The sequence below is a fragment of the Syngnathus typhle genome, linkage group LG17 (assembly GCF_033458585.1).
Source record: "Syngnathus typhle isolate RoL2023-S1 ecotype Sweden linkage group LG17, RoL_Styp_1.0, whole genome shotgun sequence".
NCBI classification, from domain to species: domain Eukaryota; kingdom Metazoa; phylum Chordata; class Actinopteri; order Syngnathiformes; family Syngnathidae; genus Syngnathus; species Syngnathus typhle.
This window is the reverse complement of record NC_083754.1, coordinates 488,113-745,640: the sequence shown is the minus strand read 5'-3', so window position 1 is coordinate 745,640 and position 257,528 is coordinate 488,113. Positions and strand designations below refer to the sequence as shown.

Here is a 257,528-nt window from a genome sequence, read left to right as displayed (position 1 = left end):
CATAAGTATTGGGACACCTACAGGATCTCATGTGGTCGGAAGTACCTGCTCATCAAATGGGCAAACTCCCATCCGGACAAATATTAGCCAAAGCAATAGCGTGTGTCGAAAATCTTGCCTGCAAATAGAGCAAACGATGACTTGTAAGTTGAAAAATGTGTGACATTTGGTGACATCATGTGCCGTCAGCTTCCTTCCTGGTTCCGTTCTTGCATGAGCTCCCGGCAGGTCTGTGACCAACAAAGACAGCGAGCAGTTGATGAACGGCAAGTTCCGTGGCTCGATTCTGCCTTCATTAGAACCTCACGTTGTCTTTTGTTTCTTCTTGTACCGGCCGAGAGGGAGGCCGTGACACGGTCGCTCAGGGTCATGTTTTCTTTTCCTTTTTTTTTTCTTTTTGATCCTCGAGCAAATAACCTTCAGGCGCCGCCGCAGTTCAGGGTTAACCGAGGCCGGGTTAGAGGTTAATTGGCTCAAGCTAGCAAACGCCAAGAGACGCCACCCCGGGAGATCCGAGCCGTCAGCGAGCGAGTCTTAGCCTTTACCTGCTCATTGCGGGAGCCGAAGTAGATGCTCCAAACTACCAGTAGAAATCCTGCTGCGTTAGTATTGCGCTTATCATCTGGAGCTGCTGGTGAAAGCTCGCTCGCTCTTAAATGTGATGGAAGTGGCTTGAAATTTGTCTCCCTGATAGCCGGCCGGCCATTAGGCGAGATGCCAATCATCTCCATTTGGTCTACGTGTGTGGGAATAATTCCAGTCTGGGGAATGGGGGAGCTATTTGAGAGAGGAAAACATTGAGCCCCATAAAGGGAGAGGGAGCTCCCCGGCCCACCATTGTCGGCAGCCTAATAAAAGGCATCCCAAAACGCCCCGCGTTCTCGCCACACACACTTTCGCTTTGGCCCGTAATTGCCGGGTGGGAGCGAGCGAGCGAGCGCCCGGGCTTTTCCGCAAGAAATCATTGGGTGCGGTGCGGTGCGGTGTGAAGGTGTCCCCAGATATCATCCACGTACGGTAATCTTGTCCCACGCAATCAGAAATGCGGAAGGCATGTTTTGTTTTGTCCATTCCCTTGAAAGGATGCTTGCTCCCTCCCCGCCTAATCCGATTGGACACGCTCATTTGCTTTTGAATGGGAAGCTGCAGGCCAACGAGAAGTGGCAGACAGCCGTGATGGTGAACGTGGGCTGCCATCTAGTGGCATTTGCTTTTCTTTTCTTTCTTTCTTTCTTTCTTTCTTTCTTTCTTTTTGAGTGCCACCGACCTTTTGTAGGCATAGCTTTCTCACAAGTCAACTTACATTAGGTGTAGAGTCAAAGAAGGGAAAATGAGCCATACATTAGTATGACAGACGGTTTGTGGCCAAATAGAATTCACTTTTTAAATGCACTTGGACTTGGAGTCTACTGAAAGCAATGTGAACTCAAAAGAAGTGGTACGTGCACTCCCTCGAGCGGTAAGCAAATGAAGCACTGCCGATGTCAGTGCGTGGTGTCGTTGCAGCCGCTAGAGGGCGCCGTGCCTCTGGAAACCCTGCACACAGCCAAGTCGAGCACTTTGTCTGTCTGTAGTAATGCAACATGCATTCATTCTCAACCACATTAGCTCTGACATGAAAAAGGGAGGGAGGTTGGTTGGTAGGGAGGGATGGATGGATGGATGGATGGATGCTAACGCAGATTTCTTTATTGTCTTCCCAGTTGTTCTAAATTTGAACGGCAGAGGGTAAATTGAGTTGCAGGAATGCAGGATAAAGGATACACATTGTGTTTTCTTTTTGTGTTGAGGAGGAGGAGTGGATTACTTCCAGACACATAGGGTGGGTGCAGCTTTCATCCAAATGTTGCTCCGAATCTCTTTAGCTGGTGTTGTCAGTAGTGCAAAGTCAACGTGTACCTGAATGACTCATGACGCAGTGGTCAGGTTTCAATACTGGCCGCAGAATTCTGCATCTGTTTTGGATTGAGTCCAGGTGATTTTCTTGCTCGGGTTTATCGCCGCATTTTTCTCTGCCGTGGGTGGTTCAATATGTCAGGGACGCAAGCCTCGTATTGTGGTCGTTGCCTTTCTCACGGGAAACGCAAAGAAAAGTCACACTTGGAGAAGAAGAAGCCATCGTGATGTGTCAAACATCAGCCCCGAGCGATCGTGATTAAAAACAGGCGGCCAAATATAACTTTGACAGAGTCTCAACTCTTCCTGAACTCCAGGAATTAACCACATCCCAGTGATCTCACCACATTGTCCCTTTTGGGACTAATGATGCATGATGGGCCAAATTGAACCAAACCAAAATGAAACACAGAAGAAAAGTGATCCAAAGGTTCTCAAGCGTACGTCTTGCAGGGTGATGCACTTCCGCTCCGCTCCACTCCATTCCTATCGGTTGTTTTTTTTGAACAGACAGTGTAAAAGTAGGAAACACTTGGCCTCCATCCAAGTGGACCGTAACTCTGGATTTGCACAAAATGGGAATGTGTAGCAGCTTTAGCCATGTTTGCAGTTCAGTACCTGGTGTTAGCAGTTGATTTGGCTTTAGAGAACACAGAAGGGATGGTGCCACTTACTCATTCCCGCTCTAACACCTTCTCCCCCCCCCATGGATAGTGAAAATAAACACATCCCAGGGGTCCGAGGTTCCCCGCCGAGAGGCATGATGGAGCACTCCGGCTCGCCTCTCCAGTGTCAAGCGAACGACAATGTTGTATTTCAACCTTTAACCTCTGGCAGGTCCCCTTGTAAACATTTTGCGGACCTTTGGCAAAGGGCTAGCATCAGGGCGCTCCGACTCAGCCGCTTAGAGGGAGAACAAACAGTACCACGCAAAGAAAGACATCTTAAAGAGGAGATGCAAATATGGAAAAAAGTTCACTACAATTGAACTGTACTTAGTCAAAGTCAAAGCCTGCTTTATTATTATGACTTAGGCTGCGATACCACTAGAGGGAGCGTACTTGCGGTCCCCCACTTTCTACAACAATCTTATAAAATACAAACCGCAAATTGCATTAGGCTCCCTGGGAGGGAGGCAGGATAAAGTATGTGAACCTGCATAAAATATGCTCTGGTTTCCATCATGTCACGACAAAAGAGAAACACAATTTGCCTCAACAAATGCCACGTCAACAATGATGGGATGATTGAACACATCATGTAGCCATGCGTTTTAAACATGAGATGAGGAAGTTGCAGAAGTCGTGACCAACGCGCCACGCCACTGTCCCGCGTCGTGACTCGCTCCACTCGGGGTCGTGAGCACCTCAGCTCAGCACCAGCACTCACCTCACCATTGAGTGCCTGCAGCAGATGAGTCAGAGGCAGAGTGGAGGGGGGGGGATTCATCAAATAATATGAAAAAAAAATAGAAGGTGGCCATTAGGGAGCCTCCCTGGCATACTTGATTTGATTGTCTTTTAATCCAAGAAAGCCAACTTTGATTTCAGGGCTTTCTTTTTCTTTTTTTTTTTCCCTTCTTCTTGGCAGGTGACTTGTTTTTCTTCTAATTGCTTGAAGTACTTCCTGTCTGGCTCTACTTTTAAAATGTTTCTGATTATCATCGAGATATTTTTCTTTTGAAAGGGGAATGCCATTCTTGACTATCAAAGGTAACATGCCCAACACGGCACAACGCCGCGACCCGGGCCTGACCCTGCGGGCCTGACCCGGCGGGCCTGACCCGGCGGGCCTGACCCGCCATTAGCGAGCAGGTGTTGTGGGACTGCCGCAGTCATTTCTCATCGATGACGTTGCTAACAATACACTTGACGAGTGCGGAGGGCCGCGGGGGTCCAAATCCAGGCCGCCCGTCGCCTGGACCGTTGCGCTCAGGGAAATCAAGGACAAGCTCGATCAGGATCAAACGGCGCTCACTCATCCATCATCTTCCAGTCGGGAGATTCTTTCAACCATGACCCGGAATCCCTTTCGTCCCATATGAGTTTGTTTTCATCAAACATTTGAGGGATTAGTTGCGTTTGATTAAAAGCCACCCTCCGACAATGATCAAGACTCACACCTAGCATTTGTCTTCTTTCATTCCTCAACTAAGCCCAATTCCACCAGCGGGATCCAGAAAGAAAAATGTGATAAAGATCAAAAGGCAGCCATGTCATTCAATTTGACATGGGGGATGATTCTTTTAAATTCTTCTCTACTTGCGCTAACGAGCGATCCGTTTCCTCGGGTCCGCTCGTTAGCTTTCATCAGGCTCTTTGTTTGGAGTAGCCGCTCGGTGTAATGGCGGGGCGGCCGCCTGTGATGGAGCGCCTGGAAAAAGCATGTTTATTTTCCGTCGGCAGCTGAGAAGCAGCACCTGTCCTTTCCTTGCCAGCCGCGCTGCGTAAAAATAAAGCAAGGCCCGCCCGCCGGCTTTGTGCCCGCCCGGCCACCGGGTCGGAGCCACGAACCCAGGCGAAGCCCTTCTTCCTCCACGACGGCGCTGAAAACGTCTTTGCCATCGGATCAGTCCGGACGACGTAAATCACACGAGCGGGAAGAGGAAGAAAGGGCAAGCGCAAAGGCGCATAAAGCCGAGCGACGGCTCCGCTTCAATCTTGAAAGTGCATCACTTCCTACACAAGGTCTAATCCCGGAAATGAGCTCCTCCCTCCCCCGATCCGATCCGATCCGATCCCACGTGCTTTCAGTACTCGTGGAAGAGAGGTCAAAGGCAACTTTTCCACGCGGAGGAGCAACGTGATGGATTTTGGCACAAGCGCCGCCGACTGGAGTCATTGCCACTTTGATGACATGAAAACGACAAGACACGTCAACAGTCAAGAATATCCAACCTTACTGCTCTTGGCAACAAACCAAGATCAGATACTTGAGAGTATTTTCAACATTGGCCGATTCCAAGGAGCTTGCGCGTCCGCTTCCCTTCCCCTCCGTCGTACGCCCGCTGGTTTGGCGAAGCCGCCGATGGGATGGGCCCGCCGGCCCGGCCCGGCCGGCACGGGGGAATCGAAGCAGGGCCCTTCTTTCGCTATCAATCCCTCCATGTATGTAACGCGCGGCGGAGGCGTCCGTCCACATGGAAGCCATAAAGCTCGGCACAAAAAGGGAGATCGCGGGGGAGGCTTAGGGCAAAGGCGAGCCAAGTCCACCGTTCCAAAGCAGCGCGATCGTCTTTCACACAGCAAGGGGGGAGAAAAAAAAGAGCAATGGTCTCTGTTCTCGCAATAGCGTCCTGGGAATGAGTGGGTTAGCATGGGATAGATAGCATGACATGGAATCACTTAGTAATGTTAGCCCTTACTCGGCTTGTTGACATCTATATCGTCGCCAGGATGTGAAAGAAAGTGGCTCGCCCCAAAAAAACGAGCCAAACTGGAGTTGAACATTTTAGGGCTGTTTGAAATGGAACCATCTCAATGTTTTTCAAGTAGAGGATGTTGAACGTAATTGTTTGGGCTCCATTCTACCTCTGCCGAGTGCACCCTGGACGGATGGCCTCATCTGGGATTGGGTTCCTAATTGAATTTAGCAGTGGACGCGGCCTGGCCTGGCCTGGCCTGGCCTGGCCTGGCCTGGCCTGGCCTGGCCTGGCCTGGCCTGGCCTGGCCTGGCCTGGCCTGGCCCGGGGCGCTAGCGACCCTGGCCCGGGGCGCTACAACCCACGCTAGCGCACCGCATCCATCCATCCATCCATCCATCCATTCATCTTCTCCGAGGCTCTGCTGGTGTAAAATGACATTAGATGGCGTGACGCACGGCGTAAATGGCGAGGCGGGCGCCAACCACCTCGGAGCGCTGTTAAGTGGGAGCTGCGGCTGTTTACGGGTCTTAACGAGGGAGAAGCAGTCCGGGGTAATTGCGGGGCGTGGAGGAGGTCAGGCGCCCACGTCCAAAAAGAGCGGCTTAACAAGCTCGCTCGCAGCGCAAATGGAAAACCGCAGTCGACCCACCGGGAGCTGCTGAGTCGCACCCTCTTCTTCTTCTTCTTTTTTTTTTTTTTTTCCCTGAGCCGAAAGCGCCCACGCGGGCAGAACTTTATCTTTGTCCAACTTTCAGGAATACACCAATATTGAGAGTTTTGGGGACTATTGTATATCCTTGCTATTTGTGAGGCGGCAGCAGATATCTCAGGAGATATTTGATTTCAAATGGCTGCAAGCTCCTTGTGGCCACTGTGCAAAAGTCGGCCAGTATAGCAAAGCAACAGGACTGCCTCTTGATTTGGAGCCATCCGTATACGGGTTCATGACGGGATCTCAGGTTTGCTCAACAGATGCGAGTCATAAAAGGGCTTTTTGGAGTCTGAGCGGAGATTTTGATGGATTGATTTGACTTTGATCTACTCACATGCAGGCGTCTTTTGTTTCAAGTCCCGTTGCAATAGCTGCATTCTAGCTCTCCCCGTTATGGATGCAAACTGGGCGGGCGCTGAGGGCTTCGATGGAATGTTACTGTGCTGGTCCAAAAGGATCCCGAAGCAGATGATTGACAGGTGAAAAAGGAAGGGGCCTCCTCCTCTAAGATTGTCATGTTTGATTGTGTTTACTGCCTGATTAACTTTCACACAAGTGACGACAGATAGCAGCAAGGATAGCATTTTGTTGGTGAAAGGGTCAAAGGTCAAGCATCAGCCAATTGAACGTATGACGCTGTGATTGCCAACGTCAACAGTTCTCATCACATTTTTGGTTGTTTGTGTAAGGAAATCACCGTGGTAACGAATAACACGGCACTCCGCTTGATTTCATGGGGAAAAAAATGAGAGGCGGTCAAAGGTGGGCAAATTACAGTCATTACGGCGAGCCATTTTTTTCCTATCGACTAAGAATCACAAAAGTTGTCTGGATCTGACCCGACGGTCATCGCGTCATGGTCCCAACAGAACCGCAACTGCCGTGGATGAGTCATTGCTCGGACAAAACGAAAGGATAAAAGCGCTTTTGTCCAGGATAGAAAGAGTTGAAGATGACAAAAAAGTCCAACTAGCGCTGACGTTGTCATTGCGCTCCAAGCCAATTCAATACTGCCCTTCTGTCTCATGTATTGGATGTCATCCAAATTTTGCAGCAATCAGAGGCAGTGCTCCTGCACTGGATCCTTAATAACTCAAAAGTGCTGGAGCTAAACCCAAAGCTCAAAACAGTCTGTTGTGCTCAGAACATGATTTTTGCCTGCGCTGTTTTCCTCTTTGCATTCATGCGTGAAGGCCAAAATCCAGAGCCGGGTGGGCTGGTGGAATCAAACGCGGAAGCCCGGGAGGCGTCACGGCGACGACAATCTCCAGGAAAGCAATTAGCGGCATTAGCGGGACAAATTGGCGCTCCCGCAGGCCGCGGCCGAGCCGGCCGCTTTCGTAAACAAACCTCTGGACGTTTCCCCCCCTGTCTGGAGGCCACCCGGGCTCGCCGGCCTGGCCTGAAAAACAAGGGATGGACTCAAGGCCACTTAGGCCGAGTGACGGGAAAGCAAACAGGCCAGTAGTAAAAGTGCTGTCGGTGTGAAAATAAACCACGCTAAGCGGCGTGGGACCTGCTCACCTTCCAACCTCCTGCTTCATCCTCACCATCACATGATATTGATGATGACGTTCAGTTTCCAGTTGGAATGAAGATCACGTGTCTTTGATTGCAATCCAAGCGACAGACAAAACATGACCACCAAAACACAGCCATGGTGACTTGCCTTTGTCTCATTTTTGGTCTGCTTTTTTTTAAAAGTAAATAAACACACCCGAGCGCTATTGGCTCGCTTTCTGAGGAGGCGCACGTCAAACCAAGAGCTCCCATGTAACCCAGATGGAGACATTGCCCACATCCTGAGACTCCCCAAAGCCCTCCACTCTTTTGCAGTATTCCCTCAAAGTCACCAAACCTTATAGGCACGTGTAAACTTAAAAAGTCTCAAGGATTTAGAACAGGAAGTCGGCCATTTTGCTCCGTGTGTCGGGATGCTGCGGCAATTCAAGGCGGAGGAAATGAAAAGTGTTTTGCAAATGTTTTCACAGCCTGCGCCCTGCTAATGATTAGCATGGATTTCCAGGCTTACCCTGACATGATCCCACACGCCTACGTTCTGGGACACACACACACACACACGCACGCACGCACACACTCACACACACCTGGTTTATATGAAGCAAAGCTCACACACTAAGAAACACATGACTTAAATTTGACCTTGTGTGGTTGACCATGTTTTGGTTACCCAAAAAAAAGCGAGGTGTGAAGTATGACATGAACAGATAGCCAAGCCAATGGTCACATATCATCTTTTGTTCTGGTTTCTTTGACAGGGCGGGCAGAAGTCTCCTGAGGAAAAACAAAAATTCATAAAAGCACGTGGAGAACACTCAGAAAGACCAGAACTTAAGAAGTGTCAGGCAGATGTGCTTACCACTTAATCACCGTGCTTCCACCAACTCAGTCAGGTAAGGAAATCAGAGTCAGATCTCAGCCAGATGGGGGGGGGGGGGGGGGGTTCTTCCTGTAACCAAAACGTGCACTCAGCAAGTAAGGCAAAAGTGATGTAATGGCATCTTCATGTGTCCTGTGGCTCTTTGCAATATTTATGTACGCCGCCGCGTTAGCATTACAGCGCTATATCATTGGGGGGAGGCATTGGGACGTGTAATTGTTTCCATCCCCGTTTGCTGTGTTAGGCCGCCGCCGCCGCCGCCGCCGCCTTCTACCCCACCGGCAAACGCTGGCATGATCTGATAATGGCATGAATATGTTACACAATGCAAATGAGGATCTCCAGGTGACATCTCTTATAGGATTAGCACACAGCTTGAAACACTTGCACCACATCCATTTCCTGACAATCTCGCCCGCCTCCCACATACGCATTGCACTCCCTCCACCCGTTGGCTGTTTGTTATGGGAACTGACGCTACAGCACAACACTCAGACACCTGATACTTTGTTTGCATTGTGGACCATGGGAAGACTGGAAAAAAAAATCCAAACTAGCAGAGATACCTGTTTCTCATTTAAAAGGGCTCAATGTAAATATTGTGAGGCTGTACATCTGGGAAAAAAAATCTCTGTCTCTCTCTCTCTATATATATCTATATATATCTATATATATCATCATCATCATCATCATCATCGGTTTAAAGTCCGCTTTCCAGGCATATACATTTATATATATATTTGATATTAATTTTACTACAATGGAATTTCTCATTTCCGGATTGTACGACCTTGACAGCTCGGAGGTCACATTAATAAGCATCCGTCCGATTTCTATGTGATGTGACAATAATACAAGTGTGCGGGGGCTTTAAAGATAATTTTTGGGGGGATGAGTAAGAATACATTACATTTATTACATTTTTTTTGGCAGGCCGTCGGGCCATCAAAGCTCACCCGCCTCACCTTCCCTTTTTGGTGGCTAACCCCTTCCTTGGTCTAAAAGCTTTTTTTAATTATGGCAGCCATTAAAGGGAGGGAGGGAGGGAGGAAGGAAAGAGGGGAGTGGCGTCTCTTGGCTCGCTCTGATGGCATTGTGCACAATCCATACGCACGCACGCACGCGCACGCATGCTTAAAGATGTATGCAGATACATTCCCCAAAAAATCAGAGTGACTCCATAGGCATTAAATGATCTTCTCGATGGAGATGAAAAAAGTAAGGCTTTAAATATTGCGTGTGTGCTGTTAAAAGCCAACAAATAAATTAGATACCCGCCAATATGAGTCACCCTCTTCAAAGTATCACCGTAAAACAAGCAAAAAAAAATGCATGAGAATGATGTCCTTTTTTTTTTTTAAGACAAATGAGGTTCCAGTGGCGCTAATGTGTCTGTTTTCCAAGACACTAATCCTATTGTCACCCCGCAAAGAGACGGAGCCACCCTTCCTCCGAGCGTTCGTTCCCTCCCCGCCCGGTTCTTGGTGGCTTCCTGTTCACACCAATGGGAAGCTTCCATCATCCATCCAAATGAGGGGGGGGGGGGGGGGGGGAACAGGCGGCTATTGGGTTACCAGCGCTTCCCAGGGGTGCTTTTACCCTCCAAGGTGTCCATATGTGAAGTACGAGGGGATATGGAGGCTAAGGTTCAGGCGTAGGTCCGATTGAAGAACCTGCCCGCTTCAAAGGCCGCTCCCAACAATAGAAAGCTCCTTGAAGTGGAGCAGCCCCTGGCCCGGCCCGGCCCGGCCCGGCCCGGCCGTTGAGCCCAGACGGCAGTTCTGACGCCTCCCAGCTGATGACGCGTCGACTTTGATGGTGTAACAGAACCACACGGCCCATACGGTGCGATGAGCATTCCCTTGAAATAGGCCATCTTGTGTGATATGTTGGTGGGAACACCTAATGAGCTTCTCTGGACCGATAATGGATCAATAGCTTTTGTTTGGTCATTTGATTGAGTTGCAAGGCAGAACTGATTGCGTCAAGGCTGAGAGGCCGGTGTCTCCGTAATGGCTGCTATCAAGCTCCTCACATTCACACACGCTCACAAAGGCACACACACTTTTATTTCACGCATGATGAAGATAAGCTTGCGAAAAGGAGCGAGGCGCACGCACCGCGGGCGGGCGGCCCATATCGATCCCCATCACCCAGACTCCATTTCCCTTCACACGCAGCCAATTAGGCAGGACTGCGATGGCTACGCAGCGGGAGAGATGAGATGATGTGCACACACGCACACACCACACACACTAATAGCATCATGAACATGCTGCCCCAATAGTTGGCAGACTGGCTCGAGCTAATGTCAGGGACAGGTGGAACTCATTGCTTTCTTTCCACAACTCAACAATTGCTTGAAATTGTACATTTTTCCATCCATCCATCCATCCATCCATCCATCCATCCGTCGGTCCGACTCTTTCCGACATTGCCTTCAGGGAGCGTGTGTAATCCTGTCTAGCTGGGGATGAAACGCCATGACTTGTTGCAATCAAAAGCAAGACTGGGAATGATCTGTTTGGAATCCTTTGGGATTGAAGGTCATTGATTTGAAGGACCCGGCTGACTCTTTGACCTGGCAACCCCCACCGTGCCGTGCCGGTCCGTGCAAAAGTGTTGCCGAGCGTTCAGCCCGTTTGGACGGCTTCCCGCCGAGAGCGCAGGTGCGTCCATGGACGGGATGTCCAAGTTGCTCAGGGATGATACATTCCAAGACCTCCCAACTGTCAGATTGTGAAGAACCACAACACCTGTCCAGCTCTTTCTTGGTCTGTTTGCTAGCAAGGATGACATGAATATCAACTTTGGTCAACATCAACCTAGTGATAGATCAGTAGACATCTACCTATTTTCATGTGTTTTGGTGATGTTGTGAAATGAGAAAAACAGTCACTTCCGCCGCCTGGCGGGCGGGCGGGCGGGCGGTCGTTTGGGCAAGAGCTCCGACATGTGCTAGCAATCAAGCCTCTCCATCCCGTGGCTTCCTTCCTCCTCAGTTTCTCTGGCGTGATGAAGAACCGACAGGCGAGCGAGTGTGTCAAGGCTGCCCCCGGCCCATTACAGAGGTCACCTGGATTGGAGCGCTGGACCGACGGGGGGCGCCAGCCAGCGGGAACCTTAAGGATACAAAGTCATCAGGAAAGGCTCATGACTAATGGCTTGTTTACACACTCTGGATCTTGGGACGAGCGTAATTGCCATGCGACTCGATCAATCAAAGAATCAATCAGTCTAAGTAAACATATTAATCATTTGAAGATTCCCACTTTGAGCTTGAGTCAGGCCGTGGCATTGGAGCAGGAAGCCACGCGTTACCATAGCAGACCACGGCTGGGCTTGCTTTTTTTTTTTTTTTTTTTAAATCAGCTACCGGATCGTTTAGCCCGGATTTCCTCAGAAGCTTTCCAGACTTAAGGGCATCGAAGCGGCTTAGCGGCTAGGAGGAGAAGAACGAGCTGTCACCGGAGCTTTGTCCATTTGGTCTTGCTGATGCTTTGTTGGCTTTTGTGCAAAAGGACGAAGACCTGAACCATCTTTAATCCAGCAATTTCGTGGAAACTCCACCACTGCTTGGCTTTCTTTTTTCAGCCTTGGCAGAGGTTTTCACTCTCGAAATTGGATTCTGTCCTTCCTAAGTGACGGACGTGATGAGCTCTACCTCCGGGGAAGCGCCAAAAACGGCAACAATATTGGCGCCTCACATTCAAGAGGTGGCCGAGGCGAGGCGCCAGCTGCCTCTCGGGCGTCCGCTCGGGACGCAAATGACGGACGGTAGGGCCATCGGGCCGTCAGCGCCGCAAAGCCTTTGCGGCAGCTGAGGCTCGCCGGTGGTCCTCGGATGCAGAGCTTCTGGCGTGCCGTAGTGTGCCGTGCCGCCTTCCATCATTAGCGGATTTACGGGCCAATCGCAGAAATGTGGTGACTGGCCCGAATCAAAAATGCACTGAAAGTTTGAAAGTGGCAATGTTCCCTGGGATTGCAGCAGGGGGCCCGAACGTAACATCTGGCTAGGAATGAAGCAGCAAAGCCCAGTTCAATCCAATCATTTGACAAAATACAAACTTAGCGAAATTCCTAACTTGATACCATAACTTACTACTTTGAAATCATTCCCCTACCTACCTACCTACCTACCTACCTACCTACTTAAGTCTTATTTTGCTTTTTGTGATTTCTGGCTGTGGACCAAGTGTCAGGCCCCTAACCCATCCAGGATTTAGCCCGATGTGGACCAGGCAGGCAGGCAGGCAGCGGCTGGTACTTCTCAGGCACACCTCCTAATGGCGTTCACATAAGAATCCAGAAGAGTTAGCGCTCCTGCAGCGAGGATTTCAAATTTACAGGCACCCTAATGAATTCCGGCTGGCGGGAACGCAGAAACTCTGCGCTCTTCGGTCTCCCCGTGTTGCCTCGTCCCGGCGAAACGCAAAGACACAAACTGTCAGCGCCCTGCCGATGAGCCCCAAACGCAGCGCGACAGACAGCCGCTCCCCGTCTCGCAACGCCAGAGCGCAATGACACCCTCCCTCCCTCCCTCCCTCCCGACAGGTAACTCCTGGCTGACAAAGGCCGTCTGCTCCCAATCTCTGGCGCAGGAAATAGTACACTTTGCACTTTATTGGGCTCTTTCTGTGTCCGTTCCAATGTCTAAATAAGCTATAAATCCTCCCAAAGACGCTCCTGGTGAGGAGGTAAAGGTCACCGCAGTCAACTAAAAGACATTTTCGCAAAATCAAAGCCCAAAAGTGCTTGCTAACGAAAATTTGCGTTGAGATTATTGCCATGCATTGAGTCACAGTCGGCGGGCGGTCTGCTTGAGTGTCACAATTGATCAAGGTTTTCACACGTCAAGTTCTCCATTTATTCTCTTAATATTTGAAGTCCTCTCTGAAAAAAACCAATTTGAGCCGACTTGTCAACAGTCTGGACGGTGAGAAGGAAAACATTGTGGGGAAAGTGAGAAGCCAGACTCCCGATCACATGTCAAGTCATAAGCGCTGAGTGAACATTATATGAAGCAAATACTGTGACAATATTTTCGACATGATGCCTTTTTAATTCCCTGCGGGGGAAAAAAAAATACAACGTCGCAGTTGTCTGTGGTTTCTCCAAACGAGCCGTTTGAACGGAGCCGCTCACCGCTTCGGCAAACAATGCGCTAAATGTTCACTTAAACGAAGAGTGACAAATAATCCTTCCAAGCACGGAAGATTCCAGTGGAGCAGAACGGACAGGCGAGGCTCCTTGTGGAGAAAGCGGGCTGCTAAATGTCGTAAGATGATGCAGAGGCACGCACGCGCAGGCATCTTCTTTAGGCCGCACTGTCAAAAAAAATAAGAAAAGGGACTCAAATAACTTTATAATTCACATCAGGTATAAAACTCTTGAATATTGTACTTAACGGAAACATATCGTGAGAATTGAATATATTTAGACAGAAATATGAAGCAATGATGGGATTTGAAAGAAACGAAAGGAACGTATCCGTTGGCCCGTCCGTGTCTGTGGCGTTTGCCTTCATGTGTTAGCATTACGCTAGCCATAAATGCCATTTTTAAACATCCATACACCTCTTTCATTTTGGGGGGAGGGGGCTTCCAGTACTCATAAATCTTTAAGAGGGTTCACTCTATTGTCCAAAGCGTGCTGTGGCCATTTTAGCTGTGAGGCCGCCGTAACCACAGGCTCCATGTTGGCATGCCGCTTTTTTTACAAGGCAATTACGTGAACGTAGCTTCTTAAAGGCACCCAGAAAAAGGGGCTGGAACCGTGCGTCGTTGCCGTCGGGGCGCCCGGAATCGTCTGTGGCGTTCATAAAGTGGTCGCAATGTGGAACGGGATGCCGGCTTGTGACACGGCGCTCGCTGCTGTGCGGATTGCCGCGTTATACGACACATTTGGAAACACTTGACTTATGGTGACTTTATTTCAACGGCATACTTTGAGTACGTACGGCGAGAGTCGTGCATCAGCACGTTATTTTCAGACGAACGAGCCTGAATCAACACTTTAGCGACTTTGTGTGTAATGCTCATTTCCAACTTGCAACTTGCCGCTTCAGCTTGTGTTGTTGTTCACTTGCTGCTGGTGAAGCAAACATATTCCGTTTCGAAAATAATTCCGGTAGATTTGAGCAGGTAAATAAAGAGTCAATTAAAAGATGTCATACGACTCCAGCGTCAAGGCTAATCCAGTTTTCAAGGTATCAGGAATGTCATTATGAATAATTGTCCAACTGTGCGAGGATCCAGTGACAGGCCAGCACGTTAAGTCGTATCGATCTTTCGGTTGGGTGATTGTGATTGGTTGCTATTTGCGAACTCCTCACCTCCACCACCCCCATCTCTTTTGTCTTCCATCTATCTATCGAACGCCATTCCGTGACCATCATTCCCACCGAGCACCTTTGCTCCTCTCCATCAGTTGTTGAAGTGTTTTGCCTTTCCTGGATTCCTGTAACCTCCAGAGTGCCTCTTAAGGGCGGGATTGAATTCTGCCCCTAATTTCATTTTGCCCTCTCAATTGGATTTTTGGGGTATGGGAGGGGGAGTGGAACAGGTCATCGGACTGACAATCTCTTCCTTTTACTACTGCCATTTTTTATTGAACTTTTATGAACTGTCATTCAGATGCTTACTGCAGCTGTCATGTTATGTTTTTTTTCCTCCCACCATCTGAGGCCTTCCCAAAAATAAAATGTTGCCGGGTGATGATTTTTTTTGGGCTGTAAAAGTGTGAAACGTCTACGTAAATCATTCTCGGATTCCACGTGGGAGTTGCTGTTTTTTTTGAGGTAGGGGAAGGAGCTTGGAGTTGGCACATGAGCGTTCCGGAAAATTCCCAAAAAGGCTTGTCAAGTTGTAAAGCGCTGAGAAATACTCAAATTGAAGGGAAAAATGCAGCCTGCAGCTGCATTTGGGGTGTAAATTGTAGTGTGAAATCAATAGCCCTCTCATATTTGAAATCCCTGTAAAGTGAAAATAAATGTCTTCTTAATTTGACACAGCGCACTCAGCTGTCAACTATCAATCAAACCTATGACATAGAAAAATGGATGCTACTTAGTCCAGCCTACGCATAACTTACATATTTCAGCCGCCACTCTAGTAGTAGCTGGAATGTAGTAGCTCATCAGGTGGTCACAGGGCTCGGCCGGGGCAATGAGGCGCTCGAAAGTGACACGCCTCCCTCGAGCTGGCGTCCACATTTCTGTCATGTGTGTCTGTCATCATTGGAGATCCTCCCAATTCCTGGTCTGACCGAACACAAGTGCTAGCTACCGACCAGACATGTTGGTTCTAATTCAAAATCAATCACAAGTTGAAGGCACCACAGCTTTCTTTTGCAAGCGCTCTAAAAATCAATAGGATTGTTGCTCCGACTAGTATGTGGGTGTTAAGTGGACACGTGCCTCTTGTAAATGTTGCCCGGCCAGTCAAATAAATGAAGTGCATCCGAGCGTATTGAGGTGGAGTGTATATAATATGCGAGGACATTTCCTATTAAGGTATTAAGGTCCTGCGTGCGTGCCTGCGTGGTAGTCCTCCGAAGACTTCAACGCAACCGGCCGGCCACACAAAAGGAATTGCGATTAAAATCTCCCCACGTGTTATTTCAATCAAATGCTTTTTGCCTGGTAAAAAGTCAAATCAGGCCCCTAAAATGGGCCTTTGATAGATTAGCGGCTAACGGCGAGGCTCGCTGCGTAGGGTCTTTCAAGTGGCGCGGCGGTCCAACCTCCGCCTCAACGCGAGAAGAAGAGGAAGAGAAAGTATTTACTGGCATTGGAAAAGCAGCAGAAAGCAAGCAGCTGCTTTGCCGGGATCCGTGCCAGGCATTGTCTTGCAGACACATGCAAGCATGAGAGCGGACCTTACCAAGAGTAGAAATAATCCACGCAGTCCAAAACAATCCATGAGATATCTCTCGGGAGCAACCGAGACATTGTTTGTGCCATGTCAATGTCAGACGTCACTCAGGGCAGCCAGTCAGGCTTCAAGATGATTGGCAGAGGTGTAGCGCAAGGTTCATCCTTAGGTCCTCTTCTACTACTTCTACCCCCAAAAGCAGTATGATTTTTGTCATGGTCACAAAGGCAAACCGAAGGCAGTGTTGTATGATTTAGGACCCCCGTCGGTCCGTGTATTGTATGGTACCCCCGCCCAGCGAGCTACCGGGGACTGATGTATTGCCTTGTTAATCAAACACAAGCTGATTAAATGATCTGTCCGATCTACAGCACACGCTTCCGCCGCCCCTTCCTCGCCGTCTGCCCGCCTAGTATGCAACTCAAGACAACGCAAAGTCTCCATCTTAATTCAGCATGCAACGTTAGGACATTGTAGGTATATTTCAAGTCAAGCAAAGGGGAAGCTTCATCTAACTCTTATTAGTTTAGAGGTCCAAATGAAAAATGATGACGCAGCCCGCGTCCAATCTCGTTCGGCCGCGTGATCTGGGCCAGTGTGTTTAGTGGAAAGATGTAAAGGCCGCAAAGCAGAACATTACTTCCAAACGGTCCCTTTGTTTGTTCTGTCCGATTTGACGTCATCATTCGCTGCATTGAGCGGGAGCCCGACGAGTCTGTGTGAGGCGTACAGCGGCTCTGTGCCATGGGAAGCTTGATGGCGACTCCAATTGAAGAAAGATGAGCTTGCAAAAGCGGTAGCTTAAAATGGAAATACAGCAGCGGAAATGAACACAATGTGTTCGTCGGTGCGGTTTGTTTCCTCGAATGTTGTCGTCGGTGCACTCGGCGGGAAGGCTCTTTGGTGCACTCGGCGGGAAGGCTCTTTGGTTTTGAAAATGGACCCGTACAACCCTGCCATCCCCTCGTGCACACAATTAGGTCGGATGTAATGAAATCACGCCGCCATGTCCTGGCTAATGGAGGCGAGGTCAACCAGCGGACGCCGCAGCTGCCTGTTATGTTAGTCTTTCTTTTACGAGAGCACCTGTTTGGATTTCCTCAGTGAAACGGCGCCGCTACGCGTTGGACTGTTAAGAGCGACGCACGCGCATGCTGGCTTACTGGGAAAAGCCATCTCATCATTGTCAAATATTTACGAGACACACACAGAACCTGATGGGATTACAGTCTGCAAAATATACTCGCGCATCCAGCCTGGGATCCAATGAAGGATGTGGCTGCCCAAGTGGCTGCCCACGCGCCAGTAAATCACAGAGCTAATGAAAAAGGCAGGGAGTGGCTTCTTGAATCCGAAGGGGGGGAAGGTCACTTTGGGCCTCGGAATGCTGGCCGGATGAATATTGCTGTTTTGTGAGCGTGAAGAAGCTCTTTGTTCTTTGTTGTTGTTGTTGGAGCGCTGTACCGTGCGTGACAACATCAATTGTCAGAGCTTGCGCAAATTTCAAGCACCTGGCCTCCAATCATACACAAAGACAAAGGCTTCTCCTTCTGAATCGGACAATCGCTTTATCATCCACTTTTATGGCCGCAGAGTTTGGACTGAAACTCGTCGTGTCACTATCTCCTTTGATGCGTATTCCCAGTGTTGCTCGATGGATTGATTGATTCCAATGTAATCAAAGGCTAAAATGTGGTCCTCATTTGCAGCAGGCAAGCTATTCCTTCTAAAATGCAGTCCCCGCAGAAGGAAGACGTGACAGAAAAAGGAAGCAAATTCACCCACAGTGTGATTCCGCCATTTGGGGTTAGCTTTGGAGGCTAATTAGTAGCTGTCGAGACTTTTTCCCGAAGCTTGATGGATGATTCCACGGGGGAGTTAACGTGACACACTCGGCCGGCCGCGAGCTTCTATTATCACTTGGCTGAGCTCCGAAACGTGACCTGAGATTTGAGCCTGACTTGTCAGCCAGCATGTGGTGCGCAGCCACTTGGTTTGTAGGCCGGCTCGTACAGCTCGTACTGACGTTTGCGTGGGTGTTTGGCAGGCTCCCACCTCTTCAGAGCTGAAGCTTTGATTGATCACTCAGCCCCTGTTTTCTTTCGGGGGTCGTCTCAAGTTTGCCGGCGACCCCCGGGTCGAATTTGCCATATCCTATACTAAGTGTATCGAGGACTTTCTGCTAGCGTACCGTAAAGCTAGCTAGCGGGTACCTAAGTAGCAGCATTTTGGCGTCAAAACGACTTGGCGTTATTTGCTTGTTCGGTCGGGCAGTCTTTTGACTTGCATTTGAAATGCCAGTAGAAGTTCTTGTTTGAATTAGTGAGCAGCGTCGAGCAGCAGCGTTTTGGGTCCACTGGAAGGTCCGGAGAGACTTGCTTGATCAGCTTTTGGAAACGCAGCATTTTCTCACACAGCACAAAACCAAATCACCAAATGTTGACTTGGGAAAAGTGAGTGGAGGTTGTTTGAAAGTTTCTTCACGCCGACTAGCGTGTTTTGCTTCTCGCGCTAATGGATTGGGCAGTCCGCCTCGCCTCGCCTCGCCTCGCCTCGCCTCGCCTCGTCTTTTAATCGCCACTTGATGTCGTTAGGAAGAGTCAGCAAATAGCGAGTCGTCAGCAGAGGATTGGGAGCCCAGCAATTAAATCTATCTGCAATGAGATGGGAAGCCGCAGTAATTATCCCTTACAAGTGTCCCGTCTGGCATTTGGACGAATGGCTCCTCCTGAGCAAATTGATGCCGCAAAGTGAGAATCGATCAAAAGCAGCATCCCCTTAAAGTGGCCGCGCCCGAGCCGTGCGGCGGCGGCTATGCTAAAGCCTTCTTCTCCCCGTTGAGTATGTTTCTGATGGAATGGTTTTCAAGAGGCCTGGGGTCAGCGCTCACTAATGAACAAAGCCTAGCGATATTGCTAACATGCGAGCTTGCTTGCTGTTTCGAATGAGCTCACGTCAACAATGCACATGTGGCGTTGTTACCGTGACAATCCGTTTTGGGCAAACGCTCAAAGTGGCTCGCTCAAAGTCGATAGGGAGGCCTGCTGGCGTGGAAGAGGTAAGAAGGACAACTTGGCTGGTGGCCAGAGGCACGGGACTATTGGTTCAGCGCAATAAAAGGCGGGCTAGTTAGAGAAAACTGCAAACATTTGACTTTGATTTGATGAGAAGGCACACATCCAGATGTCTGGCTTTTCTCAACAAGGTTTCATTATGGGATCAATGCGGTCTGAAGAAAAGTGATGATGAAGCCTCGCAAGACTGTGTGTTCTTTCAAGTGCAAGGGAAGGGCAGCCAGGACAAACAAAAGCAAGTCCGTAAGCCTTGAGCTTGAGTGTGACTTTATTCACGCAATAGCCAAGACATACAACGTGAAACAAGAAACAGTATTACGGATGCGTGAAAGGTCACCCCAAGCAAGCTATTTAAAGCCAGCCTTCCAGCAGTCTTTCATCCGCTTGATGTATAGGAAGTTTGGTTGCTGGATTTGCAGATGACGAGAAGACACCAAACGATGCCAAAGTGATTAGAAACCACCATTTCTAATTTGCCTAAAGCAGATCTGCTGCTGGGATACCGCAAGGCTCCATACCCAGAGCACTATTGTTCCGCTCTAATATTGGAATGGACCCACCCCAAAGAAAAGAATCCACGGTCGTCATTTGAGACCCCCACCAACCAACATCAATGAAAAATGGTACTTGTGTATGTGGTTCAAGTCATCTGTTTCCAATGAAGGCATCAACCGGGGTCATCTGTAATGCTTTATAAGTACTCCAGCATTCTCTCAGCAGTAAGGTTTTGCGCCTGAAATCCCACAAGACATGAATCACCGCTCGTCATAACTACGTACTAGACGTCCACTTCCAAAGGATCCCAGTGTGGCGTTTATTCTCTGGACACTTGCTCAGTATCACAATCATGAAGCCCAGCTGCCTTTGTAAACACGCAGACATGTTTACGATTACGTTGCTAGTCGGCGCTTGCGCCACAATGTTGTTGTCCCGGGAGACATTTGTGTGACATGGATTGTAAAATGGGGTTCAAAATTGTTTTGGAATTCCTCCGTATATGTATCATTTCCAGTTCAAGTTGACATCCATTGTTTCGTATTGTATTGGCTCAGTCGCCACTGCACAATTTTGTGTGCGCTCCTTCCCACGAGCTCCAGCGCTGTAATGGGAGTTGACCTAATTATGCCGAGTCATCTGATAAGGTGCATTGTGCTAAAGGTGTCCCTCAGGGTTCTGCACGCTGCTGCTAAATGCTTTTGTCAAGAGGTGGAACACAAGAGGCTGCTGTTTTTCTCGCCGTGGGTGCTCAGGCAGGCGGGCGGGCTCAGGCTGGGCCAGGCAGGCAGGCAGGCAGGCAGCCACGCGGGCAGGCAGCCACGCAGGCAGGCAGGCAGGCAGGCAGGCAGGCAGGCAGGCAGGCAGGCAGGCAGGCAGGCAGGTCATGAAAGCGAGGTAAATGAAAGCACGTGTGATTGTTGTTGTACAGCACGCTTCAAGTGTGACAGCGCTTGCTCCACACAGCTGGACGCCTTTTGCTCTTTCTTCCTCCGCGCTGATGTATCAATATTTTGACCTCTGCACCCTGATGCTAAGTTGAGTTGTAATGAGCCACATACTGCTTCTCATATGTTGAAATGGATCTTACATATCCTCTTGCTTACATTGTGGCCACGTGTATGGACACATACTCTGCTTTTATGTCATTCCAATTGGAGTAAGAGGGAGCAGGTTCAACACGTAGGCCATCTTGGACCAGACCAAACATCTGCAATTGTGTAGGCTCTGTGTTACCACGGCGATAAGAATGTAATGTGTGTGTGTGTGTGTGTGGAGGTGGAGGTGGATTATGCTGATTGGTTGTGATGAAGGACGCCTTACTTTACGGCTCCATCGTCTTGAAACTATTTGCCGTGCCGTCCGTCCCTTAACTTGACATGTGGCTTTGGAAGGATGGGATTGTTTTCAAAAAGACATGTTATTCGTCGCTGTATTTTTCTTCCGATGAAAACATTGGTCAGATGTCCTTATGAAACGTTGGACATCATTTGGTCAACACATGTCAAGGATGCACTTTTGAAAGAGGGAGGCCTGTGCACTGTATTCAAGATTCACAGCATGGCTGACTCATCTGTTTCTACTGCGCACTCTATTTGGGGAGTCTGCTAACTTGAGTCAGGCAACTGAATCATCTGAGTCCATTGCGTTTCTTGATAACACCGATCTGAGTCAGTTGTGTTTTCAGGTCGTCACGCAGGTCGAGTCAGCGAACCAAATCAGACAGGTCTGCAGTGTTTCTGTCGAATTAGAATCAATCATCCGGTTTGCTGAATTGAGTCAGGCCCCGATTTCTGTCCCATTCCTACCGAAGCATGGTATGCTACCTTCCCCGAGTCAGTGGTTTCCGTCAGTTCCGTTGGCTCATCTTGATCTGATCAAAAGTTTCAAAATGAGAGGTGTAAAAAGACATGAAATACTCTGCCATTGCATTGTACTGAGCGCTGTTTCTAATCGTCGGTGCCTCGAAACACGCGTTAGTCGTTTGAACCGCGGTTTGGCCCGACGGACTCTATCGGAGGTTCTGGGAACGTTCCCGAAAAGCCGAGACGGGGGGAAAATGCTAGTATGGCGTTTTCTTCCCGTTGTTGGCTCGACTTTTCTCTTGGGACAAAAAACACGGCAGACTCATGATGCAAGAACCTCTTCTTTTCTTTTTTTTTTATTCGACATCATTTCATGAGCACACTTTGTACGTTTTGTTTTTGATATCAACTCTAAGAAATTCACATTGACACAAAGCATTGTACATTAGTAGTGTGTCAGTACAGTGACAAATATCCCTTTGTGGTCATAATTACAATACTGCGCTATGGGAGGCAATCACAGTGAAGAGTCACATGACACCTTCTATCTAATCCCAGCCATGTCAACCGAATGCACATTCAGAAGAACAAGAAAAACGAAACTAAAAAAGCTGGCAGGCACTGCGGTGCGACTCTTTGAGTGCCATCGTCTAAGAAGTGCTTCGAAAGGAATTGAACAAACCAAAATGCGTCACACAAAGGCATGAAAAGCGTCCAGATCCATTTGAACGCACTGTTAAATGGCGCCTGGTAGCGTTAGCCGATAACCGTGACGGGCTTTTCTGAATCTTGCGCCGTCTTTGAACGTTTGGCTTGATGTAACGATACGCCTTGTTACGGTGAAGGACTTGAGTCAAGAACGAGTCTTGCAGACGTCCTGCCATTTGCATCCATCGTTCTTGGTTCTCATTTTGACTCCACAAGCAGTTTAAGGTTTATGCTGTCAGCGGCAGTGTCAGTGTTATTACAGAGGACCTTTTCAAGCTGGCCGGGCTCCCCACTCAACACTGTTGGTAGCTTCTGCCTGCCTGTCTGCCTGCCTGCTTGCCTGCCTGCCTGCCTGGCTGGCTGCCTGCCTGCCTGCCTGCCTGCCTGCCTGCCTGCCTGCATGCCTGCCTGCATGCGTGAATGCCACACAAGGATGCGGCTGAATCACGCCCACGCTGGCTCTCCACAGGAGTGTGATTCATATCCTCGCCTCCCTCCCTCCCTCCCTCCCTCGTGAGCCGCTTGTCAGCTTCCAACTTGACCGTGGCCGCGCATGAGTCACAAGTCGGTCCGTGTCGGACAAATAACGGCGCTTAATTGTATGGAGATGTTGGCGGCCTGATATAATGACTCCCTTATAGCTATTATTCAGAGCTCCATCTTTCAGCAGTAGTGCTGGGAAATGGTGGGTGGTATTGCCATCCTATTTGATGAGCATGGCTCGTCCGCGGGCAATACCAATTTGGATGCTGCCAAACCAAAGTGGCTGAATTCTACAAGTCTGGCAGGCGCCATCGAAACACATCTCAATTGGAATTGTTGTCCTGCAAATGGCCATTTGTTTGCCTTCCGAAAAATAATGGCCATTTATTTGCCTTCCGAAAAATAACATTGAGTATGCCCGCCCGCCGACCACCCTCTTCAAAACGACGGAGAGCGTTAGCCGTTAGCAAAAAATGGATCCCTTTTCCCACCAACTTTTACCCTTTAATCTTTCAAAGGTATTTATGTCCATACGTCACTGGAGGGACTGACATTAAAGTGATAAAAGGTTGCCTGTGAAGTGAAGTGAAGTGAAGGGCTTTCATATCAGCCTGTCCATACAGTAAATGTCAGCGGCTGCTGGTGCGGAGAAGACGCACGCACATACGCACTTGACGAGCGGGCGGGCGGGCGGGCGAATGATGATGGCGCGACTGAGCGCTAATCGCTACCTGCCTGTCCGCAGGTCTCCCAAACGGACTGAGGCACGAGGAAAACGCCTCATTTCTGTCAATCAAAGGATGACTCCCAAGAGCCTGGCCGTTGTTAACAGGTTGGACGTATTTTTTCATTCCATCCACATGAAGGCAAATGGGCACCGCCGCGGTGGCAGTGTGAGAGTGAATCCCTGGGCCCAGTTTGGCCGTGAAAGCAGTGTCCTTGAAATCCTTGAAAGCACCGAGTTCACCTTGCCAGAGAGTCCATTCAATTGAAAAGATGCTGCTGCGTTCAGGGTCACTGCTCACTTCATGGCGTAGCTGAAGGCTTCGCTGGCCAATGCCAGGTCAGCAAGGGGGGAAACAAAAACACCCTGCTGAGTCAGCATTACTGACAAATGAATCTGGAGTGGATGAAGTTTAGCCAAAGCGGTTCTGTTACCACGGCGACGGGATACTTGGGAAAACAAAAAGCCAATCCGAAGGAAGATGCTTCCAGGCACCGGTGGGTTTCAAGGCTAAATCCTCGCCGAGTGGACGGAGAAAAAAAACGGGAAGTTGGCAAAATGAGCTTGTGGAGTGTCTGCTAAGATGCACTCAATCTTGAGCTCCATAAGTCCATACGCTAAGAGTCCAGGCACGTGGTTCTATGAGACTCCGCATGCAGGGATGAAGAGTCTAGAAGAGGTCTTGGGGGTCAATACCCGGTCCATGTGGCCTCTCTGCTGCTTTCTTCAATGAAGCGGCCTTCCTCTTCCTCCTCCTCCTCCTCTTTCTCAGACTTCGGGAGGAAGCGTGACCGGCTCTGCTACGCCGTCCACCCTCACCACTGAAGGGAAGAGAAAGAAGAACATGTTTGAGTATTTGCCAAACATTTTGGCCCTCCAAAAAAGCCAATGTAAAGTGCCCCAAGGAGGCGCTGTGGGGTTTTTTTTTTGTTCAAGTGGCATCATTAGCCGGACAAGGATGGCAATCAAAAGCGCTTTTATTCCCACAAACCTCTTAACCTGCTTTGCCACCCTGGAAACGGCAGAAGAATGCACACTGCTTTTGTTTGATGGGCTTTTGGTTGCTATTGTCATTCATTCATCCTCACCGTTGGCTAGCCAGGAGATGCTTCCATTCCAAAAATGGTCATTCTTCTGGTTTTAATACGTTATCTCGTAAGCTGTGAAATTGCCCACGTTTGTCCTTGGCCGCTCCGCGTGGCGGCTAGCTTTGATGCAGACAAGCCAACAGTTTTGTGTTTCATGGCGAGGCTTGAACATTTGCTGACACGCTTTCTCTCCCATGCACACGCGATGAGCAAAACACAAGTTGCTCGCAATTTCCAGGCGTGCATGTGTCTGGCATATGTGCTAGCAATTGATTGGGCAACAGCTCGTGGATGAGGATTGGGACGTTTAGCCCAAATTGTCAGCTTCTCCTGAAATCCGGTCCAGTCAGCCATTCACTCACTCACTCACTCACTCACTCACTCACTCACCTATGTGTTCCTGTGTACGTGAGCGCTGTATGTCGGCCTGCCCCTGTTGCTGCTGTTCCTGGAGACTCTGAGTGTCCACGGAGATTCCGCTGTCACTGTGCAGCTTTTCTCCCTCCGGCGTCACCGTCTGGTTGTTTGCTTCCGCTGCCGCCGCCGCCGCCGCCGCCGCTGCAGCGCGATTGTTGGCCGCCTGTTTGTTCTGCTTGCAGCTGTTCCACCTGTGAACAGCAGAGGCGCATCGGCTTGACCCTTGACCCCCTACTTTCAAAATGGACTTCATCTTAAAGTCGGGTGCTGTTGAGCAGGTTGAGACTGCCAGACTATCCGTCGTCCTCCAAAGTGAAAAGTGCTAAGGACCTGTTTACTTCCCCGCTTCTTCCAGTTCCAGTCACCAAGTGTCAATTTTCCTAAGCCGCCATAAAGCGGCACATTGCGTAGCTCTTTGTTATCACAGCGACCATTATGTTGTTTACATTGGCTGATGGTGCCCCAAGCCATTTGGTTTTTGCTTTGCCTAAATCAAGCAAACGTGCGATCATTTAAACATTTACTGTATGCGCCGCGTGTGCGCGTTCCCATCTGCGTCTCTTCACGAGGCCTCCGTCGTAAAATTAACACGAGCGAGCATTTGATTTCATTGCTAGTAAATATGTCAACCGTCCTCCTCGTCACTCTTGTATCGTGGGTGTGTGTTTGTGTGTGTGTGTTCCCTTTCCCCCCCTCCCCCAACCCAACCCAACCCAGCCCCCTAAACGTAGCCCTTGAGTTTCCCCCAGTTGGCACTTTTCAAATAATCAATCTGTGTAAAGAGCCTGTGGTTGTGTGTGTGCGTTTGCGTGACCTCCATAGTGTATTTCATTTGAAAGTGTTGTTGTTGTTTTTGTTCTAAAAGGGTTCTTGGTGTTTGTAGGTCAGAGCCTCCAGCCCGACAACGCATTAGTAGGTCCATTATGTCTTTTTTCATGCATGGCACACTTGCATTGGGCTTTTCTGTGTCCCTTGTAGTGGTTTAAAAGGCAACCCTGGCTGGAAACTCCGACCTAGCCTTGAAAGCCCAAAATGAATTTGAATTTCCATCTTGACGATGATCAGTGTAGCCGCTTGCTTTTTTTTTAAAAAGAAATTTTCCATGTGCAACTGACCTTTCAGAGGCAAATTGAAAAATGTTCCATGTGCAACTGACCTTTTAAAGGCGATGTAGGCCACCAGGCCCACCACCACGGCAGCCAGGATGGAGCAGTAGATGGGGATGAGGTTCTCGTTGAAGCCGTGGCCCAGGAAGCGCGGGGAGCCGGCGCCCGGCGTGGTGCTCTCGCCGCCCGGCGCCGGGCCCTCGGAACCGTCGGGGAGGAAGTAGTTGGTGAAGGCGGGTGACGTCGACTCTGTCTCGGTGGAGACGGACGGGAAGTAGGTGGGCAGAAGGGGATCTTAGAAAGAGAAGGGCAAAGCAGATTTCAGTGGCCATTTTTCCCCACTTTGTGTTCAATAATGGCCGCGATCAAAATGCTCTTGCAATAAGATGTGTCTTTTTTCTTTTTTCTTTCAAAGCACATTTTTATTTGAGTCCTGCACAAAGGAAATGTTTCTCAGCTGGGATCCGAAGCGTACGGACCGGTCCATGGGGATAGCCGTGGGTGGCTCCAGGAGGGCATGGCTTTGGCACACACAATGTCTGCTTCCTTCCTGTCTTGCTTTTCTTTCCCCCTTCTTCTCAGCTAATGATTGGTGGTAGTTTCCCAAAGCACAATGAGCGCTCCGGGCGTCCGCCATTAAAGTCCAGTGCTGTGAAACTGTCAGGCCTGCTCCTGATTCCTTCCCCCTCGGGGCTGTGGTCTGCCAGAACCCTCCAGCGCGAAGCGCTCGGAGGAGGACGGACTGCTCCTCATTAGCTCCGACTTGGAGCAGGAGGGATTAACCCCGTGAAAACCTCCCAAGAGTTCTTCAAAGCCAAAAACGGCAACATTTTAACAATGGGAATTCTTTTGCGGTTTGGACCAATGACAGAAGACACTCACATTGACATGCCAATTTCCCACACTTGTGTAACTTCTACTTTTGAAAAGACAAACTGGCGCATTTCCAAACGTTTTTCAAAAAAATGACAGTGCTGGAAGGTCGCTCACATGTGCCCGATGCTATGAGTTTGGACGCGACTTGCTGACAAACATCTCATCCATCTGTGTCCTCTTGTGTTTCCACTCTGCCATTGATTTGCTGCATTGCTTTCGGTGCCTGCCAGCCGGATCGCGTTACAAAACGGGTAGAAAATATCTTTTGCAGACAGCCAGGCATCATCCGTGTGTCTATTTCAAGCTATCGATCCCGTCCTCGCCCCAAAAACGGTCGTCGGCGTGCCTTTCGTGACCTTTCCGCAGCACGTCTTCGGGTTTCCTGCGCTCGCTCGGCGGCCTGTACGTGGTCCTGCTAATGCGCGTCGGGCTAATGCCATTAGCACAGTAACACAAGCTGGCAAATGGACTAAAGTGAAGGTGCGTCACAGCCGACGCTGGCAATGTACATCTGCGTCCGAGCAAGCGATTTTGTTATTGTTTAAGAAGTGTCAGCATAAATGAAGAGCCACACGTCAGGAGAAATGAATCGGACTGCTCCTACAAGCTGCTGATGCAATTCTCAATTGTCCAATTTTACTTTAGCAAACCTGAGGAGTGCATATTTGGAGCTCGCCTATTCATTGGCCTTTTTTTCGCTGGCTCGTGAAACAGCCCAGCGAGACTTTGTATTTAGGAGCAGGGTGTGGACCAGAGAAGGTCTTGTGTGGAGCTCCACGTCAGGTTGCACAATGACGTCTTTATCACAAGAGAGAACACTTGCCCCTCTGTGGAGGCGACGCCTCATCCGACGCATCCTAGCTTCCTTTCCAGAGGAAGGCTGATGGACTGGATGGACAGAGGAGGGGAGTGTTGAGGAACAGAGAAGCTGCTGTCCAGCTTCCCAATTAGCTGAGGACACTTGCTGGCCAAGAGAGGCGCAAGTGATATGAAAGGGAAAGTGGGGGAAGGAGAGAGGGAGGGAGGGCCAAGAGCTCCCGCTGGCTGGCTGGCTGGCTGGCTGGCTGGCTGCCTGGCTGCCTGGCTGCCTGGCTGGCTGCCTGGCTGGCTGCCTGGCTGCCTGGCTGGCTGGCTGCCTGGCTGGCTGGCTGCCTGCCTGCCTGCCTGCCTGCCTGCCTGCCTGCCTGCCTGCCTGCCTGCCTGCCTGCCTGCCTGCCTGCCTGGCTGGTCACTCTGCGAAAGCCGAGCCCCGCTCACGGGAATCCCGTGACCCTGATGGAGATCGACGTGGTCAAATAGCAGCACAGGGCTACGTCAGGCTCTCGTGTTCGTATTGTTTCCGCTTCCTCCATTGATTCAGCTGTCAATTTTATCCAGAGGTGGAAAATGGAATAAGTTCAAGCTCTGGATGATTCCGCCCATGTTTTCTGCTATTGTGGAATTGTAAGACGTTCCAATGCTCAACAAACTAGTGAGAGGAACGATTCTACATATGAATTTTGAATAAGGTTTCTGTGTTGAGGCCAGCTGCTGTCAAGTCCGATCTTCAAATAGCAGGAAGTGAGTGAGTGAGTGAGTGAGTGAGTGAGTGGATGTCTTTAGCGTGAAAGAGGTCAAACGGAATGTCTTGCTCTCCCACTAAGAAGAAGAAGAGCACAGTGGAGGTTGTAAATGAAGTCAGCGGGCCCACGGGGCATCAAGAAGACACGCTCGAGTTCAGAGAGGTGGCGAGAGATGACAGAGTGGCAAAACCAAAGCATTCAAACGGGAAAGTGCTTTTTTGCTTTCCTTCAAATGACTTTTTTGCTTTTGGCTCCGTGTCACTCGCCTTTGTGTCCGAAAGGGCGCCTTGTAAATTAGGCCGCTGTCTTTTTTAGTAGCGACTGGGCCGAGTGGTCGGTCAGTAACCGGAGGGTTGGCGGTTCCATCCCAGCTCTGTTACGGTCACATGTCGTTGTGTCCACTTCACACACACACACACACACACAGCCCGCCTCCAGGTCGCCATTGTAAACGAGAAAGTGGTGCCCGATCGGCAAACAGACTGCGGCCGTGCGGCTACTTACTGTGGCAGACCGAGTCGCTGACGGGCGTGCAGTGCGCCAGCTGGGTCTCGGTCTCGTCGTCGCAGATGGTGCAAGGCAGGCAGGGGTCCAGCGGGCTGTCGCGGTCCGAGAAGGTAAAGTCCTCGCACTCCTCGCACACGGTGTCGTGGTCGTGGTCGCAGTGGGCGTAGACGCCCTGGCCGGCCGGGCACACCGTGCACGGCTCGCAGCGTCCCGACAATTGCTCAAAGTAGAAGTTGTAGCGGCACGCGCAGATGGCGTCGTTGGAGTCGGTGCACGGGGTCTCCATGCGCATCAGGCCCGTGCACTGGGTGCACGCGTGGCATTCCTCCGTGTGGCTGTAGTTCTCGGAGAAGGTCTCGCCTGCAGACGACAATGCCGCAAAGCGCTGCTCAATAAGCGTATTTTTAGCGACCGAAATGTTGTTTGCACGTCGCGGGCTTGACAAACGAAGCCCCCTTTTGCGGCGCCTCCTTTCCATCACGTCCGAGCGCCATTCGTGTCATCGGTCATGCGACATTGATGAGTCAGTCTCACCATCTCAGCTTTTAGCCTACGCTGCAGAAAAATCATCCAACATTTCAAACACTCTCATCGGCCCAAATAGGGGTGCGCAACTTTTCCTGTTTTTCCAGCAACTACTAAAGAAAGTGAAGAAATCCAGAATACCTGGATCCCAAAAGTGGAGCGCGCATTCCGGAAGATTAGAAGGTGCGGAAGTTGAGACAATAGAGCTAAAGAAAAGACGAAGGGGAGTGGAAAGAGAATTTCCTGGGATCCGCCGCCGCCGCCGCCGACGACTCATGGCACGGGTGCGTCTGCCTCGTCAGCGGATGGCTTCCACCTACGTTGCGGCGGCAAGTGGAAGAGCAGAGCGCATTGGGGATTTGCCGTGTTTCCTTCAACCTTTGCTTCCAGTCTTAAATTGGCTCTTAATCATGACGCTGACCTGTCAGCTTTTTGCTGCTGCTGCGGCTCCAGATGGAAGAGAAAGCAGGAGACAGCTGATTAATATTTCAACAGTGCTGATGCTGACACTCAACTCGGAGCGAGTTTGAGCGGGGTCATGTGGGGGATGTCGAGGGGCCGAGAGGAAGTGGGAATAAAATGGCGCTGCGGTAACTAAAGATTGGCTACCAAACAGGAAATGTGGCACTTTGACGCTCATCAATGATTCAGTCGAGCACTCCAGTCGCAGGTGAGGTGCGGCGCGGCGCGGCGTTCCCGCCCGTGGGCCTCAACCGCATCAAGACTTTCACTCGCCATGCCCGTGCCGCAGAAAATTGGAAGTAAGCTCCCAGGGGCTGGCTGGCGTGCCTAAGTACAGCTGGGCTGAGAATAATTGTTCCCGATAAGCTTGGTGGAGGCGTTTAATTAGCGGCAGGCAGGCAGGCAGGCAGACAGGCAGGCTGGCAGGCAGGCGAGCTGCATTCATGTAACAGTATGCATGATGAATGAGCAGATTGCTGCGGCGCTTTTTCATTCACTGAACCCTGCCATTCTTGAAAATATTTCTGGAAATAAAAACGGAGAGTGGACAGGAGTGCGATGCAAGGGAGTGCTTGGACTTGTGCCCGATTGGGAGAAGGCGAGAGAACAAACATCATCCGGTAAGATTTATGGCCGCAACTTTGATACTCATGTGATTTGAAAACACAAAGGCGGCTGGCTGGCTGGCTGGCTGGCTGGCTGGCTGGCCGGCTGGCTGGCCGGCCGGCTGGCTGGCTGGCTGGCTGGCTGGCCGGCTGGCCGGCCGGCTGGCCGGCTGGCTGGCTGGCCGGCTGGCCGGCTGCCTGGCTGGCCGGCTGGCAGGCCGGCTGGCTGTTCAAGCTCATGAATGGGTTACAGTGGAAAGAGATGCTCCGTCTCTTTTATGATCCCCAAGAGAGCGAAAGAATCGCACCGTTTACAGCGCGGATCAATTTGGGATTTTCTTGGCTACTGACCAGGAGGACAAGACAAGCAGCTGTTGGCTTGGAAGCAGACAACATTTCAAGATAGCCTCCACTGATTCAAATCACCAGGTTGAAATGAGGCCAGCCACACGTCGGGCGACACCGCCAAACGGGACAAATTCCCAAAAGCTCACTTGACTGGATTCAAGGATGGAAGAATGTTTTGACTGGGGGGGAAGTTGATTCTACCAGCGTGTGTCATTTGGCGAAACTTTTCTTCAGATGTCAGCCAAGGGCGGGGAGTCAAAAAAAAAAAAAAAAACATTTCGGAACGTAATTCAGTGCAGATTTGGTCTGTTTTGTGAAAAATCTTGGGTTGAGCGTTCCTTTGAAATGTATAACATCCCACGTGTTAAAATTAGAGACACCGGTGTGTTTTTTTTTAGTTTGTTTTTTATTGTTGTGATGCTAATGGCGTTAGCATACTCAGCCCTCTGACAGAGAAGAGTAAAAAACCCAAGCTTGCAAATCACCGGTGTTTTCCACATGTTGCGGTCACTAAAGTCCAGAGGGCTTTTTAGTGCTTTAAAAGAGGTTGGAAATGTGGCCAATGGAGGACTTCTTTTGTCCGCCCGCTTGGTGCACCAATGTATAAAGTGCCCAGGTTGAAAGTGGGCCCATTTGAAAATGAAAAAGGGCCCGAGGACAGCGAGGTGGCAACGAGACTGGTGGATTGTAGCTCATTTGTGACATCAGAGAGCGGAAGATGCGTCAAGCAATTGGGCTGTATTCATCCAAAGAAACTTACTGTCAAGACACTGCGCGCAGACGGTCTGTTTGGCGCCGCACGGCTTGACCACGCCCTCGCCGGGCGGACACTCCAGGCAGCACTCGCCGTCGTCGGTGTAGTGGCCCGAGTCACAGGGCAGCTGCACGGCGCGCTCGCTCTTGGACGCCGCCCACGCCACCTTGAGGCCAAACAGCAATTGACAATCTGCGTCATCTACTTTCACAATTGACATGTTGAACTCTTGAATCTTTAACTGTAATCGACGTCTTTTATCCACAATGACTATGACTGGCGGAGATAGAGAGGGGGGGGGGGGGGTCCTGGCTGGCTGCAGGGGCACTTTGAGTATGCTTGTTCCCCACAAGTGCCAGGCCAGACAATTAACTTTGGGCTATTTTTCCCCATAGAAAACAGATCATGAATTTGCCTATGCGTTTTCTGAAGAACGTTTTGGGGTTTGTCATTTTTATGGGTTGCTTTCGCCGATCCGCTGTCAGGTTATAAAATGTGAAAATGGTCTAAAGCATTTATTCAACATGATTCCAAAATGGAATCAAAAGTAATGAGTTGTATTATTTTGAGCCTAGATGTGAAAGTTCTCCCTCCCTCCCTTCCCTCCCTTCCCTTCCTTGCTTCCACCGTGACATTTTCCCCTCATCCGCTTTGTCTTAAAGTGCGTTTGTTTTGCCTTCGCCGCAATTTCACGCTCACTTTCGGCAAGAGCGGGGGGGGCGAGGGGGGGTGGCGTCTGATCTTCATTCCTAAATTGAATCTGTGGCCGCCCTTTGGGCCAGCTGTCACAGCACAGCTGGTTGGCAACGCGGGTGCGCCACTTCCGCCAGCTGCTTCACTGTCATTCAAAAAGTCCTCCAGCAATCACTTTGACAAGTTTCCATCAACTTGAGCTGAATGGGAAAGCGGGTTTGATGATGGATGGATGGCTGCTGGATGGATGGATGGATGGATGGATGGATGGATGGATGGATGGATGGATGGATGGATGGATGGATGGATGGATGGATGGATGGATGGATGGATGGATGGATGGATGGATGGATGGATGGATGGATGGAAGCCATAATTTGAAACAGTGCCTGAAGGTGACAATTGACTCATGAAAACATTTTTAGGGGGGTTTCTTTGGGGGGGGGGTGCAGGAATAAATATCCCACATTTTGGGGGGGGTCAAGTAGAAGTCACTCAAAAAAGTAAATCCGTTTTTCTGGCCCTGAAGAACATAGTTTGGGGTCCATTTTAGGGCCCCAAGCCACACTTTGGTGCACCTTATTCAATCATCTAAAACATGACACGTTGCATTTGCATGCACGACTCCTTTTGTGGCATGCAAGTAGCGAAGAAGTCACTCAAACTCCCACATCAAAAGTGCCAAGGTACTTACCAGGGCGTACATGATCACAAGCACGGGAAAGGGACTCATTCTGGTTGTCCGAAAAAATGCAAAGAGGAAGAACAAGAGGAGCTATGTTCTCATTTTCATCCCAAATCAACTTCTTCGTCTCCTTTTCTCTCTTCACTGCAGCATCGAGAGGCGGAGGAGGAGGAGGAGGAGGAGGAGGAGAAGCGTCCTGCCTGGAGTGAGGCTCCGATGCATGTGCAATGCAGAGGAAGAGAAGTGAGTCCCCCCCCTCTCTCGCTCACTCTCTCATCCTCCCTCCTCCCTCCCTCCCTGGCTTTTGGCTTCTCACCCTCCCTTGCAGGTGCACTACAGGGAGGGAGGTAATAAAGACACGCTGCAGTCACGACACGCACACGCATGTCGCTTACAAACGGAGCCGAGAGCTGATTTGCACGCTTGCAATATTTACTCGAGTTATGACTTGACAAGTTAGACTTTTCAACTTGCATGCAAATGAGAATGATGGCATTGTGACTAGAAGATGCAAAACTGTAAAGAGGCATGTCCATACACAGAACCTCGTACTGTACTAGTGTGGGCTGGGGAAAAAATCATCTGGATTTGTTGTATTGCGTGCAGCCAGCCAGCCAGCCAGCGTGTGTTGTGCATATTCTGCCTAGTTGACTTCGTCATTGATTGATGTACGGTTTAGTACCGTCTCCGGCCACGAGAGGGAGACGATCATGAGTTCATTCACCGTTTTGTCAAGTCCCTTTTTGAACTGTATGCACTCGCTCTATAATTATATACAAGTACAGATGTAAAAAGAGCAATTACAGTAAAAAGCAAAGTATTTCTTTACTTCTGTGTTATTTTAAAGTAACAATGAATGAATGACGTCTTTAGGATGCTGTCATGCCAAGAGTAATACGCTCAGAATAAAAATCAAACCAATAAAATGCCATTCTGATTATTTAATGAAAATGATCATTCCCCATAAATGTAATACTCACTCAAGTAATTACATTCATCCAAATATATACATTGAATAAATCGAATGAATGCGACAACAGCAGATACCGATGACACTTAGTTCATCAAATCCATATGAACTCCAGACGATGAAATGTCTTACAACAGACACAAAAATGCATTGGATTGCAACATCAGAGCTGAAGAATTCCAAGAAATGTGTTCATGATCACAAGGTGAATATAAAGTACACATGTCTTTGCAGACCGTCTTCACCTGCTGCCGTTTGCAAATTCACACTAATGGAACACAGCCATTTCTTCTCCTTTGCTTGCAGCCAGCCAGCCAGCCAGCACGCATTGCACGGCGCGCCGCCAGGGGATTGAAGCACGGGCCAAGAGGGGAGCTTCACCTGCCAATGGTTACGCCGGTCTGGAAGACAGAGTTACGCTTCCCGCTATTGACAGACGCGCTCATCCGTGCAAAATGAATATCAAGCGTCCGCGTCACAAGCTGCGAGGATGTTAGCCAGACGCGTAGAGGGGTGGCAAGAGATTCGATTCCTGACGGGGCATCTTTGCTCCTCAATGCTGAGCTCGGGTGTCAGGCCTTCAAAGAAGACGCAATGGAAGCCCGCCATGAATCAGCTCCTATTGTAGAATGATGATGCGGATAGTCTTTCTCGCCGTATTTCACGTTGATTCTAAACAGACCTTTTCTTTATTCCCCCTGACTCTTTGAACTTTGAACCACGCTCGAGCCAGGTCGAAAGTTGACTTCCCCACCCAGTGGGAAATCTTGTCAAGTGATTTTGTATTACTGCCGTCGTAAAATATTGAGGAACTATCCAGTCAAGACATAATACGCATTTGAATATTCCCACAAATGGAAATTCACCTATTTATTAGTTTTTGATAGGAATCTGACCATAGACCATCTAACACCATAGCCACCACACAGCTAGCGTTATCTTCGAAAGGACTGCAAACAAACAATTCAGACCTCTGCCAAGTCATTAAAAGTGACTTGCCAAGGGTAAATTGCTGGCTCAGCAACATTGCCGTGCTTCCTTCCGCCTGTCAACATAATGACTTAGTGCGCGGCGTGCACGCCGCCGTTGGCTTATTTCACCTAATTGTTTCCTGAACTTTGCCCTTGAGTCTTTTTCCCTTTCACGGATTGACGTGAATTTGGGAAGTTGTGTTTTGTGTTGCGACGCCAGGTGCCGATAACAAATGGAGCCAGCCCATTGACTTGTGACACCATCATCAAGTCTACGCGCGGCCGGCGCTCGGAATTCAAAGCATCGGCCCAGCATTCCAGAGAAATGGTTCCCAAATTAGCATTCCCGTTCGTGATAAGTCAACTTGCTTTTTTTCGACTGCTGGCTTTATTCTGGTCTCCCCTCCAGCTGCAATGAGCGGCCTCATACTCATCAGGGTTAATTACGGTGCAGGAGTTCGTCAAGTACTGGCTCTGGATTGGAATTCACCAATACGGCTGCTTCAAACCGACACGGCCGACTTCCTTTGTATACTCACACGGAGCAATCTCTTGTCGACTGCTGTTCAGGGCTGTTCAATGTCCAGGGGGCAAGTACTGAAGGGATTGGGAAGCTTGCTGCTGCTGCTGCTGCTGCTGCTGCTGCTGCTGCTGCTGGTGCTGCTGCTGCTGCTGCTTTTTAACGGAGACACATTAGTAGCAGGGAGACGATGGATGGGAGGTTGATGGAGGCCTCCTCCATTTGCTGCAGGCACTGTGATGTGATTTAAGGGCAACCGAGAGACACCTTCAGGGACAATGGGAATGCGGGGAGACAAGATGGCCCAATGATGGCGAATGACACTGTGATGATGACTGTGTCAGTTTGTGAGCTGCATCTCTACTTTTCTGTGATGATAGTCAAGCCATCATGGAAAATGTCTTCCATTTTGTTGCTTAGCCTTGCTAAAACACTCTTCACTTGGAAAAGTAGCGGCTGTATTTTGTTATGTTGTTATTGAAGAATTGAAAGTAGTTTATGAATGCAAGACATGTATTTAATCCGTGGGAGGTCCCCGATACCATTTCCTGAAGTTGAAATTATAGAAGAGTCGTATTGTCATCAATCCTCAATTTACAATACATTAGTCTGGAAAAAAAGATGCAGTATTTTAGGTTGTTGTTTTTTTTTTTTTTTATCCTTTAGTGTGTGGTTTCAAATGTATATTCCCACAATCCCAAATGAAAGCTGTAAAACTTGTAAATGGATGCCAGCTGTCTTTGTAATAACTCGTGCCATATTTGATTACGTTGTTCACCGACTTGTTGTCGACCGTTGTTCCTTATTCAACAGCACCCCCTGGTGGAGAAATACGTTCATGCCTAAAACAACGGTGGTTTCGTTGAGGCAATACGTTGACGAAATATTCGAAACGTCTCAATGCAAAAATCCAACTTGTATTCTTTCTCTTCTTTCATCTGTTCTTAATCATTCTCACATTGATGGCCTACGCTACCAGTGGTCATTGTAGTTCCCTGAAGCTCCATATCGCGAGAGTGACGTGTGATTGTGAGCTGGTGCCAATGCTATCCGAGTTGCTTTTGTCCATTAGCGAAGAAAAGCACCTGTCAAGTCAAGTCAAGTCAAGTTTATTTGTATAGCCCTAAATCACAAGCAGTCTCAAAGGGCTTCACATAGACAGAAATTGACAATTATTCTCAAAGCATCCCCTGATCTTAAGCTCCCAAAAGGGCAAGGAAAAACTTAAAAACCCCTAGCAGGGGGAAAATGAGAAACCTTGAGAAGGGACCACAGATGGAAGGATCCCCCTTTCAGGATCACCAGGTTGAAATGGATGCAGAGAGGGCACAAATGATACAACATGAAAATCAATTAAATAAAAAGTGGATCTCCATGTCACAGCAGAGGGCTGCCGAAAGGAGCCCTCAATTGTCCTGGCAGTGCTCTTCGAGGAGGTTGAGCTGCAGTTCCCCTATCCTGAATTGGCCACGAGAATCCAGATAGCCGCTGTCAGCATGGGTACCACCTAACCACCTCCCCGGCCGGGGAGGGGGGAGGGAGGGGGTGGAGAGGGAGAGAAAACAAACTCCAGCCGAATCGGCCACTACAGGTTAGTTAAAGGCCATGTCATAGAAATGTGTCTTTAAACGTGTCTTAAATGTTTCTACTGAGGTAGCAGTCCTAATATCCATTGGTAGGGCATTCCAAAGCTCTGGAGCCCGAATAGAAAATGCTCTAGAGCCTGCAGACATTTTCTTAGCCCTCGGTGTCGCTAAAAGGGTAGCGTTTTGCGAACGAAGGTTACGAGACGGAACATAAGGAACAACTAGGTCGACGAGATATGAAGGCGCTAAGCCATGCAGCGATTTATAGGTTAATAGAAGAACCTTGAAGTCACATCTTAAATGGACCGGAAGCCAATGTAAGTTGGCTAGTATTGGGGTAATGTGATCAAATTTTCTTGTCCGAGAGAGCAGCCTTGCAGCGGCATTTTGTACTAACTGTAGACTTTTGATGCGGGACTTAGGAAGACCCGAAAATAGTACATTACAGTAGTCCAGGCGCGACGTGACGAACGCATGTATAATAGTTTCCGCATCACCGGTCGAGAGGATCGGACGAATCTTTGCAATATTACGAAGGTGAAAAAACGCAATTCTGGTTATATTCTTAATGTGCTTTTGAAAGGAGAAAGTTTGGTCAAATATAAAAACCTGCGTCTTTCTTTCTTTCTTTCTTTCTTTCTTTCTTTCTTTCTTTCTTTCTTTCTTTCTTTCTTTCTTTCTTTCTTTCTTTCTCCCTTTGAAACGCCAAATAAACGTAAGAAACGGGTCAAAGAAGGTGACTCGCTCTCGCTTTCTCTCGCGTGACCTCGGCGACGCGTCTGCTCCGCCCTCCCTACCTCCCTCCCTCCCTCCTCCCTCCCTCCCTCCCTCGTTGGGTAACACATAGAGAGAGTATAAGAAGAAGCTAAGCGGCCGCTCCTCGTCTAACTTGTGCTTTTCTGCGTTGGAACGAGCTCAACAACCACACCGAAGTCAAAAATGGGAGTGGTGACAATACGAGTGGAATACTGGTAAGCGAGGATCGCACTCTTTTTGTTTTCGGTCTTGTTGCTCAAATGTAGAAGGCGAAGGATAATGTTGTGCGTGCGTGGCTAACTGTTAAGCTAACCGAATTGCTTTGCTTTGCTTCGCTTTGCTTCATCACTTCCAGCGGCAACTGAGGCTACGAGCCCCGTTATCGGGAGCTCGCCCAGGTCGTCAAGGGTGAGTTTCCTGATGCGGATGTGTCGGGCTTCGTGGGCCGGAGAGGTAAATAGGATGAAATAGCACAATCGTCTGACGGCTGTCACGAGAGATGAATAACAGGTGCTGCACCTTCTCATTCACAGCCAGCTTTGAGATTGAGATCAACGGGCAGCTGGTTTTCTCCAAGCTCGAGCTGGGAGGATTCCCCTATGAGGATGATGTAAGTACTCTGATGCCACCCGTATGAGGATGGATGATGGAAGTACTCTGATGCCACCCGTATGAGGATGGATGATGGAAGGAGTTTGATGACACCCATATGAGGATGGATGATGGAAGGAGTTTGATGCCACCCATATGAGGATGGATGATGGAAGGAGTTTGATGCCACCCATATGAGGATGGATGATGGAAGGAGTTTGATGCCACCCATGAGGATGGATGATGGAAGGAGTTTGATGCCCCTTTTTTTCTACGCATGCGTGATCCCGCCCGACTACATTAACGTAACCCGAAGTAGACGGACGGAAATGCGGAAGACTGGATGCGATGTCGCGTATCAACGATGTAAAGACATCACTCAAATAAAAATGAGTCCTAGTTGTTTACAAACACTCCTAATCCGTACGTAGAAAGGCAAGCGTGAACCTTTTGTTGTGTCCCGGGGATCAATCAGCAGTGGGTCGGTCACATGACGTGCCAAAGAGAACCGCAATGCACGCTGCAAAGCACTCCCTCAGGAAGAAAAGCAAAAGAATGTGAAAAGGTCCGTCCGTCACTCTTTAACGATGAAATCCTGCATTTTTCCAGGTAATGGAAATCATCCAGAAAGCTCAGAAAGGCCAAGCTCTGGCGAAGATCACCAAGAGCCGCGCGCCGTGCGTCATCATGTAAAGCAAGTGGTGCAGCCCGCCGTCTAAAACCTGGCTTTCCCCCAATGCTGCCCTTCTTCGGGAAACCTCGGAGCAAGGCAGCAGTCGGGGAAAGCGCAGCCCGCTCCGCCTCGTTCACTCTTGACGCCGAACCAACCGCCGGACTACGAATGACTAGCGCTGCCTGAAAATAAGCCACGCGGCTGCGTTACGATGACCTCACGCCCGGCGGTTCTGCAGCTCGTCAGGAGTGCTCGACGGGGACGGCAGGTTTTGTATTCTTAGAAAGCAAGGTCAGTAAGAAGAAGTCAGGAACCGAAATCCTTTTTCCCCCCAACAACGGTTTATGGAGAGATAGATACTGTGCTTGCTTAGCTCTTTGCATTGGATTGCTTGAATGAAATGAAATCATTTGTGTCAGGGCCAGCCTTGAACCATTGTTCCCAATTGAACCATGTTTTCCCTAGTTGGGCATCCCAGCAACAGGAGCCAGGGAGAACTGGGTCCCCAACGTGACAAACGATTCTGGCTCTTACCCGTTTATCAGTGAACATCAGAGCTTCGACTGACTCGGTGTAACACTATGACACGGTGTATTAGTAAGGTCCGATGTTCACGCTAGGGGGCGCTAGGTTGTCAAATACTGTATGCCTAGTGTAGGTTGTTTGTGCTTTTGTTTTCTCAAGGTTAGATTGAAGATTAGTCTTTTTGCCTAAGCACCAGTATCTTGTTTTTGTTTTTTTTCATCTTTTCCACGTATGACGTGAAAAAAAGGAAACTGCATTTACTTGGAAACTAACGAGGACTGAAGAATTGAATACAAAAATATATATATAATCGCAAACTGGATTAGATGTTTAAATATATAGTGCTGAAAAAATGCAAGACCAACAAATGCTCAACCTTTTTTGTATTCTGACCATGTATATGCAAATAAATGCTTAAAGAACCATTTTTGTATTGGGGTTTATGTTGTCCGTTTAGAACAAAAGCAAACTAAGATCATTTGTCCATTCCTTTACAAATATCGTACATACAAATTTGTATTATATCTCAAAGACCAACCATATAGAAATTGCATGAATTCTGTCAAATAAAAAACAATCATCTATTTTCTATAGCAGTTCTTTTTATGTGAGCTGGAGCTTGTCCAGACTGACTTTGGTGGAATTAAAATTTAAAATGAGAAAACGAAAAGTCTCAAATGTAAATCAATTAAAAAACAAATGGTACGATCTGTCTTTTGTCATATATTCAAGATTAGAATAGATGCACCTAAATAACTTCTTATTACGTCTTATTAGAAATGATGAAAAATATGCATTTATTAAACTAGAACTTGCTGTGTAAAGCAACTTTTGACGCAGTTGCTTGTTTAGCAGCACACGACAAGTCATTTACTTGCACGGTGACAATCAAATTGAATTTCCAAGATATGAATGCTGACTTTAACCATAGTGTGTTTTTGCAGGCTCAGGGCGTGTCTGGATGTTGCGTGCGTGGAGTCAGCAGATAGCTGGCTAAAATTGATGATAACGAGCCTGAAGTTCACGCATGCGGTGGCTTCATCATCTCCCCCCCCCCCCCCCCGTCTCTCTCTCTTTGCTGTCTGCGAATCATGACTTTTCTGTTCATGCTTTGTAAAAAGTCCTCACATTTTCTCCAGGTTGATGTCTTTGAGAGACTAATAAGAGGACATAGAGAGAGCAAAGACTTGTTTGTGCAAGTTCTGTGAAAACAAGTTCTAAGATCTTTAAAGAAGTCTTCACAGATGTTAAACTGAAGGAATTCTTCAGGATGAAGCATGTAAGACCATAGTCTGTAAGTCTTGGTGCCTAAGCCTAGTCGACTAGTTGAACCCAAACTTGCGCGTTCTTCAGGCTTCTGAGCCAAACTCTTTTCTAAATTTGGGGGGAATCCCCAAGATGTCAACAAGATGACGCATTCTGACACCATGCGATGGATGCCCCTTTTCTACCCCCCTGTTTGCCCCCTCTTGTGCCCCTCCGGCAGCAATGACCCCGGCGGGCGGCATGGGGAGGCAGCGCCGGCCGGCCGTCCGTCGGCCATGTTGGCTGAGGGCGGAGTAGTCCAACTAGGGCTGGGATATCCCCACGCCAAGGTGTCCCTGAATGATAGCGCCGGTGCGCCTTATCTACAGCAACCTTGTGCGGTCGCCAGGCAACGGGACCACCTTTGGGGTACGGCACTTTCAGCACTTTGACGTACTTTTTGCTTTTGGGTGTTCCCGCTCTTCGCCGTAGGGTCTCGCCACGCTCGCTCGCTCGCTCGCAACTCATTTTCACAAGTAATTTGCCGACAGCTGCCGGCCGGCCGGACACAAGGCACGCAGGTAGGGGTGTGGTCTACTCTGGACCTGGGTCCACCTCCTTTTTATTTCTACTTTCTGATTTAGTCGATGACGCTAACTCGATACAACACTTAGCCATGGTCCAAAAGGCAAAGTGCCGAACGGGTCATTCCGAACCGTTAGGGCCCGTAGTCTGGAGAACTACTCCGAACTCAAACGTGTGCGTGTGTGTGCGCTGCAGGCAGTCAAAGGGTCTTGGTTTGTTGGGAAATCACCAAGTTTCAAGTCTAAGCGACCAAAGATTGCCTTTTGGTGTTCATTGTAAAGCCACTGTTCGGCTCAATGGGTAGGAACCCACCACTTTACTTTTTTGAGCATCGTCGTTTTTTCTCTGCAATCATGTCCCTTTGCGGGAGAGCGCAGACAAGCGGGTGCGACTCCAAGATAGAAGAAGCGTCTTGGTTCTTCTTAACGGTCGCTCGGTCGGTCGCTCCATTATCTGTCTGGAGCCAGGACAGATCTGCACATCAAATTGGACTTCATGTTCCAGTCACAGCTCCCCTCTGGTTTACCGCTCATCTTCCATGTCTAACCTGAATTTGCCCTCCAAAGGTAGCTGAGAGTGTCAACCCAGAAAGCAGCAATGGATAACCGATTGGCTTACGACGAGGTCGGTCCATTTCATGTGGAAATCCATTTGATGTGCCAAATTTCAAGCACCTCCGCCTTCATGAAATCCTTTCTCATCCCGTGCAGGACAGTGACGTGTCCTATGAAGAGCGTGATTCCGCCTTCCTCCCTTCCCCGCTGAGAATGTGAGTCCCTCCGGTCTTTAGTCATGCTAACCAAACATTCATTCTTTATTCAATTCAAACATGCATTCTTCATTCAATTCAAACATTCCATAAAGTAAGACTGTATGTCAATATACATACGTAGTACATAAGGGAAAGGGAACAGAAGCAAATAGCGTTGCAAATGGGAATGGGCCAGTGACCAATCAACGCTACTAGTCCTCACAATTGACCACTGGAAGGTAGTGTGACATTTGTCGCCCTCTTGTGGTGACAATATTGAAGCACCTCCGTTTCAGCTTGAGGACAGATAGCGTCTGCCCCCGTGTGGCCAGAGACAGAATTGCAGCGTCTTGACACAGAATTGCAGCATCTTGACACAATGAGACTTACAGTACATTATTGGACAAACATGTGGACTACAATAGGCTTGACAAATCAATCAATGCATGTTTCCATTTTGCACACCAGGAGGACTCTGGCGGAGCGCAGTGATCTGTGCAGTCTGGAGAACGGGAGGAAAGAAGATGACGACGCACCCTTGGAAACATCCATCCCTCCTGGAGCTTCAGGAGGTAGGCTTCTCTCACCGCTCTGGAGTGAGGGACTTTTTGTTTCAAATTCCATGTGGTTCCTTCAGCCAAGCTCAACCTCAACCTCAACCTCAACCTGAACACCAACGCCACCACCAGAGGCGACGCTCAGGTCAGTCTCTCGTCCTAAGACCATGCCAACTTGAACGCACGCACGCACCAACGGGAGCCTCTGGGCCGGCCGCAGGCCTACGTGGAACTCAACGAGCTCCAGGGAAACACCTGGCAGGAGACGGGCCGCTGGGTGGGCTTCGAGGAGAACTTTGACGCCGCCACCGGGAAGTGGGGTCCTTCGCACACATCCTACCTGACCTTCAAGAGTCTCATCCAGCTACGCAAGACCATGAGCACAGGTGACTGCGGATCAGGAAGAAAAGCTTCCTATCTGAGGGGCTGATGTTACGCCATCAATCTTTGAAATCCATGCAAATATTCTTTAAGTAGGTTGTGTCCTAAAAGTGAACTCGCTTGTACTTGAACTCAAAGTGCTCTTAAATGACACGCCAGGCGCTGTCCTCTTTGACCTGGACGTCAGCAGTTTGTCAGGCATAGCCGAGAAGGTGGTGGACGCGCTGGTCGACAAGAGCGAGATCCGAGCTAGCGATCGGGATGCTCTGCTCAGAGCGCTTCTCATGCGCCGCAGGTAAGCCAATCCATCTTTCCGTACAACTTTGAACGCACCCATCGCAAATGAGTGCCTCGTTTGTGTTTTGGCCTCCAGTCAGTCCGACAGACCTACGCTCACCCCCTCGGGAGACATCCAAATGCAGACCTTTTCCGTTTCCACCAAGGTAGTGCTCATTTTGGCGGCCCGCCAGCCGGAATCGCACGCACGCACACCCAACGCCTTTTCTCTTGTCGTTTTGCAGAGGGACGGCGGCTCTGACAACATGGAGGCCTCCATCGTCCTCTCAGGTATCAATCACCACGCCACATTGAAATATTCCAACCGTCGAGCAAGAACCAAAAGAATGGCTCCCCAAGGTGCCCTGGATCTTCTGGAGAAGCCGGTGGTGGCTTTCGTTCGGCTTCGAGACTCGGTGCCCATGGAGTCGGCGCTGGAATGTTCCGTCCCCGTGCGCTTCGTCTTCCTCCTGGTTGGCCCGAGCCAAAGCGGCCTGGACTACAGTGAGAGCGGTCGCGCCATGGGCGCTCTAATGGCCGACTGGGTAAGAAAAGCCACAAGGTGGAGAGAACGGAGAGCAGAAGCGCAGGTCCACATCACCTTCTCTGCGCCAGGTGTTCTGTCTGGAAGCTTTCCTGGCACAGAGCGAGCAGGACCTGACCAACGCCATCGCCGACTTCATGGACTGCAGCATCGTCATCCCTCCCACGGACATCCAAGAAGTGGGGATGCTGGCGCCCGTCATCCAGTTCCAGAAGAAGATGCTGCGGGAGAGACTCCGCCCCAGCGACAACCGTCTGGCCTTCGGTGCCAGGATTAGCGGTAAGCCCACCGAGTCAAACCAGACCCAAATGAAGAATTTGCCTGACGGTCGGACGGATGCCTTCAGTGACAAAAGCGCCGGAGCCGGCGAGAGAGGACCCTCTGGCCCGCACGGGCTATCCTTTTGGCGGCATGGTCAAAGACATCAGGCGTCGCTACCGCCACTACATCAGCGACTACACGGATGCCCTCAACCCTCAGGTCATGGCCGCCATCATTTTCATCTACTTTGCCGCCCTGTCGCCAGCCATCACCTTTGGAGGACTTTTAGGTAGGACGGACTGGATGGATGGATGGATGGATGGATGGATGGATGGATGGATGGATGGATGGATGGATGGATGGCTGGCTGGCTGGCTGGCTGGCTGGCTGGATGGCTGTCAGTCAGTCAGTCAGTCAGTCAGCACCCCCCCCCCCCCCCCGGACAATTAGCGACACGTTCAAGTTGACTTGATTTTCTGAATTGACCTTCCAGAGTCTTTAACAATTCTTCTTTGTCTTAGCCGACAAATCAGAGAAGATGATGGGTGTGTCTGAGCTGATGATCTCCACAAGCATCCAGGGCATCATCTTCTGCATCTTCGCCGCGCAGCCCGTCCTGGTGCTTGGTTTTTCCGGACCGCTGCTGCTCTTCGAGGAGGCCTTCTTCGCCGTACGTGTCACCGGTGCCGCCGCCGCCGCCACCGCCATCGCTGCTTGTTTGGGCCTCAACCTCATGCATGTTTCCTGTCTCCATCCCGTGCGTGGCTTAGTTTTGCAAATCCCAGGGCATGGAGTACTTAGTGGGTCGTATCTGGGTGGGCATGTGGCTCATCGTGATTGTGGTGATCATTGTGGCGGTGGAGGGCAGCTTCCTGGTGCGCTACATCTCCCGCTTCACCCAGGAAATCTTCTCCATCCTCATCTCGCTCATCTTCATCTACGAGACCTTCAGTAAACTCATTAAGGTTTCCGCCTTGAACTCGCCATCCTTTTGTAGGAAAGCTTTGACGCTTCCAGACTGACGCCGTCTCCTTCCTGCGCAGATCTTCAAGGCCCATCCTTTGAAACTCAACTACAGAAGACTGAACGATACCCTGGAGAGGCCCTTTGACACTATCTACAATGTGACTTCCAACGGGACCGTTGCGGTCCAGCCCGTGCCACTCCAGGGTCCCTTTGCCAACACGGCGCTGTTGTCCCTGTGCCTCATGTTGGGCTGCTTTTTCATCGCCTACTTCCTGCGCCAGTTCAAAAACGGCACTTTCCTGCCCGGTTGGGTAAGTCACCGGGCCGAGCGGCTCGGCCCCCGATGAAGATGTGCCATCCCTGACCCCCTCGGTCTTATCGCAGCTGCGACGGCTGATTGGAGATTTCGGGGTCCCCATTGCTATCTTTACCATGGTGGCTGTGGATCTCAGCGTTGGCGGGACTTACACTCAGGCAAGCTAGCAGTATAATGGTGTCATCAGAATGTCGTTTAGCATTTGTCATTGCGGAAGTGACATGGCTCTCTTGCAGAAACTGGTGGTACCAAATGGTATCCAGGTGACCAACCCTGACGCCCGTGGCTGGTTCATCAGCCCTATGGGAAAGAACGGGGACTTCCCCATCTGGATGATGGCCGCCTCCGCTGTCCCAGCGCTGCTAGTCTTTATCCTCATCTTCCTCGAGTCTCAGATTACCACGTGAGTGAGCATGGAAACAAACACCTTTCCTGACGATAGCAACGTTTCTCTTCTTCTTGTTGTTGTTCACATGCCATGTTTTCCTCCTTTAGGCTGATTGTTAGCAAGCCGGAAAGAAAGATGGTCAAAGGCTCCGGTTTTCATTTTGACCTGCTCCTCCTGGTGGTCATGGGGGCCGTCTCCTCCGTATTTGGGGTTCCGTGGCTGAGCGCCGCCACGGTGCGCTCCGTCACGCATGCCAACGCTCTCACCGTCATGTCCAAGGGGCCCAAACCGGAAATCGAAAAGGTGCTGGAGCAACGGATCAGCGGCATTCTGGTGGCCCTCTTGGTTGGTAAGTCAAGGAAGGAAGGAAGGAAGGAAGGAAGGAAGGAAGGAAGGAAGGAAGGAAGGAAGGAAGGAAGGAAGGAAGGAAGGAAGGAAGGAAGGAAGGAAGGAAGGAAGGAAGGCAGGAAGGAAGGCAGGAAGGAAGGCAGGAAGGAAGGAAGGCAGGAAGGAAGGCAGGAAGGAAGGCAGGAAGGAAGGAAGGAAGGCGTCTCACACACATACACAAACAAACACAGCCAAACGGAAGCTTATCCACAAGGTGTTGTGTTTCAGGCGTCTCTATCTACATGGAGCCCTTACTGAAGCTGATCCCCATGACGGCCCTGTTTGGAATCTTCCTCTACATGGGTGTCACTTCCCTGAGCGGCATTCAAATGTGGGACCGGATGCTTCTGCTGATCACGCCCAAAAAATACCACCCGTCCGAAGCCTACGCCACCAGGGTACCGAGCGAGCTTCTTTGTTTCAACGTTAGACGGATGGCAGTCGCTCTGTTGAACTTTGGAGAGCTAGCATTTGCCTGATTTGGATGGGCGCCTAGGCCGCCGATGCCGCCGTCTTATTGGAATGGAGCGCTTGTCATTTATCCACACCACCGTGTTTTGGGCGTAGGTGTCGACGATGCGGATGCACCTTTTCACGCTGATCCAGCTGGTGTGTCTGGCCCTACTTTGGGTGGTGAAAATGAGCCCCTTCTCCTTGGCGCTGCCCTTCATCCTGCTCCTCACTGTGCCACTGCGCATGGTCATGACCGGCAGGCTCTTCTCCACCATGGAAATGAAATGTGTAAGTACTTTGACCTGAAGCATTTTCCACCTTGTGTGTACAAATGTGTCCTTTGGTGTTGCAGCTGGATGCAGACGACGCTAAGGTGAAGTTTGAGGAGGACGTCGGTGAGGATGCGTACAACGAGTCCCCTCTTCCGTGAGTGAAGAAGACCAATTCCATTTCAAAGTAGAGCCAGTGATTCAGAAGGAAGAAAAACCTCGCTATATCAAGTTTTATCGCCTCATTTTTGCAAATGATACCAGTGGCATTTGTTATTTTAGATGTAGATGTTTCTTTTTCTCTTGTGTGCAAGTTAGAGGTGTTGTCCTGTGACATGTGATATAAAATGCATTTGATGCATTGTTTTTCATTGAAGTTAGCCGAATATTTATCATTCCCAAACATCAATGACATTTTTGCCTTGTGCTTTATTTTCAAGGTATTCTTGTCAATTCCACAATTTGAGCATTGTATGCAGATATATGCGCTTTTTTCGGAATTGGATGAACGCTTTTGACAAAGCGTTTGGAAGAGAACATGAGTGTACGTTTTGCTTCTTACTTACATAGGGTGTAACATGAATAAATCAACTATTAGTATTTTTCCATTTCTATTCATTTAACCGATATTTAATACAAAAATGGGAATGATTTTAGAAATAGTGGTCGAGTGATACACACTAGCGTTGACATATTGCTTTCATGACCCTTCAGTCAAGATATGAATGATCTCATGACCTTTGATGCACTTCGTAAACGTGTCAAAAGAACTGTGTGTGAGCAATCGAACGCCACTTGCCCCTCAAAAAGAATCTTTCCAACTGTAAAGCACCAAAAATTGCATATGTAAATATGCCCGACAGCAAGCGAACGCATCACTGTTCGCCTAGGAGCCGCTTGTTTTGCTGAGCGGGCTTACGCGATTGGACGGAGTTCCGCCCACAAACACAATCGCTCGCCCGCCCGCCCGCCGCCGGCCGGCCGCCGGCCGGCCGCGGTTCCGCCCACAAACACAAAGTGGAGAAGCTGTCAAACAGCCAGCGACACTTTACAAAATGACAATTCTCTTCAACGTGCAAAAGTATCGAGGTCCACTTAATAACACACGCAACACTTAGACATAGAACAACAAAAACCAACTTTAATGAACCAAAAACAAATGTAACCATATAAAGTTCGAGATTTGAGGTTGTGAACTTTCGCTGTCAGATGCTTGTTCGGTTGTGTGGAAAGCGTTGCAAATATCGGCAGCGGAGCGGACATGATGGCCGGCACCGGTCCGGGTCGGGTCGGTCCGTCCGACAAAATGGAAGACGCCTCGGCGCCGACAAACGGTTGACTGGATGGAGGGCTGCGAGTGCGATGTAGGCGGGGAAACAATCATCTCTGCTGGGACTGGAGCCGAGGACAAACGGCGCAGTACTGGCGATGATTGTTCGACCCTCCCCTTCTTCCTCTCCAACGACGCCGAGAAGCAGCGAGGTAAGCCCAAGACGAGCAACCCCTCGCTCGGGCCCAAATACAACACGACTGCGCCACGAACGAGTGTCTGAAATTCGCCTATTTGACCACCGTAAATGTAGCATTTGTATACGTGTGAAAAAGGCGATCGATCGGTCGACGGCCCTCCTTTGTATTCGACATAGGGCAGTGGAACGGGGACACACGAGGTTGGCCAAGGGGACACACGAGGTTGGCCGGGCATAGCCGCCGTAGTTGTTGTCCTCTGCGGCTGGGGGGAAGAGACTTGTGGACACGAGGCTAGGAGGTAACACGTGCGTGTTGTTGAAATTGACTTGTGGAAATGTACACGGCCACATTGGATGTAATCTTTTTCGGGGAGTTTTCGGTACTTTCCACGCTAAGACCTCCATGCGGCAGTTTGCAGAAACGCCAGCCGCCCCTCTCGGTTAGCCGTCAGGGATGTTAGTTTAGTATCTCGCCGCCCTCTCTCTCTCACCCCCTTCTCTCTTCCCGACTAGCCCCGAACCACCAAGCGCCTCGGCGAACCCGCCTATTTAGGAGTCTCTTTTCGGCTCAACTTAAAGAAGCCTCGTATATCCCCTCCCTACGTTTCCCGGGCCGCCATTTGGACCTTATCGCGGTAGGTTTGCTCGGAAGCATGGCGGTCGTCCAGCACATTTGTAGCGCCACGGAACTTTAGCGCTCTCCGACGTTAGCATAGCCTCTTTGAACATAGCGGCTACTAACTTAAATGTTATATCGCATTCCGGGAATGTGGTCCTTTTAATGTGTCACTTTAAACACTACTTTGGGCATAATATTCGGGACGAAATTGAATTCTGGGTGTTCAAACGTTGTACAGGTTAAATTATTTACGGCTTAATTTTGGCGTCGCTGGTTCGCCCCCGGCTGGGGCTTTTCGAGCTAACAGGCTAGCTTGTACTAGCTGGAGCCATCACCGACACGACGAACCACGAGGGTCCGCCATCATGGAAGCGCCTCTCGGTTACGCCTCACTGAAGAATATACCGCACTTTTGTTCATTCTCGAATCAAACCACACATAAAAGCATGTACAAAAAACATTGTTAACCGCGAAGATTGAGATTGCCAGTGTGTGTCAACGTTTAGGGGCGCCGTAATGAATAGAAGCCGTTGGAATCAGGTTGAGAACAACATGTGGTATTAGATTCATGACTCGTTTGCATTTTGTTGTTGCGATGCCCTGAACCAAGCCAATGGACTCCGAAAGAAATCATTTTTAATAGCTTGTACTCCAAACCGACTCCACAATTTTAGGTCAAGATCATCTTAGAAGAGTGACTTATATTGTATATTATTTTTAAAAAGATATTATTACCCATTTCACATATATTTAGTCATAAGTAGATACAGCGAGTTTGCAGATGGTGAATTGACCACGCCTTCAAATATAGATTGGTGTAGTTAGTAACTACAAACTCATTTGACTTATTTCTCCAGACTAAATAAAGGACCACCCACAAATGAATGGAAAGATGGAGGAAACATCCCAACCTCAAGGTAGTGCTTTGTCGGCTCCATTCTCATCCCATTTGAAGTTGTCCAACTCTTTCTTTGTTGCCATAATATATGTCATTAAACTTTGTGCTGCAGTGTGGCCCCAGGACGACGTGTCCCAATTGCTGGAGTCCATGAAGTCTGCACTCCCGCAGAAGGACCTGGCCAAGTACAAGAGGTCAGTGACCCACCTGGACTGGGACAAATTGGCCTTCAACTCCTACACGGGCGAAATGTGCAAGCTGAAGTGGCTGGAGGTCGCCAAAGAGGTGAGGCCACCAGGGTTGGTGCCATATTTTGGAAGAGGCACCAAATTCATTGAGTGCGACTTTGCCTGACTACAACAGATCCGTAAATTTCGGACTCTCACGGAGGTGATATTGGAAGCTCAGGACTACATCCAGAACCCATACAAAGGCAAGAGACTAAAGGTAACCAATGACAGCGTCTTGTTTGTTCTTTTGTTTTTCATGAATAATTATACGCTTCATAGTTGGATTGTGTTCATTATATCTTCAGTACTTCTAGCCTTTTGTTTTCTTTTGTTCAGACAAATATGTAGGTCTTACCATAACACTATATTTCGACAGCTTCAGCAGCAACTTCCGCCTTCGTCAGGGAGTGTCGAAAAAAGTGTTAAGGTAAGACCTACCTATTTTGTCTGAACAAAAGAAAGCAAAAGGCTATGATGCACTTCAATTAGGAGTTTATGGAGCACACGAGATGCACTGTCAACCTTACTGTAGGAAATAAACACACTTTTTGAATGCGAGCTTGATCATCTACAACCAACTTGCCATCATCTACGAAAAATCTTGCAAATTTGCCGAGTTAAAAGAGAAGCTACGATGCGAAAGTGAAGCTCCCAGGTTTGGCAAAATAAACTGCATCAAATGTGGTGGCAAGTAGTCCAGAGTATTCAGGGACCTGCTTTTCCTCCTGTGACAGAAACATCCGGATTTCCCCAAGAAGCCCCTGACGCCGTACTTCCGCTTCTTCATGGAGACTCAACCCAAGTTAGAAAAATTGCATCCGGAAATGAGCCACGAGGAAATAAGAAAGATGTTGACCACGAAATATCGTGCGCTGCCTGACCAAAATAAGGTAAAGTTCCAGATGCTTCGGGTTTGAATCCAACTGAACATTTTCTTTTCCCTTTTCACCATGTAGACAAAATACACAGAAGAATTTTTGAAGGAAAGAGAGGTTTATGAACACAGCTTGAAGAGGTTCAGGTGAGTTCATCTAGCGAAGACTTGTATTTGGCTCCTTATCGTGGACCTTCCCATTTTGAAAACGTTTCCCGTCCAACAGGGAGGAGAACCCGGAGCTGGCGCACCGCATACCTTCAAAAAGGCCTAAACGGTCCCGAGGAGGTCAAAACACCTCAACGGCTGTTTAATGTCTTAGCGACATAGGGTGTAATGTGAATAAATGTACACATTAGTACTTTTCCATTTGTATTCATTTGTAGAACACCGAAATATATATTTAGGAATCTTGATCAAGCGTTACACACGAGCTTCAACATATTGCTTTCATGAGCCCGCAGTCAAGATGTTAACGACGATCTCCTAACCTTTGATGCATATCGTAAAGCCATCGAAAAGAACGGTGACATCACACAGTGTGACGGCTCGAACAATAAAAAGCCACTTATTGTTCAAAATACTTTCAACTCTAATATTTTGCATGTAGCATATGTAAATATGCCCGACAGCAAGCGAACGCGTCACTGTTGAACAAGGCCCAGAAGCCTGGGAGCCGTTTGTTTTCCTTACCGGGCTTTCTCCATTGGACGGCCCGGCCTACCGGGGTTCCGCCCACAAACACAAGGTGGAGTTGGAAAAAGGGGAGAAAGAAAAACGTGCTGATCTAATATGAAGCTGTCCAACAGCCACCGACATTTTTCAAAGCGACAATTCCCTTCAACGTGCAAAGGTATCGAGGTCCATCCACTTCATAACACACCCAGTACCAAAAAAAAAAAAAAAACGACTTTTTAATGAACCCAAAACAATGTCAAGTGTAGCCAGCCATATACGGTTCATTTGTTTGAGGTTAGTCAGATGTGAAATGTCGCCGTTAGATGCACGTTCGTGTTTGTGAAAAGTGGTGCAGACATCGGCAGCGGAGCGGACATGATGGCCGGTCCCGGTCGGTCGGCCCCTCCACTTGTTAAAAAAAAAAGCGATGTCGGCTGATGGAAACGACGGCTGTGGCGTCGATCCGTCCGCCAACATGGAAGACGACTCGGCGTCGCTCGCGAAAAGGTTGGGTGGGGAGTGGGAAGCTTGCTGCGCGTTGACTGGAGGGAGACTGCGAGTGCGATGGAGGCGGGGGAAGAATCATCTCTGCGGGGACTGGAGCCGAGGACCGACGGCGCAGTACTGGCGATCGTTCAACCCTCCCCTTCTTCCTCTCCAACGACGCCGAGAAGCAGCGAGGTAAGCCCAAGCCGAGCAACCCCCCGCTCGGGCCCAAATGCAACACGACTGCGTCACGAACGAGTGCCTGAAAGTCGCCTCTTTGATCGCCGTAAATGTAGCATTTGTATACGTGTGAAAAAGGCGATCGCTCGCTCGACGGTCCTCCTTTGTATTCGACATAGAGCAGTGGAAAGGGGACACACGAGGTTGGCCGGGCATAGCCGCCGTATTTCTTGTCCTCTGCGGCTGGGGGGGAAGAGACTTGTCGACACGATACCAGAAGGTAACGCTTATGTGTTGTTGAAATGAAATTCGAGTTGTGGATAAGTACACGTCCGCGTTGGATGTTAATGGCTTTCGGCTTTCGTGGGATCTCGCGGTTCTTTCCACGCTAAGACCTCCATGCGGCAGTTTGCAGAAACGCCAGCCGCCTCTCTCGGTTAGCCATCAGGGATCTTGGTTTAGTATCTCGCCGCCCTCTCTCTCCCCCTTTTCTCTTCCCGACTAGCCCCGGACTACCGAGCTCCTCGGCCAACCCGTCTATTTTATTTAGTCGTCTCTGTTCGGCTCGACGAAAAGGAGCCCCGCGGTTGTGAGCCACGTCTATTTTTCCCCTTCTTTCCCCGGGCCGCCATTTGGACCTTGTCACGGTAGGTTTGCTCGGAAGCATGGCGGTCGTCCGGGCTCGTTTGTGGCGCCACGGAAGCTTTTCGGTCTCCGACGTTAGCCTAGCCTCTTGTAATATACTCACTACCAAACCACAGTTGATCGAGACTTGCGTATTATCTTTTGAAATAAAAATAAAAACACACTTAGTTTTAGTGTAGCTTTTATTTGCTCTTTTTACAGTCTCTCGTCTTTGTGGCTCCTCTAAGCCCGACCAGCACAACGTTGAGAGCCGACCCATGTACGTTTGGAAACGTATACGTTGCCGAATTTCATTTCGACGTTTAAATCGTGGTTTTATATCGAATTCCGGGTATGTGCTTATTTCAATGTAAGCATTACCTTGAGCACTCGTAACATATTTAGGATGAAATTGAATTTTTACAAAAAACACGTTGTCCTGAAAATGGCATCAAAGGTGTTTATTTGTATAGAGCATAATGGACGGTGTACAAACGTTATAAAGGTTCAATGAGTTTTTTGAAACGAAATTTTGGCGTCGCTGGTTCGCCCCCCGGCTGGGGCTTTTCGAGCTAACAGGCTAGCGTGCGCTAGCTGGAGCCATCAAGGACACGACGAACCACGAGGATCCGCCATCATGGAAGCGCCACTCGGTTACGCCTCACTGAAGAATATTCTGCACTTTTGTTCATTCTCGAATCAAACCATAATTAAAAGAATATACGCTACAAACAAAACTAAAACAATTTTGTTAACCGCGAAGGACAACATGTCGCCATTTCAGTTTAGAGTTGAAAATCGAGTGTGACGCGGCGGAGCGAGATCCGCTGGTGACGAGGCTCCTGTGGCGCAGTGATAGCCGCCATTGTTGGTCCGTTGGTCGGAGAGCAAAAGCAGCTCCCCCGTGGTCAGCTGGTCGCCTCCAGCTGCCTGTCCGTCCACTCGCTTCCTTCCTTCCTTTGTGGATCCACCCCAAACCCCTCAGCTCCCCCACCCGAAAATCCTCCATTAGCCAGCGGACCCAGGCGCAGAAAATAGTCGTTGCGTGTAGCAAGAAGGAAGGGAGGGACGGAGGGAAGGATAAAGAAGGCGAAATTCCGTGTGGCTGGAAAGTAGCTTGACGCTGCTACTTGTTAGCACGCCGCTCCGCGCGTGGTGTTATTTGAGATTGAGAGCAGGCGCAAACTAGCAAGCTATCGGCCGTGCGTGCATGCGCGCGTCCTCAACGCGGAGCGTAAACGTTTTAGGGGCGGCGTAATGAATAGAAGCCATTATGTCGACGTTGGAATGCCCATTCACACCACCTTCCCACCATGTTGAGACCAACATTTGCTATTAGATTCATGATTCTTTCTATTGTATTTTGTTTTTGCGATACCACATAAAAATGGACCCATAAAAATCCTTTTTATTCCCTTTACAATGGCTTGTACTCCAAACCGACTCCATAATTTTAGGTCAAGATCATTTTACAACGGTGACTTGAAAAATGAATGGCTTGTATATTATTTCAAAAATCTATTATCCTATTACCCATTTCATATGTATTTAGTCACAAGTAGATACAGCGTGAATTGACCACGCCTTAAAATATAGTAGATTGGTATGGTTAGTAACCACAAACTCATTTGGACTTATTTCTCCAGATTAAATAAAGGACAACCCACAAATGAATGGAAACATGGAGGAAACATCCCAACATCAAGGTAGCGCTCGGTCGGCTCCACTCTCATCCCATTTAAAGTTGTCCAACTCTTGCTTTGTTGCCATAATATACGTATACGTCATTGAACTTTGTGCTGCAGTGTGGGCCCAGGACGACATGCTCCAATTGCTGGAGTCCATGAAGTCGGCAGTGCCGCAGAAGGACCTGACCAAGTACAAGACGTCTGAGTCCCACCTGGACTGGCAGAAAGTGGCCTTCAACTCCTACACGGCCGAAATGTGCAGGCAGAAGTGGCTGGAGGTCGCCAAAGAGGTGAGGCCACCAGGCTTGATGCCATATATTGGAAAAGGCACCAACTTCATTGAGTGTGACTTTGTCTGACTACAACAGATCCGTAAATTTCGGACTCTCACGGAGCTGATATTGGACGCTCAGGAGTACATCAAGAACCCATACAAAGGCAAGAAACTAAAGGTAACCTATGACAGCGTCTTGTTCTTTCGTTTTTCATGAATAATTACACACTTAAATTAGCGGTTTATGGAGCACACAAGATGGACCCCCGATCAGGTTTTGGAAAATAAACTTTATCAAGTGTGGCGGGATGTAGTCCAGGGTATTCAGGAACCTGCTTTTCCTCCTGTGACAGAAACATCCGGATTTTCCCAAGAAGCCACTGACACCGTACTTCCGCTTCTTCATGGAGAAGAGGGCCAAGTATGCAAAATTGCATCCGGAAATGAGCAACTTGGATCTGACCAAGATCTTGTCCAAGAAATATCGTGAGCTGCCTGACAAAAAAAAGGTAAAGTGTCAGATGCTTCGGGTTTGAATGGGGGGGAAAGAAATCTATCTGAAGACATTTTCTTCTTTCTTTCTTTCTTTCTTTCTTTGCTTTGCACCGTGCAGAAAAAATACTTGGATGACTTTGTGAAGGACAAAGAGGTTTTTGTACACAGTATGATGAGGTTCAGGTAAATTCATCCATTGACTACTTGGATTTGGCTCCTTATCGCGGAGATCGCATTTTGAAAATGTTTCCCGTCTATCAGGGAGGAGCACCCGGAGCTGATGGAGAGCATGACTAAGAAAGGCTCAAATGTTCCCGAGAAGGCCAAAACGCCTCAGCAGCTGTGGTACACCCACGAAAAGAAGGCCTTCCTCAAAGGCCACCCTGACGTAAGTTGGCTTTTCTTTGCCGCCCGTTTGCCTCATTTCATCGTTGAGGAGCTCTTGCCGTTCTTTTCCAGGCTACCACAAAGGATATCAAGGACTACCTCAGCAAGCAGTGGACACAGCTGTCGGACAAGAAGAGACTCAAGTGGATCGCCAAGTCGCTGGAGCAGCATAAGCTGTACGAGGTGAGCTGGAAGACGGCGGCGGCGGCAGCAGCAGCACATCACGTGCTAGCTTGTCTGTCTACAAAATGCCACTCATTGGATGATTTGGCTTCAAGTTTGTGCCTTTGATATTGGCAGGAGACCATGCGCGAGTACATTCAGCAGCATCCTGAGATGAACCTGACGCAGGGGGACATCGTCAAGTCCACGCTGACCAAAGCCGAGAGGCACCTCAAGGATAAGTCCGACGGCCGTCCCGACAAACCTCCACCGTGAGTCAGCGCCCCGCCCCGTCTGAGTCCCTCACTCGGCCGCAGAAAGAGGCTGGCTACTCATCATTTTCTTTCTTTTCTTTTTTTCTCCCTCCCTCCCTCCCTCCCTCCCTCCCTCCCTCCCTCCCTCCCTCCAGGAACGGTTACTCCATGTTCTGCGCCGAGCTGATGTCCAGCATGAAGGACGTGCCCAGCACTGAGCGTATGGTCATGTGCAGCCAGCGCTGGAAGCTGCTCAAGCAGAATGAGAAGGATGCTTACCAGAAGCGCTGTGAGCAGGTAATGCAAAATGCTTGCCTCTCACCATATGGCTTGTCTTCATAGTGGTGCTCTAAATGTCCTCCTTTTTTTCTTTTCTGTCTTTGCAGAGGAAGAAGGAATACGAAATTGAGATGAACAGATTCCTCAGCGTAAGTTCTTTTCATGCTTCGAAACATACGTCGCCTTGGCTTGGCATCCATGTGTTTACTCTTTGAATTCACACCTTGTCGCCATCGCTTCAGAGTTTGTCTGAGGAGGAGCAGCAGAGGGTCTTGGGTGAGGACAAGGGGGGCTTCAAGCGGGGCAGCGGGGCCAACAGCACAGCAGCCAGAAAGAACTCCAAAGCCAAGGTGCCCAGAGATGTCCATTTTGCTCTTTGTGCTGGCATTGTCTGACGTTTTACTTCTGGTTTGCAGGCCAACGCGGAGAAACCCAAGCGGCCCATCTCAGCCATGTTCATCTTCTCCGAGGAGAAGCGTCCCAAGCTGCACCAGGAACGTCCGGATCTCTCCGAAAGCGAACTCACGCGGATGTTGGCGCGCATGTGGAACGAGCTGCCGGATAAGAAAAAGGTACGAGTTAACCCCCCTCCCCCTGAAGACGTGCGTGGGAATGAGCCACATCCTCGTTCTGAACGCAGGAGAAGTATAAGCGACTGGAGGCGGTCTTGAAGGCGGGGTCGGAGAAAAAGGAGGACCGTAGTCTGCCCGACCCACCCAAGACGGCACAGGACATCTGGCAGCAAAGCGTCATTGGAGACTATCTGGCCAGATTTAAGGTAAGCCCGATACAAACAGTTCACGTATTTCAATCCACATTGAATGGAATGGAGTGGAAAAACAAAACAAAACAAGACAAGACAAGGATGCATGTGCAATGCAGAACGACCGGCCCAAGGCTCAGAAGGCCATGGAGGCCACCTGGAGTACTATGGAAAAGAGAGAAAAGATCATGTGGATCAAAAAAGCGGCAGAAGACCAGAAAAGATACGAGGTGAGCCAGCGCCACGACGACCTCGGCCCGGCGGCAGCTAAGCGCCATTCTGCCTGTTGTCCGCAGCGAGACCTGTGCGAGATGCGTTCGCCCGTCGCCGCCGCCGTGGCCTCTGGGAAGAAGATGAAGTTCGAGGGCGAACCCAAGAAGCCACCGTCGTGAGTTGCGCTCGCAATTTGTCGCGGGCTTCCTTCCTTCCTTCCTTCCTTCCTTCCTTCCTTCCTTCCTTCCTTCCTTCCTTCCTTCCTTCCTTCCTTCCTTCCTTCCTTCCTTCCTTCCTTCCTTCCTTGACCTGACGTCCTGTCTTGCTCCAGAAACGGCTACCAGAAGTTCTCTCAGGAGATGCTGTCCAACGGAGAGCTCAACCACCTGCCCATGAAGGAGAGGATGACGGAGATCGGTAGCCGCTGGCAGAGGCTGCCCCTCAAGGACAAGGACCGCTACAAAAAGATTGCAGAGGAGATGCAGAGGCAGTACAAAGTGCTGCTGGAGCAGTGGCTGGCCGTGAGTGATGCTGCTTCTGTTAAAAAAAAAAATCATCCAATTCTGCTTCTTCTAATCACTCCCATCCCTCCCTCCCTCCCTCCCTCCCTCAGAGTGTATCTTCTCAAGTTAGGAATTCCTACAAAGAGTACAACTCACAGGTGAGGCCCAGCACAATATGAGAAGCTGTGTTTATTGTGGTGGCATGTTTCAATTCCAATTTGCCCCCTTGATCTTCCAGAAAAGAAAAACCCCTACAAAAGCAGGAGGCCCCAAGGCAAAGGTCAAGAAATCGGTAAGATGCTAGCATTGGAGCGCTAAAGTGATCAGCCTGAAATAGTTTTGGGTTCAAAAATGGTTGCAAGGATCTCTCCCAAGCGGACAAAATCCAGATGTAGAAGCAGAACAGCCAACGGTAGCTCTTATGCACGGCTTCCCACAGGACACAGAGGAAGAAGAAGAAGACGATGACGACGACGACGATGATGATGAAAAGGACAGGGCTTCCTCCGAAGCGGGGTCCTCCAGTGAAGATGATGATGACGATGACGTAAGTTGCGCCAATACGTTTTTGGAAAAGGGTGAATCTTTTCGATTCTCACAGACCATTCCAATTGTTTTTGTTGAAGAAGGACGATGATGACGAAGACGACGACGAAGTGGACGACAAGGAGAACAAGTCAGAAGACAGTAGCAGCGAGTCCAACTCCGGCGGCTCGTCGGACTCTGACTCGGACTGAAGAGAGGCACAGGGGGCTGGACCACCGTGACGACGGGACAGACCAAGCTGAGCCACGGGGGCTTCATTCGGGGGGGGGGGGGGGGGGGGGGGATCTCTGCCACTGTGCCAACCCCTGCCCAAGCTGCCACCTCCATTTCACACCCACTTTTTTTTTTTCTCTCTTTTAATTTCTTCCCTTCATCAGCCCCTCGCCGAGTTTTAGTCGGACCTGCATCCCACTGGTTTGGCGATGTTCTGAACTGACACTTCACTTATTTGTTTTGAGTTTTAAAACAATGTCGTCCATTTTATTTGATTGTTCCACAGGGACGAGCCAGGCTTCTCGCAGCCAAAGAGCACGACGAGCGGGTGGGACACTTCAAGCAGGGAGAGGGGCGGGCAGAATGCGAGGGTATTTGTACTGGAAAAAGTTGCACTCTTAAGAATGTTTCCTTGTTAATACCAACCCCCCCCCCCCCCCCACCCTTCTACTTTTTCCTCTGCTTTTAATTTTATCCCATTGACTTCTTAAAGAGGTGGTATTTTTTCAGATATAAAAAAGAAAAAAAGAAAAACAAAAGAAGCCATGATGAATGTTTTGGATTTTTTTTTTCTGTCGTCATTGCTGGAACGTCGTTTAAAATGCTGCAGTGAACAAGATTTCAATCTCGGTTATTGTATCAACCCCCCACCCCCCCCAAGCTTCTTCTTCTTCTTCATCGAGGGCCGTTCTACTCATTGAAACCGAGCAGCGGGCGCAACACAAACTGTCTTGACATTACGCCTCCTTGCAAACACACATTTACATTCATTATCACATTTGTAAACAAAAGCAATTCATGGGAAGTTATTTGTTTGGTTTTCTTCGAGGCACTGCACATTTTGAAGTTTGTTGTTCATTTTTATGTCCAAACTACAAATAAATCAAGTTGTTGTGCAACGCTTCCTATGTTCCCCCATGCATGCTTTATTTAAAAAAAACATTTAAATTGGGTCTTTTTAATGTTGTTTGATCTTGGTTAACTCCCTCCAAATCTTCCCTTAATTGTAGAGTGGATGACACGGACGGACTACAAAATGAATGTACATATTAGACATTTTTGCTTGGTGACACACACCATGACTTACATTAGTTCTAATCTTCTGTTTGTATAATCTTTCCGATTTGTGATTGAATCAAAGCTAAAAGGGAGGCGGCAGTCAGTGTGTATTATTCTTGTAAATACTCTTTCATTTTGTATCGAGTGGTTTTCTTTTCTCCCGTCCGTTGCTTGGTTTTTGTTTTCCTTCAGATGAAATGTTTGAAATGTTGAGAAAAGCAACAACAAAAAAAGCTTTACAACTTTGTACTGCTGATCATTTGACCAACAAACAAGAAAAAAAAAATCACGTTTTCTATAGCAGAGGGTGTTATGATGTCCTTGTCGTTCAAGTATTTGGGCAAATAAACACAATCTTGAAAAATTGCTTGTCTTTTAAGTAGGGGGGGGAGTTAAAAAGTGATTATTCTAAAGACATCTTAGAAGATGAAGAAATGTTTTTGAGAAAAAGTTGTAGTATTCGATACGGGAAAGTATTTGTGTGACCAGTCAGTTATACAAAAAACAACACCTCTTCGTGGTGACAAATAAAACCGGGTACAATGTTAAAACATTTTATAACTATAGATAGCGTACAAGAGGATTTTTTAAAATGACGATTTCTTCGTCGGTCTTCCGTGTGTAGCACCGTCCAATTGTTTTTCATTGTGCGTGACATCAACGTCTCATGACGTAGCCGGAAGTGCCTCGTTGTCTCGCGCTGTGATTGGTCGAGCGCTGCTGCATGGCCGCCTTGCGCCTGTCAAGCTGCACAAAACGGCTGGCCGTTTGTTTGTTTGTTTCGTTAACACCTGCAACGAACAAACAATAAGGAGAAATAGAATTACACCTTTCACTTTGTTTCCCCTCTGAGACCCAGCAAATATGGACGTCGAAGAAGATTCCACGCGCTGACTGACGCCAATCACGTCGAGTCGGCTGCCTTCCGCCGGGGGGAAACGGGCCACTTCCGTGACGACCGTCGAGGTAAAAGGAAAGCAACGTCGAAATGGTGATGTTGATGATGGTGGTGGTGGTGGTGATGATGCCGTGCCGTGCCATGCCGTGCCATGCCTTGCCATGCCATGCCATGCCTTGCCATGCCGTGCCATGCCATGCGATGAGCCTCACAGCTCGCTGTGGCACGCTTGTCACGGTTTGGAAAGGAAGAGCTTGCACGGACCTAATTAGCGGCTTTTGGTGAGCCGTAATGTTTCCTATGCTCTTCCATCGTAATCAGATAACACACCCAAAGAGCCGCATGCATATTGAAGTCTGATTCTGTTGATTCAATGACCTCTTCTAATATCCTTTTTTGTCATTGAATAACTTGTGCACCAAAAGTGAGCACTGTTTAATTTTCCTAATAATTGTGGTCTTTTGTCACTTTATGGCTGTATTTTCTCTTTCTCGACAGGATGAAGAGAGAAAAGCCACTTAAAAGCTTAAAGGTGAGTCATTTGGAGTGATTTTTTTTTGTGTCACCACCAATGTTTTTGATTTCTGTTGTGAACTGACTGATTTTGTCTTATTGACATCAATATGTTTCGATTTGGTCAAGTGGAAATGGAGGCAACTGGCATGAATGTCGACCGACATGACCTTGGGCGTTAAGGAGAACGACGACTTTCTTTGTCACCCTAAGAGATTGTAGCTTAACTGTGAGTCTTATCGAATTAACTCGACACCTATGTGTGTGACTATGAATGGTTTTTGGGCTTGGTAAATAATGAGCAGTTCTTGTACCTGTTGCCACCATGACACGGGTGGCTACGCAGCGTCGTTGGGTTCCGACGCCATCGAGAAGATTCAGCAGAGGGCTTTTCAAATGAAAATGGAGAATATGGCCCTGCCAGGCCCAGACAACAACACCAGGCTGGAGGTACAGCAATGAATCCAAGTGAGTCGGCACTCTTGATGTTTAACAGTCCCGCATGTGCGCGCTAGGCCTTGGTCCACGACATCTACTCTGAGCTGGTGGAGGACGCCTGCCTCGGCCTTTGCTTTGAGGTGCATCGCGCCGTCAAGCACGGCTACTTCTTCCTGGACGACACCGACCCGGAGAGCGCCAAAGAATTTGGTTGGTACATTTGCGCCCGTTTGTTCGACATCAGCTTTTTTTTCCCTTTTGATTGGCTCGAGCTGTTGTCGGTCTGTCGGTCTGTCGGTCTGTCGGTGCAGAGATTGTGGACCAGCCAGGACTGGACATCTTTGGCCAGGTGTACAACCAGTGGAAGAACAAGGAGTGCGAGTGTCCCAATTGCAAGCGACTAATCGCGGCGTCCCGCTTTGCACCGCACCTGGAAAAGTGTCTGGGCATGGGGCGCAACAGCAGCCGCATCGCTAGCCGCAGGTCGGCCCCCAAATTGAGCCTGCCTCCTAATATCAAATGTTATCGATCGTATCGATTTGTTCATTTTGACAGGCTGGCCAGCAACAACAACAACAACAACGTGAGCAAGTCGGAGAGCGACCAGGAAGACAACGACGACCTGAACGACAACGACTGGTCGTACGGCGCCGAGAAGAAATGTGAGCAATGTGAAAAGCCCACGGAAGCTCCATATATATAGCAAGCCCTCTTTGTTGTTGTTGTTGTTATGATTTTTCTATTTTCTGATTGCAGCCAAGAAGAGAAAGTCCGATAAGGTCATTGCGCTCTTTCTCTCGTTCGATACGGAGTTGGGATCGGGCTTGTAACCAAGCGCTCTTTTCCCCTCTGCGCAGAATCAAAATTCACCGCGACGGTCCAAATCGCTCAAGCACAAAAACGGTAAGAGACGAAGGAGTCTTTTATTTCCTTTCAAGATAGTAATTGTGCACCTTCCATGAATTTGGTCCATTTCTAGCCTGATGTAGTTGTTGCTATGAAATGCATTTCAGGTGATCTGGGCAGCAGCAGCAGCAGCAGCAGCATCTCCTCAGAAGCATTCAAGGTGGACTCGCTTCCTTCTTAGCCCGTTTGCCAGCAGTCACGCTTTCCGGGACGCCGCAATAAGCCAGCGCTCTTTTCTCTCGTTTGCCTTCGTCCAGTACAATAACTACAACAACGCCGGGATCAATTACGAAACCCTGGGCCCTGACGAAGTCAGGTCGCTGCTGACCACGGTGAGAGAACCACTCTTACGGCCTTTGTAAGGATTGCTTGTGTGGCTGGGATATTCCACCAATGGAAGGAAGGAACAGACTTGGTGATGGATGCTTTGCTAAGCTTGTGTGTGTGTGCGTGCGTGTGTGTGCGCGTTTGCAGCAATGTGGGGTGATCTCTGAACACACCAAGAAGATGTGCACCAGGTATGTAGCACACAGCTGCCATGTTCTTGCGTCCGTCTTCCCCTATCACTTTTCTCCACGCACGCACGTGCCTCCCTCCCTCCCTCCCTCCCTCCCTCCCTGCCTCCCTCCCTCTGGCCGGGCAGGCCTCCGGGCTTGTCACCAGCCTCCTTTACCCTGCAAAATGGCCACCTACAGACCTGGCGTAATTGGATATATATAAATATATTTGCAATTCAAACAAAATGTCACCCTCCCTGCTCACTACAACAGTGATTGGCCACCTTTGGCTTATCTCTGTGTGAAAGGGGGCCAATTACGGTGAAAGGGTCTTCCTCCGTCGAGGCTGGTGTCAGTCGGGGAAGTGTAACGCCACCTTGTGTCCTGCCCACCAGGTCTCAGCGCTGTCCCCAGCACACGGACGAGCAGAGGAGGAGCGTCAGGGTGTTCCTCCTGGGGCCGTCCGCGTGAGTGTGTCCCCCCCCCCCCCCCCCCCCAATAGCGTCCTTGATCCCAGCCCCATCCCTTCCGTGTGTTCTTAACTCGTGTGTGAGTGATGGCTTCTGTCGGTTAAAAGGAGCCATGTTTGACAAGTCAAGATTGCTGCTGCAGTGAGAACAATCATTTCAGTCAAGGCAAGAAGAACACCAGAGTCGTGATGATGATGATGATTAAAAGTACACAATAGGACACCGTACAAGCAAATTGGATGTACCGAGTTTGATTTCCAGGGCTGTCCACACAGGAAGTGACCTTTTTTTCTGCACTTGTCATGATCACCAGGTCGTCCCTCCCTGACCCCGACGCCACGGCCGAGAGCGACGGCTTTGAGCTCCAAGGGGACGGCGGCGGTGGCGGCGGCGGCGGCGGCGGGGCTCACAATCTCATCAGCCGCCTGCAGTGGGAAGACTCGCCGGAGATTTCCCCCACTGACTCCGCCTCATCCAGAGCCAGTAAGGAATGGAATGCAATTTTTAAAATGGATTTTATTTTGCCCACAAACGTTATTAGTTCTTTTAGTTTTGATTGGATTAGTTTGAGTATTATTGTTTATCGTTTTTGGAAATGATTCTCCTCGCAGGCACCAACCATTCTGACCCTCGTAGGCCGAAGAAGAAGAAGCGGACCTCACTGATTTTGAACAGCACTTCAGGAGGAGGAGGAGGCGGCGAAGGAACAAGCGGAAGTCTAACAAGTGGCAGCAATGGAGGCGTCTCGCAGAGTAATGTTAGCTTGCCCGCCAAAAAAAAGCGGCCCAAACCTCCTGCTCCATCTATTTGCAGCATCTACAATGACTTGAACTAGCACCAGAGAACATTTTTCCCCTCCACGTCTCTACGCCTAGGCTCGGAATGAGGCATTCAGGTGCAACGCACGCACGCACGCACACACACATGCATTCCTCTGCTCGCTCTACTGCTGTGTGTATTTCAGGTTTAGTGTAACTCATGTGAAGCGTATATGCTAATTTTGTATTCTTGTGACATATATTTTGAGTATTGTTAAGATTATCATGACTTAATTATTTGTTGTAAATGATGTCACAACACACACATACACATATTTGATGTATTTGCACATGAAAGTGGAATGGTGGTGGAGATGGACAAGGTAAGCTCAAATCTAATTGTGTCTATTTTTATAGTCCTGTGAAGTTTTGTAAAAGTGTTTTGGTGGTGTGAGCTCAAAATTAACACGTGTATGTACATATATATATATATATATATATATATATATATATATATATGTATATATAAAAAAAAAAAGTCATTCATGAGCACTGTCCTTCATTGCTGACATTTGTAAATAAACCAAAAGAGTGGGAAGTTTTTTGTTGTAATGCTTTTAATTGGAGACCATAGACTCCAGATGTTTTTTTTCCTCATAAGTGCCGGATTCATTTGTTTCATTCATTTTATTTACACTAAATACACAACATTGTACACATGAAAAGACACTAGGCCTGTTCTACTTTAACAATACAACATCTCAGCCTTTAAATGAATTTCTTCACACCCCAGACAAAATGTTGGGCTTGAATCATGGATGGAGAAACGGGAGCCAACAAAGCAGAAATGAAAGCTTGATCACAGGTCCTCCCCCTCACCTGTGCAAATGGATGGGTTAGTTAGTGTGTTAGCAGGATTGGCCCAAAGGCATCCGGTGAGGGGAAAAAATGCAGGTGGGTGGACTTCTGCTGCTTTTGTTTTTTCTTTGGTTTTCAGCATATGAATGGTCCAAATATGGGAGTTTCAGGGCCGTGCTAGCGATACACGCCAACGGGTTTCTTCAACGGCCGTGCATGCCGAAGATGAGGAAGCTGAAGAAGATGGTGACGCCCACCAGGGAGACGGTGGCGGGCGCAGTGAAGAACTGGCGGTAGTTGATGCGGAAATACCACACCACGGCCAGGATCACCACAAACACGGGTACCACCAGGCTGCCCGTGCTGACGGCCACGCCCGCCGCCCGCAGGCCCCCGGAGACGGCAGGCGCCCCCTGGGGAGAGCCGGCGGCCCCCGCCTCAGGGCCGCCGTCGTGCGGGGCTTGCGAGACGTGGCAGTGGATGACGCTGTTGTGAGTCACGTTCAGGGACAGCAGAGTCCTCTTGGAGTCCTGCAGGAGTTGCCCTTGGTAGATCAGCTTGATCTGATGCTCACGCCCAGAGAAGTACTTACTGGCAGGGGAGAAAGTCACAAGCAAGGTAAGCGGCGGGCGTCATGGCTGATGGCACATGCAACGGTGTTGCCCTGCCTATTTGCTCGCTCGTCACAATCTCAGCTTTCGGAAATGCCGCCGCTAAAGACTTGTCCGATCTCGACGCCATGCCATCTTGTGGCCGGCCACCTGGTGTAAAGCACCTACGTGGGTGGCTTTATCAAGTCGTCTTCATGACACGCCAGTCAGAAAATCGTTCCTTTTACCCACTTCGATTGGGCTCGTTTGAATTTGTGACAACTAACGAGCTAAAAGCAACGTGGTGTGGTGTGGTGTGGTGTGGCGTGGCGGCCGGCGTGGTGTGGCGTAAGGTGTGCCCTAACCTCTTGAGTTGGTCCACAGTGTGGTGGGGTTTGACCACGGCCACTTCCTCTGTGTCGTTTAAAAACTTGAGTCGCACGCAAAAGGACGGCGTGGTAGACATGTCCTTTTGATAAGCCCGCACTCTCTCTTCTTCTTCGCCGCCGCCGCCGCCGTAATCCTCGTCTTCCTCCTCGTCCGAAGCGTGAATCCTGCCCCCGGGGGGTGCTTTGCTCTGAATGTCCAGCAGCAGGTCAGTGTCTTCCGGCGACGCCACCTCATCCGTCTCGCCGCCCGCCGGCTCCGGGGCATCCACCTGGACGTCGCCGCCCGCATCCCCGCCCACACCGATGAGGGAGGCGTGAGCGCCCGCCGACAGGATGGTGCCCAGGATGTGGTCGCCGCGCTCTGCCACGTGTGTGGAGAGCCAGGCCAGGACCAGCGCCAGGGCCACAAGCAGGGCCCCCCCCACCGCTGTGGCCTCGCCACCCATCCCGTCCAGCATGGTCAGTGCACACACTGCCATCTTCTCCTGCATAAATGGTATGTTGACACATCATTTTTTTGTTTTGTTTTTGAAGGGGGGGGGGGGGGGGTCATCTTCGGGGCAAAATCTTACATGGATTTCTTGTCCGACGTTTACTTCGAATGGAACTCTATTGACGGGTTTTCACGGCCTTTCATATTTTCATGGAATCGAGTGCTTTGTGGCAAACTATGCAGTACATTGGCAAATGTCAAAGAAGCTTTTGTCGTTGTATCAACTAGCATTTTGCTAACAAACTCCTGCTCCTTATGGTAGATAGAATGTGTTCGGCCGGCATTCCCAAGGGAAAATTGACCCGGAAATGGGACACGAGACGGACGGCTCATTTGTTGACGTCACAATCCGGTTATTTAACGTTGCACGGGTGCAATGCATACAAAACAGGGTCTTCATCGTCCCAAAAGAAAGGACACGCCGATTTATAGGCCAGCGAATGAGCAATATCGGGACTCTCGTCCAAGTGTTGATTCACGTCAATAACGAGCAGCGTTAGCCTCGCGAGCTAACCCCAAGCTAAATCGGAGAAAACGACACCTCTTGCCTCCATTTATGCGACTCCCCTTTCACGTTAATCATGGTCAATACCCGCGCGGCGTCGTTCAACTTCACCGTGGAGGACACGGTTGTTTCTTACCAGCCAGGCGTGCAATCAGAGCATGTTTGACGACGAACTTGATCGATGCTAGTAGCTAGCAAGCGGCTACTTCCTCAAAACAGGGTGCGCACACGCACACGCACAAGCACACACACTCAGGCGGAAGAGAGGAGGGACGTCAGCAAGCCGTTGCTGTGCTGATGTTCTCGCACAAGCTTTATTTATTTGACCTACTGGCGTTTATTCTTTTCTGTATTTTAATGCATGTCATAGAAAAGACCCCGTAACAAATCCATTCGTCCCAGCCGTGTCAAGATAGCGTACATTCTTGTCCCCCTAAAAATATACTACTGAGTCGTTTTTGTTTTTTGAAGTCAAGGAAAATAAATGAAAAAGCAAAGCAAAGCGTTTTTCTGAAGCGTCATAACTCCGTACGGTAGTCGTAGTGTGCTGGATGTGCGCCTTTAAGAGGCGTGAGTGACGTCACGAACCGCCACAGCCCTAATTGAAACCATACATTTGTCAGCTCAAAATTGGAGAAAAAATGTGATATTGTTTTCATTTCAATATGCGATAGAGATCCAACGAGCAACAAAAAGCAAGGGCAAATTTAGTGCAGCCTGCCGTCGTTCTGCAGCAGCAGGTAATCCCTAACCGAGCCGGGGACGTCCAGTCGACCCGCTTGCGAGTGGCAAAGCGCCCCCAAGCAACGACGCAAAGCGCAGCGACAGAGGTGCTGCAGTGAGCGAGGCTGACCGCTCAGCTCACGGACTCGTTCGAAGAAAGGGCCGCCGTCGTGGTCTTCCATCCAGTCGCACGGCGGGACGTACGGGTACGAGTTGAGGAGAACCTCCAAGGTTGCGGGAGAGAGGACACACCGCTTCAACGTCTGCGTGCAGACAACAGCCAACAACACAATGGATGTAACATTACCAAAGTCAGCCGGCCGGGGCCAGCCAGCCGGCCACCCACCCACCCACACAGCCAGCCAGCTTCCAAATGATCTCGACTGGGGCTTTTGCCAACCTTTGGTGGGACAGGTTTGGCTCCATGATTCAGGAGCATCTGTACCACTGCTTCAGGTTGTCGGTCCAAGTTGTCCTCAAGCACCTGAAAGCACCCGCAATCAGTGTTCAGTGTGACTTCCTTCTCTTGATAGTTGCGTGCTGTCGTTGGTACCTGCAGCGCACACTCCAAGGGCGTGTAGCCGGCGCTGTTGCTGACATCTGCCTCGGCCCCGTACCGCAGCAGCAGCTCCACCATGGCCGGGCTGCAATTGTGGCAAGCGTTGTGCAGCGGCGTGTGGCGCTTCTTACCCGCCGTGCGCGGGTCGGCGCCCGCGTCCAGCAACCCGCGCACCACGGCCAGGTAGCGGCCCACCTCCGACGGCTTGTCGGCTTTGGCGCAGGCGGCGTTCAGAGCCGTCTCCCCCTCCAGGTTGGTGGCCAGCACGTCGGCGCCGTGGGAGAGCAGCAGCTCCACGTGGCCCTCCAGGCCCCCGGAGGCGGCCACGTGCAGCGGAGTAAGCCTGGACTCGGCCGTCCTCGCGTTCACGTCGGCGCCGTCGTCCAGAAGCAGCTCGGCGCACCTGCGGGTGCATTTTCACGTCCGCTCGCTCGCAGAGATACAGAATGGGGCGACGCTATCCTTCTGAGCTCACGGTAACGAGAGGGGCGAGGTGCACAGGTGAAGAGGAGCGCTTCCATCGGCCGTCAGCAGTTGCGCGTCCGCTCCGTGGGCCAGCAACAGTTTGACGCAGGCGGCGTGTCCTCCCGCGCAGGCATCGTGGAGCGCCGCGGCACCTCCCGGCTCAGCGTTCACCTCGGCTCCGCGGGACAAGAGCTCCTCCACGCACGCTGCGTGCCCACCGCCGGAAGCCAGGCGCAGGGCGGACGTCTGCTTCACCTTGGAGCTTATGGTCCATATGCCTGACCGAGCGAGGAACACAAGGAATGGAGTCAAAGTGAGGGCCGCTGAAGGGTTAGGAGAAATAACGGTGGCCAAGTGGGAACGCTCCCACTACGACATATGCAAAGAAGAAGACAAAGTGAGTGGTAAGCTTCAGGAATATCAGCTGCCACGGCCACAAGTGTGTTAGCTTGCCGACGGCGTTTCGCTTTGTGCGACTCCAGCAGCCACGTCGAGTTCAATGAGTTGGCCATGCAGCCACCGAGCGCTGAGCCGGAGGGACGCACCCATCTCCGGGGCCCACGTCATCTCCTCATGCACCGTCTCCATCTGAGCGTTGACCATGGCGGGGTCCCTGAGGATGGCGTACACCCCCTTCATGTCCCCGCACATGAAGGTATTGCGGACGGCAGCGTCACGGCAGCGGACGATAGGCGGGGCGGCCCGCACCTCCTGGAGCCGCGGCGTAGCCCTGCGGGAGGGGGCTCTCGGTAGCGGCTCTCGGGTGAGTGCGCGCCTCTGGGCCAGGGCCCTTCGTGCGTCCTCCCACTCTTGCAACTCCTGCTCTAGCCTCAGGGAGCGCGGTGATGTGGAGGAGGAGAAGGGAAAGGTGTCCTTGGACATGACGTTTCTGGCCGAACACACATCCAAAGTTGCTGCACAATGTAACTTCCATTTGATTTCTTCAAACAGGTTCGAAAAATACTTACTCACCCGCAACGGGAATCGCAAAGAGTCATTCGAAGCGCATTTGTTCCTCTCTTTTATGGCCAAGCGAAATGCCAAATGACAACTCCTACCCGGTAAGCGTATACAGGGTTGCCAAATGACAACTCGTACCCGGTTATTAATAGATAGATAGACTCGGCTATGTGGAAACGGATACCTGTACGTTTCTAAAAGGCTCAATAGGGGGCAGTGTTGACAAGCACAGAAAGAGCAAATCCTACATGTAATTGGTGCGAACGAATTAGTGTTGAGCTATTTATTGCGAAGGCGACGGACCACCTCGAACCAGGAGGCAGGCGCGCGCGAGCGCGTGCTACATACGGGTGGGTATACTCGATGCAAGACATGCGGGAAAAGAAAAAGGAAGGAAAAAATAAAACAACTGCGCGAGGGAGGCTGGGAGGGGTACTATCTCAACAGACTTGCTTGTTCTTCGTCCAAACACGTACGTCATGACGTTTGAACGTGAGTCGCGGGCTCACCGGTTCTCCTCATTAGCCCAGCACACCAACACTAGAAGGCAGTTAGCGACTTTGGAACACCAAATCACTTGAAAACAACAAGGAGCAAACGTCCTCCCTCCGACGTCTTGGAGCGACTCGTCGTGTGAGCGATGGTAAGTAAGTGAGCTCGTATTAGGCGAAGACAGGTTAGCTTGCACGCTAGCACGATCGTACTTTTCCATTGAAGTCGCCAACATCTTCGATTTCGATTCAAAACCAGCTTTGGATTTTTTACAGAGCTGCCATCTGGGTGGGCTGTTCAGCATAGGCGAGGACTTTGACGACGAGGTGATAAAACACACCTGTCGCCGCTTGCTGGCAGCACATTTACGTCCGCATGAGCGCAAAACGTTGTTGTTGTTGACCCTCCCTCGTCAGGACTTGCTGGGGACTCACTGGGCTGCCGGACCGCAAACCACTGTGCCATCCCACCCTGTGGACGCAACTGGCGTTTCCGGCACCAACCTCCAGAGAGCGTCCCTGCGTCCCACTTCGGAAACAGTTGCGCCGACTTTACGGAAGCTGTCCTCGGGCACTCGGGCTTTCCACCGCCACCTACCGGTAAACCCTGAGCCCCACTCGGAAATTGGGTCGAGGCCCGCTATCACACGGGTTCCTCGGAGAGAACCCGGCGCCAGCCTCCTCCAGCCAAATGTGGTGGAGTCTTTGCTCGCCTCAAAGCAGGTTACTCCGGCTTTGCAGGACCTTACCTCGGGCACTCGTTTCCTGAGGCCCAATTTGCCACCCGCACTGAGCCTCCCTAAGCACCATGTAGGGGGGGCACAAGCGAGCCCCGCCACCAACGAGCCATTCCGGCCTCTGGGCCGGAAAACCTCGCGGGAGCTTTCTCCGAGCTTTGCTCGAGCTTGCGCTCTTCCGTCCCCCGATTCGGGCTCGGCGAGGGCCGGCAGGCAGCCGTGTCCCGTCCCCACTGCCGTTGTGGCATCACGCCCGCTGGGTGCCACCCCTGCGGCCACTCGAGCCTCTGGATCGAACCTTCTTCAGCCGAGTGATGAGCGACCAGCTCACTCCCTTGCACCTACCGCACGCCATGTCACCGAGCCCCCCTCGGCGTTACTGCAGAAGCCCAGCGCCAATGTCGCCGCTCAGGATGACTTTGACGACTGGGACTTGGACCTTGCAGACTTGGAGGCGTGTGAACGTTTAGCGGTACCCTCTGCCCCCCTCCAAGCCCTAGGTGGAGGGACCCTTAGAGCGCCAACCTCCACAGCCACCTCGCTAGCCCCAAACACTCTTTCCAGGAGTCACTGCAAGCCTCAGCGAGCGGCGCGGAGCACCCCAGGGCCCTCGGGTCGGCCTCGAGGCCTCTTTGAGACGGCCGCGCTCGTAGCCTCCCCCTCTTCATCTCCGGCCTTCAGTCCGCACCCCCTCAGCACACCGTTGCTGACAAACCACCTGGTGCAGCTGGTGTCTGCGTCCAACAAGGTGTCCCGCAAGAGGCCTCGCTCGGAGCCTCGGCCGCCCAAGACTCGGCGCTTCCCGGGCCCGGCGGGGCTCCTCCCGGAGGAGGTGGGTTTCGAAGCGTTGACGTCATCCATCTAAGATGCTTTTCCTGTCCAAACCATGTCATTTAGTGAGTTTGTTCCTTTCCCCCAGCCACCCAGTCACAGTCTGGATGAGATTGTGGTGTCCGTTCCCCAGATTCCCGCCTCCGGTGTGGCGGCTCGTCTTCCACACCAGGTAATGATCCCAGGGAAGCAGGATGACGTTGCGGTTAGCGCAGGCCTCTTTTTGAAATTGAGAGCTGATTATTGGAGAGGGCAACCAGATGTGTCCCAATACCTTTGTCCAGGTTTCCTGCTCCCAAAGCGAGGAAGAGGATTTTGGCGGCCCCTGGGCAGCGATGAAGGCCGAGATGGGACTGGACGATCGCAACCCGGCGTGCTTCCTGTGCTCCTTCAGCGTGGTTATGGTCCTCCGCAAGGTCTCTCTTGCTTGCCTGCTTTGCTTTCAGTCATTTTTCTCTTTCCTTACGTCTTGTTTTGTTGTGGCGGCGGCGGCGGCGGCAGGCGGCTTTGAAGCAGCTGAACAAAAACAAAGTGCCAAACATGGCCGTGATGCTCAAGAGTATCAACCACACGCATGCCGACGCTAAGGCCGTGTTCAGGGATCCTACAGGCACGTGCGGATGCACAACACACACACACACACACACACACACACACACACTTTACTATTCCTGCACAGCAATGGACAGAGGCATCTTGTTGACTAAAGGTGAGATCCGGGGCACGGTGCATCGGCGCCTCCTGGAGGAGCGCTTGGGGGAACTGAAGGTTGGCGCCGTGCTTCTTCTCAAACAAGTGAGAACAGACTTTTTAAATTCAAGTGCCACCAATATCCTTTGATCTGAAAGCCAGTGTGGCATTTGCTTGTAGGTGGGCGTCTTCTCCCCCTCCCATTGCAACCACTACCTCAACGTGACGCCTAACAACCTTCTCAGGATCTATTCACCAGATGGAGGCTGCCACAAGGGGCAGCTGCCACCGTCGGTTCTGGTGGGCGACGCGCACCCAAATGGGCAAGCATCGGCGCGCTGTCCGCCCCTCAAATTTGGTCTTTCTTTCTTTCTTTCTTTTTTTCTTTCTTTTTTTCTTTTTTCTTTCTTTTTTTCTTTCTTTCTTTCTTTCTTTCTTTCTTTCTTTCTTTCTTTCTTTCTTTCTTTCTTTCACGCAGGAGCCCTCGCCCGCCGTCGAGCCCGTAAGCTGCACGCCGCTGGTGTTTGACGGTGACAACGCCGGTGCCGACGATGGGAGCAAATGCAAAGATGGAAGCCCGCAAGCTTCAGGGTGGGACGCAGGTGGGTTCGCTCAAGTGTGTAGGATGCCAAACAATTGCGTCACCATTCCATACTAATAAAAGGGGCTGGTCACACTTGATTGCAGACGACCTCGACGAGCTGTTGGTGGCGCTCTCCGAGGACACCTACAGTCTTTGAGTTTGACAACGGAGCCCGATGTCATTGTAAAAATGTTCACATTTTGTTGTTGTTTAAAAGTCCCCCAAGTGGCTTTCTCTGTTGATATTAGCAAAGAAAAATCTATTGCAACATTCTTTTCTCACATTGATTGATACAGGCCAATGGCTCAGTTGGCACGGTGATTGATGATAAATGGGTTGGAAGATTAAAGATGGGTTGGAAATTAGTTTGAATTTGTGGAAGGAAAAAAAGTCAATTGTATCCTCTGATAATATAATTCAATTCATCATAATATGCCTTGAAACTTTCACAGCCTTTCCTGCTACATATGCAAATGGAACGCGTAATATGATGCCTGATGATGCTTCCTTCATATTCCATTAAAAATGCACTCAGCAATTGTAATTCCTTCGGTAATTGGAGGCGGTTCCGAAATGACGTCACGGACGCACCTTGTCCTAATGAAAATTGTGTTCGCGTCCGAAGCCTCCCTGCACGTCTGCCTGTCTGTACACCGGAAAACGGACGAGGTGGCGGAAAGGTCACGCCAAAGTGCCTTCATTAAACATCAATGGGGCGACTGGAAACTTGCAACTGCAGCCGCAGAATAATGAATATCGTCGCCATTTGCAGGGCCAGCTGGAAAGTAGGTGAGCCGTCCGTCAACTTTCGCCGCGTGTTCGAGGGACTAGCGTCAAAGTCCACCTTTTGTCTCTCAAATGCATGCTAGAAATGCTCTTAATCACCTCTCTTGTTCACCGAAGGCTTTCATATTTGATGTTTGCTGCCTTTTCCTCCGTGACGGATTTTCTGGAGGCTCGAAATCAGTTTTTAGAATGCTTGGAGTTGAAGGGGAGACATGGAAACCCGCAATTGCTCATTTGCACTTTCATAAAAAAAAAAAAAAAACTTTTTATAGAATCATCTGTTGATTTTCGCAAGCACAGCACTGTCTCTAAATGTGTTTTTGTGTATTTTAATTTGTTCAGTTTTTTACTATAGATGTTAATTATGTTTTTTTTAAAAATCGTTTTAACGTTCTTATATAAGCTTTATTTTAATGTGCTTTTAAAAATAATTCAATTTTTTTCCCCCATAGTACTTTCTATTACACGGTTTAACATGTAAACTGAGAGATTACATTGCCGCCAGTTTTCTTGGCATGAGCATGACAGTCTTGAAAAATATGCTTTTGAGAAAGAAATAATTCTTTCATGCTCAATAGATATTTTGTGAGCCTGCTGTGCCGTGTGTGGAATGACATTTGAACCATCATCCTGCCTTTCCAGGCAGGCAGGCCTGCCTGCCTCCCTCCCTCCCTCCTGCCTTCATCCTCCATATGAAGAGTCTCACAACAAGGATGCTTTCCTCATCTCCCCTGGTGTGCCAGCAGCCAGCGATGGCGTGCTACCTCTGACCTCCCCCCGCCTCAAGTTTCTTTTTTGGTCCTGCTCCCTCCTTCCTAACATCACCGCTCACTTCTGCTTCACTTGCCGTGACACCAAATACAACCCCCCCCCCCCCCCCCCCTCTCCCCCCACTCCTCCACGAAGCACTACTATCTGTCCATTTGTCTGTCAGTCTGCGTCTTAGCCATCTTCCTGCTTCTCGTCCGTCCGCCCGCCTGTGTCTATCCGAGGTGACGGGATGTGGACGTGTGAGGGCGGGAAGGGAGGTGAGGGAGTCGACCAACCTTTTTTCTCGTCGCCCCCCCCCCCTCCTCTCTTTTCTCTCTCACGCGCTCCTTCTCTCTTTCTCCGCCGTTGTCAGGCGCCACCACAGATGAGCAGGAAAGAGGCGGGCGAGCGGATGTAGCCGGACGGAGGACGCCAGGAGGAGTTTGGATGGGCGTGCGCGACTAAACACTGGCTTGGATCACAAAGGGCTCAGCCAGCCAGCCAGCCAGCAGCCAGCCAGCCAGCCAGCCAGCCACCAGCCAGCCAGCCAGCCAGCCAGCCAGCCAGCAGCCAGCCAGCCTCCGTCCCTCATCTCACACACTCGCGCCGGATGTCTCCTCGCTCGCTAGGCTGAAGACGAAAGGTGCTGGCCGTCCGTCCGTCCATCCGTCAGTTGCGCGCATGGGACATATGTGTGATGTGTGTGTAAGATTGCACGCAAGAGTGGCTGCTTGAGTCCTGTCACTCTGGAATTTGGTGAGTGCGTAGAGGGTGGGATGGATGGGACCAGGAGGGTTGCCTTCACGTTTCCGTTCAAAATGAAGTATTCTTGAATTTTCTCTTATTTTTCTTTGAGTTTTTCATTTTAGATATACATGCTTTTAGTTTTCCCATTTTGAGTATACTTTTGCGCTTATTTTGTTTTTGTCATTTATTAGCAATATCGGTCTATTTTTTCAAATGATAAAATTCGGTCTTTTTTCAATGTCATTCATTTTGTTTTCAAATGTCATTGTATTTGAAACATACACTTGATTGTCAATGTTCAATCAATCTTTCCATTTTAATGCAAGATTTTTTTTTTTCCCCCAGTCCCCGATTTGATGACAACAGTCCCTGAACCTTCTAAAGGTGACATGTATATTGGGTGCAGGTGCGAGAGTGTGGGGGAAGAGGGGGCTTCCCGAGGTGCCGGAGCCCCCGCCGACGATGGACCTGAAGGAGAGCTGCGGAAGCCGAGAGAGCTCCAGCCTGCGTCCGGGCTCCTGGCGGGCCTTCGCCCTCGGCAGCACCCTGCACGGACTGCGCTTCGTCTTCCCCCGCTCGGGTGGCGGCGGCGGGACGGCGCGCCGCCTCCTGTGGGCGGCGGCTCTGTTGACCTGCACGGCCCTGCTGGCCCTGGAGAGCGCCGAGCGTCTGGCCTACTTCCTGTCCTTCCCTCACGTGACCAGCGTGGACGCGGTGGTGTCGGGCAGCCTGCTCTTCCCCGCCGTCACCGTGTGCAACCTCAACGCCTACCGCTTCAGCCGGCTGACGCGGAATGACCTGTACCACGCCGGCGAGCTGCTGGCGCTGCTGGACGTGCACCTGAACGTCCCGCAGCCTCACCTGGCCGAGCCCGACGTGCTGGACTTCCTGCGGGAGCGGGCCAACTTCACGGCGTACAAGCCCAAGGCTTTCAGCATGCGGGAGTTTGCCGAGCGCGTGGGACACGACCTGCGGGAGATGATGCTCTACTGCCGCTACCAAGGAGACCAGTGCAGCCACCGAGACTTCCAGACGGTAAGTAAGTGCGCAGCGAGGGGATGGAGGAAAATGTCGCCTGCTTGTGGATTGAAAGTGCATCTTTTCCTCCCACCCAGGCTTTCTTTGGCCTCTGCGTTCAGGGGTGCTTTGTCTGGGTTTGCGTTGCCAAATTGAAAGGCCGCTTGTGATCTTTTCAAGGCAGAGCAAAGTCAACAGCCTCATCTGATTGTTAATTCTCGCTTGTTCTTCATTGTTGAGAGTTGCTTGCCGTTGCTCTTTTGTCTGCGACCTGATGCCAAAACCTTTCTCCGACTTGCTGCAAAACTTAAGGATGAGTGAGGCGAGGCGAGGCGAGGTGAGGCAGGGGCCAAGAATGAATTGGTTCCATTCAGGAAGCTGGGCTCCCCCCCCAACATGTTTGAAGGTGGTCTACCAATGCTTTGGTCTTGGTGCTGCTTTGGCTTCCATCATGGCAATTGTGAACAATTTGAATAGCGCGCTTTCCCTGTACTTGCTGTTCACGATGCAACTTTTCTTCCATTTCTCACTCAATAATGCATGGAGGCGCTAAGCGTAGCGTATGAATCGTTAAGACTCGGTCAGCGGTCCGGTTCGCTCACGTCGGTCGGTCGGCGGTCGGGTTCGCTCACGTCGGCCGGCGCACGCTGTAAACAAAGGGCCCAGCCTCTGGCTGTTGGATATGCTGATGTGCCGCTGAAGCGCTTTTGGCCTCGGCGGTAGGACTCCATTACACAAAAGGCTAGTTTAAGATGGAGCAACTTGAAGGTGTCAATTATTCATGTTTGCGGCAAGCGTGTCGGTCAGCACAACTCGAATCAAGCAAGCGCTTTGCTCCGAAAACAATTTGCTGTGTTGTTTTTACACAAGAAGGTCAATGAAGTTTGTAAAGTCTTTTTTAGCAAAGGAAATGAAACTACCAAAAGATATCATACGTCAACGAATTCAATTATTGACTTGGCACCAAAGAGTATTTGAAGAGTACGAAAGCGACGGCTTTTTCCATTTCAAGCTGTTGGCCATGACTAGACTGCAGGTTGAATCCATTTTCTTCACTTTTGACTCGTTGTGACAGTCGGCTTGCCCTCTTCTGTCGCGGTTAGCCTGCACAGCCTGGCGAGTCCCCGCTTGTCTCTCCTGAGCGGCCATCTTGGATGTGGTAGGTCACGTTGGAAAGGGCCTTTGTGATGGACTTGACGACAAGAGAGCCCTGGTTGTGTTTGGCCGCCTGTTGCTGCTCCCGCCCCCCGAAGGCTTGTCAGCTCGCCTTACCGTAGCGACGTAGCGTCACCTCCCCGCCCGCGGATGCGGAAAAATCCCCAAACTGGAAGCTGTCACCAGCGTCATGGCATATTTTTTGCACAGATGCACGGCGTGAGCGTCACCTCGCATCGTTGTCAACACATGCGTGCCGTGCCGTGCCGTGCCGTGCGCACGCTCGATTTGGTCAAATCTGGAATCTTCCTCATTGAACTAGAACATTGGAAAGAATTCCTCATGCCATCCCTTTCTGCAAATGTTCTCCCATGGCACCAGGAAGGCTTTCCGTGTGGTGTGACTCGGCAGTGGAAAAGTTGTATTTTGCAAGCTAAGTTGATGCCGAAATAGACGAGTGGCAAGGGAACCCAGACGTACATAGTTCATCATGGAACGACTGGATCATTACTTCAGGAGATGCCAACCGATAAAATGTCACAACTTTGGTCACGTAAAGGCTAGCTAGAGTACATCATCATTTGTAAATGAGCCTAGCACTCTATTCTTGTATTTTCTTAACACATACAATGGTGAGATGAAATCTAAAGAATCAATCCGTTCCTGCCACATTTCCCCTTCAATTCAATGAACGCTGTGCTGCTCCTTGTGGGGTGGGTGCTCACCAGGGGGCAGTATAACCAGGGTAATATACACACAGATGGAGCTTGTATCATATAGATTTAAATGTGGCACCCGTTTTTGCTTGTAAATATAAAGGTAGCGCTTCTTTGCTTGCGTTGAAATATCCTTTGCCGTGGATTGTTTGCAAACTTTCTCCATTGGCGTCTGTAAATCTTCCACAGCGTGAGCATTGTCAATTGTCTTTGGCAGCAAATCCCCCTGAGCTGATTTCTCGCTCGCTCCCTGTGGTCTTTTACAAATGAGCTGCTCGTTAGTTTGTTCCAGACGAGACGAGGGCTGATTTCGACCCAGACGCCGTAAGTGGGCGGATCTTCCGCTGCTGATCAGCCCGAGATGAACGTAAACGGCGTCAAGCTTTTTATTTTTTATTTTTTTTAAAACACCCCTGGCACGTCTGAGACCTGTGCCATTAAATGTGCTTAGAGGAGGAGAGGCTGGAACCTGGCCCACGCACCACACTCCGCAATGTGTGGATGATGATGATGACGATGATGCCAGTGGTGTAAACAGTGGGAAGGCATCGATTTGGCTTGTGGTCTTGCCTCCATCTATATCTCCTACTTTTATGACTTTCATTTATTGACTGGTTAGTGGACAGCTTCCAAAAGCAAACACACACCTACACACGCTGTAGATGAGGTCATATTCCTGTGGATGTTGGCCGACGTTCATGCAGGCGAACAAGATGTAGCCTTGTCCGTCTTGAGTGGAGAAAAGTGCTCATTATAAGGCTGTGTGTTTTGTTGACTGCCCTTTCACACCGTAGTCAGTTGTGCGAACGACACTTGAGTCATTTTTGGGGCAAAGCCATGTCCATCTGCTCCATTTCTTATGCTGAAAACGACAAATCCCCCGTCTGCGATGAATTGAAAATTCCTGCGCTTACTCTCTTCAAGCCGCTCGCTACCAAGCAGTCGCGGTCCCTGGCCCATTTGGTACCGGGCTATGGATACGATGACCGAGTGCATTTTTGTTGCTTTCAATCTTATTGTTTGTTAGCCTTTGTTTTTTTTTTTTTTGTAACGCCGTTAGCATTTGAGCAAGAAGTGTAAACTCTCTTTCTTGATTCCGGTAAGGTGTCAAGGATTTTTGTGCCCGAGTCAGAGCACCAAATTGACACGTGCTTCTCGTTCAGCTCAGCTCAGCGCCTCGCTCGCTCGCTTCCTCCATCCCGCCGATCGAGTCGGCGGCTATTGTGAGGAGCGCCGAGACGGAAACGTTTGTCGCTGCCGGACTCGAATGACTTCCCTTATGACAGCCTTGACTGCAGAACTATTGATGAATTTTTTTCTTCTTCTTCTCCCGCTTGCAGCAAAAGGAAAGCCAAAAATGTCTTTTCTTGACTACATGAAGCTTAGCCTTTCCACCTACTGCTCAAGGTGTTGCAAACATGGTCAATATGCTTATGAATGGAGTCCCGGTATGGCTGTCATTGCCCAGCATATACAATTGCCAATGTGGAACGTAACCGTGTCACCTGGCAACAACCTCTGGTCGCGTGTGCAAGAAATGGCTTGAAATGCAGTTAGTTTGCATGGTGCAATGGAAATGAACTCCATCGAAAGAGGCTCTGCTGCCTTATGATTCTCTTGAGGGCATTAAAGGCATCAAATGTGACGGTTGCCCAGACTACGCCGCGGGTCCTTGATTAGAAAAGCGGCCGTTGGATCCCCTTTAAAGCCCATTATCAACTGGCCCTTTGGCCGACTGCTTTGAAAGTCAACGCTTGATATTCATTCTAACACGGTCAAAGTGGCTGCTGAGCTAGCTGCAGGCCAACTGGAGGCCAAGCTCTTTCTCTTTGCGCCGCCAGTAGCTAGCCCCGTGCTATCCTGCACAACGCAAACAATTAGCGTCAACTTAGTTTGCCGGCGCTTTTGCCGTGCTAATTTGCGTGCACTCGCTTAATCTCTCTCTTTTTTTTTTTGTGAAAAGAGACAACAAAAAGGCAGCTTTGGCGGAATCCCACGTTTGGCCGTTGTCGGCCATCTTTCCCCGGAAGATGGCTTTGGGGGAGGCGGGCTATTTTTGACAAGTGACCTAGATAAACACCCTGCCATCCTTCATGGCTGCAGTGGCTGTCGTAGCCAGATGTTGCGTTTACCAACCGAGGAGGAAGGAGGCGAGGCTCAAGCCACTCCTTCCAACTTGACAATTTGCTTGAGTCGTGCTGAGTCCATTGATACCATTCTGTTTTGGACCATTATTATGCTGTAGTTAGAGCTAATTGTGTGCTGTCAAGTGCAATGAGGTTTAGTATTGAAATGATCACGCCCAATTAACTGGTGTTGAGGTTCAACGTTTAGCACTTGTAGAACCATCGATTGGAACCGATCCATTCAATTGGCCGCCTTGTATTCCGTTGTAAACATCATTCTGAGCCCTGCCTGCCGTTGCACGCAGGGTGCATTGTGCTACTACCTACGTGGTGGGTCAACAGCGCGCCACCTCCTCGGCTGGCCCGCTCGCGTCTGATGGCATCATTCTCAATAGATGAGCCGAGGATATAAAAAGACGCTGCGTTCTTTTTTTTATAGGTGCCTTTAGATTGGAGACGTTGTTGTGAGCTGAAGCGCGAGAAAAGACCAACAAGCCTTCAAAATATTGCTGCAACGCTGACAGAGAGATCAGAAAACCATCAACAAAGCCATATAATCTGCCACAACATCATAATTAAAGCGCCAACCAGAAAAGAAAAGAAAAGAAGCGGGTTGCCCAGACAACCCTTCAGAAAAAAGAACACGCTTTGATTTTCAGAGAGAAGTGGGAAGGCTCGAAATGTTTCTTTTCTACATTTCTTTCTTTCCTTCCTTCCTTCTTTCTCTAAAGCGCCTTCATTAAGGCAAGGCAAGGCACGACGGCAAGGCAAGCCAAGGCTGCATCTCCCGCTGTCGATTGGTAATCAATCCGTGTTTTTGGCCCTTTGGGAGGCTTTTAATCCGACCTCACCGACGTTGGCCTCCCTCTTATGGAGTGGTGACGCAGCCCAAATGACAAGTGCGTCTCTCAAACCTCCCCGGCCCGGCACGTCCACTCTGCGAGCCGGCGTGTCACTCTCGGACTGCTTAGAGGGCATCCATTATTCACCGGGCGCGCCCCAAGGCGGCGGCGGCGGCGGCAATGCACCTCGCTTGCGGCAGGCAGGGAGGGAGGGAGGGAGGGATGGAGCGCCCGCCCGGCCGAGTTAACGAGTCGCCGAGCAAAGCAATCAGGCTCGTCTGCGCGGGTCCATTTCAAGTAGTTGTGGCAGCCATGTTGGACTCTTAATGCCGACGTATGCCACGGAACCAACATTGTATCGAAAGTACGGACTTTTAATAGCTTAACCTTGAAATTGAATAGACTTGTCAGGAGTAGAGCCACTAACGTCAGCCCATATTGCTTGAGCTCATTTTGGCTCCTTGAATTTTGAAAAGTCCACATCAGCGCAGCCCTTCCTTTCATCGTAAAAAGAAGCTCAGGCTCGGAAATGACTGGCGCTACTAATTCACAGCTGCTATATTTCACTTCACGCTCGCGCGTGCTTGAAATCTGTTGTAGTCCGAAATGCATTTTTGCACCAAATCTAAACGGGGCTGCTCATTTTGGATCCTCCTTGGCAAAGCAATCAGCCAGCGCAGACTCGAGTGGATCATTTGAAATATTTGTCACGTCGGGCTCCCGTCGTCTTTGCCATCAAGCGCAACAAACGCGGTAACTCGCCTCGTATGTTCCGCTGGCGGAATGCAAAAGTGGCCCAATCCTTCTTTTTGGATACGAGGGTCCTGCGACAGAGCCAGAATGTCATCCACCCATCATCTCCATCCAGCGGGCGAGTCTTATTGAGTCTCCGTCCTCCTATTTGTGCCGGTGTTCGGTTTGCCGGAAAGACCCTATTGCTCCCCCCCGCTAGGCCCTAAAGAAATACATTCATTATTCACGTTGCCGCCTGCTGGCTACTCATTTCGATCTCTTATTTATAAGCGTGATGGTGACTCAGCTTCAGCCTTAGTTACGTTGTCTGAGGATTCATGCATCCTCCGTGCTGCACCGTAGCTCAACAGTTTGTGTACATTCCACCAATTGTTTGTGATGCCCGGAGGCCTTCTTCTATTCCATTTCTTTTCATTCCATGTGGCTTCAAATCAGAGTATAGACGTGAAATGAAACCAGAGTGAGGAGTTGCAGTGCAGCCAGCTGAGGAGAAGTGAGTGGATGAGATGACTGCGAGATGCTGGCGCTCACAAGTGATCAGTCGCCTCTATCCAGGCGTAAGCCATCCATTACGTTAGATTGAGAGCAAAGATTCATTCATCTGCGCTTTTTGCTTTCGGGAGGGAGGGAGGGAGGGAGGGAGGGAGGTTGGGAGTAAGCGCTCCCTGGTGCTCCGTCGTCTTTTCCAGGTCTCTTTCAAGCTTGCCATTGTTGCCTTCGGCAACAAAAAAAACAAAAAAAGGAAGAATGAAAGAAAATGACCGGCGCTGGATACAAATGTATGTTAAGAATATAATCCGTCTTTTTTGAATATTCATTTGAAGTGTAGTCCTAAAACGTGTCTTCTGACTTTGGGAATTGTACAGTGCTAATGCACAATAGACGCGTCCCCGCCAGGCCGCCCGCCTGAGCCGACAGGATTTCCGACAGCGTCTGACACGGCCCTTAACGTCGGAACACCCGCCCATTTTCCTCGTTCGCCGACAAGTTGGTAAGCGATACCCGTTGGCCGCCGCGTACATTGGGCTCCGAGGGAGGGAGGGAGGGAGATAGGGAGATAGGGAGATAGGGAGGGAGGTAGGTAGGGAGGTAGGGCTCCCGGCAGCAGGCTGTTGCGCTTCCTCAAATCTCCACCAGATGTCGTAGTATAGCCAAGAGTGAGGCCTCTGATATTAGTGTGCTCACAAGTTAAGGCAAAATTGAAACTGTAAAGAAAGTTGTTCTATTCTTGTCGACAATGACATCGCGACATTGCAATAGCCAAACATTTCATTGATGCGAAACCCAAGGCATAGCAAACAATGATGATTGCAAGCTGGCAGCCGGAAAGCAAAACACATCTCTCTTTTTTTTCTTCATTTGTTGGAACATAAAATTGCGCGCGCACATACACACACACACACACACACACACATACTGCTGTTATGCTAGGCTTCATGAAATGGCGTGCGTGGTGAAGATTCTTTGCTTGACATTTTGTGCATGACAGATCACGTAAGACCAGCGTCTGTTTCTGACGCTAGGTGGCGGTCATGAGTCGGACGTGTACTTTCAACTTCTAGTCAAGTGTGGCACATCTTCAAAGCTTAAGCACGTTTGCCCTTTTGACAAAAATGACCTTCAAATGCCTGCCTCAAGCATGGCGACAAAATGGCGTGACTGCTAGAGTCTTTTCTTTTTCTTAGTGTGGCTCTACTACTGATAGACACTCAGTCTAGAATTCATGGTGCTGAGTGAGGGAGGGAGGGAGGGAGGGCCTCCGAGAGTGTTCTGCTTTCAGAAGGCATCACGTGGCTAATGAAGTGCTGCACATTACAAGTGCAGCCATCCGGCACATTCTCCCGCTATGACCCCTTTTTCTTTTTTTTGCCTCCTCCTCTTCTCCCACTCTGTCACTTCCAAACTTAAATCCTCATCTGGCTTTGAGGCGTGGTGTCGAGCATCGACTGAGATTTGCCACGGGGGTTGCTGGCGCTGGCGCCGCCGCCGCTGGATGAGGGAAGGGGAAGAACTACTTTGCAGCGCCGCTGTGTCTTTGAAGATGTGACTGATCCGATTGGAGGAGGTTTACCTCAGCCCAGATTTCTTTGCGCTGCACCATAGCTGCCATTCCTCCAACACCAATTGGCCCATTTGAAAACGTCAGGTTGGCTGCGCAACCGCTGGCAATATTTGGAGTCTCCATCCATCCATCCATCCATCCATCCATCCATCCATCCATCCATCCATCCATCCATCCATCCATCCATCCATCCATCCATCCATCCATCCATCCATCCATCCATCCATCCATCCATCCATCCATCCATCCATCCATCCGGTGTTTGCCTCCCATCACCTCCCGGTCATCTCAACAAGAGTTGTCGGTGTTGCTATCGTACATAGCAGCTGAGCTTGATGCCCTGTAATGGGGACCCAGCAAAGCACCAGTCATTGCCACTCGGGCCTTAGGGATGTGACAAAAGTGCAACTCGTAAAGTCGTAAACTTGAAAGCTCCGCCAAAGACGTGTGGGAAATTAGGACAACAAAACTGGCTCGCGTGTGTGCATGCGCCAAGGGAGAGAGAGAGAGCGAGAGAGAGAGAAGCTGTCATTAGCGACGCTTTTAAGCCTCTTTGCTTTGCACGCTGGCCTGTCGTGGCTGGTGACAAAACACCACGGAAAGCTTTTAGGTGTCATTGTGTAGAGCAGTGCTTCTCAATTATTTTCTGTTACGCCCCCCCCCTAGCAAGAAGAAAACTATTCGCGCCCCCCCCCTCCCCACCGTGACTATCCTAACTTGTCTTGTAAGTCGTAAAATGTTGCACTGTCGCAAACGTCACAGAAGTAACAATGAGAGCGCCACTGTCCCCTGCTGTAGTAAACGCGCAATTACACTTTATTCTAGTACTGCCAAAAAAAAAAGCCTGTTCCCCAGGGTCACACGCGCCCCCCCAGGAATAGCGCCCCACTATTTGAGAAGCACTGGTGTAGAGTGAAGCGCGTGCGTGCAAACAAGTTAGGAGGGAGAACAGACAAAGGCTGTTTGAACCCACTTCATGATCATGTTTATGAAGAAAACAATTGCACTTTTGAAACTTTTTTCCACGGGTTGGAAATAAAACAAGTTTACGGCAATAGTCCTTTCGAGAGGTCAAGTCAAAGTCAAAGTCTGCTTTATTGTCAATGTCTTCACATGCCAAGACACACAAAGAAATCGAAATGACGTTTCCACTATCCCACGGCGAGGAGTTAATAATCGATGGATAAAGAGACTGGTAGTCAGTTTGAGACATAATTGTGTGCTGATAATTAATAATAATCTTTTTTTTTTTTTTTTTACTCAGTTTGTGTTTTAGCCAGCTCCATACAGAAATGAAGGTAACGGAAACTCTTTGACGAGTATCCTGAACATCCAAAATGGAGTCGTAATTCTGCTGCCTGCACGATCCCCATAATAACCAGAGTAATATTCTTGCTGTGATGCTCGGCAGACGCCGCTAATGGAAAGGTCTTCCTTCTTTCAGCACACAGTCATCAGTCTCCAAGGCTTCACGCTTCACAGCCCCCCCCGAAAAAAGCCCCACCGAAAATAGCTCACAATGACTAACAACATTTCGGAGGAGCCGTCAAGTCGCATCAGTGTCAAATCTGCTCACCCCCACACTCCCGTGAGCGACATCAGCACATGATTATGTCATCAAAGAGGAAAGTCTGCCAAAGAGAATCAAATGGAAATAGGGAATGTCACAAGCAGTAAGACTAGGCAGGACTCACGGCGGCGCGTTATGTATGCAAAGCGTGGCCATACATTGCTTTTCTTTCTTTCTTGCACTCAAAGACGAGGTCGGTAAGAGCAGTCCTTGTCGTGATGGAAAAGGGCCGCGTTGCCTTCGTGACCACGCTCCATTCCATGTTTCACACACAAGGGCGAGATGGGAAAACGCTAAGTGAGTGTCGGGTGCTAAACTTCACAGCCAGCACACCAGCAGACCTCTCTCTCTCTCTCTCGCTCGCTCGCTCGCTCTCTCTCTCACTCACTTTTTCACAGCTCCGTTGGTCGTTCCAAAGGCAAAGGGAAAATTGACATTTGGTCTGCCTTGTAGCTGCCATTGGGAGCACACCAATGCGCTACATTACATGGCCAAGCGTGCGTTTTCAGAGCAACATAACGCTCTTTAATTGGGCACCAATGTATGTGTATATGCAATGTTCCATGACCACCAAGTTTTTAGGAAGGAAGGAAGGAAGGAAGGGAGGGAGAAAGGAAGAAAGGAAGGAAGGTAGGCAGCCAGCCTCTGTGATCACCAGGGATGTATGTTGAATTGATGAGGAGTCATCATTCACCTGTGGACCTACATGAAGACATGCACATAGGTGGACTCTTTTTTTTTTTTTTTTCCCCCCCTCTTCCCTCTCTCGCCTCCCTCTCTCGCCTCCCTCCCTCCCTCTTCAGTAACAACAAAAGATGAAGCGTGGAATTTTTGAGTGGCCTTAATGGGCAAAACGAGCAGCATTTTGTTCCACAGCTAAGATCACGGCAACATCATGAGAGAGCGAGCGAGCGAGCGAGCTCACGCCTGGCCACTCATCTCAGACCGGCGCTGGCAAAATGCCCGCTGGCCCGCCTGCCTCTCTCACGATCACAACTACTTTGTGGTTTGCGAGTGCACATCATCTGTTGCCATTGTTTCCATTGAGGCGCTTGTTGTAAAACACCAGCACAGGTGGGAAGTTCCTCTTATTTACTGAACTCTTTTTGTTGGACAACGGAGGGTTGCGCAGGACCGACCGTAACACGAGCTGAGCTGTGCACCACATTTGACCATGTGCCAAATGCGTACATTTGTAGGCATCAATCCTTCAGGCCGCTCCATCTAATATTAGGCCATCTTTGAAAAAGATGACACGCCAGCGAGCGAGTAGTACTGGTGGCGTCACGCACGGCGCAGCGTCCTTGCGCTGACGTCTTGTGCCGCAGAGGCTTGACATTGTTAAAGGCTCGTCTGGCTCGGGCGGGGCACAGCGAGAAAAGTCATGCAAAGTTTGCAATGATTTACTTTGCTCAAGCTGCTGTTGAGCAACCGCTATGTGCTCATTACTGCCTTGAAGCTTTCAAGGTGGGGGTGGGGGGGGGGGGGGGTGTTGTATGCTGACACGCTGTCGCTTCTTGATTATTCTTTTTCTTCCTTTTGTGGGCATGCGAGGCTCCTCCACCCTGGTGGGAGTGATGAAGCCCCCTTTCCGCATGGCCTTAAAGACACCACATGAGTTGCAGAACATTTGTCGTAAATAGCTTACACAGTTTTACAGGTACTCAAGTCTGAAGCCTGCATCTCATTGAATAGCATGAGAAAGACTCCCTAAAATTTGGACTCTGTTAGACTGAGAAGGAGAGCAGACATTTCTAGAAAAAGAAAAAAAAAACTAGATTTCAGTCACTGAAGTGAAGAAAGCCGAGAAGTGACGACGGAATGATGGGAGAATGACCCGGCGGGCGGTTCTCCTTATTCTTTATTCTATCTCTCAATCTGCTTCATGAATATTTCACGACGCACAGGCTCCGTTCTGGAGAAGCGAGGGCTTCTTTTTGGCGACTGTTCTTCGGCAAGGGAAGCTTGCTATAGAAATGTTTGATAAGTCAATTTGTGTTTTCTTTGAAGTGGTAATAACGGACGGGGGGGGGCACTTGTCACGTGCTGGCAATGGGACTAAAAGACCTCATTTTGTGGAAATGGGTGGAGCAATAAGAACGTGCCACCCTGAGCATTGACCTAGTCAAATTGGAAAAGTGCATTTGATTTTTTTTTTGCCTAATATTTGTGCAGCAAACATTTTTGCTGAATATGAATGTTCCGTGTTCACAATTGTTGATGAGCAATGCAAACGTTCAATTACATTTCATTCATTGTTGATTCTTCTTGCTAGCAGTTTTTTTCTTTTCCCTTCTTCTTTTTCCCTTTCCCAATGCAAACCTCGTACGCAAATGTCTGAAATGGCTGATCCCTTTTATTTGCTTCTAAATGAATGAGGGCGTCCGAGGCAGATTGAAGACAAATTTTGCACAACCGCAGCCGGCGCACTGACGGCTCGTTTTAATGAGGGCGCAGCACGTGGGCAGGCGGGGGTGTTTGCCGGCCTTCGGGTCGTCCCCCCCTCCCATATTCTGTCAGGTCAGCGGTCATCATGTTATTCTCTCTCTCGCTCGCTCTTCCTCTCTTTTGCCGCCTTCTCGCCAGATGTGAGCAAATGTGGGGTGCGTGCTTTCTTCAACCAACATGGCCAATGTCCGCTGCCTTTTTTTTTTTCTATTTTTAGAGATTTGAGGAAGTCTTGCGCGATTCAGTACAACTCGCTCGAGTCTCGCATGACTCGAGCGAGTATCAGCATCATGTTGAGAAAGTCTGAGATTGGAGTCTCGTGAGATTTGACATGGTGTCTAACCCTGATTTACCTCAAGTCCAAAAAGATCTGAGCAAGTCGGGCGTGATTTGACGACGAGATTTGAGGAAGCCTTGCGTGGTTTAGCTTCGGCAATTTCAAGTAGTCTTGACATTTTGAGAAGTCTCAGGAGATTTACGGATGTCACGTGAGGTTTTGTAGTCTGGCGTGATTGAGCAGCGCTCCCGTAAGATTTGAGCAACTCGTGCTTTAGCACTCATGGGATGGCGTTTCTGCATTTAAGGGATCCAGGGAAGTCCCGTATTTCAGGAAGCAAGTCTGAAGGAAATCCCACGGCAAGTCCAAAAATGTCATTGGCTTGTGTCATTGATGATAATATCGGATCTTTAGTCTTTCTATGTTATTGTTGGTGTTGTATGTCAAAGTGCAGTATTGATGCAATTGTTTCCGTCCCAAACGTGTGGAATGTGAAAATCCGCATTTGTATACATCCCGGAGAAGCCACGGCTGGGTCCCGTCCCGTCCAGGCCGCGCCTTGTCGCTCAGCCACGTGTGAAATTAAGTTCCGCTGCCTGGCCCGGCCCGGCCCGGCCTGGCCCCGCACGTAGCTGTCTGGTGTGGACGCAATGAAGCGGCAAGAGCCTCTTGTCATTTTATTTTGTTTACAGACGAGGGTTCGCAAAGGGTACACCTTGGTCGCCGCTGCCTGCCTGCCTGCCAGCCAGCCAGCCAGCCAGCCAGTCCAATATGAATCCATCCATTTGCTCTAACTTGGGTGAGTTGGAGTCTATCTAGCTATGCTTGGTGCTTTTGGGCAGGTGTAGCCAGCCGTTCATGTTGATCATTAAAAGGCCTTCTGTAGCGTGCCTGCCGCTGTGCTTGCAATGCATTTTGCCTTCTTTTCCATTTGATGCCTTGAAAACGGCAACTAGCTGACAATCTGGTTCTCCAATCCATTTGGACTGGGAGGGAGATAGGGAGCTTTGTTCGCTACGTGATGATGAGCCAGGGATGGGATTTGTTCGCTATGTGATGATTTATTATTTATTTCTTTTTTAATCATCCGCCCGTCACCTTTCACTGACTTGACTGTGCGTGCGTGCGTGCATGGGTGATGCTGAATAACAAATAGCATCTTTTGGCTCTGATAATTAAAGAGCAGTGTTAGGGTGAAAATGTTTGGAATGTTTGCCTGTTTTTCAAGGTCTTTGCAAGGGCATGTCTCATTGAGATCTTTTTTTTCTTTTAATATTTCCTTGGCAAGTGGAAAGTTTGAAAATATTTGCCTCGCGCCAATCAACATGGAATTGGATGGAATGCATATATCTGTCATGACATCCCACTTTGAGCAGAAAGCCTGCCGGCTGTCCAGCCGGCCATCCAGCCGGCCATCCAGCCAGCCAGTCAGCCGGCCGTTGCGAGCAAAGGGCAAAATGAGAGAGAAAAAATGATGTTGCTTGTATAGGATGCAACAAAAAGTCTCAAGGACGGGCTGTTGCGCAAAACGGAGCATGAAGTTAGCCATGTTATGTTTGCTCTTTTCCTTTTTCTAGTGTTTGCTTCAATTGTTACATTGTCATGGTGATCACAGCCTGCAGAGTGCTTGTTGTAATAGTGGCCAATGGATGGCCCTCAGTTGTGGAGTGCCACTCAGACTGATGGGGCAAGCCCTTCGTGCGCATTAGCTCGCTTAGCTCCGTGCAATGCAAGTGAAAGAGCTTCTCACACCAGTGAATTTCCGTCCACTTTTCTTGACGCTTGTGTGACGGTTAATGTTGTAGGAAGATTGAACTGTGGCTTTTGGCAAAAATCAATCAACTTGTTGACTTGATTGAAGATCAAACTTTCTTTGAGGTAGTTTACCAAAACACTGAAGTCAATTCACCCATAGTGACTCTTTCCAATTGCCACGCTGGCTAAGCATCCGTTGCGAGCTGGGTTGAAATGAACCTTGTGCATAATCAAGTCTTGGAGATGAAAGTGTGGAGATTGACATCATGTATTCACGCGTGCGCGTCAGCCCCCGCCCAGTGTAGCCATGTGTGAAATTGCCGCCGACGTTCATCCGTTCACGCATCCGTTGGTTCATCGCCGCCGCCGCGTTGAAGATTCAAGGCGGCTGGACCTTGGGAGGGAAAAAAAGGCCGAGAGTTCCGCTCCATCTATCAGTTGTAAAAATGGAATGCGGCCCACCTCAGCATCCGTGCGAGTGCTTGTTTGTTTGTGTGGCGGGCGCGCAATGGAGCAGGCGGGACAGGCTCCACTTCCCCAAATGAAAATGAATGGAATGTTACCATAGCTGCCTTTGGATGAGAGCTTCCAATGTATGACTAATACATTATATAGTCATGCGGTATCACTCCTCAGATGAAAAATACACTTAATGCGTGCGACGGGCAGAAACATGACACCGCACGCCACGCCACGCCACGCCACGCCACGCCACGCCACGCCACGTCCTGCTTTTAAGCAGAATTGATGTGGGTGAGGCCAGGCAACCATCTTGGAGAAATGTCAGCGCCATCATTCAAACGGAAACTTGATGTTATATGATGACCTTTTACACGCCCCCTTCCTTCCTTCCTTCCTTCCTTCCTTCCTTCCTTCCTTCCTTCCTTCCTTCCTTCCTTCCTTCCTTCCTTCCTTCCTTCCTTCCTTCCTTCCTTCCTTCCTTCCTTCCTTCCTTCCTTCCTTCCTTCCTTCCTTCCTTCCTTCCTTCCTTCCTTCCTTCCTTCCTTCCTTCCTTCCTTCCTTCCTTCCTTCCTTCCTTCCTTCCTTCCTTCCTTCCTTCCTTCCTTCCTTCCTTCCTTCCTTCCTTCCTTCCTTCCTTCCTTCCTTCCTTCCTTCCTTCCTTCCTTCCTTCCTTCCTTCCTTCCTTCCTTCCTTCCTTCCTTCCTTCCTTCCTTCCTTCCTTCCTTCCTTCCTTCCTTCCTTCCTTCCTTCCTTCCTTCCTTCCTTCCTTCCTTCCTTCCTTCCTTCCTTCCTTCCTTCCTTCCTTCCTTCCTTCCTTCCTTCCTTCCTTCCTTCCTTCCTTCCTTCCTTCCTTCTCCTTGGTTATTGTGTAAAAAAAGAAGAAAAAAAATGTCTTCACCTTGTGCTCTTTAGCGAGGTCATAAGCACCCATTGTAGATTTTCTTTGTCTTTCTCCCTGGGCGGGGGCGCCGTCACCTTTAGAATAGCGAGCTGCGCTGTCGAAAAAGAAAAATGAGTCGGCAACACCAGCACGCAGTCGCTCGCTCGCTCGGGTCCAAAAGGGCCAAGGGTGAAATATTTGATGTGCGCAAATGAAAACTGGCTTTTCTGTTTATTCAGCGTTTTGATAAGAAAAGGAGTGAAAAAGAAGCAGCAACTGTTTGAAAATATTCCTTTCGTTTCTTCCAATTGCCAGGCAGGTAGGCAACCAGGCAGCGACCAACACTTACGACATGGCACATCTTTAAAGGAAGATTTTTGGACGTCTTTGGAGGTGCGTCAAAGAAACGAAAAGAAAAGAAAGATGGGCTCAGATGTTAGCCACACAGAGCCCTCTGCTGGCTTCAACCAAGTCAGCTCCTCCTCATTGGAATACACTTACTTTTATTTCTATGTATTCATTTGACATGACCTTCTGAATTTCTCCAAAATGATGACTGGAAACATTCTATTGGATGTTGTGTTTCTTTCCTTCTTTTTCTTTTGAACGCATTGCCATCCTCGCCTATTGTCATGTTTTGTTGCAGCGGCGGCAAACAAACGAGGATGGAGGCAGGGGCGGAGGGGTGAAGGGGGATGAAAGGGCATCAGCAAGTTAGCGCAGCTATGGGGGGTGGGGCGAAATAGGGGCGGGGCGGGGGGGGTCTGCTCGCTCGCTCGCTCCCGGCTTGTGCTGCGGGAAGCAGCAGACGAGCCAAAGCGGAGGGAGGAAGACACGCGGGAGTCAAGGCAAGCCATGAAAGTGGCAAAAGAGGAGGAGGAGCACAGAGTTGATGTATTGGAGTATTTTTAGAAGGCAGGCGGGCGGGCGGGCGGTCGAGCGAGCGAGGGAGCGAGCGAGCGAGCGGTGGCTTCACGAGGACAAAGTCGTCTGCGTTGTTGTGGTTGCTTGCCTCCCCGTCTATAGCCATTCCGTAGCCTGGCGCTCCAGACCTTCCAGCGAGGCAGCCGGCGGCAGCAGCACGTGGAAGTCAAACAAGTGAGAGCGCTGACAGTAATGCCGCCAAAAGCCGGCAAACGCTACGACGGAGCCGCTCTGCTCCGCTCTCGTTGATTTCATTAGCTTCTCATCTCACGTTTGGCACCATCCTCCACCCCACCCCGCCCCACTGGACCGCTCGCTGGTTTGTATTCCGTGCTCCCTCCTTCTCCTCCTCTGGCATCCTCTCTTGCTCGTTGTGTCACACAAGCCGAAGCCGCTGCCGCCGCTGCCGCCGCCGCCGCAGCCGCCGCAGCAGACACTCTTCAATGTCTTCCCGCTGAGTCGACAGCGCCGGAAGGGAGCGACAAGTCGGCCGAGCGAACCTGCCGGCGCGCTTCCGAGCCGAATCCAAAAGGGTGATGATGCGGGTGTGGATTTAGCCTTGAGCCTGGAGCTCCATGTGGGCCGCAGCCCCGCAAGCCGGGCTGGGAAATGACGCCGTTCCCGCGGTGGTAGGAGCCCTGTGGGCGGCGGTCATGGCCCGAGAGGGGCGCCCTCACCCGTCGAGTCGGGCGCACTCTTTTGCTCTGCTGTCCCGGACGCGCCTCCACGGCCTGAGGCAAGTGTGCGTCCCCGGCGGCTCGCTGGGCCGGAGGGTCTTGTGGCTCCTGGCGCTGTGCGCTTCCCTGGGCCTGCTGCTGTCCTGGTCCTCCGACCGGCTGCTGCACTGGATGTCCTTCCCCACCTTCACCCGGGTCCACACGGAGTGGGCCAAGGAGCTGGCCTTCCCCGTGGTCACCATCTGCAACAACAACCCCATCCGCCTCTACAAGCTCACCAAGAGCGACTTGTACTTTGCCGGACACTGGCTGGGCCTGCTGCTGGCCAACCGCACCGTCCGGCCCCTGGTGCTGGACCTGCTGCAGGAGGACCGCGTGGGCTGGTTCGGCAAGCTGTCCGACTTCAGGCTCTTCCTGCCGCCGCGCAACTTCGAAGGCACCAACTTGGAGTTCATGGACCGGCTGAGCCACCAGTTGGACGACATGCTGCTGTCCTGCAAGTACAGAGGGCAACCTTGCGGGGCTCACAACTTCTCGTCCGTAAGTCCACCGACGCGCGGCACCCTTCCTTGGGTCCGGAGGCCGAGTCGCCCGCCGTGGCGGCTCACGTGCTCGACCGAGTCAAAGTCTGTCGGTGAAAGCTTCCGCTGCTCTGTCGCCGAGCGTCATCTAGGTTTGAGGCTCGACCCGCCGACCGACTCGATTGGCTCGGCTTCGGTCATTACGGTTTCTTTTTGACGGCGAGCCGTTATTCCAATTACGCGCGGCCCATAGAAGCCTTTGATTAATAGCGTGGAACGGGCTGAGCTAGGCTGTCTTGGCTCGACTCCGAGACACTTTATTTGGCCCGTTTTAAAAGGGGCCAGGTTGCTTTTCCAAACCTCCAAATTTGAGCTGTTGGGGATCACTTCAACGGTGACATCCCGTTCCAGCCGACGGTTCCAGCCTCCCTTGTTGGAAATGCGGGCAAATTGGCCTTGCTGGAAGAGGCTTGCAAGCTGTGCGGCTGGATCAGTGCAAACGCGAGCAAATGTGAAGCTTCACCAGAAACGTGCCATCTTTTCACTTCCAAAACTTTGTGGTTGGAGCCTGTGTGGGCGCTACTAGGTTTGTTTTCGCTCTTGCTCGTTTTCGCCCTCCTCCTCCTCGCACTGTTGTTGTATTGGCGCCCACGAGATGCATCAGCCCGCCTGGCGCTGGAAGGGCTTTAATAAGAAGCACGTGCGTCCCTTCCTTCCAATAGCTTTCAGCTCGACACGTGAATGCCGAGTTAGCCAAGATGGAGTTGTGTTGAAAATGAGGACGTGGACGAATCCAAGTGCCCTCTTTGAAAGTGAACAATGTTGTTATGTGACTGTTTTCATTTGATGGGCCTTAAATCCTCTGTTGAATTTGAACGTGAGGTTGATTAAAAAGGCTCGGGAGACCTGTGCACCAACAGAGAAAGCTCTCCCACTTGCAACTCCAGCAATGAAACGGCGTGATACCTGATCACGCTTGGCAACTGGCGTGGAAGGAAACGTTTTTTTCCCTGAGGCGAGCCATTATTCTTGCCTATCTCCATGCACTCAAGGTGTTTTGTCTTTGGCGACTCACGGCTCTGCGGGGAGTGGGGTGCTTGACATTTCTCCTTCTTTCAGCCTGATGTTTCCATTGTAAAGCCGCCGTTAGCATCGAGTAGCGCCACCGAGACCATGGGCGAAAACAAGGCGTTTGATTTGAAAGGGATAGATGGATGCGCCCACGAATGGTCTGGGGTATCGTCGGCGCCGCAATTGAGGGCGGTCAGAGTTGAGCTTTTGACAAAGGTAAGCCGCTGTCACTTGTCTGTGACCCGTTTTGCGGGTTGCAATGGCGCCTGTGGAGTTGTTAGTTTGTCTCGTTAACCTTTTTGCCCTTCCCGCCATCCGATTTGCCACTCCGGCAATTTGGCTGTTGCGGTTGAAAAGAATGGCGGCTAATGGCGGCCAGGTAGCAAGCCCCCCTCAACACGCTGACCGGCCAAAAATAGCATTCTTCATTTTTGTCGCTCTCAAGCCACATTTTGAGGGCGAATGCTCCTCGCTTGACCGACCTGTTTCCGCTATATCGCAACGCCCACCACGCTAATATGTCTTCCCTTTTAGGGCAGCAAACGCCCACACGAGCGAGCATCGCATTGGATGCAGTTTAGAGTTTTACTGAAGCGCCCAAAACTTGACAACTTGCTGTCTCGTTTCAGTGGCTAGTCGTTGACAAAACGGCAGCTCGGCCAAAATCAGGTGCGGGCTTCCGATGCTGCGCCTTGGTTCTTGTCAAACGGGGTCGGTCACGGTGTTCCCGTGCGTTCGTCGTCCTCCTGCTGACAGCCGCGGAACGGCGGCCAAGCAGGACAAATGTCCACGGCTAATGGCCCCGTCGTCCTTAAGCGTCTTTGGTGTCTGGCGCTCTGCAATTAAAGAGCGACCAGTCATGCCGGCAACATATTTGCCAGCTATCCAAAAAATGAAGAAAAAGCTGTCTACTTCCAACTGCTCCTCTTTATCTTTCCAAATGAGAGGGGGGAAAAAAACTTGATGAGAGGCCATTTGCGGCGCCTTCCAACTTAGCACTCAGAAGCACTCGACCCCGCACTCCAATTCCCACTCGATACGGCATATTGCGTTGAAAGTGGAAGGTTGAAAGTGAAGGTAAACAGCGAGGAGGCGAGCTCCTGTCAATAATTGAACAAGCCCAAGCACTGCTATTGTCTTCTTTGCAAAGAGTGGAGGGAGGGAGGGAGGGAGGGAGGGAGGAAGCCATTTGCAGTTATGCCTTATGTGTTTGACAGCTCACTTTCATTTTGTCACCCTTCAACCCCACTGTGTGTATAAACAAACTCAATTCCACATCATGAAAAGAAACAGTCTTCAAAGGCAAACTGCCCCCAATCCCGATTGGATGTCGAGCCCCGAAAAAACAAAACAACCAAATAGTTGGCTCGTTTAGTTTGAAGATGACTTTTTAGGGTCATTTTTTTTTTTCAATTTCCACTTAGCCCTCAAGGACACATTACTTCCAAGAGATGATGAGACAAGCCACTCATTTGGCTTTTTTATTTCTTTTTTTATTTAGCCCCCGCAGCCTGTTTAACTTCACATGAGGAGACTGATCCCAAAAGATCTATCAATAAAAATGTGAAGGCACCATGCCTGAAAAGACCATGCCGTTTTGACATAAAACGTGGACGCCTAAGATGTCAAACTCAGATCTAGAACAAATGTTTTGTGGCTAAGACGTGCCGTCTGCTTACTTTCCAAACTTTTCCCAACCAAGTTCACATTTTTAGAAGCAACTGTTGATGCAAACTCTGACTGGCACATCTGTCTGTCTGTCTGTGTGTGTGTGTGTGACCTTCTAAGTAACCTCCAGGGGCGGCACACATGCTACTCCCCCACCCAATGCAAATGTCAAGCAGCACGGCCAGGACGCTCATTCGTCTGTCTCCAAAGTCACTTGACTAGTGGGCAAACTCCGCCGTAGCGGGTGTGAGCACTTTTCTGGGGCCAACTATATCTTGGGCCCTTAGTGGATGGTCAAAGACGACCGGTTACTATCAACATAAGCAATTATAAGCACTTCCTTTTGTATCGGTGGGCTCATTGGCTTTTCCGCTCAGTTGGGTCCGCTAGGCTGTTGGGTCTCCCACGTGCCGTGCCGAGCCGGGCCGTGGCAGCGGCGCACAGCAGCGAAATGCGCTATAGGTTGTCCATATTTCCCAATTCCTGCTAAAGACACCCGTGGGAGTCGGTGTAACGAGCCGGCGCCACCTCTGCCCGCCGAGTGATGCGGATTACAATAGTTGGCATCCGTCTGGCGAATGTCGCTGGTGGGTCATTCAAATATCCCTTCTCTTCCTGGCCACCGTTGGGTTTCCCCTGTAATGGTGATTCGTTTCAGGTGACGTCTTTCCTGCCCACCTTTAATGATGTTAGCGCTTTTCCTGTTTTGGCGTCAGCCCCAGTTAGCCAGCCAGCCAGCCAGGCAGGCAGCCAGCCAGCCTGACTGCAAGCGCTGACAGGCCACAGTTTTGTCACTCAGATCCTAAGCTAACCCCAGCGAGCGCTCCGCCCGAGGCTTGTCATTTCACACATCTGGGCGGCTGTCGTCCCATCATCCCCGCGAGGTAGCAGCGAGGACAGAGTGCTCTGCTGTCGCTGCTTATTTGAGGCTAACGATGGCGCTGTGGTGGGTCAAGGGCCAAGATTTTGTCAAAGCCATTTTCCTTATGGAGGATTGATTTTCATCTTGCGTGGATAGTGGAATCAGTATGTTTTTTAGTTTGCTCTTGAAGATCGATGACTGGATTTTGTAAACGCTCGCATCTTATGAAGCTACTGGCTAACATGCTCGCAAATCCTCTTCTTCAGCAGCGGGGATGTGTTTGGTTCTTGTCAAACATCAACGCGTGTTCTCGCTTCATCTATTTTGAGAGCGTCCCGTGGAGCTAGTCCCTTCATTAGCCAGGCTCTGTGATGGTGATGATGATGATGATGCTGCGCCTACTCGTCGCAGACTACCGTTAAATAATTCCCACTCACGACAGGAGGAGGGAGGGAAGTGGCAAGGAGGGTACGACGAAGTCGGCGCTAGCTAATGCCGGGCAATTAGCTTAAGCCGCGCCTTAATATTTCACGGCGTATTCAGATCACTATGTGGAGACCCGCCAAGACGCCTTTTGTTATCATTTGCAAGTCATTAAGAGGCGAGCATGCGGCGCAAAGCGTACTTTCAGCAAACTGATTGCTAATGACTCCCGCCTTATGATGAAGGAAAAAAAGAACAAGAAATCACGCTGCACAGGGAACACCTATGTCTGTCCATACCGGATTTCCATCTGATATAATCAGTGTGTCGTTAGCATAATGCGACCATGATTTGATCACACCCCCTACCTACTAGAGCTTTGATAACCCAAGATTTTTTGTGTGTGCGTGCGTGCGTCACTCATATTTGGCCGACCTCTCATCATCATCATCATCATCATCATCATCATCATCATTATCATCCTAACCACCACCACCACCACCACCGTCATGGCAGGCATGAATTTCACATTGTGCCGCGTCCTCGCCAGCTTGCCTGTAATTAAACTGAGAGTTGGACAGCTGTGAAAGCGACGTGAAAAAATCCAACGAAACACAGTCTGGTCTTCTCCAGTGAGCACCAAAACATCTGTTGACCATTTTGAAATTCTGCAGGCATTTGGAAGCATTGCAGAGCCAAGCTGTGTTGTGGCCATATGTGATTAAACAGTGAGCTCTTCAAAATTGCATACCAATAGAAAACAAGGCAGCGTACTGTCAACCTCATGCTAAACACAATGCGGTGTTGAAATCCAGTCTCGGCCGTGCGGTTGTATCCCGCGGCGGCGGCGGCGGGCGGGCGGGCGGGCGGTTGGGCGACCGCTTCCGACCTTCAGGCCTTTCGGAGCGGAACGGCCGAGCCGTGCCGGCGCATCTTTGAATCGCCCAGGCAGGCCAGCCTCTGCGCGTGGGTGCGTGCGTGCGTCACGCCAATGATGTCACAATGACATCAGCAGCACTCGGAAAGGGACGTACGTGGGTGATAGGCGGGTGACGGGAGGCGTCGCCCGTGTTTGATGTTTGATGCAAGTGGACAAGTGTCCACTCTTCTCATGTTCTGATGAGAGGAAAAGCAGGCCAAGCTGTCACACTCCTCATATTTCTTTTCTTCCTCTCATCTATCAGCGAGCGAGCGAGCGAGCGAGCGACTGGTCTAGCTGTCGCTTACCCAACGAGTGTGTTCCTTGTTCAACCTGGAAAAGGCCCCAAAAATGGCGTCCCTTCCTCGCTAACTGGTATCGCAGCAGATCCCGGGAGCACGCCGTGTGAGAAGGAGGTTAGGCGTCATCAGAAAAGACACGACGGCCATAGTCGACGGGAAGTCAATCCTCCTTATCGGGACTGCCACGTCTCTTCGGGAGAGGTGGTGATTTATTTATCTGCTGCCGCTATTTCGCAGCTGTCAGAGCGGCAAAGTGAAGAGCGAGCGTTTGAATGAGAGGGGTGGCGGCAAGTAAGTCCGAGACACTCGGGCCCATCTTAAATGCATTGCGCGATACGGTTGACCTGGGGAAAGAAAACGCTGCTTTACAGCTAAAGACACAATTTTGTTGCAAAAAGGTTGCCGCTCAGCGAGCTATCAAAAGTCATTCTTCAAGGTCATGACATTTCTCTCCAAAGGTTGTATTTTACAAGCAACTGTTAGTGTTCCTTTTTCCATTCTATCGGAGCACCAAAACATTGTTTCTACCCTCCAAGTTGTTGTCGTTCACCAAAATGGATGGACCTTGGGGATGTGCGTCATCCAGCCCATGAGTCAGCACGGTTTTCGAGGACAACTATAGTCTGTGTCGAGTTTCTCTCTCGCTCTCAGAGTTCATTGGAATAGTTTTCCGCCTGCTCGCTTTGTGCTGATGATGGCACAAAATGGCCAACAAGCACTTATTGTCTCCGAAATCACAAATGGACGGAACGTTTGATTCTTTTTGTTAGCGTATTTTGGACATTGTGTGTGGTCTCTCTCTCTCTCTCTCTCTCTCTCCCTCAATGCAATGCTTCAGCCGTGAGATATTGTTGGGAATGCGCTGCTTTCCAAGCGCTGGCCCTTATGGCAGGCACAACTGCTTGGAAAAACCCCAAATAAGGGTAAATGGGCAAGGATAGCGTTTTGGTTCTTGACAAAATGAAAATCATTTCAAAGCGGCGGCGCTTAACGTAACCGTTTTTCCAAAACCGAAAAGAAGGACTGGTTTTCATTGACTTGAATTGTTTCAAGCAAGTGTCAAGCAGCCCGCTGAGTGGGCTCATTAGCACGCGGTGCAGCGCGTCTCATCCAACAATTAGCCTCCACCGCTAATAGCCATACATTTGCACGGCACAGTGGGCATCATGGCACATTTTCGAGGTCCGAAGTGCGTTCTCTTCTCTTCTCTTCTGTAAAGTCCCACCCTGTCTTTAAACAGCTCAGCAGTCGGCTCTCTCGCTCCGACGTGCCTCCTGTTTTTTAAAAAGGAAGAAACGATGCGTGTCGGCCCGCGTGGGCTCTCGCTGGCAATCTCCGGAAAAGTTCCATCCCCCTTAACTGCTTTTGCGACTACTGTTGGATTGAGGAGCGCCTTCAACTGCAAGTGAAGGCAGTCTGTAGTAAAACCTCCTCCCTCTCAGGAAGTTACAAAGGAGAAGAGAACATTGGCTGTAAATGGGATTGACGTCATCGGCGACTTTGCTTTTGCTACCAGTAATGGATTGACGTGTCTGTAAGTTCTTTCTTTTTTTTTCAGTCCGCACCTTGTGCACCCACATGCTGTACGTATACTTAGGTCACGCTAGCAACGTCTGAGGCCTTCTTCGTATCCGACCGGCTAACTAAGAGCCATTGACTTTGCCGGCTGCGTCCGACAAATACTAATTCAAAGTCAGATGTAAACACATCCTTCTTAGTGATGGCGAGTCTTTTCCCGCGGTGTGGTTTTGCGCCGGCGGCATCAGCGGAGACCTCATTTTTCACTCATCTCCCGGCAGGTTTAAACATATTCAATAAGCCGGCTGAATGAATAATTCACAGCTGCAACCTGTGCAAAGGCCCGAAGCGCGACTTCCTCCCAAATTCTTATTTGCACCTTTCAATCTCCCCCGCTGCCATTCTCTGAATATTGTCAATCGACTATTGAGATAGGAACACAGCCGTGTGGACAGCCCTCCCCGCCCCGCCATGCCCCGCCCCGCCATGCCCCGCCCCGCCTCGCCACGTCTGCCTTCAGCCTCTAATTCCTTCACAATTACCAAAAGTTTTTTTCCAGCAAGGCTTCTTGAGTTGTTTTTTTTTGTGGGTCTAATCATACCAACCAAATGTGATGATGCGGAGAGACAAATTAGGCGTTGAAGCCCGGGGCTCCTTCTAAGGTATAATTTCCCCCAGGATGAACCCACCTGCTTTTGTTGTAAGTTTCCCTTTCCTTCCAAACTTTCCCTTCCAACGAGGCAACGTTGATTCTCTGCTGCGCATTGAAGACACGGACGGGGTTGTACCGCCGAGATGAAAACGAGCTCATCGTCATACGGAAGTTATGTTAGCGAGTGTTTGATGCTACAATTGTGCTTTCTTCTTCTTCTTTCTCTGCAGGAGTGTTGTGCCGTGGCCAGATGAACCACTTCTCGCTTGTCTTTGACGCTAACACAAGACCCGATGTTTGACTTTCTTTTCGTTAGCGATGCACTTGTCTTCTATTTCCGTGCCTTCACTCAAATCCAATGATTTGACCTTGAGTTCCTTCATGACTGGTCATTAGAAGTGAAACTGTGGACTGTGGTCCAAAGTCAGCGTGACGAAGATAGACGGAATCGAAAATGGATTTTTGCTTCTCCCACCCCATTTGGTCTTATGCTACTATTGTGAGGTCTTTGCCGGCCGCAAACATGATCAGACACACTTGGTGACATCATCGAGATGGACTCCCGCTCGGCATCTTTGTCATTGTCCGACGTCTGTCCTTTCACGTCGGCCGGCCGGGCGGCCGGCCGGGCGGGCGCCCTGCTTGAATGACGTCGGAGACGTCCGTCCACCTCGTGTTACCGATCCAACCATTGGACTACTTTTATCTTTGGCTCTCCAATCCCGGAGGAAAGTAAAAGAAGCCTAAGGCCAGGCAAAAAGGCGCTCTTTAAGCCAAGGAGACTCTCACATCTGCAAGTGAGTGGAATCAATCAGTCGCACTCTCCTGTCGCCCGCCACCTTGCAAATGATTACTTCCTGGAGGTCAAAGAGCCCGTTTGAAGAGTCAAGCGCAGGACAGTCACACTGATAATTGGGCCAGATAGAGTGGTGCCTTTTGCCCTCACAAAGGACGGATTAGAGGTTGATTATCCGGATGGCTTCGTCGACCTGCCAAAAAAGTCTCGGGAAGCCGTGCCGAAAAAGACACGGACAACGTTTGCATCCTTGCGAGGAGGCAAACGAGGGCTTCATTTGGAAGAATAGACGTATGCGGCTTGGGCCAGCGCTCTTGTTGTTTATGGTTATTAGAATGACCGTTAGTTATTATGGGATATGCTTATCAAATCTCACACGGTCGATAAGCGAGACGCATGACGACTAATGACCAGGGATAAATCAAGACTCTTTGCAAATGAAACCCGACCTCAGAAAATGAGCGAGCACAACTCTGCCATTGATTGGGTGCCTGCAGGCAGGCAGCCACGCAGCCAGCCACGCAGCCAGCCAGGCAGGCAGGCAGGCAGGCAGGCAGGCAGGCAGCCAGGCAGCCAGGCAGCCATGCAAGCATCACGTAAAGTATGCAAATAGCCGTGGCGCTAGAGGAGCAGTTGAACCAGTGACTGTGTTCTCCAGAGACAATCAATGGCCTCTTAAAGAGCGCCCGCCCGCCCGATTGAATGACCTCACCTCACCTCCCCTCACTTCATTTCCGCTTTTATTTCACTCACCTCTTCCAGAAAGTTCCGTCAAGTCAATGCGGCATGGCTTCCTGGTAGATTGACTCCGGTCCAATCAACTCCATCCCGTCAAATCCGTTGCAATCTTGTGGCCAGCAGCGTCCCGGCCTTTCTTTTTTATAAAACCATTACAAGGCATCCAATATTCATGCGCTGTAAAACATGCAGCACAAAATGGTCGCACGCTAGCCCGTCGTCGTCATCATCATCATCATCATCTTGAGACAAGAAGAGGAAAGTTGGCACGGTGGATGAGCGGGTGACCGAGCGTTTGACAACTCTCGCTCGTATCATCTGATAAGACCTCCTAGTGTGTCCTACGCTTTTATGATGCAGCTGTTGAGCCAAGCTGTGAAAATAAACACACACACAAGTGACGACTTCACCGTGAAATGCTCAACTAATGACCGATATTAAATTGGATGTAGCTTGATTATTAGCATGCGTCGCGCCGGAAGACCCATCATGGAGATAATGAGCTCTATTGTGCTTTTAGCCCAGCGGGATGAGATTGGAAATGATGGCATGTCAGAGGGTGTCGGCATATCGTTCCGTCTCAGCTAATTGAGACGGCACGTTGGTTTCGCCATTCCACGTCGGCAAATGTAACGGAAGCGCAGCCAAAGAATGACATTTGAAACACCCTCCCCTGCACCATTATGCTCTTCTTTTTTGGATATGACAATATGTACAGCTAAAATTCTCAAGGAGTCCAATTATTGCCGAAGCCAGCAAGGCAATCAAAAAAAAGAAAAAAAAATCTCCTGTTGAAATGAAATAGCACTACCACCGAGCGAGCACTTTGTCTACTCAGAAGACTACCTTGATATGTTAGCATAGCAACTGTTGGCAGGCTAAGATTTGCTCTATTGACTGTACAATTTGTATTTGTTCACTATGAGTCCATTTCCTGAACGTTCTCACGACGGTGAGCCACTTTGTTTTGTTGTTGATGATTGGACTGCACCTTCTCAATGAGCTTCTTGGACCGATGGCAGTCTGTGGTATCATAAATCGCAACCTTTAAGCGGCATCCGCGCCGGCTGAGCCCGATGCTGATGATGCGCTTTAAGGCAAAGGGACGTCAGAGCCAATCAATCCCACATTGATTTTTATTTCTTTTTTTTTTATTTATTTCTTTTTTTTTCTGTCCGACACAAAGAACTCTTTGTCCTCACCGTGTTCCGGTGTCATTTATGGCAGTTGAGAAAACCAGGGGACACATTTTAAATGTCTTGTTTACATGTTAATGATGATGGCGGCAAGTACAAAGGAGCTGGGGGCCCGTCACCTCCCCGACCGTCATGTGTTTAACGAGGTCGGCAACTGACTTTTAATTGCTGTCTGGTAACAACTCGCAGGCACACCCAAACACAAAAGACTTGCATGTTTCTTCCCAATGCTATTGTTTCAATGCTGATGTCCCTGATGCTGTTAATATCCTGTGAGTCATGGAAAATGTCCACACGCTTTACAATTGCTGGCTGCCAGCAAATTAAAAAAAAGACTTTAGTAATTGAAGGGAATTTGAGAGATTTGTTCAAAAAGTCAGTGTGAAGATATCATCTGCCGAGTCGTGAAGAAACCCCCCTCTACCTTTTCTCCAGCAGAGCGTCGGCCTCGGGCGACTCGTGACACTTTACAAGGGCTCTTTCTATTTCTTCCTTTTGCGCCGCACATCCATGTTCTTGACATTCCAAATGTCACCTTGAAGAACTGCCGTGAAATGTCAGCGTCAGATGATTGATTGCCTGCGCATATGTGTCATTTGCAAGGGGAAAAAAAGGAAAGCGGCGCTCCATCTCAATCCCAGCAATGACGGCATGTCAGAATTGGCTGGCAACGGTGAAGCGTCCCGTCACCAATTTTGTCTGAAGCCCTGAACACCCTAACCCTCCATTTACCTCCCTCTACCAACACTCTCGACCGTCAGCCAATAGAGCATCAAAAAAACAACAACACATGTTGATTTTTCCTCAGCTTGCAGCTATGAAGCCATCACGCGGATGTTGCCCTGATGCCACACCGGCGACCAATCCCATTGATGTGACATCCATATCCAAAAGTCTGCAGGGCTCAGTGAAAGACTCGGCGTGTTACTGTGACTAGCAAACGCACGGCAGGCTTTCACAAACGGCGTTGGGCTTTGAAATTGCCTTTTTAGTTCTTCGTGTCCCCTCATGTTCTCATTTCATTTTCTTTGCAGATTAATATTTCACTCATCCGCGCTCCATATTCATGCCAATCGCTGGCACGTAATGCGGAGGGAGGGAGGGAGGGAGGGAGGGAGGGAGGGAATTATTGGAAAGCACATTTGGAAACGACTCCATTTGGAATTGGATGTATTACCCGCAGTAAAGTTCACCGCTTTTAATTGCTTCTTTCGGTGCGTCTGATGTTTTGATGCTCACGTGGTCACTTTGGCGAGAAAGCGGGGCATGATTAAGATTGCTGACCTTTTGTCCAAGCGAGAATGAAAACGTCATTGTCGTGTCAACGTCAATTCAAAAAGGACTGATTCACGTTACGCTCAGCTCAGTTCAATACAATTGGCACAACAAGGAGAAAGAAAAGGCTTTATTAGCAAGAACTTTGTAACTTGCCACCACTCCCTGCCACTAAGCAGCTGTCCCTAATCCAACGACCGTGAATGTCTCGTGCGACTCCGTCATTCAAGCAGAGTGGATGTCATTTTTTATGCATTAGCATTAGCTGTGCTAAGATCTGAAAAAAGAAATGCAGTCTGTCAGTCATCGCGTTTCACTGCTTCGTCACTTTGCTTAGCGACCATAGGTGCTCACGCTACAGCTACGCTGTGGACGGCTAGCGAGAAATGACCTTTAGATGAAGCAATAGCTGTTGGAAAGAATCCACCACGCACGCACGCATGCACGCCCGCCCACTGGAGTTATGAACAACAGGACATTAGGTCCCCTGATAGTTGAATTGCAGTTTCATGTGACTTATTGACTCCCCTGCTTCAATCATCCGCTATTGGGGATGTGGGCATATCCTCAACTCCATCTTCTCTCTGAATAAACAAGTGAGCGGGACTCCAAGTTGGCGTGGACCGCCACGCTAATCGGTCATTAGCGGCCATGGGGACCCTAATGTAGACAAAGAGCGTGCAACTATGGAACAGATGGATGAGCCAGTGAACACATGGAGCCACGACAGACGCTTAGAGTCGATATTTCCGTTATAGAAGATAGGATCGGACCCGTCCTTGGCGTGTTTGACCTAATGCAGCGTGACAACAATTTTCCTTGCTTGCTTGCTTGCTTGCTTGCTTCCTTGCTCCCTTTCCTTGACTATGCATGGGCTGCTGTATTCAGTCACGAGGGCGCCTGACGACTGTAATCCGATTTCACCTCCTCACTGAAAAGAAAACGTGACGAGCCAAGGGTAACATGGATTTGCTACGCAGCCAGCCCTGGCCACTCCCCAGCCACCCCGCCGTGACTCCCCGTGCGTCACGTTATCTCGCCGCTGTCAATGACATAATGCAGACAGACGGGGTCATGAATCAGCCGCCGCCGCTGCCGCCGTGTCATTCCAAATGACACGTTGTCACGGACACTTTGAATTTGCCTTATTTGAAGGAAAATCAATTCAATACGGATCTGTCAATTGAATATTCCGTTGACTGCTAGCGTGAGCAATATTTCTCAGCGGACATGACCACGCTAAGCAGCTAACCTCACATTCATTTCACTTTCCTATAACTCACCTCACCCTAACTTGTCCTTATTGTTGAACCCTTCCTAAAACCGACCGACCGCCCGCTGTCCCTTCTTTCTTTTTCTCTTCCTTCCTTGCAGTCGTCTATCCTGCCATCGTGTTCCTTCCTAGCTTCCTTCCTATCCTTCTCCATTCTCCTTGCCTTCTCTCTTGCTGTTTGATATGATTGAGTGTTTGGACTTTCAGTTGTGATGATGACTAAACTAGAACCCCCCCCCCGATTTAAGGCAGTATGCTCGCTCGGACTATTAAAGAGCCTCACATGAAGGTGCCTTGATTTGCGTTGAATAATTTAACAACGGAATACATTGGTTTATGTGAAATGCCTTCATGACTGATTAGAGTCGATGGCGTCAATTATTCACCCATTTTGGCGGGCGGCAGAGCTGGAAGCCTTTGTTTGCGCAAGTAGAATGGGGTCATTTCAAAAGGGGGCATGTGTGGGGATGATTGATTGATTGGTTGATTGATTTGCTTCTTTACTGATGTGGACTTTTTGCAGCGTTTCTCTCCAGTCATTACTTGTATATGGTGTGTTCTCATAACAACTTAATGACATAACTTCCTTCTTGATTGTCCAAACAATAAGTCGGCCGGCGCCTCCTAAGAAGTCCCAGCTCGGATCCCCGCCGGGCTGCTGAAGGCAAAGGGGGAAAGACTGTGGGTATTCATTGAATGCGTGCGTCCATTTGCATAATTGTTCATTTCCACGCCGCGTGCCGACGAGTGTAATTTGAGTCTTCAAATTGGATTGAATTTGAGATTAGATTGTGTGTCAGCAAATGACACGATTGGCTAAGTGTGGCCTTGTGAGAATCTAGTATACTGCCATCCGCACATGTACTGTGCTCTGCAATTTCTCCACTTTGTTGGAATGTTCTTTGGTCATGTGTCATATCGCTTTTCTTGACTCCCCTTTTTCCTCTTTTGTACAGACGCATTTGATCTGTCAACTAATCCGATGCTCCCCATTAGTCCATCCTTCCTTCCTTCCTTCCTTCCATTTTGTGTCCTTCTAAAGCAGACCCCATGTCTAATTGTGCAATTCTCTGTGGGAGTTTTCCCTTGCTCCTCTGAATATTGTGTCAGTTGTGTGGACAGGCCTGAGGGCTCATTATGGGCTCCTCTTTTTCTTTTTGGACGTCTCCACCGGAGGCAACTGCTCGCGTAGTTAACGTCTCACTTGTTGTTGCGCCTGCGGGTCTGCTATTAGCAAGCGCATCGTCGAGGCCCAAAAGACACGCTGGTCTTGGTCACGGTGATACATGCAAATCTCATCTTTTGTCTGGGAACTAATTCAAAGCAGTCGCCTGATTATCTCAAAGCAGATGGGCCTTGGTTAGGCTAATGAAGTGGGCGGTGCTGGCTGGCTGGCAGGCTGGCTGGCAGAACCTCTGACAGCACAATAAAACACAGGCGCTCGCTCGCTGGCTGCCCAGCTCCGTACAATCGGAGCACGTTTGTCGTTTGTGTTCCGCTTGGGTCTCGATGATGCCAATGGCGTTGTTGCAAATGAAGCGCTGGAGTCAATGGGCAACCTGTGTGTGTGTGTTTTGTGGCAGGTGTTCACCCGCTACGGCAAGTGCTACATGTTCAACGCGGCCGAGGAGGGCAAGTCCCTGCGCAGCACCGTCAAAGGCGGCACGGGGAACGGCCTGGAGATCATGTTGGACATCCAGCAAGACGAATACCTGCCCGTGTGGGGCGACACAGGTGGGCGTCGCCACCGCCACACATCTTTTTTTCTTTTCATTCATGCAGTCATCTATAATGAAGACTCGCGCTTGTGTGGACGAGGGAGCACGTGGCATTTCCTGTGTGTTTTACGTGGTGCTCCTGAATACGTTTTGCGCTTCGACCGCACAAAAGCATATTTTCAAGTGACAGGACAAAAAGGCAGGAATGTAAAGGACTGACTAAGCCCAGTGCAAAACCAGCAAATGCCGATTTGGCCGCTTCCCGATGTCAAACCATCAAAGGATAGCTAGCTAGCTAGCTCGCCAGTCACAAATGGAATTGAGAACGTCGAAAACATGCCTGGTAACAATGAAACTCAAATAGGAATGTTCACATGGGATGCATCGGACAGCCTGATTCATAATGCCCTTAAAAATGTCAGACGGGAATTGAAAAAAAAAAAATCAATAAGAAAGAGAGTAAGAAAGCCCGCATGCAAGAAATAAACTCGCACGACACATTTGATTGCGTCTAGCCGTTTGGCCATCTGCCAACGAGAACATCAACGGAATGATGCACCTGAAAATCACATTTGGATTTTATGACTTGCAGGTAATCACAATGATCCATCAAATATGTCTGATTGGAATTTATAACCTGGATAAAACACAAGGAGCGCACATAGGTATAATCAATAAAGCAACTTTCATCTGACATCCAAGAGATAATAAGCCTTCACGACACAAGTTGGAACCAACAGCCGGCTGTTTCCAAGCAAGTCTTCCTTTGGTGATGTTTGTTGCGCTTTCCCCTTCGGATGCATCCTCAAGCACAACGATAACAAGCTGAGCCCATCACTGTTTGCCATCGCAACTAATAAGACATTTCTCGAGAAAGCAATTATGCTTGGTGCTCGCCCCGTGACTATTTTTAGTCTTCTTGTGAAGCTTTGAGCAACGATGGAAATAATTCATAAGCAAACAAGTGTGTGCTGGCTTGACTTGATATTGTTGTTTTTTGACTTTTTGCTTTTGTGACTTTCGCCATCAGTTTGGATGTAGCGTGAACACACGGAGGGAGTGGCATCAGTCAGCGCAGCGCGCAAAGGCATCGGCGTGCTTTTTTCGGGGGACTTTTACGAGCGCAGCTTTCCGGCCCGGCCTTTCCTTTTCTTGCCAGTCTTTTTGCATGCAAGGACTCAGTCGCTCGCGAGAGCGTTATGGTCAGGGCCAAAGCTAATTTGCATGCGTGGCTGTTCATGTGCCAAGAAAGCAAAAGGCTTGAAACAAGAACGCAAACAAGGTGCGCTTTAAACTGATGAAAACACTTGATGAATGACGACGCTCCTTCATTTACAAGGCCGGCCGGGCTGGCGTGCATTTTTTCCCCCATCTCTTCAGAGCTGTAGCAAATGCATCAAAATGGATGTCAAGATTTGGAAGGTGGTCAGACACTAGGCCGATGAGTGGGTGGCGCTACTTTAATGGCGGGAGGGCTTGATTAAATGCTTCCTAGAACACAACGTGAGTGACACGGTGGCATCATTGATTTCCACGCACGCAGAGACATTCACCGCCGGGCTGGTTTCCCATAAATGTTACTTTGTTTTTTCAAAGTTTTTGGTCAAACCTTTTTTTTTGGTGACAAAAACATTCCTGTTAGCCAGCTGCATTTTGTCCTAAAACAGTTTTTCTTTACTCGTCAGTTGCGTTCAGCTCCCTTCTGATCTTCTCCATCCATGGCTGTTCTTCAAGCGCCACTTTGTATTCCAATCAAACAAGTCCAAAGAAAGCCTCCCCATCTCTTGCGGTGTCCCCCACCGATTGTGAACAAAAGGCATTTGTATTCCTCGCAGACGACACGGCATTGGAGGCAGGGGTCCGAGTCCAAATCCACAGCCAGGCCGAGCCCCCGTTTGTGCACGAGCTGGGCTTCGGCGTAGCGCCCGGCTTCCAGACCTTTGTGGCCACGCAGGAACAGAGGGTGAGTTTGCCCTCGACCCGGAGACTCGCGCTGGAAAGCGTGTCATTTGAAACGCCAGCCATTGAAAGCTTAACTTCCATTTTAAAGTCTCATTCGGAATCCTTGTTTGGAAGCCTAGAAGTCCTTAGCCTGGCTTCAAACTCTTCACATTTCATCTTCCAGCAGCGTGATTGGATTGGCCATCAAACTCTTGAATCTTGAATTTCATTTGTCAAGCGCACTGGCAATTTCTCCCTCCCTCCCTCGTAGCTGAGCTTCCTGCCTCCGCCCTGGGGCGAGTGCGAGTCCAAGGCTCTGGAGTCGGGCTTCTTCCAGGTGTACAGCGTGACCGCCTGTCGGATCGACTGCGAGACGCGCTACATTGTGGAGAACTGCAACTGCAGGATGGTGCACATGCCTGGTAGGTCCAAAGTGAACAATGCGGCGGCGGCGGCGGCAGCAGCATTGGCGCTCCAGGCTAACATACTCGTTGGTCTCGGTGACAGGCGATGCGTCCTACTGCACCCCCGAGCAGTACAAAGACTGCGCTGAGCCCGCCCTGGGTGAGTCAGTCACGTGATGGTGCCGTGCCGCCAGTTTGCAAACTTCCTCGGAATACTATGGAACTCAGAACGTACCTACTGAGTGAAGGGGGGGGGGGGGGGGGGGACCAACTAGTTCTTGGAATTTACACTCAGTGAGAGCAAATACTTTTCAAAAAGTTCACATAGGCTACGGAATAAATGAGCCCTGTGTTAAGTCAAACTTGACTTGAACACGCCGCAGCAACCGCCCAGAAAGTTCCCGCCGGGATAAATGCAGGTACATGAAAAACTGAGGATTGCTCGCCGGTAGCGAGGCAGAGGATTGCTCGCCGGCTCGCTCACCGGCTCGCTCGCTCGCTCGCTCGTCTTCTCTTGTAATTAGGCCGCTTTATTGACGCCTGGATCTCCACATGCAAATCAGGTCACGTCGGTGCCAATTTGTCCCAATCTTTCCAACTTTGTTTTCCCGCTTCCTTTGAATCTGATTGTACGGGGAAAAGAACAACAGCACGTGTCTCCAAGTTGTCAGAGGAGATTACGCATGGCTGGTCTCATCCGGCATCGAAAGTTGAAGAGTGCACTTTGACCACCGCAGTTGTGTAATTAGCGGCGAGACGTTGAGCCCGTGTGACAAACCGTCTCATTGAATGAGCAAGGCAACTTTTATTATTTGACGCCTTAGGTCGGAATGCTCTTCAGGTACCTTGTGGCTTCACATCATTTGTCTCTGGTTGGCCGGAATCTTTTGCCAGCGAGCTAGCTTTGCTTTGTTTAAGGTCATCAGAGTTTGATTGGGACTTTTCATTGGATGTGGATAGAGATTGCCTCCTCTTCTGCGCCCTTCACCGTCACCACCCCTTCATCATCATCATCATCAACCTCCTCCTCACCATAACGGTCATTAGCCAAGCTGTCGTCGGCGGCGGCGGAGAGCAGCGGCTGCATGTGCCGCACGCCGTGCAACGTGACGCGCTACAACAAAGAGCTCTCCATGGTCAAAATCCCCAGCAAGACTTCGGCGCGCTACCTGCAGAAGAAGTTCAACAAGTCGGAGAAATACATCGCGTATGTCCACGTCTGTCCGTCACGTGCTCGCCGACGCATTTGCTCTTAGCGTGTTGTTGTTGTTATTTTTTCCACAGAGACAATATTTTGGTGTTGGACGTCTTCTTCGAGGCGCTCAACTATGAAACCATTGAGCAGAAGAAAGCCTACGAGGTGGCGGGCCTGCTGGGTAATCCAAATAATGATGATTTTTCAAGAAGAAGACCGCTCGCACGTCAATAATAATGATGGAGGTAATGGCCCCCCTCCCCCCCGACAGGTGACATCGGCGGCCAGATGGCCCTCTTTATCGGGGCCAGCATTCTCACCGTCCTGGAGCTTTTCGACTACGCCTACGAGGTCAGTCGTGCTTGCACGGAGGAAGAAGCATCGTACGGTTGGTTAACTCGACTGGACTTTTTCAGGTGGTACGGGACAGACTACTGGACCTCCTGAGTCGGGAGGACGAGGAGGAAGGCCGGCGACGGGATGTGGTAAGAGCGCCCCGCCCCTTCAGTGATGTTGTTCTAAAATTGTGGTTACTGGTGTTTTTTAACAATAGACATTTTCATGGAGTAAAGGTCTTTCTCATGAGTTTTGTTATGTTGTCATCAAATGACAATGAAATTTCATTTGGGTACTCATTCCATTGTATTTGAAAAAATGAAATACATTGTTGCCTACTGTTCTTTTCACTTGATTTCTTTTTTTTGTTGAGTTATTTGTTTGTTTAATTTGATTTAGAATGAATGAAATGAAATGTTGGCTATCTTTTAGACTTCCTGTGACCCTGTGGCCAACCACTCGGAGTCCATCAGCCACAGCGTGGTCGTGCCCCTGCAGGCCACCTTGGAGGAGATTGCCTGCTGAGGCCTGGCTTGGCCTGGCCCCGCCTGGCCTGGCCTGGGCTGGCCTGGCCCCGCCCCGCCACTCCCTCAGTCCACTTTGAGGAGAGCCAATCATGAGACGCTAAAAAATCTCAGCCGAGCCAAATGGGTCAGGGAGGGGCGTGGCGTGGCGTGGCGTGGCGTGGCGTGGCGTGGCGCGGCGTGGCGTGGCGTGGCGCGGGGTTCAAAGTTTGGAGGCACACACCCGAGAAGCATCCGTTGGTGGCTCAGCGGACACCACAGTGAACAAAAAAAAAGACTGAAAGCCACCAAAGCGCATGCATCACTCATAATGTGGCCGCCCGCCCGCCCAGCCGCCTGCCCGAGGTCACGTGATGAATGTAAAGCTTGAACCTTGGATTCCTCTTTCAGCATTAAACAAAGAGACTAATGCAGTGCTTCTCAAATAGTGGGGCGCGCCCCCCTTGGGGGGCGCAGTGCTATTCCTGGGGGGGCGCGTGTGACCCTGGGGAACAGGCTTTTTTTTTGGCAGTACTAGAATAAAGTGTAATTGCGCGTTTACTACAGCAGGGGGCAGTGGCGCTCTCATTGTTACTTCTGTCACGTTTGCGACAGTGCAAATTGTGAATCAGTCACCTAGGCTGTAGCAGAACAAACAATCCATGGTCTTCAGATGCCACGCTGTCGCCATCTCCTGGTCAGCTAATGAAATGCTTTTGCTGTTTTTTTTTCCCTCTCAATTAAAATAAATCAATCAGCCAGTTGGCGCTCTCATTGTTACTTCTGTCACGTTTGCGACAGTGCAACATTTTACGACTTACAAGACAAGTTAGAATAGTCACGGTGGGGAGGGGGGGCGCGAATAGTTTTCTTCTTGCTAGGGGGGGGCGTAACAGAAAATAATTGAGAAGCACTGGACTAATGGCTACTTTTTGTCGGACAAGGGAAATAGAAATTAGCCAGTGGAGACGGAAAAGAAACTATCTTTTGATTTGGAATCAGTCCGCCAGAGGCCTCAAGGGCGTGCATACTCACACTAGGCAACATTTCTTCTCCTTATGTTGATTTCTATGATGCAAGATGGCAGAATCATAGCATGATGGGCCATTGTCATTGTCTTTTTACCCCTCATTATTCTGTTCTACCACTTGTGAATGATTGTGTCACTCCAATGACACACGCAGACGTGATGAGGATCCATCCATCCATCCATCCATCCGTCCATCCATCCTTCCATCCATCCCTGCTTTGCCTCTTTCTTAGCTGTGCATTTGTGTTGTCATTGAATGCTGCTCTTTGCACTTTTTTGGACACAATGGATTCTTTCTTCTCATTTATATCGTGCACGATGCTAGTTATGCTACGGGGGACTCGGCCCAAGTACTGTTACGATGGCCCGGTGTGAGCGCGCCCCGACAGAGGAACAGGAAGGATCTTTGACAGGATGCCCGCAGTCGTGGGACTGCGTACATGATAAAATGGCAGCCAGTGAACAAAATGGTGAGCACGTCTTAAACCAAAACATCCCTGACAACTTTTCCCCCAAAACAAATAGCTCTGTCAGAATGTTTTTTCTTGGTCTTGGTGTTGTTCAAATATGTTTTGAAGCTTTTACTGAGACACAATGTTCTTCAGAGTTTTGCTGGAGCGCTACGCTCTGCTGCCTTGCGATTGGCCCGTTGTGTCCTAAGCGGCTTAGAACAGGCGCGCTTCTGGAATACAGCATCTGGAATACTTTTTGTGATTTTTTTTTTTTGTTCAATTTCCACCATCAATCTCAGCATGGTCTCTCCATCTCGCTCGGAATGGTTTCATCACTGCACTTTTAATTCTGATTGGTCTTTTCCCCCCCCCCCAACCCTAAGCCCCAATACACACACACACATGTGTCCGCTGCGCTTGACAGCCAGCGGCGTCTACGTGCTCCGCCTCGGCGCCGTTTTTGTGCCACAGCGGCAACTTTGTGTTTGCGTGTGTGTGTTTTCAATGTGAAACCATTAAACAACACTTTTTTGTAACACGTGTCTTCTTCCCTTTGGTGGTTTACAATGGGGTATCACCAAGAAATTGTTGTCAAAACTTTGAAAATGATCTGTTCCAGGGCGTTGCAGGTTGCTCCATTACTTCTGGAATCATCTTACAAAAGCAACATGGCCACTTTGATTTTCAATTAGTTGTTCCAGAGAGCAGATGTGTCGCCGCACAACACTCTTCATCCATCAAGAAATAAAATTGCAAGCAACCATGGCTGGCTGGAGTTGTTCTTAAATAGGTGACTTTGCCCCTTGGGGGGCGCGGTGCTATTCCTGGGGGGGCGCGTGTGACCCTGGGGAACAGGCTTTTTTTTTTTGGCAGTACTAGGATAAAGTGTAATTGCGCGTTTACTACAGCAGGGGGCAGTGGCGCTCTCATTGTTACTTCTGTCACGTTTGCGACAGTGCAACATTTTAGTTAGGATAGTCACGGTGGGGAGGGGGGGCGCGAATAGTTTTCTTCTTGCTAGGGGGGGGCGTAACAGAAAATAATTGAGAAGCACTGGGTTAAATAAAGGTTAACCTAAAAAAAAAAAAAAAAAAAAAAAAAAAAAAAAAAAAAGTGAACCCTGAACTTTGAACCCGCGGTGACCCCGCGGTGACCCCGTGGTGACCGCGGTGACCCCGCGGTGACCCCGCGGTGACCCCGTGGTGACCCCTGGGTGACCTTTGAACCCTGCACTTTCAACTCTAGTTAAAAATCGAAAATGTGCACATGACCCCGTGAACTTTGAACCGACCTTTGACCCCTGGGTGAACTTTGAACCGACCTTTGACCCCTGGGTGAACTTTGAACCGTAAACTTTGACCTTTGACCCCTAGCTAATTACGTTTTTTTTTTTTTTTTAACCGGCATAGCAGAACGATCCATGGTCTTCAGATGCCGCGCTGTCGCCATCTCCTGGTCAGTTAGTGAAATGCTTTTGCTGATGTTTTTTTTTCTCTCAATTAAAACAAATCAATTAGCCAGTTGGTTTTCTTTATTTAATATCTATTATCAGACAAAACCAAATTGTGAATCAGTCACCTAGGCTATAGCAGAACAAACAATCCATGGTCTTCAGATGCCACGCTGTCGCCATCTCCTGGTCAGCTAGTGAAATCCTTTTGCTGTTTTTTTTCCCTCTCAATTAAAACAAATCAATCAGCCAGTTGGCTTTCTTTATTTAATCTCTGATATCAGACAAAACCAAATTGTGAATCAGTCACCTACGATGTTATAGCAATTTCACCGTACCTTCTCAAGCACAGGCAAAGAGCTTTGCCAATTGCGCTAGCGCCCTCCAGTGGTGGCTCGCTCCTGTTTCTTTTTTGCTCTGTTGACGTCACTCATCTCAAGAATGACGAGTGCGTGTGATTGGGTGCAAAGAACAATCAGTCAAGTCAGCCTTACTAGCTTTATTGATTATGGCACTTTTTACATGTTTACACGTTACAAATGATTTTGAGGCTGACACGGGCCCTGGTAAAGCATTTGAAAACCAAAACAAATGTTATATTTGCTCTGAAATTAGCCTCTTGTACCAAATTAGCATACCAGGAAAAAGAAGAATTGTGATCGTCAGGTTTTATTGCATCTTCACGACTTGAGCGTCATTATATCGTCAAATCATCGGGTTAACAAGGTTAAAAATGTTGCTAACCTGCAAGGCAGCAGCCACAATGTAATGTCCGTCCAAATACTCTTAAAATAAATGTTTTTTGGGGGACAAGATGCGATGCAGTCATCACTTTCTAATTGCAATTTACCATTGGTATTTTTGGTAACATCAGCAAACTACTAGAATTATAAAGCCCCAAAAATATTCCCCCATCCATACAAACAAACGGGTGCAGGCTCCATGGGACGCACGGCAAGGTAAACAGGTTGCGTTGGTTGGCACACCAGGATGTACATCTTTGACATGAAATGCGCAAGTGGACATGCAGTTCCTTGAAACGAATCTGGTGGAAAAATAATCCGATGTTCAGTCTCCGGGAAGCATTCTGTGACCTGGATTCATTAGAAAACATGCTACTAGGTGGACTCCAACGGAAGTCGTGGTCAAGATGACTGAGTGCTTCACCATGCCAGGCAGCAGCCATGAAATAGGAATCACTTTTTGAATGCAAACCTGATCAATGTGCCCTTGCATGGGATGGGATGGCATGGCATGGCATGGCATGGGATGGGATGGCATCTGTGCAATTTCCACTCCCCTGCGGCTGGCACGGACGGCACAGCAGACCCTCAAGTTGAAATGAGAGTCAGGCGCTTTGGAGGCATTTTTAGGTCCGAAGCCAGCTTAGAGGCACCCAGAAGCACTCGCGCTCTAGTCTTTCCAAAATACTCTGCAGTTCTGCGCAGGCGCTGGCAGAGTCCTCTTTGATTAGGACCCGATCCACCAGATGTCCATACTGTTGATCCATCTGGAGAGCGGACTGGCGCATCTCCTGGAGGTCCTCGTCCTGTCGAAGGAAATACAAAGACGTTGAGTATCTGGGTGCTGCTTTGATGGAGGGAGGGAGGGAGGAAGCCTTTCAGCAAAGTCACCGTAACACGCCCTTGCTCCGCCCCTCCCGGCGAGGTGGCGGCGCGGCGCCGTCTGCCTTCGGGAACCCGCGGTTTGACAAAAACCACGTAGGGCTTGAACTCGGCCGTCCGCAGCCGTCTCAAGGCCTGCAAAGCATCCGAGCGAGCGAGTCAGCTGGCTGGCTGTTGTATGTGCCTCTCGCAAGCGCCACTTGCAAATACCTCGGGCTGAACGTCCACGATGCACATCTTGTTCTTGGCCTGCACGGAGCGGACGGCCTCGATACTGGTGCCGTACTGGTTCTCCTTGTACTCGCCGTGCTCGATGAACCTGAACGCCAGAACCGATCTGTAACCGCATTGGAGTTCTTTATGAAGACCCAACAACAACAAGAAGCCTACTTGTTGTGGAGGACATCAGCGTCAAATTGCTGCTTGGTGACAAAGTGATACTCCACACCTTCCTTCTCGTGCGCTTTCTTGGGCCTGGTGGTATCTTCGCAACGAGCAAAAAATGCTTTAAGACCAGACCGAGACAAAGTGAAACTACATTGAGATGTGGAACTTGGAGACTCACGTGGTACGGCCACCGCGTAGCGATGCGGGTTCTCGGCGATCACTCGCTGCTTGAGTTCATTGATCCGTGCTCCCAGAGAACCTTTCACCACATCCGGAAACATTTCCAAAGATGGCTTTGCAAGCATGTAAGCGGCTTCTCAAAACGTCCCCGAAGGCCCCGGCGGATTTCCCCAGGCGCTTACCGATCAGAACCACCAGCCGGGGCCTCTCGTTGGGCCGCTGCTGGTAGCGGCTCACCTCCTCGTAGGTCAGGAATTCAGAGTCTCCCGGGTCAGAGCCGTCGCTTGAGGAGCCTTGTCGGTCTTTCCGACTTAGGCGGAAGCTCCTGCGCAGACCGGCTGATTCCAAAGCGGCCGGCCAGGGTGACAGATAGCATTACCAAAAAAAAAAAAACAGGAAGATGGCCACCACATAAAAATGCTTGTAATAAAAAAAAATTAAAGAAAACTTGCGAGTCGTATCCATGCATTTTGGAGCGGTTAAATAGGAGGTGTGGTTTTAGAACAGTGATTCTCAAAGTGTGTGGCGAGGCGAGGCGAGGCGAGACACTTGTTCCCTCTGACACACAAAAGAACCACTGAATGAAATGTGGCTTTTTTCAAATCCACGTAGCATTCGCTTGTGTTCTTTCCGAATACTTTTCTTTTCTATTGAATTCTATATGAATTTCTATCATATCGCATCCATATTCTGTGTGTACTTTGTGCTTTTTGATGACGACTTGTCGGCCATTCTAGTGCTACTTGGACATGTTTGAGGTGGCCTGTCATGTCATGAGTTTGAGAACCACTGTCTTAGAACCAAAGCGACGCAGCTGAGGCAGGACAGATGGACCCAACCGACCCCACCCCCACGTGGAGTCGGGTCCGTCCGTCCGTCCGTCATCCGGACGCTAGACGACGCAGGCACGCAACCCAAGGGAAGCCGGCCACCGTACCTGAATAAAATTCCCAGGAAAACACCTGACCGCAGGAAGGCGCCACTGCGTTACACTTGGGAGAGACTACAACTGGTGTTAGAGCTTCCCCCCACTTAGCCTCCCTTACACGTGCACACCAGGAAGGTGAACAAGCAGCAGACGTGCCTGGTACAGTGCGCAAATGCGTCCGACGTGGGCCCTCGTGGCGTGGCGTGGGGGGGGCAGCTGCCATTTGCTGGAGCACTGCAGCCAATGCAGCAGATGCAGGCAGGCAGGGAAGGGCGCAAGGAGGAAGTGGCATGGAAGGGGTTAGGGAACTCGGCGACAAGCGGGGTGCTAAACGTACCGCAAGCACAAATGTTGCCGTAGTGCTGTTATAAGGTGACGGTACCGGCCGGCTCTTCCCAATCGGAGCGTTCCAGCAGGATGGATGGAGGGAGGGAGAGATCGAGAGCGAGAGCGAGAGACGCCTCATGTTTGGCTGAGGGACAAAGGCTTGCCCCTTTCGGGAGAAACGGTGCCCTCTAGTCAGCACTAATGGCCACCAAAGCCAAAAGACATTCAAATTGCTGTCAGTACTTTTGACACAAGAGCGTCTATGGTGGCGGCGGTGCCTGAAAAGCCTGCAGCCAAACATCTGCATGGGATGGGAGCTCCCCCACCCGAGGGGAAAGCAGCCAAGTGCCGTGACGAACGAACGAGCGAGATTAGGAAGGGTGAACACGCTGGCTGCCGCTCACCTATGTACTGTCCGTTGAAATAGCCCTCACACTCACAGTCGTCTGCAGGGAAAACAAGGGAGGAAAGAGGGAGGGAAGAGGGAGGAAAGAGGGATAAGCGACAGCGTACAAACGAGAGCTCACGGATAACAAAGGAAGGACGGGATGGAAAAGTGGCCAGATGCCCAGACTTCACCCCAACAACACATCACAACCTGATTGATGGGACAACGTCAATATTGGTGGCACCGTTGACGATGGTCGTCATTGCGATTTCGTTTTCAGTGCCGTTTGTGCTTTTCGGTCAACGTTTGATATTTATTCAACTCTCGTTTCTGCGGAGGCTTAAACGCCGTCGCGTGACTGAAAAGAGACCAACAAGAGTCAAATAAGACGAAAAGGCTCCCACGGAAACTTGGCTAGCTAGACCGAGTATGAAAATGAGCCCAAATAAAAACTCAAACGACAGCGTCGTAGAATCAATTCAAAGTGAAACAGCGTGCCAAAAAACGTACGAGAAAACTACCAAGGTTTGGTTTTGTCCTCCACTTCACTTTTCCTTGCTTTTTTTGCATCATCACAATATCGTTAGTCCACAGTTGTTCCCATCCCTAGTCTAGATGAAACTGTGCGACACCATGAAAGGAGATGGACAGAATTATTGGAGTGGCGATGACACGGTTTAGCTGTGGAAATATGCAAACACGTGCAAAGATGCCTGCCTGACGCCTTTAAAATCCCCTCGATTGTCTTTGTACTCACCTTTATCGCACGCTTGATCATCTGAGAAAAGAAAAGACAACGCAAAGAACATGCATGAGAAGAACAACAAAATAGTTGTTGCTTTTAACCTACGTATGTCTCAAAGAGTGCTTTAGGGCAGATTCAAATACTATGTGGTATGTTTGTTGGTGCCTTAGTTTGGGTTAGACGGTGGTTTGACTTCTGGTGACGTGCTAAAAATCCAAATTGCCATCTGCTGGATTTAAGGCGATAAAAGTCACGAGTGGGAAAAGCAGCAGGGAGGCCATTTACGAAGCCACTTACAGGAAGGCGTTTTGGGCGACTTGGGGTGGGGCAGCGTGCCCACTTTCATCCTGTAGGCCAATCGCCTGGTGAGGAGGAGGAGGAGGAAGAAGAAGATTAAAGGGGCCATTTCAGGAATTGGACCAATAGTGCAGCTGACCTCTCCTGGAAGTGTTTGGACGGGATGAGCCCAGCGCGCAGGTTGCTGTCGCCCACTCGCTTGGCCTGCCACCAAGTGGGGTCGTCCTGGGTCACCACCTGCAGGATGTCGCCCCGTTTGAAGGGCATTCCGGCCTCCTGGCAAGGCGTGGCCTTGTCCTCCAATGGGATGTAGTCGAACAAGGCTCGCAAGTACACCTGAGTTCATACCTCACTTGTTCAAATGCTGCCGAAAGCCGGTGAGGTCACGGCGAGGTCACTCACGGCGAGGTCGCCGAGGCTCACCTTGCTCTCCCTCAATCGGTCTTCCTCTTTAACGGCGGGGATGATCTTCAGCGTGATGGAGCCCTGTGACTGCGACTGGATCAGAAGAAGAAGCCAAGGACCTTACTTCCTCCAGAAGGAACATAAAGTGCGTCCGGACTCACCAGCAACTGACTGATCTCATCAGGCCTCTTGTGGACCACCGAGACGCCGTTGACTTCCCTGAGCTCGTCTCCGACATGGACCAAACCTGCGAGGAACCGCAAGCATGAGCGTGAAAAGAAGCAAATCATCCATTTGCAAGGATTTCTGATTGCTGCAAGCACAACTGTCAAAGGCAAGATGCTAAAAAGAGATCAATACTCAGGGGAGTCTTGAAAGCTTTCTCTCCGTTCTTTTTCTTTTGAAAGCGAGCGCTCCAGTTGACAATTTACCACTTCTGTCGGCCGCACCCCCTCTCATGATACGGGCCACAATCACCGCCCCGCTGGCGTCATCCCTCCTGATGGTGGCGCCCTGACAGACATGGCCCGCCATCAAAATCTGCTCTGCTTTGCTCTGCTCACTCCAAAATGGTCATCAACACTGACCAGAGGCTCTTTGTTCTTCACCAGACGCACAATCTTCACCGACTCCTCCTCCAGCTCGTCATCGTAGTCGTCCGGCAGCGGCGGCAGGACGGGATCAAAACTTTTCCGGGCTACCGTGTCGTGCACGGACAGGAGGGCCTGGACAAAACGGGACCATTGGAAACCGCCTGAGATGCCGAGCCAGCAATTTGTGAGGTGACGGACGGACGGACGGACGGATGGCTTACTTTGAGATGCGGTGACGTGAGCAGATGGAGCAGCTCTTGTTCCTCCGCGTTCATCGGGCGAGTCTGCAACTCGTCCGTCACCTGTCAATCACGTGCACACACGCAGGCACGCGCAAATCAGCTCCCTTCCCAGGTCAGCACTTTTGCCGCCGGCTTATGCGCCCGCTGACGACTGGGCACTTTTTTCGGGCTTTCCGGCAGTTGGAGGACATGATGATGTCATTTATGAGGATTGTGCGAGTGCGCGCATGTGCATGTTTACGTCTTCAGCAAGAGAGGAAACGCTGTGCAGGACAGGACTCGGACATTGTCTCTCATACTGTCTCAGCCTCTCGTGGATCTGGAACACAAATGGAGAGAGGGGGGGTCAGTTCGATTCCAAACCATCATTGGAGTTGTACGCAACATTAACTCTGTCAGGATTCCACTCGGTTTTCATGAAGGCACCTTCATCAGGTACGCCAAGCTTCTCTCGCTGAAGACGTCTTTGAGGAAGACCATGTCCTCCTTGTGGTTGGCGTCGGGCCGCAGCTGCGAAGTCAGCAAGGCCAACGTCTCGTGGAGCCCTGAGGGTACCCAAAGGCCATGGATGGAAGAGATGACGCACGCTGAGGCTTCTCATCTCATCTCACCTGCTCCTGCTGTCAGCACAGGCATGGCTTCTTTCATGAATCCTCCGGGTAAGGAGGAGCACACCTATCGGGGGGGGAGGGAGGGAGGTAGGGAGGGAGGCAGACACTTAACACTCACAAAAAATACAATTGCCACTGAAATGGAAATGGCTTTGAGTGCTTTCATGTGCAAGGAAAGGAAGCAAAAAATGGCTTGCACAACATTCGTACAGTAATGGAGCTTGGTGAGAGTTCCAAACTCCTGCTTTTGATATGGCTCACAAATGCACTTATTAGAATATGCCAGGGCAGGGCAGGGCAGGGCAGGGCAGGGCAGGGCAGGGCAGGGCAGGGTAGGGTAGGGCAGGGCAGGGCAGGGCAGGGCAGGGCAGGGCAGAGCGTCCACGTCAGCAGCTCCACAAATAACCTCAGACACTTTCTGGGTGGCGTTCCAACAAAAATGACGTACGCCGCTCTCAAATCTCGTTAGCGGCTTAGCGGGCGGATCGCACAAACATGATGGCGCTCAGCGGGGCAGATGATTGGACGTCACATTTTCAAGATCTGTCTGAAAATGTTGCCACAGCCCCAATCCAGTGCCTGCCTGCACCACCTCATTCCACTCACTTGAGAAAGGTCCAGAAGGTGTCTCCTGAAAAGCAACCTTGCGTACATTTCAGCCAACATGCTGAGTTTGCCTTGTAAGGTGTTCAACTTGTCATTTCGTGTAAGACAACAAAAGCAAGCTAGCAAGCGTCTGTTTTGCAGCAGGAAAATAAATAATAAAAGTCAAGCTGTTTTCGGCCGGCACGGCACGGCACTCTGCTCAAAGTAATCCACTGCTATTAAGTGTCTGCATGTTACACAAAAGACTGGCTGTGCAAAATACAGCAGCAGCAGCAGCAGCAGCAGCCTGCCGTGATAGCAGCTACATCCTCCAGAATGGCAATATGCTAATAATAATCCATACTTTATGTTCTTTGTCACATTGTGATGCTATCGGAAGACACCTTAGCGTGATATCGTAATACTGTTGCTACTTTCCATAAAGTATGGCTTCAATAACGTCTTGTGATATTGTTGTAAGAATGTTGTGGGTATTAGTGTTTTGGTAGCAGCCATGTATCCATACATATGCATTGCCACTTGGATGGATGGATGGATGGATGGATGGATGGATGGATGGATGGATGGATGGATGGATGGATGGATGGACGGACAGATGGACGGAGATACTGTGGCTAATGTCTCGATAGTATGACGCGCCATATAGTAGCAACCAATCAGTGTTAAGAGACAAGAGAGAGCATCTTGTAGGACTGACACAGTCTGGTGTGACGCTTCACCACATCCACCTAAGCAATACGACATTTTGCAGCTGAGCACGTGTGACAAAAGAAGCAGCTTCTTCTCCCTCATTCTTATCGTCATGACGGAGGGTGTGGTCCCCGCACCCCGGAAAAACTACTGCACCCCTTTTTCTGCTACCATATTGATGCTAAGCCTCCCTCCCTCCCTCCCTCCCCTTCCATTGCATTGCCATCCTCCTTGCGCAGTATCACGCCGCCGCTCTTTCTTGCCCGCCTGAGCCGGCAGGCAGGCAGGCAGATGGAGGGACACAAAAAAGGGAAAACAGACGGATGAAGGGATGAGGGCGCATCCCATCTGGCTCATGTGGACGCCGTTCAAAAGGCTAAAAACATCAAACTAGCTGTCCTACCTTCTTCCTGGCCTCCTCCTCTCGACTGCTCCTCCCAGGCTGGTCTTCCTCTTTCCTCCTCCTCCTTCTCCTCCTCCTCCTCCTCTTCTTCTAGCTGCTGCTGTGCTCATAAACCTGCTGCACACTTGGACACCCCTCCCCCCGCTTTTACGCCCCTCCCTCCCTCCCTCCCTCCGTCATATGCTAATAGTGTTTCCATTTGGACGCTCGCTCATATATCTTCACAAGCTGTGCATTGTTTTCATTTCAACTAACACCTTTCGGGGTTTATGGCTCATTGATTTGAAAAATGTTTTGCTTGCAGATCAATATTGAACATTTCACAAATATTTCATTCACTATTTTATCTCGTGTCTCCCATTGAATTTTTGACCGTATTAGGTCAGCGGATTGATCTTAACATTGATGGATTGAATAGCATTGCATGAGCTCAAGAGTTTGATTTCTTTGTCGTCATCCAAAAGGTTGTCTGCGTTGCTGGATCGCCAATCTTTCCAGCCCACGACACACACACACACACAGACGTGCTGTTGAAAGGACTGGACTGAAGATTGCCTTGGAATTGGTTCCCAAATACTGCATTGCATATTGTGTTAGGTTGAGGACTTAGATCAAGCAAGGCCTCAGACTTTGCCAGCAGATGCCCACTCCAGACTGCGGTCAAATATCTTCTTATTGGTGGAGATGATGAGGAGGTTTGGGAGCTTCAGATCAGGGGATGCTTTGAGAATCATTGTCCATTTCTGTCTATGTGAAGCCCTTTGAGAATGACTGCTTGTGATTTAGGGGGGGCTATACAAATCAACTTGACTTGACTTGAGGTTGGAGGTGGTTATGTGACACCAAAGGCTGCTGGGAAATGCCTGCTGCTAATTGCACTTGAGTGAGTGCTGCAGAGTGCAGACTTGCATTAGCCCGCACTGGAAGTCAGCTGCTCGTCTCCCTCCCTATTGTGCTATTATCATTTCCTATCATCCAGTCCTGCAGTCCATAGGATTGTGTGTTTGGGATCGCTGGTTCAGTGACGTGCGGTGAGCTTTATGACTGGGGAGGCACTGACGTCACCCCCCGCCCCCCGGTCAAATTCGTCCGGCAACTAACCGTGCCGCAAAAAAAGCTTGGTCTAGAGCAGTGCTTCTCAATTATTTTCTGTTACGCCCCCCCCTAGCAAGAAGAAAACTATTCGCGCCCCCCCTTCCCCACCGTGACTATCCTAACTTGTCTTGTAAGTCGTAAAATGTTGCACTGTCGCAAACGTCACAGAAGTAACAATGAGAGCGCCACTGCCCCCTGCTGTGAAGATTCGCAATTACACTTTATTCTAGTACTGCCAAAAAAAAAGCCTGTTCCCCAGGGTCACACGCGCCCCCCCAGGAATAGCACCGCGCCCCCCCCCCCACTATTTGAGAAGCACTGGTCTAGAGTGGCTTAGTCATGATTTCATTTGAACTATTTGAATTCAAATCTCCCGTCAGCGGTCTTCACACATCAAAACACTCAATAAAGCACATGGAATCAAAAACTTGTTTTCGACTATCGTGCCGTTGTCCGAATCCAACCTTTTAACTCCGGAGTTGCTCTTCCTTTACCGATGACCTCCTGCTTCGACCGAAAATCCATCGTTGAAAATCCTTCGAATATGTAATCGTCCATTGTAAAACGAAATGTAAAAACGAGGGGGAAACGAATGTAAAACGAAAGAAATGGACGACTGCTCCCCAGTGGAGATCTCTTCTTCTACAGGTAGGTAGGCAGGCGCATGAGGCATCCCGGGATCACTAGCACCCCCTGCCATAAGGCCGGAGAACTTTTTTTTCGTCGCCTCCGTTGGGTCGCTTTTCAAAGCCCACGTGACAAAAACACTAGATATTATATACACCAACTTAACTAAGGAAATGAGTTCATATAGCCGCCACAGTGTTTGAACACTTAAACAGAAAGACAGAGAGCGGTTCAGTCTAACCGCGTAGGCACAGCGGCCGGTCAACCTAGGCAGCCGTGGGATGACGCAATCGTCAGAGGGGGGAGGAGAGGGGAGGCAGGAAGCCAATCGCTTTTAAAAGAACGATCCGAATTTGGGTTCAAAATCATTCAAAACTAATAAGTAATAAGTCATAATCACTGTGCAGAAAAAAAAAAAAAAGTACTTACTTTTTTTTAGTGGTGTCATTTAATCCAGCCTCATTTTGACTAGATCTGAGGATTGGGAGCTGGTCCACATACAGTTTATAAATACAGCACATGGCACATACAGTACAAATACTGTATGTCAGATTTGCCATTTTTGGATGTCAGCCACGGACGGTGTCGCCGTGACCTGCTGGCTGGCTGGCTGGCTGGCTGCAGAGTGAGATTACGTCGGACAACATGCAGCTTTTGGACTGGCTTCCATGTTGAAGTACATGCCACAGCAGATGCCGCACAACCCCCACTTAGTACAGTATGTGTCTTAAATTCATTGGAGTTTTTTTTGAAATGTTGACTTGCATTTCACTTGAAATGATTTATTCTGCGGATGGGAAATGATTGACCAAAAACAAAACTGTACACACTTATAAAAGACAAATAACAGCAGTATGATGACAAAAGTCAACGTTGGCACACGCACTACAAAAAACAACATAGTAGTTCCAATGAAGAAGCTTCAAAGAGTGCAAAATGAAAAAAAAAGAAATCCCTTCACCAGCATTCAGAACGGGGGACCAGCCCTTATTGTGGTTATGGATTCGAATGACTAGGTCATAATAAGCCACATTCAATGAAGCAAGCGTTGATTGAACAGGTCGCACAATTGCAACATTTCCAAGGCGACAAAGAAAAGAAAAGAAAAATGGGTGACACCTACTGGCCACTCTTAGCGAGCGACGTTCCACTCCACGCCACACTTGCTTGTCATCCCATCTGATTGCGAAATGAGAAAAAGCATCCGTCGGCGTAGCTGTCAGTTTTTCTTATCGTCGCCAGGCAGGAAGTAGGGGTTCTCGTGGCCTTGCATCAAATAGGAGTAACGCGACGGGTTCTTATTGGTGAAGGTCTTCATTCCGTCGGGGTTGAGATCGTACGACCCTGACTGAAACGGCAGTGAGAGCGGTAGACGTGTTAGTGTCGCATGTGGCGCCGTGCACCACGCCACCGCAGGAAGCTGACCACCACCACCACCACCAGCAGAAGCAGCAGCAGCAGCAGCAGCACCGTAGTTGTGCTGCACACTAAAGCCACCGAGGGGGAGGGCCGGATCAAACCTTACCTTTTTCCATCCTCTCTGCTTAGAAGGAAAGCCCTAAAGCGACACATCGGGAGTCAGCCAAAGCAGGGAGCCAGGGCAGGAAACTAGCTACTAGCAGCACTAGCTAGTACCCGTGCTACCAAATGAGTACATTTAAACATTCACTGCAGAATCTGAAAGATGAACTTTGATATAATCTCCTTTGCCGATGATTCGGACAGCGTAGGGGCAAAAGATTGATGAAGGCCAATGGTCTGGTCTGCTTCAACCTTTTTGTTAATACCATGGTACATTATTAAACCAAATAGTTTGCCTCAAATGACTCGTTTACTGTGGTGATACGTCAATGGATGTAATGGCTTTTTCTCCCCCCCCCCCCCTCCCCCCCCCTTTTCTTTTTTAGTTGCCCGGCTTGCGAAAAGAAAGAGTGGGGCGCTCACCACGCCGTTGCCATGATGCCGTTTTTCCATCATCTCCATAGTGGCTGCAGCGTCCCAGGTGGCGGCGGTGGTAGCGCGGGGAATGGGCGTGATGCCAACAGGCCAGGGCTTGGTCAACTCGCCCCCCGCCGGGTACGGACTGGCATCGCTGCGCTCCGCCTGGCCTCCAGAGCGCCTCCGCCTGGTGTGGACAGTGGACAGTGCTCATTTTCATTTCATCCTTTTTTTGGATGTATTGAAGCATTGTTTGGACCATTCAAAATTGCAAAGCAATGTCTGCCGTCTCAAACATTTATCATGTGTTATATCTCTTGTTGCTTCTACGTTACAACGATTTAGTCGATTTGGTGTCCTGGACTACAGTGCTCCCTAGTGGTCAGCAATTGCACACGTCAGTTCAGTTCAGTTGTGACGGACTGACTCACCAGCAGCAGTAGGAGGAGAGCAAAGCCAAGATGATGATGATGAGTAGAATTCCGCCCAAAACGCAGGAGATGACCACCAGCGCCAGCAGAGACGCTGTCAAAACACACACACACACATTTGTTGACACTCTCGGCACCACATAACAAATCATGTCGCTCACAGTCGGTGCAGTTGAAGCCTGCGTATCCAAAGGCGCATCTGGAAAAGACAGGAAACATTCAAATGGAGTGAAAAGTGCCTGTATGTCAAGGTGAAAATTTGTTCATTCTTAGCGGCATTCAAACTTGCTAGTTAGTATCTTACGGCGGCGGCGGCGGCGGCGCTTTGAGCCGCAATAGGTTTCCTTTCAAAGTAGCTTTCTTATTTGAATGGAAATGTGCAGGCTGACTTACTTCTGGCAGCTGTTGCCCACCACTTCCTGCCCGCTTGGACAAGCTGCAAACACACACACACACGCACACAAAGAAATGCATGACAAAACTCAAGGTGCTCCATTAACGTCCGTCCAGTACGGTTGGGGGTGGTCCGCTTGTCGTGGGGTGGGACTGGCCGTCGTCATTCTTTTCGCTTGCGACGTACGTCGTCATTGTTGCTGTCACGTCTTCCTTTACCCTTGCAGCTGGTGTTGGAGTACACCGTGGAAATGTAGCCAGCTTTGCAGGAACAGCCCACGCGACCCTTAGCACTGGTGCACCAAGTCGTGACGGCGTCACAGGGAAGTGGAACCTGATCACACAACTTTGTGACTACCAGAAAGAAAGAAAATGTCAACAAACGGGGTCGCCAGTGGGCTGGGATGGCTGGGCAGGCACCACCGTGGTGGTGTTGGCTCACCGCTAAACGTAGCGTTGAGCAGCAGGCCTTGGGAGCTGCTCCCGATGGCATCCTGGATGACCTGCTCCACTGCCTCCTCAGAGTTTGGCGTGTTGTCAAAGATGTTGTTGACAGTGGCCAGGACGCTTCCTGGGCTGTGGGAAAAGCAAACGGTGGCAAACGGCGGCAAACGGCGGCAAGCGGTGGCAAACGGCGGCAAACGGCGGCAAACGGTGAAAAGCTTCGCTAGGCCAGGCCAGTGCAAAATGCTATCAACCTTTTGAATTGTTTTCCCAATGTTGGATGACCTTACATATACATATATGGCCTGGGGACAGGACTTAATAACTCACGCTAGCTGCACCACGTCAGAGCGGACGTATCCCGGCCGACCTGCAAAGGCGCCAGCGAGCTGCAAAACACAAGATCTGGCTGCTAAACAAGGAACAATTCCAAACGGTCCTCATTTTGCGCGACGACGCACGAGCTGACCGAAGCCGAGATGTCCGCGGCCGTCTCTTGGAACACTTTGGAGGACCTGTCCAACATTTCCTTGTCAAATGTCAAGGACGTGAGGTGGAGCTGCCCAGGGAAGACTTGAGCTGAAGAAGACGACTCAATAAGACACGCACGCCTTTGTACCAGCGGCTGTTGGAAGACGTCAGGCTTACCGCGGATGCAACGCTGGCCCAGGAGGAAGCTTCCGGAGAGACACTGGCAGGTTCCGTTTAAGCAGACGCTTTCAAGGGGACACGGTTCCGCAGGACAAACTAGAGCGGAGCGGATGGAAACAAACGACGCATTCAAGAGCCTGTTCATCCAAACGGCACACCGTGATACCTATGGTTGCGTCGCTCTGGGTGGGGCCGGGCGAGCTTTGGGTGCCTTTGCTGGCTGAGGTCGGCGTGAGGACGCTGGTCGCTTCCCGAGTAGTCGCTGCGTTGCAATGTTCAAAAAGGAGCAACCGTCAATCCAAAGACGACAACACGCAAGTTCCTCCGTTGCGGCCGTACCTCCTGATGTGGCCTCGGAGGCCGGGGTCGGGCCCTGCGTGCTGACAACGCCGGACCTTTCCGTTGTCCTTGTGACTTTGTCGGACTGAGGGTCGGTCGTCGTCCGAGTCGTTGCGTCACCGCTGGGTTTGGTGTCGTCGCTCGTCACCCAAGCTGTCACGTCGACGCTTAGAGTTGACCACGGGCTGGTGGTTATCGCAGCTGTTGACGCCTCAGCGTCGGTCGGTGTCATCCAGGTGGTCCGGTCAGGTGGACCGCTTGTCGTCGTGGCGTCGGTCGGACCGGCCGGGGTCATAAATGTCGGACCGGTGGCCGTCAGCGACGTGTAGCTGTCGGTCGGGCCGCTTGTCGTCGTGGCGTCGGTCGGACCGGCCGGGGTCATAAATGTCGGACCGGTGGCCGTCAGCGACGTGTAGCTGTCGGTCGGGCCGCTTGCCGTCGTGGAGGAAGTGTCGTTGCTCAGGCCGGTTGTTGTCATTGGGCTTGCGCTGCTGTTAGTCCAACTGGTTGTTGTCAGTGAAGTGTAGTTAGTCAGGCTGACCGAGGTAGGGTCATTCGTTAAGCCCGTCGTCGTCATCGGGGTTGTGTCGTTGTCGGGCGGACCGGTTGTCGGTAGTGATGTCGGGCTGATTGTTGTCACCGAGGTCGTATCGTTGTCGGTCAGGCTAGTTGCTGTCGCGGAGGTCGTCGCGTTGTTGTTGGCCGGACCGCTTGTCGTCATTAACGTTGCGTCGGCCTCGGTCGGACCGCTTGTCACCGAGCTAACTGAGGTGTCGTGGCCGGATGTTATGTCCATCGAAGTTGTCAGGCCCGTAATCACGGCGCTCGTCTCGGTGTTCGTAGCGGTCGTTGATCCGCCCCTTGTTGCCGTTGAGATTGTGACATTGTTTTCCGGACGTGTCGTCGTCGACGTGTCGTCGTCCGTCCGGCCGGTCGATGTCATCGATGTCGCGTGCTCGGTCTGACCGGTGGTTACGATGGCGTCCGGGCCGGTCGTCGTCATCCAGGCGGTGCCCCGGTGGCTCACGCTCGTGAGTATGACTCGTGCGGCTGTAGTCGCGGTGGGACCGCGACGGGTCGGGTCCGGCGGCCGTGGCGTGACGGTGTGGCCGGTCGGGCCCGTCGATGTCGCTACGCCGCTTGTCAGTGGGAGTGCGCCGCTTGCGTCGGAGTTTTTGACAGACGTCTCCTCTCTGACGGTTGTCGTAAACGGATCGGCTGCGGATCGGGCGGAGGTCGCGCGGTTGCTCGTGGGAGCCAGCGTTCCTGTTGCGGTGGTGTTTTGGCCATGGCTGAACATTCCCTCGGTGGTGGCGCTAACAATGTCAAAGTCTATTGCCATCACTGCAGTCAAAAGAAAGAGGAAGAAGTCAGCAAATAGGAAGAAAGCTAAGCTGATGGAAGAAGGAATTGTGACGATATCAGTCCAAAAAAAATGAATGTGCACGCTTTGAGTAGTATTGGACTTCCTCCAACTAGTTCAAGTGTTCTTTTGGAAAACGCTTCTCTCTCTCGATGAAACTAATCTCTTTCGGAATGTGTTTACAGATGACATGACTAACAATGTAGCCCGTTTGTTGCGCATTCTGCGGTCTGACATTCCTGAAGATGACTCGAGAGACATTCGAGGCAATATCGTCACATCGGAACTTTTACGACATCAACATCATCCGGAACCGGAAGGCTGAGATGGGAAAAGAAAAAAAGAATCACAGTGTGCTTGCCGCTTGTTATCCTCCGCCGTCTGTTCCCACTTCCAGCGCCTTAACGACCGACGGGATGAAGCCAGGCAGGGGTCGCCAGGCAGTGGCAGCCTGCTTGCTCTGCTGTCATCAGTGAGGCCAAGTAGCATCACTCGGCAATTCAAATTTAGCACCTAAATGAGCAAAATGGGAAGTGGCTCTTGGTTCTCAGAGGAAATGAAGCGCCCGCTGCCCGTAAGTAGCGTGACAACAGGGCCGCCGGCCGCGCTCGTTCTTCTGGGTTACAATTTAACAACAGCGCGCCACCGATCTGGGATTGGATGACCAGTGACGGAGATGACGGCAAAACCTCTTCAACTACGTCCATCCAGCGGTGCTCGCCTTTATTGCCGCTCGCCACACCGTGTTGGGGGGGCCTGAAGGTTAGGTCCCTGCATTCTTTCTTTCCATTCAACTTGCTCCATTTGATCCTTTCCTTTCACACCTCGTCCTATGATGTGTCATTGTTTGACTGGTCAAGTAGTGAGTGTGGTCGTTATGGTGACATAAGTCAACGTTTGTGTGTGCATGTGTACAGAGGGGTGTGTGTGTGTGTGTGTGTGTGTGTGTGTGTGTGTGTGTACGCGCGTTATCAGCACCTTTCATTTCCATAGAATGGTCATAGTGGAACATTAAGTCTGTGCCGGCGCTAATAAAAAAGCCGCACGGCACGCCACGCCACGCCACGGCACGCCACGGCACGGCACAGCAGGAGGAAGAGGCGAGCCCTTGTTAAATAGGCAATAAATCATAGTCGGTTGATTTGAAACCAGTTCCATTACAGTATACATTTAAAAATGGCTGTCCAAAATATGTTTCGAAAACAACCGGGCTGAAATACGATGCTGAGATGAAGCAAACAAAAGCCTTTCCAAACCAACTGGGCAGGTGGAATCCAATGAAAGAGGCCTTGCCTTTGGCGTGATGATGACAGCCATAAACCAAGAGCAGCATGCCATGCGCTCATTAAGAGTGCCTTGTCTGCCTGCCTGCCTGCCTGCCTGCCTGCCTGCCTGCCTGCCTGCCTGCCTGCCTGCGTGGCTGCCTGCCTGCCTGCCTGCGTGGCTGCCTGCCTGCCTGCGTGGCTGCCTGCCTGCCTGCGTGGCTGCCTGCCTGCGTGGCTGCCTGCCTGCCTGCCTGCCTGCCTGCCTGCCTGCCTGCCTGCCTGCGTGGCTGCCTGCCTGCCTGCCTGCCTGCCTGCCCAACCGCCCGCCGCCCGCCCGCCTGCCTGCGTGGGTTTATCCTGCTGCAGATAGATAATCCGCGCAGACACAAAAGGGGTGACTGGGTCAAAGGTGGTCTGCAAACACACACTTGTGTGTGTGTGTGCGCGTGTGTGTAAGACATGTTTAATCGCTGAAACAGAAAGCAAATCTGGTGTTGGCGTCATTCATGAGGACCGGGTGGACTTGTACTACTCAGTCATTCTGAGAAGAAGTGCTTCGCTATAGCTAAACACACAACAGTCCTCCAAAACTTCCTGGATCCGGGCTAAAGTTCCTGCTGTGGAAATAAAGCCTTATGAGAGGCCCAACAGATGGCCGTGTCGCACGACCTCTGCAGGTATCATATCCAATTAAAACTGGGCCAAGCACAACCTAAGACTTGCGTCCTCTTGCACTCTAATCCACACAAATGGACGTACACAAAGTAACTTGCGTGTGATGGTTAAAAAAAGAAGAAGGGGTACCTAAGGTCAGGAGGAAATTGAAGTCGGTTGCCTGATGCAGAGGAACGGGAAGTAACGCTGCTACACAATTGGAAACGTGGGCCAGGTGTAACATCAGGGGCTGGCGCTGACGAAAGCAGAATGCGGAACCGAGAGGACGTCGCCACTTCAGGCGCACTTGGTCGCTCACGCCTCCCTCCGTCCGTCCGTCCGTCCGTCCGTCCGTCCGTCACAAAAGAGGGGCAACACCCTTGCGGCAGGGCAGGCAGGCACGTGACGAGCCTCCCTGACTCGGTCAAGTCTCGGCCACAGCTAAAAATTGGCCCAATGTTATTGAGCGTCCTTTGGTTAGTTTTGAAATGACTTTTTGACACAATGCCACTTTGGAACACTTCTTTTTCACAAAGGCTGCCATAAAAAAAAAAAGCAGAAATAACCTGTGCAGCCACCTGCTGCCATTCATATAGGCGGGACAGCCACATTCAGGCTGCCATATCATTTTATGAGGCCCACGAAGGCAAACAGAGTGTCTACTTCACGTTTCTTTCTAAATGGATTTGTTGCTTGTCCTATTCCCAGAAAATCTTGAATTTGGCACCCCTGTTATAACAGCATGTGTTCAAGTCACCAGGCCCTCATTTCACACCATTTAATTGAATTTTTTTTTTTTTGGTAGTGCCGTGAGACTTTTCTGAAGTCAAATAGGCATGCCTCGTCTCAGAGGCTGCTATTAGTTTACGGGCTGAAGCCTTTCCACTATAGTTGAGGCGAACGCGCAGAAAGCAATGCAAAGAAAAAAGAAAAAACACTATACAAGCCAGGTCCTACGTGACGTCACGTCAGCCAGAAATTGCCAAGTTAACTCACCCATGGCGGCGACAAGGAGTGAGTTGAGGACATGCAAGTGGTGGAGCAGCATGATTCCGGTGGTCGCAAACTTATAACGGTACCGACGCGGGCCCGAATGCGCGCTACAGGTGCTTCTCTCTCAGGCTGGCAGCAGGCGGGCGGGCGGGCGGGCAAGCGAAGGAGGAGGAGGAGCAGGAGGAGGGGCAGGAGGAGGCTCGCTCCGGCCGGGGCACAGGCCCCCCCCCTTCCCCCGTCGGGGCATTATAGGCTTTTGTCCTGCGCCTTCCGATTGGACCGCTGTCGCTGTCAATTAGCGTTGCCGTCCTGAAGGTCCCGCCTCCTCCACCTCTTTGCCCGGCTTGCCAATGGCGACACACAAAACGGCTAGTGTACAATCAAGTTCTATTTTTAACACAATTGTTTGCCCCGCTTTCTCTCACGCTGGCTGCCCGGCCGGACGGACGGGCAGGCAGGCAGGGAAGCCACAAAGGCGACAAACTATCAAAGTTTGCAGCAACGCCAAGCGAGCGAGTCCGCTGATTTTTCAATCTTCATTTATTTCTCTCACATCAACGCACAAGAGTCACAGTGTCACAGCCACAAGCTCTTTCTCTCATTTAGTCTCATCTTAAGACCTCGCTTTAAATAATAAATACATTGAGAAATGGACCACACGTGGTTTTGTAGCTATGGCAGCAATATGAGATGATTTGAAATACATCAAATGAAAAGTTTTCAAAAGTTCAGCTGGCATTCTGGAAGAACCTTAGTGAAGATGTACGGTATAACGTAGGCGTTCCTGCATCAGGTTTGCGTATGGAACCCGTTGCCGTGGAATAAAGGCCTCGACACATCGTGCTCACCTCGCGCTTATCTCGGGCACACATGTGGCGGGCGGGCGGGCGATCGAGCAGCCGCCATTTTTCAATTTCCATTGTCGTCGTCGTGGCCCTTAGCAACCACCGGCAAGCGAGACTGTTGGTTCATGCTATCCAGCCAAAGTCGACCTCTTAACATATATATAGACAAACTAGATTCTTAACACTATCTTATTCATCTCCTAATGAATTTTTTTTTTTTAGTAAAACTACAAGCAGGTTTTTTGGCATGAGTTTATTGTTTTCTCCCTAATCACTCTTAAATTGACTGGAGTGAAGAACCTTAAATAATAATAATAAAAAAACACAGCTATGACATTTGGCGGTTGTAAAATAAACTCAGAAAAATAGTTTTAATATGTAGTTTTAAAATAAAGGCTTGTAAACAGCGAGATGTGCTATCCCCGCATCTCATGATATATTTGATATCCATATGAGGTATATGAGGCAAATTTTCAGCAGATATCAATCAATGGAAGACATTTTACAATAATGAAAAAAAACAAGCATAAATACATTTACAAATGACGCCTAATATTTACTAAGCAAGGCAATTAATTATCCTATCTGGACTAAGCTAACATTTTTGTCACTCAATTGAATGACTCATTCACAAACACCAAATAATCAGCAGAGCAAATGGCCTAACTAACAACAATGTGAGGGACGGATGGGACACACACACATGGACACACACGCATGGAGACCCCCCCCCCCCCCCCCCACACACACACACACACATACAGCACAGCGTAAGGCTCTAACGAAGAAAAAAGTTTGACCTAATGCAAAAGGGATCAAAGTGCTCAATGGATTCCTTGCAAGAAATGTTGAGGATGAGGGCCACAACTCATCGTGTCAATCCGTACACCAAAGTCTGCCAGGAAAGTATGAAAAAAGTCAAGAAGAAGGCCAAATGTTGAAGGGATAACTACTATACAAGAATAAAACCACAATTTGAATAAGAGGAGGGGATAGATAGATATATATAACAAGGGCGTTAACACTTTATGGAGATGAGATTTCAAGAAAGATCTATGGCACCGTATTAAAAGTCTCATTGTCACTACAAGATGGGAATTTATTTGGCATTCACTCCGCTCAATCCAAATCACATCTTGGCTCTCATTACCATTTTGTTGTTGCCCTTATTATACACATTTGCACACACATGGCAAATGGAAAGGAAAGAAAGGGAGGGAGGGAGAGCCAGCGAGCCAGGGAAACGTTGAAGAGAAGAAAAAAAAAAGTGAAGCGCTTTTCCTATTGCTGTCCACTAGCAACCCCTACTGGTCAACAAACGTTTTATTTTATTTTTATTCCAATGACGTTTTTTGCCCTAAACGACCCTTGTTCTTCCTTGATGGCCACCGTGATTAAATCTGTATCATAATATATATATATATATATATATTCTTATAAATATATATTGATAGATCATATACACAAGCATGGTCAAGAAAAGACTGCATAATCTCTATATTGCCAAAGAGAAAGTGTTTTCAGTGTTCACACTCATTCATCATGTCAGCAACTTCTTGTTTCCTGAGTAGTTCTTTTTTTTTTGCATGACCAATCCTGGGCTATATCGCTACATACTAGCTATTTCAGCTAACTGGTGGAAAATATCACAATATCATAATATTAGTATCGTGGCAAAAACAATACGACACTTTCTGAAACGGTTGTAATTCATAAATAAAAAGGAAAATCAATATCAAGGAAATTAACGGTGGGGAACGAGGAGCGGCATCACAATCAGTCCAAAACTAACTTTGACCTTTGTGGTCTCATCTGAAGCTTTGGCTGCTCGGCGCTTTGGAGGCGACGGCGGCGGCGGGGCTCGGCGGCTCGCCCGCGTCGGCCAACAAGCCGCTGTACCCTGAGAAGTCGGACACGGGCGTCCTTATCGGTTCTTCCGACTTGAATTGCGATCCGAAAGCCTGCGCAAAGTTTTCTATCTGGTAGGGGCTGGCTTTGGAGGAGGGCGGCGGCGGCGGGAACGCGCCTACCGTTGCGCTCTTGCTGGCAGAGGCGTTTAGCTCCTGTGAGGGGGTGAGCTGGTGGTGCTGGTCCAGGAGGTGGAAGGCGGACTGAGGCGAGGACGGCCCAAAGCCGCACTCCGAGTAGAGGAAAGTTCCGTAAGGGGGGGGGAAGCCGGCGCTGTGGTTGCTGCGCTCCAAAGCCTGCAGAAGGAAGCGCGAATACTCGTTTGTCACCACGCCCTTGTCGCCGGCGTCCGGGGCCGGCTGGAGCGCTTCCACGTGCGGCTCGCCCAGATCGAAATGGATGTCGTGGTGGTGGTGGTGGTGCTGCTGCGAGGCGTCGGGTTTGTTGGTGTACTGCTCCAGCAGGCTCTGCAGAACCTCGTCGGGAATGCAGGACTTGTCCAGGCCCGAGTCGGCGTCCGTCATCTGAAGGAGCGCGGCGGGGTGCGGGGACAGCAGGTCGTACTCGCTGGTTGACGACGTGACGTTTTGGAAGTAGCGGCGCTTTTTCAGGAACTGCACGGCGTCGTCGTAGTTGCCCGCTTTTCCGTTTGTCTGCGTGAGATCGTCGCCGGGCTCCACGGAATCGGCTTTCCCGCTTTTCCGATGGGCCTTCTTGAAGGCCATCTTGGGGCCGCGGCCGTGGTGGTGTTGCACGCTGGGACCCGGCTCGCTTTGATTCTCCAACGGGTATTGGTGGACGCCGTAGGCTCCGTTGACAACGTGAGGAGGCGCTCTCAAGCCGGCGTCCTCCCCCTGCCTTTTCTTCTTTCGGCCGCCTCCCTCGGCGGCCATTTTGGAGCGGCTTTTTTTTCTGCCGCTTCCCTGAGTGATTCCGTAGCTGGCCGTGTCCACGCGAGCCAAGTCCAGCGCGCCGGGATCCGGCACTTTCCTCAAGGCATCTCCGCACGTGCGCTTGTGCTTCAGCAGTCGATCGGTCCTGGAAAAAAACTGAAGCGGACAAAGAAATGTTCAAAAAGAAAAGAAAGAATGGATTGGCTCGCTCCAAGTGAAAATGTGCCACCTACCTGTTGGCAATTGTCACATCTGTAGGGCTTCTCGCCGCTGTGCGTGCGCTTATGTCTCTCCATGTGGTACTTCTGGATGAAGCGCATGTTGCACTGGTCGCAGCTGAAGGGCTTCTCTCCTGACATCATCATCATCCCACAATGAGGTGGAAAGTGCAGCTTACAAAAGGAATCAATCGTGCCGTGCCGTGCCGTGCCGTGCCGTGACTCACCGCTGTGGATCTTCTCGTGTCGCTGCAGGAGGTACTTCTGGATGAAACTCATGTTACACTGGCTGCATCGAAACGGCCGCTCACCTAAAAGGGGATGGACGGACGGACACACACGCACACAGACAGGCAGACAGACAGACAGACAGACAGACAGACAGACAGACAGACAGACAGACAGGCAGACAACGTCAGTCGGGCTTCTGGGCTCACGGGCAAAATATCAGCCAGCGCCGGGCGTCGGCGTTACCCGTGTGAATGAGGACGTGTCTGCGCAAATGATAGGAACTCCTGAAGGCAGCGCCGCAGTGCTGGCAGACGTGAGGTTTAGCGCCCGGCGACACGCCGTCCCCCCCATCCGGCAACGGCTACGTTGGAGTGGACAAAGGCTTACAAAGACTCGGCGGCGGGCGTCTAACACAAGTGGCCTCTATAGCAAGGCGTCACAATTGATTTGATCAACTTGAAAATGAAGCGTGTCCAACCTGTGCCTCGCGTCGCTTCTTCCTCGCGCGGCCCTCTTGTCCGTCAGCGTTTGACCTGCGACCTTTCCTCCCGACGGGCTCCTTTCCCAACGGACTCGGCAGCTGCCGGCATGACAAAGGAGGAGGCGTGCGTTTGTTGACAAGGGCCGTCCGGGCAGCCGGCCGTCCGGGCAGCCGTCCGTCCGGGCAGCCGGCCATCCAATTGGCTCTCCCTGACTTTGATGGTAAGTTGCCGTAAACCAAGAAAAACATCTGTACATGTATACACATCTTTGTTTTGGCTCGCTCCAGATAGTAATAGCGCAGGCAGGTCACGTTGGCTTAACCTCGGGAGGCTGCCTACATTGTCACAAGCGTTTGAAGCGGCACAAAAGATGTCTGAGCGCCCACAAGACAGCTGTGGCCCAGCCCCATAGGGAGGGAGAAAAGAAGAAGAAACGACAGCCCTCCTTCTATTTTCCATGCAGAGCTGGCTCCAAAAGTGAAGAACAGCTGGCATTCGTAAAGGTAACGCAACCGACTTTACTCACGTCAGCCACGTTGACGTCGTGCACGAGCAGGTTGTGGTGACCGACGGCGACCTCCAGCAGCCCCGCCGGGTAGAGCGGCAGGCGGTAGTCGTGTTCGCTCACTTTCTCCTGCTTGATGGCGTGGACGTAGTGGCCCGCTCCCGGCAATCTGCCGCCGCCACCGCCGCTACAGTCGGGCGAGTCCCGCTCCTTCTTCAGGATCATCTCCTGCGGCCCCACGGAATGCAGCCGGGTGAAGCTGGTGACGGGCGGCAGGTGGCTGAACATGATCATGCCCGCCCCAAAGTTGGCATCCACCACGCCGCCGTTGGGGCGCAGCAAGTCGTTGCCTAACTTGTCTTGAATGATGCTCATGCTGGCGGGCAAACTCTACGGCGCGCCAGTCCGTCTCATCCTGCCAGGAGAAAGGCGGTACAACATGAAAGTCACTCAGAGTTGACTGAGGCAGGCAACCCCTTTTTCAAATTGAAAAGTAGGTGTTGCTGGCTTTTGAACATGGACAAAAGGGCTGCGTTCTGGCACGGGGACAAATGCAAGCGCTTCCTGTCTGGCGGGATGGGACGGGACGGCACGGGACGGGGCGAGACACGCCATTCATGCCCCGCTTCCCATCCAACGTTAATCTGTCCAAGGGCCCATGTCTGATCCAGTCATCCTATTTGCATGAGGATTCTATGCCAATGAGTACACGGAATACACACATCAAATGGTGCGTGCGTGCTAAGGATGGTGTACAAATACAAATGATGGGGAATTGAAAAAGAGAAACTCCTTCATTGTAACCTTTAAGTCCCGTACGTTGTAAACCACGGGTGCTCAAACAGGTTTAGGGCATCGCTTGCTTTTGGTCCATTTCGACATAACAATCACAAATGGGTCCGTGTTTTAACAATGGAGACAAATTCCTACTGCAACGATGTCACCCCAATTTGAATGCAAGTCTAAACGTGCCATCGTCTCTCCTCACTAAGTCCCGCTAAAGCTACAATTAGAGTAAATATGCACAGGAAACGACTTGCTCAAATTCTTACACCGCAGCTATAGAAATCTTAAACTCGGGATCCAAATTGGCGCCCCCCATGCCATAGTTTGCCAAACACAAAAGTTACTAGTGATCCCATTCCTAGCTGATTAGAAATGACAGACCCAGTACTCGCATTTAGGACTCACTTTTAAGGTTGAAATGAAATGCTTTAGTCTTGGTTTAATCTCGCTGCTCCGTAGAGGCAAGAAGGCTAAGAATGATGCTAACCATCTCGCGTCCGTCTGTCTGTCCGTCCGTCCGTCGTCTTGTTCTTTGTGATGCGGGACAATAATGAATGCACGCACGCACGCACGCATTTTCAAAGCCTTCAGAAATCGGACCAAACGTGCAACGTCCTGGCTTGGATCTGCGGCCAGGCGCTACAACTCGATCCAAAAGTTACCCGGAGTGTTGAATTTGAAGATCGTCGAGGAAGGACGCTTGCGATCAAATAACCAAGGACGAAAGAGCAACTACAACTTTTCAAATTAAAAAATGGAATTTTTCATTTATATCTACTGATTTGGCGAGAGCTGGTGATTCCGTTTCACCGGACACCGGAGCGAGCGAGCGCACACGTTGGGTGGAGGGAGCAGCGACCATGACCCACAATAAAAGTCCCGAGCGAACAATATGATGCTCAGTGCCATTAGCTTAGCAATGCTAACCTAGCGGTGGGTGACTGGGAGACGGCGGGTCAGACGGCGGGCGGTCAGACGGCGGGCGCGCGGTCGGGCAGCTTTTGTTGTCTGTCCCGCACGAGAAGTTTCAACTTTCCGAGACGGAGCCGCTTCGAACCGGACTTTTTTCCTTTTCCTTTTCTTACCCCAGCCGGCGTGTCTTACCGGCGCCTGACCACTACAAGCCGCTCCTCGGATCGGCGTCGTCGGGGCTCCCTTTCCCCCCAAACCTAGATGCAAAACATTGTTCTCTCGCCGCTCCCGGGTTCTTCCATCTTGGCTGCGCGCTGGGCATTGTGGGTCTTGTACGTGCACGCGCGCGCGCCCGCCCGCCCGCACACGCGCTCCAAGCAGTTTACTGTCACGATTATGGGCCAGAATGTAGTTTTGCATTGAAATGGCTTTATTAGTTCTAAATGTGTCACAACAGATGGAAATCAGCGTCGCCCAAGTCTGATAGTTGTTGACTACAGATGAATAGTGGAAATGTAGTCATTTTACAGCATGGACTGGCAAGTGCATGGGAGAAAGTGCATGGGAGAGTGTAGGAGGTTAAAAGTAGAAGAATAAATCCTGAACTCTGAGCCCACCTCAGATGATTTCCACATTGTCTCGCGCTGTCTCTGTGCACTGACCAAGGGCAAGAACGAGACGAGTAGAGAAGAGCCTGCTGCGTGCACACCTTCTCCAAGGTGAGGCAAACAAAGGCAGGAACGTGCTTCGCCCTCATGAGCGTGTCGGATGACGAAGACGCTTGTACATCAGTGATTCATAATTCAGAACCTCTTTGTTTCTTCCCGCCTGCTCGCCATGAATCGAACTAACAAAGCATGCGGCGGATGTTCCCAAAATAAAGAAAAGTGAGCCGCGTAACAGATGGCGTTACCGGGCGAGTGGGCGCTCTAATCCTCCCTCAAAGATCACAGTTCCCTCTTGTTGGGCCAGAAAGTTTGGACGAAGCCAGGAAAGAAAAGAAAAGAGTAGACAGCTGTTGTCATGACATTCAACTTGTCCGTCCCGACGCACAGGATCTAAATCGGTCTTTCTTTGCATTCTATTTTTGTTCTGGTGATTTGTTATTATTTAGTCGGTAAAATGTAAATATGTGGCTCGTATTATTCATGAGTGATTAGTTACGAGCTTTCGTCACGGAACGAATTACACTCGCAAATAGAAGGCTGATCCCTGAGGGAAAAAGGTACGTATCGCTGAGGAATGTAGCTGCACTTTGGTCAGTCTGCCTCTAGATGGCGTAATCGGCCACTAGCTTTCTCAAACGCGGGAGTGCTATCCTAACCATATACGTATAAGCCCATTGGAAAAGGCCACGAGGTATGTACCAAAACGGGAATTAGTGGCTCCAACCCGCATACTGATCAAATCGGGCAAATGAAGCAATAGGAGGGACTATTGCTGACACACGTGGTTACGCGTAACTCTCCTGCTCTTCTTTCTCTCGCCCTCTTGCACGCACGCAGGCACGCACGCAGGCAGGCACACCTCCTCATCCATCCTCCTCCTCCTCCTCCTCCTCCTCCTCTTCCTCAGATGGAAAGGCAAGCTTCGACCGGTGGACTAAGCGCAAGCACTTCCCGTGCGTAAAGGGTGACCATGGCGCCTTTTACGCGCCGCAGGTAACCGGGGGAAACGATGAAGTAGTCGCTTACTTTGTATCGCGCTGAGATGGCAGCACTTCGCAGGAAATTCGGGGAGGACTACCAGGTGGTCAACACCAATCGGGCTGGGGGCGGCGGCGGGTTTTCGGTTCCGGCGGCCAAGAAAAAGAGGCAGCGCTTTGTGGAGAAGAACGGCCGCTGCAACGTGCAGCACGGCAACCTGGGCGGAGAGACCAGCCGTTACCTGTCGGACCTTTTCACCACCTTGGTGGACCTCAAGTGGCGCTGGAACCTTCTCATCTTCATCCTCACCTACACGGTGGCCTGGCTGGTGATGGCGTCCATGTGGTGGGTGATCGCCTTCATCCGCGGCGACCTGCAGGAGCAGCAGCAGCAGCACCACGCTGGCCGTGACGCGTCCTACACGCCGTGCGTGGCCAACGTGTACAACTTCCCCTCCGCCTTCCTCTTCTTCATCGAGACGGAGGCCACCATCGGCTACGGCTACCGCTACATCACGGAAAAGTGTCCCGAGGGCATCATCCTCTTCCTCTTCCAGTCGCTGCTGGGCTCCATCGTGGACGCCTTCCTCATCGGCTGCATGTTCATCAAGATGTCGCAGCCCAAGAAGCGGGCCGAGACGCTCATGTTCAGCCAGGACGCCGTGGTCTCGCAGCGGGACGGCCGGCTGTGCCTCATGTTCCGCGTGGGCAACCTGCGCAACAGCCACATGGTATCGGCGCAGATCCGATGCAAGCTCATCAAGGTGAGTGAGATGGACTGCAAAGTAACTCCCATTTGAAATTCCACCTCCAAAATGAGCAAAAAGTTCCGCACGAATGCGTTTGTTTCTTTGACAAAAGTTATCTGGATATGCATTGGCAAAAGAAGCTTAATTGGAGCCTGATTAAGCTTTTGGCAGGGAATTGACAAAAAGCTAAATATGGTGGCTCAAATGTGATGGCGGCGGCAGCTGTTGAATCTCCTCGTTGGCCGACGAGCATTACGCTCAGGCCACGTTGACTGAAGCGAGAGAGCGAGCGAGAGAGCGAGCGAGCAGGTGTCATTGCTCGGCTTTTTAGGTGGAAGCAAACAGCTCACACGCTGGCTGCGTGGCCTTATCTGCTATCAGCCGGCCAGCAGGTGCGAGATAAGAGGCTGACTCCACCATGCCGTGCCGTGCCGTGCCGTGCCGTGCCGTGCCGTGCCGTGCACGTCAGGTAGGTGTGAAAGCAGGAGCACACTTGGCCTTCCAAGAGACACGAGTAGCCCAGTGAGTCAAATAAAGTCAGTGCAAAACATTCAATTGTATTTTATGGCACCCCGGAACTCACTGGCACGGAAGCTTTTGCTTTCGACATCTCGGACGACGGCCGCCTCTGCTCAAAAGGGTCATAATCCAGTTTTAGCCCTGGAATTTTTCATCATCTCTGGAAGATGACCATTTATAACGTTGATATCGTAAATCTTCGTTTTTTCCTTTTCTTTATCTACTGTGTGTTTTGTTGGGGGAGCAACCTAAAAGCTGCAGCGGAACAAGAGAGCAAAAAGGATTGACCGAGCGAGCGAGCGGCTGCTCTTTTAATTATCACAATTGACTTCCTTTCCACATTCAGCGTGCAAAAAGGGGCTGTAAAAAAAAGAAAAGAAAAGACAAACAGCATTAGCTGGGAGCTGCTTCTCTTTTCTCCATACTGGAGGCTTAATGATGCGTGAAGGAGGAGGAGGAGGAGGAGGACTTGGACTTTTTCTTTCTTTCCACATTGGCAAGCATAAAGCATCAAGGCGCATGTTGAACCAGAAGACATTTCAGGTCGGGAAAAAGCAGCTAGCCAAAGGTTTGCCAATGACATCAAGTGTCTTGCCTTTGTGGATGATTTCCACTTGTTGTCATATTCATTTCAATTTGGCGAGGGAGCGAAAAGGCCAGCAGGCAGGCCAGCCAGCAGGCCGGCCACTCGCTTCTTTCTATTGGCCAAGGTGCATGGCGGGGGCTCTTGACTCGCGGGCCACTCTTTTGACGACAATATTTTGAAAGCCAAAGAAAGGGCCCTTCTTTGGGCCCTTGTGTGGCGGAGCAGCCTTCCTTATTCCTCCGCCATCGGTTTAGCATGAAACAATAGCGGCAGGCTGCAGGCCAACGAGGGCTCACTTGGCGGGATGACGTGCAAACCTGCAACAAAAAGACCAGCATGCTTCCATGACAGGACAGGACAGGTGCATTGAGCCGACATCATCTAGCTTTCTCTATGATGCACAAAGGTGTTAGCATCAATAATATTTGTGCTCGGGTCGCTGTGTGAATAACCACCATGTGCCATTTGCTCAATATGCAAAGAAGCAATTAGCTTTGCTTTTTGTTTCGATTCATCCGTCATTCAGTCTCGCCAGACCCCCGAGGGCGAGTTCCTGCCCCTGGACCAGCGCGAGCTGGACGTGGGCTTCGGCACAGGGGCCGACCAACTCTTCCTGGTCTCGCCGCTGACCATCTGCCACGAGATCAACCCCAAGAGCCCCTTCTTCGACCTGTCCCAGCGCTCGCTCACCAACGAGCAGTTTGAAATCGTGGTCATCCTGGAGGGCATCGTGGAGACCACCGGTGAGCCGCCACCACCCAGTAACCTGACATATTAGTCAGTCAGCGCAGATAGATTCAAGAGTTGCCATGTTTGAGCGTGCCAAACTTTGAGCCACTTTGAAATCCCATGCAAACGGATGAAATGGGGCGGCGTTTTTTATTCCTGGCCCATGCCGTGTGACAAATGTGGCGAGCCGTCAACCGAAATGACCGCATCGGAGTTTTGGGGGGGGGATCATGTTCAAATAAGGATAAAATAGCAATCACAATAGATAGTATAGTAAAAGATCTTACTCAAAGCTTTCGGGCGGGCTTTGGGCGGGCTTGGGCAGGCCTTTCGCTGTGGCCACGGGGTCTGTGTTGTGATGATAGTGCCATTAAAGCATGCGGCGCGCCACTGCAAGTTGATGGCTCGCTATCCCTCAAGTGGAAGGCTTTATCCTCAGCCTCAACTTTCGACGCTGTCCAAAGGAGGATTTGAAGACTTTTGCGAGAACACTCGACTCTCTTCGTGCTGCACTACAACATTGTTTTGGTTGCAGGCATGACGTGCCAGGCGCGCACCTCGTACACAGAGGACGAGGTCCTGTGGGGACATCGCTTCCTGCCCGTCATGTCCCTGGAGGAGGGCTTCTTCCGGGTGGACTACTCGCAGTTCCACAGCACCTTCGAGGTCCCCACGCCGCCGTATAGCGTCAAAGAGCACGAGGAGAAGAATTCCCTGCCGTCGCCCGCGTCCACGCCGGCGCCGGCCGAGAGCCGAGGGGCCCGACGCGACCGCCTTTTCTCCGTGGACTGCATCAGCGCGGCGGCGGCAGCGACCGCCGGGGCTCGGCTGCCCAGCAAGTTGCAGCGGATCAGCTCGTCCGGAAAGGAGGACCTCCAGAGGAAGGTGTTGATGCTGAGCTCGCAGCGCTCCGAGAAGGCCTGCAGCACCGGGGACCTGCCGCTCAAGCTCCAGCGCCTCGGATCCTCTCCCGGGCCCGACGGCTCGCCGGAGGCGGGATCGGAAGCCGTGTCCCAGTCCGTCGGGGACCTGTGCCAGCGCAGCCCGATGAGCACCTTGTGCCCGACCCAGCCGCACGCGCGCAGCCCCCTTTTGTCGGCCGGCGGGAGGCCCCAAGACAACCTGCCTGCCAAGCTGCGCAAGATGAACCGCTGAATTTTGGGGGGGGGGGGGAATATATTTATGTATATATCCCAGATGAGCAGCTCTGACGTAAAGGCAACATTGGCAATGATTCACCAAACCGCTCAGTGCCATAGGAGCCTCAACTGACAAATGGAGCCACCGTGCTGCATGTACACAAATCTTAGTTTTATTCACCAATAAATGATAATCACCCTTCTTGCGTCTGATTTGTCAGTCATCAAGCCAATGTTTCCCAAGCCTTCTTGAACCGAGACATATTTCACACGGGGCAAAAAACCTACCGATGCGATTAGTTCAAATGGAATAAGGGAGAGTTGACGTCAACAAATATACATCTCATGTCATAAAAGAACGTGATGCAACCAGAGTGCCCCAGAGGGAGCGTTGATATCTCTCGTTCACTCTCAACGAGGATGACGTTAACAACAAACATCCAACAAGCAAAGGAAGGCAAGCAGCGAGCGATCAATGCTCCGGGAGTGTTTGCCTGGAACGGCCCACTTGGAGGAAGGAAGCTTGCGAGCTTGCGTCGCTCCCATCGCTCATAACAAAACCATTGGCAAACAGCTGGTAAAGGGACGAAGAAGAGAAAATACTAGATAAGCTGTGCTTCTCTAAAATGATCCTGATGCCCGTTATACTTCATCCAGTGGACACTTGAATCCAATGACTGGGCCTCAATGAAAGGAAAACCAAAACTAAACAGGCGTCTGCCGTCAATCAAATGTGAGCATTGCCACGCCGACCGCAGAAATTCACAACACGAGAGTCGAAATTGGAGTGGGATTGGATTCGGGAGCCTTTGTTTTGCAGCAATCGCAGCGACACACCCATATATCTTGCCAGTGAGAGCAATGCCGGCAGACACGTATTGGGAGAAAAGCAGATCTGAGCATCTACGACCGCTCTCAAGAATCAAGGTGGCTGGGGGGGGGGGGGGGATCAATAGCTTGTGATGGAACTTTAGCCTCACAGGGAATCCATACCCGGGACGGAGACCTCCCTTCATCGTGCCAACACCTCCGGCAGGTCGTGCCTTTGTGCCAATTATTCACACCGCGGCAACTCGCAAATGGGACTCGCCCAACGTGAACATTCCAAGCGATCAAAGGCCAGGCGTGGAGAACATCTGCGGCCGTTTCAGGTATCCAATTTTCATTCACGCCAACGCCTGCCTGCCTGCCTGCCTGCCTGCCTGCCTGCATGGCTGCCTGCGTGGCTGCCTGCATGGCTGCCTGCGTGGCTGCCTGCATGGCTGCCTGCGTGGCTGCCAGCGTGGCTGCCTGCCTGCCTGAGAAAGAGGCCGCATTACCTGTGGACATTATTAAAAATAAAATGTTCTTGTCCAAGATGGCAGACGCCAGGTGGAGCCGGTAAACAAACCTCAGCTGTTATTTTCTTATCCAAGTCAAACTTATTATCATTGTTGTTTTTTTTTAATACCACTGACTTCTAATCAAAAGAAAGAAAGAAGAGTGAAAGGGGTGAATTTGCCAATGAGCTAGGAGAGGATTTGCAGCAATTCCTCCAGCCTCAAGAAGCTATTGGTGCCCTTGGTGGGAGAAACAATGACAGGCTGGAGAAACGACTGTCGCAATGGTAATGTTGATCATAATGCTACGTCCAACAATAATAACAATGACAGCACCCCTGCAAACAGGCTTGACTGTACTGCCGTGCCGCCATGCTGCTTTTGTCCATTTAAAAAGCTCTTTTCTTACTGTTGGACAATATCCATCTCATTCGTCTTTCTGCTTATGCTCCCCCATCCCGACAGCACACTGCGTGCTTTTTCCCAAGCTGGACAAATAGCTGCTCTGGTGCTATCTCTGCTGCGAAATTGTACTTGTCAAACACACGCGGCGGCGGCGGCGGCGGCAAAAAAAAAAAAAAAAACTCCCATGTTGCCCGAGTCGCCCATTCCTCCCTCTTCTGTAACATTGATGCTAGCCTGTCTATGTTAGCATTCATGAAGTTAGCATACTTTGGTTAGGCACAATTATGTTTAGGTTGAACCGTCTTGGCCAAATTGAAGGCCGCACTTAGCGGCTATTGTACCGGCAACATTTGTCGAGTAGCATTCGAAAATTCTCTTTGTCCAATGGAAGGCCTCCCTCCCATGTAATAGACACGTCCCTCCTTCAGGTCCATCTGTCATTGTACTTCATCAATAATACGTACATGCATGCGTCCAAATAAATAATAATGAAGTGTAAGTGGTAATGATAAAAAAAATAATGAAAGAAAACGGCTTTCTAGTGGCGGCCTCATTTGTAGGTGTCAAAGTATAATTAATGCGCATAGCCAGCTCACGCTGCAACTGTGTCGCCAGCACACGCGCCTAATGAATGACTTTCCGTTGAGTTCAAGCTCTCTTGTTCTCACTCAAACAAAAGCGTTAGCCCAGTTCCGCCGTTCCGTCAGATAATTCCCACATTGAGATTCATCACCGCTTGTTTGCCTCCCGGATCTTTTTTTTGGGCTTCTTTTCACAGACAGGCAACACGACAATTAGTCGAGTCGATGGCCGTCATAGTTATTCATCGATGATTAGTGTTTGTGCCGGCACATCCGGAGCAAACGTTACGAGCTGCCGCCGCCGCCGCCGCCGCCGCCGCCGCCGCCGCCGCCGTCTTTCCCTTCTATGGCCAGAGGAGGGGGAGAGGGCTGATGATTTTCATTCCGTGGTCCTCAGCTACGACTACAAATGCAATTTAGCTCCGATGAAATAATATCCTCTGAAAAGACAATCACGGCGAGGAGGCCGCAGCGGCCGCCCTTTTCTTCTCGATGGTGATTGTGAGATGGCCGAGACACTAAGTTGTCTTTTTGTGTATAAAATAGGAGCAAAATCTGCCCAGGTTGTTTTTGTTATTTGATGGCGCGGGTCTCGGGATGAGACGCTCTGCTGTTTTCCCATTTGCTTCCCCCACACTTCCGTGGCAGGTGCCAATTGGAAAAAGAAGGAACATTTCTCACTGTCCCTTGGCGTGCCCCCTTAAAGAATAGAAGGGGACCGACTGGTGATGCTCGTCAAAGCGCAGCGGGTCCTTTTGAGCGAGAAAGGAAGCTCCCAGGGAAATGATGGCAAACAGCTTCTGTGCACTGAGCATTTTACACATCTGAAAAAAAGAAGAAGAAAAATCGCAACTGGACACATTTTTCTATTTTTCTTGTTTTCGATGTTCTACTTGAGTTGTTTTCAGTTCTATTCATTTTATAATTGACAATGTCATTATCTTTTATGATCATTATTAGATGAGAAAAAAGCCTTGGCTAAAGTGAACATGTTAGTTCTCTAACATGTGCGGTTGTATTTATCCAGCTAGTCTTTCTCACCCATCAGTGACTTCAGGCGCGCCCCAGGGCTGTGTCCGAGGCCCCTGCTTTTCATCATCTACCTCCTCCTCGGTCAATGTTTCCCCCCCCCCCCATTGCTTCGTGAACGACGTGGTTGTCGTTCTTTGTCCTTATCTGTTTTCAAATTTGGGGTAACATCACGGCAAGTCTGCGTGCGGCCGCTCGATTGCCCGCGGTCTGACTTTTAATGAGGTCGTGTCCGATGACGAGCGCCTTCCGGCGGCAACGGCTCGGTTGGCTCGCTACGGCCAGCCGTATTGTTTCTTTCATGTCGCACTCGCTGCTGCGGCTGGTTCTCATTCATTGAGACTTTTAAGATGGCGGCCAAAATTCCTTTCAAGTATAATTGCTCTGCTCTGCTTGGTCAAGGACGACATCTGAGACCTCTTTGTCTGCTGTCCTTCAACCTTTTTAAGACCAAACGGGTTCCTTTCCAGGAGAAAGAACTCCATTTCGGGTCTCCCACTTTGGGCTTCAAAGACAGCAATTGTGTTTCAAGTTGTTGGTTTTCAATTTGAAAACATGCTTTGAGTTTTAAATGAAAGATTCAAATGATGTTTAGCCTTTGGAGCAAGGCTTACGCTTTTAAAGAAGGCCTTCCAAATGTTAAGATCGGCTTTCCGTGACGCTTCAAATGAGGCTTCATGTTGACAAGTAGCTCAAGTAGGGCCTTCATTGGGTCGCACAAGCCATCCCCAATGACGTAGGATGATGCAGATTAGCTACTGCCTCCTCCATGTGTCGGCTCATCTCGCTGAAATTAGAAACTAAAAAAAGGTCAACGGACGCCGGCCGGACAGCATCCTGGCCTCGTGTCCCATCCGCCCGCCCGCCACACTCGCCTCCGGGCCGAGCGAGCCGGAAAGGTCGCCGTCCTCCGAGGATTAATATTCAAATCGGAGCTGTGCGTAAACAGCAGCTGAGGCCCCCAAGAAGGGCAAATATTTTAGTGCCGCCCGCAGACCAAGCGCAAAAATCCATTTTCATTTTCAGCCTACCGTAACTCAAGCCAAAAGCTTCAACTTGCCGGCGAGTCGTCGATTAAAGGAAAACACTGGCGCGTGACCTCAAAAATGTTCTTAAAGCCACCGAAGAGGAAAGAAAAGTTGAGGCCTCGGGATGTTGATGTCTGGCAACAAGGCTAGAACAGTTGGCCTAGCTAGCCAAAGCTCATCTGGGTGGAGGAGGGCCCGAGTAGATGCGAGTTGCACGCACGCACGCACGCACGCACGCCTGGGATTACAAGGCACCAGCCTTGATTGTCGGGCTGCCGCGGTAACAGCTCTGCTCTTTTGCTTTGCAAAGATGAAATGCTTGCACAAAGGCATCGGGCTTGCTTTGCGTGCTTGGTGGAAAGCTTTTGTGTTTTTCTTTTGTGTTGTAAATGTAAAGTTTTCTTCTTCAACTCCAGCCAGCCTCAATGTGGTCGGTCGGTCGGTCGGTCGGTCGGTCCCTGCGCGTGCTCACCGATAAGGAGCGCCAAGACCAAACGGCACTTACTTATCCTACCCAAAGCCACAACAGCGACGTTAGGCGCGTGCGTCCCTCTCTCTCTCTCTCTCTCTCTCTCTCTCTCTCTCTGGAAGTCCTCGCCCTGCGTAAATCAGCAGGCTGGACGTTTGGGATGATCAGCATTTGCTCAACAGAGGAATGAACGGGCCTCGCGGTGACCTTCGGCATCTTGCGCCGTTTGCACAGCCCCACCTCTCGGCCTTGAATAAATGTTGCCATTAGCATTTTGACATTTGCGCTGCGGCGCACCGGGTATTAAAAGGCACGTTTGCAGCCCTGGGCGCGGTGCGGTGCGGCGCGCCGGCGCCACGTGCTCCTTCGTCCTTTGCCTGCCTGATGCCGTTACGCCGCTCGCTAGCATGGCTAGCTTGAGTGCCCCGGCGTAACTTTTGGAGTCGTCGTCAATTGCTCGGCTTTCAAATACGGCCTTGGCAAGATTTGAGGTTTTTGATCATTATGCAGTATTTACTATTCCATATGGCGTCATGTCTCCTGATCTGCTTTTCTCCAGGCAGCTCTCAGAGACGTCCGTGTAGGCTGGCCTCACCTCTCAACCTAATGTGTGAGTGTGTGTGTGTGTGGGGGGGGGGCTGTGCACCCTATCTATCGGTAATCAAACCAATAGAATTGACGCCATTGCATTATGTTGGAGGGCCGCCTGGCCACCCGCCTGCCTGGCCGCCCGCCTGCCTGGCCGCCCGGCCAGCCTGCACCATTGGCGCTCCTTTATCATAAGCGCTGCAGATAAATAGAGGTGAGGGGACAAGATTAAACACATGAAGTGAGACAGCACAGGAAGATGGCGCGCTCGGCGTGCGCTCCAAAATACATGGGCAGCCACCTTTCTTTGCCATGCGATCGCGGACAAAACAAGCGGTGGTATTTTCACATCATTCGGTGGTGCGGCTGCGCAAATGGGAGACACGGATACGGACGGGGTGTGAATGAATCGGGGGAGGCACGAGGGAGGATGTTTTGACGCGAGCCAACACGTCGCTGACAGATAGATGATTAGCGTGCGGCGTTATCGGGAGGACACCGTGGCCCTCGACACGTCAACGGAACTTTCCGGGAGACGACGAATGTTCCGTGACGTGTGAGGCCACCGTGAGTGCAACCGGGGTCATGGACATGGAAATGGAATGAAGCGAACATTTCACAATGTCAATTTGGAGTGCACTTTTTCTTTGCCTTTTGTTTACCATTCAAAACAGTAAGTGAAACCAAGACTGGAAATAAAAGTGGCCACTATTCAACATTTCCAGCACAAGCGCATGGTAATTAGCATAGAAGTAGGGGCATGATTTCTCAGCATCTGCTTGGTTTGTTTTCAAATGACAAAGCTGGCTGGCTGGCTGGCTGGCTGGCTGGATGGATGTCTTCCTTCCTTGCTTCCTTGCTTCCTTGCTTCCTTGCTTCCTTGCTTCCTTGCTTCCTTCCTTCCTTCCTTCCTTCCTCCCTCCCTTCTATGGATGGAACCCACTCGACTTGACTAAATGCATGCACACATGCATCGGCAGCGAGCTGCTAAATGCAGAAAAGATAGTACGACATTAGTCACAGATACACAGACTGAGGAAGCTGTGCAGCAAAAGACCATTGATCTTTGACATGTAATCACAGTTGGCCGCTTTGGACTAATTGAATTGCCGGTGTTGCACATCATCAGGCGAGAGAGAGCGTCCGTCCGTCCGTCCGTCCGTCCGTCGTCCAGGCCCGACAGCCCAAGAGCGATTACGCCACTTCAAAGCGCCTGCCATGTAAATATGCTAAGCGGTCAGATTGGCGCTCTTCGTAATCACCACGAGGACAATGACACAAGCGAGCGAGCGCGTGTGGCTGATTGCGGGAGGAGGCTGGTGCTACATGCTAACGAGCTAATGATTGAGCAAAGCAAAATGAAGAACAGGTGCTGCATCTAAAGAAGCGCAACATTGAAAATTCACGTTTTCTATAGTCAAGAAAGCCTTAAATGGCAACATGCTAGGATGCTAACCATCACTCCAAGAGGAACCAGTTTACCTTCCGAACAATCTGAGCAGATGACACGGAAATGAACATTCGGAACATTTCTCGGTGCACATTTTGCCCATATTGGATCGGCTCGTTTTTTGGGGAAATATTTTGCTTCCGTTTGCCCAGTGTGTTAGCTGTACTGGAAAAGAGCATTGCGATGAGCTTTATAAGAGGCTCATTGGCCCCCGTTTGACGTTAAGGAAGGTGGTTTGTTCAACGGGGGGGGGCGAGGAGGCGGGGGGGGGGGGGGGGGGTGTCGTCCCCGGCAACCGGGGGGTCCATACGGGTGCGTTTGTTTGTACACTCATTACAAAGCTCTCCAGTGGCGGCATCCCCCACTGCCTCCCCCCCCACTCCAGGCGCCTTTCATCTCCATCGTCACGGGTTAGGGAGCCACAAGGGAGAGGTGGTCGGCAGGAAATTAGGTGCGTGACAAGATAAGAGGCAGCGTTCTGTCTGTATCTGTTCCCTGGCAACTGGCGGGAGGGAGGGAGGGAGGCAGCAGCTGGACTTGACTAAGAAAGAAAAAAAAACAAAAAAAAGGTAACCGCTGATACCAGTGGCGCCCGCCGCCTTTGTCTTTTTGAAATCCCGCTCAAAAAGTCTCACACGGCAGTAAGGAGAGCCAGGCCCAAGCATGTATGGATGTATGTATGGTTCCAAACTGAACAAAACACCAATTTTGCTGGTCAATATTCAGACCAATCCAGGGTGCACCCTGATGGCCCGAGATGTTATGAGACAGGCATTCACTCATCACTTCTCTCACTGGAGAAGTAAAAGAGAAGAAGGCCACGAGGGCGGGCGGGTGGGCGAGGAGTCCTTTTTAATAACAAGGTGCTGATGACAAGCCGGTTGGCCGGTGGTTGGCCGGTGGTTGGCCGGTTGGCCGGCCGAAGCCGCCAGCTAAATCAGCGTGACACGCCAAATCAGCGGGAGAAAAGTGAGCATCGGCTGATAAAGAGCATGAAGGATGTGAGACGGAAGGTGAGCAAGTAGGGCTAAAAGGACCTTCTGGTTGACTCCCAACACCATTGAGCCCAACCCCCCCGGCCTTTTGGCTTTGATGCCAACATTGATTCAGAGTGAAGTCCCGGCGGGATGTCTCGTGGGACATTGCGGCATCAATGGGCGAAAAGAAAAAAAAAACACGGTGACCTTCAAGCGCATCGCACGGTTGGTGACGGCTAAGAACGAGAACCAGACACCCAAATGTGCTTACGTGCTTCACCTAACTTGTGTCATTTATGGCATACAGATCGTGTGACGCTTGTTTCGGATCATATTAAATGCCGTTAAAAACGGTCAGTCATTTGCCGATTGCGTAACTAGGTCCGCCGGCCAAAATAAAAGCTCTGAGCTTCAACCAGTAGTGACAGTGAGATGACTGGCAGACACAAATGACTTTTGTCCGTCCGTCCGCGGAGCTAATTCTCTCTTCTAAAATTTGTCGGGGCTGGAACGGAACGGATCTTTGGACTCATCGCAGCGGCAGAGGTACGAGAAGACAAAAGGTAGTAGACCGAGGTGTCTCCACTTAGCCGCTTTAATGATGCAAGCACGGGGATTACTCGAGTGCGCACGGCCAAAGAAAACCTTGAAAGAGAACTCTCGAGATCATTTTCAGACAGCTGAGTCACCACCGACACACAGGATGAGCCAAGCGCCGCCGTCTGGATTGCGAGGAGCTGCTATTTTCGCGCGGGTTCCTGTCGTAGCGGCTGTCTCCGGGCGCTCTCAGAAACCTTTCCACCCCTTCCCCGTTTGGCTCTTTTCCTAGTTTAGCTGCCCAACCGGCTGGCCAGCCGGGCCCGGGCCGTTTGCCCCAGGCGCGGCGGCTCAAGCGGCCGTGTCTGGCTCAAAAATGCTAATAGGAAAAGGCCTCTTTTTTTTGGAGGGGGGGGGGGGTCGTCATCGGACAATTTGGGCTCCAGTTAAAGCCCAATTAGCACTTCTGCTACTTTTCACAAAGCCAACGTTCACATTCTTACCCGTGTCCTGCACTTATTCCTAAACTTTGGGTAGTTTGCAAATGGTGCTTTTCCTTTGCGTGGCTATCGGTGTTGCTGGATTTGTTAGCGATCCAGTTCAAACGGGTTCAACGGCCGGGATGTCACGGAAGCTGCCGAAGCCCAGAGACGCCGCTGCTGTGGGCCTGCCTCCCTGGAGGTTTGGGGCTCAGCTGGCGCTCAGCTAAGCGTCCCGTAGGAAGCGCCACGCCGCGCCGCGTAAGCGACACCACATTCACGGGGGAAAAAACAAAAGCAAAGCTCCCGTACGCACCTGAGCCGCTGCGCTCTCACGCTTGGATGCTCCGATGGTCACGTAAGGCTTCTAGGAAAAAGCTGCCACAGAAATCACATCTCACTTTGCTCACGCTGAAAGTAGAAGAAGAGAAAGAGGAAGAAGAGGAGTTGCTCCAGGCTTTCCACACACAAAGAAAGGGGATGGATGGATGCACTGCTGCTGGATGCTTGCGGGCTTCACGCCAACAAGCACACAAAATAAAACAAAAGACGGATGGAGATGAGCGAGACTAGGAGAACATGCTCGGGTGCGGGTCACGTCAGTCACGTGTGTGAACATTGACATTTACGATAGTGTGTCAGCTCAGATGTGTTATTTCAAATGATAAGAGTCTGTTCCATCATTATCATGTCATTAAAGTGGAGGGCATCCGTACTTTTCTTTTCTCATCTACTTCTTCCCGCTGGTGTCTTCTCACATGCTGGGAACGACATTCCCTGTAGAGCAAAGGTGGGTGCGCGTGTCACTCCATGGTTCCCCCGCACAGCCACTTGACATGCTAACGTGATGAATTTCTTCACACGGTTTGATTGTTTCTATCGCACAACATAGCCTGCAGAATGCTCTCAATCGAGGTGACAAGGAAGGATGCAAAATAACACGGGCGCAACTTCCTATTAGTGCTTGCCTGCAACGCTTGTCCCATCCATCCATCACGCCGCCAACGACAAGGAAGGCCATGCATGTGGTGGCGGCAGCAGCAGCAGCATGTTGCAGTGCTTGCTGGCTTATTAGCTTGGAAAGGTGAGGCGCTTCCATTTTCCATCCAGTTATCATTGGACGCGATTGTTCTGATCAATAGAAATTCAAACGGCTTCTTCCTTCTACCTGTTGGCTTTGCCAGATGTGGTCCACACGCACTATGTATGTGCCGAGAGTAAGCGTGGGCATCGCATGTGGAGCGCCGTTTGGTTTGAACTCTCCGCCACTCCACAGCGATAGTGGGCGAGGAGCATGGCAAAACACATGCACCCACCCGTGCACTAAACGGAGGTTCCAACATGAAATCCAAAGGTGGGCGGTGGGGGTGATTTTCGCCATAAGCGATGGTCACGCTTTTCCGCCAAGTGCTACATTGGCATTTCATCTCTAATTAACAGCGAGTGTCAATTAGCGAGCCCGTCGTGCCATTTTCGGACAGCGTGCTGTGACTTCCGCAGACGTACGTTGATCCAGGGCGATTCTCGACGGGATTTATGAGCTGCATACAAGATGCTCACACACAACGTGCATTGTCACATGTTGGAAGGCAAAGCAATTCTGAAGCTATGATTGATGGGCTTTTAGGGTGTGACGGCGGGCGGGCGGGCGGGGAAAGATCTTTCCCAAAAGAGCGAAACTCAACTTCAAAACTGGACACACCAAAGTAAAGAGTCTTGTTAACAACCCTATCAATTGTCTATTTATCTATGGTCTAAAAAAAGGACGTTATCGCTGAGAAGTTCCATGCGGAGTGCACGGCCAGGAGATGAACTCGCTTCATTGGCCGTGATTGGACGAGCGTGAGAAAAGCGCGAGCTGCAACTTTCCGCCGTCGGATCCGTCGATATCAGAGATTAGAGCGAGAATCCGAGAGGAAAGGAAAGACGATGTGGCGGCGATGTGGAGATGAAAGAGAGGGAGCCTGCTGCTGCTGCTGCTGCTGCTGCTGCTGCTGCTGCTGCTGCTAATCCTGCTTGTACTCATTTCACTCAAAGCGTGGGGAGGTAGAGTGAGTTTAGAAAAATATGAGTCCAAAAATAAAATCCTAATCCAGGTTTGTGATCCTAATTTAAAATCTTAAGGCTAACCCTGTTTTGAAAGCTTTACACAAACTCCAAATGGATATCAAAGCTTAACCACGATAACCGTAGAAGCATGAAGAAGAAGATTGGAGTACGAGCTCACGCCCGTACGGCAGCTTTCCCTAATCTCTGAGGAAGATGACAAAAGACCAGTATTGTCTTCCGCGCAAAGACCGAGGGATGGAAGAAGAGGATCTGAAACCCATAGAATAAAGCGGCGGCACAATTATTTGGACGAGAGCCCGTCTCAAGGACATTGCGCCGTCCCAGATTAAACAGGCGCACACACACACATCATCATCATCATCATCATCACGCTCCAGATGAATATATAGAATTCCCTGCTCAAACACGGATGCAGTACTTTAGAAGGCACAGTTTAAACACCCAAGCACAAGCTGCAAGTTAAAGCGACATCCCCAACTCGTGGCCCGGCATGCATATTACACCATGCTCCAACTCATTTGAGAGACTAAAACGTTGAAACGTCTCGAAGTGACCAAAGTCCAGGCGCTCTTTCATGTTGCACTGACAGCCGCCTGCCTGCGCAGCACTCAGCAAATGACATCTCGATGGCTGGCCTCTGCACTTTCCATCACACTCTCTCGCTCTCTCTCCCTCCCTCCCTCACTAGATGACAACTCCAGTGTAAAAACTGCGAAAGATAATAAGGGATACCTTAACAGAGGTGCTTTCTGCAGCCAGCCAGCCAGCCATCCATCCATCCATCCATCCATCCATCCATCCATCCATCCATCCATCCATCCATCCATCCATCCATCCATCCATCACTGCAATTGCAATGCAAAGGACTTCCAGTGAATCAATGCACACCAGCACGTCACACAAAGCGGCAAGTTCCCCCATCTGCACAATAATAGATGTGGGAGAATACTGGAACAGCAAGCAAAGTCAAAAGAAAATCACAAGACAGAAATTGTTTGGCGTCAACTAACAACGAGGATTGTTTGACTGACATTAAGCGACATATGCTTCTCACTAAAGGTGTGCTAGTGCGTTGGACTACATTATTTGACATGCGTTATTGATTTTCTTTCCTTCGATAAATCGGCCATGAATTGCATGACTTTACCTTCTGCTGCCCTTGTCTGCACTTAGTTGGGTAACCTCTCAACAAGACGTTTTGCACGTGACTGGATAGGTTACGTTCAAGTTGCGTGTGGCGTCACGGCGCACGTCATGGTCAAGAGGTTAGTATCATTTCTCCTCGCCTCAATATTGTTACTGTAAAAAAAGCAAAATGCTAGATAATATCAACGTCCAAAAAGTTTGGTTACCTCACTGCGGTTGTTGGTTAAAGTTGGTATCCGTGCGCCATCTAACGTTCAGTCTGCACACGACCCAAAACAGATGAAGGGAGCGCGCATGCCGCGCGCATGCCGCGCGCCGCGCACGCGTCCAAAAAGTTTCATAGGCCGACTCTCCTGAGGCGCGTTCACGTGTCCTCGTTGTCTGGAGACATCGGCGATGTCTCCGCCTTCGTCCTAGGTGGAACTTTGCTTTTACTTTTGACTGATGAATATGAAGGTAAGTCATATTTCTGATTTTGTACGACAAACATGTATGAGTTTACATTGTTGACAGTCGAGGTTGCAGTGCGAAAAAAGTTTTTGCAGGCTCTTTGTCTCTTCCATTGTTTTTGAAATGCACACACCCAATTGGAGCAATGCATTTGAATGGGGAAGAAAAAGTGGCAACATTGTTTTGCAAATGATTTGAATTTTAGACTTGAATTGACTTTGTTTTTCGGTAAATGACTGGCATTAGCAACAATCACAACGACTATATTGACCTCGCATTTTTCAGGTTCTGGGGTGGTGCGCAAGTTATGAATTTGTACGTTTTTAATTCCAAAAAGTGTGTTTCTTTACCAAGAGAATAATGTTTTCTTCTGAAAAGCTCTGTGTGACACGGGCCACTCAACCCCAAAAGAATCCGATTAAAGAATTACAGCATTCCTCAGCAGCGTGCTCATGGCACCAGGGGACGGACGGACGAGTTGCATCATTGTGGTGAAAAGCAAGACAACTGCACGTTGTATTGCAAAGAGATGCCATTGCGAAAAGAAACATCGCTCAACGTTGTATTGCAAAGAGATGCCATTGCGAAAAGAAACATCGCACCTTGATGACGCTTACGGCAGATAAGAAGGGATAGTAAAAAGGTTCCTCAAGCCAAAGCGTGTCACGGAGTCCCTCCCGTTTTAGAGACGCCCAAAATCATTTGGAAAAGTCCACTAAAGATGTTTTTTTTTTTCCTAACCTGATTCATACTCCACAGATGAAGTCCCATCCCTAATCTCCGACCAGTTGTGATGGAGACGGTGGTGATCGTGGCCATCGGGGTACTCGCCACCATCTTCCTGGCATCCTTGGCCGCCCTGGTGGTGGTGTGCCGCCACCGCTACTGCCACCCGCACCACCCGCTTCTGCACCACTTTGATTCCAAGTGGGCGTCAAAATCTTTCATTTGGCTTATTCATCATCAAACAAGCAAGTGATTGACGCACGCGCACTTCCCGCTCCATCCATCAGGCCTACGGTGGACCTGATCGGCGCCATGGAGACGCAGAGCGAGCTGTCAGAGCTGGAGTTGGATGACGTGGTCATCACCAACCCGCACATTGAGGCCATCCTGGAGAACGAGGACTGGATCGAGGACGCCTCGTAGGTTTTGTTTTTGCATCGGCGTGCGTGCGTGCGTGCGTGCGTGCGTCCATCCAAAAGCGGCTGAACGCTGGTCTGGTCAAACGATGGCTTTTTTAAAAACATTTGTTGGTTATTGCAGCGGATTGGTCTGTCATTGCATCGCCATCCTGAAGGTAACCGAAGAAAGCTTTTGTCTAGAGGAGTGACTGACTGACTGACTGACTGACTGACAGACAGACAGACTTTGAAGGCCATTTGCCTTTGTAGATCTGCCACACGTTGACGGAGAAACTGGTTGCCCTGACAATGGGCTCGGGGGCCAAAGTCAAAGCGCCGGCCAGCCTGGCTGACATCATCACCGTGGCCAAGCGCATCAGCCCCAGGTGACGTTTGTTTCCCTCTTGGCCACCCAGGTGATGTTTGTTTCCCTCACTGCTAACATGCTAACACTTTTGAACAGGGTGGACGACGTGGTACGATCCATGTACCCTCCTTTGGACCCCATCCTGCTGGACGCCAGGTGACAATCAAAATCAACTAGTGTGACAATGAGACTGTACCACAGTCTTGTATTGTACCTTTGAGCAACTTTGAAGCTTTTTCCCCCATCACCGCCACCGCAGGGCCACCGCTCTTCTCCTGTCGGTGAGCCACCTGGTCTTGGTCACCCGCAACGCCTGCCACATGTCGGGCAGCCTGGACTGGATCGATCAATCGCTGCACGCGGCCGAGGACCACATGGTGGTTCTGAGGGAGGCGGCGCTGGCCTCCGAACCGGAACGCGGCGGCCTCAACGGGGCCGAGGGCCAGAGGGAGCATGCCATCTAGACCGCGCTTTGGAACTCGGAATCAATTTCTACTGTATTGTATTGTTTATTAGATGATTTTTTCTTAGCGCTCAGGCACCACATGCAGTACGTAGTGTCGTGTGTGTGTGTGTGTGTGTGTAAAGTAGATGGAATAGCCTCTCATATATTTGACCTGCAATTTGTACAGTTAAAATGGTGTCTTGTTGAAAAGGTACATAAATAAAGTCGAGCTACTTTGACCATGTTTTTTTTGTCTTCATTTGGCAAACAAGTCCTTAGGTTGGTTTCAAGTCAGCTTGTTAGCAGCTGGAGTCCTCTGGCTTCAGCTCCAAAGTAGTCTGAAAGGCAGTCACAGACATTACAATGGTTCAATTCAAACAAAAGGCAGTCCCAGAGATTACACTGGCTCAATTCAAACCAAAGGCACTCCCGGAGATTGCACTGGTTCAATTCAAACCAAAGGCACTCCCAGAGATTGCACTGGTTCAATCCAAACCAAAGGGTGAGGTGAGGTGAGGTGAGGTCTACCTGCAAGTCGCGGTCCGACCGGAGGCCTTGGGCGCCCGCGCTGTCAGGTAAGGGGCTTTGTTTTGTCCTGCTCTCGGTGAGCTGGGCCAGGGCGTCCTGCACCGAGGTCAGCTTGCCCTGCGTTCAAGCCATCGACACGCGCGCACGGGGATGAGACGCTCGGGTTCAAGAAGCCATAGGTGAACAAAGAAACGGATCCGAGCGCACGCAAAACAATTGGCTAGTCGTTGCCGAAATGAAATTCCATAGTCTTCCATAATAGCGGCGTAGGAACCCTGACCTCAGACGAGTGTGGCAGGCGTGTGCGCATATAGATGAAGGCTTAAGACGAATGGCTAAATCATGCTGCGCCACCAAGGTGAGTGAACATTTGACTCCATCTCGGCGGCGCACGCATCTGGTCCGTCCCTCCGTGTGTTACATGATAATGTCGCCACGCGGCGTGGCCGTAGCGCAGACCTGTCCGAGGGCTGCCTCTTTCCTTTCCCAGCCAGGGAACACGTTAGTGAAGGTCAAAGGCTCGGAGCCCTCCAAGATGAGGTAAGCGTGTGGCGGCCGTCTCGGGTTGACTTCTGTGTCACACACACACACACACACAGACAGACAGACAGACAGACAGACAGACAGACAGACAGAGAGCAGCGGCGCAATTGAGCTCCTTCCCAAGTCACTTCTTTTGCGTGGTTTGGCCGAAGGAAGTTTTGCCTTTGCAGTATTGCAGCGCTGTCTCCATGGCGCACTTCCTTTCGCCGTGCCGCTCGTCCGCTTGATCCTCGGCCGTGCCGCGCTGCCACAGATACACTTCAAAGCGGTTGTCGAGCAGGAACAGCGCTGAGGGAGGGAGGGAGGGAGGCAGAGTGGGAGCGGTGCCGCTCGGGTCGGGTCGGATGCAAAACCATACGTGTCAAAGTGCTGATTGGGCTCTCACCGGGCGGCGCCGCCGCATACAGGTCATCCTGAACAAAAGGCATGGCCGCCGCAAGGCCCGGCGAGCGAGACGGCCCGTGCAGCTCCTGGGCTCGGAAGCTGCCGCTAGAGGCGCTCAGGTGGAAGAGGCGTGGCGTGAACTTGTATTTACCTGGATCTGGCGGGTTTGGTTGGCAAGCATTTTGAAAGGTTCCGGCAAAACTCGGCTAATACGCTAAAAACGGTGCGATGGAGCGACTTCAAGTCAAGTCCCGTTGACTTGACTTAGGCTTCACATCCTAACGACGTGAACCATGCTCTCTCTCGGCGTACTTTGTAACATGCAGTCGTAGGCCTTCCTGTCCATGCCTCCCAGCGCCGCCCAGAAGTCAGCTGGCTCTGAACCTTCCTCCACTGCCTGGATCTTCACAAGACTACTTTTACTCAGGCCCAATTCCTCCGGACACCTGAGACGCAAACGAGCACAGGTCAAATGTCTGGCGAGCCCTGACCAATTGGATGGAGAGAAAAGGAAAGTCACCCTCGAGCGAGGCACTCGGCGGCCCTCTGGGAAACGTCCCGGCAGCTGGCCAGAGCTTTACAACCGCTCCAAAGGTACAGCGCCGCCTGGTGGCCGTTGATCAGAAGCAGAGAGCCTCTGGAGCGCAAAGAGGCGCAGCAGCAGTCCACCTCCAGCAGCGAGCCCTCGTCGGGGAGCTCCCCTCGGACGGCAAACAGGCGCCACGTGCCCGCCGCTTGCTCTGCTACCAGGAGAACCAACGCGTGCAATCAATCACAAATAAGGAAGCAGCGTATCGATTGCATTTCCAGCACCTGCGTGAGAAGACCAGGTCGCTCTGCGGCCTTTATGAATGACCAGAGCTCCCTTGAAGAGTCGGAGGAAACACGCCGGCTCGTTCCCTTGGTCAACCACAACCTTCAGCACCATCCAAAGAAGCATTGAAAAAAAGACGGCGTTTCAGAATAGACCGAGCGACGATATCCAGGAGGCAAACAAAACCTGATGAGCTTGCGTCCGTCACCTGTGATTCTCCATCGTTGTCGATCCCGACGCAGAGAAAGGCCACAGTGTCCCGTCCGCTCACGTCGGAGCGACGTCCTCGCCACACGAAAAAAGCCGTGCTGTCGGCAGCACCTTCCCCGCCGGTACTGTACGTCCAGCGCACCACGTACGAGTCTCCTTGGTGAAGCTGTCCCACGTTCTCCAGGGGAACCTCGCGCTCATCAAACTCGTGGACGTGCCACACGTCCACCGCCACCGTCCTCAGTCCCGGCGTGCTCCAGCCGGAGCCCCCGCGGAGGTCCACGCCGCCGGCCAGCGTGCTCGGGGACGCTCCGGCCGCTGTCGCTTGGCCAGACGCCAGAGCTTTGGCGTCGCAGGGCTTCAAGTGGTCACACGGTGGCGGCACTGAGCACGACTGTTGTGGAAAAGAACAGCGGATAGATACTTATAAGTATAAGTATATGGTATACCATATCAATCAGCTCTGATGAATGCTCCAAAAGAAGTCGAAATGTACCATCGTCGCACCATCCCGAGTCTCCCGGATCACTTCCTCCTCGTCTCCTCCGCTTCCCGTCCGGTCCGAGAACTTGCCTTTGAACAGAGCCGTCTCGTCGTTTTCCCGCACGACGCCAAACAGAGCCCAGCTGGGACGGCCTTCGCCGATCCTGGAAAAATCAAACCAAATCAACGTGTGACCTCGGCGGGCGGGGCCGGCGGGCGGGCGGGCGGGCGGGCGCGGCGGCGCTCGCCGTCTTACAGCTGCGTCTCTGCGGCGCTTTGGGTGGGATTCATGGGGTTGACCCGGCAGTTTCTGTAGTCGTACGCCCCGAGCCACACCTGTCGGCTCAGCTGGAGCGCCACCTTGTGACGCTCGGCGGGCACGTCCTTCCCCAGCCACAGGTACACCTCGCCGCCAAAGTCAAACACCAGCATCTGGACAGACAGACACACGGGACTAAACACGAGGATATGTGGTAAGGTCATGCACATTTGGAAAGGGACAATCGTGAGACCTCGTTGGAGTCCAGCATTGAGATGGTGGGCACGGAGGCCCAGGCTTGCTCGTGGGGCACCAGTCTGTTGTCCAGCATCTTGTAAACGCAGTTGGACTCTGCAATGCCGCGCTCATAGAGCTCATCCTCCTCTGCTGCACCAGCTCCTGTTTGGAGGCAGCCACGCATGTCAGACTACTTGCTGGTTGACTGAGGACGATGTCAGAAGACAAGCCTGACTGACTGACTAACCTCTGTAGGTGGTTCTCCCTCCCAGGATGTTCCAGAAGTTTGCGGCCAGGCTGCTGTCACAGTTCAGCCCCTCCTCCAGGTGGACAACACAGGTGGCATGACATCCTAGGTCTTGGCGGCCTTGAATGGTAGATGCCAACTCGGAGGCCTGAAATCCAAAGGGCAACTCTTCAAGAATGTTCACTCCAGTCATCTCCCACTCGGGGAGCAGCCTACATCCGCTTTTCGATGTGGATACAGTTCCCGGCCAACCCAAAACAACCACTAGGCAGGTGGAACGTTGGCATACTTTGGCTTTCTCTTCACGGTTGGCCGACCGTCCGCTCCACACGATGCAGTCCTCTGCCGTGAGCAGCAGAAAACAGTCTCCGCTGTTCAAGGAGCTGGCCGACGGCGGGGCCAGGCGGACCTGGACGTGCCGCCTTCCTGTCGGCGCACGCGAGCCAGCCGGCGAGCGTCAGTTTGAAGGATGGCGACGCGATGCAGACGAGGAGCACGCGTGTGCGCTGCTGACCTTTGATGAAAAGCAGCATGGGGCTGGTGAAGGGTGGATGGCACTCCAGAGGATCCGGGGAGGAGCTGACGGAATTGGCCTCCGAGGAGTTCTTGGAATCTACGGGGGTAGACACACACTGAAATGACAAAGTTGAAAGGCAAGACATTGAAGCAAAACAGAATGGAGACGGCGCCGGCTGGCTCACTCTTCTCAATCTGGAGCAACCTCTCCTCGCCGGCAGCGCTGAGGCCCATGAAGTCCTGACTGACGTCCTCGCGGGCCGCCAGGGCTCGGAGCGGGTTTCGGGATCCCTGGGTACGCCGGGAGGGGCGCACGGAACGCCGGTGCTCTGCCACCGCAGACGTCAGCCTGCTGAGGGCGGGAGGGAGGGATGCAGGGAGGGAGGTTGGTAGGGACATCTAGTCTACAGTCTACGGACCTTGGTCCCAAAGCTGTGCACAGGTCACTGTTGGTGTATTATTTGCTCACATGGGAGTGTTGGTCTGGCAGAAGAGGTCCAGGCCTTGTCCCGTCTCTGAAGGGGCTCCACAGGGTGACCCGCTGGACAAATCACTCTCCGGTGTCACCTCGGCCTCTTTCATCGCTGAGGACAAAATAATACAGGTTTACTGTGCACAAATGAAATTGCGCCATTTTCTTTGTGCTCAGTTGCACTCACCACCAGATAAGCACGTCCAAGCTTCCGTAGATTGATTGTGACGGATGTGGCTGCTATCCAGTTGTGGACATTCAGCACCTAGCAAAGAATTCCCAAAACAGATGATCATATCCGACAATGAAGGAAAATTGCATTCAGGTAAAGTTGAAGCGTTAACTCACTCGTCTCTTGTGATTCGATCGAGCGAGGCTGCTCTTGTTTGCCTTCCTCAACCTGCAGAAAGGAAAAGAATATTTGTTAGCGTGAGAACGAGCCCAAACGTACCGTTTCAGTGTTTGACCTTCTGAGTGGGACTCTGGTTCTTTGTAGAAGAGGCCACCTCGTGTGCCTCGTAGCACTGATTGTTCTGAAATTGAAATGAAAGATTGGTTTCTCTTCAAAACGGTTCCAAAGGCAGGCAGGCAGGCAGGCAGGCAGCCACGCAGGCAGGCAGGCAGGCAGGCAGGCAGGCAGGCAGGCAGCCACGCAGGCAGGCAGGCAGGCAGCCACGCAGCCACGCAGCCACGCAGCCACGCAGGCAGGCAGCCACGCAGGCAGCCGTTACCTGGTTGAAGCACATGACATACTGAGGTGTAGTGCTGGGATAGACAGAGGCGTAGACAGGTTCCTGTGAAAAAGAAGACACATTCAAATGCCCATCCATGTATTCATTTCTTGATGAACACTCACCCAAGACTGAGGCCTCACTGCATCCGCGTGAGCACTTTCTCCCTGAAATGAACACAAGCATCCATAAAAAAAGTAATAAAAATAATTAAAAAAAAAAAAAGAGCTTCCAATTTTGGAAAACTTCCTGACCTTACTAGCGCTACCGTTGGTCATGCGGTGCGCTTGAGCATCTTCATTCACCGGAGCGACCTGAAGGCACTCGGATGAATGGGCCACTTCATTCCGGTGCCTTTCGGAACAGACGGCACATCACCCCGTAGCAGTCATGAAGAGACTTTATGGACATCCATTGTTTGAAATGAAACCAGTGAATTGTGCCCACCTGCCAGTGCGCTTCAACAGCGCAAGCACGGGCGTGCAGGCGATGGTCTCCCGCCTGGCCCGAACCCTCTGCCTCCATGGGGCGGCCGCCCGTGAGCCGCCATCCTCGCCGGGCGCGGCATCTCCGTGTGAAACGGCGCCGTCGCGCTCCGCCTCGGAAGTCCCGGCGCGCTCCGAGCGGCTCCTCTTCGGGATCCGTCTGAGCCCGGGTTCCGGGTCGCATCTCTGCGTGGCCTGATCGGCGGGCGAGGGCGCCACGTCGGCTTTGGGGCAGGAGAGGCGCAGCTCGCTGGGCTTTAGGTTGACGGACGAGGCCTGTTGCCTGTCGCATAGGTGAGAAGACAGAGACAAGGCGGGGAGCTGCACGCCACCTTTCTGCAGCTGAATACAAAGAAAGAAAGAAAGAAAGAAAGATGTGATCGATGGCTCTTATCATTCAGAGCACATGGGCTCATCATCATTCAACTGCTAGCAAATGTGCCTTGTAACGTCATCGACTGTATATCATCCATCCATACATTGCCATTCAAGCCACTTACCAGGCTGACTTCCTCCACCGTGATGGGCTGCGTGCGATATCGGGCGCCCTTCTGCCGCCGCCTCTCCGGCGCTGCGCCGTCGGAGCTCGGCCCCTCGGGCAGAGAGAGCTTGTTGAAAAGAGCAAGCTTCTCGCTCACGCTCAGCTTGCAGGTCTCGTCGTCCACTTCCGCCGGCTCCGCCTGGGGAGGGCGCGCCTCCTCCGGCGCCGGACTGCGGCCGCCCCGTGAACGCACACACCACAATAACTTTATTCTCCGAAGATCTGGTGTTGACATTTTTTCAGTAGTAACGCAGCGCACCCGACAGCCGCCACCATTTCCTCGCAGGTGATTGGCTGCGTGAGGAAGCGCTGGTCGTTGCCCCGCCGCTGCCTGCGCTCGTGGCAGACGCTTCCCGAGCGAGGCTTGAGGAACGCCGAGGCCTCGGGGGCGGCCGTCTTCTCCAGCTCCTGCGCGCAAACACATGGACGGCCCGGCCCCCGTGATTCATTTTGACCTCAAAGGATTTGTACCATTTGTGAGGGGACGCCAAACGACGGGTCCATATCGCATGGCGGTAACGCGAGCGGGGCCGTGTCGGGTTACTCCCTCGGCCCGCCTCGGCTAATAATAAGCCGGTCGACGGCAACATGGGCACGTTTTCACCTCGGTGCCTAGCCTGGACTGAAGCGCAAAAGCGGCACCATGGCTGGAATTGAGGACAACACCTGTTGTCACATTCTTCAACGCCGTGGCGCGCGCGCGCACGTCTGGACGCTAAGATGAGCAGCCGGCGCCGCGACAGCAGCCGTGAGCACATTTCAGCCCTTCAACAGAACATTTGCAAACTCCCGGCGAGATCATCATCAAACGGCAAGGCTGACTGTCTTTGAAAGAATCTTGGTCATGGCAAGTGGCTGCTTGAAAACAAAACGGACGACTTGATTGGTTCTGGTGAGCAATTGAGCACAAAGCGCCACCAAAGCGTCCTTCCTCTATGAATAAGACTGTGACGGCGCACAAATGAGCGGGGGGGGGGGGACGTTTATGAATAGCAATGAGTGTCGCCTTTCACAAAAGTGACTTACTTTAAATAAAGACATCTTGGCCGCCACACTCATCTGGGCTCTTGCGTCTGTTTTCACGTCAGCTGCAGGACATGGAAAACAAAGTTAAGTTAAGTAAGGCGGCTCACCTTCAACTGGTGTACATCCGATTGATTCAGTAAGGAATTCACGTTGGAGAAACTTAAAGCAAGCATGTTGTAAGCGCGTGGTCTTTTCAAGCCTCCAAACACGGACGGACAGACGGACGGCCGCGTCTCATGAATGTGTCCCCAGCGAGCATGGGTCTAAAAATAGAACCACTCCATTCGGAAGTGCAATTTTTTGCATTGAGCAAGAAATGAAGCAAAAGGGAAGGGCCTCTTTAAAAGCAGCCAACTTGTGAGGGAGGCGCTGTCACATTTCAGTTCTTGTGAAAAAGGTGGGGTGATGTTGACCTAACCTTTAAGGCGATCACCAAATGCCGCTTACCTTCTTCACATGTCTCCTCTTGCTCAGTCTCCAGCAGCCTACAAGAGACAACAATGTCAAGGCCGGCCAGCGAATGAGCGTAGAGCGCTCGAGCGAGCGCCACAGCGCCACAGCGCTGGAGCTGTGGCGCGCCTACCCACCACAGCCCGCCACAGCGCTGGAGCTGTGGCGCGCCTACCCGCCACAGCGCTTGCGCCTACCCGCCACAGCGCTCGAGCTGTGGCGCGCCTACCCGCCGCCGCTCTCTTCCATCTCATTGGCCGTGATGGGCTGAGTCTTGAAGCGCTCGCTGTTTTTGCGCGCGCCGCCCGGCCCGCCGGGGAAGTAACAGCGGGTGCGGCGGCGAGCCCCATCTGTCGTGGACTTCACCGTCGGGTCCAGAGACGACGCAGCCCGTGGCCCGTCTTGGGAACACCTGACACGCAAACGGACGGAGCGTTAGTCTGGAGGACACCTCACCTCGCTTTGCAATGCGGCTGGCTCCAAAAGGAATTGTAAAGGAGCCCGCCGCCGTAGGGTGCCTTCCACAGTCAATGGGCAAAAATGATGAAATATGACCTTTTGGCTGTGCGCTAAATAGCAGATAGAGTCGCTGAAAGCATAAAGGCTCACGGCTCTGACAAGCAAACTACCTATTACTTTACATTATGTCAGACCTCTTCAAAGGATGAGGAGTTTTGCAGTGTTTGTGACTTCATTCACAGCGGGAGGGACAGTCATTTTGACACTAGCGCAACGTCTGCGGCTAAGATCCAGTCAAACTATTGTCACGGCGGGCGCTTACGCTTTGTCCGCCTCAGCTCCATTTCCCGCTTGCTGCAGAAGAGCGCTCCTCAGCTGGCCCACAGACACCCGAGTGCGGAGCTGCTGCTGCTGCTGCTGCTGCTGCTGCTGCACCGCCACCGCCGCCGCCGCCGGGTGCTCCTCCCCTGCCGCTGTGTCATGGCAATCCTGCCTGCAGGACAACAACAAAAATCACTCATCTACTGTCGTGTACGTGCATGTGACTTTCTAAATCCGGTTCGCTTATTTACATGATGTTTCTAGACAGATGCAACTGAAGCTGGCGCTTTTGTGGTTCCACATGGGAGAAGATCAGAGCTTTTTCAACAGTGACTCACCCCATCAGGCAGACGGAAGTGTCCGATCCATTGGGAACACTGTGGGCCTTGCTGTTGACGTTTTGGGAAGCAATGTGTTGCGCCTGCCCGCTGCCACTGCTCCGTCGGGGGTCCAAAAAGCCCTCGGTGTGTCCTTTGTGCTCAGCCAGCTCCCGTCTCCTCTCCGCCTTGTAGCGGGCAATGCGCTCCGAGCGAGCTTCCAGGACCAGGTCCTCCATGGCGTCCAAGGATGACTCACTTTGGCTCTAAAACATGGCCATGGAGAAGTATTGGGGCCCTACAAGAGGACTAAAGCTGAACATTGACTGCATCCCACATGTAACCTCTCTCTCTTTCTCTCTCTCTCTCCCTCCTGAAAGGTGAGCCTCGGCGGTCCTAAGCTGGAATCTCCCATGGCACTGAAAGGCAACACCCGGCTATCCTCTCTAGGGTCATGACTCTGCAGGTCTTTTCCGCCAAGCCTAAAGTAACTTCATCTAGTGGCTCCTAAACAGCAGCAGCAGTAGGAGCAGGAGCAGCGTCACTCGCCGCATCCACCACCACCAGACAACACCGCTCGGAGTGTGGGAGTGAAAATCCAAACGCAGCCCTTTCTGCGTGACCCTTTCTGCGCGACCCTTTCCAGCTCATTTCTAAACGGGATACTGTGGCAAAGAAAAGGACGGGTGTCGTCACTGCGGTAAAAATGACGTTTGCAGCAGCAGCACTGCCCCACAGGGCTCGGATCTCGATGAAGTCAATAAAAGTGATCAACTATGCAATAGTTCGATACTAGCTCCCACATTCGTAACGCGCAACTTTCCTTCAAGCTGTATACTCAAACTGGGGCCGACCGACTATGTTCAGACGTAGCCAAAGCATCAGAGCAGTGTTAGTGTCATAGATGGAGCTTTCCTGTTATTTACACACAAATCAACTTGCAACATGTTACACGGCAACGCGGTCATAACACCGCAAGGGGCTTTCATGCACACTATAAATAACAGCCATCCAACACTTGTGTGTGTGTGTGTGTGTGTGTGTGTGTGTGTTTCCCCAAACTGTGGCCGTCAGCATTCCTGATATTTTAGCCGCCGTGCAGGAAGCACAATGGAACAAAAGAGGCATGAGCCGTGGACTTAACACCCTGAGCACCCGGCCGGCTAAGGCTTCTGTTTGCACCACAGTTGACAAAATATACAGAGGATAAGACTCATTCAGAAAACATTGGAGGTGGAAGGGTGACAAGAATGCCAACTGTGCTGGTCTGGTGACAACCAAAGAAGGTGGCCATGGAGCTGACACAGTCAACTCACGTCAAAGCTCAAGCGTCCGCCCGCCCGCAGTCCGTCCGTCCGTCCGTCACACACTCTGGTGCTGGTGTTTGCAGCTCGAGGCGATGAAACGTCACGTGGCGAGCTGAGGAGGAAATGTCGACATCCAAGAAGATGACCGCCTTGATTGAGAGCCGCAATGAAAGGGATTTCTGGAATCACTTGGAGAGGATCAGAACAAAATTCAGCAGGAAGCAAGCACTTCCACCAAGCTCATGGAAAGCATTAGCTTGCCTACTAGCATAAATATACACAGAGTGACAAATATGCGCACTGGCAGCACTTTTGTAGGAGCTACTTGTTGTTTTGTTTTGGATTGTGACTGTCAGATACCTGTTTTACTCCCCCTTTACTTGAAACCAGTTAAAAATCATTTCCAGATGGAGACAATATCAATCCAGATATCAAATGGAACTAAATGACATTGATTTTGTGGTTTGAAATGAAAGTGATACTTACACGCATGCTGTGGCGAGAGCAGGAAGGAGCTTGCTTAGTTCGTACTTGACGTTGACAGCTTGCTCCAAAAGTAGTCAGCCCCTCTGCAGGGAAGCTGGCTGGCAATGGGTGGCTGGCTGGCTTGGCTGGCTCGGTGGGTGGCTGAGTGGGTGGGTGGGTGGGTGGGGCATTTACACTACAGATGAGTAAACATAGAGCGACAACCCGTGCTATGTCCGGATCCATACTCCAAAGAGGGCAAAGAGTTGGCAAAACAGCAACGGAGGTCTTGGGAACTGGCGGTGTTGCCTTTAAAGACAGTCGGGATGAAAAAGTGCCAACTGACGGCTAACTGAAATGTTCCTATCAAAAAGTCGAAAGCATTTTTTTAACGAAAGGTGATGCGAGTCGATCATTGAATCAATCTTCCAATTTGGTGAATGAAAGATGCCTGCTTTTTTTCTCACTGGATACGAAAGCAATCAACACAAACGTTTCCATGGCGACGTGACATGGCGCCCGGGTGGGCAGATTTGGCCATATCTTAGTTTGTGCCTGCCCGCCAGCAATTTTGTTCTCTGTCACTTTTGCAAAGGTGCCCTTCCTCAGTCATTCTTGATCGGTGTTATTAAGACGCTTGGTTGGCAAGAAATATTTCCTTTAATCATCAATGTTTATCTGCTTGAAGGTGACAAGTCATCAAAAGGCAGTGATTAGTAACGGTTGGAAAGGCAAATACAAAAACCTGTGGTGACAGTGATCAGGGTTGGAACGCGGTCAGATTTGAACAACTAAAGAAAGCGCTGCCTTTTTACACGTAGCACGGATCAAAGCAAAAACAAAAAGTGTCCTACAAATGTTAAGGCGCTCATCATACTTTTGGCAATGTGTCACAACAACATGGAATGGAGTCAATACTTTCCCTCAGTGCTGGTTGAAGAAGGGGTGAGCGAGGGCCGCGGCGGCCGAGATGCGTCTGCTCGGCGCGAAGGTCAAACATTGCTGCGCGTGAACAAAACGGATGCTCAAGCTGGGCAAAACGCCCTCGCAATCTCATTCTTTCCCATTTACGTACTTCACAAAAATCCCATGGTTACCGCTTGGCTCCGAGGAAATGCAAGTGACCTTATTCAAACGCGGGCTTTCTTAAAGCCGTTGTGAACGTAAGCGTTTAGCAACTCACCAGAAGCAGGTCTCTCCCATAAGGGTCCATGCGGAACAGCAGGCGGGGACTGGGATTCTTGGGTCCAAAGTGGAGCGAGTAGCTGACGGGGCTGCTCTCGGGCCATTCGTCCTGGCTCGGCAAGCCGATGAACCTACGACGGTTGACGTGAGGGCATTTTTGGCTGGCGAGAATTGGATTTGGGGCGAAACACTCACTCAAAGATCATTCGCAGCTGCTGCGCCTCGCTGATTCCGTCGAAGAGCGGCCTGCCGTGCGGGACCGACGTCTCGTCAACGCGTCCTTTTCGCGTCGCGGGCGAGCGACGTGCTCGCTTACTTACTTGAGCAAGAAGAGCTCGGCGAAGACGCAGCCCGCGCTCCACACGTCCACGGATGTCATGTAAGAGGATTTGAGCAGTAGTTCCGGAGCTCGATACCACAAGGTGACAACCTGCAAAGGCAAATCAGACCCCTGGCTTTGTTTTCTTTGCCCAAAAGGGACATGGCAAAGTACGGCAAAAGCGCACGTACATTTGGCGAGAGGGCAGTGTTAAAGGTGTACAAGCGAGACATGCCAAAGTCAGCGATCTTGACCAGGCCGCAGCTGCTGACCAGGATGTTGGCCGGTTTGAGGTCGCGGTGCAGCACCATATTGACATGTAGAAAGTCCAGGCCACGCATCACCTGCAGCATCAACAACTGGACGCAGAGACATCTTCACTTTAGAACGCTTGATAGGTGCTAAAAATGGGGCTACTGTTGGAGTACAGCGCTCTCTCAGGACCAGAAGCAACATTTCACTTTGTTACGATTCTTACCCTGATGTTGTCCCGGCCGAGGCCAGACGGAGGGGCTTTGGACAAATAGGTGGACAGGTCCTGGTCGATGTACTCCAACACCAAAGTGAGGTCCAACACGTTGCCCGCCAGCGTGGCCGTCACATCTAACAACCTGCAACAACGAGAGGACGAGAGGTGACTTGGCACCCAGATGCCAAAAGATGGCAGCAAAGCAATACTTGTATTGCTCGAGCATGACAATTGCAAATGAAGTGGGGAACCAGTAGAAACCGTCAAAGTGGAGTCATTGGATCCAAACGGCTCACGTGCTCTTACTTGACGACGTTGCTATGTTGGAAGTACTTCATCCTATCCAGCAGGGCAACCTCACGGAGGATATAGGAAGGGATGCCGTTGTCGTCCGCCGACGACTGGCTGCAGAAGTGGAACTTCTTCACTGCCAGGAGTCGCCCTCCCTCGCCCACTGCCCTGGCCTTGTACACCTTGCCGAAGGAGCCCTGGCCAATCTCTGCCAGTAGCTCATAGAGCAGCGAACTTGCGCCAACCTCCATCACCTACCTTGGAGGTGAAAGAGCAGAGCAGAGCGGAGCAGAGCAGTTGGGGAAAACGCACGAGTCATTCAAATAAGAATAATAACTTGAATTGTGCCAAAAGGATGGCCAAACGTAACGATTCTTATATTTGTTAGTTCCATGGCTACATTTGGTCATACTAGGCAACTTTCCCAAAGACCTGAGAAGAAAAGGCAGCAAAGCTACTGTCTCCTGTGATGTAGTATATTCGCCAAGACGTCCGTAAATGCTATTCCAATTGTTTTGTCATGATAACCAAAAGTCATTGTTGTTTAGCCTTACCTGAGAAAGGCAATCCCGTTCATTCTTGGCTAAGTGCAAAAACCTTCTCTCGACTATACCTACCCCATTCAACATGGCGGTGACGCCAATGAGTCTGAAAATACGTCTTTATTAGAGTTCTAAGCTATTATGAAGTAAAAAAACACCCATTTTAATCAAGATTGCAAAGTACACTAAGCATGTCACGTGACGAGCTAATGAGCGTCTATACCAATTAGCGGGTTAGCCTACGCGATTTCTTTACTTGACGACAATACAGTACAGTACAGTACAGTACGTGACTTTACTATTTACTTTACCTAAAGGGATGATTTAAAAGATCTTGCTTCAGTATCGCTGACGGTCCAGACAAATGGGGCGGGCTCTCCTCCACTCCAAAAATAAGTGTGCGACTCAATTAGAAAAGCTCAAAGTTAACACCAGGCGTGCCGTGCCGTGCCGTGCCGTGCCGTGACGTGCCGTGCCGTGACGTGCGTGTTCGGGCGGGCGGTTGGCGAGCGGGCACCAATGCTAGGTGTTGTCCGTCCACCCACGTGCACATGCCCTCCGCCGCTGCCGCCGCCTATTATGTGCATTCACTTCCAGGATTCAAAATACAAAGCACACGTTCGTGTCTTCAAAAAAGCCAACCTATGCAAATGACATCCAGGATAACAGTTCATTCTATTTTTTCAACTGTGCCACGGAAACAAACATAAATCTTGGCGCAAACTGGAAGGGGAAATACAAAATGGTTGTCTTCACTTTTAACGCGGTAGTTTTACATATTTATTCAGTTGGTCAACATATTACAACCCAAAAGTGGGACCAGTTCAGTAGCTAGATTACCTGACTTGGTGGCATTCCTCGCATTTTGTTACGGTACATAACTATGTTTATATTAGGCGTTTCTAGATGAATGAGAGATCTATTGTTATTAGAAGTAGAGTATGTATCTTTGCAAACATTTCGATACGATTGCATGTTGAGGCAAACGTGGTCTAGTTTTCAAATATTGAAACAATTCAAGGCACTGTCGACAAGAGTGGAATTCATTGTTTCTGCGTTGGCGGCATCAGCCAAGGAAAAAGCAAAAGCAAAAGCAAAAGGTTTGTCAAAGCAGCAGCTATTCTTCCCGGTTACACCCCTTTAAGTTTGGTGTGGACAAACTTGGTCTTCTTGGCCAGGGCGATGGCGTCCTCGTGCAGGTTGCGACGGAGGATGGCCGAGCCGCAGACCAGGGCGCCGGCCAGTGCGCCCGCAAAGCCGCACACAAACACGTCCTGACCTAGAACAGACAGACGCAGTGTGACGACAACGGCTGCTGATGGCACAAAGCTTCCAGCGCTCGTTCAAATATGTGCCTTGGCTGAGTGAACACTGGACGGGACCACGGGACTACCTGTCAAGTAGAGGTTCTTGAACGCCGTCTGGGGCCTCACGTTGGCGCTGAGCTCCGGGCTAAAGCGTTCCAAGCCGTGGTCTGCCCCGTAGATCTCGCCTTTGGGGGCGCCGATATAGTGAGTGTTGGTGATGGGTGTGCCCGCGTCGATATATTCCACCTGCGCCCGAGCGAGAGGCAAACGTTTATCCAGCCAGCCAGTCAGGCAGCCTTCCATCCATCCAGCCATCCATCCATCCATCCATCCATCCATCCATCCATCCATCCATCCATCCATCCATCCAGCCATCCAGCCATCCATCCATCCATCCATCCATCCATCCATCCATCCATCCATCCGGGTGACTTTATTTTTGGCCAGTTTCAGGGCTCCTATAGAAAAAAGAAGCCTGGACACTGCAGCAAACATTACCTTGTCCTTTGTGATTTTGGGAAAGACGTCCAGCACCGCTTGCAGGGCTGTCTCAATGAAAGCTCGCTTTAACTCCTTGTAGTCGGACGCCCGGTTGGTCACTTTGTCGTCCTTCCACTCCTCGAACCAGTCGTAATTGGCGAAGCTGACCAGACTCAAGGTGGACTTACCTAGCGTACGGCGTCAAACCCAAAACAATCAATGGCTCACTCGCGTGCTGCTGCGGCTTCACCAGAGCTTAAGCCTACCTGGTGACCTCTCCTCCCAGGTAGGATCCTTAGCAGACGGAGAGGCGACAAACAGGAGGGGGATGTTTTTCGACGACTCCTCTCTGCTGCTGTCCCGGTATTTGATCACCCTGAGGAAGAAAACGGCAAACAAGCAAGACGCAATGAGTTGAGCCTGAATGAGCATACTTGAGCCCTTTAAAGTGCAGTAGCCCTTTTTACAATACTAGTGCGGACATTTTGATTCATTATTCTCTGCTTTCTACTGTGCTGATGAAGCGATTACTTAGCCAGTCCTTTTGCATGACGTGCTAGCATTAAGCTAGCGCAAGCAGACTTTTGCACTTTGTTGAATCTTTGAAGAACAGTTCCTGGATGTAATTTGTACGGCTGAACTTACAGTTGGTCCAAATTGCTCTCCTGAAAGATCCAGTAGTTGTCAGCTTTGAGGCCCAGCTCCTCCTTGGTCCCGTCCAGTCCCACAAAGATACTAAGGCCACCTGCTCCGTGCTTCATCATGCTCAATTGCCTCTGGATTGCTACCAAAACAAAAGGAAATGAGAGCTAGATAGATGGATTGATTGATTGATGGATTGATTGATTGATTGATTAGATTGATTTAGACGGCTCCGGATGCGGTCGAGACTGAAGGCTGCCCGTTCCTTATTACCTGGCACGGCTTGGAGCTCTTTGGGCAGCAGCGTCTGGTAGGTGTTGAAGATACCCGCGTTGGAGATGACAATGGGCGCATGGATATGTACCTCCTCCTGGCCCTTCATGACGCTCACACCTGGCAGAGCCGTAGCCAGGGATATTTAAAAGCAAAGGGAAGCCACGCAACTTGTCCACGGCGGGCGACTCGACGCACCGCACGCTTCCCTCGCGTGGTTGAATAGGATGCGGTTGACGGGCGCTCGCACCAAAACGGCGCCCCCCGCCTTCTCGATGACGGGGATCATGTGGTAGGCGATCTCGCTGGCGCCGCCCTTCGGGTACCAGGCTCCGTTCAGGTAGTGCGTGACCAGCAGGCTGTGCATGGCGAAGCTGGCCTCTTTTGGCATATTACCTGGACGGACGCACGGGGATGGAGAAAGTCAAGGAGACGGACGGGCAGGCGACTTCGCATCAAAGCTCCTAACACGAGTCTACCGTAGGTGCCGAAGATGTAGGAGAAGACGGCCCTGAGGTCCTCGTTCTCCGTCAGCTCGTTGACGACTTGGGTCAGGCTGCGCTTTGCCATTTTGTAGAAGGGCGACAGATATTTGACCGCGCCGCTGCGGACCAGCACCTCAGCCAAGAAAGCTGGTAAGTACTTGAGCAAGGCCATGAACCAGATGCCTCTGCCCGTCTTCTACAGATAGATCCAAGTCAAAGGCGTGTAAAAGTAAGTCTTATCGCTCGCCACATCTCACGTGCCGAGCTGGCCGTTTGCCACTATCACACACTTTGACGGACGGGTGCGTATCATGAAAGTATTTGTAGTCTTCTTACCTTGACAAGTCGCATGTACTCGTCGATGGCCGCCTCCTCGCCCGGGAAGCACTTCTTCAGCTCCTCGGGGAAGCGCGTGCGCCCGCTGTAGATCGGGTAGCGGCGGCGCTTTTCCGGCGGCCCAATAACAACGTGGTCAAAGGGGTTCTCCAGGGGCTCCCACTGCAGCTGCCCGTTGGTCATCTGGTCCAGCATGCAACGGAACGGCTTGTGGTCCTGCAGGTCGCCCACGTAGTGGATTCCTACGGTGGACAAGGCCTTGCGGATGGATTCCGGTCCTGCTGGCAACACTCCCCATGGTTTTTCTTACCGACGTCAAATTCGAAACCCTTCTCGGTGAACGTGTGGCAGCACCCGCCTGCCCGGTCATGCTGCTCCAGAACCAGGACTTTCTTTCCCACTTTAGCCAGCAGCACAGCCAGGCCGAGCCCGCCGATCCCGCTACCGATGACGACGGCGTCTAAATCGTCAGGAACTTTACTGGCCAGGAAGCCTGGACGCAATAACAATGCAGATAATGGCGTCAATATGGCATACCGCACCCTCCCTGGCCTACGACGACTATGATTTGGGTAGGAACTAGGAACGCAAAGACCTGTAACCATTGGAATGAGAACAAGATTGATCCGTGAATGAAGTCGCTTGTACGTAGGTGACAATTGTTCACCTCCTCTGGAAAACCACAAGTGCGGATGACATAAGTGTCAGAGTCGTGACGCGATCCACGATGGCGGAATGCAGGTGGACAAGTCTCCAAGGCTTCTTTCGAACACTGCCGTGAAGTAAGTTCACATATATCTTTTATCTTTATCTTCTCATTGGATTCAAAGGACGTTATGTGCCCAGCCATCACCAATCAAGTGCAAGCGTCCCTCTCCCAAACAAAAACACAAACAAAAACTAGTGACGCCCGCCCCTGCAGTATAACAAACGCGTGAGGGAGGAACTGTCAATGAAGCAAATCAAATGGAACTAGTCCCTTTGACCTCACTTGTTCGACTACCGAGTTCATTCAGGTTGTATGAAATGTGGAACGGACAAACGGATTCGGTGAAAAGTTCCTCGTGAGAGCAAAGGCTACTTCTAGAACGACACCTGCGCGACTCACCTTGTTTCAACACCTTATTTTTCTCTTTGCGGTTATGTACCATCGGCTTCAGGGGTTCTCGCGTGTCCGTATGAAAGGGATTCGAGCCGGTAGTAGCGATAGCTTTAGCCACATATTTAAGACAGCAAACAAGCAAGGCCACGCTAATAATCGCTAGAGTAAGCCACATTGCTGCTTTGGACTGACTCCCTTCTACGGCTTGACGGTGGAGGGCGGCGGCCCCGGTAGTGATGAGAAGCGAGGAAGACCGCCCACAATAGTGGAAACACCTTATTCTTCTAGCAAATCAGAGCGCGCCTTCAGGTTGAAGCGACCAATCACAATCACTCAGGAGTCCCAGGAAGAACGTCACAACAGTCGACCTCTGTCTGTACAATCGCGGTTCACCCCCACAAATGGACTTTTTAAACTTTTATTTATCTCATTTTAAATACGGTTGCACAGCAATAACAACCGCAATACATGATATAATAAGAATTTCTAGTATGTTGCTTCCGACAAGAAAAAAACAAGATCGCTTTCTGTAGATTTTATTTCTTGCTCCAAAAATGTCACCCACAGCTTCACTTTACTTTAAATGATTGAAAAAAAATCCCAAAAGCTTTTTTTTTTTTCTTTCTTTTTAACCCATCCCCATTTGAGCTCTTTCACAACTGCCATTTTAATGGCGAGACGGCCTTTTTTTCACACATCCAAGCTTCTATTTAGATTTTTGAAACAGCATATTTGCAGTCGTTCTCTTACTATCTAGTAGGAAAATGCAACGCTTCAGCAAATAAGTCGTTGTATTAGTGAGCTTTAACAGCAGGTTTATCATTAACAAAGGTGTCAAAGTCTGGTGCAATCACAGCGTGGCTTATCAGGGTAAAACCCCTGCTCACCTTGTTGATGGCGATTCAGCTTGTTATCTTCTAGAATGACGCCTGGATGAGAACATTTGAGATGATCAAGCAGGAATGGGGGAAAAGCCCTTGCTATTATATCATGTTAGATTATTAGCACCTCATGAGCTTCCTATTTTAAAAGTTTTCATTTGAAATCTAGGTCAAATGTTACTTGGGGGGGGGGGGGGGGGGGGGGGGCGCTCCGAACATAAAAACAGTAGTGGTGTGCATTCGGGCACAAATTAGCAGTGGTGTTGTTGGTTATCTACATGTATGTTTGTTTTTCATAGTTGGATTGCAGTCATTCTCGCAGACTGTGTGTGTGTGTGTGTGTGTGTGTGTTGGTACAATCACCCTCCAATGTCAAATATTGGCTTTGATGTAACCGCAACCGCTTCAAAGTTCGCCTGAAATGGGGTGGGGTCCTTGCCCTGCCTAGCAGACATAATGCAGGTCCAAAAAGTTCCCCCCCAAAAAAGAAAACGGGAAGTAGGTTTCTTCTCAAAAGAGTCTTCGTGCCAGTCAGTCAGGTGCGATGGTGCCGCCGCGGTGGTGGTCCTGTTGTAACACTTTACGCCGGAGGGGATGGGCAGGGTGCAGGCTGGGGGTGCGTCACTGCAGGACCAGACCAACCTGAGAAGATGAAACGGGACACCATTTGAGAAATACGGTTGGAAATGAGTGACCGTTTTGGGAAGACTGCAATTTGCCGTTAAAATACACGGAACGTACCTTTTCCGAGCCCATGTTGGGACACTTCCAATTGTAAAGGTAATACTGTAGATTGCCGTCGCCGATGCCAAACTTGAGCTTCTCCAGGAAAGTCTTGTTTTCCATGAGGTCCAGTGCATTGAAGACGTCAAAACCTTTCTGCACGACAAAAAGAAAAGAACCAGTCCACGCTTAGCTGACTGGGATGGGGAAAAGGCCCACGGACACCTGGCTTCAAACTACGCACCGATTTGGCCAGGATGAGGGCGTCCGACATGAGGTCCAGCAGCGGGGTGGTGGTGTGGACGTTGTAGAAGGAATAGGCAGCTTTGAGAGTGCGATGCACCGGGTGATTCATGATGGTGGACGGCAGTGTGTAGAAACTCAGGAAGTCCGTTACTTTACCCTCGTTCTGCCGGGGAAAGGACGAAATGCGCATCCAAGGTTCAGCATTTCTGATACGATAGCTGACGAGAACAATCATGGAACCCGTGCCGCGTGATTATTGCTGCGCCACCACGACTGCTGCCAGGAACTAACATGGATTTGATTGATCAACTGCCATATTCTCCTGTTCCCTTTACCTCCACCAGGTATGTGTCGATGATATTGTCACGGGGCAGCAACCAGTGGGACACCTCGTCCTGGTTCATGACGGGCACCAGGTTGAACAGGCTTAGGTACTCGCGCAGAAGGCGACACACGGCCGGCACGTCCTTCTTGGTCATGGGCCGCAGGCCAGACGTCTTGGGGGCCTGCGAGGAAGCGCACTGGTTGTTGGCTACGCGACAAAAGAGGCTAGCCAATGGTGTGAAATGTCACGCAAAAAGGACCTCGGGCAGGCGGTACAGCTTCATGGTGCGCTGCATTGTCATGTTCCTGCTCAGGTGGGAGAACTTCACCTCAATCAGTTTGCGAGGGTTCAATGAGCGATGCCAGTACCTGCACAGCACAATGTTTGAATGCTAGTTGTATTTCTACCTACCTCCACCATATAAACATCTATTCTCCTACGAGTGATTAGGGAATGCTTCCAGACAGAGGCTTCACTAACCGGTCAGGGCCCCCACCTGCACGTGCCCACGGGCTTGGGCAGGACCACCCCGGCCGTGTACACCGCCTGGAAGATGCCCTGCATGTTGACGCGTCTGGTGATCTCCCGGATCAGGACCGGGGCCACTCGCTTGGCTCGGAGCTTCTTGTGGACGCACAGGAAGTTGATCTCCACCATTTTCTTTTCACTAAGATAAAAAGGTCACGACCCATAGAACCACTTGGTACGACAAGGACGTTCGACTGTGGCGCGCGTGCGTGGGTGCATGCGTACATGTCGTAAATGCGGATGGTGGCGGGGATGGCGCTGATGAAGCCCACTAGCTTCTGGTTGGAATTCACCCTCACTCCGCAGTGCCACTGAGGCAGCCAGCCGGGGGGCCGCAGAGCCCTGTGGATGTGACATAATGCCACCAATTAGATCAGAAACAAGATTGGAAGGCCATCAAAAGGGATGAAAAGACTCACCAGAGCAGGAAGTCGGGCGAGTAGTCAAACCGAAACATGTTGTCGTCATCTTCCACATAGTTCTCATTGAGAAGAGTGTAGAGCTCCTTGAGCTGGTTAGGGGGGGGGGATATAACACGTTTTTTTTTTTTTTTGGTTACATGGTTTTAATTTTGCTGCACTTTCACTCTATTTTGGAGATAGTAACGTGCGTAGTGACAAAAAAATAAAAACGCAATTTAATCAAAAGGTAATGCTTTGCTGCTATCTTGTGGAGGAAATGTGTCATTACATAGCCCTACTCCAAAAGGCGTCGATTTTCACTATCTAGGTCAGGGTTTAGGTCCCACATCTTACCACAGCAGGGTTGCCCAGGTCCAGGGTGTCCCAACAGAAGCCTTGCGGGAGGCTGTAGGGCTCCTCACGGATGTGGTCCTTGTCGGGTTCGATGGAGCCGTGCGATGTCACAGTCTCGCCTGGATTCAAAACACGGACGGGATAGTGGTTCAGTCTGCTTAGCATGTATTGCAGTTTTTGTTGGTGTTGCTCATACCCAGCTTGGGCACAGGCTGCGTATCCCAAAACTGGTAGCTCCTCCGGCTGGCCTCCTCCATGGTCTTGGCGGGACCTTGGCCGATTGAGAAGAGTTCGATGGCCTTCTGGATCTCTTGCAGCTTGTCAGCGGGCAGCGAATTCACCTGCGAGACAGAAGACATGGTGAGTTTAAAAATCCATTGGGGTTTTTGGTGTGCATTTCCACAAATTGCGTCTGCCATTCCATTACTGCTCAAACAATGACAAGTTGAGACTTGTCGTCAAATCAAAAGCAGCAGCAGCAGCAGCAGCAGCAGCAGCAGCAGCAGCAGCAGCAGAAAAGTAGGTCCAGTAAATTATGACCAGCTGCATTGGACTTAAACATTTCAATTGTTCATGCCTTCGCCAGGGGGTCTTGAGAGGTTTCTGTGGGCGCGCCGCTCTTTTTCTTCTTCTTCTGCTTCCTCTTCTTCTTTTTGGCACTGCTGTCGTCGCCCTGACCCCGGTCACTGGCACACAAACACAAATACGGAAATGTAAGATTCATTTCAAAATGTCAGGGGACAAGTGACCATCTCACTCTGAAGAGAAGTGAATGAATCTAGACCCATTTTTAAAAGTCTCTTTTAATCCCCATGACTAAACAATAACAAAGAACTCCCCTATACATCTTCAGCCGTATGTTATGACCCCACTCGCTCGCCAACGCACCCACTCATCCTTCTTCTCGTGTCCCCAAATTTACGCAGGATAATCTCGTTATTGTCCGAGGGCACACAGATGGCACGTCACATGACCTTTGGAGCGAAGGGGTGGCGGACCATGCATAAATACATGCGCGCATATACAAAGGGGGGCAAGTGAGGGGCCAGGGACAATGGACGGCAAACAAAACGTTATGTATGGCTTGTTCCGTGGGCTTCCGTGATATATATGTACAGGAAGGATTCAGTGCATTGAATAGACTTAGACAGAATACAATACCGTTCCACCATTTTAGGCCTCAACCATAAAGCTTGGGAAACACTGCAATTCTCATTCATCCACATTTGACCGAGTCAAAAGATAAGACAGGAATGCATTGATATTGGCTTCCACGTCTTCATCGCCATTGGAAATATGAATAGACATTTTTTTGAACGTAGTCCGTCTATGGAACATGGGTTGCTACATCATTGGAAGGCGGTGGTGATTAAAAGGATGACGTTGACGCAACAACTTGCCCTTAATTGCTCTTTATTAAGACTCCTTCAACGAAAGCCACCTATTCTCACAGACAAAAGGGTTTGACAGCTAGCTGGAGAAGCTAATTAGCACAACGTTAACGGTGCATCAGCGCGAACGCCATTGTTTGCTCAGACATAGTCATGAAGCTGAACTTTGAATGTGTCACTCGAGTCAAAGCTATGTTGTTATTCTCGAGGCGCGCAAGGTGAGGAATGTCGATCCGTGGCGCTTATAATAGCTTTATTTTCATTTCGACTACAACGCCTTGCTAAGCGCCGGCCGCAAAGCTGACATGAGATCCCGCCCACTTTTAACTGCTGCGGACCAGTCACATCGCCGAACAGTCGGCCAAACGGTCTCCCCAGCCAATGGGGTAAAGGTAAGGAGGCGGGACATTTTTCACGGCTATCAGCGTTAGCATTAGAAGCTAAGTACCAAAACGTCAACCGGGATCCTCCTTTAGTTGATGAGACACGAACATAAAATTCAGGGTGAGCTTCAAACGCGACGGAGTCAAAGCTGAGTTATTGTTTTGAATCCGCATAATGTCTGACTCTCCAATTTAATAGCTTTGGTTTTTAAAAACCAACTTTCGGCTGTGCATCGAGGCTACTCCTCCATAATGACGTCACATGAAATGACTCCCACTTTTACTGTTCCCAACCAATGGAATCACAAAGCACGCGGGCAAACGTTCTCTCCAGCCAATCGCATAAAGGCAAGAGGGCGGGACAGTCTCCGCTAGCTTTTCTCTGACAAGCTCGCCGTGGCCAGCGTGCGCTCGCCTTTAACTTTATTCCATTGTCCCATGAATATTTCCTCACAACTCCGCGGCGCCCGGTGAGCGGTCTTACCCATCGTCGAAGTGGTGCTCTTCATTTTCACAGTCGCTGCAGTGTGCGTGGTCCTCTACGTCTTCTTTCCCCGGCAGCGGTGCTGTCTCATTCTCATCCGCCATTTTCAACCAGGAAGCGAGACGACGGCGCGTCCGCGAGGTCTTTAAACGTCCCTCGTTGTGATTGGCCAGTTGGCGAAGAGTCCGAGTCAGCAACTAGCACTAATATGGCTGTCTTCATAGTTGAATGTCCTCATCAGTATTTTGATGGCATTGATTTTCATTCGGCGGCGGCCTGGTCATTTGACCTGGTATCAACATGAAGAATGAAACATCTTGGACAGGAAAAAATGTTTGGAATTGCAGCCATGTGATCTGCCAGTTGGCCTTTATTACTGGAAGGAAACCCGTGACTTGATTTTTGTCCATCAAGGCCTTAAATGGCAACTCGACAAGACATCCTTTGACAGTGCAGGGAAGTTATCCTTTGGGAATGCAACACCCCAAAAATGGTCTCTGTCAAAACTTTATTGGCACTTCGTGGGTGACAATGACAAGGTTACATCAAGTTAAAGGACAACCAGCACTAAGAAGTGCTTTGTTACAAAACCCAGCAAGAAAACAATGATCAACACAAAGAAGTGTCTCCAATATTAATGACTTTGAGTACATCTATCGATTCGTAATAGTGGGTGTATTTCTTCATTTGCAATAAAGATATTAGTCACAATAAATAGACCACAGCATAAATGACCTTTTAAACTGCAAAAAAAGAAATGACTTGTAATACTGCATGGTTTGTCTTTAGCAATCATCCAATTCGTTTGTTGTATTTTGGCAACATACGAATTGGACAAGAAATGGAGAAATCGACACTGGTCTCAAAGTCAAAATGACAAAATTGACTCATCTCCTTTCCTTAGCCTGTGTGAAATCTAGTTTTTGAGTTCATATTAGGACACGCGTAAACATTTGTTTCTAATACTGCTCGTTTTGTCATTTGAAGTTCAAGTTATTGAGACATTAAAAGTGCCATAGTACAGTAAATGGGACTTTTTTTCCCCCCTTTGTTAGTTCTTCATTAGTGCTTATTAATGATGAAATAAATCCATCTTTAGTGCGAGCAAAAATAGCACACTGTGCTTCCAGGCAATGAAGTGCTGCTTGTGTGCATCGAAGGCAAGGAGGGACAATATTTGTTGACGTGGAGAGGCTATTTAAAATCGGTACCTATAAAAAGGTATTTGTCTGCTGACGTAGCATATGGAATTGAATTCAATCAAAAGAATAAAAATGAAGTCGAATTCATTCTAATTTAACATTTGAATTCATTTTTGAGCTGGCTCATTTGAAACATCTAATGTGTCCCTTGAGTTTGCCCAGCCCAAGCCAGCCCGGAACTAAGAAGCTCTTACTTACTTACTGAGGTTGACACTTTTTTTCCTGGGGCACGGCGTACTTTCACACACGTGTTTGATGGGAACACCTTTGCGGGACACTTTGACGTGGATGAAGAGCGTAGCGGGGGCCAGCCGAGAACCGTCGGCCTTCAGCAGGTGGACGTGTCGGTAACCTGAGAGCGGACAAAGGGGACTGAGCGGCTGCCATCCGTAGAATGCAATCCAAAAGGACGCCGATTGCGCATTTCAAGATTCAAGAGTTTTTGAATTTGAAAATACAAGCGTAGCTACCCGTGCGCAAGCTGGTGAAGGGTAACGTAAACTGTCCCACAAAGTCGTTCTTGGCTTTGTGGTCATGGTCCTCGACGACGAAGCGCACCAGCGCCAGCTCAGGAACCTGCAACTGGAAGCTGAGCGTGCAGTCCCATCGCGGGTTGAAGCCTGCAGGGGGCGCACGAGAGCAGAGGAAGTCTGTCGCAGGCGCGTTTGCGACATTGCCGCTATCAGCGGCGCTTCTGTTGCAAAGAAAACGACACGAAGCAAGAAGAAGCACCATTGTTGTCGATACGCTGCGTTTTGTCTCTGGTGTTATCGATGGCCACGCCGTGAATCTCCACCCACACCTGCGGGTCCACAATGGAGCTGGCTTTGTCCGTGTTGATTTTCGGAAGCTGCTGAGCCGATATCACCTGCGAACAAACAAACAAGTCGTAAACACATTCAGCGGTCGGTAACATTTGTGAGCGGACTTACTCGTATAGTCAGCTGGGTGGGGACGTGACCGGGACCCCCGCCCGTGTTTTCCGGGTTGAAGTCGGAATCGCCGCTGCACAGGAAGTCGGCTTTCAGGACGTAGCCGCAGCGGCCGTTGGGAAGAAAGCGGCCCTGGTTCAGGTCCATGGGCTCACCGGGGGTCTGGAAGTTCAGAGCCACTGCACGCACGCACGCACGCACGCAGGGCAAAAAGGAACAATGGCTTTCTTACGCACGCCCAAAAGGAACAATGGCTTTCTTACGCACGCCCAAAAGGAACAATGGCTTTCTTACGCACGCCCAAAAGGACCAATAGCTTTCTTACGCTACCAGAGTCCATTTTTCACGTTCAAACAGCTGTAGGTACCGCTGAGCATGTTCGTCCAGACCGTCTGGTTCCAACCTCCATATTCTATTGCTTACCCATCTGGCAGCCAGCGTTCCACATTTCCTGGGGGTTGAAGTTGGATGACTGGAGACGCTGTCCGGAGGGGTAGATCCGGCTCAGCTGCCTGCTGTTGTGTCTCACAAAGAGCTTCCCTGAAAAAGGAACATTCCCACAAAAGCAGCGCTTGCAAAGTGCCAAATTCATTGACAGGATGGACGCACGCGCCCGTCGACGGCCTTGCCGTTGCTTGACGCTAAATGACTCATGCAAACAAATCAAACGTCAGTATCGTCATGTGTCAAGTGTCGCACTGCCGGATGGATGCAATATTGAATTTGCGACGTGTCTGACAAATAGCATGCTTTGCCCTCTCACTGTCTGGTACCCGAGTCTTTGATGAGCTTCAGGGCGTCGTTCTCGGAGAAGGAGGACATTTCATCCGCCGGCTTTTCACCCTCGTTTGCGAAACCGCAGAAAGGGACGCTGCGGCAGTACACCACCAACTCTGACAGCTCCACGCTCAGTTTGGAGCAAACCTGAGACAGAAGCAGGAGCACGTTCCAATCCAACTGTTAGTGGACACCTTGTGCCGAGTGAGGATCCAGCAGATGGCGCTGGAGTGGAACAGGTACGAAAAGGACCATTTCATGTCTGTTCGGGCTTGGAAGAGGTCTGCCAATGTTTCATAAGAAAATCAATTTAAAAAACAGAATTGGAAATTGGATTTTGAGGACAACCGGAGACAACCAAGCACCAAGGTTAGTGCAGGTAAAATGGTTGTACTGTAATAATATTACAATATTTCTTTTGGTTTGAGCTTTTCAACCGTGTCATCACATTTCCCCGACAAATTTGGAGCAAACCAATCGACAAAAGCATATCTTCCTCGGTGGAGGTACTGATTGGGCCTCCTCTCTCTCTCTGACCTTGGCTGGGTCCTTCTTGGGCGTGCTCTTGTTTGCGCCCGTCTGCTCGTCCTCGGAGCTTGAGGAGAAGCTGCCGTAGCTTCCGTTCTTGCCCAGCTGGCCCAGCTGAGGGATCTGCTTCTTCCCCTTGACCAGAATACGTCCCCTCAGCTCCTGCAAGCAGCACCATTAAGGGGCACCATCTGATTTGGTTTGGTTTTGAACGCGATTCATACTTCGGGTGAGGGCAGGTCCTTGAGCGAGTGGCCGCTGAGGGGCTTGTTGAGCAGCTTGCTGCCCAGGATGGCGTGGAGGTGTTTGGCCATGACCACCTGCTGCTCCACGGAGCAATGGTTCTCCAGGGACAAGATCAGAGGGTACGGAGACGCCTAGCGGACAAAAGGCACACTTCCGAAAGCAGTCTCACTTTGCACAAATCAAATTCAAGCACTTGTCACGTCGATTGAGTCAGGTGTTTGGTCGGATAGCGCCGAAGCACAATTTCAAGCCGCCGTTAGACTGCACTGGGCCGCACCTTGAAGGCGTACTGGGCGATGGTGACAATGACCTCCCTGAAAGGCACTTTGGAGGTGAGCGTGTGACCGTGGTAGATGACCGGCTCGCCTTTGTCTCCGTCCCAGCAGTCCAGCTCCACGCAGCGGCAGCCTTGAATCAAAGCCCTGACGCGCACACACGTTTGGAACGATTTAAAAAAGAAAAAAGATCATTTGACAGACTAGCAAACCTGATGTAGGGCTCGGTGCTGCTGGCGCTGGTCACTTGGTCCTTGGTGAGGTAGGTGTTGTGCGAGGTGGAGATGAAGTAGTGGGCCAGGGGGCGGCTCATGTCCTGGTAGACACGGGCGTGTTCCGGGTTCAGCACGTCGTTCTCCCGCGACAGCATGTACATAGTGAAGCCGTTCTGGGTCATGAATTGGTTCTTCTGAGCTGATTGGTTCGGAAATCGTCAGTGAGCCGCCAAGGTTATTTTGTGCATTCCTTTTACCCCAAAACAACGGCTCTTGCATATTTGTCTTATCCATTGACTCACCCCAGTCGTTGAGCTCGTAGGTGCCGATGAGATTCTGGGCGTGGGCCAGGCTGGCGTCCTCTCCCTGGTCCCCCAGAAAGTCGCGCAGCTCGGCGGTGGAGAGCACGCAGCCGTTGCCGGAGTAGTGGCGGAAGACGGCGTCCAGCTCGGGCCGGCGCAGCAGCTCGCGGCAGAACTCCTCGATCTCGTTGTGGTCCAGGCGGCTGTCCCCGGACCGGTCGCACCTCTGCATGGGAAACGGTCAAGAGGTCAACTTTCTAACTTGTGCAAAAAGTAGCCATCCTGGGCAAGATCAGTCATGGGAAAACATCACGGACTGACTCGGTGGGTGCCCTGGTCAACAGAGAGAAGATGAAACAAAAGCAGCGCAAGGGCGTGATCACCATTCCCCATCGAGCAAGCCTTTCAACAGCATCGCTCAGGAGGGGATGGGATGGGATCACATCGCATCCCACGGTCGGGAAGGAGCGTAAAGATAAAAAAGAGACAGCCGTGATGCCCACTCAATGGACGGACGGACACCGTAGGTGACCTTGAACAAGGAGCGAGCGTACTGCTCGCTCAGGTCGATGTTGATCATCTGCAGCAGCCGGCGGACTTCGTCGTAGCTCATCTTGCCGTCCTGGTTCTGATCGGCTCGCCGCAGGTAGCCGCGGATCCAAGTGGAGGGAGGCAGTGGTTAAGGCAGAAAAGGGGGGGGGGGGGGGGTTGAGCTGGATGCCTACGTGTCTTCAACGTGGACAAGGATATTGGTCCAGTTTCTCCTTCTGCGTCATGTTGGCAACGCGCTCCTTCAGGGTGCGCAGGCCTCGCACCCAGCGCTGCGCTTCGTCCTCGCACGGGCACAGCAGGTCCAGGCTCTTGCGGGCCCCCCTGAAGACCACGGTGAAGCAGCGGCTGTCCGGCACCGAGCCCGAGATCCGACGCAGCGCCTCCGACTGGCAGCCCTCTCGCACGCACTCCACTTCAGTCACGGCAACTGGAGGAAGGAGTTCAAACGAATGACATTCATATGGCCGGAGGGAGGTAGGACCCAAATGTTTGAGGTTCAGGTGTCAAACACTTTTTGTAGGAACCGACAGTCGCATATACGTAGATAGCATGAGATTCACATTTTGTGCTCCACACGTCATCTGGAAAATGATTTCAGGTCTCATTTTGGGTTTGGTTGGCAACGTCAATGAATGAAAAGGAGAATCATTCAAAAATACCAGTCCTTTTTCTTTCTTCTTCTTCGAAATGACTCCACCAGTTCTCATAATAGCCTCTTTCGCTCACCTGATCTTCTGACCTTGCATTAGGACGTGTTTTTTGACTGGGATGTGACAAAACTAGCACGTGTGTGTCGCTGTCACATCGCACCTAGCCAAATATCTGGTGAGCGAGCGGTGAGACCAACTCATCGCTCAAAGATTGAAATGGGACCCCGTTCCAGAAGGAGGTGAATCCTGAAGTGCTAGCATGCATACTGCACGCAAAAAGCACATGGATGAATTTTCTTTTCCATTCCCTGGACACTCACTCTGGCTTGGGGGGAAATCCCCTTTCACTTGTTTTGACATGGCTTGGCTTTCCTCCCGATGAAAACCTTTTCATTGTCGTCGGGCGCATGAGCGCTTTCCATTCTCCCTTTGTTCTCGGAGCCCGTTTCCTCCTCATGTACTCTCTGCGCTCCCGTGGCAAGGCTCGCAAGAACAGCAAGCAGGTGCTTCTGGTTCTTGAGTTCATTTGGTTCAAGGTGGCGGTTAGCATCAACATCGTTTACGGGCCATCAACTCACACGTCTGACGGGCTTTGGCCTTGCGGGAGCTCTTGGACGACTCGCACCACACGGTGAGTCCGTCGTCCAGCAGGCGCAGGTCGCGCCTCTTCTGCCACCTGGCGGAGCGGACTTTCACCATGTTGGAGCCGCGCATCATCACGCGCACGTCCTCGTTGTCCAGCAGACCTAAAACACAGTCGCGTGATGATCCATTTCGAGAAGACATCGTTTCTGGACCGAGGCTGCCCCGCTTGCACGTTTATTTGCAGCACATTCACACACAAGCTTGCTTAAGTGTTGACCCAAGAATTGAAGCGCCACTTATCTGCGCAGAATTCTTAGGACACGCTTAGACGCCACGACGGGCCGGCGAGAGTAAATCATTCACTATTGCGCGCAGATTTATTCGGCCAAGGAAAAAAGGAAAGCTGGAGTTAGCTTTGAGTGGCCAACGTTTGCTCTGGATGAACGACTTCTGCCTCTGTGCATGGAAATGTAATCACGCGCCCAAAAACAAATACATCAATAAATGAAAATGTGAGGAGAGTGATCGAGGGAAGGTCATTACGTAAGCGCGATGCAGGAGAGAGTGCAGGTTCCTACAATGGCGAGTGCAGGTTCCTACAATGGCGTCTTTGTTATCTGATTTTGGAACTGGAGTGTTTACGCAGCTTTCATTCCAAAGCTTCAAAACACACACACACACACACACACACACTGTGAACTTTGTGCATTTTTACCCAGTAGCTGCGCTCAAGGAGGGCCGCTGCTTTTCGGCTATGCATGGCCGCTCCGTTTGCTGCCGTGAATGGCGGCGGGCAAGGACAAAAGGAAAAAGAGTGGCCGGCCAGTCTTTCCAGAGCGCTCCCATGTCACATTACTCCCGGCAGCGGCCTTGGTTTTTTTATCTGGAAAACTGCCGGCGCATTCTAATGCTTTAATTACGCCAACAACTCCTGTGCAGATATAAGCAAGTTCCCCTTGCCCTTTTCTTTGCCCCATTGGACACAAAGAACTCTCGCTCGCTCGCTCAAGCGCCCAGCCTTCCCGCTCCCCTCCCTCATCGTTACCACAAGGCAAGCGAGGCATTCCCACATGAACTTGCAGGTCATCGACAACAGTGTTGAGCGGGCCAGCCAAAGGGCCTCTTTCAAGCCTGCAAAATCCGCTTTTCTGTCTTTGTGTTGACTTTGATTGCGCAAAGCGGTTAGGGGGAAGAACGAGCACGAATCACGCCACTTTTATGCTGAGCGTGCATGCAGAGGACTTTTTCGGTGTGGTGGTGCCAACGGTTAAGAGGAGCCATCGAGTTAACCATCAAACGTGTACTTTCTGACGACTGCGCGAGTGCTGTTTTCTAGCCATTCAAGTGCATTCCCATGAGCTGCTACTTTGAGAAGGGCAGATTTGGTTGGGGCGGCGCGCCGTCAAGGCAGCAGCAGAGAATCTCCCTCGCTCGGTGTGCCTCCCCCCTTCCCAAGTGCTGGCTGGCTGGCTGGCTGGCTGGCTGGCTGGCTGGCTGGCTGCTGGCTGGCTGGCTGGCTGGCTGGCTGGCTAGTAACAGCCAGCACTGGCATATCCAAAGCTAACATGAGACAGAAAAACATCAGCAGGTGTATATGAGCGAGAGCGCCGTCCGCCGCAGCTCCGCCCGGGGCCAGGTTCAGGTTTCCCTCGGGATGAGGAGCGCCACCGGACCCGGCGAGCCAAAGGATCGCACACTTGCGTGAATAAAGACCAATCGAAGGTGTCGCTGATGGCGTGCGTGAGATGTCGACAAAGTAGGGCAGCTGTCCGCCTGGCTCAAGTCCGGTCTAGAGGACGGCCCGAGGAAGTCTGAGCAATGAAGGAGAGGGCGCCAGGGGGGCCTTTATTTCTATCATTTGTCACATAGTGGGCAATTTGGGGTATTAAAGCTCAACTGATTGGAATGTCTCTCTTATTTTTTCTGACAAGGTGTTTTGGACACATCAACCATGTTGATTTACTGAGCATGTGAGTTTTCATTTGTGACTGACAAGTGACTCATGGTAAACTCTTGATTATTACGGGACACTACAACACTCACTTGAGTCAGAGCGCAGCTTGGAAGAGGTGTGTCAAAGATCAACGGGGAAGATGAGCAGCACATTGGATTTGTGAGAGAGAGAGAGAGAGAGAGAGAGAGAGAGAGAGAGAGAAAGAGAGAGAGAGAGAGAGAGAGAGAGAGAGAGAGAGAGAGACAGGACAGGACAGGACAGGACAGGACAGGACAGGACATGACAAAGTTTGCTGAAAGGTGCGCTGAAAACCACGCATGGTCTTTGAAAAATAAAAACAGCAAATTGTTTTTGTTGTTTACAAAGACTTTCCCTAACTTTTGTAATTGGTCCTCCTGTTTCAACCAAATAGGTTATGTCATGCAAAACATGTAGAACATTTCAACGTGTGCAGATGGTCTGTTGTTCTCTTTTTTACCAAATAGTTGCACAAGAAAGGAAGAAAAAGATAAAAAAGACATTTGGAAGAAAGTATTCATGAGATTACAGAGCAAGCGTTTGAAAGTTACGGTGCTGAATGAATTAGTAACAACAAGTGAGGAATAATAAATAAGGTGACTTACCCAGCCTTCGAATGGGATCGGCGCTCTTCTCGGCCACTTTGGCTCTGGGCTCCCTGGCGGAGGTAACCGGCGACTTGCCGCTGCTGGCCAACATGATGGTGGAGAGACGCTCGCGTCCTGCCTGCCTGCTTGCTTGCTTGCTTGCTTGGGTCGGCTGCTTGCAGCCAGGTGCCTCAACGGACTTGCTCTGGTCCCAAAAAGCAGCCGCAAGTGCTGCCGCCGAGGAAAGACGGGAGGGAGGGAGGGAAGGAAGGAGGGAGGGAGAGAGGAGGAAAAGGGGGGAGGACCCCTTGTAGTCCCTCCCCGGTGCAGCGCCCCCGTGCCTTCTCGTAATATGAGCCCCAAAGCAGGCGCACATTTGCGCTGCTTTTCTGCCTGCATCAACACAGCAACCTGACGCTCCACGTCACTCACCAAGGCCCCGCCACTTCTGTTATTTTTAAATGCTACATACATAGATAGATAGATAGATAGATAGAGAGAGAGAGAGAGAGAGAGAGAGAGATAGAGAGAGAGAGAGAGAGAGAGAGAGAGATAGAGATAGAGATAGAGATAGAGATAGAGATAGAGATAGAGAGAGAGAGAGAGAGAGAGATAGATAGATAGATGCTTCAAATGCATTTTCAAATGACAACACTTCAATGATATTCACATTAAATATGGATGCAAGTTAAATAGACATTGATTTAAGCGTGGTAGTAAGTATGTCGTTATAGTCACCGGATCATGTTTGGTGCAGTACCACCTTTGGCCCACAGGTGTCGTGCAAAACACTAAAAAAAACGAGAGGGGAGGAAGAGGGTTGTCGTTAGAAAATATTGATACTTTGGATCAGTTCAAGGTTAAGTTGAGCACAAGGTGTGTTCCCCCATACCCCCCCCCCCCCCCCCAAACGTGAACTATTGTGTCTCTTGTGTGTCAGTCCTGTGATTGATGGACGGTCAGTCCACAGGCCTCTTGCCTCACACGGAATGCTCCGGCTTCTCTGTGACCGTGAATGATCAAATGTGGTTACCTAATTTAGATGGCAAAACTGAGCTTTGGATCTCAACCTTTGCTGCGTCGGCAGCTAGGTCATCAAATCACACCTTTCATTTTTAAAAACCTACTTATTACTTGTGTTGGGAGCATGGCGATGGCCTCCACCAAGAGGGTGGCGTCACCTTTCTTCAACTGTTTGTTGCAGCCATCCACCTGAAAGAAAGAAAGAAAGAAAGAAAGAAAGAAAGAAAGAAAGAAAGAAAGAAAGAAAGAAAGAAAGAAAGAAAGAAAGAAAGAAAGAAAGAAAGAAAGAAAGAAAGAAAGAAAGGGCTACACAGACGCTCAAAGCACCAAGAACAATTTACCAATCACTGGGGAAGCAGCGCCACCTGATGGTCATCCACGGTTACTGTAGTCACAGTCTATTAGTGCAATGCATCTTGTATGGACAGATCAAATGCAAAACAATGCTCCACTTTTCTGTTGTGTTTTGTGTGTGTTCTATGACTTAAAGGGGCTTTTTAAAGATCATTTACAAAGGTGGCGGCCATTGAATGGGCTGTCCAAGGTCTGTTGAGCGAAAGGAAGGCCTTCACAACAATATCAAGGAAGGCCTTCACAACAATATCCATCTTTCATCTTCCCTCAATTGCAGCACTGGCGGCGGCGGCAGCCATGTTAAGATTAAGTTTGCTAATCCGCACAAGCTGTGATCTGTGCAGCAGCGGTGGCATGGCAGCTCTATGGCTCCCTCCTCTCTCCGGTTGCAAGCACAACACCGGCAAGCCGTGGCTATGATTTCTCAATCTCCTCTGCCCTTAAAGCTTTGTTTCACATTAACTGGCTCTCGCTCGCCTGCCATTTGGCTCCAACCGACCGACGATCGAAGGCTGCTTCTATTAGTGGAAACAGAAGGCCTTGTGTTCTTTCCCCTGTCACACTACTTTGACAACTATTACTAGTACTACTGCTGCTTAAAATAGAAAAACAGCTGGGCAGGCTCAGTTCAACATCACATGGTTGCTTGTTTACTCCAGTTAAAAGAAGACACTGGATTCTAACTGCTACGACTACCAGCGAGCGTAGTGTGGCACTGGTACAACTGCTAGTAGTCGCAAGAAAGCAAAAATGGTCGATAAAAGCGATGAACTAGCCAGGCTGAACCAGTAACACCGCTGTGTGTTTCCTCCAAATAGTTGAAAGGAATAAGTGAATTCCACTATCACACATTACTACTACTATTACATACTACTGTTGATAGTCACATTACTACTACTATTACATACTACTACTATTACTAGTAGTCTTTGGCAAGTCAAAATGGCTGAACAAAAACCAACTAGTTAAGCAGGATCCATTGAACATGCATCAGTTTACTCCACAGTAAAATGGAACCATTTGCGCAGCAACTTGACTTTCATGACGCGTTAAATCAACGATTCGCTTATTAATCCGCATTTTAGCGAGCGCACATGGTGTCTGTCTTGAAAAACTCGTTTTCTCGTCCTCCCGATGAAACCAAGCCTGCCACCGAGAATTGAGTGCCGTCTAATTCCTGAAACGACCAAGCGTCAAGCGGTGCTAACGCCACGGTTTAACCGCATCGTCGCCCAATTGAGGCACGTCGGAGCCTCGTTCATGAAAATACCTTGACGACATTAGGACGCAATTGAAATGTTTTCCAAGATTCAATAAAGTAAGGCGCAACTCCCTACCTACGGCAAGTGGCACGTTACCAGCAAATACACTACGCCCCAATGTAAGCACACGTTAGCCTAAGCGTTAATGGTCCCTTCCTTGACTTTGATCGACTTTGTTCCCTATCTATTGTGACTAAAAAGAGAAAGTGGCCAACTATGACGTGCTTATTGAAAGATAACCAGGGTGCGTGTTACTTTTACTGACCGTTTGCATTGTTTTTGCATCGAAGCAACTCGCTCGCCATTGTCGCTTCATTGACGGCGTCAGTCATGGCGTTATTGCCCTCGATTTGGCTAGAATGACCATTTCCTAACCGCCACACGCCATTTATTGAATTTTTGGCCGTGAGAAGGGATAACGTGACTTTGTTTGACGTGTTGTTTCGGGGAGGAAAAAAGCCACGTTAGCAAGATAGCTTATCCTTAGCGTGTTCCACACACAAGTGTAAAACGACATGATCGCTGCAACTTCTACCCCCCCCTAAAAATTAAAAAGTCTTGAGCACAGTCATACTCTCGACGGCGCTCCGTTGAGTCGTATGTTCATTTATTCATTTTGCAAAGTTGGTCTCGTCTGACCCACCCTATTGACAGCGAGGAGATCGGAGATGTGCTCCTCGCCTCGCAGAGGTTTTACTGCATTTGTAGTTTGTTTACGCTCATTCTACAGTTCCGCCAGCTACTCTAACCACCCTCTGCCTCGGTTCGTATCACTCCGCGCGATGCAGCAAAATACTCCCATCAAAGTAATAATTGGCCAAATCAATACGGGAATGACGCGTTTGTTTACCATTACAATTCTCCCTTTGTGGCGTGTGAGGAATGAGTCTTTTAAATACGTTTCTCTTTGCAAACACATCATAAACCGGACTAGGCTCTTGAGAGCGGGCTTCTTCACTTTGCTTTCAAGTGGGGAGGGATGTTTTTCTGCTTCTACAGTTGACGTTCGATTGTGACGTTGGTTCGTAACAGTAAACTCTAAAATGTCATCTAAACAGTCGATTTGTTTGAGGGATTTTTTTTTATGGTCGGGTTTGGGCGATCCTCCTCCTTTCCCTTTCGATCTTTTTGAATTTGTACCCGGAATTGAGAGCTGGTAGCGTCCAAGCAAAGCCCGGGACTGCTTTCTTGGTTGTACAGCGCTTCATTTGGATTGACAACGAAGGCGTCCAATAGAGAAATTCCGTCATCTTAGCAACGGAAAAAGTGTGCTCTGACCCAATCCGCCTCTCGGGGGGGTGGCGCTTGCACCCATGCCATCTCGCCATCCCATTGGCTGTCAGGCTCGTCACTTCTCCGAGCCTTGTGGACGCTGTAGTTGAAATGGGAGCGCCCTGAAAGCGACGTGCTGGGCCCGGAACGTCATATCCCACAATCCCTCGGCGGAGGCGAACGGTGGGTGCTCTGTGCTCGGCTGGAGGCGGAGCGCCTATATAAATGCCCGCTCCCTCCACTGGCTCGGCACACTGGACGCTGTTGTGACGGCGAGGCGAGGTGAGGCGAGGCGACCTCTTCTAGCCTATGCGGGACTGTGACAGCGTTGAAACGGTTAAAAGAGGCAAACCCTCAAAGGAGAGCCGTTCAGCCATTAGTTGGACTCCTTGACACTTTCTCCTCACCACTTTTCAAGGGGGAGGCCTTCTTTACTCGTCATTCTGGATGTTTGGTAGACAAATTGTGGCCAAACTCCCATCGGAGCAACTTTTGGGGCTTTCATTCATAACAATCAGTTGTTTTACAATGCGTTGAAAGACTACAAGGAAGAGAAGAGAAGAGGAGCATCACCATGACAGAACCAGCGGAGCAGACCGACCACCTGAAAAGTTCGAGCAGCCCATCAGGTGGGAGCGGCGGCGGCGGCGGCGGCGGCGGCGGCGGCGGCGGCGGCAGCGCCTCCAAGCATCCCCCAGCCGGCAACCGCGGTGCATCGCCGCACAACGGCGACAGAGGGCGCCAGAGGAGCGGCAAACACCACCAGGATGTCAACACCGACAAGTTGAGAGGGGTGTGTCCCGGAAACGAGTCTCCCAACGCCAGGGACGCGCCACCGCCGCCGCCGTCTTCGGGGGGGCTCCACATCGACTCGGACACCGGCTTGGTGGTGGACACCCGGTGCCAGGGCAGGAAGCGGCACCGACGCCGCGCTGCCAAAAAGAAGCGCAACTGGAAGCCCTACTACAAACTTTCGTGGGAGGAACGGAAGGCGCAGGACGAGCGAGAGACTGCCCGGGCGTCCCGCCTGCGCGAGGAGATGTTCGCCAAGGGGCTGCCGGTGGCTCCCTACAACACCACCCAGTTCCTCATGGACGAGCACGACCGCGAGGAACCGGATCTCAACACTGAGGCGCGGCGGCCAGAGGACACGGGCAGCGAGGAGGACCTTTTCGAGCATGACGACGAGGACGACGAGGACGGGAGTGGAGGCGGCGGCGGTGGAGGAGGCGGCGGCGGCGGCGGCGGCGGTGGCGGGGGGAGCAGTGACGGCATCGGCAGGCCAGGCAACGCCGGCGGAGAGTTTCTCCAGCGGGACTTTTCCGAGACCTACGAGATGTACCACGTCGAGAGCCTGCAAAACATGACCAAGCAGGAGCTGGTGAGGGAGTACCTGGAGCTGGAGAAGTGCATGTCCCGCCTGGAGGAGGAGAACAACCGGCTGAGGCGTGCCGCCGCCGCCGTCGTGGAGCCCGGCGGCATGAGCGTGGAGGAGCCCCTGGCGCGCCTCCGGGAGCTGGAGCGGGAGCTGGAGAGACTCAAAGCCCAGAATACCGAGCTCCTGCTACGGAACCAGCCCGCCACGGACAATTAGGGACGGACATTCAGCAAACTATTCCCAAGAAGGTCATCAAAACACAGCGACTTTTTCTTCTCTGGACTCTATGGGTTTTGTTCGGTCAACATTTGGCCAGAGGTTAAAAAATAGCGTTACAAAACAGCGTTTTCCTATCTCGACCTTTTTCTGTGACATCTGGCCTGAAGTTTATAAAAAGAGAAAATTAAATACAAAAAACACTTGGTTAACTTTTCAACTCGATTATAAAACGCAATAGTCAACGCAAATCTACCTTTGCATTATTTGTTTTTGTTTTCTAGTCAACATTTGGTTGGGGGTGTTCGAGATTCCATAAAAATAGCCAGAGGCTAAAAAAAAAAAAAAAAAATCACTGTCATATGGACTTTGTTCACATTTTGACTTACTCTAAAATGGTGACATTTGGCCCGAGTTAAAATAGTCAACGGGCTCGAAGGAAAAATCAACTTCATTTTTTCCTATCAGGGCCCTGGTGTTTTTTTTTTAACTTGAAGATTTACCAAAAAAAAGGTCATTACAAAATGACCTTTTTTTACCCCCAAGACTGTAGTCAAAATTTCATTTTTTTTACCATTTTATTTACAACCGTTCTGTTGCATTTTGTCCACTCCAGACAGCAGCATGAAAGAGGACGGGCAACCAAGCCAGTCTAGTCCATTGTTTAACATTTGAACAGTTTGTGGGTGTGTTAACAGCTGTTCAATAAACATCTTAAGAAATAAGACGTTTGTGTGTCTACTTTTTGACAGCCATGCATGCATTGACTTAATCTTAAAATGTGAAGGCCCTCCCTGAATGTTTATTGTTTTCCGACAGCTAAATATTGCCAAAGACGAGGTGGAAATGGCACCACTTTTGCCAAGCTCTGGAATGGAAAGTGAAAATGTAAATATTGACCTATATGCCAGAGGAAAGCACTGTCTAACTGAAATTGTTCAACTCACCTCATCACTATAAACATGCTTGAACCGGAACAGTAAGATGGCCATTTTGGTTTGAGTCCCTTCATCACGGCTTTCAGCTTTAGGAAATCAGGTGCTTGCTCCACAAGAGGGCGCCATTTCGATAGTCAAACGAGCAATGTTTTTCAACGTACTTGTGTTTTATTTACATCATATATAATGCGCTAAGCAGAGTTATACTCATAAGCCATTCCAAAAATGTACACACGAGGGACAATATGTTACATATGAACTATGTACAACATACGAGCGACACCTTTTTAGTTTACACCACACAGGAGAGTGCATAGTGTGCTTTTTCTTACCCAACCCCCATGAAATCATTGTACACATCTTTGGAGGTGAGCTGGGGAAGGAGGAGGAGATAAGAAGCCAGCATGGCACAACTGAACATTCCAAAAAGGAGGCACTTGTTTCAACGCAAACTTGTGACTGACTATCCTGACACAAAAAGGCCTTTGTAAGCAGTGACGTCACAATACAAAATATATATAAAATACTGTATATTTAAATATATTAAGGGAACGTTTCAAGTAGCGTCCGGAGAAGGAAATGTTTGTAAACCGTTAAAAAAGGAGTAGTATTATTATTAAGGTTAAGAACCAAACTTTCGTATGTACAACTTAATAAGGCTGTATACAAATATTACAATAATATAGCAGAAGGAAAGGAAGCAAAACATTTTTTTCTCTCTCCCAACAACAATGAAAGAAAAAGCACCAACGGGGACTCGGAGCAAAAGTCTCGGGCCGGCCACCATCAAAGCTGAGCGCGTTGACTAGTATCTGCATACTTTCAGCACAGTGTTCAAACTGTGAAGCTCATTACAGCCACTTATAATGGAAGATATCCGGTGGTGCCTCGAGCTACGAGCGCTCGGTGGACAGTGGCAGAGAGCTCGTGTCAACTCGCAGTCAGCGGCGTCGCTTTGCCAGAGTCAACACATTTATAATAATAATAAAAAAACAACAACGTCAAGCTGTTTAATGCCACAGCCGCTTCAGGTTGGCTGTCAAAATAAACCGAAAACAAGCCACTTACTCATTGTGTATTTAAAACAATGTTCCCGTTGAGGGGCTAATAGATTGCATTTACTGCATCATTTACTTTTGTTATTTTTTTAGATGTGTTCCTGTTTAAAGAAAATCAAATCATATTTTTGTTGCATTACTAAAGCTCAAGTGAACAGTGACTTTAAAAGCAAAAGTATATAGCAAACCTTGTTTTTTTGGGGGGCGTCTATGCATGCCGGGGCCGTGTTATTTTTCTCATTTTGTGACAGATACAATAAAATGTTTTCTAAATATTCAATCTCGACTGACTAAACAATTCAACACGACATTCATTTTTTGCATGGACACTTCTTTCCGTTTATAGCGCCTCTGGTGGTCATTTACCTTCATCCCCTCCCAACGGACATCTGCTATTTAAACAAGTCTGGTGGCGGCCCAAAACCTTTGCTCAGTCATAGTGGCGCTGATCAGGTAGGTCAGAGTGTCTCCACCTCAGAAAAGCACACATTTACAAAAAGAAGTAACAAAACCAGAAAGCTTTGGCAATGGGTTTACAGAAAAAAACAACAACACCAAAGAAACTAGCCAGTGCGCGCGCTGACCCGCAGCTGGGGGGAGGGAGGGAGGGGGCGGTCGGTCGGTCGGGCGGGCGAGCGAGCCGGCCTGCCATAGGCTAGGCTGAGAGTCACCTGGCTGCTTTCTGACAAGGCGTCTCCTCGCGTCCCGAGTGACGGTGGCACGACTCGGATCCTGTCGGCTTGTCGTGGACGACGCGCGTGTGGCACCGCATCAGCAGTTAGTGGACCCGGAAGAGTCTCGCTTGATGCCGTCGTCACTAGGGTCTCTGATTCTTCAGGCACGGGAGGCGTCCTTTCTCACAGGTACTGGTGGAACCTGGACGTCTGGCGAGCAGAAGACTCCGGACGGGCGCCGCCGCCGCCGCCGTCGTCTCCTTTGGGGCCGACGGGCGAGAGCGGGAACTCCGTGACGGCCAGCGGCCGCTTGTCGCTCGGCTCCTCGGTGGGCGACGCCACCACCGTGTGTCGGCGCCAGGCGCGCCTCTTGCGGCGGCTCTCGGGCGACAGCGGCTTGCGCACGCCCGCGCTGCGCAAGTCGTCGGCCGAGCCCATCAGGCGTGCCTGGCGCACCAAGGCGGTGGGGGTGAAGGACGTCGCCTCGCTGGGGGGCGGCGGCAGCGGGGCGGCCGGCCTGACCCGGGACGGGCGGAGATTCTTTTGGCTGCTTCCCGACGACGTGTGGATCCTCGTCCTGGGTGTCGCGTCTCCCTCGGGGGTGGCGACGGGGATCTCCAGCAGGTCGAGCGAGCGAGCCTTCATCTTCTTGCGTGCCAGGGTGTCGCACTGGATGAGCTTATGCGAGTTGAAGGACGGCCGCGAGTGCAGCCTGTGTGACGAAGACGTGGACGACGGCGTGGTGGAGCGAACCCCGCCGCCGCCATCGCCATCGCCGCCGCCATCGCCCGCTGAGGGTTTGCGGGGCGGCGGCTTGGCGGGACGCTCCCGTGAGGCAAAGCCACTCTCGTTGTCCGTCTCGCTCACCAGCTCGCTGTGCTCATCGTCGGCGTCGTCCGCGCCCAGGCTCCGGCCCAACGTGGACAACGTGGAGTAGCCTGACACGATGGAGCGGGCGTCCGCCTTTCCTCCCGCCTCCTGGCCCCTTTTTTCCGCCACCGCCTCCTCTTCTTCTTCTTGGTCTTCTTTCACTTCCTCTTTCTCCTCCTGCTCTCCCTCGGCACGAGGAGCGCTGCCGCCTGCCGCCTCTTCCGTCTCCCCTTCTTCCTCCTCGTCTTCCTCCGTCTTGACGGGCTCGTGCTCCGAGTCGTCGTCGGTGCTGCTGCCCACCCGCCGGGCGTTGTGACGCTTGCGGCGCTTGCGGCCCGTCACCGCCGACATGATGGACAGAGTCAGGAAGTCCTTGGCGGTGAGGTCTCTCTTGGAACCCCAGGACCCCTGAGGCAGAGGTGAGAGACTGCATTTTGCAACACTCCTGTTCTGTGCTGGTTGGAGAGATCATTATCATTATCATCATTATGATCATTATTCACCTTGGATTTGGCAGAGTCACTGTTGGTGGAGTCTGAAGGGTAAAGAAGAGGACATTTAGTAGCGCTGACAAAAAGTTTGGGAAGGAGGGCACAGAGACACTTGGTGCGATGCGCTTATTAACCGGATTGGAGTCCCGTCAACAAAATGGAGGCTGGGGCTACCAAGTCAATTGTCTGCGAGTCACAGCCACCCACCAATAGAGGGCAGCAGAGCAATTTTGCACTCCTAACTCGCAGACTAGCGCACTGAGGCTCTGTGCCCTCTTGACTTGATACACATGCACACGGGAAGAGAGCCAAGGATCATCAAACATTGCAGTCAGTGACAGAGCAATGCAGCAATTAGAAAACACGCACGCACACGCACACATTCACGTGGGACGGCGAAGGCAACATGCTCTCACAAAAAACTCTGGCTATTACGGTGGCGGAAAAGTCGCATTGTCACAGTGACAGACACACACACACACTTGAGGACAGTGAATGTGCTCTGACAAAGCTACTGGGGGGATCACACTTACACGCACACACACACACACACACACACACACACGCATGTTGGCGTCCTACCGCAGTGGTTGCTCCACAGGCTCAGCTAAGAGAGTGAAGCAGAGTCACAAGATGAGCAATGTGCAGAGAGAAATTGAAAGCAGAGAGGACAGGGGAAAAAAAAGATCAACTAAAGGCTAAGTGAGCAACTTGAGTTGTCATGCTACATGCCCTTACGACGCTCATGGAAAGGAAGGAAGGAAGGAAGGAGGATGTGACACAACGGACACAAGGCGCAGGTATAAACGTCATCGCCAAGGTTAGCTAAGCCTACCTACCTAGTATTTGATCATTTCAAATGAAAATCAGGCAGGCAGGCAGGCAGGCAGGCAGGCAGGCATGCGCTGATTTGAGGTTTAGGCGACGCGCTCAATATTCTCCGTGCTCTGTTTAGCATAGCGACGCTCACGGCCCCCTTGACCTGATCCTTTCTGCTTGCGTTACAGCTACGAGGGTGCTCTAGCCGTTGGCCGCGGCCGGCGTTGGCCGGCGTTGGCCGGCGGTGCTCACCTGAAGCGTCGCCGAACAAAGCCGTCCGCCCAATATTGGAAAGCAGGTGGTCGATGTTAGGGGCGGGCTGCACGTCTTCAGTGTCCACTGGCGTCTGGATACAAATTCTTGCCATTAGGCCTCTTTGATTGCTAACCCATACATTGAGACTTGATGGTTCCAAACCTTTTCCTCCTTGTCCGTCTCCTCGCTGAAAAACCAGAGGTACTGGCAAAAAAAAATCACGTCATGATATTGAATGTGTAAAGTGACAATATGTGTGTGTGTGTGTGTGTGAGGGCAAAAGGGCGTGCCTGCGCTTACATGCTGTATGAGCGTTTCCACAATCTTGTAACGATCTGGCATGTGCGTGACCATGTCCTTCATGTTGTCCTCGGACGTGCGCACCAGCGTGGGCCCAAACACCAAAGCCAGGTTCCGAGGCTCCATCTGCACGCAGCGAGCCAGCGAGCGCACGGCGTTTACAAGAAATGGTCGCTGGAGTGCGTTCAAGCTCGGCGGCCACTCACCCTGTTTTTATCCGAATGGTCTGCCACCGTCTTCAAGTGACACACCAAGAACTTGAGCGTGTGGTAGTAATAGTCCGGAAGGTCTCGGATCTACAAAATGACGAGCGATCAGGACGGAGTGGGCCGCTTTCAAGTAGCGTGAACACAATGGAGAGTGTACCAGCTTCTTCATGGTCTTCAGCCTATCCGACGGGTCTTCCGTTCTGTTGGCGTCGATGAAATCGTTGTACTTGTCTGCAAAAACGACACCGAGTCAGAGTGCGCGCGCGAGCGTGCGTGCGTGCAGCAGAACTTACCGTTGGTGAAGAGCGGCTCCGGAAGCTTCCGGAAGAAAGATTTCAGTAAGCTGCTGACCACGTTGAGATCCTGCCACTTCTGTCCGCAACGAGGGAAAGAGAAAGGCTTCAGCTTCTGCGTGAGGAGAACGCTGTCTTCAAGCGCTCCTTTCACCTCCTCTGTGGGGTTGATGTCGACGCCCTTGTTGAGTTGCTCCTGGAGCAGCGACACCATGGCGTTGTTACCGGGCACGCGGTAGATGCCCGTGTACTCCAGACCCATGTCCTCCACCAGGCCGCAGCAGATCTCCACAATCAGCGGGATGAACTGATGCGCACATGAGGGGAATGTGAGCCTTTCTGAGCAAGAGAGAAAGGGTGGGGTGGGGCGGGGCGGGGGGGCTGACCTTGTTGTTGACTCCCGGCTGGCAGTCCTCCAGCCTCACGCCAAAGGCTTTGGGCCCAGCTTTCTTGCTCTTCTTCATGATGTTGATTCCCCAAGGAGATTTGGGAGGGCTGCTTTCATCTGAGGAGGCCACATTAGATGGAAAAAACACAAATGAGTTTTGCTACCGACAAAATATTTCACAATCATTCATGATGGGGACCTTTGCCGTCTGGTCTGGGCGAGCGCGGTGCCCCCAAAGCGTTGTCGGTCTTGGCCAGCAGGAAGGGAGGCATCATGCGAGACATCCTGGGCGAAGAGTCGGGCTTACTGCCAGTCGGGCTGCGGAGGGGCGGAGGGAGGGAGGGAGGGAGGGAGGGAGGGAGGGAGGGAGGGAGGGAGAGTCAACAAGGTGTGAGGAGGGAGGGAGAGTCAACAAGGTGTGAGGAGGGAGGGAGAGTCAACAAGGTGTGAGGAGGGAAGGAGAGTCAAGACATGAGCTAAAATGCAAGTGCTGACTGTCTGCAAGGCATTAGCGTGGGGAAATGACTCAGTCTGCCTCACCTCTGCTTCCTGTAGTCATTGAGTTTCTTATTGATCAGGGCCTGCCTGGAAAGGCCCAGCTCCTGCAACACAGGGGAGCAAAGAGCAAGTGTTCTTTCTCCGTCCGTCGGCCCTGAATCTGGCGGCGGTGCCGACGCCCACCTCGCTCTCCGTCTTGCCGTTGTCCCTGATGACCTGGATCCAGTCCAGCATGTGGTCCCGGTCCTCGGCCTGCAGCAGGTACTCGCAGAAGTCCTGGGTGGTGAGCCTGAGGGCGTGCTTGCGCTTGGTCTCGCTGTAAGCGATGTCCACCAGGCAGCCGCGGATGCTGATGGGCTGCTCGTCCTCGGCGCCGGCGCCCAGCGTGGCGCCGCGCAGCACCGCCTCGCGCTTGTCCTTGTACAGGAAGAGCAACTGCGAGCGCAGCACGCAGAACACGCGCTTCCACGGGCGCATGCCGCTGCCCACCTTCTGCCACCCAGACAGACAGACAGACAGACAGACAGACAGACAGACAGACAGACAGAGAGAGAGAGAGAGAGAGAGAGAGAGAGACAGAGTGGCTGGCAATGGTAGTCCAATGTTTTTTTTTTCCAATGCTTTACCGCTCACCTTGCCCTTTTCCGTGAGGATCTGCTTAAAGTGCAGCCAGCCTTCCCGCCGCCGCATGTCGCTGTACGTGATGTTCCCCAACTCGGAGGTGGAGTGCCGCTTGGAGCGCACCTCCTCTGCCGTGCCCAGGTTGTCCAAAGACTGGAAAAGACAACTGCTGTCATTCTGCAGATCGAACAGCGGAGGGCGCTAGAACGCAACGACAAGTTGGCCAGGTTGTCAAAAGCTGCTCGAGTTGGCTGGCTGATGAGTAAGCAGAAGTCCGATTGGAAAGGAGACCGACGGGTTCTCTCTTTGTCAGGGCAAAATCAAGCATTTTGTGGGAGGGAGGAGCGTTTTCACTCCCTGATTTGACTTACCCCATCAGTGAAGAAGCTCTTGACTCTCTTTGGTAGCCTCCTGTTGGAAAACAAAGGCTCCTGAATGACATCACTTGCAAGCAATGAGCTGCTTGGCGCACGCGCAAATTCACTCACGAGAAGACACGGCCGTCGTCCCGGAAAACGTTGAGGCCTTCGTCGCAGGATTTGGAGCGCTCTGCGGTGATGGCTAGAAGATAGGAGGAACGGCGACCCGATTTAATAGCGCCTGCTCGGCCGCACCGTGAGCCGGCCGGTGGAGATGGGAAAAAAAAAGAAAGAAAGAAAGAAAGAAAGAAAGAAAGAAAGAAAGAAAGAAAGAAAGAAAGAGGAAAATGGATGGATGGATGGATTGATTGAAAATCAACAATGGTGTGTCATGCCAATCATCGGCCACATCGGATCAGGTGACGATGGAAAGGGAGGGAGGGAGGGAGGGAGGGAGGGAGGGAGTGGGAAGATGGCCGGCCAAAAGTGCGCTCAGATGTCCGCCGCCCTCTCACTTGTTGACGTTTTAACCTTGCAAAATCCAAACTGCTGTGGTCACAACTATGCAGCATGCCAAAAAAAAATCAAATCAAGAGATAATCTAGTCATTTTCTGTTTTCCCCCAAATCCGTCTTGTGAAAAAATGAGCTCGACTCAAAATTCATTGATTCACATGATACTTACAAACTAAGTATGGCACATGGCCTCATTCCATTCAAATGTGAATTTTCAAATGAACCATTCGAGCATTCCGAGACTCATTCACTTGATTTGATTCCAATTTCCAAGCTGATGATATGCTACTGGAAGCCAGCCAAGGAAAGAAGCAAGGCATGCAGCAGCAGCAGCAGCAGCAGCAGCAGCAGCAGCAGCAGCAGCAGCAGCAGCAGCAGCAGCAGCACCACCACCAGCAGCAGCAGCAGCGTTGGCGGGGAACAAACGGGAGGGGGCCCACTCACTGAGCCTAGCGGCGGGGAAGGTGAAGGTGGGGGAAGCGGGACTGGCGGCCGAGGCCCAACTCGTGCCGCCGCTGGAGACCACCGAGGACGCCGGCACGTGGCGGGCGCGCAAGTCGGCGCTCGGGCTGGTGGGCTCGTCTGCGTGGGGAAAAGATGGCGCGCCAAAGGAGGAGGAGGAGGAGGAGGAGGAGGAGGAGGAGGAGGAGGAGGAGGAAGAGGAGGAGGACCGTGAGTTAGGTGTTGTTAGGAAGACCAATTAGGAAGAAGGGAATCTTTTTCAGCAACAAATTGCTTTACTTTCTTAGCGGTGTCACTCAATGCAACATGCAAACGTGCTGCTACACGCTGAGCAGAAACGCCTTCTTTTGCTCCAACGTCAACCGCACGTGTAGAATAGCGCAAACGTATGAGCCGCGGGAGGAAAACATTCCCAATCTCGGGCGGGCGACCGGCCGGCCGGCCGGCACCGCGCTGGCTGGCTGGGCCCGCTGCGGCTTTAAGGAAGGCGGGCCAGGATCTCGGAGGGAACGCACGCACGCTCACAAAATCCACGCGGTGTCTCGGCAAAGACAGGCGCCGCCACCGCCGCCACCGCCGCCTCTTTTGACTTTTCCCAATTGAAATCCGGGCGCCAATCGTTTTGTCATGCGTCCAAAAAGTGCCGTGTGCCTGTTGACATTGTGCCCAACAGCATGTGACCAAACGTGTCAACAGGGAACGGATCGAGAGGACGGACGGCGCTTGGACGTGCCGCGACTTGCCGCAAGAATGCACTCAAGCGTTTGGGCGGGTGCAACGTCTCCTGACTGACTGACTGGCTGGCTGGCTGACTGGCTGGCCGATTGGCCGATCGGCCGGCCAACCGACCGACCGACCGACCGAAGCGGCCCGACTGTTTTCATTGGCCAAATACATATCTGATTTGCCACGGGGGTGATCCCATGAAAGGCTGGGCTTTCAAAAGTGAGCCCACCCACATTTGGAAGCAAGAAAGGATGAGATTGCGAGTCAAGACGCACGCTTACCGATGAAGGGGATGGACGCCAGCGAATCGTCCTCCGGGGAGAGCAGCTTGCCGTTGGCCTTGAACGGCAGCACGGCCGTGTCTCCCGAAGAGCTGGAGGTGGCCGCCGAGTCCGCCGCCGGGGCTTCCGGCGAGAACAAGGAGGGCTCCAGGCCGTCCATGGCCAGCGCGTAGTGGGGGTGCCGCATGGCGTTCCTCCGTCCGCTGGGGGGCTTCTGCCGCATCACCACCTCCTGGCTCTGCCCCGCCACCTCAGCCGACCCCCGCTCGTGGTTGGTGGGTCTGTAGGCTCTCTCCTGGGATTCGGGCGAGGCGGAAGCCAAAGGGGCCGCTGCGGAGGCCGAGACGGCCGGCGCCGCCGAGACGGCCGGCGGCGGCGCCGCCGCGCCCTCGGGCGGGCTGCTGTTCCAGTTCAAGTGGGGGCCAGAGTACGAGGGGTCCCTGAAAGAGTGGGCCTGCTGCATGATGCGGCCCGTCTTCCGATAGAAGGAAGGGCTGTAGCTGCGGTAGCCCAGCGGCTGCTCGTCGGCGCTTTGGACCGGAGGAAGCCGCCTGCTGCTCTTGGGGACCGCCGGCGCCTGCTGGCCTTGGCCCGGGCAATGGCTCTGCTTGGAGTGCGAGTGACGGGCCACGGGGGGGGCTTGCGGCGCCGGGTACGGAGCGCTGTGCCTCTGGTGGACATCGGTCCTGGGGGGCGGCTTGGGCGCTCGGTTCCACCGAGACGAGACCTGCGCGCCGGCCGAGGCTCGGTCCAACATCTCCAGCGAACGTCCGTGGCAATGGAACTGCACCAGGAGGTTTTCGGAGCGAGTCCTCGCGTGGTCGGGGGCCCACTCCTCGCAGCGTCCCGACGGCTGCGCTAACAGCAGAGTGTCCTGGGAGGCGCTGTGCGGCCAGCCTGCGCCCGCCCGCTGCGGAGGCCTCCCGGACTCACTCAGCCGGTCCTGGGAGTAGCTCCGGTGGCGCGCCCGCACGCTGCGTCCCGGCACTTGGTTGCGGTACCACTCTGACAGCGCTCGCTGGCAACGCTGGCTTTGGTCGTGACCCGGATGAGAATCGCGCGGTCGGGCTCGCGCCGAGTCGGCGGCGTGGTGGCCGTCGGGGTAGCGGACCTGCAAGGGGCTGGATAAAGGTCCCCCCGAGGAGGATGAAGACGAGTGAGAGCGCCCCCTGCTTTGCCCCTGAGGCTGCTGCCCGCTCACGGCGTACTGGACGTCGTCGTCGGCCCGGCGGCGGCGGGCCGGACTACTGCGAGCCGCCGCGCTGCCGCCGCCGCCGGGCTCCACCGAGCGGCCGTCTTGCCAAGCGGCTGCCGTGCGGTTGTCCAAGGGCGAGGAGGGACCGGGGGGACCGGGCCAGCGACTCCAATTATCCAGCTGGTTGTGGCCCACGGGGGTAGGCGGGGGAGCGCCTGCGGGCGACATGGCGCGAGGGTAGCAGAGGGGCGGCGGCGGCGGCAGGTTCTCAGCTCCCCCCGAGAAAGGCTCGTTGCCAGTCAGGTAGGCATCTTGCGAGTAGGCCTGCGACAAAAGCCAAGGCAGGTGAGGCGGCTGAGGTGCTGTTTTCACATGCCGTGAACAAGTTTGACGACAACAACGCGATCAAAGACGGAGCGGCGCGTTCAAAATGGCAACGTGCTCGGAGACGCAAACGCGCCAGTGAGGAGAGGCGACGGCGGCGGCGGCAGCAGCAGCAGCAGCGACAAACTCTCTTGACTGAAGCCACCACGACTTACATGTTGCCCAATAAATCCTTGTGAAACATCAAAACATTCCAAAGTCGTATACGCGTCTCCTCTTTGCGTTGAATATAACTATCCAATCTAGTTATTATTTCACTGCTGGCTCCCTTGATCTTGTTTTCGACTCGGCTGGCTCGCTGGCTCCGCGCTTGTGTGTACGCACGCGCTTGTGTGTACGTGTGTGTGTCACTCCACCCAGTGGGAGTGCGCAGGAGGAGTGACGTCATGCCAGGAATGCGGTTGACGAAGAAGAAGACGACGGAGGTTGCCGCCAATGCACAACTCTTGCTTGGGTAACGTCGACACATTTGCGGTCTAACAAAGGTGCGTTCCCTCAAGGCGCACGCACTCATTTGGAGCATTCTGTCGCTTTCAAAAGCAATGGCGACAATGTTTTTCTTCCGTGTCGTGTCGTGTCGTGGTCAAGCAAGTCCCACTTACCAACTGAAGCACGTCTTCATCCTTTGGCATAATAGACAGCTCCAGCACACTTTCACTGGTGATAGAATAGAAGAGGCGTCAATTCTTTCACACCTGATTAGCCTACATGTCATCTGGGTGGCTTCTAAAGACGGAAGGGGACGGGAGCTTCTCACCTGTTCTGGATGAGGGCGATCACCTGGGAGTACGTCTTTCCCAGCACGCTTTCGCCGTTCACCTTCACCAGACGATCACCTGACGGACAAATAATGTTCCATGTGTTTGCAGCTTTTTTTTCGGGGGGGCTCAAGTGTTGCCAATATTTTGCTGCTCCTATTGGGGCTCAAGGCATTCCTCGCATTTGGGGCGCACTGAACATTTTACACTCTTCCTAATATTTTGACGCCGTTCGCAAAGCAAACGCAAAAGGACCGAACGAACGGCGTTCTCCCTTACCGGTACACAGGCCCGCTTGATGGGCGGGACCTTTCTCCCGCACATTCTTCACAAAAATGGTGTCCATCGGCTCCAGTCGTCCTTTCTGGTAACCTGCGCCGAATCAAATCCAAAATAGACACGTTTTGAAATGAGGAAGGGGTCCTTGAGCTGGCCCATTTTTAGAGGCACTTGTGCAATTTTGCTGTAGAGGGCGCAAGGAGGCTGCAGAGTGGAAGCAATCAGGAGCTGAGCATTTCCAGTCCCTATTCAGACAGAACCTTTTCATCACCTTAAGACTTACAAGAAAATGAAAATACCATTCTCTACAACAGGACTGCAATTTGCATGCTTTTTCGTCCTGGCTTGGGAGGAAAAACAAGACAGCTCACCTTTGCCGTTGCCGTTGCCATTCTCCTCATCCTGCAAATAAAACAATGCCAATTTTACACAAATGGCCCAGCCTGTGTGCCTTTTTTGATACGCATGTCCTTATGTTTGGGAAAAACAATTGATTGCACTTGAGATAGCAAAATAGTTTCTGGGTGCACCACTTGATGTTGTTTTCCTTTGAAGCAGCTCCAACAAACTTAACATGGCTTCACAATGATGCAATCCTCACAGTGTGCCTGCCTGCCTGGTGCTGCCTGGCGCTGCCTGGCTGCCTGCCAGCCTGCCAGCCAGCCAGCCAGCCAGCCAGCCAGCCAGCCAGCCAGCTGAGTGGACACTTTCTGCTGAGGGCGGGCGAGTGTGGGCTTTAGGCCTCGCTGAGTGGGCTCATTCCTGACTGGCTGCGCACAATGTCGCTTTACACAAAGCGGAGGAGAGCCTTAAAGCCCGGACACCCCAGACGACCTGAGACTCCAGAATTTCATTTGGTGTCAAAAAGACGAGTTAAGGCGCAGAACCAAATCTGAATTTGCTCGAGAACATTCAGGTCCCTCTTGCGCGTTTATTTTTCTAGCACACATGGTCTCCATTTTGCCCCGGCTGGACGGACGGACTCCCCGGTTCTTACTGTGCGCAAGATAACGCTAATTGTAGCTCAGCGGCGGGCGCAGGGTCAAGGGGGTTGAGACAAACGCTCAAGTGAGCAAAGATCATTAAGGCGGTCGGATCGGGTCGGGAAGGAGGACTTTTCAGCCGTGCTAATGTGACCGTGCGTGTGGGCAAACGTCTCCAGATGGCGGAGGCAGGCCGTTGAAAACAACCCGTCCGTCTATTATGATACTGAATGGAAGGCCTTGTGCTGGCTGCGGTGCCGCTCGCAGGCGGGCGCTACCAGGTCACGCTGGAACAATAGAGCCCAATGCTCCTCTGCCTCCGCTGTTGCATGCTGGATTTTGGACCTTGGTTATTTTCGGGCTGGATTTGGACAATCGCAGAGAGGACGATCAGGGTTTCCAACCATGGCGGTACAATCATCAATTTGTTCCGACGGTGTGGCTGCGACCTTTACTTTTTCTTCAAACGAGGGATTCTCTTTGAATTGGCAAGTTTCGAATGTCAGATCATTTCTCACCTTGAGGTCGGTGTGCAGGGTGGACTCCGGCGGGTAAACGATGAAGTGGCGCAGGGTGAAGCCAAAGCCCTGCGAGTTCTTGCGGAGGACCAGCGTGCGGGGGGGGCCCTTCCACGCCACGCCCGGCCGGGTCGCCACGGGCGGCCGGGGGTTGTTGGCGGCGGCGGCGGCGGCGGGCGACGAGAGAGCATCCCTCCGCCCTTTCGCCTGCAAAGAGATTGCATTGAATCCATGTGTCAGGAAGGATCCTGGCCCACATGCCTGACTGACCTTGGAGATTCCCAGCCTCTCTCCAAAGATGGCTGAGTCAATAAAACGGCCCATCTGACAGACACACACCAGAAGTCTCACCCCCGTGCTGCCCCAGAGACTCACATCTGTCAATCACACGCTGTCACCTGACCAAACAAGCGGGAGCCGAGGGGGGGGGGGGACACACCTCGGGGTCCAAAATGGCCCCGACCACTTCAAAGCTACAAAAATTGTGCCGAATGAAACTTTCCTACTACTTAACACAAGAAGAAAAACAAGCCAAGGCTTGGTGGGGCGGTGTGCAATGTCATCCAGTTAAGCTAGCATTAGCTAAATGTCTCGGCAATTGTTTTACTGCCGATTTTTATTTTATTTTTTTTAAATGTCTGTTTGGTGAAAACTTCACTTCCTGACATAAACATGACCACACATGGCTGACAACACACAAGCGCTTAAGCAGGTGGGCGCACCGCAACAGGAAGTGGCCTGCCGGACGGAGGCAGGAAGTGGGCTCGCGTTACAAGGCAGGCAACCAGAGGCGCCTAAAAACAACTTCCACTACTTTGCTCCTTCGTCTCCTCCTTCACCCTTCTCCTTCATTTTCCATCAGGAAAAAAGGCCTCCATTTTTCAATGCTGTGGAAATCGCAGAACATGCAGAGCGTTTCGCCCATTGGATTATGAATGATATCATTTTTCGTATTATGAATGATAGCACTTCTTTCTTTTCAACGTATTTGACGTTTCATTCTTGAAAATAATTCAAACATTCATACTCAATGCATTAAAACGTTGTATTCGTGAAAACCTTTTAGGGATCACGAGTGTTGCTTCTGTGAGTTTATTCCACATGAGCAAGAGCAGTGCAGCGCACAGATGCTGCATGAGAGAGAGCCAGAGAGAGAGAGGGAGAGTGCGAGAGAGGCACACGTGGGGGTGGGGGTGTTGATCGGAGAGAGAGAGAGAGAGAGAGAAACAAAACAGGCCAAAAAAGGAAGTGAAGGAGGGCCAAATGAGAAATTCCTCAGAGGGAGCACTTTGGACAAGTCGCAACACACGCCAACAAGAATAAGAGGATGAAGAGAGAGAGAGAGAGAGAGAGAGAGAGAGAGAGAGAGAGAGAGAAAGAAAGAAGGAGGTGGAGTATCGGGTCTCGGCAAAGGGACGGGCTCCGGCACGCCGCTTTTCCACCGCACGGCCCCGGGCCGGCTGGGAAAAGCCAGCCAAACCTGTCATTAGCTCAAACGCGGCAGCACAGGCCCGAAGGGTCAGAGCCGGCGGCACCGGAGCCTCGTCCGGCCGGAGCTGTGCACCTTGTGCACGGGGACACACACACACACACACACGCAAGGATTAGGACTAAGACTTATTTCAGTTGAATGACTATGTCCATATTTTGACTTCCCATTGGAGTGCATATTTTGGCCTCGTCCTCAATTTCGGAGGAAGTGACTTTTCACTCCATGACGGGAGGGAAGAGGGATCGACCTGCACAGGAAACCATTCAAAAGTCAAGTTGGCATCATCAGCAGTGAGCTACCAAGAGATAGCCCCGCCCCCTGCCAACATATGAGCAATGGAGTCTTTCAAAGCACCATGAAAATCAGAGTCATGTTAGGTCTGCTTTTTAAAGCAGCCAACCAGCAAAATCGGCCATTTGCCTCCCGTCCCGTTCAATCAACGACGCTGCTCAGGGCAGAGCGCCTCGTTGACCGGTGGCTAGCACGCACGGCCCAGCTCAAACTCAAAGTGAACACAGCAAAATACATACGGTATACTATGTATCTACGTATGTATGTCCAAATACAAGCAAATGCCATTTTGCTCTACTTTGATGATAATTTGATGCCTCCAGTCGGCGTAATAGCAAAGTGGTAGCCCCCTTTCCGGGCCCGCTGCAACAATGGGGCAGCTGAGAGCTGCAACCTGTTTGAAAAGTGGAGCTTTACGCCGACACAAATGCTGACAAATGAGCCTTTAATCCCGATGGCCGCCGCCGCCGCCACCGCCGCCGCCGGGTGATTCCTCAAGCGGCCAAGGTGAGCTTTTATTGGGATCATTTGAATGTCAGTTGGGCAAATCAGTTGAACCGGTTTCTCCACGTGGAGGATTCCAGCTCTGCTCAGGGAACCGGCTCCTCCGCTCGTCATCACCATTCCAAATAAAATGAGCCGCATGTACTACATCAACATTTCTTCTCTCTTCTAAACTCGGTGTCGCGGGGGGCCGCCGGAGCTACGTGACCTCTGACCCGTGCTCTCGCCATTTTAGCCGTGGAGAAAAACACAGAGAGGAAGCGTGAAAAGTGAAGATTATGCAGAGTGGAGCGAGCCCTTATCAAGCGTGATTGTGGGAAAAGCCGAGAGGTTACAGGACACGGACGCTCAGCGGTCTCGGTCGGTCGGTCGGTCGGGGTTTAGGTCACGCTCGCGGCCGGGACCTCGGGAATGCGCGGCCGATGTTTACCAGGCAAACTCTTGTCAACTCTTACGCTAGTGTGAATGGCGCCAGTATGCAACTAATGACTTTGGAAATGAGTGACAACATTTAGTGAGCGGAGCTAGGCTGGGCTGAGCTGAGCTGGGCTGGGCTGGGCTGGGCTGGGCGCAGTGAGGCTAAAAGCGCATCAAGGAGCAGGCCCAAATCTTTTGGGCCCAAGGTGCAACGATGATGACGGCATACTGTCCATCCAGATTAGAAAAGATGCTTTTAGCAGCTTCTGAAGGCTACCAAAGCCCGAAAAAGAAAATAGGCTTTGCTACAAATCACAAGGACTACATACTTTGCCACATCTACAATGCTTTCTCATGAAAGATGCAATATTTCAGCCATACACTCCACTAGTTTTGGACCAAAATTGCTACCAAAAATGCTAATTATGGCCTTGAAATCTACAACACGTGCTGCAGTCCTAAATGTTGCAACCAATCACGTGACGTCACGCCACCACCATCACCCACGCACCCTCCTCGCCTTACCCTCAACTGACGGGAAACGTGGTGACATCCGACGGGCACGATCGGCGGCGGCCCGGCTACGCCGCGAAGCACCGCCACCCAGATGCAGCGAGGCTCGGGGGAACTGCAGTCCACTCCCACCGGGTTCTGGAAGCTCCAGTCGGACCCCGCCGGTACGGGGCGTGGGAGCATAGCGGCGGGCATGGGAACAGGGCGCTGGCTCATGTGCGCATGGCTAACCCAGCGCATGGGACACAGTGGCGGATCTGGGACTTGACTGGACTTCCCTTTGCCATCTCCCTCGCCTCGGCAAGTCTTAATCCCGTACGCTCTCTGGACAGAGCGAGCGACAGAGAGAGAGAAAGAGCGAGAGAGTGACAGCGTGGCCGTCCCTCCCGCTGCTGTTCTGCATACAAAGCCAGTGCGGTGCGTCCACCCCCAAAACACACACACACAGCGGCCGGCTGGCTGGCCGGCTGGCTGGCCGGCCGGATTGCTTGTCTCCTCCTCCTTCACTGTGGATGGCTAAAAGCTGACAAATCCTCTCATCTCTGTCAGCAAGTCACCAGAAGTCAACTTCCACCAGGGCAGGAACAACTCGTGTAATCCCCAAAAACATCACGCGGGGCAGATGCCGTGGCAACACGTGCGCTGCGTGCGTGTGCAAGTGGGCGGGTTGACACAAAGTGGTATAGTCGACAAGAGAGGAAAAGATTTTCCAAGCGCAACTTGTCAGTCGATGAAATGTGCAAGCGCCTCAAAACTGGACCGATATTCTTTTTCAAAACAATCAACGCAGACAAGTTTCCCATGCACCAAACGGCGCTCAGCGTTGGAGTCACTCAAGTTGACATGGATAATTGTCCCAGCAAAGGCTCGTGCACGTGTCCAGATGCTCGCCTTATTCCGACACATATAAGTGTCAAGAATGGACATTGTGTCTGTTCCAATGCGCCAAATTGCTTCTCTCTGCCTGCATGGGATCATATTTCACACAGGACATGCATGGGAAAAGAGCAATGGCGAAGAAGAGTGCCATGAAAAGTACACATTTTGCTTGTTCTTCTCATTCTAACCACACATTTGGCCACAAAAATGCTCGCTGGCCCAAAGGATTTCTTCAGCCTTCTACACGGATTTGTTCTTTTTAAGACTCCACAATGGAGGGAGGTCATAAAAACGGAAAGACAACACGCTGTCACTTTGCGTGCAACAATTGTTAGCACACGCACTCAAGGCTAACTATGAATACATTTCGCTATTGTATATAATTAAGCTCCGTTCTAAGGGCAGCCAACGATTTGGCTGAGGCGCCGCCGCCGCTGCCGCCGCCGCCGCCGCGCGTCGAGCCGCCCTTCCTTAAATGCGCCACTACAAACATCCATTGGGTGTCGCTGCGGGGACAACAGCGCATGTGTCGCTTGCGCCATCAGACTAGCCCGATGATAATAGCGTTTAATCTCACATCATCAATGATTAACAAAGGTCAGTCCTGTTTTTTTGGTTTGGTTGGTTTTGATCCCAACTGGAACTGAGGGCCAAGACTAAACAATAGAATGAACAACATGTGATGAAATGAAGACACTAAAAGCACAATATTACCACAAATAATTACAAAAATAACCACAACACAGAAAACGTCCCAGAATGATTACATTACAAACAAAAGACAAAATATAGACAAGGAAGAACCAAAAATAGAAGAACTAAAATACTATAACAAAAACCATTGAAAATAAACGACAATGAAAAAGGCCTTAGGCAGAAAAAAGTGATACGGACGGAGCTGGCTGTACATGCAGTTAGCAGCAGGCGGCCACTAGAGGGAAGCCACCACTCGGCCTGACGGAGGGAGGGAGGGAGGGAGGGAGGGAGGGAGGGAGGGAGGGAGGGAGGGAGGGAGGGAGGGAGGGAGGCAGGGAGCGTGTTCATGGACAGCACCGCCAATGCCAGCCAGCGTGTGCACTGGGCCTGACACAGCTGAAGGAGGGCTGCTCTCAACTGCAAATCGCATCAAATAAAGGCAATAAGGGCCACGCCAGATGTTGGGGACATCTGGAGAGCTGCGTCGGTCGGCTGGGTTTCATCGTCCCCCTGCAGCCCGCCGGCCGGCCGGCCGGCCGTGACACACATTCCCTCGCAGACACGCTCCAATTAGCTCCTGTACGGCAAATTCCTGACCGATTTTCCCCCGCTTGTCGTGACACGTGAGCGCCGGTATCACGGGTCGCTGATTTAACGCCGAGGCGCAGGCCGTTCGGAGCGCCCGTGACTCCAGCCGTCCTGAATCCGGAGCAATCCCAAACCGGAGCGGAGCTGCCGTGGGACGAGGAAAGAGAACGACGGAAACAAACAGAAAATGCCTACTTTTTAAAAGGGGAGTCGAGCTTCCACATTCAGCTAACAATGGGAGCGGGGCCTGTCTCAAGTCAGGCTATTTTTCCAGAGTTTTAGAGCAACCACAACTCGTTTCAAATCAACTGACTAACGGTGAAAGGTTAAGCTTTTCAAAAAGACTGCGGGGGGCACAAGAGAGTTCAAGCTCAATTTACTCTGAAAATGGAGGAAGATTGTGGCTACGCAATGCCCGATGTGGCACTACACTCGTCGGCAGTTGCACTTTCGGAAGCTTTACGTCCTGTGACGATGATGCCGTTTTGGAAAGGGAGGGGGGAGGGAGCGTGAGTGCCCCCCCCCCCCCACACTTCTCCATCGCTTCATCTCCCATCCATGTGCCGAGCACAGCCGCTGGGAGCAATCAGAGCGGTCACGTCTGAGCTGCAGTAAGAGCCGGCCGGCTGGCCGGCCCTTGCTCACTCCTTCCTTCCTCCCTCCCTCCCTCCCTCCCTCCATCCCTTTCTTCTTTCTGCATCTGGACAGCCAGAGGCCCGCCCGCATGTCCAAAATTAGCTCATCCCCGCCTCTGTGTAATTACACCAGTGAGATTATAAATTTGGCATTGGCCGGTGACGTCACTGGAGGAGGCGTGGCCAACGAGGCCGGAGCCCCGGAGTTTATTACAGCCCGCGACACGGGCCGCCTGGAGTTTCCATTTGAGCTCATCGGGTTTGTGCATTCCTGCCACGCATCAGGGCTCCAAAGTGCTCCGGAGGAGGTGCGCCCGCCCGCCCGCCCGCCTTCTCCAGGCCATTTAGGGAGTTCTCCGGTGATATGGGTACGTATGTAACGCACTCCAAATTCCACCCGGTGCCAATGCACGTGAAGCTTTTCCCAAATCTATTTGCGAAAGGACCAGAGCGAGTCGTCGTTCCCAGCCTGCTGTCGCTCGCTCGCTTCTTTGAAGATGCTCAGAAGAGCAGAGCAGAGCGTGCCGTGCCATCTTTGCGACAACATGGAGGGAGGGAGGGAGGGAGGGAGGGAGGGAGGGAGGGAGGGATTGCAGCGGCAGCTTGATGAATCTTGATGTGGAGCATGATATCCATCCACTTTCTTAATAAACTGGCACAGCTGAGCACAACAAGCGCATTCTGCTCCACCTTGAGGACACAATTTAAAGGTCCGCCTTGGGAACTTGCTGCTTCACTTTATTGAGAAACATTCTTGCGTTCTAAATGAACCGAATTTTGAACTCAAGCAAACGACAAGAAAAAAAAAAGGGAGCACTGTGGAGATGACGTACGTGGACGTGGGCACCGACAACATAATGCCAGCACTGAACGTAAACAATGGCAGCATTGTGACGCTAGCTTCTCTGCGGCTTTTGTTAGCTTCTCGCTGATTCCCATCCCATGACTCCGACTGTCAAGACGGTCCGGTCCGCAAGCAACAACAACATGAGTGGAAAGTGGCACGTCACTCGGCTTCACTTGTCTGCTGGACTTGCCGAGCGACTTCCCAACCTGTTCCATGAGCATCATTCTGTGGCCATGAATCATTGGGATGGATTCTCTTCATTCCCTCCTCTGCTGACATTCCACTTTCAACCGCTAAAAAGCCTGGAGGGGATTTCATTGGACACAAGATAACCGTGATTCTGAAGTGACAAAATGAGCAGAAAAAAAACGGACGTACTACATCCGAGTGTCTTCACGGTGGACCATAATGCTCCTCAAGCTATATAATATATCCTCAACGTGGACACTAGACTAGAATGTTCCTAAAGTGGATGACAATGTCGTCAAGCGGATGGATCACAGCAGCCACCGCAGCTACAAAGAGCCAGCCAGCCAGCTAGCCAGCTACCCAGCCAGCCAGCCAGCCAGCCAGCCAGCTAGCCAGCTAGCCAGCCAGCTAGCCAGCCAGCCAGCCAGCCAGCCAGCCAGCGCACAATGGAACAGCCAAGTCCACGCTGAACCAACAAGACCAGACCTGTCCTTCTTTCCGGAATATATCAAATGGCCTCATCTCTCAAGCACGCCGGCTGGGGGAACACATGGGGGGGGTTTACATACATTTAAAAAAAAAAAATCACCATTAACAGGTTCACCAAACAACAATGGCCGCTCTGCTCGAGTCGACAAGGTCGATGTCGACGGATGTCCTTCGACGCGACCGCAACGGCAGCTGGTGTGGAGAACCTCCGCGTGCAAACATGGCAGACCAAGTACAATAACAGAGCTGCAAACATAATGACAGTGTGCGTGTGTGCGCGTTTCATGTCCATAAATAACCTCCACCAATTCAATCCAACTTTATTGAAGTATTGTCTTAGGGCGCACCATCCTCTCTATGAACGCATCGCAGGGCCCGAACGGTAACTTGGATCAATAGACGCATTTTGCAGGCAGGCAGGCAGGCAGGCCGGCCTTGGTTGGCGAGCAGGGCGTGGCTGCCTGGCTGATGCTCCAAAGGAGCACGGATGACAGGAAAGCGGGGAGTGCTTTTATCCACATGGCACTTCAGAGCAAACCGCTACGATCTTCAAGTGGACTAATAGGAGTGTCCATAAATTGGATCAGAATGTCCAGAAGGGCTATCAAAATGTGGATGAGAAGATTCCTAATTCAGACCAAAATGTCAGCCATGGGAACGTAAACACGCACCAGAATACTCCCAAATGGAAAACGGTATTATCACTCACTCTGGTGACATCAAGCAATGTTGTGATGGCACAGGAAGTGCCGCCATGATTCCCCAAAACACGACAAAACCACACAAGAGCTTCTTGAGCAGAACACACGTGTGGGGGTGGAAAAATGACTTTTAAGAACTTGCTATGTAAAAGGATGCCAGGGAGAGCTTGTGATGTTGACTGACTGACTGACTGACTGACTGACTGACTGACTGACTGACTGCATCGGTCGGTCACACTTTTCCCATCTTGTCATTAGCTGTGACGTCACCACCACCACCCATTTGGCTAGCCTCATCTTTGGCCGAAGCGCAATTTAACGACGTCGCGTCAGCATAACGTTTTTACAGACGCCGAAATGAGGCCCTCGTCACTCCGCGGAATGTCACTGCATCCCGTCTCGGGACGTCCCGCTCGGACTGACAGGCAGCCAAGCCGTGGCCAGTCCGCCCTGCCTCCCTCCCTCCCCTCGGCGATTGCCGCGCTGCATCGACTCGGACAAAAGACTCGCCCTGGCCCTGGTCCTGGTCCCACTGGGGTCCCTCCGGGCAATGCCGCGTTCACATGTCGTCGGACTTTGTAACATTTAGCGCTCAAAAAGCTACAACAAAGGCTTCAAAAGATGCAGTGTCCGTCCGTAGTGCTGTTTGTTAATCGGCTTAGGAATCACGTTCGGCTAGCTCGGCACAACGGCGGCGGTGGCGGCGGCGCTCCCCGCAGGCAGGAACGCTCGCACAGCCGCGACCTCCACTCGGTCGGTTCTCCTCCTCGCACAAAACAAGGCGGGCGGCGTTGACTTACGTGCAGCTCGGAGGAGTAGGGAGGTATTCCAACAAGGCAGAAAGCAACTCCATTCATTGGGCGGCGGAGGCTGTCGGACGGTGGCCACGAGACACGTTTGCAGGCAGGGCTTTTCCTAACAACTCGGAGAAGCTCGACTTGTTATCCTTCCTTCTCTCCTCAACTCCAGCACCATCGCCACTTCTTTCTTTCTTTCCTTCCTTCCTTCTATCTACTACTACTTCCCCCAGACAATTGCCTCTGCGTGTGTCTCTGAGCGGGCAGCCCCCTCCATTCCATTCTATTCCGTTCCATATCATTCCATTCCATTCCATTCCCTGTCCTGCCCTGCCCTGCCTTGCCTTGCCTGTCTGCCCGCCTGCCCGCCTGCCGCCCCTCCTTCTTCTACTACTTTTTCTTCCCCTTCTTCGGTCGTTGGCCGTTTCCGTCAAGTCAGCGGCAAACAACACAAAAGGCGCCGGAAGTAGCGATTCAGAGTAAAGCGCTAGCACAACTCAGAAGAATCCCAGGTGGCTAGATTGAACAACGTTGGTACTTTAGTGTATTGAATATTTTTATTCCAGCAAAAGCAAAAACGAGTTTGGTCGGCATTCTTTTCTTTTTTTTTATTATCTGTGATAGAAGTTCCACACTCACCTGCCATGATCAAATCCAGTTATAGACTACATTAAAAAAACCAACTCTTGAATCTTGAATATGTTTTTCCCCCCCTAAATATACATACGCAGTTGAACCCACCCCACACGCACTTTTTAAATACTACATTGTGTATTGCATGTCTAAAATGTATCGCAAATACTAAGTGTACCAAACAGCCGGCATCTGAAGCACAAAGACAACAACTATGCACACGGCGGTCCTGACTGACTGACCGACCGACCGACCGACCGACCGCCTTCCCCTTCCTCGCGGGACACGCTACAATTGGGAGTCATTTTGGGAAAGGTGTCCAAGGAAAAAGTATTTTTAGACAAGCACGGGAAGCTGACTCGTGGACATAATAGGAAGCTCAGCCCGCTTGCCAAGTCACTTTGGGTAGGACGTGATCCAACGTGGCGCAAATTGGAAGGGGAACGCAACGCAACAACGCAACGCACGCGTTGAAGAGGCTCCAAGACGAGGGCCCGTGTGGCTGCCGTTACGCCATCGGGACCACTTCAAAGACCAGTCCCAAATTGTTTCAAAGCAACCCCTTGATTCTTTAGGACGACATGCACTTACAGGCCTCCTCCGTCCGTTGCAATTCATGACGACAAAGTGAGGCGACACCATCTGAGGGAGCGTCAGACCCTCCTCCTGGAGGGAGGGGGCCCTTCCATAATGCCGTGCTCAGCCCAACGCCGTAAACAAGCGTCAGTGTTTCGCCGCTTGACCCAGCGAGCGCACGTTTCCCTCCGCTAGCGATTATTGCTCATGCGGGACACCAATCACCGAGACACTTGAGATGATGAGGGGAGGCGGAGCGCTGGGTGATGATGAGATGATGATACTAAAATGATGATAAGATCAAATACAGTCAATAATACGTTCAAATAAATGAACGAATAATACATGTCGTTTCATTCCAAAAACGGCAATTGAAATCAATCAATTCAGTTCAAGTTGCAGCCTCGTTCAAAGATTTGCTCAAATCATTGATTGAACAATTCAAGAAAACGACTACGGCGACTTTGGCACCATGGGGAAAAACCAAAACAAAGCTGACGGCAGCGACATTCCGGGCGGGCTATTCAGCGCTTCCTATAATGGCATCTGTGGCTAGAAATATCTTTCGATCCCCGAAAACGTCGCCTTTCCTCTCGCAGTCTAGTGAGAATGAAAATAAATCCTGGGGCTGAGTCATCCTTCCAGTAGCAACCCGGCCCGGCCGGCACTTTCCTGCTGCTTCAGAGTGCCAGTTGCCAGTGCCGCCAGTGCCGCCAGTGCCACCAGTGCCAGTGCGGCCAGTGCCAGTGCGGCCAGTGCCAGTGCGGCCAGTGCCAGTGCGGCCAGTGCCAGTGCGGCCAGTGCCAGTGCGGCCAGTGCCAGGGCCGCCTCACCTTTCACAGCTCCGCTTCCCGTCCACTCGGCTCCGTCACTTCCTACGGCGGGCGATGGGACAACGTGACTCCCGGACAAAAGAGTTTGTCATTCAGGAAGCCCTTTGTCTGTTTATCGCCCACAATATTTACAAAGCGCAACATCGCAATCCCTTCACGAGTGTCATAATTAGAACGAAGAGCGGATAGATGAGGTTTACTGGAAAACAGACGTCTAATACGTACTAGATTTCATAGGTCAGGCTATACGTAAGAGGTAGAACATCTCCACTTGAAACGTAGGAAAATGTGAAATTCTTCGAATTGTTCTACTACAATACATTTGCATTTCATTTACATTCCAACTGAAAACAAGGACGTTTGCTCAATTTCACATACTGGCTAATGAGAAAAAGTCATGCACTCAAACAAACAAATAGTCAGACTGAAGTCAAAATAAGAAAAAGAGCACACCATCTGCTCTCTTGCAGCTAGCTCCTTGTACAGTCCGTCCGTCCGTCCGTCCGTCCGTCCGTCCGTCAGTCCGTCCCTCCTCCAGAAAGAGATAATCCCCACCCACACTAGCTGGGAGACACACGCACACGCGCATGCACTTGCAGTGTACGCCACACGAGGGCGCAATATAGCATGCGAAGAGTGAACGCCAAACGTATTCCTCTGCTCCTAGTCAACTGGTTTAGGTTCGAACACTTGGGACAAATCACATTTCAACACATTTTAAGAATAATAAAGTCAAAACTACATAAATTTAATAAATACACTAGAAAATGAGAAAATGGAAAAACAAACACAAGGAACAAAATGCTGCCAACAAAAGTTGACTACCCTGCACATTCACGCTCTCGCTCTCTCTCTCTCTCTCTCTCTCACTCACTCACTCACTCTCTCACTCACTCACTCACTCACTCACTCACTCACTCACTCACTCACTCACTCTCTCACTCACTCACTCACTCACTCACTCACTCACTCACTCACTCACTCACTCACTCACTCACTCACTCACTCTCACTCTCTTTTTTCTTCTCTCTCTCTGTCCCCGCACGCACACACATTAATAGTGAGACACAAAGTAGTAATGGTCGTAAAGCAGTATCTGTTTACTTCCTGGAGAGACGGGTGTCCTAGTTTTGCGTCCCGGGACAATCTGGCCATTGTGCGCGCCTGCGGGCATCCACCACATTGGCCTTTGCCTGCATATTAGCAACACGGACGCTGTACTGTACTGGACAAACGCTAAGTGCGCACCCACCCACCACACACACCCATGAGAGTATAGTCCTACATACAAGTTTAGTTTGACCAAGCTAAGAAGCAGGTTTATTCACAATTATTTTCCAATGAGATCGATTTTTTCGACTCAAATGGCTTTGGGCAAATTCTGACTCCTCCAAACAAAACAAGAAGACATTCCAAGATGAGAAGCTAGTTGGGGGGGCTGTCAGATTAGACCACCTGTTCCACCATGAGGGAGGCAGCCACGCAGCCACGCAGGCAGCCACGCAGGCAGGCAGCCACGCAGGCAGGCAGCCACGCAGGCAGGCAGCCACGCAGGCAGGCAGGCAGCCACGCAGGCAGGCAGGCAGCCACGCAGGCAGGCAGGCAGCCACGCAGGCAGGCAGGCAGCCACGCACGCAGGCAGGCAGGCGCACAATCATGCTCATTCTTCTCCTTGATCATTCCCTCTCACCTACTCGGTCGGACAGTTGTGACTCATTAAGCGCTCTCAACTTTTCCTGCCACGTGAAATACTACAATATGCAATACGGTGGAGGCGTGGCAAGTCATCTAGTATAGTAGGTCAACTAGTAGTATGTAGTACATATCTGCCCACCGTGGAGACGTTCTCCCTTGCCGCCCGTCCAGGTCGACCTTAATGACCGTTGACCGAAAAAGTGCGTTGACCCTAAGCAATGTCGACGTTTGAATCATCGCCATGCAGGCCAGGCCAGCCAGGCCAGGCCTCGGCCTGTGCTCCTTTTCCCCTCGCATCGATCCAGAAGGATGTGGCAGAAAGAGGGCGCTGGCCCTAATACTGTGCCCTCCTCCTTCGCACACTCCATTATTGCAAAAGTCTAACAACACGCATGACATGCGTATTTATTTTGACATCTCTGAGGTGTACATCGAGCTGCTACTACTGTACAGTACAGCGCTAGCTCGGCTAACCAGCATAAGGTCATTTCCACGTGCGCCTGTGGGAGTTCTGCCTGGATACGGTTGACTCTCATGTCAGTGAGTGAGTTTATCCTTGAGAATCATCTTCCGCACAAACAGACGCACACTTGCAGAGGGGGAAACACAAGGCAAAGATAAAGATAAAGCGGCCTTGCTGCTAAACAGCAATAATAATACTGAGTCACATGACCCACAGGAAGTAGGAAAACCATATTTGTGTTCGAATGACAGGAGTCATCAACTTATGCATTTAAGCCTCCCTCCCGTTGTGCTAAAAGCTATTGAGTTGCTAGCATTCAAAACAAACGGACACAATGTTAGGTACACCTGCACAACCTAGTACAAGAGTTACATAGTACGTACATCCAAATGTGTATTGAGAGCTGTAAAGAGTTTCATATTTTTGGGCTGTATTTTGGGGAAAAAATAAACAAGAAAAGCCTAAAAGTTGCTGCAGACAAGTGAATAGTGCATCACCATAAAAAGTGAAGAAAATTCTGCTTCTATTGGACAGCAAAAAAATGCAAAACCCCAAAAACTCATTGCAAGATACAATACAGCATTGCATTGCATTAGCGCGGGTGCAGGTGTACCGAATAAAGCGAGCATTGATAGCGTCGCACTTATTGTGACACTGCTGAGCATCACTTGATGACACCATCGCCACTTGTGCTATATGAGGCTTCACGGGGCAGCTTAAGTACGGGGGTGACCAACGACCTGCGTGAACCGAAGCCGTGCCAGCCAGGGCGTGTCCCCTCTCTCTCCCTCCCTCCCTCCCTCACCACCCCGCTTCCGGGCGGGATGCGGGATGAGGTCATGGGATGTACACACTTGTTTGCACATCTGCGGAGGTTGCGTTACCTCTCGAAGGGACGTCAATGGAAGGAAGGGCAGCAAAGTAACGTTGTCATGCAAGCATTGAGATGGAAGCCTTCCCTTCCCTTCCCTTCCCTTTCCCCCTATGCATCCTCCCTCACCTGCTCCATGATTTCAGCGTGCCATGACGGCTCTCCTCTTCTTCTTCTTCTTCTTCTTCCCCGCGTAGTATTCCAAATAACTCTCGTCCACGTTCTATTCTCGGTTTCTCCCGTGTCCTGATGGGAATCCTCGCCACCGGAAAAAAAAGACTCCCGCTCTCTTGTGTCGTACGTACGCACACACACACGCACACACACACATTGCTGTTAGTCTCTTCCCTTTGCTCCTTCCCCCTCCCCCTTTCCCGCTGCAGAGGGTTAGGGTAGCCAATCAGAAGGAAGCAGCGGAAAGGGCGGCCGCCTCTTGATTGGCCGGCTGGCTCCGGAGTTGGGCCTCGCGCGCGCTCCAGCTGTCCCTCTCACGCTTCCTTCACTAAAAACCTCTGTTGCCATTGACGACAGCAACCAACACGCTATTGGATGGATTTGCACGGCCCGCCGAACTCATTTTACAGCGAGAGGGGGGCATGTTGGGACATGTAGTCCTCTTTTTTCTTTTAAGCCCGGCCATTCCTGGGGGTGGGTTGGGGGGGGTGACCCATACATCCTTTCAAGGGAAACTCCCAACCAGCAAATAACAGGAACTCCACAAGTGAAGAGCTGAGTGAGACAAACACACACACACACACTTAAGGCTTTCAAGCCGGACGTGATGCATTTACGAATAACCGGCGGTGAAAGGGGAGCTTCAGGTGCACGCCGAATTTGGGGGAAATACAGTAGTGCCTTGACATCATTTGGCAAAAAATATCCAATAGTAGTTCCAAAAATACCTGGTGAAGTCATCAGAAACCCAAACAAATGTGTCAAAGGGCGCCCCACGCTGGCCAAAAAAACCCCACATCACATCTACCACGACTTCCATTTGAATCATCTTTAATGAACACAAAATCTTGAAGCGATACAATGTCAGCAAGTAAGCTTTGGTGGTAACCGAAAGGTGATTTCCATGCATGTGTACAGCTAATAAATACTAAAAACAAGTGAGTTTAAATAACTGTGAATGCTCCACTGAGGTGCTTCCAAGCCGTATTGTGCTGACTTGTCACAAAAACAAGATGAACTCATTGAATCATTCGGGAGAGTCCATCTGTTAGCTTCTGCATGGAGAGGCTTCATTGTCCAGCCATTGGTTGTCCTCCCTGAAACAGATGAGGCCCAATAACGATAACTACACGTCACCAGACAACAAATATTCGGACATATTCCAAAAAGCGCAAGATAAACATAAACATAGGCAAAATGATCCAATTTACGTAATGCCTGTACACGCATCCTGACCCTCGTCCGGGATGGTAGCAGAAGGGATGCAGACCAAAGGCGCCTCGCATCGCATCGCCTTGCCTCGCCTCGCCTCGCCTCGCGTCGCCTCCTTTTCTTTTTAGTCGCACTCCGCAGGACCACCACCGTCATCCTCACAGCATGTAGATGATGTACGACAGAAAAACGAGGCCCATAATTGCAAAGAACATCAACACCATAATGTCCACCATGATTGCGATGACGACAAATTGGTCAGAGAGAAGCGAAGCGAACTGGGCGGGAGCCGGTGTTTGCCTTCGGCTACAATCGGAAGACTTCGGAAATGGGCAAAGAAGAGAGACATTATGCTCCGCGTTTTTGTAAGGCTGTTGAGCACCCAAATAAGATGACTTGGGACAAGATTTTAAATCTACCACTATCGACTAGTTTGTTTAGTACATTTTGATATCGTGTATGTCTACGTATATCATGTTTAGTTTGTTTGAAATTTAGTTAGCCTTTTACGGTCGACACCCGGCAGACCAAAATCGGAGCAAAGAGTATTTCACGTTTTTTAAAAGCTCTTGAATCCGTTTTGATGAATGTGTTTATGGGGGTTCTTCATAATCACAATGTGTTGTTGTGCATTTAATACTCATTGAATGATGAATAAAGAGAAACACACGGCTAAGGTGTCGTTGCAGGGTAAGTGCGCCAGGTGGCGATAGAGATATTTCCCTCAAGAACAAAACGCTTTTCTTTTCTGTTTACCCCAGTAGGGGTCGCCAGAGCGCGTCATGAACTTTGGACCAGTCAGTCAACCAGAGTCTTGAGAAAAATGACTTTTATTGAATCTGCAGAATCATTAAGTACAGTTTGAAGTGCTGTGACACGAGATGATATCTGGTCCTAACATCTGACAATGTCTTGTACTTTCTTGAAAACATGTCAATATGCATATGCTATCTTTATTCCTTAAAAAATGACATTAAAAAAACAAGATGCACAAAACTGGTCGGTCTGCAAGCTTCCACCTGCGCGGTTACAAGATTCCTATTATGACGTGTACCTATAAGCGGCGATGATGAGAAGAAGCACGGAATGACGGGTCAGAAGCACAGACGGAGAAGGCGAGGACGGGATAACTTGGACGAGATCGAGCGGCCCAAAAAGAAACCGTCAAATAAATTGCGAGTAAAGACTGACGACGCCTATTACGATAGCCAATTGTAGAAATGTACGTCGAGAGAGCAACGGCAGAAAAGCGCGGCCCCCAACCAACGGTGCCCTTTTTGGCCACACAACTGATATGAGGCGTACGCGTTCGGCTCGCTCCACCACGGCGCTGCTTCCTCATCCGACTGCCACTACCTCTTTTTTTGCTCTTGTTGTTGTTGTTTGCATTTGATATAAACTCCTCCACCTTCATCAATTGCGGTGCTGGTTTATTTATTTCGTACACGTGACAATTTGTCCTCTTCAAAATAAGCATTTTGCCATCAATAAGGCGAACAACGGGAAAAGGAGCACAAGATAGGAGAGGATAGATAAGACATTCATTCACATCCAACAGAAAACTAAAGATCGGAATGTTGTTGAAGCGGTGGAATAAAAGGTTTAAAAGTGTCAGAATACAGAGTTGTGCTGCGTACGCAAATGTTGGGGCAAAAGGGGAGGGAAGTCAGACATGCAAACGTTCCCCAACTTATCCCTGATCCCTCTTGTGTCTGCCCGACATTCAAACAAAACAACAAACAAAATGACGACGAGAGCGGCAGGAGCTCCGGATTCCAGTCGAACAACATTACCCACAATGCAGCGCATCACATTGGGTCTATAAATATATTAAGAGTAAAGCACTCTGTTAGGATGGACAGCTGGCTGCTGATCCCAGGGTTCAAAGAGCAAAGGAATGTAGACGCAACTGAGGTGAAATTCTCTTCCAGTCATGGAAAGGAAAATGTACACGCGTGCACAATGAGGGACTTTCCAAATATTTTCACCCTGGGGGGGGGGGGATGTTAAGTGCTATAGGTGGAAGAGACGTAGATGAGTGACATCCAAACATCAGCACAGACAGACAAGAAAAAGTTAAGACAGAAGAAGGCTTGAGATTAGCGAGCTGAACAGCGAGAAAGGGGAGAGGGGGGTGCGGGGTGCGGTGGGGGGCAAATCAAGAGAAGCGGCGTTAAAGATGAAATGGCACTGGTCTTTTTTTTTTCTCATTTCCCTCCCTTTTCTCTACCTCTTCTTTCTCTCCCTCTCTCAGATGGCCTCCACGTAGTTGGCGGGCAGCATCCCTTGCTGATTGGTACGCTCCACCCGGCCGTACATCCAGCCTTCGTCGATCTGCTGCACGTCCACGATCACGTCGCCGTCAATGAAGGAGACCTCGTCCTCGTCGGCGGCGGCGTAGTCGTACACCGCCCGGTACCGCTTCTGTGGACCCACACAGGCCGCCCTTTGACGTTTCAACAAGATTGGGGCCACACCGCACTCGTCTGAAATAAAACGGGTGTTTGTTTGGGGCCGAGCCAAGTTAGGGTGACGTACCCCAGCGCTGGAAGGCGGTGCGGCAGCTGCCGGGCGCGCAGGCTCAGGAGTAGGATCATAGTGGTAGTTGTGAGAGGCGGCCACGGGCTGCTGCTGCTGCTGGTAAGCGGCTGAACACAAAAACAGCACAAGATGGCCGTCAGCGGTGGTTGCCATTGGAACCCATTGCAAGTGCTTTTGCAGTAGGACTGACTGACTACCTGGGCCAGGGCTGCTCGGCTGTGGATGCGGAGTCTTGCTCTCCTCATGGACATGTGAACCCTTGCTCTTCTCAAACTCCTCGTGGTACTTGATCTGTTGGCGAGAAAACCATTTGCTGAGTTGACTTTTCTCTCTTACACCTGCCTTCCCTTACTTTAGAACTGTTTCATACAGTTGTTCAGGTGACATTTGTGTTTTGCGAAAAAAATTACAAAAAACAAAAAAGACACCGTGTACTTAAGGAGTTTTTCATAAAATAGTCACTAAAGTATTTGTAAGGCGGACCATTTTTTACTCCTATTTGAAATCATTGTAAAGTACCAGGACTTGTGAAGAAAAAAACAATGGGGTTAAATGCACTGTGTTCACTATAGCACAGAGACAATGCAGTTGACTTTCTAACCACCAGGGGTCTCCCAGTTGCAACACGCCTGCAGCCGTGATGGGTGTGGGTGTGGGTGGGGATGTCGCCGAGTGCAATAACACCTCCGACCTCCACAAGCTGACAGACAGGATGTGACATCTTGGCCGGCGGGAAACCCGGCGAGCGCTATTGCCTAGCAACCGCCGCCGACGCAAGCAGGTGAAGGCGAAGGAAGAAAATAAATAAATAAAATGCCGACGCCTTGCCCTTCATGAATAGAGGCCTGTCAACAGACTGACTCGCTGCACTCCTGGCCGGATTTATGGCTCGGCTCGCAGGCGCTATCAAAGGGGCCCACTGTGTTTCGCGGCGGCGGCGGCGGCGAGTCCATTTGCAGCGGGCCGAGTGATGGACAGAACAATGCTCTCAAGTGCAATATGCTGCTGCTGCTGCTGCTGCTGCTGCTGCGATGGCTTATTCCCCTTTTGAGGAGCAGTCTGATTTACAGGAAGTGGCCATGCCCGCCCGCCCTCCTCAATGGTGGCGAATGGTAGATGCGGGACACAGGATGGCATTCCACGGGACGGGAGTGATTGCGCCTCAATCTCAGCTCGCCCCCTCCTGTAATGGACCTTTTACCAACAGCCTCCACTTCCGACTGCGTCGTCACGTGCGCTGTGTGCAATTCCCGTGGGAATAGTCAGTGGCAGAACATGAGACCAAGCGGTGCGTGCGTGCGTGCGTCTTTCCACTTCACTGCTCTTATTTAGAGGCTAATTAATGGCTCTTGATGCGGGACACTGAGCAAAAAAAGGTCTGGACTGCAGCGAAAGCATACTATTCACAGTAGTTAGTGACCAAGCCCAGACGCAAATAGCGAAAAATTGTAAATCACGGACGCCCGACCCGTAGTTTCCAATTTCCTTTATGTATTGTTTCTACTACTCTCGAGTGGGGCACTTGTTCTCTTCACCCTCAGATAGAAAGGCAAAAAGGAGATGATGATGATGATGATGATGATGAGCAAGACGCAAAAGGCAGTCTTGCAAGATTGACACTTACGTTGCTGATTTGGTCCTGTGATTTCTTGAGTCTCTGCAGCTCTGGCGTGTCTGTGACCACGGTGAAGGCTTTCCCTTTATTCTTTTCAAAATCCTCCTTGTAGAGAACCTAAGCAGAAAAAAACACATTACCACATAGCCAACATCACATCTACATAAGTGAGCTAAGGTGCGCGTGCGTCAGCAAGACGCAAATCCAACATTATTCATGGCCGCTGACCCACATTCTATTTCAAACATGCACGTTTCTTCCATTTGAATGCACTGGCTTTCTGGTGGGATAAATGAGCATAAGAATCCCAACTCCAAAGGTGGCAACCATATATGGACACCAGGAGATGGCATGTGGTGGTTGGGGGTTCTCTCCCAGTAAGGACACTTGAGGGCTGATGCATGCAAGTGTCAAATCAAGCAAAGATGAACTTTTCTTTTTTGTTGGTCTCTCTGGCTCTTCCAATCACATGGCTGCTTTCCTTCCCCGCCTCCTTTTTGTTCGCCTTCCTTCCTTCCTTCCTATTTCTCTGCATATGTATGAATCCCCACCATGGAGAGATCTTTGGGATTGCATTCTGGGGGTGTTAGCCTCTTTAAGACAGGCTCCTCCTTTCCTAGCAGCCAACCCCAATGGTCTGTCTGCCTGCCTGCCTGCCCGCCTGTCGTCTTTCTTCCTCTTTTTCTCTCTCTCGCTCGCTCTCCACAATTCACTCTGCGTTCTTCCTTTCTCCCTCCCCCTGGCAAAGTCTTCTAATGAGGTGTGACAGCTAGCTTCCATAGCAATAGGGTTGCCATGGCACATGAACGTCCCCAAACAAACTGGCTTGCAAGGTCAGGGCTTGGACCCTAAACGGGCAAATTGTGACAGTCCTGTCCTGTCCTGTCCTGTCCGCTTGTTGAGGATGAGCATGCATGAATAAAAACACCATCTGTCACTCAGCCCGTCGGCTATTACGCTCTCACCCCAATAATCCAACCCCCCAACATGTAGTGTAATCTGCACTGTGTGACAAAGACATCTCAATTTGATATAGCCAACAGGAAACCAAAAGTGGGAGGAGCAAGAGTTTGCTGGGTCATTTCGAGTCGCTTAGGAGTCATGACCTGCTTCAAATGGATATTTTGCTCCAACAGGAAAGATGAATTGCCCGGTTCAAAGCAGCATACATAAAATGAGTAAATATGATGGCTGGCCACTCACTAAATCGCCAAGCAAGCAAGCCAGGCAGGCAGGCAGGCGGGCAGGCAGGCAGGCAGGCAGGCAGGCTGGAGCGGCCTTCAGCACGCCCAACGTTGAGCTTTTCAGTTTTGTGGAACTTTGCCAACAACAGATCTATACTTACTTGCACTGCCTATGTGCGTGCGCGTGAACCCCACATCTGGAATTGAGCTTGCTCACCTGGCTCTGCATCTTGCTCTGCTGTTTGAGGCGGATGTTCTCTGGAGTGTCAGCCACGCAGGTGAAGTTTGCCTTGGGGTAGTGTCTGCAAAACACACGCCGAGCACCAATCAACACCCACAAAACTGACAGGCATTTCTTATTCACAGTAGTCCAAAAGTTGAGCTAGGAGCCCCCGAAGACCGCAGGCACACAATGTGCCGTCGATTGTGTGCCGTCGGGTAGCCAGAGAGAGAGGAAGTGAGGCATGAGTGTGTGTGTGTGTGCGTGCGTGCGTACGTTTGTGTGTGTGTGTGCGTGCGTGTGTGTGCGGTAACAGGAGCCTCAAAGTTCCTAAGCAGGTGTGTGGAAGATGGGGGGCAAAAAAAATACAATCAAAAATCACGGAACCCAGACACAGGCACATTGGCGGGGATGTAGCAGGAAGAGGAACGGCATGTGACGAGACTTTAAAAAAACATTCCCAGGTTTTAAAAGCTTCATTTCTACCTCAGAGTAGAGAAGAAACGGCATTCCAAAAAAAATTTGCAATCCTCCTTCCTGTACGTACGGCAAATTGAAATAACGACAACTCCCACAATGCCTCGCTCGGGGTTTTGGGCCACCTTGAATAGATGGTCTCAATGACCACGAGTAGCCCATTTAAGCCGCTTCTTTACACTTTCTTTGACAACCCATTCAAAATAAATTCCCCTGTAATGCTGCTGCCGCCATTATTTTACAGCCAGAGCTGTAAAATTGAGTGAGGAGGACTCATTGGCTTTTGAAAAAGAAGGCTCTGCCTGCCTGCCTGCCTGCCTGCCTGCGTGCGTGCGTGCATGCATGTGTGCGCGTGCGTGCGTGCGTGCGTGCACTCACTCAACCAAGCGTAGGTTATAGTGCGGGTGAGTCCCAAGAACACGCATCCGTCAGTCAGACTGTGTCACTTAAAAATGACTCACACATTTGAGTAGGAGCCACATGCATAAATGGCAAGGCCGCTTTGCCCAGCAGAGGGCTTAATGGCTACATGTGCGTGTTGTAGCTATACTAGGCACACGTGGGCGCACAGCACACACATGCTCTGTCGGAGAGTGGCGACGTCCACATACTCGGAGCGGGAAAGGCGGCGGCGTTCAACGGAAGGGAGGGCCTGCAAATAGCAAAGGGGAACATTTGAAGGAGACGGACTCCAGCCTGTTATCGGAAGAAAACTCCCCGTGAAAGAATTGCCGCGCGTACATTCTGAAATCAACTCGTCAAAACTACACAGCACACTTAACCAATAGAAATGTTTCTTGGGCGGCAGGGACCGACAGACCGACCGAGCGAGCGTGTTGACGCTCAAGTGGACTGTTGAACAAATAAACACGCCGTTCTGGCTGCTGCAGACGCCACCAGCGAAAGGGGCCCAGCAAAAAACAAAAAGGAGAAGCCAGAGAAAAGGATTCAAAAAATGGCTGGCCGCACTCAAATAGGTGCTACTATATGAGCCTTCACAGAGTTTGATAATAGCATGATTGGCTGGCTGGCTGGATTGTGCACATGGAATAGCGATTTCAATGTGCACGCGTGAACGGCGTCTCTGTTCGCAACATCTGTGGCGCGCCTGTGCAACAGGGAGTCCAAACGTGTGGCGCTCCGTTACAAGCATAGAAGCACGCCGACATTGTACCTCATACTCCCGATTTTTGCCAGGGCAGAGGGCCGATGACCAAATCATCTTTTGTTTGTTATCTTCCGTTTCATTTCCACGCAGCCTGGAAAGTGAATTCATGAGGCAACAAGTGCAGCACTCAATCGAGATGAAACTCGGGCTCACCGTTTCAGTTGACATCATTTCTTTTGGTTAAAATGGCGCTCGCTACATAAGCACTTTAATGTCTTTATTTGCATCAACCATGAACCGAAAGAGAGATTTACTTGAATCTCATCATTGATGTAGCGCAGAGCCACGCGGATATTCAAACGGAATTTTTCCAAAATCTAAAGCCTCCCCGACAAGCGCACGTTTATTGTCTGGCTCACATATTGGGGGGAAAGCAGCCGCCAAAAATGAAAGTCCTCGCAAACTCTCCGACTGAAAAAGGAAATAAGGGTGTTGTTCAATTCAAGCCCTGGCTCTAAATAAATAAATAATAATAATAATAATAATAAATAAATAATCAATCGATCAAAAGAAAAAGAAATCTCCGTATGATTACGCCACGGCTTGGCGGCCGCGCAACGGTTGCCGAATGAAAGAACAACATCGTTCTGAGAGGGGAGATTCCGCAGATTCCCCATTTTGTGTGTTGCGGCATGAGTGAACAAGCTAGTTAGCGCCGTGTCCTCCTGTGTCACTTGAGGAACTTTAGGAATTTCCTTTGTCGACCCCACTCCCCTCCCACCAGCGAGGAGGGAGGCGCTTTCCCACACCACATATTACAGGACTTTTTCTGTCAGCGAGAGAGCGAGCGAGCGGGCCATGGCGCACTCCCTCCCAGATAAACAAGGGAGGAGGGGAAAGAGAAAGAAGGGCCTCCACGTCACGTCAGGTCAGGACAAGCACAAACGCATTGAAAGACTTACGCAGAGCAGTACGGTCTCTTGGCAAAGCCTTTGTAGTTCTTCATGTTTAGAGACATATTGCAGGTCTCGCAGCGGAAACATCGCGAATGCCAGTACTGTGGGAGAGAAACAAAACATGTCAACACGTTAGTTATGGAGACAAAGAAAATGGCAAAGTATTTGCAGGCCAATTGCACGGTGGCGGCTCTTTAGAGCCTGGGAGGGCAGGGCAAGGCAAGGCAGGGCAGGGCAGGGCAGGGCAGGGCAGGGCAGGGCAGGGCAGGGCAGGGCAGGGCAGGGCAGGGCAGGGCAGGGCAGGGCAAGGCAAGGCAAGCCGCTGGAAAATATAGAAATACCCTTGGAAAGTTGACGCTCAGACCGCTCCCATTAGCACCAGAATGTGCCAGGTCGCTGCTAATTAAAATCTTCCGCCACAGTTGCGCTGCCCTACAAATTCCTCTCAAAATGGCAGTTGAGGCAGGGAGGGCAGGGCGTTTTGTTAGCGCACACATCTCAACCAAGAGACGGAAAGACAACTTCTCCTTCCTGAAAGCCACTCACGGTCAAGTTTTTGGAGCAAAACAAAAAAAAAGAAATGGACTTGCAGGCTCTAACGCTATTGTTAGAGAAGCAAAAGACAAACTTTGGAGAAAAGGAACTATTGTGTCCCTCCCAAGTCAACCTCTCTCCACCCTTTTCCTTTCCTCCTCTGGCACTTTGGACTGAGGTGAGGGGGGCTCTGACAGCCACGGCTCACACACACAAATGCCAAGACGAGGGAGGAAACACAAGGCCAAAGAGCAAGAGGAAGGAAGGAGGGAGGGAGGGAGGGAGGGAGGGGGGGGGGGCAGGAAGGGAGGCCAGGAAGGCAGCGCCTGCCTGCCTCGAAGGAAGGAAGGAAGGAAGGAAGGAAGGAAGGAAGGAAGGAAGGAAGGAAGGAAGGAAGGAAGGAAGGAAGGAAGGAAGGAAGGAAGGAAGGAAGGAAGGAAGGAAGGAAGGAAGGAAGGAAGGAAGGAAGGAAGGAAGGAAGGAAGGAAGGAAGGAAGGAAGGAAGGAAGGAAGGAAGGAAGGAAGGAAGGAAGGAAGGAAGGAAGGAAGGAAGGAAGGAAGGAAGGAAGGAAGGGTACCAAGGAGAGAAGGAACAGACAGCAGTGTGGCAGCCATTGGATGGCCAGAGTGAGTTTGCATTTGTTGGTGACAGCCCCAATGTTGTAGCGCTTCAACATAACTCCAATGGAAAGCCATCCTCTCAGCTTGTACTTTGGATCTTGGCAAAAACAAACAGCGCTCGCTCGCTTGCGCGTTAACTATTTGCAAAAACCTGCCGATCCACGTTCCACCTGCCCGTGTCACGCCATGCACGCTTCCTCTTGCCACACAGCAGACCGACCGCAAGCGGCACATTATTGTCGCTCAAGCGCACCCTGAACTTGAAATGCGCCTACGCCCAGAAAGGAGTTGCCTTAATGACTTCCATTTAGTTGCTGCCGTCATTTGATTGATTGACTTTTTTTTAGGGGATCTAGTGGGGGATTTCCCCAATCCAATACATCATTTTGAAATGGGCTAAAATGATCTGGCAGTATTTTGAAATAGGCTCAAATTCTTTGGCAGCATCAGTGGCCTGCCACACACAGGCGTGCGTAAAAATGTCAGCTTTGTAAGGAATGGCCTTAACCTTATATTGTTCTCGCTCTTCTCTTGTTGTATCAAGCAGAATGACCAACGGCAGGCAGGCAGGCACATGGCACGCAACTCCCTTCATTGTGTTTGCGTTCAAACAAGTGGAAGCAAAAGATGTGCGTGCGTGCGTGCGGACGGACGGACCCCCGTCATTTCCTTTTGAAAGCGCAGTCTGCTAGAGCATCAAATGGTTGGGATAGCACCGTCTTCCGTGACCGGGCAGCGAGATGGAAAAATGAGGACACTGCTGAGACGGAGCGCCAGAAACAGCCATTAGAAAAAAAAAAAAAACCACACACACTACCGTCTCGGTGCGTCGTCTTCACGGCTCAAGGGCACATGCGTGTGTGGCGTACATGCGTGTATGAGTACACACTGTGTAGGTTATATACATAGATTGATGCTCAGTCAGGCTCACGGAAATCGCCCAAATAGTGGACAGTGAAGCTGCTAGCACTGGTGTGATGATAAACCTCCAAGCTCCTTGAGGGACTCCATTCTAGTCCTTTAGCCGATGATGTTTGCAAGGAAGTCAAGATTCAAGACTTTTTAAGAACCTAACGTATGACTTTTGAAATGCTCCCATTTAAAACCTATTTAGAATGTACGCTAAGATCAGCCATCTGCTTAGCGAGCCCATGATCACACATTTAAGGACACTTGCGCAGTTTGTTCAACAAATAGAGCAAGCAAAACTTGGAACGGAGATGAATGTTCTATTTCCAAAGCGCGCGCACACACACACACAGACCTATGAAATCCTAGCACTGCTTCGTGGTTCCGATGAGGAAGTAGCCTCACACTCAGGTGACTGCCTGCTGCTGCTGCTGCACCCGACCTGCTTCCTGGTTCCGATGAGGAAGTAGCCTCACACTCGGGTGACTGCCTGCCGCTAAATCTGCCGAGGCTTCATTGAGCGTCTGGAAAATCTAAATGGGTTCAAACCGTTGCTCGTCTCACCGTTTTCTATAAATGGCACAGACCCGGAAACGTGACCTTTCTCGGAGGTAGTCCGTTGCAAAAAGCCCTGCTAGGACGGACATACGTCGTTGCCGTCGCTAAGACTACCAAGGAAAAGAAGCCTTGCTGTCTTTTGGCAGCGCTCCTTTCCTTCCTTCTACTCGGGCTAGACCGGAATGCAGCTGCCACACAAGCAAGCCATTGTGGGGACTGGAGCGCCGTAGAGGCGAGCAAGAAGCTTGGTAGGTAAAGTATTTTTTTTTTTTTGAAGGTAGCCACAAATAGCAAGACGACAGCAGCAGCAGCAGCAGGAGAGTCAACCTGAGCTGACAAATGACCAGAGCCCGCGCGGCATTTTGACACAGCGTGTTCCTTCCATCTGTGCTCCACCTCTGGCCAGATTCCAACCAGCGCAACTCTAATTGTAGGGAGGGGAACATCCGCATCCCATGCATTTGCACAAAGCCTGAATGCCAAAACTTCCAATAAGGCACAGGCAGACGCCATACAAGTACACTATGCACTGGATGGGAAAAGAATAGCGAGCTCATGGAGATAGGGCAGATGTCCATCGACAAAGACGTGGCCATTGGGAGAAAGGGTGGGATTGATTTTCAACATCACGTCCATTAGACAAATGGGCCACTTGGCCTCCAGCTCCGTTGCAAGAGGCAAGCCCCACCCACACCTCTTATTTGTTGTGTTATCTGTTTATTTATTATTTATTATCACTCTTATTATTTATTGTTTGTGCCTTCTTGTTTTTAGATTGTGTCCTTTACTTGTATGTCTATCGTGTAATAGGTCTCGTCACCGTGGGATAGAGAAAACGGAATTTCGATCTCTGTGTGTCTCGGCATGTGAAGAAGTTGGCAATAAAGCAGACTTTGACTTTGATCTGGAGTTGCAGCATGCGTGCGTGCTTGCGTGCGTGCGTGCCTGCTCTGGCTTGCGTGGGTCCACAAGTTGTGGACAACACCCTTCAAGAAAAACAAAAGACTCTCTCCAATATGTAAAATCACACACTCGCCCAGGAGAGTTGTTGTTCCTTGTGCTGATGCTTCATAATTGAACAGAACTGCCACCTGACCACTCGATTCAGTCTCCTCCTTGGGACTGAAAGCAAATCTAAACAAGTGAATCATATCTCTCTCTCTCTCTCTCTCTCTCTCTGTGTGTGGGGGATTAAGGAGAGGGGGCGTGACAAATTCCAGGCTTCCAGGTTGAACACCAAAAGGCATGGCCATTGACAAGAAACGTCTGAATTGTTATACTTGAAATGAAACGCCACAAAACAGGAAGTGAGCCTTTAAAGCCATGGAGTAGTAATGCTTTTAATTAACACAAGTCATTTTGTAAAGGGTATGTAGGACTCAAGGGGAAGAAAAAAAATCGACTTTCTACTTCCTTTGAACATGTTGATCTTTTTGTTGAAATAGGTATCTTTTTATTTATACGTTCAATAAATGACTCGTCGGTGGATTGCCTCACACTTATGTGGTCTCCACCGTAAAGATGGTTTAAGGATGACTTTCAAAAAGGGACATGCACCCTTCTACAAAATGACAATATCCCCCCTCATGCATTATCCCACGGTGCTTGTTTGTTTTCTCACACTGATAGTCCACTCGGATCCACAATTGATGAGATTTTGCCACCTGAGTGTGAGATTAAACCTGGACGGGATTGAAAGCAAATCTCAGCAAACTAATCTGCGGGATTAACAAGGGGACTGAGTGCGACACGTCCCATATTGAAAAGCAAAAAAGCAGCCGATGGCACAAGGGAAACCCCTGACAGGATACGACCACATAGTAACTGTTCGATCGTGAAGAAAATGACGTCAAACTGGAAGTGAGGGAACAAATTGGGGTGTATGGCGGTGACGTCACGTTTTCGATAGGTGCAGGCCCCAGCCAGACTCGCGCTCGTGTGCGCTTTCCCCCATTACGATGCCGAGCAGCTTTACAAAACAACCAACAAAATAGCACAATGTCACTTTTGAAAATCCCTATTCAAAACGGAGGCCGTGTGTTTACGATTGATCGCTGTTAGCTGGCCATGCTAGCCATACATGTGCGTGTGTATGTGTGCGCGCGCGCGTGCGTGTCCCTTTCTGGGTTCTTCCTACTCGATTCACTACCCCCCCCCCCTCCTCCTGCTAAAAAAAAAAAACGCAAGGTGTCTCCCTTTCAAGCTAAAAAAGAGCCTGAATAAGTAGGGCTATTGAATATGAGTTATTGTAGTGGCGATGAAAAAAGATTGTGGTGGTCTTACCTTGTCCAGACAATTGATTTTTTCCGTGGGGTAGACGACGAGATTACATCTGCTACACAGCGGATTCATGTCGGAGGAATGCTCGTCTTCAGCTAAGCTAGCACAGGAACCAACGACGAAACGAGCCCTTTTCGCTCTTCTTTTTCCTCTCTTCTCTCTTTGAGCTTTAGATCGCCTCCCAAACGCGCACCGGAGGAGTGGAGCGTTAAATGTTCGAAGGCGGATGGGTCCGCAGCTGTTATCGTCGTCGTCGTCGTGTAGCCGCACAGCTGGCTGTCAGTAGTCCACACTGGGAACTAGAGGCAGCAGCCGAGCCGAGCCGAGCCGACGCGGAAAGCGCGTCGCCGACGCCCCTCCCGGCCCGACGGCGCGCGCGCGCACCGCGCGCTCCTGTTTCCACAAGCGCTCTCCTCCAATTAAAAATAATCGTCAAATATCATCATAAATCAAGCACGATACGTCACATCACGCACTTTGACGACTTTGACTAATTCTTGTTGTTTTTAGATAACCTGTTGCGCGGGTGGTGCGTTACGTCAACCAAATCGAACACTCATGTTGCGTTGGCGTCCTGGGGAAAATCGAATTGCAGGACTCACGTGCAAAAAAAGGAATCACATTTGTGCACATCTGCCTTTGCCACGTTCACTTTAAGCGTCCGGCGAATGTCAAAACAACGCGTGGTTACACTGACATCTGCTGGCTGCACTCGCATCTGCCATGTTTGCGTGTCGTTGGTTCCCAGAGGTGGCTGGCTATTTATCCTCCCTCACGCAGTAAATTCGGAAATGTATTGTGCAGGTTTGGAGAAACAAAAACGGAAAGTAAACTCCGCGAAATAGTACGCAGTTGTTGGGATACAGCAAACGGTTGGAACTTGTGAATTTTACTGTTCGACTTCTTGTTAGTGGACCGCAAGATGGGCTGTAGTCCTTCAAAAATGGCAAAACACACTTTGACTTTGCGCGCATTCTTTATTTTCCACAAAGACAAGCCACTGATACTGTTGAGGCTGAATATGTTATACACACAGCATTGTTACTTTTTTGTTTTGTCTCGTACATTTTGCTTGTTTTAAGAATATTTTTGCTGGAAAATGCACTGTCGTATTTGTTGGATTTCAAATGTATATTTTGTTCTTGTTTTAAGAATATTTTTACTGGACAATTTTCAAATGTCACGACGATACCATTGCATTGAAGTCTTCCCTTTTTTCGTTCAACTATGAATGGATTTGTTGTCAATCAAATATTCCAAACGTCTCAACAACAACAAACAAACAAACACGTATTTGGCCTAAATATTAAAGTCTCGCGATACTTGTTGCGTAGGGCTGTCATTGGTCAGGCGGATAAGGACGTCAAAGTGGGCGGTTCCCGGAAGGAAAGGCCACAAAGCCCAAAAAGAAGACGAAGGAGAAGACGGCCGATGAGAGCAGCCAAGGAAGAAAGAGTGATGTAAGTCCAATCTATTCAAATCCCTAACGAACCAGTGGGTCGGTCGTAGCACTAGTCGTTTAATTATAAATGAAAATGAGCTAGACGTTGCTCATGTTCCAAAAGCGATCAAAAGTGGTGATACTGCTTTGCTAGGTAGCCGAGACCGAACCGAACGTCCTGGGAAAAAAACAAAACCAAAAAAACATGACACTACTTCATATCTTGCACCCGCTTATGACACAATTTTCGGCCACAGTAACAAACAAGAGGAAACGCCGATTTGTATGATCGTGAAACGGCGTTTTGCTTACTTTGATGTTGGGCTGCTAACGTAAGCGGAATGCGAAGTTTTTTTTCCGGGGGGAGCGCTTCCTTCCTTCCGATATCTCGCCGTTATGCTCAGCTGATGATGCTACCGAGCTAGCATTTGCTTCAGGAGAGTGACTGGAGTTGGCAAGTAGCCTGATTGATAGCTTCATCTTGCACGTTTTGTCCGCCGTGTAAATAAAGGTTTCATTTCAAGAAAGAGCCAGTCCCATACTATCCTCATCTCCTTTTAGGCCAATCGTGAGCCTGTCCATATTTGGACGCGACTGCACCCGTTAGTTCTCGGCTCGGAATCATGTCATTCATGAGGTCGTCGTGAATATATCATAGCCCCCTCCTCTTGACAGCTCCTCCTTCCTGCCTTTTCTTTTGCCTCTTTGTCCCACTCTTTCTCTCCCTCTCCCTCTTTGAGCCATTTCCCAGTGGAGGTCCATTAAGCATGCAAGTAACAAGAACCAAAAAAGCATCCGTCGATGTGAGCAGCTCTGTAAATCCCAGGGGGGCAAACGAAAAAACAATCGGCGCTTGACACACGTGGCCAAGATTTTGAATGCAAGAAAAAGCCACAGAGGCCAGAGAAGTAAAAGAACATTTGATGAGAATCGGGCATTGCTTTTGAATTGCGGTTCAATTGAATTATTATTATTTTTCTTCTTCAATAAAACAGACTTTGACTGAACTGATGGTACCCTAGAAAATAATTTGACCTGAGGTGCATTATTTCAAACGTCAGTCCATTGGTCTAGCTGACAGTCACGTGCTTTCAGTGTCCTACACATCCATCATGAAACCTACAAATGTTCCAAAAGGCAAGCAGTGTATGCGCTTGAGTCTCCCCATTGGCTGCTGTTGAATATTTTATGGAGGGAGTCGTGATCTGCCATCACATGTTGAAGATTAAGCCAGGCTCAGCGGCACTTTGAGTTGATTGCATCAGCCGTGATGTTTTAACTTCACCTTTCGGCATGTTTCGACCCCCCCCCACCCCACACTGGAGCCATGTGACCCTGCCGAGGCTGATCCCTACTTTTTACCGTGCTCAGCGGTAAAACGCTTTTCTGCTCACTTTCTTTCCACTTCCCTCGTTTCCCGTCCTGTTGCAGCGCGCCTCCACGTTTCGCAACGTTTTAGTGCAAGTATGGCTTTTTGAACTGTACCACTGAGTGGTAGGTGTTACAACACAGAACGGCACAAAACTCACAAGCCGCTGGTGTCAGGATGAGGAAGTCGTGGGTTAAGTCCAGCTCCTCCTTTTGTACCGTTCACAAAATGTGGTTTTTTTTGTGTTTTTTTTTTAATGAACACATTGCAATATTTAGTCTGTAACTTTTAATGGATGAAAGTTTAAAAATGCCTGACACGGTCAAAATGCATCGATAATAATAAGATAAGTAATGCGTTGAGCGCAGCGCTGTTAGCATCAGAGCTAATGCAAGCTAAAACATAACTTTCTTTCAGACATTACATCACGGCACTCTAAAATATGCCTACGGAGCAGATCCAAACTGTTGATAAGATTCTGACAGCGCCGATGCACTTTTGCATGTGCACAAATCCAACGTGACAACGCTGTTGTAGGCCACAACCCACAGCCAGACGCTGACCGTGTTGAAGTGCGGAGCTTGAACAGCTGATCATCACAACGTCAAGTTAACTCCTTTTGAAGTGGAACGACTTGTGTTTCTCAGTTGCCCTGGCTTGGTTTCCTCCTTCGCCTCCTGCCCTAACTGAACCCGGCCAGCGCGTCGACCTTCCCCCACCCCGAATCAAGTCCCACTCATGGCCGGACGAGGCGGACCCGCGCGGACCAACGGCGCCGCGGCGCCCAGCAACAAAATCTGCCAGTTCAAGCTGGTGCTGCTGGGCGAGTCGGCGGTGGGCAAGTCCAGCCTGGTGCTACGCTTTGTCAAAGGCCAATTCCACGAGTATCAAGAGAGCACAATCGGAGGTGGGTTCAATCTTCACCTAAGTCAGCGGCCCTGCTGGTCAAAGATGACTTTTTTCTCTCTCTTCTATTCTAAAGTCTGCACCGTGGAAGTGAGAGCTTGGGTTCCTCTGTCATGTGACGAGGACCTGAGTCAGCAGCCCCCACCCGCCCTGTAAACTCTTATCACGGTTATGCCTGTCACCATAACAACGTTTTCAGGACAATATATTTGCGATGAACAACTGTTTGTATTTTTACCGTTTTTGGAATGTGAAATAAATGCGTGTCAAAAAGTCCGATAACGGCCGTCTTTTCTCTTCCGCCGTAGCGGCCTTCCTGACGCAGACGGTATGCTTGGATGACACAACGGTCAAGTTTGAGATCTGGGACACTGCGGGCCAGGAGCGCTACCACAGCTTGGCGCCCATGTATTACAGAGGCGCCCAGGCGGCCATTGTTGTGTATGACATCACCAACACAGTAAGCCATAAGCTCAGACGAGCAGACTCAAGCTATTAGTTTGCTGACCCTTGTCCTCCCATTTGGGTTGATGATTACTTTATTCCTACAGACCTTTGTGCTCTCACTTGATCATTTGTAGTAGATATGTAGACACGTGGGTGTGGGTGGGTGCGTGCGTGCGTGCGTGCGTGTGTGCGTGCGTGCGTGCGTGTGTGCAACTATAACTATGGATGGATGTTTTGGCAACTTTTTTCTCCTTTTCTAAAGGACACTTTCACCCGTGCCAAGAACTGGGTGAAAGAGCTACAGCGACAGGCCAGCCCCAACATTGTTATTGCTCTGGCAGGGAATAAAGCCGACTTGCCCAACAAGAGAGCTGTCGATTTCCAGGTCAAGATTGGAAACGGACGCGTTTGTTTTTGCTTTGATGATTGCTTTTTGGTCTAATTGCTCACATGCATTGTCTTCAGGAGGCCCAAGCGTACGCAGATGACAACAGTTTGCTCTTCATGGAGACGTCAGCTAAGACCGCCATGAATGTGAACGAGATTTTTATGGCGATAGGTAAGTGTTGTTGCATTTGTAATATATGATTTGGGAAAAGTTGCCCGAGTAAGGTGGAAATGATTTCATTTCCTATTTCACCTATGGAATTTATGTTTCCTATTTGTATCAATAGAAAAACGTCCAACATTTGGAAACAACGGCTTTTTATTGGCCGGCAAGAATCCAAGGGTTTTCTGTCACTATAATTACTTTTTTCTTGTCATCATTTTGGAAAACAAGAAAAAACGATTTTGAGTGGCTTTCTTTACTCTCGTTGATTACCCACCGTGCCGACGACGATGTGTGGGTGAAAAATGTTTTAACAAAACATCTCCGCTGATTCCTAACAGCCAAGAAGCTCCCCAAGAACGAGCCGCAGGGCGGGGCGGCCGGTGGCGGCCGGGCCCGAGGCGGTGTGGACCTGCAGGAGGCGGCACCCCAAGGTCGCGGCGGCGGCCAGTGTTGTGGGGGCGGTGGTGGCAACTAACCCTCACGGGGCGGGGCGGGGCGTCCTCCACTCCAGCTGATCCCAGCCACTTAACCCACTCGGATGGAGCGGACCGGATATGATTAGCCAGCTGTCAAACAATGTCACGGCGTTGGGACCAAAACACGGCGGAAGTTACAAACTCTTTGGCCGACACATCGTCGGCCTGGCGACCAATCACCTTTTAAAGACCCCGACCCCCAACCCCTCCCAAACTTTTGATGGTGGACACGTAGGGGAACAAACATCCCAGCCGTGGTATTATTAAAAAAAAAAGAAAAAAAAAAAATCACATCACGGAAGCTCACTTAATTTTGTTTCTGTATTTGTGTGGAAAAATAATGCAACAGGAAAAGATGGCAAACAGGCAGACTTCCTTCTCGGTAGAACTGTGTAGCCGCAATATCGTCCTCCTAATAACAAATGTTATGATAACATCACTATGATTTCTTTTTTATTGTTAGATTACCCAAGCATAAAAATAGTAATGTCATTAACATCACCCATACGTAGGTTGAACATTAAACCTCAATAACAACTAATTTGTGGAGTTGATAACCAATCGGAAGCAATCAGCGTCCCCATCTGTCTCAGCATTACTTCTTTTTTGTTTTTGTTCCATGTCTTTATTTTGTTTGCTAAATCTATGGTATTAAATGCACTGGTTCTGTCTCAACATCTTTGTGAATCAAGATGCTCGACTCTGGGTTTTCCTGTCTCAGCATCTTTGTGAATCTAGTTGCTTGCCTTGGCAATTTTCTTCATTTGTCTTATGCGTAGAAGAGTGACAAGGATGGTGGAAAAAAAAAAAGAACATGTAATTTTACCAATAAACCTGGAGAAGTTACATTTTTTTCCCCAGTGTCTAATACCTGATAAACGATCATGATCACATCCAGTCTAGTGACACCTATTTTTCTTTTTAAATGAAAGATTCTTTCATTTTTAGAGGTCAATCTCTAGATTATTAACCAATTAAGAAGACTAAATTCTAATGTTAAAAGTTGATTAGCGGGAGAAGGAAGGAAACACAAAAACACTACACTACCCACAGTCCTCTGGAAAAGCGCGTTGCCTTCAGGCTACCTGAAAACCTAGCGGATTGTGCAAAATGACGTCTCATTTCAAATCTCTCTAACTTCAGTATGTCAGTAATACTCAGTATCATTGCATTTTTGATGGACACGCGTATTGGTCAGCGTTGAAGGAATTCGAGTACACCTCAGTAACATCAAGTTTAATTATCAGTCTTGACGACTACCTTTGGTTGGTTTGTTCTTTTCTTTTAAGAGAGGGGAGACTCACAGTGATAATACTGCTTCGTCCTTTTCTCGGCCAGCTGTTTGTCAAAGTTCCTAGCGTACCCAAACGCAGCACACGAGCTCACCGGAAAGCGAAGAAGTAGAAGAGGAAAGCGTTTGAAATGTCGGACCCGGCGGTGCAGGGCCTGCAACCCCGGCTTCTCCAAGCCCAGTCGGCTGCAGGGTCGACTGTGTCTGGCCCCGCCGCGGCCGCCGCCGCCGCGGCGACTGGCTCCGGTTCAGGCAACAGTGACCCGGCCAGGCCTGGGCTGAGCCAGCAGCAACGCGCCAGCCAGAAGAAAGCCCAGGTTCGAGCCTTTCCACGGGCGAAGAAGCTGGAGAAACTTGGGGTTTTCTCCGCCTGCAAGGTAGTTAGCTCGCCGCCTATTAGCATGGCCGGCTCACGTTCAAAACAAAGCGCTCCGCTGGAATGACTGCATTTATTCTATTTGTGAGAGGTCGTAAACACATAGCGACAAGAGCTAATGTTAGTCGGCTGCCTAATGAAGGTTAGCTTCAAGGCACCAAAGCACAACAAAGTCCATGTACGTATTCCCTCCACATTGCGTTCTTTCTATTCACTGCTATGTGTGTTTGTGTTCAGGCCAGTGACACATGCAAATGCAACGGATGGAAGAACCCGAAACCTCCCACGGCACCCCGTGTCGACCTGCAGCAACATGCCGCCAGCCTGAGCGAGCCGTGCCGCAGTTGTGGACATGCTCTGGGTCGGTACCTACCGACTCACAGAATACGGACGGACGGACGGGGTGGGGTGGGGTGGGGTGGGGCGGTCTGTCCCAAAAGTCACTCTCAACTTCATCCCCAATTGTCTTTCTGGTGTCATTCGAACAGACTTGAGCCCATCACAACTTGAGAGTTTAGCTTTGACAGTGTTTGTAAACATCGCCTTGCCAATTGTCATCGGAGCAGCGTTGCAAAATCACCACCTGGCAACAAGTGAAGTTCTCCAACCAAGCGGCCTCGAGTCTGTCCGAATGATACGTGAAACTAAATGCAAAGGTGTAGCATCATTTTGTAGCGGCGTCACTCATAAGGCAAACTGGTGGAGGAACTTACGTCAATTGGCCCAATCGTGGTAGCCGTGGGGAGAACATTTCAGAAAGTTCGCGCTCCACATTCTCTTCAAAATGAATACATCAAGGTTCATTCCGACGCCTCGCGGTTTTGCGTCTTGCAGCCGATCACGTGTCTCACCTGGAGAACGTGTCCGAGGACGAGATCAACAGGCTGCTCGGAATGGTGGTGGATGTGGAGAACCTGTTCATGTCCGTGCACAAGGAGGAGGACACGGACACCAAGCAGGTCTACTTCTACCTGTTCAAGGTGAGCGCGCGTTTCAACATTCAAGCCACATCCACACAAAGTGTGTCATAACATGGTCGTAATTTGGTAGCTGCTGAGGAAATCCATCCTGCAGATGAGCCAGCCAGTGGTGGAAGGATCACTGGGCAGTCCGCCCTTTGAAAAACCCAACATCGAGCAGGTGAATGGCAAACGTCAGTTCGCACTCAAGACAAAAAGCAAAAATGACAGACATTTTTGCAATGTTCCTCTCCGAAGGGCGTGTTAAACTTTGTGCAGTACAAATTCAGCCACCTGGCGCCCAAGGAGCGCCAGACCATGTTCGAGCTGTCCAAGATGTTCCTGCTGTGCCTCAACTACTGGAAGCTGGAGACGCCCACGCAGTACCGGCAGCGCACGCAGAAGGACGACGGCACGGCCTACAAGGTGGACTACACGCGCTGGCTGTGCTACTGCCACGTGCCGCAGAGCAACGACAGCCTGCCGCGCTACGAGACCACGCACGTCTTCGGGCGCAGCCTGCTCAAGTCCATCTTCACCGTCACGCGGCGCCAGCTCCTGGAGAAGTTCCGCGTGGAAAAGGACAAGCTGCTGCCTGAGAAGCGCACGCTCATCTTGACGCACTTTCCCAAGTAAGCCTCGCCCGGGCGACCATTGCGATTTTTACGGCTGACCGTAAAATGAGTCGTCCGAGTTCAAGCGTGCGTCAAACGGATCCATTCACTTCAAATGGACTGAACGTGGCTCCGTTTGCAATGTGCAATCTTCTCCTTCAACTTGAAAGTATTGGCCTCCAGAACCATTTTGCACACTTTGCTAAAGGAATTGCATCCGTTGCGGACAGGTTTCTCTCTATGCTGGAGGAGGAAATCTACGGAGAAAATTCTCCCATCTGGGAGGCCGACTTCACCGTGCCTGCCGCCGACGGGACGCAGCTGGGACATCAGACGGGTGAGAGGGAGGGAGGGAGGGAGGGAGGGAGGGAGGGAGGGAGGGTTGGGCCGACGGAAGGAAGGCCAGACGGACGACATTTTCCATGCTCCCATGTGTCATTAAACCATTAAAGATGGATCGATAGCATAATATCTAAAGATGGATCGATAGCATAATATCTAAAAATGCGAGCGTGGTCGTGCAGTGATCAGTCCGGCGGCGGTGGCGGCGGCGGCGTCCGGCTCGTCCGCCCTCTCCAAGGCTCTGAGCGCCGCCGGTTCGTCTCTGGATGCGTCGGGTTCCGAGCTCATTACAGGTTAGCGTCTGGGATTTGCGTGAGGTGCCGCCCAAAGTCTTCGTAATGACCCGCTCTTCCTCTTTTCAGGCGAAAAGCGTAAACTCCCCGAGGCGCTGACGCTGGAGGACGCAAAGCGCATCCGGGTGATGGGCGACATTCCAATGGAGCTGGTCAACGAGGTCATGATGACCATCACCGACCCCGCCGCCATGTTGGGCCCCGAGGTGGTGCTATTTCCATTTGATCGCGGCTAGTGTCGGAACCGAAGCCACGGGACGCGTTTCCATTTGCAGACCAACCTGCTGACGCCCAACGCGGCCCGTGACGAGACAGCCCGTCTGGAGGAGCGTCGCGGCATCATTGAGTTCCACGTGATCGGCAACTCGCTGTCCCAAAAGTCCAACAAGAAGATCCTGATGTGGCTGGTGGGCCTGCAGAATGTCTTCTCGCACCAGTTACCTCGCATGCCCAAAGAGTACATCACACGGCTCGTCTTTGACCCGTAAGATCCCTCGTCTCGTCTGGTCCGGTCCGGTCCGCCACTGGCGAGCGCTCCTCACAGGTTTCCCTTTGTTTTTCTTTTTTCCAACCAAAAGGAAGCACAAGACTTTAGCCCTGATCAAAGACGGCCGCGTCATCGGGGGCATCTGTTTTAGGATGTTTCCCACCCAGGGCTTCACAGAGATCGTCTTCTGCGCCGTCACCTCCAACGAGCAAGTGAAGGTACGCGAGGCCGGCGGCTTTATCTGAACAAGACTCCAACTCAAATGTGCTCTCCCTCGGTCAGGGCTACGGCACTCACTTGATGAACCACCTGAAGGAGTACCACATCAAGCACAACATCCTCTACTTCCTCACCTACGCCGACGAGTACGCAATTGGCTACTTCAAAAAGCAGGTGAGCTCGCTCGCTCGCTCGCTCGCTCTTGCTCTCGCTCTCTCTCTCTCCACTCGACTTTTTTGTTTTGGTTCCTTTCCATCAAATCGGACCTGGTTCTGGCAGGGATTCTCCAAAGACATCAAAGTGCCCAAGAGCCGCTACCTGGGCTACATTAAAGATTACGAGGGAGCCACGCTGATGGAGTGTGAGCTGAACCCCAGGATCCCCTATACGGAGCTGTCGCACATCATCAAGAGGCAGAAAGAGGTTAGCCGTCTCATTGGACGCGCGCGCAGTCGCTAACGGTGACGTAGCGTCGCCCCTCCAACTGCCTTCCCTCCCCTGCCCCGTCAGATCATCAAGAAGCTGATCGAGAGGAAGCAGAGTCAGATCAGGAAGGTCTACCCGGGCCTCACCTGCTTCAAGGAGGGCGTGCGACAGATCCCCGTGGAGAGCATTCCCGGCATTCGTGAGTGTCGCCGGCCGGCCGGCCTCCGCAGCGCCTCCGCAGCGCCGCCGCAATGTTAGCCAAAGTGTGCTCAAGTTGTTTTCTTTATTGTCCCCAAGGAGAAACAGGCTGGAAGCCAAGCATCAAGGAGAAAGGGTAAGTGGCAATGAGTTGAGCGCATGCGTTTCCAATCTGTAATATGGAACGCAATTGGACTTTGTTCCAACAAACTCAAACCCTTTGTTAGTGCAAAATGGACATTGCAGTCAAGTAGGAAATAGGAAATCCTTGATTTCAAATCCACATGTTATGACTTGCTTTTGTTAATAGGAAAGAAGTGAAGGACCCCGATGTATTGTACAACATGCTCAAGAACCTACTGGCTCAAATAAAGGTAGCTACCGTAAGCATACTTGCAGTAGCCAGCTTTCACCGCTTTTGGCTGCACGCAAGCAAACCTTTGTGACATTTTTAGACTCACCCTGACGCTTGGCCCTTCATGGAACCCGTCAAGAAGTCCGAAGCGCCCGATTACTACGAGATCATCCGCTTTCCCATCGGTATGCCGCCGCCGCCACCGCCGCTCATTCCGTGTCATCTTTCCAAACAGTATCTATCACCCGGGCTTATTTGAAAGTAAGTATTCTCCTCCATTCTTTCTTTGGTTGCTTTTTCTATGATCTGCGCAGACCTGAAGACCATGACGGAGCGCCTGAAGAATCGCTACTACGTGACCAAGAAGCTGTTCATCGCCGACCTGCAGCGCATCATCACCAACTGCCGCGAGTACAACCCGCCCGACAGCGAGTATTGCAAGTCGGCCAACACGCTCGAAAAGTTCTTCTACTTCAAGCTCAAAGACGGTGGCCTCATCGAAAAATGAACATGTTTTTTTTGTTGTTGTTGCTGCTGCTGGGTTTGTTTTTTTTACTTTTTTGCGCAGGACTCCAATGCGGCAAAACGCAGTACCAAAGTTCTACACCAGAAACCCACTTTATTAAAAAAAAAAAAAAAAAAGAAAAAAAAAAGTCAAACGTCATTCCACATGTCGCCAAAAACTGGACCTCGGGGACTTGAAAGCCGCCGCCGCCGCCGCCGCGCTGCCTTTGGTTACTGACACACTTGAAGCCTCCCTACTGCGCTTATTATTTTGTTGTACATAAGAAATGTATTTAAAAAAAAGAAAAGAGCACGAAAGCAAACACGTGTTCCGTTTTAGGTCTCGTTCGTCATAGGGAATGAAGGCATTTGAGCTCCTTTGTGCGAGGTTACATCTCGATCTGAGGTTAAAACATAGACATTTGCTGTACTTCTGTCTTCAAACAAAAGTGCGTTCAATGGGTGCTATGGAAGAATTCGCTGCCTTCATATACATCCAGAAAAAAAAGGTTTGTTACTTGCACCGTCATGTGTTGCGTTTCCATGACGTTGTGGCAGAAGTAAGAAGCACATGAAAGAACAAGGACAGACAAGCTATTTAGCCCCGCCTCCAAGCGCGGGTGCGCGCGCGCGCGCATGCCTGCTGGATCCCAATGTTGAAACGCCTGCCATTTGCTGTCTGTCACTATAGTACTATTAATGACAATAAAGACTTTTTGTGCGAAGTCATCTTTCGACGTCAAGTGTGGCAAGCTAACTCACTGGACTGACTCCTACCATTTGGGTTTCGTTTCGTGTCGTCATGTCCTTGAGTTTCCTCTTCCCACGCGAGGAGGAGGAGCAAGCACGTAGGCACGCACGCACGCCAGCCAGCCAATGCGTCTGCGCTCATTTGCATGCGACTTGTCAACATTCCTACTTTCTTCTTCATCTTTCTGCTAAAGGTTTGGCCGCAGCACTATTTGGAAGCCGTCTGGCACGCTAGCTACAGCGTGTCATAACTGTATTCTAATAACTACGTATTGCAATCGTGTCGTTCCGACTGAGCCCCGCCCCGCTCCGCTCCGCTCCGAGTACTCGGGTTTACTTTCGTTTCCCTGCAGGTCAGCAGATCGCTAAGGTGAGTTTCGCCGAGCCGGCTGGGTCCTTGACATTCGGCTCTCTGAACACTAGTTAGTTGAAGTCAAATTCTTCTTAGCCACCTGTTGCAGACGTTCCGGGATGGCAGGTGTGATTCTTCACGGGTACCAGGAGGAGGTGGTCCAAAGGGCTCTGCAGGGGGAGAACATCATCGTGTGGCTGCCAACGGGAGCGGGCAAGACGCGAGCCGCCGTCTACGTGGCCCACAAGCATTTGGAAAGGACGCCTGGGGCCAAGGTGGTGGTCCTGGTCAATACGGTAAGGATCATCAAATGTATTCATTTGACACATTCTTTTTTCCGTCCGTCCATCCATCCATCCATCCATCCATCCATCCATCCATCCATTCATTCATTCATTCATTCATTTTGTTAACCGCTTGTCATCACCAAATGATCAAAACGGACTTAGCCCAGTCCGGTTGTCAGTGTTGCTTTGACTCTTCCAGGTGCACCTGGTTGAGCAGCACTATAGCAAGGAGTTCCAGCCATTCTTGGGGCACGCCTACAAAGTGACAGCAGTGAGCAGCGACAGCGACCAAAAGGATTTCCTGGGCGCCGTCCTGCGGGACCGCGACCTTCTCGTGTGCACAGCGCAGATCCTCCTGAATGCCCTGGACAGCGATGAGGAAGACAAACACGTGGAGCTCTCGGGTAGGTTGATGCGAGAACCCCAAGTGAGCGAGCGAGCGCGCCAATAGCGGGGGATGTTGCTGTGAACGCGCGCTCGCAGACATCACCCTGCTCGTGGTGGACGAGTGTCACCGCACTGTCAAGAAGACGGTGTATAACAAGATCATGAGGCTCTACCTGGAGAAGAAGATGAGCGGCCACGGACGGCTGCCGCAGGTCCTCGGCCTCACGGCGTCGCTGGGATCGGGAGGAGCCAAAAGTCCGGAGAAAGCCGTGCAGCATGTCCTGGAGGTACAAACGCTTACATACATTTGGATGGCGGGCATTTACCACCATCACGTGTGTATCAGATGTGCGCCAACTTGGACTGCGCCATCGTTTGCGCCGAAAACTGCATTGATGAGCTCAACGTAAAGATAGCCAGGCCTCTTCAAACCTTTGATATCGTGGACAAAAGACAGGAGGTACGCACGCGCGCACGCACGCACGCACGCACGCACGCACGCACTTTTGTTCTTTTGTTCCAAGCATCTAAGTGGACTGACTGCGCGTGGTAGGATCCATTTGGTGCGCACGTGAAGTGGATGATGCAAGCTATCCACGCTTTCATGGAGCCTCCCGAGGACGTCACCCTCAGAGAGTTTGGCACGCAGGAGTACGAGAGCGATGTGGTCGCACTGCAGAAGAGAGGTCATTTGAGCTTACCTGGAAGAAATGTTCCAACTTTTGGTTCCACACCAAGTGGGACGTCAACGCAAGGAAACGACACTTCCTACTCCAATGTCCAGATTTGATTGCGATTGATCGCACTTGAGCTGATGCCGACGGCGCCTGCGTTGCAGGCGTGAAGGAGCGCGACAGGCGACTGCAACAATGCGCCATCCATCTGCGGCAGTACAACGACGCGCTGCTGATCCACGACACGCTGCTGATGGAGGACGCGCTGACTTCTCTCCACGACTTCTACACAGAGACCACAATCACGGATGACATCGACCGCTTCCTGGTCAATCTTTTCCAAGGTGGCTGCTTCTCTTTGAACATTTTATGGGGGCTGCAATTCCAACATGGGTTACTCGGCGGTGGGCCCGCAGACAACCAAGCCGGGCTGCTGACCATGGCTCGCGACACGCGTTACGCAAATCCCAAAATGGAGCAGCTGGAGAGCGTCCTGCTGAGGCACTTTTCTCCCAACGCCGAGTCCAGAGGAATCATCTTCAGCAAGACCCGCCGGAGCACGCAGGCACTGCACCGATGGGCGCTCGCCAAAGAGCAACTGCGCTCGGCCGGCATTAAGCCCGCCACCGTAACCGGCGGCGCCGGCATGACGCAGGTGAGCCGGCTAGCGTCGCAGATAACCAAAACAATTGAGCCGAGCGCACGATGGTACGTATCTCTCCACTGGCTCGGATCAACCGTGACTTTTCCCGCAGCACGATCGCAACGAAACCATCCGCAACTTCCGCCTGGGCTCCGTCAACCTCCTGATCGCCACCAGCGTGGCCGAAGAGGGCCTGGACATCACCGAGTGCAACCTGGTGGTGCGCTACGGCCTGCTGACCAACGAGATCGCCCAGCAGCAGGCGCGCGGTCGCGCCCGCGCCCAAGACAGCCACTACTCGCTGGTGGCCCAGCGCGGCGGGCCCGAGGAGCGACGCGAGCACCTCAACACTTACCTGGAGGGCCTCACCGCCGCCGCCGTCGGCACCATTCACCAGATGAGCCCGCCAGAGTTCAGGGCCAAGGTGAGTGAGCCGGCCAGGCCAAAAAGAGAACCTTATTTTTGGTCGTTCTATCACCTATCGTCAAATGATTTGACAAAAACCAAGAACAGTAGCGCTCAGACTGGAAACCAAACCCGCTCCAGATCGCCCAGCTCCAGCAGGGCGCTTGGGTGGCAACGGAGGAGGAGAAGAACAGCGGCGGTGGCGGCGGCGGCGGCGGCGCCGGCGGCGGCGGCTACTCGGCCGCCCAAGTCCAGCTGCTGTGCGCCAACTGCTTGACGGCTGTGGCGCGAGGAAGCGACATCCAGTTGCTGGACAAAACGCATTACGTCAACGTCAACCTGCAATTCAGGTCAGCTGGCGGCCACGTGCGCCACGCACCGCCGACCGACCGACCCGCCGCCGTTTGACCCACCAGTCTACCGTCTCAGGAGTCGCTACAACCAGGGCACTCCGGTCTATCTGGACAAGACGTTTGAGGACTGGGAGCCAGGCTGCATCATCACGTGCAACAACGGCAATTGCAACAAGGTACCGGTCGACTTTGCCTTGACTTTTCGCTAGCAATCGCAATAATGGTCAGGCGCTCGGTGCAGAGGATCAAGACTAGAAGCTTACTACCACCGTAGTTTCTGGACAAACAATTAATCGGGTCCGTTGTTGCGTCGCGAGTGTCCCACCATGCATTGCGTTGCAGCGGTGGGGCTACGAGCTTAAGTACCACAAGCTGGCGCTGCTGCCCAACTTGGCCATCAAGCACTTTGCCCTGGAGACGCCAGGCGGCAGGACCACGGTCAAGAAGTGGAAGGACGTCCCGTTCGCCGTGGAGCACTTGACCTTCAGCGAGTTCTGCCGTCGCCACGCCGCTCACCTTCTGGACTGACAAACGAGCTAATGCTAAGCTCATTTTCACAACGATATGTTGCCGTCCCTTTTTCCAAACAAAAACACATTGAATGGAATGTGCAATTTGAATGTATTTTTAATTCTATTGTATCTGTTTGCGTGATTAAATGTAACCGTGTTTTCTTACACGGGTTAATGACTTTTGAGGCAGGTGATGTCTTCAAGTACCACTAGAGGGCAGCGTTGCGTCGGCTTCATTTTTCACACTAGCAAGCAAACGTGGACCTAAAATCAAAACAATAGCTTTGAAATGATGTGAGTTCCCCAATCACATCACTAATGTGCTCATGCGTAGCCCGGCTGGCTGGCTGGCTGGCCCTCCGGCTGGCTGCCTGGCTGGCTGGCTGCCTGGCTGGCTGGCTGGCTGGCTGCCTGGCTGGCTGGCTGCCTGGCTGGCTGGCTGCCTGGCTGCCTGGCTGCCTGG

General features: G+C 50.8%; 25 protein-coding genes, 2 long non-coding RNA genes and 1 pseudogene across 76 annotated transcripts; 15 read left to right on the top strand and 13 right to left on the bottom strand.

The window, feature by feature from the left end:
* Nucleotides 1-22,837: 22,837 nt before the first annotated feature.
* Nucleotides 22,838-33,458, bottom strand: ngfra (nerve growth factor receptor a (TNFR superfamily, member 16)). The gene is made up of 6 exons (XM_061303190.1): nucleotides 33,174-33,458; nucleotides 31,793-31,952; nucleotides 29,090-29,452; nucleotides 26,198-26,441; nucleotides 25,015-25,232; nucleotides 22,838-24,357 (listed from the first exon to the last, which is right to left on the bottom strand). Exons 1-6 carry the CDS (start codon nucleotides 33,210-33,212, stop codon nucleotides 24,305-24,307), a joined length of 1,077 nt encoding a protein of 358 aa, XP_061159174.1. The 5' UTR covers nucleotides 33,213-33,458; the 3' UTR covers nucleotides 22,838-24,304.
* Nucleotides 33,459-38,020: 4,562 nt separating this feature from the next.
* Nucleotides 38,021-40,181, top strand: selenow2a (selenoprotein W, 2a). Its single transcript, XM_061303192.1, has 4 exons — nucleotides 38,021-38,182; nucleotides 38,323-38,420; nucleotides 38,501-38,577; nucleotides 39,168-40,181. The coding sequence occupies exons 1-4, from the start codon at nucleotides 38,151-38,153 to the stop codon at nucleotides 39,249-39,251; spliced, it is 291 nt and encodes a 96-aa protein (XP_061159176.1). The 5' UTR covers nucleotides 38,021-38,150; the 3' UTR covers nucleotides 39,252-40,181.
* Nucleotides 40,182-41,290: 1,109 nt separating this feature from the next.
* slc4a1a (solute carrier family 4 member 1a (Diego blood group)) lies at nucleotides 41,291-47,735 on the top strand. 3 transcript variants are annotated; one of them, XM_061303740.1, is made up of 21 exons: nucleotides 41,291-41,430; nucleotides 42,153-42,210; nucleotides 42,297-42,355; nucleotides 42,806-42,909; nucleotides 42,975-43,039; nucleotides 43,115-43,280; nucleotides 43,435-43,570; nucleotides 43,649-43,718; nucleotides 43,797-43,842; nucleotides 43,912-44,096; nucleotides 44,167-44,374; nucleotides 44,442-44,645; nucleotides 44,878-45,026; nucleotides 45,127-45,321; nucleotides 45,400-45,633; nucleotides 45,707-45,796; nucleotides 45,875-46,041; nucleotides 46,134-46,375; nucleotides 46,642-46,811; nucleotides 46,981-47,154; nucleotides 47,219-47,735. In XM_061303740.1, exons 2-21 carry the CDS (start codon nucleotides 42,184-42,186, stop codon nucleotides 47,294-47,296), a joined length of 2,769 nt encoding a protein of 922 aa, XP_061159724.1. In that variant the 5' UTR covers nucleotides 41,291-41,430; nucleotides 42,153-42,183; the 3' UTR covers nucleotides 47,297-47,735. The 3 variants fall into 3 exon arrangements, with proteins under 3 accessions (XP_061159724.1, XP_061159723.1, XP_061159725.1); XM_061303739.1 differs by lacking the exon at nucleotides 41,291-41,430 and adding an exon at nucleotides 41,440-41,582; XM_061303741.1 differs by lacking the exon at nucleotides 41,291-41,430 and adding an exon at nucleotides 41,508-41,574.
* Nucleotides 47,736-48,393: 658 nt separating this feature from the next.
* LOC133170666 (nucleolar transcription factor 1-like) lies at nucleotides 48,394-51,589 on the top strand (annotated as a pseudogene).
* A 712-nt stretch (nucleotides 51,590-52,301) lies between these two features.
* ubtf (upstream binding transcription factor) lies at nucleotides 52,302-60,393 on the top strand. 7 transcript variants are annotated; one of them, XM_061303748.1, is made up of 21 exons: nucleotides 52,329-52,584; nucleotides 54,840-54,899; nucleotides 54,999-55,171; nucleotides 55,250-55,333; nucleotides 55,509-55,664; nucleotides 55,769-55,833; nucleotides 55,912-56,038; nucleotides 56,110-56,220; nucleotides 56,338-56,471; nucleotides 56,609-56,750; nucleotides 56,840-56,881; nucleotides 56,975-57,082; nucleotides 57,149-57,304; nucleotides 57,373-57,510; nucleotides 57,615-57,725; nucleotides 57,792-57,883; nucleotides 58,040-58,229; nucleotides 58,322-58,369; nucleotides 58,450-58,503; nucleotides 58,651-58,758; nucleotides 58,841-60,393. In XM_061303748.1, the coding sequence occupies exons 2-21, from the start codon at nucleotides 54,863-54,865 to the stop codon at nucleotides 58,946-58,948; spliced, it is 2,184 nt and encodes a 727-aa protein (XP_061159732.1). In that variant the 5' UTR covers nucleotides 52,329-52,584; nucleotides 54,840-54,862; the 3' UTR covers nucleotides 58,949-60,393. The 7 variants fall into 7 exon arrangements, with proteins under 7 accessions (XP_061159730.1, XP_061159727.1, XP_061159732.1 ...); XM_061303747.1 differs by having other exon boundaries at nucleotides 52,342-52,584; nucleotides 58,838-60,393; XM_061303746.1 differs by having other exon boundaries at nucleotides 52,302-52,584; nucleotides 57,615-57,883.
* Nucleotides 60,394-60,717: 324 nt separating this feature from the next.
* atxn7l3a (ataxin 7 like 3a) lies at nucleotides 60,718-65,441 on the top strand. Of its 5 annotated transcripts, none has more exons than XM_061303759.1 (15): nucleotides 60,720-60,995; nucleotides 61,426-61,459; nucleotides 61,570-61,669; nucleotides 61,787-61,890; nucleotides 61,956-62,088; nucleotides 62,190-62,361; nucleotides 62,434-62,540; nucleotides 62,635-62,657; nucleotides 62,736-62,781; nucleotides 62,892-62,944; nucleotides 63,042-63,116; nucleotides 63,259-63,302; nucleotides 63,677-63,748; nucleotides 64,065-64,234; nucleotides 64,363-65,441. In XM_061303759.1, exons 4-15 carry the CDS (start codon nucleotides 61,837-61,839, stop codon nucleotides 64,584-64,586), a joined length of 1,173 nt encoding a protein of 390 aa, XP_061159743.1. In that variant the 5' UTR covers nucleotides 60,720-60,995; nucleotides 61,426-61,459; nucleotides 61,570-61,669; nucleotides 61,787-61,836; the 3' UTR covers nucleotides 64,587-65,441. The 5 variants fall into 5 exon arrangements, with proteins under 5 accessions (XP_061159747.1, XP_061159743.1, XP_061159744.1 ...); XM_061303760.1 differs by having other exon boundaries at nucleotides 61,746-61,890; XM_061303761.1 differs by lacking the exon at nucleotides 60,720-60,995 and adding an exon at nucleotides 61,042-61,208.
* Nucleotides 65,178-67,636, bottom strand: tmub2 (transmembrane and ubiquitin-like domain containing 2). Of its 2 annotated transcripts, none has more exons than XM_061303764.1 (3): nucleotides 67,481-67,636; nucleotides 66,323-66,831; nucleotides 65,178-65,958 (listed from the first exon to the last, which is right to left on the bottom strand). In XM_061303764.1, the coding sequence occupies exons 2-3, from the start codon at nucleotides 66,823-66,825 to the stop codon at nucleotides 65,571-65,573; spliced, it is 891 nt and encodes a 296-aa protein (XP_061159748.1). In that variant the 5' UTR covers nucleotides 66,826-66,831; nucleotides 67,481-67,636; the 3' UTR covers nucleotides 65,178-65,570. The 2 variants fall into 2 exon arrangements, with proteins under 2 accessions (XP_061159748.1, XP_061159749.1); XM_061303765.1 differs by lacking the exon at nucleotides 67,481-67,636 and adding an exon at nucleotides 66,919-67,474.
* Nucleotides 67,604-70,240, bottom strand: asb16 (ankyrin repeat and SOCS box containing 16). Of its 3 annotated transcripts, none has more exons than XM_061303755.1 (6): nucleotides 70,064-70,240; nucleotides 69,637-69,980; nucleotides 69,102-69,369; nucleotides 68,621-69,029; nucleotides 68,375-68,551; nucleotides 67,604-68,291 (listed from the first exon to the last, which is right to left on the bottom strand). In XM_061303755.1, the coding sequence occupies exons 1-6, from the start codon at nucleotides 70,087-70,089 to the stop codon at nucleotides 68,052-68,054; spliced, it is 1,464 nt and encodes a 487-aa protein (XP_061159739.1). In that variant the 5' UTR covers nucleotides 70,090-70,240; the 3' UTR covers nucleotides 67,604-68,051. The 3 variants fall into 3 exon arrangements, with proteins under 3 accessions (XP_061159739.1, XP_061159741.1, XP_061159742.1); XM_061303757.1 differs by having other exon boundaries at nucleotides 67,604-68,330; nucleotides 68,468-68,551; XM_061303758.1 differs by lacking the exon at nucleotides 70,064-70,240 and having other exon boundaries at nucleotides 69,637-69,704; nucleotides 69,800-69,941.
* A 27-nt stretch (nucleotides 70,241-70,267) lies between these two features.
* hrob (homologous recombination factor with OB-fold) lies at nucleotides 70,268-73,927 on the top strand. Of its 5 annotated transcripts, none has more exons than XM_061303751.1 (10): nucleotides 70,268-70,401; nucleotides 70,577-70,694; nucleotides 70,819-70,869; nucleotides 70,960-72,111; nucleotides 72,199-72,282; nucleotides 72,395-72,526; nucleotides 72,612-72,905; nucleotides 72,981-73,100; nucleotides 73,279-73,402; nucleotides 73,488-73,927. In XM_061303751.1, the coding sequence occupies exons 2-10, from the start codon at nucleotides 70,692-70,694 to the stop codon at nucleotides 73,538-73,540; spliced, it is 2,013 nt and encodes a 670-aa protein (XP_061159735.1). In that variant the 5' UTR covers nucleotides 70,268-70,401; nucleotides 70,577-70,691; the 3' UTR covers nucleotides 73,541-73,927. The 5 variants fall into 5 exon arrangements, with proteins under 5 accessions (XP_061159735.1, XP_061159737.1, XP_061159738.1 ...); XM_061303752.1 differs by having other exon boundaries at nucleotides 70,331-70,694; nucleotides 72,612-72,720; nucleotides 72,820-72,905; XM_061303750.1 differs by having other exon boundaries at nucleotides 70,330-70,694.
* Nucleotides 73,928-92,494: 18,567 nt separating this feature from the next.
* On the top strand, nucleotides 92,495-113,067 carry asic2 (acid-sensing (proton-gated) ion channel 2). Its single transcript, XM_061303926.1, has 10 exons — nucleotides 92,495-93,870; nucleotides 108,128-108,278; nucleotides 110,098-110,225; nucleotides 110,475-110,625; nucleotides 110,711-110,767; nucleotides 111,655-111,814; nucleotides 111,892-111,983; nucleotides 112,074-112,153; nucleotides 112,219-112,287; nucleotides 112,571-113,067. The coding sequence occupies exons 1-10, from the start codon at nucleotides 93,229-93,231 to the stop codon at nucleotides 112,661-112,663; spliced, it is 1,623 nt and encodes a 540-aa protein (XP_061159910.1). The 5' UTR covers nucleotides 92,495-93,228; the 3' UTR covers nucleotides 112,664-113,067.
* A 2,990-nt stretch (nucleotides 113,068-116,057) lies between these two features.
* On the bottom strand, nucleotides 116,058-125,820 carry mpp3a (MAGUK p55 scaffold protein 3a). 3 transcript variants are annotated; one of them, XM_061303924.1, is made up of 19 exons: nucleotides 125,560-125,820; nucleotides 122,302-122,365; nucleotides 122,117-122,235; nucleotides 121,932-122,009; nucleotides 121,670-121,750; nucleotides 121,443-121,580; nucleotides 121,287-121,368; nucleotides 121,017-121,102; nucleotides 120,874-120,948; nucleotides 120,590-120,786; nucleotides 120,451-120,515; nucleotides 120,166-120,186; nucleotides 119,425-119,466; nucleotides 117,948-118,103; nucleotides 117,764-117,844; nucleotides 117,589-117,682; nucleotides 117,409-117,517; nucleotides 117,208-117,333; nucleotides 116,058-117,122 (listed from the first exon to the last, which is right to left on the bottom strand). In XM_061303924.1, the coding sequence occupies exons 2-19, from the start codon at nucleotides 122,336-122,338 to the stop codon at nucleotides 116,943-116,945; spliced, it is 1,767 nt and encodes a 588-aa protein (XP_061159908.1). In that variant the 5' UTR covers nucleotides 122,339-122,365; nucleotides 125,560-125,820; the 3' UTR covers nucleotides 116,058-116,942. The 3 variants fall into 3 exon arrangements, with proteins under 3 accessions (XP_061159908.1, XP_061159907.1, XP_061159909.1); XM_061303923.1 differs by lacking the exon at nucleotides 125,560-125,820 and adding an exon at nucleotides 124,001-124,136; XM_061303925.1 differs by lacking the exons at nucleotides 119,425-119,466; nucleotides 125,560-125,820 and adding an exon at nucleotides 124,001-124,136.
* Nucleotides 125,821-126,488: 668 nt separating this feature from the next.
* On the bottom strand, nucleotides 126,489-134,372 carry si:ch211-198m17.1 (mucin-2). 2 transcript variants are annotated; one of them, XM_061304164.1, is made up of 14 exons: nucleotides 134,197-134,372; nucleotides 129,919-131,262; nucleotides 129,746-129,841; nucleotides 129,577-129,675; nucleotides 129,398-129,507; nucleotides 129,259-129,317; nucleotides 128,927-129,060; nucleotides 128,704-128,838; nucleotides 128,485-128,527; nucleotides 128,253-128,290; nucleotides 128,092-128,185; nucleotides 127,667-127,847; nucleotides 127,248-127,280; nucleotides 126,489-127,070 (listed from the first exon to the last, which is right to left on the bottom strand). In XM_061304164.1, exons 1-14 carry the CDS (start codon nucleotides 134,246-134,248, stop codon nucleotides 126,942-126,944), a joined length of 2,547 nt encoding a protein of 848 aa, XP_061160148.1. In that variant the 5' UTR covers nucleotides 134,249-134,372; the 3' UTR covers nucleotides 126,489-126,941. The 2 variants fall into 2 exon arrangements, with proteins under 2 accessions (XP_061160148.1, XP_061160149.1); XM_061304165.1 differs by lacking the exon at nucleotides 127,248-127,280 and having other exon boundaries at nucleotides 134,197-134,368.
* A 1,008-nt stretch (nucleotides 134,373-135,380) lies between these two features.
* Nucleotides 135,381-141,297, bottom strand: LOC133170649 (zinc finger protein 281-like). 3 transcript variants are annotated; one of them, XM_061303730.1, is made up of 7 exons: nucleotides 141,166-141,297; nucleotides 139,297-139,690; nucleotides 138,767-138,868; nucleotides 138,532-138,649; nucleotides 138,285-138,368; nucleotides 138,073-138,191; nucleotides 135,381-137,995 (listed from the first exon to the last, which is right to left on the bottom strand). In XM_061303730.1, exons 2-7 carry the CDS (start codon nucleotides 139,648-139,650, stop codon nucleotides 136,847-136,849), a joined length of 1,926 nt encoding a protein of 641 aa, XP_061159714.1. In that variant the 5' UTR covers nucleotides 139,651-139,690; nucleotides 141,166-141,297; the 3' UTR covers nucleotides 135,381-136,846. The 3 variants fall into 3 exon arrangements, with proteins under 3 accessions (XP_061159714.1, XP_061159712.1, XP_061159713.1); XM_061303728.1 differs by having other exon boundaries at nucleotides 140,989-141,291; XM_061303729.1 differs by having other exon boundaries at nucleotides 141,147-141,291.
* A 1,153-nt stretch (nucleotides 141,298-142,450) lies between these two features.
* Nucleotides 142,451-146,542, top strand: kcnj19a (potassium inwardly rectifying channel subfamily J member 19a). The gene is made up of 3 exons (XM_061303731.1): nucleotides 142,451-143,382; nucleotides 144,999-145,215; nucleotides 145,737-146,542. The coding sequence occupies exons 1-3, from the start codon at nucleotides 142,684-142,686 to the stop codon at nucleotides 146,354-146,356; spliced, it is 1,536 nt and encodes a 511-aa protein (XP_061159715.1). The 5' UTR covers nucleotides 142,451-142,683; the 3' UTR covers nucleotides 146,357-146,542.
* Nucleotides 146,543-158,715: 12,173 nt separating this feature from the next.
* On the top strand, nucleotides 158,716-161,043 carry tmem98 (transmembrane protein 98). Its single transcript, XM_061303564.1, has 7 exons — nucleotides 158,716-158,874; nucleotides 159,628-159,795; nucleotides 159,882-160,013; nucleotides 160,135-160,168; nucleotides 160,263-160,378; nucleotides 160,456-160,515; nucleotides 160,619-161,043. Exons 2-7 carry the CDS (start codon nucleotides 159,662-159,664, stop codon nucleotides 160,821-160,823), a joined length of 681 nt encoding a protein of 226 aa, XP_061159548.1. The 5' UTR covers nucleotides 158,716-158,874; nucleotides 159,628-159,661; the 3' UTR covers nucleotides 160,824-161,043.
* Nucleotides 160,849-171,756, bottom strand: svilc (supervillin c). Of its 7 annotated transcripts, none has more exons than XM_061303557.1 (33): nucleotides 171,621-171,756; nucleotides 171,144-171,322; nucleotides 169,849-170,125; nucleotides 169,512-169,682; nucleotides 168,960-169,142; nucleotides 168,728-168,765; nucleotides 168,281-168,342; nucleotides 167,514-167,662; nucleotides 167,214-167,424; nucleotides 166,676-167,055; nucleotides 166,483-166,582; nucleotides 166,354-166,395; nucleotides 166,229-166,291; nucleotides 165,965-166,030; nucleotides 165,846-165,897; nucleotides 165,685-165,762; nucleotides 165,495-165,609; nucleotides 165,211-165,377; nucleotides 165,024-165,122; nucleotides 164,799-164,935; nucleotides 164,510-164,657; nucleotides 164,279-164,424; nucleotides 164,023-164,198; nucleotides 163,780-163,930; nucleotides 163,282-163,677; nucleotides 163,073-163,175; nucleotides 162,780-163,002; nucleotides 162,572-162,705; nucleotides 162,261-162,416; nucleotides 162,038-162,163; nucleotides 161,792-161,904; nucleotides 161,333-161,449; nucleotides 160,849-161,142 (listed from the first exon to the last, which is right to left on the bottom strand). In XM_061303557.1, the coding sequence occupies exons 3-33, from the start codon at nucleotides 170,064-170,066 to the stop codon at nucleotides 161,104-161,106; spliced, it is 4,359 nt and encodes a 1,452-aa protein (XP_061159541.1). In that variant the 5' UTR covers nucleotides 170,067-170,125; nucleotides 171,144-171,322; nucleotides 171,621-171,756; the 3' UTR covers nucleotides 160,849-161,103. The 7 variants fall into 7 exon arrangements, with proteins under 7 accessions (XP_061159541.1, XP_061159546.1, XP_061159545.1 ...); XM_061303562.1 differs by having other exon boundaries at nucleotides 162,780-162,999; XM_061303561.1 differs by having other exon boundaries at nucleotides 165,211-165,374.
* A 64-nt stretch (nucleotides 171,757-171,820) lies between these two features.
* On the bottom strand, nucleotides 171,821-175,030 carry cdk21 (cyclin-dependent kinase 21). Of its 2 annotated transcripts, XM_061303931.1 has the most exons (8): nucleotides 174,717-175,030; nucleotides 173,879-174,121; nucleotides 173,582-173,714; nucleotides 173,295-173,462; nucleotides 173,105-173,214; nucleotides 172,980-173,030; nucleotides 172,783-172,915; nucleotides 171,821-172,601 (listed from the first exon to the last, which is right to left on the bottom strand). In XM_061303931.1, the coding sequence occupies exons 2-8, from the start codon at nucleotides 174,112-174,114 to the stop codon at nucleotides 172,524-172,526; spliced, it is 909 nt and encodes a 302-aa protein (XP_061159915.1). In that variant the 5' UTR covers nucleotides 174,115-174,121; nucleotides 174,717-175,030; the 3' UTR covers nucleotides 171,821-172,523. The 2 variants fall into 2 exon arrangements, with proteins under 2 accessions (XP_061159915.1, XP_061159914.1); XM_061303930.1 differs by having other exon boundaries at nucleotides 173,879-175,030.
* A 141-nt stretch (nucleotides 175,031-175,171) lies between these two features.
* retsat.2 (retinol saturase, tandem duplicate 2) lies at nucleotides 175,172-179,272 on the bottom strand. Its single transcript, XM_061303929.1, has 11 exons — nucleotides 179,037-179,272; nucleotides 178,239-178,421; nucleotides 177,929-178,170; nucleotides 177,587-177,788; nucleotides 177,306-177,503; nucleotides 177,108-177,227; nucleotides 176,838-176,976; nucleotides 176,459-176,568; nucleotides 176,211-176,380; nucleotides 175,799-175,958; nucleotides 175,172-175,684 (listed from the first exon to the last, which is right to left on the bottom strand). The coding sequence occupies exons 1-11, from the start codon at nucleotides 179,203-179,205 to the stop codon at nucleotides 175,536-175,538; spliced, it is 1,842 nt and encodes a 613-aa protein (XP_061159913.1). The 5' UTR covers nucleotides 179,206-179,272; the 3' UTR covers nucleotides 175,172-175,535.
* Nucleotides 179,273-179,550: 278 nt separating this feature from the next.
* LOC133170564 (glycylpeptide N-tetradecanoyltransferase 1-like) lies at nucleotides 179,551-184,907 on the bottom strand. The gene is made up of 12 exons (XM_061303602.1): nucleotides 184,747-184,907; nucleotides 183,066-183,174; nucleotides 182,685-182,829; nucleotides 182,489-182,607; nucleotides 182,153-182,244; nucleotides 181,959-182,075; nucleotides 181,702-181,872; nucleotides 181,465-181,573; nucleotides 181,216-181,386; nucleotides 180,879-181,043; nucleotides 180,653-180,790; nucleotides 179,551-180,553 (listed from the first exon to the last, which is right to left on the bottom strand). Exons 1-12 carry the CDS (start codon nucleotides 184,848-184,850, stop codon nucleotides 180,533-180,535), a joined length of 1,461 nt encoding a protein of 486 aa, XP_061159586.1. The 5' UTR covers nucleotides 184,851-184,907; the 3' UTR covers nucleotides 179,551-180,532.
* Nucleotides 184,908-185,237: 330 nt separating this feature from the next.
* plcd3a (phospholipase C, delta 3a) lies at nucleotides 185,238-197,092 on the bottom strand. Of its 9 annotated transcripts, none has more exons than XM_061303598.1 (18): nucleotides 194,697-197,085; nucleotides 194,308-194,360; nucleotides 193,588-194,033; nucleotides 193,054-193,069; nucleotides 191,004-191,171; nucleotides 189,974-190,202; nucleotides 189,756-189,885; nucleotides 189,224-189,449; nucleotides 188,919-189,120; nucleotides 188,709-188,853; nucleotides 188,410-188,562; nucleotides 188,195-188,347; nucleotides 187,654-187,804; nucleotides 187,304-187,420; nucleotides 186,881-187,059; nucleotides 186,681-186,816; nucleotides 186,419-186,598; nucleotides 185,238-186,300 (listed from the first exon to the last, which is right to left on the bottom strand). In XM_061303598.1, the coding sequence occupies exons 3-18, from the start codon at nucleotides 193,966-193,968 to the stop codon at nucleotides 186,143-186,145; spliced, it is 2,724 nt and encodes a 907-aa protein (XP_061159582.1). In that variant the 5' UTR covers nucleotides 193,969-194,033; nucleotides 194,308-194,360; nucleotides 194,697-197,085; the 3' UTR covers nucleotides 185,238-186,142. The 9 variants fall into 9 exon arrangements, 8 of the variants coding, with proteins under 8 accessions (XP_061159582.1, XP_061159577.1, XP_061159578.1 ...); XM_061303593.1 differs by having other exon boundaries at nucleotides 193,588-194,360; nucleotides 194,697-194,781; nucleotides 196,474-197,085; XM_061303594.1 differs by having other exon boundaries at nucleotides 193,588-194,360; nucleotides 194,697-194,781; nucleotides 196,852-197,085.
* A 621-nt stretch (nucleotides 197,093-197,713) lies between these two features.
* Nucleotides 197,714-199,799, top strand: hexim1 (HEXIM P-TEFb complex subunit 1). The gene has a single exon (XM_061303603.1). The coding sequence runs from the start codon at nucleotides 198,055-198,057 to the stop codon at nucleotides 199,072-199,074; it is 1,020 nt and encodes a 339-aa protein (XP_061159587.1). The 5' UTR covers nucleotides 197,714-198,054; the 3' UTR covers nucleotides 199,075-199,799.
* A 359-nt stretch (nucleotides 199,800-200,158) lies between these two features.
* arhgap23a (Rho GTPase activating protein 23a) lies at nucleotides 200,159-227,348 on the bottom strand. Of its 7 annotated transcripts, none has more exons than XM_061303590.1 (24): nucleotides 227,187-227,348; nucleotides 212,949-213,155; nucleotides 211,819-211,849; nucleotides 211,448-211,540; nucleotides 211,168-211,246; nucleotides 211,013-211,067; nucleotides 208,832-210,350; nucleotides 207,807-207,944; nucleotides 206,977-207,088; nucleotides 206,860-206,899; nucleotides 206,501-206,641; nucleotides 206,051-206,359; nucleotides 205,910-205,971; nucleotides 205,569-205,687; nucleotides 205,368-205,486; nucleotides 205,136-205,288; nucleotides 204,982-205,060; nucleotides 204,846-204,919; nucleotides 204,686-204,775; nucleotides 204,480-204,605; nucleotides 204,342-204,383; nucleotides 204,177-204,270; nucleotides 203,118-203,149; nucleotides 200,159-203,022 (listed from the first exon to the last, which is right to left on the bottom strand). In XM_061303590.1, exons 1-24 carry the CDS (start codon nucleotides 227,193-227,195, stop codon nucleotides 201,928-201,930), a joined length of 4,818 nt encoding a protein of 1,605 aa, XP_061159574.1. In that variant the 5' UTR covers nucleotides 227,196-227,348; the 3' UTR covers nucleotides 200,159-201,927. The 7 variants fall into 7 exon arrangements, with proteins under 7 accessions (XP_061159574.1, XP_061159572.1, XP_061159575.1 ...); XM_061303588.1 differs by lacking the exon at nucleotides 227,187-227,348 and adding an exon at nucleotides 221,990-222,391; XM_061303591.1 differs by lacking the exon at nucleotides 227,187-227,348 and adding an exon at nucleotides 216,178-216,595.
* LOC133170566 (uncharacterized) lies at nucleotides 202,891-204,430 on the top strand. Its single transcript, XR_009718594.1, has 2 exons — nucleotides 202,891-203,033; nucleotides 204,113-204,430. It is a non-coding gene; the product is annotated as an uncharacterized LOC133170566 (long non-coding RNA).
* A 697-nt stretch (nucleotides 227,349-228,045) lies between the features above and the next one.
* lasp1 (LIM and SH3 protein 1) lies at nucleotides 228,046-241,820 on the bottom strand. 3 transcript variants are annotated; one of them, XM_061304132.1, is made up of 8 exons: nucleotides 241,450-241,820; nucleotides 236,551-236,645; nucleotides 234,001-234,085; nucleotides 232,609-232,716; nucleotides 231,182-231,275; nucleotides 230,982-231,091; nucleotides 230,674-230,867; nucleotides 228,046-228,328 (listed from the first exon to the last, which is right to left on the bottom strand). In XM_061304132.1, the coding sequence occupies exons 1-7, from the start codon at nucleotides 241,516-241,518 to the stop codon at nucleotides 230,694-230,696; spliced, it is 735 nt and encodes a 244-aa protein (XP_061160116.1). In that variant the 5' UTR covers nucleotides 241,519-241,820; the 3' UTR covers nucleotides 228,046-228,328; nucleotides 230,674-230,693. The 3 variants fall into 3 exon arrangements, with proteins under 3 accessions (XP_061160116.1, XP_061160115.1, XP_061160118.1); XM_061304131.1 differs by lacking the exon at nucleotides 228,046-228,328 and adding an exon at nucleotides 229,258-230,550; XM_061304134.1 differs by lacking the exons at nucleotides 228,046-228,328; nucleotides 230,674-230,867 and adding an exon at nucleotides 230,885-230,929 and having other exon boundaries at nucleotides 241,450-241,819.
* Nucleotides 239,028-240,652, top strand: LOC133170916 (uncharacterized). Its single transcript, XR_009718641.1, has 2 exons — nucleotides 239,028-239,414; nucleotides 239,977-240,652. It is a non-coding gene; the product is annotated as an uncharacterized LOC133170916 (long non-coding RNA).
* Nucleotides 241,821-242,780: 960 nt separating the features above from the next.
* rab5c (RAB5C, member RAS oncogene family) lies at nucleotides 242,781-247,313 on the top strand. The gene is made up of 6 exons (XM_061304135.1): nucleotides 242,781-242,906; nucleotides 244,904-245,163; nucleotides 245,471-245,622; nucleotides 245,872-245,994; nucleotides 246,075-246,168; nucleotides 246,501-247,313. The coding sequence occupies exons 2-6, from the start codon at nucleotides 244,995-244,997 to the stop codon at nucleotides 246,635-246,637; spliced, it is 675 nt and encodes a 224-aa protein (XP_061160119.1). The 5' UTR covers nucleotides 242,781-242,906; nucleotides 244,904-244,994; the 3' UTR covers nucleotides 246,638-247,313.
* A 449-nt stretch (nucleotides 247,314-247,762) lies between these two features.
* On the top strand, nucleotides 247,763-252,851 carry kat2a (K(lysine) acetyltransferase 2A). The gene is made up of 17 exons (XM_061304127.1): nucleotides 247,763-248,306; nucleotides 248,543-248,666; nucleotides 249,140-249,285; nucleotides 249,356-249,445; nucleotides 249,523-249,896; nucleotides 250,109-250,215; nucleotides 250,403-250,513; nucleotides 250,583-250,719; nucleotides 250,789-250,997; nucleotides 251,092-251,218; nucleotides 251,283-251,393; nucleotides 251,499-251,642; nucleotides 251,730-251,844; nucleotides 251,943-251,979; nucleotides 252,154-252,217; nucleotides 252,299-252,383; nucleotides 252,513-252,851. Exons 1-17 carry the CDS (start codon nucleotides 248,061-248,063, stop codon nucleotides 252,704-252,706), a joined length of 2,421 nt encoding a protein of 806 aa, XP_061160111.1. The 5' UTR covers nucleotides 247,763-248,060; the 3' UTR covers nucleotides 252,707-252,851.
* Nucleotides 252,852-253,524: 673 nt separating this feature from the next.
* On the top strand, nucleotides 253,525-257,244 carry dhx58 (DEXH (Asp-Glu-X-His) box polypeptide 58). Of its 3 annotated transcripts, none has more exons than XM_061304128.1 (13): nucleotides 253,525-253,646; nucleotides 253,806-253,822; nucleotides 253,914-254,100; nucleotides 254,291-254,495; nucleotides 254,575-254,765; nucleotides 254,825-254,938; nucleotides 255,032-255,164; nucleotides 255,317-255,496; nucleotides 255,569-255,807; nucleotides 255,908-256,219; nucleotides 256,342-256,550; nucleotides 256,630-256,729; nucleotides 256,896-257,244. In XM_061304128.1, the coding sequence occupies exons 1-13, from the start codon at nucleotides 253,599-253,601 to the stop codon at nucleotides 257,079-257,081; spliced, it is 2,121 nt and encodes a 706-aa protein (XP_061160112.1). In that variant the 5' UTR covers nucleotides 253,525-253,598; the 3' UTR covers nucleotides 257,082-257,244. The 3 variants fall into 3 exon arrangements, with proteins under 3 accessions (XP_061160112.1, XP_061160114.1, XP_061160113.1); XM_061304130.1 differs by having other exon boundaries at nucleotides 253,532-253,646; nucleotides 253,901-254,100; XM_061304129.1 differs by having other exon boundaries at nucleotides 253,560-253,822; nucleotides 253,901-254,100.
* The last annotated feature ends 284 nt before the right edge of the window (nucleotides 257,245-257,528 follow it).

Bases quoted from the DNA above. Each gene is read 5' to 3' on its own strand.
- ngfra (XM_061303190.1), bottom strand. From the start codon at position 33,212: ATGAGTCCCTTTCCCGTGCTTGTGATCATGTACGCCCTG. The intron at 29,453-31,792 runs GTAAGTTTCTTT...TGTCGTCTGCAG, and splicing joins CTGCGCGCAGTGTCTTGACA to GCGAGACCTTCTCCGAGAAC. The intron at 26,442-29,089 runs GTAAGTAGCCGC...TCTCTTTCTAAG, and splicing joins CAGCGACTCGGTCTGCCACA to ATCCCCTTCTGCCCACCTAC.
- slc4a1a (XM_061303740.1), top strand. From the start codon at position 42,184: ATGGATAACCGATTGGCTTACGACGAG. The intron at 43,040-43,114 runs GTCAGTCTCTCG...GGCCGGCCGCAG, and splicing joins CCACCAGAGGCGACGCTCAG to GCCTACGTGGAACTCAACGA. The intron at 44,097-44,166 runs GTAAGAAAAGCC...TCTCTGCGCCAG, and splicing joins GCGCTCTAATGGCCGACTGG to GTGTTCTGTCTGGAAGCTTT.
- ubtf (XM_061303743.1), top strand. From the start codon at position 54,863: ATGAATGGAAACATGGAGGAAACATCCCAACATCAAG. The intron at 57,884-58,039 runs GTGAGTTGCGCT...GTCTTGCTCCAG, and splicing joins GAACCCAAGAAGCCACCGTC to AAACGGCTACCAGAAGTTCT. The intron at 58,504-58,650 runs GTAAGATGCTAG...GGCTTCCCACAG, and splicing joins AGGCAAAGGTCAAGAAATCG to GACACAGAGGAAGAAGAAGA.
- atxn7l3a (XM_061303759.1), top strand. From the start codon at position 61,837: ATGAAAATGGAGAATATGGCCCTGCCAGGCCCAGACAACAACACCAGG. The intron at 63,303-63,676 runs GTATGTAGCACA...CCTGCCCACCAG, and splicing joins ACCAAGAAGATGTGCACCAG to GTCTCAGCGCTGTCCCCAGC. The intron at 63,749-64,064 runs GTGAGTGTGTCC...CATGATCACCAG, and splicing joins TTCCTCCTGGGGCCGTCCGC to GTCGTCCCTCCCTGACCCCG.
- tmub2 (XM_061303764.1), bottom strand. From the start codon at position 66,825: ATGGCAGTGTGTGCACTGACCATGCTGGACGGGATGGGTGGCGAGGCC. The intron at 65,959-66,322 runs GTTAGGGCACAC...CTCCCCTGCCAG, and splicing joins ACTGTGGACCAACTCAAGAG to TAAGTACTTCTCTGGGCGTG.
- asb16 (XM_061303755.1), bottom strand. From the start codon at position 70,089: ATGACTCTTTGCGATTCCCGTTGCGG. The intron at 69,981-70,063 runs GTGAGTAAGTAT...GTGTTCGGCCAG, and splicing joins CTTTGCGATTCCCGTTGCGG to AAACGTCATGTCCAAGGACA. The intron at 68,292-68,374 runs GTAATGTTACAT...GCAACCTTGGAG, and splicing joins GCCCCGGCCGGCTGACTTTG to GTTCTCCTCAACTCGTACCC.
- hrob (XM_061303751.1), top strand. The intron at 72,527-72,611 runs GTCTCTCTTGCT...CGGCGGCGGCAG, and splicing joins TGGTTATGGTCCTCCGCAAG to GCGGCTTTGAAGCAGCTGAA. The intron at 72,906-72,980 runs GTGAGAACAGAC...ATTTGCTTGTAG, and splicing joins CCGTGCTTCTTCTCAAACAA to GTGGGCGTCTTCTCCCCCTC.
- asic2 (XM_061303926.1), top strand. From the start codon at position 93,229: ATGTGGGCCGCAGCCCCGCAAGCCGGGCTGGGAAATGACGCCGTTCCC. The intron at 93,871-108,127 runs GTAAGTCCACCG...GTTTTGTGGCAG, and splicing joins GGGCTCACAACTTCTCGTCC to GTGTTCACCCGCTACGGCAA. The intron at 112,288-112,570 runs GTAAGAGCGCCC...GCTATCTTTTAG, and splicing joins AAGGCCGGCGACGGGATGTG to ACTTCCTGTGACCCTGTGGC.
- mpp3a (XM_061303924.1), bottom strand. From the start codon at position 122,338: ATGAAAGAAGCCATGCCTGTGCTGACAGCAGGAGCAG. The intron at 121,751-121,931 runs GTAAACATGCAC...CGTGATTGACAG, and splicing joins TTTCCTCTCTTGCTGAAGAC to GTGACGGACGAGTTGCAGAC. The intron at 120,187-120,450 runs GTAAGTGGCTTC...TTCTTTTCTCAG, and splicing joins GTCGCCCAAAACGCCTTCCT to ATGATCAAGCGTGCGATAAA.
- si:ch211-198m17.1 (XM_061304164.1), bottom strand. From the start codon at position 134,248: ATGCTGCTCCACCACTTGCATGTCCTCAACTCACTCCTTGTCGCCGCC. The intron at 129,842-129,918 runs GTACGGCCGCAA...ATTGCAACGCAG, and splicing joins CTCCGAGGCCACATCAGGAG to CGACTACTCGGGAAGCGACC. The intron at 128,186-128,252 runs GTGAGCGACATG...GTGTTTTGACAG, and splicing joins AGGCTTCAACTGCACCGACT to CGTCTCTGCTGGCGCTGGTG.
- LOC133170649 (XM_061303730.1), bottom strand. From the start codon at position 139,650: ATGAGCATCATTCAAGACAAGTTAGGCAACGACTTGCTGCGCCCCAAC. The intron at 138,192-138,284 runs GTGAGTCACGGC...TGATGATGTCAG, and splicing joins ACACGAGAAGATCCACAGCG to GAGAGAAGCCCTTCAGCTGC. The intron at 137,996-138,072 runs GTAGGTGGCACA...TGTCCGCTTCAG, and splicing joins GATGTGACAATTGCCAACAG to TTTTTTTCCAGGACCGATCG.
- kcnj19a (XM_061303731.1), top strand. From the start codon at position 142,684: ATGGCAGCACTTCGCAGGAAATTCGGGGAGGACTACCAGGTGGTCAAC. The intron at 143,383-144,998 runs GTGAGTGAGATG...TCCGTCATTCAG, and splicing joins TCCGATGCAAGCTCATCAAG to TCTCGCCAGACCCCCGAGGG. The intron at 145,216-145,736 runs GTGAGCCGCCAC...TTTTGGTTGCAG, and splicing joins GGGCATCGTGGAGACCACCG to GCATGACGTGCCAGGCGCGC.
- tmem98 (XM_061303564.1), top strand. From the start codon at position 159,662: ATGGAGACGGTGGTGATCGTGGCCATCGGGGTACTCGCCACCATCTTC. The intron at 160,014-160,134 runs GTAGGTTTTGTT...TGGTTATTGCAG, and splicing joins GACTGGATCGAGGACGCCTC to CGGATTGGTCTGTCATTGCA. The intron at 160,516-160,618 runs GTGACAATCAAA...CCGCCACCGCAG, and splicing joins CCCATCCTGCTGGACGCCAG to GGCCACCGCTCTTCTCCTGT.
- svilc (XM_061303557.1), bottom strand. From the start codon at position 170,066: ATGGAGGACCTGGTCCTGGAAGCTCGCTCGGAGCGCATTGCCCGCTAC. The intron at 167,663-168,280 runs GTAAGTCACTTT...GTTTGCGCGCAG, and splicing joins CCAAGATGTCTTTATTTAAA to GAGCTGGAGAAGACGGCCGC. The intron at 163,931-164,022 runs GTAAGACGGCGA...TGATTTTTCCAG, and splicing joins AGCGCCGCAGAGACGCAGCT to GATCGGCGAAGGCCGTCCCA.
- cdk21 (XM_061303930.1), bottom strand. From the start codon at position 174,114: ATGGAGGTTGGCGCAAGTTCGCTGCTCTATGAGCTACTGGCAGAGATT. The intron at 173,031-173,104 runs GTAAGTAAGCGA...CCCGCACGGCAG, and splicing joins GCCGAGCTCTTCTTGCTCAA to GCCGCTCTTCGACGGAATCA. The intron at 172,602-172,782 runs GTGAGTTGCTAA...GTTCACGCGCAG, and splicing joins ATGGGAGAGACCTGCTTCTG to CAATGTTTGACCTTCGCGCC.
- retsat.2 (XM_061303929.1), bottom strand. From the start codon at position 179,205: ATGTGGCTTACTCTAGCGATTATTAGCGTGGCCTTGCTTGTTTGCTGT. The intron at 177,789-177,928 runs GTAAGAAGACTA...ATCTATCTGTAG, and splicing joins AGTACATGCGACTTGTCAAG to AAGACGGGCAGAGGCATCTG. The intron at 177,228-177,305 runs GTGCGTCGAGTC...CGGCTCTGCCAG, and splicing joins CCACGCGAGGGAAGCGTGCG to GTGTGAGCGTCATGAAGGGC.
- LOC133170564 (XM_061303602.1), bottom strand. From the start codon at position 184,850: ATGGCGGATGAGAATGAGACAGCACCGCTGCCGGGGAAAGAAGACGTA. The intron at 181,873-181,958 runs GTACGCATGCAC...TTTTTATCTTAG, and splicing joins ACCATCCGCATTTACGACAT to TGAAAAGAAAATGGTGGAGA. The intron at 180,554-180,652 runs GTACGTTCCGTG...TCATCTTCTCAG, and splicing joins CCAACATGGGCTCGGAAAAG to GTTGGTCTGGTCCTGCAGTG.
- plcd3a (XM_061303593.1), bottom strand. From the start codon at position 194,208: ATGCATTTGAAGCATCTATCTATCTATCTCTCTCTCTCTCTCTCTCTC. The intron at 189,886-189,973 runs ATATCCTTGTCC...GCCTCCCTCCAC, and splicing joins CAGAAGGAGAAACTGGACCA to TTGGATCCGCGGCTACCTGC. The intron at 187,805-188,194 runs GTCAGAGAGAGA...CTTCTGTCTCAG, and splicing joins CCAAGAAGGACCCAGCCAAG to GTTTGCTCCAAACTGAGCGT.
- hexim1 (XM_061303603.1), top strand. From the start codon at position 198,055: ATGACAGAACCAGCGGAGCAGACCGACCACCTGAAAAGTTCGAGCAGC.
- arhgap23a (XM_061303591.1), bottom strand. From the start codon at position 216,405: ATGCGCTGGGTTAGCCATGCGCACATGAGCCAGCGCCCTGTTCCCATG. The intron at 213,156-216,177 runs GTAAGGCGAGGA...ATCTCTTTGCAG, and splicing joins ACGTTTCCCGTCAGTTGAGG to GCGAAAGGGCGGAGGGATGC. The intron at 205,061-205,135 runs GTGAAAGGAGCG...CGTTGCGGACAG, and splicing joins ACATCAACCCCACAGAGGAG to AAGTGGCAGGATCTCAACGT.
- lasp1 (XM_061304132.1), bottom strand. From the start codon at position 241,518: ATGAATCCGCTGTGTAGCAGATGTAATCTCGTCGTCTACCCCACGGAA. The intron at 236,646-241,449 runs GTAAGACCACCA...TCTCTCCCACAG, and splicing joins AAATCAATTGTCTGGACAAG to TACTGGCATTCGCGATGTTT. The intron at 231,276-232,608 runs GTAAGTGTCAAT...TCTCGCCAACAG, and splicing joins CACAGGACCAAATCAGCAAC to ATCAAGTACCACGAGGAGTT.
- rab5c (XM_061304135.1), top strand. From the start codon at position 244,995: ATGGCCGGACGAGGCGGACCCGCGCGGACCAACGGCGCCGCGGCGCCC. The intron at 245,623-245,871 runs GTAAGCCATAAG...CCTTTTCTAAAG, and splicing joins TGTATGACATCACCAACACA to GACACTTTCACCCGTGCCAA. The intron at 245,995-246,074 runs GTCAAGATTGGA...CATTGTCTTCAG, and splicing joins AGAGAGCTGTCGATTTCCAG to GAGGCCCAAGCGTACGCAGA.
- kat2a (XM_061304127.1), top strand. From the start codon at position 248,061: ATGTCGGACCCGGCGGTGCAGGGCCTGCAACCCCGGCTTCTCCAAGCC. The intron at 250,720-250,788 runs GTGGTGCTATTT...TTCCATTTGCAG, and splicing joins CCGCCATGTTGGGCCCCGAG to ACCAACCTGCTGACGCCCAA. The intron at 251,845-251,942 runs GTGAGTGTCGCC...ATTGTCCCCAAG, and splicing joins GGAGAGCATTCCCGGCATTC to GAGAAACAGGCTGGAAGCCA.
- dhx58 (XM_061304128.1), top strand. From the start codon at position 253,599: ATGCGACTTGTCAACATTCCTACTTTCTTCTTCATCTTTCTGCTAAAG. The intron at 254,766-254,824 runs GTACAAACGCTT...CGTGTGTATCAG, and splicing joins CCGTGCAGCATGTCCTGGAG to ATGTGCGCCAACTTGGACTG. The intron at 255,808-255,907 runs GTGAGCCGGCTA...CTTTTCCCGCAG, and splicing joins GCGGCGCCGGCATGACGCAG to CACGATCGCAACGAAACCAT.